Below are 288,358 nucleotides of genomic sequence, written 5' to 3' on the forward strand. Positions count from 1 at the left end.
CACACACGAGCTGCTTGAACTATCAGAGACTGTGTTCCCAGCATGAATGTAGTAACACTAGACATCGGTATAAATCTGTATAAATCTGTGGTCTCCAGTCACAGGTGGCCTCATGCTGCCTGGCAGTTCTTCTCTGTCTCCAGTCCACCTTCTAGTTCTCTCAGAAGTTATCTCACACTGTCTTCAATCTTCTTGTGAGCCCTTTTCTACCACCTCCCCCATGCCCACCCCTAACTCCTTTTATGAACTTGTCTGCACCTTCACACATCCTTTCCCCATCTTCCTCCAATCCCTGCGGCTCCCAACTCAATGTTTCCACCTGCACTTTGGATCCCTCCTTTGCTCCCCATTCTTCAAGGACAGTGGGCGGCTGAATAATGGCCTCAAAGCAGCAAGTCCTCGTCCCTGGGACCTGTACGTGTTACATGATTTAGAAAGGTCTTTGCAGATGTGATGAAGTGAATGATCTTGAGATGAGATTACGTTGGATTATCAGGCAGACCCTAAATGCTGTCACCTGTGCCCCAGAGTTCCCAGGGGCTGGAAGAAGCCAAGAACAGAGTCCTCTCTGGAGCCATCAGAGGGAACAGGCCCTGCCAACCTTGATTTGAGATTCTGGCTCCAGAACTAGGTGAAAATCCATTTCTGTTGTGTTCAGGTGGTCAGTTTGTGGAGGTTTATTACAGCAGCCACAAAAAACACACATGGCAACTTCGTTCCAGCAACAACTCCCTGTCCCTATACTTCACGTCTTTCCCTCAGTGAGGAAAGGTACCTTCAAAGACCTGGCAGCCCGAGGAGCGGGCGTGTTGAAGGCCAGGGAGGTGGCAATGGGGGCAGTCAGGACACTGGGACGAGGGAGAAGAGCTAATGGGACTAGTGGGAGGTCAGGAGGGCGGCTCTGTCCACACTGACTCTGCATGCAGTTGAGGCTCAGCCCTGGAAGGCAAGGATGAATAAGGCAGACTCTGCCTCCAGCAGTCCACAGCCCGAGGTACGTGCTTATGCACGAAAACGAGAGAGGTCAGAGGCACCCACGGGATCTTAAAGTTGAGGGCAGTGGCAGGTGTTCGGGCTTTCCAGGACAGCCAGAGTGTCCCTCTAAGTAAGCAAGAGTCTCCTCTCCATAGCTTCTCTGCTGAGCAGGAAAAAGACCAAGAGAATGAAAAAGACAAAAGCAGTCATGGAAAACATGCTGGCTGGGAGAATGGGAGCTCATACGCCTTAGGGCCAGAAACCCGGGGTTACCTCTCAGCTCTGCTAGTAACTGGCTACAGGTTGTGGCAGAATTCTTCAGGATCAGATGTCTTTAGCCGTGAAAGGATCTGTCTTGATTAGGAATAAGCCTAATGTGCAAAGGGCCTGACCCGAAGACACAGTCATTGAGAGGTAGCTGTCACTATTATAGTCACGAAGATCCTCGGGTTCTGCTTCGGCCCTGCTGAGTATGGGTGATGAACACTTCGAGAATTCATCCACTTTCAACTCAAAAGAAGCTGCCACCTTGGAGTTATCCCCAACAAAGATGAGCTGAACATGCTCAGCCACGTCCACAAGAACACAGGAGACATCCCAGCTGGTAATGCTGGACTGTGGGCATTGTCCCTAGAGTTCTCTTCAAAAGTGAGGAAGAATTTCAGCTTTATACAAGCTCATGGTCATGTCACTCTGATTAACAATACTTACCAGCCATTTTAAATATGAAAATTTAGCGGTGGTCAGTACCTTGCACATAATAATGTTTAGTACATTTCTTGGGGGAAAGGAAGATATCCTTTACTGACGATACTTAGCAAGTAGATGGATGTGGGAGCCAGTGCCTCTACATCTTTTAAAACGAAGGATCTGCCCTGGTTGGGTGGCTCATTTGGTGGGAGTGTCAGCCCATGCACCAAAAAGTTGCAGGTAGAACCCATGGTCAGGGCACATATGATAGGCAACCGATTGATGTTTCTCTCTCACTTGATGTTTCTCTCTCTCTCTCTCTCTCTCTCTCTCTCTCTTTCTCTCTCTCTCTCTTCCTTCCTCTCTCTCTCTCTTATTGATTAAGGTATTACATATGTGTCCTTATTCCCCTTTTGCCGCCCCCCACACCTCCGTCCCTTCCTCTCTCTTGAAAATCAACAAAAACATATCCTTGTGTGAGGATTTAAAAATGTATAATAAAATAAAGTAAATAAATAAAATGAAGGAACTATGGCAGCCTCACCCAAGGTTATGCCAAGGGGGTGACCCCAGGTAAAGCACATGGAAGAAAAACTGGTTCTGCCACCCTGGGAAAAACACACGGGAATGAGATGAAACTTGTACCTAATTGGCCTAAGAACTCTCACAACCTGTTCTTCTGTTCTTTGTGTTTTATAAGCGTCTGTCAGAACTTTCTCCTGCTGTCATCGGCAGCAGCCTCAGGCCTGGACGTGCCTTCTAACATTTATACTGCTCTATTTGTACAGGTCCCGCAGACTGGTCTCAGCTCACCCAAAAAACTAAATGGGTGGTTGTTGTTTTATGTCAGCCTAGAGGAGTTTTGGTACTTCACCTACAAATTCAAGACAGAGAATAAGGCCTAGGGTTAAATGTTAACCTGCCAAATAATGTCTAACCATAGAAAAAAGGCATGCAGACTTATTCTCTTCTCTAACAATTCCATCCTTCATATGTCACTCAGTGATAGGAAGGGGAGTGGTGAGGAGGGAGAAAAGAGGAAGGGAGGGAGGGAGGGAGGGAAGGAGGGAGGGAGGGAGGGAGGGAGGGAGGGAGGGAGGAAGGGAGGAAGAGAGAGCACAGTGAAAGGTATCTAGGTCCCTAGGTGGGGATGTGGTTTGGACATTCAGTGGTTCTCAACCTTCCTAATGCCGCAACCCTGTAATACAGTTCCTCATGTGGTGACCCCCAACCATAAAATTACTTTCGTTGCTACTTCATAACTGTAATGTTGCTACTGTTATGAATCATAATGTAAATATCTGATATGCAGGATGTATTTTCAGGGGTCGCGACCCACAGGTTGAGAACCTCTGGATAAGCTAAGGAAGATAACTGTATTTACTCCTTTCTTTTCAGTTTACCAAAAGCCAGTCAAGAATGCCTGGCCATTGAGACCCCAGCATTAGAGGGCCTGACTGAAGTAGTGCATTTGGGGGTTTTAAGCTCCATACTAGATTTCAGATACATAAAGATTAAAAACACTCGCAATTCCCAGTAAGAGTAAGACAGTGTTGGCTGATCCCAAACTAGGCGAACTTACCTGTGGAGGAACAATTCAAATGACTATGCTTTCTCATAAAAACACAAGGGAGCAAGAAGGTAAGCGCACATCTTCAAAGTGCTTAAAGAAAAGAATTGTTAACCTTGAATTTATATTCAGTGAAAACGTCCTTCGGTAAGATGATTAAACACAGACATTCCTAGATAAAGAAAATGTAAGAGAACTCATTGCCAGCAGACATGTTCCAAAATAATTGCTAATAAGAGTTCATCAGACAGGAAGGAGGGAAGTAAGACCAGGAGGAGATCTGGAATGTCAGGAATGAAGAGCAACAAACATAGTAAATGTCTGGCTAGACAAAATAGACTATTCTTTTTCCTATTGAGTTATTTAAATATTTTGACAGTTTGACAGTGAAAGCCAAAATTATAACAGTGTCTGATGGGTTTTTTAATGTATGTGTAGATGTAATATATAAGACAAAAACAGTAAGGGGGAGGGTGAAGGTATCAGAGTGGTAAAGATCCTACACTTGATTTAAGTGGTAAAATATTGATTTTAAGTGGACTGTTAAAGTTAAATATTTATATTGTAATCCTTATGGTAATAAATAAAGCTATACAAGAGATATATTCAAATAATAAATAAATAATAAAAAGACAATGTTGAAAATAGTCAAATAACCTAAAAGAAGGCAGGAAAAAGAAAACACAAGAATAAAAAACAGAGAAAACAAATAATAAATTGGTATGTCTAATTTTAAACTATTATTAACTACATTGAATATAAATGGTCTAAACACACTAACAAAAAGACAGATTAGAAAAATGAATTTTAAAAGATATGACTCACCTATGTGCTGTCACTTAACGTATGATACAGGTAAAAGTAAAGGAATGGAAAGAGACATGACACATGAACCAAAGAAAGCTTGAGGGTCTGTGGTAACATCAGACTAACTAGACTCAAGCAGAGAAAATTACAAGAGATAAAAAAGGAAATTACATAACGTTAAAAGGATCAATTAACCAAGAAGACATAATAATCTTAAATGTGTATGTACCAAAAAATAAAGTTTCAAAATACATTGAACAAAAACTGACAGAACTAACAGTGTACAAGGGTAATAAAAGGAGAAATAAATAAGTCCACAAATACAGTTGAAATATTCAATTCTTTTCCCATTCATTTATAAATAAAACTAGTAGAAATCAGCAAGGATATATAGACAAATTAAACCAATTTTTTAAAATATCATTTGTCATATTCCCAAAAACTAAATTAATTAATTGAGGTTATCAGGTTTATTATATTAAAATATAGAATTTTATTATCTATAGAATAATTTTTTAGTATAAGCATGTCCCAAGTATTACATAGGACATACTTATAGTAAAAAGTCATTCATTATTTATCCGAAATTCAAATTTAACTGGACAACTTGCATTTTATCTGGCAACCCTAATTTAAGAATGTATCTAACAAAACAGCTACAGGACTTATATGTTAAAAACTATACAACACTGATGAAAGAAATCAAAGAAGAGCTAAAGATATGAAAGACATGATGTGCTCACAAATTAGAAAACACAACATAGTGAAGTTGTCAGTTCTCCCATAATTGATTTATAGATTTTATACAATTTCAATAAAAATTCCAGTAGGATATTTTTATAGCTATAGACAAGTTAATTTTTAAATTTACATAGGAAAGCAAAGGAACTAAAATAACAAAAACAATTTTGAAAAAGAAGAATGCCATTGGAGGAATTGCACTACCCAGTATAAAGACTTACCACAAAGCTACAGTAAATACGACGATGTGATATTGCTGAAGGGATAGACACATAGATTGGTGGAACAGAATAGAGAGTTCACAAATAGACTTCCATATATATGGCCAACTGTCATTTTACAAAGATGCAAAAGCAATTAAATGCAGAAAGGACAGTCTTTTTGGCAAATGGTGCTGAAAAAAATTGGACATTAATTTTTAAAATAAATGAACCTTGACCTATACCTCATATCTTATACAAAAATTAACTGAAAAAAGGGTGAGGAACTATCCTAGGGGGACCATTCCATGGGGACCATTCTGTGGGGATCATTCTATAAAGACTATTCCATGGAAAACATTTCATGGGGACCATTCCACTGGGATCATCATTATTGCTAAACAGTTAGGATAATTTTATATTATCTGTGAAATGGCAGAATCATATAAATGATAAGGTATTTGCTATGTATATGTGAGGGCCACATGAGTTGGAACAGGAAGGCATGAAAATCTTTGATCTGCCTAAAGAGGTTTTGCATTCAAAGTATTCATAGGGACACCTTGCCCCTATGTAAGAAAACTTATACTAAAAACTATACAACACTGATTGGGGCATTGAAAAGAAGGGAAGATAAGAAAGGGGAGAATACATTTTACCTGAAAATACTATATTCCTACAGATACCTTGCCCAGGCATTACCTGCCTAGACCACTGAGAAGAGAATACAGAGGGGCTCTGAGAGCAGAGGGATCACCAAGGCCTCAGTCAGAGAGCCTGGACAAATTAGAAAGCGCAGTCTTGTGCAGGTCAGAACATAAAAATGGTCACAACAAATGCAAATATTCATTCAACAATATCCATTCAATAAATATGTATTGAGTACCTACTAGGGGCCTAGCTATGTCCTAGGACCTGAGGACCAAGTGCCAATCGGAAGGCGTTCACATTCTGGAGCGGCACAGCAGCCCGGAGAGAGACAAACGGGCAAGCACATGAACGAATAAAGAAAACAGACCGGTGGTGAGGCGGTGAGGGGCCGGGGCAGGAGGCCGGGGGGCTGCCTTACCAAACCTGGTAAGGGAAGGCCTCTCAGCAGGTCACAGAGGACTCACACTCTGACTGTGATGGTAAGTGCTGGCCCTTGGCTCAAGGCCAGAGGAGAAACTTTGGAAACCTGAGAGCCTGGGACTAGTTGGCCAAAAGGAGAAGAAAATGCAAAGAAAGAAAATTAAAAAATGCCAATTCACCCAGCCAGGTATTGGTATAGCATGGGGGACTGAGCCCCGCACAGACCGATTCCTGCAACAAACAGGTGAGAAAACTGGGTGCCGGCCTTGCTGGACAGGGAGGAGAGAATCCATTTTGTCTGCGCAATATAATGCAGAGACAAAAAAGAATGAAAGATTAATTTTTATAAAAAGTCATCTCAGCAGTTAAGACAAAAAGCCTTAATTTTAGTGTCAGCCTGAGGATGTGGGCAAGGCTCAGGGTGTGGCAGAGGACCAGGGGTAGATCTTCAGCCTCCTGGGCCTCAATGGCAGCCCCATTGCTAACATGAGCAGCACCTGGACAGTTGATGAGAGTCAACTGTGGTTATACATATTGTACTTTGTTCTATATGTGTCCAAGTTCATAGTTCATTCATTCAACAGACATTTTCTGAGCCCTTATTATGTGCGAGGTAGAAGAATAAGAAGTAATCTGTGTCCTTAAAAAGCTCATTATGCTATGACAATGCGAAACAAATTCTATTGTTATAGACATAATGTCATGGAAGCAAGAAGTAAAAAGTACTCAGGGACACCTTTGGTAAGGGTGCTCCAGAGAAACAGGACCAATAGGAGATATAGGTATGTAGGTAGGTAGGTAGGGAGATGGATGAATAGATGATAGGTAGATAGATGTAGTTGTATTTTTTGTAAGGAATTGGCTTACATGATTATGGAGGTTGAGAAGTAAAAAGATCTGCAGTCAGCAAGCTGAAGACACAGGAGAGCTGATGGTGTAAATTCCAGTCTGAGTTCAAGTCTGAAGGCAGGAGAAAACTGATGTCCCAGCTTGAAGACAGTTGGACAGAGAGAGAAAATTCTCCCTCACTCCGCTTCTTTGTCTATTCAGGTCTTCAGTGGAGTGGGTGAGGCCCACCCACACAAGGGAGGGCAATCTGCTCTACTGGGGGCTACTGATTCAAATCTTAATCTCATCCAGAAACCCCCTCATGGACACACCCAAGAAAACGTCAGACCAAATATATGGGCACCCGTGGCCCAGTCAAGTTGACACATAAAATTAACAATCACAGACGGGCAGAGGAGAAGAGCCCCAGAGCAAACTGAGGAGGAGTGGCTACAGGAGTAGAAGGAAATCAAGAGAAGGTAGAATGGGGAAGCCACAGGCAGGGAGCATTTCAACGAGGAAGAACGGAGATGGACACTGGGCTGGTCATAGGTTACAAGCGTGGGGCAGGGATGGGGCAGAATGCAGTAGGCTGTGGAGTGAAAGGAATGGAAGGGGACAGGGAACCAGGAGAGTTTCTTTCTAGAAGTTGAGTGGTGGGAGGAGGAAACAATGATAAAGCGGAGGCGGGTGGGCTCACGGAAGTGGGCTTTGTTTCTGTTTCTTTTTCATGGGAGACTTGAGCACATTGCTTCTGAGGAGAAGGGCCAAGAGGGAGGGAAGATAAGGCTGCAGACCAAGAGAATGGTCCCCGAGGGCACCACGCTTCCTTTTTCATTAAGGGGGGAGAATGGGAAGAAACAGAGGCTCTTTCTTGGTGGGAGCTGGAGGACTTTTCTGTCTGACTTATTGTCCTTTTGTCCTGTGAGTCAAGGAAGCTGTGTCTACCTGGTGCCACTTCCAGCAGGTCTCCCCATCAGAAATGTGGGCTAATGACCCCAACCTCAGAGGGTTATTGTGAGGATTCACTGAAGTACTACATTCAAGCATGTTCAGTGAATGTTTGCTATTCTGTCTAAAAACTATCACCATCAACACTAGTATTAGTATATCTATCTTTATTGGTAAAAATCAATTACAAATCTCTTCTTTTGGTCATCGTTTCTAGTTTTTAGAAACAAAAAAGGGACATAAAACCTTTCCTGTTGCCCTTCCCTTGGCCCAGAGGGTCAGGTGCACCCATTCTCCACAGCCACAGGCTCTGTTGCAGGCAGCTCTCTGCCCTTGGAGGAAAATGCTGGCTTTCCCAGGACTGCTTCAAACAGATTTCTCGGTTAGGTGCAAAGCCCAGCCGATCTGGAAGGCTTTCACACGTGGTCTCTACCGTATGGCTTTCAGGCAACACAGGCAGACACTGGCAGGGGGTGCTGCTTTGGCTTTGGTGCTCCCTGTGACACTGGCCCACAGATGGAAGTGATGACACGGCGCCAGCTCCATTCCAGCCCTGCAATCGAGTCCAAATCCCAGTCTATTCCTGCCCCTCTGGACCAGCTAGGAGCCTTGCTTAAAGGGCCTTAGGCTCCTGTTCACTCGTTAGCAATGGCTCATGCTCCTCCAGGTCCCACACACGTCCCAGAGCCATCCAGAGCAGAGGCGCAGCCCACGGCGGCTGAGTCACTCCACTGTCATAAATGCCTCCTCATTTTCAAATATCCTCTTCTAAATACACTGTCAATAACCACATCCGGCATGGAAACCAGTCACTGGCCTTAGAAACCGAATCTCAGAGCATGGAACTCCCCCTAAATCATATTTCAGCAGAAAGTCTATGGAGCCCAGATTCTTGACCTTCTAGAAAAATGTCAGTGTGGAGTGGAGGCCTGTGTTCTGATTCCAGTCTTGGTGCTATTTCCTCGTGGGCATTTCACACACATCTTTTCCATGTCCTTCCCCGCCCTGAGGTCCGGGGGCTTTATAAAATGGCCCTGACTCAGCAGGGTTCCAATATGTTCTCCCGGTAAATGTTCTGGAATGAGAGGGCCCCTGGTCTTGGAAGATCCCTGTTGGTCAGCATGAGTTCTGGGTCGCGCTTCTGGAAGGCAGAGGGGAGGAACATTTTCCGTTGCAGGTTATTTCTGAAAAACTCCATTCTACGGAGGGTGACCATATGCCTCAGTTTGCCCCAGACAGTCGTGGTTTATGGCTGTTTCTTGTACATATTAACAGCACCAGTTTCACTCTGAAAAGTGTCCAGACTTATCCTCAGTCTACATGATGGCAGCTATACCTTTAGGCTTCTAGGGCCTTCCTGGTAATTGGCAGCTGTCTGTCCTTGAATTGTCTGCTAGGGGGAAGCCTAAGGAAGACTTTTGCCAGTTTGGGGAGGGGGAGGGGGCATTTGGTAGCACACTCCTCTCTGCCTGTCACCCTCACCCGGAGAGCCCCAGGTGGTTTCAAAGGGCATCCATCTCCCTGTCACCAACCTTCATGGTTCTCAGAGCAGAGCACTTCCCCAGAGCAGGAAACATCCATCACAGGTGACTGACTTGCAAGGAGAGGAGTCGGAAGGTGGGAAGCCCTTGTCTCTTGCTCTCCGCGGCTAACTGGCCAAAGCCTTCCCGGCCGCCACAGGACCCCAGGGAGCAGTGCGGGCCTTTCGAGGACAGAGCTTTGTCTAATGCCCGTAATACAATGCCTAGGAAGTTCAGAGAGAAGAGCCTGACTGCGCCCAGTGCCTGCACATGGCAGGTACTAAGTATTTGTTGACTGAGCTCAGCATTTGCTGACTGACTGAATACATAGCTGAAGAAGACAATGGCAAAGTAACCAATATCTGGAGTTCTCTTCTGAGCTGGGATGGAATGCAGCACCCTCATACAGCACCTGAGAACATAATTCCTGCCTCTCTCCCACCCGGAGCTCAAGAAAAATCAACCCTCCAGGCAACAATCCAGGACTGGGAGGCACTGTGGGGTGATGTAAGGAGCCACATATGCACACAGCTGAGTCTCCTGTGCCCTGAGCCCAGGTCCAGCAGGTGTTCTCACAGGAAGTGGCTGTCCTCAGGACTCTGCTCCACCTCCCCTGCCTCACCCCAGCCCCCAAGAGAGAGCAAACTGAGGATCTCAGCTCCCTGAATGCAGAGGGCCGGCTTCTCTCTCTCCTGCCCTCTTTGCCTCACTCTCAGCAACTTCACTCTTGCTCTCTCAAACTCTTTTTCTCCCCGGGTCCTGCAGGCAATAGGTTAGAAGTACAAAATAGACTTTAAAGCAGAAAGCATGAGCAGAAACAATGAAGGGTCACTTCTCAGCGATAAAATGGTAACACTGAGTCTCTCACTGGGGATGTGGTTTGGTACTGTTGGCCACCCTATTACTATTACAAACGTTTTTGAATGTAGCTCAAAACTGTTTTGAATACAATCAATTCACCAAGAAGACGTAACAATTTCATGTATTTAATAACATAGCTTCAAAGATATAAAGCAAACAAAAAAGAGAACTAAAATGATAAACAGACAAATCCACACACATAGTAGGAGATTTTGTCATATTTCTCCCTGCAGTTGAAAAACAGATAAAAATCAGCAAGGACATAGATTTGGACAACCCGATTGATCTCATTGGAAGCAGTTGGTGTTATCTTTAAAAATATGGCTATGCAAACCCAGAACTTCCCATTCCAGGTACGGGCAGCAGAGACACTTGCATGCTGTGCACCGTGACTCAGATGCAAAAAAAAAATGCGTGACAGCGCTGTCCACTGCCAACGAGACCAAACAGCGGCCAATTTCCCATCCACAGTCAAATGAACAATAACTGTGACATATTCATACGAGAGAAACCTGCACCACCATGGAAATCAGAGACGAATGCTGAACATAACAGCATGATGACTCTCAAAGGGAAAAAAAGCAAGATTTTAAAAATACGAATGATTCCATTCCTATAAAGTTTAAAGCAATCAAAGCCAAAGTTTGCTGTGTAAGATACATACATAAGTGATCACACTACAAAGGAAAGGAAGGAGGTGGCTCTCAGGAAACCGAGGCTGGTGGTCCCAGGGGGAAGGATCTGATCTACTTCCTGACTAAGCAGCAATGACCCCGCTTTCCCTGCCTAATGCCGTACTAAAAACTGCACAGATGCTTTTATGCAAGTTTATGCATGCTGCTCGGATTTACCAATAAAAACAATATTTGCAAAACGTAATAAAGGCTGGGTCTTGGTGGCTGTCCTGCCCAGAGAAACTCTGCCTGTTCTCACCTGCCTTTCCCCAACCCCCCACCCCCATGCCTCACACTGCATGCCCCCACCGCCCCCCTCGCTGCCAGGGTGGCCAGTGCTACTACTGAAGGGAAGGCTCCTGGCTCTGGCCTCCTCTGCCCCCAGGCCATGCGAGGCCCTTTCTAGACAGGAATGCCTGTTTCCTCCCCCAGGAAGGTCCCGGAGGAAATGCCCACTCAGCCTGCTCTGGCCCTGGGCCCGGACCTGCTGCCACTGCAGTAAGGACGCATTCACCACAGGACCCACACTAGTCTGTAGCATCCATGTGGGGCTTTGTTGTTGTGAAAAGCATGCATTTGCCTTCACCTCCCTGTCTTGGGCACATGGGGGGGGGGGGGAGCACTGTGTTGGGACAGAATTCAAAGGGTAGTCAATCCTTTGGCATCGTCTATTTCCAAAACGCAGTACCAAGGGGTGAGGCAGAACTGGTGGAAAGTTAAAGGCAGGCCTCTGGGGTAAAATCTCTGACCATGCTCCTTCCTTTCCGCAGTCAGAAACACCTGGTCCCCAAACACCTGGGTACATTTCCAGTCCATGCCGGGTCCCTAGACTTCTAGGAACCACTTTTTCTCCAGTTAGATTGCTGACACCTGTATATAAAATACATTCCCATAAACAGGTATTTTTCAAAAGCTTTTAAAACACCACTATCGACCTGAAGTCTGAGAAATTTAAGCCTGGAGCTCAGCTTTCCCCAATGTGGAACTTGCCCACAGCGTTCCTCACCAATGACTGCCCCACAAACGGGCAGGACCTGCCCCACGGGCACCTGACCATCTTCCCCAACACTCTGCTGGGCCCACCCATGGGCCCTGGGGCCCCAGACAGGTCCACTGCCAAGACAAGCAAAAAGCAGGCTTTTCATCTCCCAGCTCTGCCCTCCTTACTGGAAAGAGAGCAAAGTGGAACTGTAGAAGACAATGCGAAAACAGCTCCCACGTTGGAAAACCACTTGTTCTCTCATAAACAAAGCCATCCCCGCTCTAACCCACAGGGTCCTCCACGGTCCTGAGGAAGACACAGCAGGCCGTGGGGCTCTGAGAGGCCCACCTTGTCCCTCCTGTTCCTTCCATTTCAGGGACTCGAAGGGGGCCAGACCCTGTCTTTCCCCTGCTCCTGTCTCTCCCACCCTGGGCCTCTGTGGTCTCCCCACGGGTCTGGCCAGGCTTCCAGGGCACACGGTCCCTCCATAGCACTGGATAGTCCTGCTTGCTTTCTAGGAGCCCCTCCCACTGGTCCTCCGTGGACATCTCTGCCTGTTCCTTTTCTGGCCAATTGTGACTTTTTGCTTCTACTCTTGTCCCCCATCCCACTTATAGTTGGTTCTCCATACAGCAGCCAGGGTGACCTTATAGAAACAGAAATCAGACCTGGCCAGTCTCCTTCTCATACCCCCCAGTGGCCTCCCCTCATTTAGAGAAGAAGATCCAAATCCTTCCAAGAGTCCCCATGCCCTTGATGACTGGCCCTGCCTGTCTCCCCATCCCCTTACCTCTTGCCTTTCAACCTGCTCCTCCCAGCAGACCAGCCTTCCTGCTGTCCTTAAGGGCATACAGCTCAGGCCCGGCCTGGGGTCTTTGCCTTGTGGTCCCTCTGCCCCGGGCCCTCCTCCCTCAGGTCACGTGGCTCCCCACTCCCCAGTGTGAGTTCCAGCTCTGCTTTAATGTCTCCTCATTAGAGAGGCCTTTTCTACCTCTGCTTCTGCATCTGCTCCCCAGTATAATTCACATATGAGCATGATATATGTTACACGCGTGCTTACTACAGTCTCCTTTGGCAGAATGGACATTCTGGTGGCAGGAACTTCATTGGTCTTATTATTTCTGCTTTCCCAGAACCTAGCATGCTAACACAATAGGCACCCAATAAATATGTGTTAATGGATGAACCAATGATAAAAAAAATTATTTAAATACTTTAAACATTCTATCTTAAATTAAAACAAATATATGGTCATTTATTTGCCAATATTTTTAAAAGGGCCAAAGCCTCTTCTTTACCAATATGGTGTCCTCATTGGGGATCCTTGTTGTCTCCTTTTTTGCATATGTCACATCTATAATGTGTCCATAATTTCAAATTTCAATTTCTTTTAAGCAACATGAGATCTTAAAAACTCTTGAAAAGCAATTTCAGTATAGACTCTTTCCATATTTTTATTATTTCCCCCAATCTCCACTACACTTAATTTAAAGCAAATCTTTAAGTCAACCTGCCTTATCAAGTCTTTCCAAATCATTCAACTCAGTTTTTAAAGAAATAGCTCTTCCTTTTTACACTCACTATAGTAGTTTACATAAGATTTAATCAGTTAACATACTTGTAATTAAGTTACTCAAGTTTAATAGCATGTATTATGGGTATAAGCTGGTTTAGGAACAAACACCACTCAACTCAAAGGTGTGCAGGTGAACTGGAGAGCACCTGTGTTCACCACCGCCTGCCAGTGGGTTGTTATGGCGAGTTGGCTTAGAGGAGGTGAGAAAATAGAAATTCTTCTGTACAGTAACCCCTTATCCTCAGGACCCCCAGTGGATGCCTGAAACTGCAAATACTGCTGAATCCTATTATATACCATGCTTTTCCCGATACAGACATACCTTTTCAGGTATATTGGTACATCCTAATCATCAACATCACTATGCTTGTGCTTTGGGGTCATTACTAAGTAAAATAAGGGTCACTTAGACACAACCACTGCCCCTCAACAGCGGATCTGATCACTGAGACGACTACTAAGAGACTGGCAAGTAGGGAGTGCATGCAGTGCAGAGATGTAGACAAAGGGATGGTTCACATTCAAGTGAGAGATTTCACTGCGCTACTCAGAACAGCAATTTAAAACTTATGAACTGTTCATTTCTGGAATTTTTCATTTACTATTTCCGGACTTCATTGACCGTGGGTAACTAAAATCATGGAAAGCAAAACCACAGACAAGCAGGCACTACTGTGATATACAAACCCCTGACAGGTGGCCATTCGGATGCAAACTGTGTGGACACCACTGAGACTAGAAAAAGCAAAATTATGTCAGCTAAATGCAATGAGGACCAACAGAACCTAGGCAATGAATTTCCTTCTTCTGGCAAAGAAAATATTCTCATGGAAAGGAACTAAAGTTAATTTAGAGCCATAATGAATGTTGGATTTCAATAAATAGAATTATCCTACACCATTGGTTAGTAAACTGAACTTAGTTCTCATTCTCTAGTGAGAATGAAGAGTCATTCTCAATTTTTTTGTGGTACTTTAAATCCTAAGTAAATTAATCCCTTTGGGTATTTTGAAAGACAGACATCTGAACTCAGCATGAACCTAACTTCTAACTCTTGCTCTCCTCACCTGGTAACATTTTATACAACCCAGATGTCTCATCACCCTGCTCTTCTGCTCATCTGTCACCTATGTGGTGCTGGACAACCTTGGCCTCAGCTATGGATCTTGTCCCAACAAGGCTCCCCATCCTGCCTCTCACTGAGATCCTCTTCCTATGGCCCCACTGAGGATGCTGACCCAGGGGGTTAACAGTCATGGACGTTGGTCATGGGATGTTATCATTCATCCTCCCTTCTTCTCAGGGTCATGGGCTTCAGAAGCCAAGCAACTTTTCTCTACTGAACCCTGGTCCACCATGCTACCCTCAGCCCAGACCGGCTAGGCAACTGAGGGATCTATAATGGGCTCCAATTATCGCTTTCAAATCCTCCTTTGGAATGAGAAGGATGGAGGTCAAGGCCAAGACCCTTTCCTTTTGGGCATTCCCCCGTATGGTTATGACACTTGCTTTCCTTAAACCATAGCTAAGTCCTCCCCCTTCCTGGTGCCTTGGAAAGTCATTTTGTTAAATGCAGATGTGAACTAGATCTTCTGTTTTGACTCACATCATGGAGTCCGTTTCTGAATGACCTAATCATGGTGACAAGCAAGGGAGTCTGAAACACACAGGAAGGGACATGCCATGGAGAGAGACTCCATTCATGAGTGAGAAGGGACTCAGGTAGGAGGACAGACAGGTGCACCCCAGCTTCCTGGGGGCACATGCCCTTCATGGGCTCTCAGACCAGATGCCAGGAGACATTCAGAGCATGAAACTCTCCTCTGTTCTGAGTCATTGCTCATCATGTGGCTTCCTGTGGAGTTTGCTTAATGGAAGAACATGCCATTCTAGCTAGTGCGCACACTTGGTCTATTTGCAAATATATTTTTTATTATAAACTAGTGGCCCGGTGCATGGATTCATGCACATAAAAAGGAAATTAATTAGAAGAAATGTTTTAATATTGCGATTCACCCTTTCTCTATAATAGAAGTGTTAACTAAATTCAAGATCGACAATGAGAGATCAAAATGCATGTGTGCAACTGGCACTAGTGAGAACTTTATATGTATTGCACATGCGCGAGTCAACTTAGCCTTTTATAGACATAGAATAAACTTGGTTAATTAGACCTGTTTTCTGATTTAGCTAAACTTTTTCCAGCCCAGTGAAGCACCCAAACTTCTCTTTCAGGTAATTGTCAGCAACACAGCAGTAAATATCAACATGAAGCAGATTATTAGTGTAGATCACGCAGGGAGAACCAAGAGTAAACGATTTAACTGCAGCAGAGTTTGACTATATTCTGTGAAGTCATTTTTAAGATCCACCATTTCTTACTTCTTTTCAGTCAGGTCAAGTTTCTAAACTTTCTAAATCTCCATTTTCTAGCTAATGAAAAGAAAATAGGATTCCACTGAGTCTTCTATCTACCAGGATTTCTGTGAGGATCAAATGAGATGAGGCACAGGAAAACACTTCACAGACATTTGGTTAAAGTGTGAAATGTTTGCACCTGGCTATAAAGCAAGTCGTGTTCTGGGATGGAGAAACTGCAAGGAAGCTAGTCGTAGCTAGGGAGAGGAAGCTGGGTGTTGCTACATGATGTCATTACCCAGATGGACACTTAGCATATTAGCCTTTTATATATATAGATGGCCTATTGCTAGGGAGAGGAATCCAGGTGTTGCTATGTTATTACCCAATGCCCATAGTCACTGTTTCTGGGCTGGGCTGGCCTGGGCTGTGGCCTGCATTTTGCGCCATGGGGGTCTCGGCAGCATCGGCTGCGTGGGCTGTCACTCCAGGGTGGTGGCGGAGCCTGTGTCCCATTTTGGGGAAGCCAAGTGTGGCTTTGTGAGCACCAGGTCCACAGTGTCGTTTCTCTGTGTGCGTCACGGCAGCCCCTGCATTGAGTGTCTGCCCCCTGGTGGTCAGTGCGCATCATAGCGACTGATCAGACTGTCGAACTCTTAGCATATTAGCCTTTTATATATATAGATTAATGAGATGACACTCAGGCCTTTTCATTCCACTCTTAGTATGTGTGCATCTCTCTGAGACCAATCATCTCGAGGATTCTGACAAGATAATATCCAAACTTTGAAGCTAAAACCAGACCCCAGAGCACACACTCCATGGGCTTCCTGATATCTGTCAGTCAGCCCAGCGAGAACGCACGGCATCCATGTCTAAAACAGAGTGGACACTAGCTTCAGGCAGGTCAGTGAAAAGCAGAATCTTTGGAGGTGAGGCTAGGACAGTGGCTATTCTTCAAGTTCTCCAAGACTCTAACAAGCTGCTGGAGTTGAGAATCACTGGCTTTGTGTGTGTCTCTTTCTAAGATGAAGACAGAGCCCTCGATTCTGGAAACAATCTGAACAGTCTTCCAATCTCTGTTCCACTCAGCATTTGTAATAGTATTAGTACTGAGGGCCTAATAGTGCAAGCACCATGTTATGTAATAGTATTAGTACTGAGGGCCTAATAGTGCAAGCACCATGTTATGTCAGGATTGTTAAGTCCTGAGATACAAAGACTCCATGGCATTGTAGACAGATGTCATTATCCCCATTTTTAATGTTTCATTTTCTTTTATAGTGTGGGGAGAGGCCTTCCTTCCCTCCACTCCCCAGACCGCCCGCCCTCTGAGTTATCAGAGGATCAGCTGCACCAGCTCTTGATTCCATACAGGCTGGGGAACTGAAGAGCTGGGCTGAGTTATCCAGACACCGCCTCACATGGCACTCCGACGAAGGCACATGCTGCTTGTGAATGGTGGTATCCTTGTATAAACTGGAGAATGACGGTCAGTGCTGGAACCAGAGCCAGGGAATTTCATCCACAGAACAGGTGCACAGGTGTCTCACTCAGCTCTACAAGTTTGTGATGACCTCTCCATTTTGGTGCTTTTGGGGTACTCCCAGCCTGAACCCTGAAATACTGTTCCATAGAAACTGATAAATTCAATATTCAGCACGGTGCCTCAAGTTTCATGGGCGGTTCTTAACTATTGTTGAGTAAATGAGGAAGGTGAGGACCTGATGGCATGTTCCCAGGACTTTGGTCGGGACTTTTTATACACACATTGCATTATTGCATTATATTAATCTCACAACAGTTCCCAAGGGAGAACACTGAGCTCAGAGAGCACATAGCTAATCAGTGGTGGAACCAATTTTCTAACCAGTTCTGTCTCCTTTGAGCCTCATACTCTGTTCTTTGTACCACTTACTAAGAGTAGCCCAAAAGAGGACCTGTCTGTCCCAAACGGGGGTTCCAACCTTTGCCCAACTGTTCTCCCCATGTAAGGTCTTGGGATTGACCCCTAAACAGTCAGTTCAACACATCAATAAATATCCCTTCCGTGTGCAGGGCACAGTCCATGTGCTGCCGAGGATACGCCAGCCGTGGCCCCTGCCCTGCAGGAGGTAGAAGGCTGGTAGCCAGGCTAGCTCGGGTGCACCACTGCCAAGCATGGCAGGTCAGGGGAGATAGAAGCAAGTTACTCCAGCTGAGGAATGGGTAAGGCTTCCTGCCGTGGCTGGCGTCTCAGGTAGGCCTCGAAGGAAGCATGAGAAATGAGGGCAAAGGAAAGGCAGAAAGTCTTGGGACCCAGGTTGTGGTCTGCTGTGCCGCAATGAACTCCGAGCCTGGTTCCCCTGGATCCAAATACCAGCCTCGCCACGTTGCCAGCAGTGAGTTAGCTGACTCCTCACACCTCCATTTGCTCACCTGTGAGGTGAGATGCAATCTAACTTCAAGGCTCCTGCACTTTCTTCCGCCGCTTATGAACAGGCTGGAGCTCCCGCAGCAGAACCACCCAGTGGTGTGAGGGCAGAATGGGACCGCGCGTGCTCGGCTAAGCCTGACTCCTGCGTGCACAAGTGCTCCACAAAGATTAGCCGCTGCTTTTATTACTTGGGGCCCAGCAAGCAGTCCAATTGGACTAGAGCGGGGGACGTGGGTAGAAGTATCTTTTCATCCCCAGGTCTTATCACACTGCTTGGTACATATTAGACCCTCTTTATAACATAGTCCCTGAACCTCTCTGCCCCAGGAAAATAGAGGTTAAAACACATACTCCAAGGGTAGGTAAAAAGGATTAAATGAGATGATATACCTAAAAGCATTGGGCACAATGCCTGGCACATGGCAGGTGCTCAGTGAATGTGAGGTGAATCTGAGTTCCTCCAGGGTCACCTTCAGGCCTGCCAGAGCTCTCTGAAGCAGCAAGGTCTGAGTTTACAATTTCTCAAACTGAAATCTAGGGACCACACACGTCCCATAGGATGCTAATAGTGTTCAGTTAAAAAAAAAATCAATGCCTATATATTCCTTTCTGACATGTATTACAACAATCTCACAAGAAAACTCTGAACACCCCTATACGGTTATCTGTATTATTTTTCAATTAGGTGTGGCTTCTGATTAAAACAGTATGGGCCTGGGCACAGGTCTAGACAGGCAGATCAGTGAAACTGGAGAGGGCCCCAGAGAACTACTAGTTCATGTGTGGTTTCAGCACATGGCAGAGATGGCATTTCATCAAATCAACGGGGAAAAGAGGATGTATTCAATGAATGACATTGGAAAAACTAGCTAGCTGTTTGATTTCCTCCTTCGTTCCTTACATCAAATACTCTATGACGGGCACAGAAAATTAATGTAATAATTTTTCAGTCATTTTAAAATTCCTACCTAATGAATATTCAAATTTTTGCACTCAGCAAAAAACTTGCTGTTTCAGACACAGCAGTGAAGCAACTCCTGTTTAGGAATCCGAGTGAACCAGCCACACCGCCTTGCTCTGCACCCCTACCTCATTCCAATTTCAGGGATCACGCACTCGCCATCCACCCAGGACCTGGACGCTCTCCACCTAGCTCTTTGCATGGCTGACCCTTCCTCATCTTCCAAGTCTAGCTCAGATGCCACCGCCTCAGAGGACTTCCCCATCCACCCTATCTATAGCGGGCCGCCCCCATTTCAGTTCCTCAGCACACAGCCCTGCTCCTTCTCTTCATGCGCATCACAGCGTCTAACAATGTTGCCGTGTCTGCACCACTGGAACGTAAGTTCCATGAAGGCAGCCAGTCTCACTCACTTTTTAGTGCCAAGCACAAATAGCTGCCCAATAAACAGTTCTTGAATGAGCTGGTGAATAAATGACTCTTCAGTTTAAATATCTGACCTGAATGACCCTCTTTTTCAAGGTTACGTTTTTTTCTTCTTTTAACCATAATCACTAACAAACCTGTTTCTAATCTTCCGTTTCATTTTTAAATGTCAACTCACCCATGCTTGCTTTATCTCTTGTGTATCTTGAGTTAAAAGAAATTTTCTGCCCTGGCAGCGTGACTGGATTAATTGGAGCGTCATCCCGTGCACCAAAAGGTTGGGGGTTCAATTCCCAGTCCGGACATACCTACATTGTAGGTTCGAGCTCCTGGCAGGGAATGTATGGGAGACAACTGATAGATATTTTCCTCTCATATCGATGTTTCTGTCTCTCTCTAAAAATCAATAAAAAGATATCCTCGGGTGAGGATTAAAAAAAGGGCCCTGGCCAGTGTTGCTCTGTGGTTAGAGTGTTGGCCTGTGCACTGGAGAGCCTTGGGTTCGATTCCTGGTCAAGGGGGGAATGGTAAGAATAAGTAAAAGGGGTGATCAGGAGCCAAATTATCAGGGACTTTGTTAAGAAGTTGGATTTTACCTCAAGGAACACGAACTCATTAAAGTGTTTTAAGCAGGTGAGTTCTTTCAGCATTTATTCAATAAACATGTGCCCTCAAAGAGTCCTCAAATTTTACGGTGGAGGGTGAACTTACATGGGCTAAGGCTGGAGGCGGAAATGCTGGTGGGAGGCACAAGGAGCATGGACCAGGAGTTTTAGAAAGTAGTCCTGACAGGACTGGGTGTCTGAATGTATGTGCAGGACGAAGAAAAGGAATGGAACACTATTTCCAGTTTGACTTGTGCACATGGGTTAATACTGGTGCTATGATGGAGACAGGGAACACTGTGGGAAGAACGGGTAGGTATTGGAGCAATTTGGTTTGAGGTGTCGGTGACATCTGGATGGTGCTGCCCAGGAGACACAACCAAATGTATGGGACTTGAACTCAAGACTAGAGGCAAAGGTTTGGTAGCGACTGGCATCAGAGGGTAACGGAAGCCATGGAGTGGATGGCTGTCCCAGAGTGAAGAGAGAACAAATGCCTAGAGCATCCTGAAGAACACCAACAAGGACTCCTTCCTCCTGCTGACTTCCTTGGCGAAGTTTTCAATCAAGGGCTATTTAAATATATTGTATTTAAGGCCTGTAGATGGAACCTCAGTGTCTCGTGTCCCAATCCCACGCCTGCATTCCCAGTGCCATCACCTTGTCCGGGCTCTCATGCTTCTCAAATGGATCACTACAGTCTTCTCACTGGTCTTCTCTTATAGGCAGGGGGAATCTACTTCCACACTGTTACTATGATCTTCCCAAACCTCATTCTGAGAAACCAGTCATCGACTTAAAATCCTTTAAAAATTCCCTATGCCCATCTTAGGAAAATCGAAACTGCTTAGCTTGAGAAATTAGGCCTCTTGTAATTAGAACCCTACCTACTTTCCTTGCTTCATGTTGCTAACTGTACTTTGCTCTAGCCATAAACCCATGTACTTCCCAAACATATACTTTTCATGTCACTGTGCCTTCTCACACACTGCTTTTCTACGAATCCCCCACCTCTTTCCTGGACCCAAATAACCCTTACTTGCCCTAGCTGGTTTTGCTCAGTGGACAGAGCATCAGTCTAAGGACTGAAGGGTTCGATTCTGGTCAAGGGCACATGCCCAGGTTGCAGGCTCATCCCCAGTAGGGGGCGTGCAGGAAATAACTGATCAATGATTCTCTGTCATCACTGATGTTTCTATCTTTCGGTCCCTCTCTGAAATCAATAAAAATTTATTTAAATAACCCTTACTTCTCCTTGAAAGCTTGGATAAAGTAGTATTCCCCCACCCCCCAGGAGGCCTTCCCTGCCCAGCAAAGATTTAGATGCTCTTCCTCTGTGTTCCCACCTTATCTTATGTTCCCATTATGGCTTTCAACACTCTGCATCACTGCAATTAACTGCTGATTTGACTGTGTTTCCCTTGCTAAACTGCATATATAAAGTCTTATTCAACTTTGTGTTCTTGGGAACTGGTACACAGGAGACAATCAATATGAACAGAACTGATACCCAATGGCTAACATTTATTGGGACTGGGATGTGAAGGTGGTCTGCCTGTACAACCTGCGCTCTTAACCACAGTGAGCTGCCTCTAATAACTCCTTCTGAACTCAACATTTGACATATGTCTTGTTCTTTAAAATTAACTTTTCTACATTGTGAGCTTCATGAAAACAGCCATCTTAGCCATCTTTATATCCCTTGTAACAATTGTTATGCTTTTCATTATGAAAAGATGATATTCAATAGGTATCAAATAATAACTACTAAATAAGTATCTACGAAATTAGTGTTGGGTTTCAGCCTGTTTCTAGACAATACTATTTGAGGAATTGTTGCCATGAACTGTACTAGGCATATCTTACATGTACCCCCATTTAGCTTCACAACATTCCTACTTTGCCGTTTTACAAATGAGGAATGTGGGCTCAGGTGGGCCATGCAACCAGCGCCAGGTCCCGAGAAATGTTGGCTCACTGTCTACTTAAAGTGTATGATTAGCTCAACATGCAAAGGAGAAGGCAATAAACATTATGATCACCAACTGATCCAGTTCAGATCTGGATTGGTACTGGGAAAGATGCCAAGAGGCCTGCATCAGAGAAACGTGACACGCTGCCAAAGTGATTTCTGACAAGAAATTCCTTGGAGAGGCTGCTGGCAAATGAGGCCCACAAGCCATCACCCACGAGGTGGGACTGAAAGGCTGCACTGAAGTCATCCTCCGTCTTATGTGACTACAACTGCTGCATCCGACATCCAGATTCTGGGATAGTTTCATCTGATTTCATTAGTCTGGGCTTTAATCTACTTATCTAGCAGTAAATTCACTTCACAAAATTTCTCTCCAAAAATGTTCAAGTTGCCCATCACCTGCATTTTTTTAAAATTCTAAAGTCTCTCCAGGGTCCTTAAAATTCATCACCTTTCCATAGATGAAAAAAATTGTATGCCAGAGCAAATGATGCAGATTCAACTAGTTTTTGGTAAAACTTTCAAAAGGCACCCACCATTCTTCAACATGAGGCTGCTATTTATCAATCTGGCCTTGGTTATTAACACTAGAAAGACTGAAACTTAGTATATACCTATATTGCCCAAAAGCAGTCAAAATGACTGCATTGTGAAAGAATAATATCGGAGCACTCTTCACTTATGTTCCTTAGCTTTTCCAATAACTCACTTCTATTCGATATTTCTTTCATGAATTTAGGGCGCAAAAGAAATAAAATACACAACTTATTAGAACAAGTATCACTGCATAAAGATTCGAATAACAAGTACTAGTTTAGCTTATTGAGCAACTGCAACTTATCAAGTATCGACAATTTATCATGTACTTGTATGTTATCATGTGACGGTAATCGAAAAAAAATGAAAACTGTTATTTCAATACAGAGCTGAACTGGTCATATAAGAAATTTACTCAATTCAATAATAAGAGTCATAATTTCCCCAAGCAGTCAAAATGACTGCTTTTGGGCAATATAGGTATAAAATATATATATACCAGAAATGAAGGAGGGGGAGGTAACTACAATTATTAATAAACGCATTTATATGTTGTACAAAAAGTCACAAAATTCTAAGACATTGTGTCCTTATATACATAATTGTTTTTCTAATTGAAATTAAAAAGCAGTCAAAATGACTTCCTTGGGCAATCTAGTGTTAAATGCCTCAGTTACTGCAGACACTGAGTTCATCAGAGTAATTATCTTAGAAGCACAACTGCCACTGCAACTTCTGTTCAGTTGTAAGTTGCAGTGTCAAAGCTTTGCACTGCGGCACGTAAGGGAGTATATCCTGAGCATATACATTCTGATTATTCACAGCCATCATGGCTACACCTCCCAAACTGCCAATGTCAGTTTATTAAAAACAAATGCTTGTGCCAGGCCAGTGTGGCTCAGTGATTGAGCATCAACCCATCAACCCAGAGGTCCCTGGTTCTGTTCTTGGTAAGGGTACATGCCCAGGGTTGAGGCTCGATCCCCAGTAGGTGTGCAGGGGGCAGCCAATAGATGTCTCCCTCTCATCGATGTTTCAATCACTCTATCCTTCTCCCTTTCTTTTTCTCTAAAATCAATAAAAACATATTTTTAAGAAAAGCAAATGCTTGCAGACCAACTTTGGTATATTCATACCAGGGAACACTATGATCTAATTCCAAGCCTAGATTTCTTTCTGGGTTCTCAGCAAAATGCTTTTCTCTCTCCGTGTGTAAGCCAGAGAAACCTAAGAATCCTCAACACTCCCACTCCACTGCCCCCACCCCCCCGCCCTCCCAGCCCACTGCCAAGTCCCATCATTCTGAGGAGTCATCACACCCACTCTGGCTCCCTCCAAACCACAGCCCAGGACTATCTTCTCGAAGTATAAATTTCCTACCCTGCCTACTTTGGCATAAAACCATAAACCTATCTCAGTTTGTAAACTTTACATTCAGTGAGATAAATTAATGTAATTTCAAACCAGTTCTAATCAACAGTTTAATATACAGCAAAAAGTAGAGTCCATATAATGTACTGGAACCCTGACTACATTGACCACTGACTTCTGGAATGATAAATATATGTAACACTGGAAAAACAGATAAGATGCTTACCTGTAGTCATGTTTTCTGAAGTCCATTATTACATTTCATAATCTAATCCACTAATATGCAATTTTGTAAGTCTACTTTCCTCATCATTTTATAACCCCTTTTCTTCTTTAAAATAAGTATAATACTCTGGCAGGTTAAAAAACTAGTCAATAAAAGTCCAGCCAAGAAAATACTCATTTTTGCAGCCTAAAATAAATGGTTTCCACCTAAAGGGAAAAGCTACTAGCAAACAAGTTTTAGTAAGTAGGTTGAAAACAACAAAACCTATCATTGCATTTATTATCCCAAAGTGTGCACAGACCGCATATCACTGTCCTGCTCTGGGCTCTGCAGTGAATGGACAGACTTTGCAATCACAATCAAAATTCCATTTTATTCTTCACATTTCCCACGACGTACTGGTACAGTATTATAAATAGCACAAACATGCAAACTGAGCAGGTCGCCATTCAGTTACTTTTTAATATGTTTTCTATTAAGTTGGCCACAATTCAAAGGCTCCTAAATGTAAGGAACCTGATTTTCTTCAAAGGAAAGTGTTTCTTAGCAATGGTGCAAAGTGCTTTACTTACGTACAGTAGACTCATCCAAAGCCATCTTGCCTGTGCAAAATGAACGCAATATAACCTCAACTTCTGCCATTTATAGCATCTTGAGACTGGTGTTTTGTTCAACCCAGCTCCCTAGTCAGGGGCTGGTGATGACCTAATGACAATTCAGATTCTTCCCATAGTAAATGATAGCACTCTAGGTCTCACTGTTTTAGACAATAAAGTAGAGTGATGTAGAACCATGGACTCTGGAATAGAAAACATGGCCAGAGAGATACCAGCTCTGCCATTTACCCTATCTTTGCTGCCAAATCTGGGAAGAAGCTAAAGGTTATCTAGCACACCTCCTATCCAGTCTAAGAACCCACCTACCAATGGTCAAATGTCATCAGCGTGTCACATCAGCGTGTCGGCATCTCTCACTGCTGAAAAACCAAGAGCTTCTCCTAGGACTTAGTATAGCCTCTCTGCCCTTTCCTCATCTCATCCCAATTCAGTCTTAGAAACAAAATATCCTCTGGAGGTCAACCCTTCCAGTGCCACATGTAAAGACAAGTTTCCAGCTCCCACCCACTTAGGTTTCCCTTGACCATTTCTTAAATAACTTGGTTTGGGGACAATGCTTCCATCAGGTTAACTCCAGATTAGCAGTGACCTTACAGAAAAATGAGACTATAGAACTTCAGATTAAGTTCTAATCCAGGGAGTCCCCAACCTGGATAATTAGAGTTCCCTGGGAGCTTCTGAAGCCAGATTTCTTATCTCCAGTTAATCAAAATCATGGGGGATAGATCTCGGGAATCTGAACATTCGTAAAATCCCCCCATGATTCTGCCAATCATTCAGATTTGGGAGTGATTCAGTAAATTAGAATAATGGGACTATTTGTCTTGATCTTTAAAAAGTTTTGCTTCTTTGAAAATAATCAGGCAGTATAAAGTTTTGTTACTCAGTTTAATTATAGGGCAAATCATTGACAGCAGTGAGGAAATTTTTAAAAGGAAGCAATTATTAAGGTGAATTATGGTAAGTGCTATCTGATGCAGAAGAGAACTCATTTCCTCAGGAATCAGGGGTTCATAGTAGCTGCTTGAGTGAGAATTCCTGAGAGTAATATAGAGTCTTTCCTCAGGGAAACAAAGGTGGAGAGGGTGGGATAAGCATTTTGAAGCAAGCTTAGAAATTCTATTACCAAACAATATCATTAGTTAATATTCTATTTTACTTTGACTGTTTTTGATTTCCAGCTTCTCTCTTTGGGTCTAGCAATCTCTCTGCATCTCTGAGGATGTCAATGACACCTTTCTACCCCACATTTCTCCACCTATTCAGTATTCTGCTTAAGTGTACAGCTGTTGCCTTTGACTCCTCTTAGATGACAAATCCCTCCAGGGCAAAAACTACGCCTTCAACTTTCTTAATAATGACTTAAAGGGAGCATGTAAGTTTTGGTTCTTTGTAAAAATCTTTTGATATTCTCAAACTCTTCCAAAATGTTGAAAAAGAAGGAACACTTCCTATCTCATTCTCTGAGGCCAACATAGCCCTGATACCAAAGCCAAAGACACTACAAGAAAACTACAAACCAGGATCCCTTATATTCATGGAAAAATCAACAAATTACTAACAAGCCAAACTTAGCAGCATAGTAAAAGGATTATACACCATAACCAAATGGGATTTATTCCCAGAATGCAAGGACGGTTCAACATATGAAAAGCAGTAACTGTAATATACCACATTAATAAAATGAAGCAAAAAACCACACACGATCAATGATAAGAGAAAGCACCTGACAAAAAGTCAACACCCTTTAGTGTTAAAAACACTCATATTAAAATAGAGAAAAACTCCAACATGATAAAGGTTATACATAAAAAACTCACAGCTCAATGGTGGAAAATTGAAAGCTTTCCTCTCAGATCAGAAACCAGGCATGGATACCTGATTTCACCACTTTTATTATTAATACTAGAGTCCCAGTGACCGAAATCTGCACTTGGCGGGTGGGGGTAGGGGTGGCGGGGGCGGGGGGAAGGGTTTGCGGCCTTCAGCCTGGCCTGTGCCCTTTCACAGTCTGGGAGTCCTGCATTGATCACCACAAAGATGTAGGCCCTGCACACCCGGCCGGGGCTCTGCAATGGATCGCCCCAAAGAGGTAGGCCCCACTTACCGGCTGCAGTGCCCCTGCCAGGTAGCCTGGGCCTCCCTCTGCGGGGTGATCATGGGGCGAAGGCTGGCCCCCGACCAATCACATCGCACCCGCCTCAGCTGGCCTGGCACCAGTGGGTGTCATAGCGTGGTTGTCTGGGCAGTTGTTCCGCTGTTCGGTCGATTTGCATATTATGCTTTTATTATTATAGAAGTTCTAGCCACAGCAATGAGGCTAGAAAAATAATTAAAGTCATCCAAATTTGGAAAAGATGTAGTAAAATTATCTATTTGCAAATGTCATGACCTTATATGTAGAAAACCCTAGAGTCCATCAAAAACTGTTAAAATAAACAAATTCACCAAAGTTGCAGAATATAAAATCAATGCACAAAAATCAGTTACGCCTCTATACACTAACAACAAATAATCCAAAAAAGAAAATTAAAAACAATCCTACTGCATCAAAAAGAATAAAACACTTTGGAATAAATTTAACCAAGGTGGTGAAACACTTACATACCAAAAACTACAGAATGCTGCTGAAAAAAAATTAAATATGACACAAATAAATGAACAGATATCCCATGTTTATGGATTGGAAGAATTAATATTGTTAAGATAACAATACTACCCAAAGTGACCTATAGATTCCACACAATCCCTATCAAAATTCCAACAGCAATTTTTGCATAAACTAAAAAACCTATCCTAAAATTTATATAAAATCTCAAGGGACTGGGAATAGCCAAAATAATCTTGAAATTGAACAGCAAAGCTAAAGACCTCACATTTCCTGATTTCAAAACTTACTAAAAAGGCACGGTAATAAAAACTGTGGGCCGGCCAGAGTGGCTCAGTTGGTTGAGTGTAGTCCTGTGCATTGAAAGGTTGAAGGTCCAATCCCCTGTAGAAGGCAACCAATCAAAGTTTCTCACATTGATGTCCCTCCCGCCTCTCCCCTCCTCTAAGCAGGTCCTCAGGTGAGGATTAAAACACACACACACACACACACAATAACAACAACAACAGTGTGATACTGGCATAAGGATAGGCATATTGACCAATGGAATAGAATAGAGCCCCAAAATAAACCATCACATATATGGTCAATTGATTTTTGACAAGGATGTCAAGAATACTCAACGGATTAGGAATAGTTTTACAAGTGGTGATGTACCAGGTGTACTGGTGAATAATGTAGATTTTGTAATTTAAAAAAAACATGATAATTTCAAGAGAAACATCAAAAGTGCTTTATTCAAAGTAATGTCCATCGCTAGTTACACATTTCCCCCTTCTTTCAGGTAATTTGTGGGTACCGTCCCAATAGAACTTTTCTTGTTTTAAGGCAAACCATTCAGAGACCCCATTTTTCACTTCTTAGTACGTTTTGAAGTGCTGCTCAGAAAGTGCGTGTGCCATCAATCAGAAACAAGTGATAATCTGAAGGAACAAGGTCTGGTGAATACAGTGGGTGGGTTAATACTTCCCAGGCAAGATCTTTTAACGTGTCTTTAACTGGTTTTGAAGGGTATGATGGTGTGTTATCATGAAACATAATTACTTTGCCATGTCTTCTGGAACATTCTGGTGGTTTTACGATCAAAGCGTGGTTCAAATTGATTATTTGTTGTTGGTAGCGATCAGTATTAATGTTTCACCTGGTTTTAGAAGCTCATAATACACCACACCTTCCTAATCCCACCAAACCCAGAGCATTGTCTTCTTTCCGAAGCGATTTGGCCTTGCAGTTGATGTTGATGGTTGACCTGGATCAACCCATGATTTTGTGCATTCGGCATTCTCAAAATAAATCCACTTTTCATCACCAGTCACAATTCAATGCAAAAAAGACTTTCTTTTGTGCTGCTGAAGCAACATTTTACTGTTTTGTTTTTTGTTTTCCATTTGTCTTTTGTTAAGTTGATGTGGCACCCATTTTCCTTCCTTTAAAATCTTTCCCATTGCTTGTAAACGATCGGAAATTGTTTGCTGAGCAACGTTTAATCTTTCTGTAAGTTGTTTTTGAGTATGACACGCATCTTCATCCAATAATGCTTGTATAATTGTTGGTCTTCAAACTTTTTCTGTTGACCTGGACAATCTTTGTCTATCACATCGAAATCATCACTTTTAAATCATTTAAACCAGCGTTCACAAGTATCTTGAGATGGAGCATGTTCACCATAAGCTTCTTGAAGCATATAACTTTCAGCAGCACTTTTCTTCAAAATAATGAATTAAAATTTCCTGCAAATGCTCTATTTTTGGCACAAAATTCAACATTTTTAAGTGTAAAAATATCTATGATGTTAACATCTTCAGAAAATTTGACATATGAAGTTTTGAAGCTTGCTGTCAATACAACAAAATAGCATGCATATCAAATTGCATATATATCAACATATGTGTAACTCCATCTATTGGAAAAAATCCGCATTAACTGGTACACCTGGTATGTGAAACAGGATTAATATTAAGGATGTACAAAGAACACCTATATCTCAACAACAAATAAACAGCTCAATTTAAAGAAATGGACAAAGGACTTAAGAGACATTTTTCCAAAGAAGATATACTAGTACAAATGGCCAATAAGCACATGAAAAGATGCTTGACATCACTAATCAACAAGGAAATGCAAATTAAAACCATGAGACATGGCCTCACACCAGTTGGGATGGCCACTACCAACCCTGCACCCCGCCCCCCCCCAAAAAAAAAACACAAAACAGCAGCAAAAGCAGAAAACAACAAATGTTAGCAGGGATATGCAGGAACTGGAACCTACTGCATTATTAATGGGCATGTAAAATGGTGTAGCTTTTGTAAAACAATATGGCAGTTCCTGAAAAAAGTTAAACAGGGTTACATGCAATCCAGCAATTCCTAGTATGTACCCAAAAGAACTGAAATTGGGGACTCAGATACTTGTACAACAATGTTCATAACAGCATTATTCACAATAGCCAAAGATGAATACAACCCAAATGTCCATGAAGAGATGAATGGATAAACAAAGTGTGGTGTATACGTACAATGGAATATTATTCTGTCTTAAAAAGTAAGGAAGTTCTGACATGAATATACCTTGAAAATATGCTAAGTGAAATAAGCTGGACACAAAAGAACAAATATTGTATGATTCTATTTATATGAGTTACCTAGAGCAGTTAAATTCATAAAGACAGAAAGTAGGAAAGGGTTAACTAGAAGTTGGGGAGTGGGGGGCATTAATGTTTAATGGGTACACAATTTGTTTGAAAAGATAAAAAATTCTGGAAATAGTGGTGATGGTTGCACATTGTGAATGTACTTAGTGTCACTTAATGGTACACTTAAAATGGTTAGAATGGTAAATTCTATGTTATGTGTATTTCCCACAAATAAAATCGTTTGATAATGCCAGCCGTAGTTAAGAACTTGGCAGTGAGGTCATATTTATCTGAAACCTGGATCTGCTACTTTCCAGCTGAGTGACTTTGGGAAAAATACTTAACCTCTGAAGAGCTTTAGTTTCCCCTTTTATAAAATGAGGATATCACTACCTCATAGAGGTTGTTGTCAAGATTAACATTTAAAACAAGTAAAACGCCCAGCACAGGGCCTATCGCACTATCAACTTGACAATGATGGTTTGTTACTTTAGCAGCTCTGAAGATTAAACAAAAGGTAGTAGGTTATCATAAAAAATAAATAAGTGAAAAGAAGTGGAAAAGCTTTAAAATACATGCACAAGTACCAGGTAACAAGGGAATTTTAAAAAAGGGAGGGGGAGCCTTGGCTTTTAACAGTTCATGAAAACTTGAATATAGAGAATTTCATTTACTCAAACTTGAAGGGTGTGATATAAATGCTGAGAAAAGAAAATGCAATCTTAGATCCCCAGTGACAGTCTAGTACACCTATTATTGTGTTTATTCTAAGAACACTTTTTCAGACATATGGATAAACAAAAGTGCTTCTAGAGGTGGGTTTCCAAGAATGATGAAGGATGGATTACATATAATGGAGACATAAACAACTATTCAAGTTACTCAACAATGGAACAGGCTTCAAGTACTAAAGCACAGATTTTACAGGAGCAATTACTACACTGAAAGGGAAGCGGAGTGCTAGGAACAGTGACTTTGAAGGTACTTTGCTGTAAGATTCTATGATTCTAAATTTAAATGTTTGGGCTTTTTGGAAGACAATGCTACTCCATAAAGAAAAATGCAATATGGAATGCTGTTCTGGGAAATTCTCTTTGGATAACTAAAGTAGTAACTTTTGAGCAAAAGCAATAAGACCATTCCGAAGTGTGTACTTCTAATTTGCAAGTACACTTCAGGCAAAAAGGAAAAAACACACACTTAAAACCCACAAGCACAAATAAAACAACTTTAATAGATATTATTTTGTATAGCGCCTTCTTCAAGAACCTTAGATGCTTTACAGACATTTTATCTAATTAATCCCCACAACAACCCTGTGAGGTAGGTATTACTCCCATTTTACAAGATAGGGAGACTGAAGCACAGAGGTTAAGTGACTTGCCCAAGGTCACACAGTTAAATTCACTGAAGAGCCAGGACCTGAGCGCCTTAGCCTCCCAGCTCCCAGTTAAATACCTCATGAGAGAATCTTTAATGAAAAGTATCTTTAAAGAAAGTATCAAGAGAAGTATGTTATGAAAATGAGATCTTTCTACTGCCATCAAGGAAAGAAAAACCCTATACGGATGGTTAGAGACAACAAGATCCATATATTACACATTTTCTTTTCCTTCTGGAAGTCTCATGGCTCCTGTCTTAAGTAATCTTCTAAAGATAAAGTTGCCAAGACAGAAGCCATATGACTTCGAAGTGAGACTTAATTTAGAATATTTACTTTTAGCTATGATAATTTATAGAAATTTTATTCCAATATACAAAATATGGAACAGAACAGCCATTCCCAACAATCATGTACATAGACAGCAATCAGCCATCATTTACAACTGAAGCCTACCACCCTTCATTTCAACCACAGTCAACCAACAGACAACCTCACAATGCTGTCTATATGGGTCACTTTTCTTACTATATCTGCATTCCCCCCCACCAACCCTAACCCTATATGTTTTTAAAGTATGTTGAGTTTCTGATAAGCTTGCAAACATTCTCCCTAGATGCAGCTGCACTAAGAGTAAAAAGTAAATTGAGAACCATCATCCCACAGTCCCTACCCTGACAAATCATACCAGTACTATTAAATGCAGTATAGATGTGAACAGTGTGTGACTACCATGGAACTCAACAAGAATGCTATCATTTGCTTTAATATGAAATTTAACCGTAGCTTTTACTGTTTTTAAAATGCACAATGTGAAAACAAACGAATTTCAACGCTGTACCTTTATGCAAATGACTTCATCTATCTTTCTTATACATGCCGCGGCCTGCCTCACATAAAAACTGACTCAGCTTCACTTTACTCACCTTCTCTGTGCTGAAAACCACAGACACACCACTTTAAAATCCAAGACAATTTGGTTTAAGCCCTCAAAATAAAAAATGTATCCAGTTCCACTGCTATGGCCTTCTCTACATTCTCGGTTGTGATTCTCTGTGCAATGCTGGTAAATCAGCCAGGCTATATGATTTGTACAGAACAATTCCAGCCAAGATAAGGCTTCAGAAACTATACCTTAAAAAGTAATTTATCAAAATACCTCATAATTTTCTCCCAGCACATCTGTTAAACAACCCAATTAACTAAGTGACCCTGTTAAAGATATGTTCACGGAATGAATAGGTGAAGTCATTTCCTGAGCTAAAAGATACAGATAATAAATGTTAATAATAGCAGCAGACAAAAGGATTCTTTTTTGTTTTTCGTATTCAATAGTATTAATAAAATAAGTTTAGAAAATTACAGCAATTAAAAAAATTACTGCCTGAAAAGACTCTGATAAATAATATCCAAGGCTTGATTGCTATTATTTTGTATATTCAAATACTTTCCACAAGTGACATTTGGCCATTGTCAGAGAACTTACTGATGCATGAAAAAGTGTCAATTGCAAAAATTTACTTATTTTAATTACATACATTACTTCTTAAAACTCCTAACAGAAGGGAGTCTTAACAAAGTTAATTTCCAAACACTCTCCCAGTAAGATTTGTAAAGGTGGATGGAGAAAAGGACATGTTTGTGTATTCCTGGTCTACTTAATTAAAAGTTAATTTTCAAAGGTTTTTTCCGCTAGCTACTGGGGTTATGATGAACGATTCCTTCTTTCCAAGGTAAAGAATGACTCTGGAAAATAATATAACTGCTATGACATGAATCTTCCAAACATGGCCTTAATTGGAAACATTAGAGTATTTAAGAATTCTAACGACTGGTATACCATCACTGCACCAGAATGTCTTTTATCATCCCAACGACTATAGGGAATTTTTTATAGTTTCTTATTTTACTGAAATTAAAGCTGAATAAAATAACTGACTTATAAACTATAACAAAAGAAAAATATTTAGCCAGAGATATCAGTTCCTCCTGAAAAAGAATATTTACCTCATCTCATTGCAATTTTTCTTACGGTATCGTACTGATTTAAATAGAGTTTAAAATTCACCTTAAAAACAGAAACAAGCAAAAGGACAAGTTAAACTGACAAAAGCTAATAAAAATTAAAAATATGCTCAAATTTACTGACAGAATCATGGGCACTTCATACAATACTTAGACTCTAGCAGTTTTAAGTAAAATAAATAAGGAAAAAAATTATATTACAAAGCCAGTCTTTCCCCTTGGGGAAACAAAAAGCCACTTTTGACCAATTGTTCCCTACATATACATATACTGTATATTATTAAAAGCTTCTTTAGAGAAGCAAAACGTATTTGTCTTCCTGACACTGGATTCTAAAACCTGTTAGTTTTTTATATCAGGAAGGCAACTGCAAGTGTTGGGCCCAAAAGTATTTCTGGTTTACGGTTGAAAAGACCACCAAGTATCCTTTCTGTACACATTCAACACAGGCAAATTTAAACAGTGTGTTCTCTATCATCTCCTTAAATTATCTACAAAACCTGGCACAGATTCCTATTCTTTCTACTGCACCCCCAAGGAGTTAAAATCATTACTGATGCAATTAATAAAGAGAACGTGTGTGTGTCAATTACCAGAAGGCTGCTTTACAGGAGGAGCTGCTATCTCTGATGTCACTTCTTTGTAGAATGGAACTGCACAGACAGCATGATACCTGAGCAAATAAATCAACTACCATAATAGGAAGAGCTTGTTAATCCATAGTCTTTGCTTTATTGTGTGCAAAGTGTGCCACTGCCCCCTGAGCTTCCTGCATTTCTCTTTTCTTGAAAAATTAGTGCTTGATCCTTTCCATAATAACCAAAGAAGAAATGAGGCAGAAGTCTCTTCATCGCGGTTCCCCTCAGTCTCGAGACTGATAGAAAAGGATGTAACCAGACTCAGAGTTCTTTGAGATATCTGATGTCAACCCGTAGAATTCTTCAATAGCTTGTGCATCTATTTTCTGTGAGGCAAAATGTAAACATTAGTACTTAAACAAGCTCCTTGAACTGCTTTAATCGAGTAAAACCTTTCACATTTCTTTGAAACATACCTTTCATTTTCTCATTTGTAAAACAGCTCTGCACAACCAGAACAGCGTAAATTTAAAAGACTGATAATATCAAGTGTTGGTGAAAATATGGAGCAACTACAACTCTCATACATAGCTGGGGCAAATATAAAATTATACAGATGCATTGGAAAAATGTTTAGCATCATCTTCTAAAGCTGAACATTCAATTACCCTTTAATCCATCAATTCTATTTGTAGATATGGGCCTGAACTATATGAAACAACTAATAGTTGTTGCTTAAGATTTGCGCGCTTTGCTATAGGTATATTATAGTTTAATACAGTTCTTTTTAAAAAATATGTTTTTATTGATTTTAGAGAGGGAGAGAGAAACATCAATGATAAGAATGAGCAACTGACTGCCCCCTGCACACTCCCTGAAACCCAGGCATGTATCCGAACCAGGAATCAAACCATGACCTCCTTGTTCATGGGTCGTTGCTCAACCACTGAGCAACACCAGCCGGCAAGATACATTTCTTCTTTAAATGAAAGTTTTTTTTAAAACTAGTTTGGTCATTGAAAGCTATCCCTTGTCATATTCTAAACACCATAAAGGTTAGCCAACAATTCAAGCATTGGGACTGGATGTTAGGGAGTACAAAGCAGAAATTAGATTACAATCTGAAGACCTAGATATTTGTCTAATACTCAACCTGTCATATATGAATGAGAAGCTGGGAGAAAAAAGTGAAGAGTAAAACACATAACACTTTGGAGAAAAATAAAAAATTAAAAAATTACTTACTTCTACAATATCGTCATCAAACAACAACCAAAAGTCATGACTCTTAACTATTGCGATGTAATGGCCTCTATTAGGACCACTGAAACAAAGAGAAAGAAAAATTAACTTTATAAAATGTTTATTATTACTCTTCTATTCCTTGAATTTCATTTTCTATAGAGTAGAAAACCCAAAACTGAAAAAACTACTCCTTACCTATCTATCCCTCCACCAAATCAAGCTATACTGATTTGAACTGGCATTCAATTTTAAAATCAAATGATTAGTACTCTACTTTGAGAGGTACAACCAGTATTCCATTTATATAAAGCTATGTTATTAAAATTCTTTATTATCTTTGTAACAGTTGTAATTATTTCTAAAAATATTTTTTTCAAATTTGCTTCTATGAAAGATTTAAATAAAATTTTCTAGTATTTTTAGTGGGAGAAAGGGGGAGTTACATGCAATACATACTGAGTTAAACTACAAAACAATGCATGTAGAATTATTTCTAAGTCTTACTCCCGTGGCAACAGTTTTTCTCTAGATCCTATTCATGATGACTGAAAAGGCAAAAAGATATATCAAATTCATGGTTCTGAAATCAAGCTCAAACTTCATAAACTTCTTTAAAAACAAATGACATTTGCCCAATGATCGGTATCATTAGTGCTATTTTTAAGTTATAATTATTATAATTGCCTTTGTGTCTCATTTTAAACAAATCTGGAGTATAGAAATCTAGATATATGTAAAAATAAAGGAGATTTTTTTTAAAAGAAATTTTTTTGCTTTATATGCTGAAGATTTTAACCTCTTAGTTTAAATATAACTCATTATAAAAATGTATAATTTTTATTACATTATAAATCTATAATTGAATAGCATTTGAAATAATTTTCAATACAAATTATTCTTTATGATGAATACTATTTTTTAAAAAGCAGCAAGCTCAGACATTAGAATAAGTGACCTACTACATTTCCCATGTGTTGGATCCTTAGTCATATAGATGAGATGATTATCTCAGGTGACAAAATGGCACAAACAAGAGGGCTTTTTCACTGCAGAGGAAAACACCTCAAAACGGGTGTGGTTTTATTTTTTTAATGCCTCTAATGCTAAAATAAGTCTAATTTCTCCATTTCTATAGGATTCATCTAAAAAGTCATTTTATAGTGAGAAGTAAGAAATGGGGGGTAAAAACATTTCAAGGGGGTGAAAATAAAAATAAAAAAATCACAGAAAGGTTGAGCAACAGAGCCTGAGAGGGAAGGCGTAGGTGGACTGAGGACAGGTAGGTATCAGACTGAAAAGGTTAGACAGCTTTTTCCTTTGGCTAAGAACTAGTTTGAAGAATGGTAGGCAAAAGTTAATTACAGAAACTAATAAGATGAAGGACTGAGGTTAAGTAATTGATGCCTAAGGAAGTGGTTAATCAGTGATTTACATTTTGAACATAAAGCATGTTCAGTTCAATATACACAGATGCCTGATATGTACCAATGATTATGCTATTTCTGTGGGGGTTAAAGACAGCAACAATGTCCTGCCCTGAAGACATTGCCAGTTCACTAGGAAACTACTCCAGAGGCATATACAGAAGAGGATATAAAAGCAGAGCCACAGGGACAGTGAAATAAAGCCTCATCCAGTGAGAGAGGAAGGGAATGGGCTGAGGAATCAAGAAAGGTTAGTTACACAAAGGAGTTGGGGTTTGAGATGGGCTGAAAGATCAGCAAATATTTGTTGGAAACCTATGATATGCCAGGCATTAGGGATAGAGAGCGAGCAAACTGGCTGGCACAGACATGCTGAAAATGAGATCCCCCAATAATCAAAGGTTGCAGACAAAGGCAAACCCTTTATACTGATATGAAATGTATCTACAGATAAGTACATAAATAAAAAAGAAAAAACTTAAAAACATGTTTAGTGTTTTGTTTAATGAACGAATTATTTCCCGTTTTTAAAAGTGCGTATTCTTGCCCTAGCCAGTTTCTCAGTGGTTAGAGTGTTGGCCCGCGGACTGTAGGGTCGTGCATTCAATTCCTGGTCAAGGGCATGTGCCTCAGTTGCAAGCTCCATCCCGGGCCGGGTTGGGGCATGTGTGGATGTCTTCCCCGCCCCCCCCCCCCCCGCCACCCCCCCACCCGCTTCCCCTCTGCTCTCTCTTAAAAAAGAAAAAATCAATAGAAAAATTATCCTCTAGTGAGGATTACATACATAAATAAGTAAATGAATAAATAAATAGTGCCCATTCTCATAAGGAAAAACAGATGTATAAGTGGATAAACATAACACACTACAAAGCAGTAAGTCATGACCAGCAACACACACCTAGTAGTTACAGAACACAGAGGCTCAGCACCAAATGGAGACTGAGGCTGTAGAGAAGAGCACCGAGGAAGACACACAGAGGTTTAACAGGCAGAGCAGGGGACAGGAAGAAGGCATGAGGAGACCACAGTGAAAGAAAAGGAAGAATAAGAGACTAATATGGGGAGGGGTGTGAAATAGCTTCTGTGAGGAACTCAAGCAGGAATGAGCCCCACTGCAGTCAACTGGCCCATGAGGAGTCAATGAGCATCTCTCAACTTTACAGCATTCTGACAGCTAAGTTTGGAGACATGAACAGGCAGCAGGAGAATGTCACAGTTTTTGCGACAATATGCTTTAACTAAAGACCCAGTACACAAAATTTGTGCACTGGTGAGGTTCCTAGAAGCTGCCGGCCGGGTACTTCCTCCCTTCCCCTGACCGGCCCAGCCCCCTGGTTGAACTCCCAGATGAATTCCCGGTCGAGGGGACAATTTGCATACTACGCTTTTATTATAAAGGATAACTGACTGGTGGTAAGGCTAGGAGGAGAAGCAGATGTGGCCAAGGAAAGGGTTAAAAAGAAAGATCAAGAGATAAGAGGCTGTAAGGGGAAAAGGGTGGATTAAATTTTAAAAGACAACAGTGAGGGGAGGGAGCCCAGGGCTGTGATAAGGAATCTCAGAGTTCAAGATCTTGCCAGTAGAGCAATTCCATAAGATGGAGCAGAATTTAAATGGGGTAAAACTGTCACTGAATATAAAAAAATATCAAATGGTACAGTTACGGTGTGAAAAACTAATATTATTGTTGTTGTTGTTAAAACAGTAGCAGCAGCTAAGTTATTTACATTTCCCTTTTAATCCTGATAATGCAGTAAGACAGTTGATATTATTTACCTTTTATAGAAGAGAAAACGGACATTTGGGAAGTTCTGTATGGTCACAAGGACCAGAAATGGCAAAAGGAGAACTGAAACCAAGGTTTCTTTGCCTCTAAAGCCTCTGGACTGAATAACTACAGGTTCTTTATTTCTTATTGTTTTCCTCCATTCAGATGTCATCACTCTTACTTTAGAAATGGAATGCTCCAAAAATGGAAAGATGATAGCAAAGTATACAATACAGGGAGACAGGCTAATGAAGGCAATGGAGGTTGAAGACTGTTATGACAGAGCTGACTTCCAGTTGTCATTACATATTCTGAGCAGAGAGCGGGAAGGGGACAGCTAAAGCTGGGGAGGCAGGGGCTTTCTTAGTTGGATAAAACATACTATTAGTATAATTTTTCCCAAACCTGGGAGAAAAAGATGAGTGTCTTATTTTATAATTACTACAGGAAATTCTCAACAGTCAATGAAGACTGTATGTTTCAAGTATAAATTATAATCACATGATGCTCTTATAGTTTAAGAATTTTTTTTTACCTATTTTACAAATTAAGATACAAAGTGAGAAATCACACTAAATTGGCTAATGGGAAATAAACACACTGAGGTAAAAAGCAGAAAACTTATCTTCCCAGATTATTTCCAAAGCCATTTTAAATGGTTTTCATAACCAGTAATACAATGAACATATCCAATGAATCTAAGAAACAATTTATTTTGCAAATCTATTTAGGCACCATCATTTAAAAATAAATAAATGGAAAATAAAATAGGCCTTAATGTTTTTAGAGTAATATTTAAATAACTAGAGGCCCGATGCACGAAATTTGTGCAAGGGGCTCAGCCCTCACAGCTGCAGTGGCTTGCCTTGGCCCTAACAACCCCGGCTTCGTCTGGAAGGTAGTCTGGAAAGACATTCGGCTGTCCAGTCTAATTAGCATATTATGCTTTTATTATTATAAACTAGAGGCCCGGTGTACAAAAATTTGTGCACTCGGGGGGGTTCCTCAGCCCGGCCTGTGCCCTCTCGCAGTCTGGGACTCCTCGGGGGGTGTCCACCTGCTGGCTTAGGCCCGCTCCCGGGGGGAATTGGGCCTAAGCTGGCAGTCAAACATCCCTCTGGCAGCATGGGAGCCCTCGGGGGATGTCCACTTGCCAGCGGGGAGCAGGCCTAAGCTTCAATCGGACATCCTTAGCACTGCTGCGGAGGTGGGAGAGGCTCTCACCACCACCGCTGTACTGGCAGCCATCAGCCTGGCTGAGGCTGAGCAGAGCTCCCCCTGTGGGAGCACACTGACCACCAGGGGGCAACTCCTGCATTGAGCATCTCCCCCCGGTGGTCAGTGTGTGTCATAGTGACCAGTCATTCTCAGTCGTTCTGCTGTTAGGGTCAAGTTTCATATTACTTTTATTATATAGGATAGAGGCCTGGTGCATGGGTGGGGGCCGGCTGGTTTGCCCTGAAGGGTGTCCCGGATCAGGGTGGGGGTCCTGCTGGGGTGCCTGGCCAGCCTGGGTGAGGGGTTGAGGGCCGTTTTCAGACTGGCCACACCCCCTTCAGGGTGGGGGTCCCCACTGGAGTGCCTGGCCAACCTGGGTGAGTGGCTGATGGCTGTTTGCAGGCTGGCCACAGCCCCTTCGGGGTGGGGGTCCCCACTGGGGTGCCTGGCCAGCCTGGGTGAGGGACTGAGGGCTGTTTTCAGGCTGGCCACAGCACCTTCAGGGTGGGGGTCCCCGCTGGGGTGCCTGGCCAGCCTGGGTGAGGGGTTGATGGCTGTTTGCAGGCAGGCCACAGCCCCTTCAGGGTGGGCGGGGGGTCCTGCTGGGGTGCCTGGCCAGTCTGGGTGAGGGGCTGATAGCTGTTTGCAGGCTGGCCACAGCCCCTTCAGGGTGGAGGTACCCCCTGGGGTGCCTGGCCAGCCTGGGTGAGGGGCTAATGGCTGTTTGCAGGCTGGCCACAGTCCCCAGCCACCCAAGCTCCCAGTGGAGGTTGGCTGGAAGCAGGTATCTGGGATTTATTTATCTTCTATAGCTGAAACTTTGTTGCTTTGAGCGGAGGCCACAGCCAGCCAGGGCAGGCGGGAAGCTTGGCTTCCTCCATCGCTGGGGCAACCAAGCCTCCTGCTTGCTCCAGCTCCATAGCTGCCGGCTGCCATCTTGGTTGGGTTAATTTGCATATAGTCACTCTGACTGGATGGTGGGCGTGGCTTGGGGCATAGCGGAGGTGTGGTCAATTTGCATGTTCCTCTTTTATTAGATTAGATAAGAAAAAAATTCAAATCCAGAGAGGGAAGGGGGTGGAGGGGAATAAAGAGGGCAAAGGGAATCAAACTTATAGAGACAGAGGGAGACATGACTTTGGGTGGTGAGCACACAACAAAGCATACAGATAATGTACTATAGATATTTATAAATATTTTCATTTATAAAAGTTTTAAGGAGGAAATGATAAAATGTATCTGGATGAGAACCTCTGAAAGGTCTACCCTGGAATCCCTCAAGAATACCCTGAATGCTCACTGTTCACCGACCCATCCTCCCACTGCCAGGCCCCATAACTGCAATTACCTTCCACAGTGAACCACAACAGCAACAAGGTCATACATTCTGTCAGGATTGGTTGCATCGCCTGAAGTGTTAAAGAGACGAAGTTCTAAAGGAAAAACTACCCGGTAAGAAAGTTTTGTGTATCGATGAAGTTGATCCATATATTTAAATCTCTTCAGGTGTAGAGCTAGAATCATGGGCAGCTTTTTAACTTTCATCCTATTAAAATAAACATGAAAACAAAATTTCATAAAAGATGGACACTATATCCTTAAAAGAATGAGCAACTTTTATGATTCAATTAGCAAGTGGTTAATGGTCAGTTTTAATAGCCCACACTGCCCACTTTGAATATTTCTAGCAATTATTTTTATATTGAGAAAGCAATATTCTGAACATCTTAAACCAACTCCAGCCCACCTTATCCATCATCACCAAACCACATAAATTGACTGAGCACTCAACATGGCTTCCAAGCACATGGAATGGCTATAGTCTTTGTTAAGAAATCTATTTCTGAAATATGATAAGGCTAAATGCACATGGTACCTATGACTAGTGGAGGGAAAACCAGTTCTTTAAAGCCATCAATTCTTCTGGATGTGAGTGGAGACTAAAATCATTGGTTTAATCAATCTATATAATTAATAATAGATAGAGAGTTTCTGGTCAAGATGGCGGAGTAGGTAAATGTGGTAATCACATCCTCCCACAACCATGTCAAAATTACAACTAAACTATAGAACAGTGGTTCTCAACCCTTGGCTGCACATTAGAATCACCTAGGAATCTTTTTAAAATCCTGATTTCTGGTCCACCTCCAGAAAAAAAAATCCTGATTTCTGGTAGAATTTCCAGAGGATGAGGCCCAGAAATCAGGATTTAAAAAGATTCCCAGGTGATTCTAATGTGCAGCCAAGGTTGAGAACCACTGCAATAGAACAACTATCATTCAGAACCACCTGAAACTTGTTGGTTGAATGGAAGTCATACAACTAAGGATATAAAGCTGTGGTTGGCATACCGCGGTTCGCGAGCCACATGCGGCTCTTTGGCCCCTTGAGTGTGGCTCTTCCACAAAATACCACGTATGGGCGCGCACGTACAGTGCAACTGAAACTTCGTGGCTCATGCGCAGAAGTCGGTATTTTGTGAAAGAGCCGGTATTTTGTGGAAGAGCCAAACTCAAGGGGCCAAAGAGCCGCATGTTGCTCGCGAGCCGCGGTTTGCTGAGCCACAGTTTGCCAACCACTGATATAAAGAAGCTACATCAAGACTGGTAAAAGGGGTGGAGACACAAAACGGGCTGGTCCTACACCCATGTATGGTGGATAAAAATCAGGAGGGATATCTCGACTACAGAGGTGCCCCCTGAAGAGTGAGAGGTCCCCGGTCCACAACAGGCCTCCTAGCCCAGGCTTCCAGTGCTAGGAAGCGAAGTCCCCATAACTTTGGCTGTAAAAACCAGCAGGGATTGTGGCTGAGTAAGACAGAGGGCTGCTGAAATCCCAGACAGTTCCTCTTAAAGGGACTGCTCACAGACTTACTCCATCTGAGCTCCAGCACTGGGGCAGCATCTCAAAAGGCACCAGGGATATATGGGGAGGAAGTGAATTGTTAGGCATCAAAGCAAGAGCTGGGGGGTAGAGGCAGGTTTCTCCCAGACATAAATGCTGGCAAAGGCCATTGTTCCTTTTCTGTGCTGAAAGATGGGCTCTACATCTGAGACTCCATCAACCTGGCTCATACTATTCATCCTGCTCTGGTGATTCCCTGAGACCCCACCCAACTTGCAGACCCACCCAAGACTTCCATTCTACTTCCATATGAATGGCCTGTCTTGGCTCATGCTTCTGACTTTTCTAAAACCTCTCAATAAGCAGCATCTGGCCACCATGTACCTATACCTCTTGCTAAATGCCCCCAGGTCTGACACTAGCAGCAACCATACTTGGTTCCCAATTTGGCCTCTCCTGGGCACCTCCAAGCCCAGCACAAGTAGCAGCCATCTGCAGATTGCTTTGTAGCTCATGCCAGGTGGCCCCAGGCAGAACAAAAGTGGTAGTTGACCTTGGTCTGCAGCTCCAGAAGCCCCAGAGTTAGTGCACCCAGTGGACAACTTCAGACCACATCAAAGCAAAACCCAACAACCTTCACAAGTGACACACTGAAGATAGAACTCAGTGGGCACCAGGGCCCTGCTGAAGTAAGTCTTGCTCCATGAGGTGGTCCCTACACAGTGGTCATAGGCAGTCCTTGTAGCTGATCAGCCTGGGGGTAAATCCCTCCCACTTAAGTGCCAAAAGCAATTAAGGCTCAACTACAATAGGAAGCTGTACACAGAGCCCACATGGTGGTGGTGGTGGGGCACACCTGGAGTGCCCAGCTCAGGTAAACTGAGAGGCTGTGCCATTGAACCCTAAAGGATACCTACTATTTTAGGCCACTCTACCAAGCACAGGAGACAGCAGCTCTACCTAATACATAGACACAAATACAGGGAGGCTGCCAAAATGAACAGATAAAGAAATATGTCCCAAATGAAAGAAGAGAACAAAACCCAGAAAAAGAACTAAACAAAATAGAGGCAAGCAATCTACTAGATGCAGAATTTAAAGCACAGGTTATAAAAATGCTCAATGAAGTTAGTGAGAACTTCAACAGCATAAAAAAGAACATGGAAACCATAAAAAAGAGCCAGTTAGAATGAAGGATACACTAACAGAAATGAAGAATAATTTAGAGAATCAACAGTAGTGTTGATGAAGCCGAGAATCAAATCAGTAATTGGAAAATAAGGAAGGAAAAAACACCCAATCAGAACAGCAAAAATAATCCAAAAAATGAAGATAGTATAAAGTGCATCAAGAGTACCAACTTTTGCATCATGGGGGTGCCATGAGGGGAAAAGACAGAGCAAGGAGTTGAAAAACTTTTTGAAAACATAAAGATAGACAGTCCCAAATAAAATGAACCCAAGAGGCCCACACCAAAACACATAGTAATTAAAATCCCAAGGGTTAAAGACTAAGAGTCTTAAAAGCAGCAAGAGAAAAGCAGTTAGTTACCTACAAGGGAGCTCCCATAAGACCATCAGTTGATTTCTCAAAAGAAACTTTGCAGGCCAGATGGAGTTGGTAAGAAATATTCAAAGTGACAAAAAGCAAGGAACTATAACCAAAATTAGTCTACTTAGCAAAGCTATCATTTAGAATCAAGGGATATATAAAGAGCTTCCCAAATAAAAAAAGCTAAAGGAGATTGTTACCACCAAACCAGTATTACATGAAATGTTATAGGGTCTTCTTTAAAAAGAAGGAAAAGATAAAAATATGAATAATAAAATGGCAACGAACACATATTTATCAACAATGGAATCTATAAAACAAAATAAATTAACAAACAGAACAGAAACAGACTAATAGATACAAAGAACCACTTGACCATTGCCAAATGGGAGAGGATTGAGGGAATGGGTGAAAAAGGTGAAGGAATTAAGTATAAGTATAAATTGGTAGTTACAGAATAGTCATGTAAATAGGAGATGTAAAGTACAGCATAGGTAATCTACACTAACAAAAGAGAAAAATGGTAATTGGCGTACGACGCTACCCTTTTCATTGGCTAATCAGGGCTATATGCAAATTAACTGCCAACTAAGATTGGCAGTTAACTGCCAACAAGATAGCGGTTAATTTGCATATGTAGGCACAATGCAGGGAGGCGAAAAGGAAAGCAGGAAGAAGCCCCCTGCCACTGACAGTGACCGGAAACCCAGGGGGGAGCTAAGAGCTGGGGGCCAGGGCAAAGGCGGCCCTGAGGCCGCCTGTGCCCTGCCCCCCAGCCATGACTGGAGAATCAGGTGCCTTTTCCGCCCTGGCCAGTGATAGCAGGAAGTAGGGGTGGAGCCAGCGATGGGAGCTGGGCACGGTCGAAGCTGGCAGTCCCGGGAGCTAAGAGGTCCCTTGCTTGGGCCTAAAGCAAAGCCCACGATCGCGGGGCCGCTGCAGCTGCGGGTCCCCGCTGCCCAGGCCGGACGCCTCAGCCAGAGGCGGCCTGCAGGGGCAGGGGCGGAGCCTGCGCGATCGCAGCGCCCCCTGCTGCCACTGCAGGTCCCCGCTGCCCGGGCCAGACGCCTAGGCCAGAGGCATTAGGCCTGGGCAGGGGCGGAGCCTGCAACCGCGGGGAGCTGGGGGTCCCCTGCCCAGGCCTGACACCTCTGCCGGAGGCCTCAGGCCTGGTCAAGGGGCTGATCCGGTGATTGGTGATCGGAGGGTGATGAGGGTCAACTCCTCTGGCCAAGGCATCAGGCCTGGGTCGGGGGCGGAGCCGGGGATTGGGGGGATATGATGGTCCCCTTGTCCGGGCCTGAAGCCTGGGTCAGAGGCGTCAGGCTTGGGCGGGGGGTGGAGCAAGCGATCAGAGGGAGATGGGGGTCCCCTGCCCAGGCATGATTCCTGGGCCAGAGGCCTCAGGCCTGGGCGGGGGCCAGAGCCAGTGATCGGGGGGAGATGGGGGTCCCCTGTCCAAGCCTGACACCTCTGGCGGAGGCGTCAGGCCTGGGCAAGGGGCCGATCAGGTGATCGGAGGGTGATGGGGGTTTATGCCTCTGGCCGAGGCATCAGGCCTGGGCAAGGGGCAGAGCCAGCAATCGGAGGGGTCTGGGGGCAGAACCAGTGATGGGGGAAAATGAGGGTCCCCTGCCCAGGCCTGACACCTCTGTCAGAGGCGTCAGGCCTGGGCAAGGGGCCAATCCTGCGATTGGAGGGTGATGGGGGTCAACGCCTGAGGGCTCCCAGTATGTGAGAGGGAGCAGGCTGGGCTGAGGGACACCCCCCCCCCCACACACACACACACCCAGTGCACGAATTTCGTGCACCGGGCCCCTAGTATAGTCAATAATATTCTAATAACTATGTATGGTGCCAGATGGGCACAAGATTTATCAGGATGATCATTTATTAAATTACATTTCTAATCACTTGGTTGTACAACTGAAACTTATATAATATTGTATGTCAACTGTAATTGAAAAATAAAAAATGATTTAAAAAACTAACAGATTTTGAATAGGAGACAATGAGAAAAGCATTAAAGATCATTCTATTAAAGGTGTTTGCAAGAAAGAAGAAATCACTCCATATTAAGAATAAGGCTACATGTATCTGAGAAAGAGAATAATCAGGAAACTTTAGAAATTGTTTTTAATTGGGAAACATAGGTTATCCTTCACATTCTAAATAATCTTTTTATTATGCCCTGGGTTACCTTTGAAATCCTACTTCACCTAACAACAGTCCACCCTTTCAAAGGCTCATCTCAAAAGTTACACCCACTGGCACAAATAAGTGCTCTCTTCAATCTTCCACCAACACTTTACAGATTCACTTTATATACCAGTATGTACTAAAGGCCCGGTGCATAAAGAATTTTTAAAAGATTCCCAGGTGATTCTAATGTGCAGCCAAGGTTGAGAACCACTGCTATAGAACAACTATCATTCAGAACCACCTGAAACTTGTTGGTTGAATGGAAGTCATACAACTAAGGACACGGATGGAGTCCTTCGGCCTGGCCAGCAATTGGGGCCAATCCGGGCTGTCGGCTGGGAGGAGAGACTGCAAGGAGTTGGTTGTGGGAACGCACTGACCACCCGGCCAGCTGGCCACGGGAGGTTGGCTAAGGGAGTGCACTGACCACTAGGGGGCAGCTCCTGTGTTGAGTGTCTGCCCCCTGGTGGTCAGTGTGCGTCATAGCGACCGGTCATTGGGTTGACCGGTAGTAACGGCCACTTAGGCTTTTATATATATAGATAGTTTATTACACTATAAAGTATTTAGATTATTCTTCTAGTGTCTGAACTGTTGGCAGGTTGAAACAATTTCTTTCATTTTATTTCTCCTCTATTTAGCAACATGTCCGGCACATGATAGATATTTGACAAACGTTGCAGAACTAAATTCTATACAAGTGCAGTGAAGCAAAACATCTCGCCCCAACGTCTTGCCTCACTTTTAATGATTAAAAATGAAATTTTTTACTAAACCATGATTTCTAATGAAATTTAAAAAATCACTTTACAAAATTATACTTAATCTGCATTCTACATATCTTAAATGTGGTGGGCAGCTTATTATTCTGAAAATGTTTACTATTCTACTAATCTGGCCTTTGAAAAACATTAGAAAAAAAAATGTAAACAGTTAATCATTCCTGGAAAGTAATCTACCACTATGAATTAAAGACTTTAGGGCATTTGTCTTAATAATCCCATTGCTAGGAATTAAATATATCACAAATAGAAGACTTCTGAGAAATATTCACTTCTGGAGTTATCATGAAAAACAGGGGGCGAGATTTAAAATGGCAGCAGAGTAAGTGGATGCTACACTGACACACTCCCAGGACCAAACTGAAATTACAGGTAATATACAAGAATTCCATCCTGAATAACCAACTGAAGATTTGCTGGAGAGAACCCTGATAACCAAGGATGGAAAATGGAGACCTAGAGACTGAAGGAAGGGCAGAGAGGCCTAAGGGCTGGCCATTATCCCACAGATAGCAGCTGAAGTTCTGGAGAGAGAGATCTCAGCTGTGGGAGGTTGCCATTGACAACTCTAAACCCCAAGCTAGGCCCCCCAACAGAGAGCACCAGACCTGAAAGAGGTGCCCACATAATATTGGGCTATGAAAAGCAGCAGGGTTGCTGTCTGCCAGGAAGAGGTGGCTGGAAATGAAGGTACCCCCTTAAAGGGCCAGCACACAGAATTTTGTGTGCAGCCACTCAACTTGGGCTCCAGAGGAGGGAGGGCAGAGTGGGCTGAAGCTGTGTGAGCAGAAGCCAAAGTTGGGGGCTCTGGTGTTAGAGTTCAGAAGGCAGACATCCTGGTTCCCTATGCTAAATCATTCACTTATGCTGTAGAGGGTATCTTTCTCAGGCAGACCTTTGCTATCCAGGTGGTTTTTGCCTGGGGGAAAGGCAGTTGCCCCACCCTAATGGAAAACCCCTTCTCTGACCCTGTGGAGTTTCTGAGGCCCATTAAGAGCCTGAGAATAACAACTAGCTTCCAGGCAGAAGCAATTGTCCCACCCTGTAGAAAATCTCTTGCCCTACCTATGTACAATTGTGTTAGGCTACTCAAGACAATACAGTCAGTCTGCAAGCAAAGGTGGTCTCTGGAGGTTTTGAGTCTTTGCCTGATCTAATAAGTCAGAAACAGCATTTGACACTGCACTAGAGATTGTAGGGCATAGCAGATCTACCTAATACATGGTCACAAACCCAAACAGGCAGCCAAAATGGAGAGACCAAAAGGAAAAACCCAAAACAAAACAAATCAAAACAAACAACCCCAAACCAAAGAACAAGAGAATTCTCCAGAAGAGCTAAATGAAATGGAGATAAGAAATCGATCACACATAGAGTGCAGAATAATGATAGCAAAGATGCCCAACAGCATGAGAAAAGATGAAGTAACTATGAAGAATGACATAGCACTAATAAAGAACATAGTTGAAGGAATACACAGATTAGGGAAAGATGATGATAAGTGAACTGGAAGACAGAGTAGAAAAAAATCACTCCATCAAAGAAGCAAAAACAATTAAAAAACAGAAGGACAGCATACGGGAGTTGTGGGACAACATGAAACGTAACAACATTCACATAATAGGTGAACCTGGAGAAGAAAGTGAGCAAGAGATAGAGAACTTGTTTGAAAAAATAGTGGCAGAAAACTTCCTGAACCTATTGAAGGAAAAAAATCACTTAAGTACAGGCGGCACAAAGAGTCCTAAGCAAGAAGAATTCAAACTGGCCCATGCCCAAACACATCATAATTAAAATGCCAAAAATTAAAGACGAAGACAAAAATCTCAAAAGGCAGCAACTGAAAAGCAATTTGTTACCTACAAAGGAGCTCCCATAAGGCTGTCAGTTGATTTCTCATCAGAAACTCTACAGGCATGAAATATTCAAGGTAATGAAAAGCAGGGATCTGAAACAAAAATTATTACATCCAGCGAGGCTATCATTCAAAATAGATGGTGAAATAAAATAAAATAAAATGAAAAAAAAAAGCTGGGCAGCAATAATATCTGACAAAATAGACTTCAAAATGAAGGCCATCATAAGAGACAACAAAGGTCACTACATAATATAAAAGGGATCAATCCAACAAGAGTATATAACCCTGGTAAACATATATGCACCCAATATAAGAGCACCTAAACATATATTAAAACTTCTACAGGGCATTAAGGGACAGATCGACAATAATAACAGTCATTTTGGGGGAGTTTAATACTCTGCTGACTTCACTGATAGATCTTCCAGACAAAAAATTAACAAGGAAACAGTGACTCTAAATGACACTGGACGAGATGTAATTAATTGACATTTATAGAATATTTAACCACAAAGCTGCAAAATATACATTCCTTTCAAGTGCACTTGGGTCATTCACAAAGATAGAAGAACATATGTTAGGATACAAAATAAGGCTCTAAAAGTTCAAGAAAACTGAAATCATATCAAGTATCTTCTCAGATAACAATGGAATGAAATTAGAAATCAAATACAGTAAAAACACTCAAAAACATAGAGGCTAAATAGCATATTATTAAACAATAAATGGGTTACCAATGAGATGAAGAAATCAAAAATTTCCTGGAAACAAAAGAAAATGAAAACACAACCACCCAAGTTGTATGGAACAAAGCAAAAGCAGTGCTGAGAGGGAAGTTCATAGCATTACAAGCCTACCTCAAAAAACAAGAAAAATTAATAGTAAACTACATAACCCTACAACTTAAAGAATTAGAAAGAGAACAACAAGAGAAGCTCAGAGTAAGTAGAAGGAAGGAAATAAAAAAGATTAGAGCAGAAATAAAGGACACAGACAACTAAAAAGAATAATACAAAAATGAAACCAAGAGCTGGTTCTTTGAAAGGATAAATAAGATTGATGAACCATTAGCCAGACTCCTCAAGAAACAAAGAGAGAAGACCCAAATAAAATCAGAAACAAAAATGGAGAAGTAACCACTGACATTACAGATATACAAAGGACTGTAAAAAAAATATACTATGAACAACTTTATGCCAACATGCTAGATAATGTGGATGATGGACAAATTCCTAGAAAAATACAATTTCCCAAAACTGAATCAGGAAGAATCAGAAAACCTGAATAGGCCACTAACAACTGATGAAATAGAAACAGTAATCAAAAAAACTCCCACTAATACCTTAAGCAATAAAACAAACAAATAAATAAATAAATAAAGCTCCCAGCAAACAAAAGCCCTGGTCCACATGGCTTCACAATGGAATTTTACCAAACATTCAAAGAAGAACTAACACCTATACTCCTCAAACTATTCCAAAAAATTCCAAGATCTTTTTATGAGGCCAGCATTATCCTAATTACAAAACCAGATAAAGACACCACAAAGAAAGAGAATTACAGGCCAATATCCCTGATGAACATAGAGTCTATGTCATAGACACTAACATCCTCAACAAAATATTAGCAAATTGGATCCAGCAATATATTAGAAAGGCCTTACACCATGACCAAGTGGGATTTATTCCAGGGATGCAAGGCTGGTACAATATTTACAAATCAATAAACGTGATACATCACATAAACAAATTGAAAGACAAAAATCACATGATCATATCCATCAATGCAGAAAAGCATTCCACAAAAATCCAATACCCATTTTTGGTAAAAATTTTCAGCAAAGTGGCAACAGTGGGATCATATCTCAACATGATAAAGACCATATGTGACAAACCTACAGCAAACATCATACTCAATGGAAAAAACTAAAACCTTTTCCAGAAGAACAGGAATAAGACAGAGATGTCCACTTTCACCACTCTTTTGGTTAATCCTCACCAGAGGGTATTTTTCCATTGCTTTTTAAAGAGAGTGGAAGAGAGAGGGAAAGACAGAAAGAAATATCGATGTGAGAGAAACACATCAATTATTTGCCTACGGCAGGAGCCCCAACCAGGGCCCGGGCCGGGGAGAAGCCTGCAACCGAGGTACGTACCCTTGACCGGAATTGAACTTGGGACCTTTCAGTCCACAGGCCGCAGCTCTATCCACTGAGCCAAACCATCTAGGGCCACTTTCACCAGTCTTATTCAACACTAAAGGCCCGATGCACAAACATTTGTGCACTGGGGGCAGGGGATCCCTCAGCCAGGCCTGCGCCCTCTCACAGTCCGGGAACCCTCAGGGGATGTCCGCCGAAGGGTCCTTAGTGCTGCTGTGGAGGTGGGAGAGCTCCCGCCATCACCTCTGCACTTGTCAGCCGTGAGCCCAGCTTCTGGCTGAGCGGCACTCCCCCTGTGGGTTCGCACTGACCACCGGGGGTAGTTCCTGAGTTGAGCGTCTGCCCCTGGTGGTCAGTGCACGTCAGTGACTGGTCGTTCTGCTGCTCAGTCGATTTGCATATTAACCTTTTATTATATAGGGTAGTACTGGAAGTTCTAGTCACAGCAATAAGACAAGAAGAAAACATAAAAGGCATCCAAATTGGAAAGGAGGAAGTAAAACTTGTATTATTTGCAGATGACATGATACTGTACATAGAAACCCTAAAGACTTCACCAAAAAACTACTAGATTTAAGAAATGAATTTAGTAAGGTAGCAGGATACAAAATTAATACCCCAAAATCGATGGTATTTTTATACATCAATAATGAATTCTCAGAAAGAGAAACTAAATCCCATTTAAGATTGCAACAAAAAACATTAAGATACTTAGGAATAAACTTAACCAAGGAGGTAAAAGACTTGTACTTGGAAAACAGCAGGACATGGAAAAAGACATAGAGGAAGGTATAAACAAGTGGGAGAATATACTGTGTTCATGGATTGGTAGAATTAACATTATTAAAATGTCCATACTACCCAAAGCAATCTACAGATTCAATACAAACCCTATAAAATACCAACAGCATATTTCATAGATCTAGATTCTAGAACAAACACTCCAAAAATTTATATGTTACCAAAAAAGACCCCAAATAGCCGCAGTTATGTTGAATAAAAAGAATAAAGTTGGAGGGATCACAATACCAGATACCAAGTTAATGCTATAAAGCCATCATAATCAAAACAGCCTGGTACTGGTACAAAAACAAGCACATAGATGAATGGAACAGGACACAGACCCCAGAAATTGACCCAAGCCATTACGCTCAATTAATATTTGACAAAGAAGGCAAGAGCATACAATGGATCAAGACAGTGTCTTCAATAAATGGTGCTGGGAAAATTGGACAGGTACATGCAAAAAATGAAACTAGACCACCAACTTACACCATACACAAGAATAAACTCAAAATGGATAAAAGACTTCAATGTAAGTCATGAAACCATAAAAATCCTAGAAGAGCTGAAACCGGTTTGGCTCAGTGGATAGAGCGTTGGACTGCAGACTGAAAGGTCCCAGGTTCGATTCCGGTCAAGGGCATGTACCTGGGTTGCAGGTACATCCCCAGTAGGAGATGTGCAGGAGGTAGCTGATTGATGTTTCTCTCTCATCGATGTTTCTAACTCTCTATCTCTCTCCCTTCCTCTCTGTGAAAAATCAATAAAATATATATATATAAAAAAATTCTAGAAGAAACCATAAGCAGCAAAATCTCAGATATTTCTAGTAACACTATGTTTACTGATACATCTCCTAGGGCAAAGGAAACTAACAAGAAAATAAACAAATGCAAGTATATCAAAATAAAAAGCTTCTGCACAGCAAAAGAAACCATCAACAAAATGAAAAGGGAGCCCAATATATGGGAGAACAAATCTGGCAATGATACATCTGATAAAGGATCAATATACAAAATATATAAGGAACTCATACAACTTAAAAAAAGGAAAACAAACAATCCAATAAAATAAAATGGGCAAAGAACCTAAATAAAAACATCTCCAAAGTGAACATACAGATGGCCAAGAGACATATGAAAAATGCTCAAAGTCACTGATCATCAGAGAGATGCAAATTAAAACGACAATGAGATATCACCTCATACCTGTCAGAAGGGCTACCAACAACAAATCAACAAATGACAAGTACTGGCAAGGATGTGGAGAAAAGGGAACCCTGGTACACTGCTAGTGGGAATGCAGACTGCTGCAGCCATTATGGAAAACAATATGGAGTTACCTCAAAAAATTAAATATGGCCCTAACCGGTTTGGCTCAGTGGATAGAGTGTTGGCCTGCGGACTGAAGGGTCCCGGGTTTGATTCCCGTCAAGGGCATGTACCTTGGTTGTGGGCACATCTCCAGTGGGAGGTGTGCAGGAGGCAGCTGATCGATGTTTCTCTTCTCATTGATGTTTCTAACTCTTTATCCCTCTCCCTTCCTCTCTGTAAAAAATCAATAAAATAGATTTTTAAAAAAATTAAATATGGAACTTCCATTTGACCAAGTGATTCCACTTCTAGAAATATATCCTAACAAACCCGAAACACCAATCAGAAAGAACGTATGCACCCCTATGTTCATAGCAGCACAATTTATAACTAAGATCTGGCAACAGCTCAAGTGCCCATCAGTAGATGAGTGGCTAAAAAAGCTGTGAAATACTACGGAATATTATGCAGCAGTAAAAAAGAGCCTCTTACCCTTTGAGACAGGATGGAGGGACCTGCAGAGTATTATGCTAAGCAAAATAAGCCAGTTGGAGAAAGACAAGTATCACATGATCTCACTCATATGTGGAATCTAATGAACAAAATAAACTGATGAACAAAATAGATCCAGAGACATAGAAGCATAGAACAGATTGCGGAATCTCAGAGAGAAGGTGGGGGAGGATGGGTGGGTGGGAAGTTATCAACCAAAGAACTTGTATGCACGTATGTATAACCCATGGACACAGACAACAGGATGGTGATGGCTTGGGGCAGGCTAGAAGGGGTCAATGGGGGGAAGAAAGGGAGTCATATGTAATACTTTCAACAATAAAGATTTAATTAAAAAAATTTAGGGAAATCCTCACTATTCAACAACAGGAAATGTTGAAATATATTACATTATAAACATAACAGAATATTATACAACTTGAAACAATGATGGTGAAAGTTTCTAAATGGCATTGGAAAATACTTCTTGAATGTAAAAAAAGACATGAAATTTTATATCCAGTAATCAATCCAACTTTATATACATCAGACCCATGTAGAGTTGCTAAAACAAGTTATTCTTTAAAAATTTCCATTAGAACATAGATCCAGAAGAATTTTCTCAACATTATACAAATAACTTAGATGTTGGACAAACTGCTTAAAAAAAAAAAACCCACACAATTTATCAAAATTGAAAATAAGAAAGAATAAAAAAATCTAAATACTACATTATCTATTTGTAACTAACCCCTCTCCCCTTCAAAAGAAACAACCTGACCAAAGAGCATCACTGGGGAATTCTATCAACATTTAAGAAAGAAAGAAAATGTATCTTATATAAACTGTTGAATAAAAGGAGAAGGGAATGATCCCCAACTCATATTTATAGTCAGCATAAACCCAGTACCAAAATCTGACAAAGGTATTACACGAAAATAAAATCACAGACCGATATCCCTCATCAGATATCATATATGTGAAAATCATTAACAAAACATTAGCAAATTGGATCCAGCAACATATAAACCCCACTTGGTGATGATGTTACACTAAATGAATGGATGATTTCTCCCTCAGGTTCTTTCTAAAAATCAGTAACTGTAAAAATAACATGGACAGATTCCTTTATATTCCTAAAGTAATAAAGTAATAAATATGGAAGAGGCATTTAAAATTACTACAGCATATTCTTCCTTCTAAAGAGAAGCATCCTCACCCCAATGTAAATTCTCCAGAAACTTACACTGAATCAATAGTGTGATTTTTCAAAACAAGCATGTCCTCTTCCAACCTAATCAAAGTATTTTCCATGAGACAGGAATGAGTAGACAACAGGTATTATTTTCTTAGTAAGAATTTACTGTCCACATTACATACCAGGTTATAAACTCAAATGACTGCAGCCCCTATAATAAAAGGTGGTGAGACTATGATGAGGAGTGAGCACAACCTCCCCATTTTGGGTCCTACTGGGAGATTTATCCAGGCAGTGCTCCAGGGCAGACTGAGGGAAGGGGAGGAAGCCGAGGAAGGGGAGAAAAACTGGGGAAGGGGTAGGTCACACACAGAATACCACAGAAGGCAGGCCCCCCCAGTCCCCCAGGGAACCCTGGACTGAATTTCTCTCAACCACAGCAATGATAGCTGGGCTTTCATATTCTATTCTCCACATGTCAGTCAGAGATGAAAGAAATTCCCAGAAACTCCCTTCTGCAGTAGCCAAAGGGAGTCCTCCAAAGAAGAGCCAGAAGTGAAAGCAAGCCAGCAGAGCAGGAGGGGCAGGAGAACCGACAGAGGCTGCACCCAGACCTAACTAGAACACCAAGGACTCAACTGCAGGCAACTGAGGGCAGCGCATGGTATAATGCAGGCCCAGTGCTGTCTGCTGTTTTGATTTTTTCAAGAATAGTGAGAAACCGTATTTTTAAAGTACAATTTTCCATTTGTATAAACTGTGTGAGCCAAGCAAAGAGGTCTATAGACTGAATTTGGCCCAGGGGGCACAGTTTGCAAACTCTGACACAGAGATATTTAATATCCCAGCACAGGCACATAAAAATTTACTAAATACTGTTAGTAGAGGTCTTAACCACGCAGAAAAGCTTAAAATTATACAGACATAAAATTCCACACTCTCATAAACTGTAATGTCAACAAGAACTAACTGGGGCAAATTGGGCTGAGGAATGAGAAAGGAATATGATGCTATGATTTGGTATGAGGAGGACACTGAGGAGTCAGACAAGACAGAACCTGACCTCCAGCCTGTGTTATAAGTGAAGGGCAGGTCAGTGGATGGATGAGGTCCATGGAGTGCCCCTACCACAGGTGGAACAAAATACTGAGCACTACCTAGAGTTGCTACCAGGTACGCAGCATCAACCTGTCAAAACAGAAAGACGCAGAAAACCACAAACACAGGTCAGATTCAGGAGAATTCTAATAGGGTGGGGTCAGAGGACTATGGTCTGAATGTGCCCCACCCTCAAAATTCATGTTGAAATCCAAAAGCCCAATGTGATGGTTTTAGTAAGTGAGGCCTTTGGGAGGTGCTTAGTTATGAGGGTGTAGTCCTCATGAATGGGACTCGTGTGTATGAGAGATGAGGCGCCAGACAGGTTGCTGGTACCCTCCTACCATGTGAGGACAGTGAGAGAACACCAGCTATGAACCAGGAAGAGGGTCCTCACCAGAACAAGACCATGCTGGCATCTTGACCTTGGACTTCCCAGCCTCCAGAACTGTGAGAAAGAAATTTCTGTTGTTTATAATGCACCCAGTTCATGGTGTTTTGTTAGAGCAGCCTGGAATGGACTTAAGATGAAGTGTGTGCAAGGGTAGTTCGAGATGTGGACTAAAGTAAGGCAAATTCCCATTGCTGAAAAGATCCTGACTTGATGCTTACTATATAAGACCTGGACACAGAGGATTAAGATATGGATCCAGTTACCAAAATGGAGCAAAAGGGAAGGACATGGCTGCAGGAATAGAGAGAATCTCAATTATGCGATCTGGGACAGATAGAGATGGACATGTGGACATGACAACTTGATGCTGAGTCACCTGGGCAGTGCAGAGCCTTCTTCAATGCCTCATAAGGACAGGTCTGGTCCTAGAAGTGGGCTAAGCCAAATACGGAATCAAGGGATAGCACAAATAAAGAGAAAGGAAGCATGTGTAGGCAAGGAGTCAGTCAGGCTGGCTTAGCTCCCAGTCCACGGTTATTCATCATCAGAGTGAGAGAGGAGCAAGAGAAATATTACTCTTTAAAATCTCGGCATCATTCCCACAAGGCCCAGAGGACAGGGTAGCACTAACTGAAACAAAGCCATCAAATCTTTTCTCATTCCAGTTCCCCAGGGACAGCCTCCACTTTCTCCCTGTGCTCTGTCCTCCCGCTAGACAAGGGCCAAGACTGTTACATCCCATTTACTAAACTGGCATTTTTCCTGGACTGTGCTATACACAGTTCAGTAGGTATGCTGTATAAAAGGAGTCTATGTGCAAATAAATTCTTGAAAAAGCTAGATAAAAGAAATTTTTTCTGTTATGTGAGTCTTCTCAGAGTCTACAATATGAATCATAAATAACTATCAGGAAATTTTACACAGGAAATTCATTTAATCACAGAAAACTTATTTTAGGGCATATTAAAAACATGTGCAGAAATCGTTCTTCAGTGTTTCCAGATTGAATCTTTTTAAAGACACTGTCTTTATATTAATTCAAACATATTTCATGAATGAAAGTCAAACTTTACATGGTTATTTATTGTTGTAAAAACACATAACATAAACTTTACCATCTTAATCCTTTTTTTATTACCCTTACCTGAGAATACGTTATTTACTTATTTATTTATGTTTTAAGAGAGGAAGGGAGAAGAAAGGAACATCAATGTGAGAGAGATACATGGATCAGCTGCGTCCCATACGCACCCAGACTGGGGATGGAGCCCTCAACCTAGATATGTGCCCTGACCAGGAATTGAACCCATAACCTTTTGGTATATAGAACGACACTCCAACCGAGTCACCCAGCCAGGGCCCATCTTAATCCTTTTTAAGTGTGCAGTACACTAATGTTAGATACACGTATTATTATGCAATAGATCTCAAGAACTTTTTCATCTTGCAAACTGAAACTAGGCCTCCTGTACAACCCACATTCCTCTTCCCCAGACTCTGGGAATCACCACTTTACTTCCTGTTTCTAAGAATTTGACTACTTTATAAAAAAAACTGGAATTCATAAAACTGGAATCATACAGAATGTCATTTTATGACTGGCTTATTTCACTTAGCATAATGCACTCAAGGTTCATCCATGTTGTAGCATGTAACAGGATTTCCTTCCTTTATAAGGCCGAATAATATTAACATTGTATGTGCATACCACATTTTCCACTCATCTGTCAAGGGACATTTTAAGTTGTTTTCACCACTTGGTTAGTGTGAATAGTGTAGCAAAAAACCTGGGAGTACACATTTCTTTGAAATCCTGTTTTCTATTCTTCTGGATCTATACCCAGAAGTAGCCCTGCTGAATCATATGGTAATTTTATTTAATTTTTTGAGGTTCCTCCACACTGTTTTCCGTAACTGTGGCACCATTTTACATTCCCACCAGCAGTACACAAGGGTTCCAATTTCTCCACATCCTCACCAATACTTATTTCCTCTCTCTCCTCTCTCTTTCTCTCTTTTATTGTGGCCATCCTAACTGTGAGAAGTGATATCTTACTGTGGTTTAATTTGCATTTCCCTGATGATTAGTGGTGTTGAGCATCTTTTCATACACTTGTTGGCCTTTTGTGCATCTTCTTTGGAGAAATGTCTATTCAAGTCTTTGCCCATTTTGTAATTGAGTGATTTGGTTTTTTGTTGCTGAACTATAGGACTTCTTTATGTATTTTGGATATTAATCTCTTATCAGATATCTGGTTCTTAAATATTTCCTCCCATTCTGTGAATACTCTGCAAGTATTTTCTCCCATTCATTACTTTTCACTCTTATTGCTTCCTTTGTAGTGCACAAGTTTTTCAGTTTGATATAGTCCCATTTGTCTACTTTTCCTTTGTTGCTTGTGCTATTGGCGTCATAGTCAAGAAATTATTGTCACATTCAAAGTCATGAAGCTTTCCCCCTATTTTTGTTTCTATAAGTTTTATAGTTTTAAGTCTTATGTTTAGGTGTTAAATCCATTTAGACTTAATTTTTGTATATGCTATAGGGTAAGGGTGCAACTTCATTTTTTTGCATGCAGATATCCAGTTTTCCCAGCACCACTTGTTGAAGAGACTGTCATTTTCCTATTGTGTAGCCTTGGAACGCTTGTTGAAGATCATTTGACAATAAAGTGAGGGTTTATTTCTGGGCTCTTTATTCTGTTCCATTGGTCTACATATCTTTATGCTAGTACCACACTGTTTTGTTGTTGTTAATCCTCACCCAAGGATATTTTTCCATTGTTTTTTTGTTTGTTTGTGTTTTTGAGAGTGGAAGGAAGAAGAGGGGAGAAAAGGAAGGAGAAAAGGAGGGAAAAAGAAGAAAAGGGGAAGAGAGAGAGAGAGAGAGACAGAGACAGAGAGATCGATGTGAGAGATGCATCAACTGGTTGCCTCCCACACGCTCCCTGACCAGGGCCTGGGCACTGAACCTGCAACCCAGGTACATGCCCTTGACTGGGAATTGAACCCGAGACCCTTCAGTGCTCAGGCCGATGCCCCAACCACTGACCCACACCGAGCAGGGCAGTACCATACTGTTTTGATTACAGTAGTTTTGTAACATGTATTTAAAAAATCAGGAGGTATGAGCCCTCCAGCTTTGTTTTTCTTTCTCAAGATTGTTTGGCTATTCAGAGCCCTTTAAAATTCCCCACATGAATTTTGAATGTTTTTTTTTCTATTTAAAAAAAATGCCAATGCGATTTTGATAGGTATTGCTTTGAATCTATAGACTGCTTTGGGCAGTATGGCCATTTTAATAATATTGTCTTCTAATTCATGAACAGAGGATACCTTTTCATTTATTTATATGTATCTCCTTTAATTTCTTTCAGCAATATTTCACAGTTTTCACAAGTTTTTCACTTCTTTGATTAAATTTATCCCTAAGTATTTTTTGATGATTTGTAAATGGGATTTTTTTTTTAAGTTTTTATTGATTTCAGAGAAGAAGGGAGTGGAAGAGAGACAGAAACATCAAACATCTAACAAAACCTTGTTGGAACTAAAACAAACTCAGCAAAATACAGGATACAAAATCAATACACAAAAATCAGTTTTTGTATATTAACAACGAAAAACCTGAGGCCTAGCCAATGTGGCTCAGTGGCTGAGTGTTGACCCATGTGCCAAAAGATCACAGGTTTGATTCCTGATCAGGGTACATGCCCAGGTTGCAGGCTTGATCCCCAGTAGGGGCCGTGCAGGAGGCGGCCGATTGATTATTCTTTCTCATCATTGATGTTTCTATCTCTCCCTCTCCTTTCTCTCTCTGAAATCAATTTTAAAAAAACATATAAAAATATTTAGTGATTTATATATATTTAAGATCATGCCATCTGTGAACAGAGATCATTTTACTTTACTTTTCAGATTTGGAAGCCTTTTCTTTTTTTCTTCCCTAATTGCTCTGGCTAGGACTTCCAATATTGTGCTGTATAAAAGTGACGAGAGCAGGCATCTCTATCTTCTTCCTGATCTTGGAGAAAAAGCTTTTAGTTTTTGACTGTTGAATATGATGTTGGTTGTAGGCTTTTCATATATGGCTTTCATTATGTTGAGGTATGTTCCTTCTATTCCTAGCTTTATAAGTGTTTTTCTCATGAAAGGGTGTTTAATTTTGTCAAATGCTTTTTCTAGCTCTAATAATGATGTGGTTTTTGTCCTTCATCCAAATGGGCACATTTTTAAGTCAAATTAATTTTTGTTTCTTTAATAAGAGCTATGATCATATATTCAATACAATCTTATCCTGAGACCAGAAACTACAGAGTTTTAATGATGATAGGGATCTTAGAAATCAACTAATCCAACTCAGACCCAAAAAGACTTCTCCAATATCACACTGCAAGGAAGAGTTGATACTCCATCCTAGTGTAAAATACATAATTTTTGTATTGGTGCCTTTCCATGTAGTTACACATAATTTATCCTACAATACAAGAAATACTCTAAAATCTGTCTGAAAATATATGGGTGAGGAGGTGTGTATACATACAAAATATCTGCATCAAAGCACCAAAACAGTGAAAAAATGGAAACAATCTACATTGTTAGATTTAGAGGATTGGTAGACAGGTATGACCATAAAAATAATACTATACAGCTCCTGTTAAGACTGATGTTTTCATTGACATGGTAGCAATTCAGTAAGTGAAAAAAGTAACAAAACGGTATATGAAGTTTGATTCCATTTCAAAAATTATGTGTGTACATACATATGCACTTAAAATATCTAGGATTTATACAAAAATGTAGTGTTTTCATGAATAATAATTCTTATGTGATTTATACTTAGATATATTTTCTAATTTCTGTACAAAGACAATATATTCCCCATGTAATTTAATAAAAGATTAATATTAAATAATGTAGAAAAATCTCATGTATACATCTTTAAAACAAACAGCTTAACCCTGTAGATAATTCCTAATTACTCACTCATGTATGGTTCTTTTGTCATGCTATATGAAGACCAGCTTATGCTCACAGATGGGCTTTCCTCCATTTAATCAATGAAGTTTGAGTTACATTCCTTTTAGCTGACTCTACCTTCCTTAACCAAAAGTCTTAGGCATTTTCTACAACATTTTCAGGATTAATCTAATACATCAGCGCCTATACCTCTTAGTCAAACTTATTTGAGGTATTCCAAACATCTGAAGGGGATACTGAGTAGTCTGTTTTGATTACCTGTGCCAATTACCAAAGCACTTCCCTTACCAATAAATAAAGTCTGTGTCCAAAAAACAAAAATATAATCAATTAAAAATCTAAGTTCTTTCCCTTCCCTTCATGAACATTTCAGTTTAACCATAGTAGGCCCATAAAAGATAGACATCTGTGCAGGTAGGGGCATGGGGAAGCCCCCCCAGAGTAAGCAACACATCTACATGAGAGAGAATTGTGCATGTATATACATGTGAAGGGGATAAAATTACAACAACAACAAAAAAGACACAGGAGTCAGCTTGTAGGAGCTCTTACTAGCCAAATCAGGGATAATCTGAACATGAAAAGAAATAAAAATGGTAATGGATCACAACCCACTGAAAAAAAATAGGAATCTTTTGAGTTCATGCTGAGATTTCAAAAAACAAAAAAATAATAAGTTTAATGAGAAATGGGGATATTTAGAATTTCAAAATACCTTCACAACAAAATATGAATTACAAATGGGAAAAAGCACAGATTACAGTGGAGAATTCTGGGAGACATCACCATAACCAAGAGTTCAAAGACAACAGCATCAGTAATGGAGTGTGAAGAAAACAGTTAATACATCAGCCCTCACACAGTCCTCGGAAGAAAGATCTGCATGCAAAGATGGTCCACTGTTAACTACTGGGAACTTGGATTTAGAGCAAGCATGTCTAACTTAAAGGCTAACACGGGCCAAATAAACAAGTTTTAAGTTTATGTGGGCCGCAAAAAAACAAAAGCTTCAATTTTCATAGAAATGCAGGTTTATTTCAATAGAGACATGCTGAATACAAAGGGCTAAAATAAATGAGTAATCATTAACATAAAATAAATAGAACATTTTAATAAAATTAGTATTTTTTCTTGAACATTAACTTATCAGACACTGAATAACTGCACAATTTAATAAGCATAATGCAAATAAACCTACTTTTCTTGTTCTCCGAAAGTGAAATACTTCCTGTTGTGCACCCCAAACAAGTCAGTACAAGACTAGTGACATGGCAATCGGCTGCTAAAATATTCACCGCTAGCATTAATGGAGAGAAATGGTGCGCCTGCACTTAAGGTGCGTAAGAGAATTGAATGCAACACAATTATAGTAATCAGTCATTAGTGAACGTTGTAGTTTGTTATTAATAATTATGTATAATAGGATATTATAAAAATTAAGTTATGAAATTTTTATTAAAACATTTCTTACAAGCCATTATACTGGCTGGGCCACAGAAATATTCGTTGTGGGCCACATGCGGCTCATGGGCTGCGAGTTTGACATGCTTGATTTAGAGAGTAGTCCCACCATTCCCTAAATGAGAAGGGTATTTCAATGTGAAATTGTTCAGACAAACAATATGGTTTATGCAGAACACTGGAGGGGTTAAGTGTGTCTTCAGTGTGACTCCTCTAGGACAAAACTCTTGGGAGCTTGCCTAGCTTTCCTTGCTGAATATGCTTTGTCACCTTTCCCTGTAATAAATCTTAGCTGTGAACATGATTGTTATACTGAGTCTTTCTAGCAATAGCAACTACCAAATCCAGGAATGGTCTTGGGAAAATCCAACAGAAGACAAATCAAAACTGGGTGCTACGTAATAGGATACAATAAGAAGAATACAGCATCACTTCTGTAAGATCCCCACCCCAAATACATAACCTGAACCAAATTTTACAAAACATGAGAAACCCAAAGAGGAACTTTCTAAATAATTACTAATCTGCAATTTTAAAAAGTGCCAAGATTATTAAAGTCAGGAAAAGACTAAGGAACAGTTCCAAATGTGAAAGACTAAAGGGACGTGAATACTAAATGCACTGTGCGATTCTGGACTGGATCCTCTTTTCTCAAAAGGGCATTATTGGGACAGCTGGTGATACTAAAGTCAGATCTACAATAACAGTCACATGTCAGCGTTACTTTTCCTGACTTGGATGGATAAGGTACTTAGGAAAATTTCCCTATTGGTAGGAAATAGCTACTAAAATGTCCAGGATCATGAAATCACACCAGGACCTTCGTTTCAAATGGTTTAGTGTATAAAAGCATTCTTGCTACTCTTCTTGCAACTTTTCTCTGAGTCTGAGATTGTTTAAAAATACAGAGTAAAATAACAAGGATGATGATGTGGGTACCATTCCTTGGTATCCACGCCCATCTTTAGAATGACGTACTAAGTGACGGTACAAAGTCCTATGTAGGAATTGCAGAAACTAGGGTGGGGCTGAAAAAAGACCCTTTTCCCTCACCAAGAAAAAAGTTTACATAATCAAGAAAGCTTCTAAGCCAAATACTTTAACTGTACTGGCTCATGATTATTGAACAATCATTAAGCGCAGAAAAATCACTGAGGTTAGAGTTGATTATCATTTATCTAGTAAATTACTTAATAAGTCTTAACTGTTGGTGATAAAATTAAGAGTTTTTATTCAGTGTAAATTTTCATAGATCACTTTCAGCTAGAAAAGCCCATCTACAACATGTACTGCCAAAGAATGACTGAAAAATTCCAAAATCACGAAATTACCGCTTGTGTGCTTCCTGTTTGCTGCGACATTCTTCACAGTAGTATTTATATTCACTGCATAGAGTTTCTGTGTTGCTAAAACCCCTGTGTAAAATTCAAAATAAATTTATTTTGTCTATTACCAGAAAATCATGTATTCATTTAGAAATACTCTAAAGATATTCATTAAAATTCATAATGAATAACTACACTTACCTTAAACAGTGAGTAATTGATGTATTTTGTTCCACATCAACAGACAGGTCTAAAAAATCTTCATCTTTGCTGCTTATCTGTAAAAATAGAAAATTACCTTTGATTTTTTTCAAATATCAGTAAACCACTATTCCAAAATGATATAATTAAATGCATTCTAATATTAGTAGTAAGTATATGAAGAATCCTTTTTCCCCAAGTTCAAAAGAAAAGGACTTGATTTGGATTATTCAAAAGAACACTGAATAAATAACTCTGATTGCCTGTGAATGATTCTCTTATTGGCAAAGGCTAGTATGATATGAAATGCCATTATTTTCCAAAGTCTTGGTGTTACTGTAAAGCATGAAACAAACTGTACCATACGCACCAATTCTTAAAACAAAAGCAGGCCAAGAATGAATGAGAATGCTTGGCAAAGGACATGATACCTGTATTGTTTTACCATTTAAGAAAATAATTTAGCCCAAAATGCCAAATCCCAATCTTCATTTCTGTCCTTTTATATCTCAAAATAAAATCTAATATAAAATTCTGTTTGACTTATGTGCAAATAGCCTTATAAAAATGGTTATTACTTATTCATTTGAATTTGATTAGACCAGAACTTCTGACATCAATTTTCCTTGCTATTTCCTCTTTCAGTGACTTCATGTCCAAAGTGACCATACAATAGGAGAAAAGTCTGACTCAGTTCCCCTGTGTCTCTCACCCACAATGACTACACACCCAATCCAGTAAATGCTTTTCTGTTTCAATTGCATCGTTATAAGCTCAGAGTCATTACCTTGTGACATTTTGTAACTATATATATTAGGTACTTGTGCAAATACTAGTATGAGTAAACAGGAGTATGTGTATGCACTGCAAGCTAACTCACCTGGGTATTGAAAGATTCAGTGAAAAAGAAGGGGGGTGGGAGGGAAGAAGGAGGAAGGACAAGTAACAGAGGAAAGAGAATATGATGTGTTTAAGAAAAAATAATTAGCCCGGTGTTGTAGGAACGTGGTAGGGTGGTAAGAGATAGTATGGGAGAGGCAGGATAAAGCCAGATCAGGCAGGGCTGTATATCAGATCAGCTTTGTATCAGATCAGACAGGCCCAAAGAGAAATACAGATGGAGTATGGTGTTTCTCAAAATGAGTTTTGTGGTTCTCAGACACTGCCTCAAGGGTCTTCATCTTAAATTTTCATTTTTATGGCAACATAAAAAATTTGACATAAGGGTGTTCTGGATCATCTGGATATATCTGAGTTACTTATGTTTGTGTTCACAATTATTTGTGTTGGTGCCAGGTGATTGCTAAATGGGGCAGTGCTTAACTTTTAAGTGTTTGTAAACATGTCTGGTTATTGTTGGGCTACTAGGTCCCAATATGAGGTCAGACCCAGCATCTGGGAGATTCAGGTCTAAAACTAAGTGAACAAGTCTAATTAGGAAATTGCTAGCACAGGTGGTAATGAAATGGAACATAACCCTCCCAATACAGAGTGAGAGGCAGTCCAAAATGAAACTCTGGAGGATACTTACTTTAAAAGGATAAATGAAAGAAGAAAAGCCAAGTAATGAGAGCAAGAAAGAAGCATCACAAAACAGAGAAGAACACCAGAAGGGGGTGTTGTTACAGAAACCAGCCTCCTACCAACTAGGAGAGTGACAACTGCATCACTAAAATCTGCCATACAAACACTACCTTCTCCAGGAAGCCCATCCGAACCTTCCCAAATGCTTCCCACTCCTACCTGGATTAGGTCTACTGTTCTCTGGATCCATGGCATCTTGTGTATGGTTCCCTAAACCATACACACTGTACTGGAACTGCTGACTAATTGTTGAGCGGACATCAATACCCTATGAGCATCTTGAGACCAGAAATCTTCCCCAACCTCTACCCATCTTTTACTTGGTATAGTTGGTATTTAAATATTTGTGCAAAACTAAATGAAATTTGGTACTAATGAACATCAAAATTACATTGTAGATTATGAGAAAATATTCTCAATTCCCTTAATTCATGGGAGACTATCTACAAATATATTATAGGCCACAGGAGGTCCTAGTGAAGAATGGGTAGACAGATCACTATCTACACATTACAAATCAAATTAATAAATATTTGAGCGCTAATAAGGATGGCTGATATAACTTTCTCCCATCTCCCAATATCCCCAGTCTACAAAATAAACTTCTAAGTCCTTAGCAGAGCATCCCAAAGTCCTCCACATAGATTCCCAAACCTACCTTGCCAGTCTCACCTATTACTTCATTGCTCAACATCCTAAACAAATTCAATTCTTTTCTATCTCAATGAAGAAGGTTGAATTATATATATATCTTCTAAAACAAACCAAGTTCTATTATACTAAACATTAAGCAACTGCCAAATTCTCTAATTTACAACTACTATTCCAAATGAAATACTGCTCCAATAATCTGTCAATGTTTCCTGAAGCTTAGAATTCAGTTACGACAAAAAAAAAAAATTCTTTATAAGATACATCAAAAAACTCATGTTAAAATAATTGAAGTTGAGAAGGAAAGGGGGCAGAGGGCAGGCAGAAGAGGATAAAGGGGGTATAAATGTTGATGGAAGGAGACTTGACTTAGGGTGGTAAATATACAATACAACATACAGATGATGTATTATAGAATCGTACATCTGAAACTATATAATTTTATTAACCAATGTCACCCCAATTAATTCAGTAAAAAATTGAATTTGCTTAGATTGAATAAAAATGAGTATTGAATTGAATCCACAACATCAAACATTGACCATTCAAAGCCATTACTGCAATTAACTGATGGTTGCACCAATAAACAGAGCACAACACCAAAGATACCTTTACTCTAACTCAAAAACATCTTCGCAGGCTGTTAATGTATTTAACCAGTCATACCTCTTTAACTTGATCTGAAAGCGGCTCCCCAATACAAATTTATTTAGAAAAGGAAATTTTATTTATTTACTACTATTATGTCCTTCATTAATTAAAGTCACAGTACTGACAATGATCATTCTGCAAATGCCAAGTTTATAGTTTAAAAATTAATCCATAAACACTCAATATATCACTCATTGGTGTGGGTTATGATTTTTTTTTTTTTTCAAACAAATGGTGTTGGAACAACTTGACATCTACATGCAAAGGAAAAATATCTAGACATCAATCTTATACCTTTCACAAATTATAAAATGTAAATTATGAAACTCTTAAAAGATTAACATAGGAGAAAATCTAGAGGACCTTGGGTTTGGTAAAAACTTGTTAGAGATACAACACCAAAAGCATTTCAAGAACACCAACAGTGTGCCGGGGTCCAACCCCAGCAGGTCCAGGGGTCCCCAAAGGTGTAGACGGAGTCGGCGAAGAAGGAAGGACACGGAGACACTGTTCAGTTGATCAGCAGCCTAGCCAGGATCTCCAGCCAGGATCTCCAGCCAAGTTCTGGTCTGGATCTCCAGAGAGGTTCTGCTTCGGATCTCCAGCCAGGTTCTGTCCAGGTTCTCCAGGCAGGTTCAGTCACCATGTTCCCTCGCTAGGTTCTCCAGCCAGGTTCTGTCTGAGATCTCCAGCCAGGTTCGGTCACCAGGTTCTAGTCAGGTTCTCTTGCCATGTTCTATAGTCAGGTTCAGTCCAGGATCTTTTGCCATGTTCTCTCCAGCGAAGTTCTTCTGTCTCTAGAGAATGTTCTGTGTAGGTTCTGTGCCTAGGCTCTGTCTCTCTTGGTCCTGTCTTCCAAGCCCTGTGTTCTAAGTTCTGTCTCTTTCTGTCTTGTTACATCTGTATTTATACCAGTTGATTCAATCCTATCAATCTCTATTACAAAGGTTAGGGCGTTTCTTATCTCCATTCCAGGGAGTAAAGATTATGCAGCTTAAGCATGATTGTTCATAGTTAAAGTGATTAATTACCCGCCTGGCACTTAGTTGAGGGGTTTTATTCCCTCCCTAACTTCAGGGGAAAATCCCTACCTGGGGATTCAACCTTTCTCGGAGAGGTGACCTTGGTTAAAACACAGCACCAAGAAGATGAGCAAACATATTAAGAAAAGTATGCCATATATGCCAGGTCCCTTGAAACAGCAAGGATGGACCGGCTCCCGGCAACAGTGTTTCCATGAAGGAAAAAAAAACTGGACTTTACTAATATAAAAATCTTAAAATTGAAATATTAAAAACTTCTGATCTGCCAAAAACATTGTTAAAAGAATGAGAAGATAAGACCGCAGACTGGGAGAAAATATTTGCAAAAGACGTATCTGCTAGTAATAAAGAAGTATATCCAAATTATACAAGAACTCTTAAAACTCAATAACATGAAAACAACCCTATTTTAAAAATAGGAAAAATAGGTGTGCAGACACCGCACCACAGAAGATATACAGATGGCAAATAAGCACATGAAAAGATGCTCCACATCAGCCACTGGGGGCTTGGCAAGGGGGTATTTTTCCCTCTTCAAGTGTACACAGTATGCTTTAGTCTTATTCCAACCATAAACAACAAATATAACTGCGAAAGAGGAAAAACAAAAGAGTATACCTCCCTGACCTATAAGTTTCTTACGAGCTGAACTAATACATGATTTCCAGACAAGGGTCTATGGCCTTTTGAAATGAAACAAAATCAAACAGCTCACTGCAGTATTTTTCTGTCACCACAGGTGTTCACAAAAGCAGCATTATGAAAATGTGTAGAGATTCTTTCTTGCATATATGCATACAAGGTCCTTGGTTAATTACCTCCCACCCACCCACCCTCCCTCACCTTCCCTCCAAGATTCCAAACTTTGTTCCATGCTTCCATGTTGAGAGATTCTTTTCACCTAACAAGTCCATCTTTAACATTTATCCTACACCAGTGATGGCAAACCTTTTGAGCTCGGCGTGTCAGCATTTTGAAAAACTCTAACTTAACTCTGGTGCCGTGTCACATATAGAAATTTTTGGATATTTGCAACCATAATAAAACAAAGACTTATATTTTTGATATTTATTTTATATATTTAAATGCCATTTAACAAAGAAAAATCAACCAAAAAAAAGAGTTCACGTGTCACCTCTGACGCGTGTGTCATAGGTTCACTATCACTGTCCTACACCTAAGAATTACAGCTTCCAAGTTTATCTCTCATACTTATTATCCTCAAAAAACTTTTACAATAATGAATTAAATTTTTTTCTATACAAAATGTTACAATATACTTACAGTTTCACATGTAAGACATCTGGTTTCATTAGTTAATGTTCCCTGAAAAATCTCATGAACCCATGTTGGGTCTGGTGTGCTGGTGCTGTTCTCACTGTCAATGTTACCATTCGGGAGACGGCCATTCTGTTTTTCCTGCTTTCTCTCTTCTTGTAAAATATCAGCAATTGTATTTAGTAGGTAATTTAAAAACTCATGCGCATCTTGCTGCATATAGTTGTCAAAAAGCTCTAAAAATAGAAATATATTAGAGAATTATTTCAGAATGAATAACTTCATTTAAAAGCTAACTTTAAAAAAGAATAGTATTCCATTAGAACTAAGTAAAAATATTTGGTAGTGTTAGTAATTTACAAGAAATAAATATCACATCTAAAAATTATGACTGAATTTGGAGAAATAAAGTTAAGATGAATGAGAATCTTTTTTTAAAAAAATAATACTAACTGATCCATGAGGAAAGGGCAAAACCTATCCTCATACATTTAACATAATGTACTGGGAAGACAAGAAACAATTGCTTTTTATTAGCTCATCTAATTTATTATCCCACATATATTACAACATGGCAGTTTTTAAGAAGGTGGATAACCTCTTGCTGCTGTCAAGCCAAACACATAAAAATCACACAGAACGTATGTCAAAATTACAAATGACTGGGCCATACATCCCAGAGATTTTGATTTAGTCAGTCAGTCAGAGGTGAGGCCTGCAACCTTGACTTCCCAAAGCCCTTCCAGGTGACTCTGATGTTTACTGAGCTTTAAGAAATAATGATATCAGGATTTATCTATTTAATCTAGATAATCTCCAAGGGCTCTTCCAAATGTGAGATTTTATAACTCCAGGAAATATTCCCTGCAGTTATACAAATGAATAATTATAATGGCAATACTGACAGTTGCTAACAATAAGTGTTTTACCCAGTGCTTGACATTATACAATCCTAAAATTGAAGAATAAGGACTTTAGAGGTGGAATCTCATTTGATCTTAACAATCCTATGATATTGTTACTGACATTATTTTACAAATAGGGAAATGGGACCAGGGAGGATAAACTCACACTGCCAGGAAACAGCAGAGCCAATATTCAGACCAGACAGCTGAACTCCACCAAGCTGCACACAAAGCTTACAATGTGAGCCTTGCACACAGAGCACTGCAGCTTAGTCAACACTACGCATTGAGAAATTACCCAGTTAGGAAATTTCGCCTTCAGATCTTTAATGCACATTTAATGAATTCCAGAAAGACTACATTTTTTAAATGAAAGAATACAAATTTAGAAGAAAATTTAGGCAAAGTCTAAGACAGCGGTTCTCAACCTGTAGGTCGCGACCCCTTTGGGGGTGGAATGACCCTTTCACAGGGGTCGCCTAAATACATCCTGCATATCAGATATTTACATTACGATTCATAACAGTCGCAAAATTACAGTTATGAAGTAGCAACGAAAATAATTTTATGGTTGGGGGTCACCATAACATGAGGAACTGTATTAAAGGGTCACGGCATTAGGAAGGTTGAGAACCACTGGTAAGATGAAATGAATACCAAAAATTACATTTTAGAAGAGCTACAGATATGACTGCACAAAATTAAGCTCTATGCATTAGGAATCATTTAAAAGTTAAAAATAAACAGTAAAACCTGGAAATTATTAATATTCTCTACATATACAAAAGAAAATGCAAAATGGGCAAAGGACTTCAAATTAACAACTTATAAAAGCAAAATTCAAAAGGTTAAGAAACATGATTTTCCTATCTGTAAAATGGAATAGCATCTTCCTTTGAAAGGCTACCATAAAAATAAAATGGGCACAAGTGAAAATATTTCTTGTGGAGTTATATGAAAAGAAAGCACGAGTTTAATTTTGGTGTCAAAAAGACCAAATATCATATTTAATGTGCAAGACTGGATTCATATTATGGATCCACCTCTAATCATCACATGTCATAGGCAATTTACTTAACCTTACCTTTCTGTTGGACTGCGAATCAAATACAGTAATATTAAGAACAAAATTGAAGCCACACTTCATTTCTCTGCTATAAATTTGTCCTGAGGGGTTTGATTAGCCTTAAACTCCCTAAGTTGTTTTTAACAGTTTTACAAGTTACTGCTTTAGCCTGTGCAGACTAAGCATCTAACAGATCTTTAATTTGGTATGACATGTGTCCACTGGTTTTTGCCCACAAGGACAGTAAATCCAAAGCTCTATGACATTATTCCCCACCACTGCTCACAGAAGTCACTGCACTACCCCTGACACCGAGACAGCCTGCACCTCTGCAAAACCTCCTGGCCACCCCACCTCTCTGAGACCAAGCCAAGCCCTGCTTGCAACCCTCAGGTGGTTCTGCCACTGGATCAGTCTAAGCCAGCGGTTCTCAACCTGTGGGTCGCAACCCCTTTAGCGGTCGAATGACCCTTTCACAGGGGTCGCCTAAGACCATCCTGCATATCAGATATTTACATTACGATTCATAACAGTAACAACATTACAGTTATGAAACAGCAACGAAAATAATTTTATGGTTGGGTTACAACATGAGGAACTGTATTTAAAGGGCCAGAAGGTTGAGAACCACTGGCTAAGCCAAAGTTAAAAATGACAGAAGTCAATTGCCTTTAACCTTGCCTCTTACTAGAATAAACTTCCATCCCTGAAATACTACTTCACCCCCAACCCCAGTCTCCTGTTCCCTACTCCTCTCATTCCCTCTGTCCTTATTTCCTTCCTCAGCCTAGGGACTTTCTTGTTTCCTGACCCTTTATGTTGTTCCTTCTAAAAAACACTTTCTGTTCAAAACTCTCTATCTCTTCAACATTTTGCAACCTTTCTAGCTCCCTGATGCCACTTAAACAACCACACTCTCACTTGCAGGTAAAAACTCATTCTCAATCAAAAATAGCTCTTAAGATTTGGCCATACTACCTTCTCCCTCTTACCTCTGCAGTCATCTGCCAACCTCCCCTTACTCACCCACGGATGGCCTGCCTCCTGCTTTCTCTGTCCAGCCTGCCTCCTGCTTTCTCTGTCCAGCCTGCCTCCTGCTTTCTCTGTCCAGCCTGACTCCTGATTTCTCTGTCCAGCCTGACTCCTGATTTCTCTGTCCAGCCTGACTCCTGATTTCTCTGTCCAGTCAGACTCCTGCCTCCTGCTTTCTGTCCAGCCTCCTGATTTCTCTGTCCAGTCTGACTCCTGCTTTCTCTGTCCAGCCTGACTCCTGATTTCTCTGTCCAGCCTGACTCCTGATTTCTCTGTCCAGTCTGACTCCTGACTCCTGCTTTCTCTGTCCAGCCTGATTCCTGCTTTCTCTGTCCAGCCTGACTCCTGATTTCTCTGTCCAGTCAGACTCCTGCCTCCTGCTTTCTGTCCAGCCTCCTGATTTCTCTGTCCAGCCTGCCTCCTGCTTTCTCTGTCCAGCCTGCCTCCTGCTTTCTCTGTCCAGCCTGCCTCCTGCTTTCTCTGTCCAGCCTGACTCCTGATTTCTCTGTCCAGCCTGACTCCTGATTTCTCTGTCCAGTCTGACTCCTGACTCCTGCTTTCTCTGTCCAGCCTGATTCCTGCTTTCTCTGTCCAGCCTGATTCCTGCTTTCTCTGTCCAGCCTGACTCCTGACTCCTGCTTTCTCTGTCCAGCCTGACTCCGGCTTTCTCTGTCCAGCCTGCCTCCGGCTTTCTCTGTCCAGCCTGCCTCCTGCTTTCTCTGTCCAGCCTGACTCCTGCTTTCTCTGTCCAGCCTGCCTCCGGCTTTCTCTGTCCAGCCTGACTCCTGCTTTCTCTGTCCAGTCTGACTCCTGACTCCTGCTTTCTCTGTCCAGCCTGACTCCTGCTTTCTCTGTCCAGCTGGACTCCTGCACCAACCTTGCTGCTTTCAGTGTTTACTCAGCTTCCTTACTTGCACGTGAACCCCTTAAAAATCAAAAGCTTTCCTTTCTCTCACTCTCCACCCCAGGTCACAGATACGTAACAACCCACCTCAGAAGGCCCATTAGGAAAAGTACTGAGCCCTGGCTGATGTTGTTCAGTGGTTAGAGCAGCAGCCTGCACACTGAAGGGTCTCGGGTTGGATTCCCGGTCAAAACCACATACCTGAGTTACAAGTTTGATCCCTGGCCCAGGTCAAGATGTATGCAGGAGGCAACCAACTGACATGTCTCTCTCACATTGATGTTTCTCTCTCTCTCTCTCTCTCTCTCTCTCTCTCTCTCTCTCTCTCTCCCTCCCTCCCTCCCTCCCTCCCTCCCTCCTCTTCCCTTCTAGTCTCTCTAAAAAGCAATGGAAAAATCCTCAGGTGAGAATTAACAAAAGAAACAAACAAAAAAGATAAGAACTGAAAGGCTCTGGCATGGTAGCTCAGTTGGTTGGAACAGGTGTCCCTTATAACAAAAGGTTGCAGTGGAGGTAACCATCAATGTTTGTTTGTTTCTTTTTTCTTTTCTTCTTTTCTTTTCTTTTCTTTTCTTTTTCTTTCTCTCTCTCTTTCTTTCTCTTTCTCTCTCTCTCTTTCTCTCTCTCTCTCTCTCTCTCTCTCTCTCTCTCTCTCTCTCTCTCTCTCTCTCTTCCCTTCCTCCCTCTCTAAAAGAACAAAAATCAATAAAAACATACCCTCAGGTGAGGATAAATATATATATATATATAGATAGACTGGAAGGAAAGTATGCTAGTGTTGACTAGGGGAATTAAGAAAAGTGGAAATAAATTGGAAAAGTCATAGAGAGCTCTAAAAAAGGAGGATTATGGGAGAGGACCAGTAAGAAGATTTTATAAACACTGCCTAGTTAAGGTGAGAGCCAAATAATTCACTACGGTCGATAAAAAATATACTTTAACATATACACGTTTTTCAAAATAATTAGTTCTTTTTAAAGCAAAACTGTGCAAATGTTTTTGTTTTTTAAAAACTTGAAACACCTTTTATTGAATGTTCTTTTAATAGAGAACAATGACTTCATATTCACAGAAATACCCTGACTGACTTGAAAGAGCCAGAAATGAGATGCAAAGTAAACCAGAAAAATACTCTTTAAGTGTTTTGTTGAAATATTTTAAATACTATACAGTGTATTTTCTATAAATATAGTACGCTGAATATACCAGAATCTTGCACTATCTGAGAACAGCCACTACAGTTTTAAAAACCTCAACAAACACTTCATTAACACCAAACATCAACTAAATGGCCTCAGGACAATCCCTGTAAACTACATTATATTTCATTTTTTAAATCATGGTTTTCTTTCTCCTGTGCTAAGTAGCCTAATGGGAAAGGTGAATTTCAAACTTGCTTTGGAAAATTAAACAAACACATTCATTCATTCATCCATCCACTCATTCAACAAATATTTAGTAAGCACCTACTATGTGCCAGGAACTGGATTATGTGCTGGGAATACAATGGTGAGCAAAAACAAATGGGTTCTCTCCATCATGGAACTGATAGTCTAGTGGGAGAGACAGACAATTTCATTATTAAATAAGTGTATATAAAATGTATAAACATTTATAGTCCAGATATAGCTGCAACATTAATGCCAAAAAAAGAAAACAAAGTCACTACTTATAAATAAGTTATGTTTTCTTTATAATTCAGAAATAGCAATAGCTTTCATGACACGAAATGTCCTTCAAACTCTTTTGAAGAAAAAAGACTGAAACGAATATGGGAAATTATTTACTCAAATATGTTTAATAAGTGCTATTTGTAAACAACTAATATTTCCTCATTTGAGGAAGACCAACACCTAAAAATAATATATATATATATATATATATATATATATATATATATATATATATGTAAATTTATATTTGTATCTCTTCACAGCACCTGATATTATTATGTATATACAGGATCCTTGATACCAGGACCCTTTCTATCTCATTTACAGCTGTATCCCCAGCACTTAGAACAGTGCCTGCCACATAGCAGATGGACTTGACAGTTTTTGAATGAATGAACAAACTAACAAGGAACAGGGATTGAAACAGCTAAAAACGACATGAGAAGACTAAATATGGCCCAAAACAACAATATGAACTATGTACAATGCCAAGATTCAATGTCAGAGCACAGCTGTAGATGCCATCTGATCTGATGCTCAAGGCCACCGTAAATGATCCCACACTCTCCAGTTGAGTCAACTCTAGCTAACATAATTAGATCACCAACCTGTTTTAATTCTTCCAAAATAATAGAAAGCCTGGAGAAAGTTACTAATTTTAAACAGATGGTTTCATTTCTTATGTAAATCACTCCAATAGTCCCCGGGCGGGTCTCCCTGCTTTTTCTCACGTTGCCCAGCCTACCCATTCCCACAAAGTGGCCACCTAGCAGCCAGAAAGCTCTTTCCCTAACACAGATCAGAACATATCACCTGCCCATCTACCCACAACTCTCAGTGGCTTCCCGTAGCTTTCAAAATAAAACCCAAGGTCTAGGCCCTGCCGTTCTCTAACTTATCTTCATCTTATTCCACTCTAGCTACACTAATTCTCTTGATGTCCTCTTAGCACTTAGGGCAACTGCAGTTTCTGTTCTATCTGCTTAAGACTATTTTGCCTCAGACCTTCTAATGGCTTGTTTCTCACTTCAAAGTTCTAATCTAATACCACTTATCAACTCCCTCATTCTCCATCCCCTTTCCCTGGTTTATTTTTCAGCACAGTTATGACACGTTATACTACATAACTCTTTATTGTTTGACTTCCCCACTAGAATGTCAGCTCCCTCAAGGCGAGAGGCTTTGTCTTATTTCTATGTCCCTAGTTCTGCATAGTGCCAGGTACACAGTAGGAACTAAATATATAATAATTAACTCAAATATTCAGCCAGTTTCACATCATCAAAGATAAGATGTACAGAGCAGGTCTGATCATACTGCACTTAGGAGCACTGTGCCACAGTCCTCTTATGTTTTGAGTGGGGGACACAAAATTTAAAAAAAAAACTTTCATTACTAAAATTAAAATAGAGCCCTGGCCGGTTTGGCTCAGTGGATAGAGCGTCGGCCTGCAGACTCAAGGGTCCCAGGTTCGATTCCGGTCAAGGGCATGTACCTTGGTTGCGGGCACATCCCCAATAGGGAGTGTGCAGGAGGCAGCTGATCGATGTTTCTCTCTCATCGATGTTTCTAACTCTCTATCCCTCTCCCTTCCTCTCTGTAAAATATCAATAAAATATATTTTTAAAAAAATTAAATTAAATTAAATTAAAATAGAATCTTTCCAAAGGATATAAAAATGATTAGCTATATAAGGCAACAATAGTTTAAAAATATGAAGCTAGTATCTACTGAGACTATAAAACATGAAGTTTATAACATACATGGAAGGAAACATTTAAGAACAGAGAAACTGAAAGTTAGTGGAAATACTGAAATGGGCAACCTATTTTTGCACAGATTTAAAACAAACCAGCAAATAAAATCTCAGAAGGAAGTTATGCAATGGATAACCTATTAAATCCTCTTTGATTTGTATGCTCTTCTCTACATATTTATCCAGGAAAAATTCAAAAGCCAAAAATATATTTCAAAACATACTTACAAATACCACCAGCATCAAAATAATAAAAATGCTTTTCTATTAAATATTGTTTCTAAAGTACAGAAACATGAAAACAAAACTTATGAGATAGGTCTGGAATATTTAATTTGGAATTAGTCTCATGCAACAAGGTATTTAAGAAGTCTATTGTGCATCAATTCACTCTGCCTATACACAAAAAATTCAGAAAATATTTAACAATTAAAACGTAATAAACACTGTTTTTAATACCAGCTTTGAGAAGCAAACATATAAAGCTATGGGTATTTGACCACACAAAACTTTCACAACACAGTAACTTGAACTCTTGAGTCAATCTAAAATTTTAAAAATCATTGTACTGAAGCATAGGCACTCCATCTTGTTCTCATAACCTCTATGTTGTAAAAACTGCTGTTTGAAATTTTCCACTAAACATATATGGTCCTTTGTTCTGTGAATTAACTCTGCTATTCTTGGCTTCTGTAAACACACTTGCTCGAATAATAGGGAAAATAAGCTCAATTATCTGGCCTTGCAAGCCACTCTGCTGACATAAGGGGTCTGGTCTGTCCCTGGTTATTCCCATGCCAGGTGTCTTTTAGTTATCTGAATTGTGTTGTGTTCAAGGTTACTGAATTGTGCTGTGTTCAAGGCTACAAGCTTCCTGCAAAATATCTCCCAATACATAGGGTTCTTTGCAAAGCCTGCAAAAGGTTCGGAAGCCCCATATTTCGGAGACAAAGAAACCAGGAGGGTATAAAGCAGGGGTGGGCAAACTTTTTGACTTGAGGGCCACAATGGGTTCTTAAACTGGATCGGAGGGCCGGAACAAAAGCATGGATGGAGTGTTTGTGTGAACTAATATAAATTCAAAGTAAACATCATTACATAAAAGGGTACGGTCTTTTTTTTTTTTTAGTTTTATTCATTTCAAACGGGCCGTAGTTTGCCCACGGCTGGTATAAAGGGAAAGCTTCCTCCATGTTACTTTGCTCAGACTTTGAGAGGCAACTCCTCTGAGACTGCTGGAGTAATAAAGACTCCAAATTTGGCTTACTAAAGGTGTCCTCTGTTCAGCTCGCTGATTTGCATATAACAGTACACTTACAGATCATGTTACAGACTTCATACATTGTGTCCCCGCTAAAATCATAAGTTGAAACCCTAATTCCCGGTGTGATACTATTGGGAAATAGGGCCTCTGGGAGGCCATTTAGGTCTTGAGAGCTAAGATTAGTGCCCTAATCAGGAGAAACGTGAGAGCTTCTCAAGTAAAGGATTACCATTTTCTTTCCGTAATCTTGTTATGAACTTCTTGGGAGGTATTACTCCAACCTTTTTCTTCTGGGTGGCTATGCTATGGAACAGATCCGCTAAGCAGGTAAGAAGGTTCTCCTTCTTCCTAGGTTGACTCTTGTATGCTAGAACTTTTTCCCGAAATGGACGACAAAAATAAAGTGCTTGAAGAACTGAATTGCAGTAGCAGGTATTCCCAAACTAGAATAGAAAAAAAATTTTTGGTTAAATTTAGGACAACACATTTTTAAGAGAAAGAATTTCCATGTGTATAGTTGAGAGAAGAGAAAGAGATAGGGGATTTATGATCCTCACATATTAGCAGGTATCTAAAATTAGAAATAGTTATTCTTACTGCAAACCAGCCATATTAACAATAAACAGATGCTCTAGGCATCCATTTCCGATTAAAATTGAAGGAAAATATACACAATAAATCTGGCCTTTCTGAAAACTGGTTTAAAGAACTAAATAGTTTAAATAGCAAGATTAGTAAGGGTTTCAGATTCTGGATAATTTTAAAATTCCCTTTTTTATTAATAGTATTGGTTATATACTAAGCATTTTATATATTGTACATTTAAAAATATAACTCTCAAAAATTATTTTTAAAACACAAAAGTGAGGTGTGTATTTTCTAATCAGATTCTTAAGAGCCACCCAAAACAAACAAGCAAACAAAAAAGCTAGAAAAAAACAAGACCCTTTGAAATATTACATTAAAAATCATCAATATGAGCCTTAAAACCGCTGAAATGCTAGGTGACTTATTCTTGCTCTATCAGAAAGAAATGAACTTTAACCCAAGTTATTTCCTGAACTATGTATGGCTCTGTCTCTTATTGGCCATGTGATCTGGATTATGTCACTACACCTTACTGAACTTCAATTTCCTCCTCTTTAGGAAAAACTATACTACCTACAGAGAAAATGACACAGAGCTTAAGAAACATCTATTGCCTTCTTTTTCCCTTCCCACTAATAGACACTGGCTCCTAAAGTCAGCTGATAAAACACCCAAAAATCAATGAATGAAGGTTTGTGGAGTACTTTGATACTGTAAAAAGGGAATGATGACAATTCTCACAGTAATGCCATGGAGTGAGAACACATATATATAAAATTTTAAAAAGATAGGCAAATGCCCTAACTGGTTTGGCTGAGTGGATAGAGCGTCAGCCTGTGGACTGAAGGGTCCCAGGTTCGAATCCGATCAAGGGCATGTACCTTGGTTGCGGGCAAATCCCCAGTAGGGGGTGTGCAGGAAGCAGCTGATCGATGTTTCTCTCTCATTGATGTTTCTAACTTTCTATCCCTCTCCCTTCCTCTCTGTAAAAAACCAATAAAATATATTTTTTTTAAAAAAGAAAGAAAAAAAAGCTAGGCAAAGCCCTAGCCAATTTAGTTCAGGGGATAGGGGGTCAGCTCGCATACTGAAGGGTTCCAGGTTCTATCCTAGTCAAGGGCACAGTAACTCAGTTGTAGGCTCAATCCCTGGTAGGGGCACAGGCAGGAAGGCAATCAATCAATGTGTCTCTCTCACATCAATGTTTCTCTCTCTCTGTCTCTCCCCTTCCCTTCCACTCTCTCTCTAGAAGAAAAAAAAAATTCATCTGGTGAAGATTAAAAAAAAAAGAATTACTTCAAACAACTTTAAAACAGAATTTTTACTATACATACCACAGAAATACAGTCTAAGACTAAAGAACAAATATAAAATAGCATTCAGTAGTCATACTGTTAGAACTAACCCACTGATATGATTTTAAAACTAGTACAGATATAGTGTAGGACAAAGCAAGTAAGGAATTATGTTAATAACCTTAGGAACCAAAATTTTTAATGTAACGGGAAAAAAGATAACGATACCAGTCACAGAGTAAAAGCCCTATAAACTTACACTGGAATGGAAATATCAGTATAAGCTGGTTGGTACCTTTTTGTAAATCTGAGAGAGCGTGTGCTTGTTCAAGGTCGGCCTACCGAAAAGGCCTAGCAGCAATAAGCTTTCCCTGTACCCACATTGTGGCCTCTAAAAAGCCTTTTCCCACAAAAAGGAACTAGGACACCTTGCAGATTGGGTTATGCAAGGTCTGGGACAGGAAATGAACAATGTACAAGATTAGCCTAGAGAATCTTTTAGTGTGGATACAAAAACCAACTTGCATCAAGAAGAATTACCACAATGAATAAAGAGCACATTAACTACATAAAAGTCTATGAATTAATAATAACATTTTAAAAACCCTGTCATTAGTCTCCAATGGAGGTTGTAAACTACATATAATAAGAAAGCAAGTTTTATCTTGCCTTTCTTATAAGAATCTTATTTCAGGGGGCACTAAATAGTTGAAAAAGTAAATTCTTTTTCATAGATAATTTCAGCTAATAAATTCAGAAGAAACAGTTGTAAATAATGAATTAGGCAAAAATTATCAATTAGGTACTAAAAACATTAGGTTAAAGGTTGATAGGAAACTTTAAAATGGAGGGCTCAGACCTGAATCCCCAATGCATTCCAGCATCATTAAAAATGAGCAATAAACTTTTATTCTTACGAGGTGATGCCCCAAGAAATATAGAGCATCTCCTATAAAGTATTCTTGTCTTACAAAACACAGCCACTAAACTTTTGCCAAGTGGAATTACCAATTTACAAGACATTCAGGAACAAGTTAAACAATACCACAAAAACAGGAATAGGGACATGAGATTCCTAGAGGATATATGAGTTCTCCATTCATAATGCTAATCAGAGCCAAGAGCTAATTTCATAAAGGCAGATGCTTTTTTAAAAATTTATCTTTATTGTTTAAAGTATTACAGATATCTCCTTTCTCTCCTCGCCCCCCACCATTGACTCACTCTACCCCATCCATGCCCCCTCCCAGGCCTTCACCACACTATTATCTGTATCCATAGGTTATGCATATGCTCATACAAGTTCTTTGGTTACCACTCACCCACCCCCACCCCCACCTTCCCTCTGAGATTCATCAGTCTATTCTATGCTTCTATGTCTCTGGATCTATTTTGTTCATAGGTTTATTTTGTTCATTAGATTCCACATATGAGTGAGCTCATGTGATACTTGTCTTTCTCCAACTGGCTTATTTTCTTAGCATAATACTCTCCAGGTCCCTCCATCCTGTCTCAAAGAGTTAAGAGATCCTTCTTTTTTATTGCTGCATAGTATTTCATGCTGTAAATGTACCACAACTTTTTTATTTACTGGGCAGATACTTTAAAGGCTTTCTAGAGAAATGCTAAAAGAAGTGTGTGATGATGCTGCATTAATATTATTGTTTATATCGCCCTAACCTGTTTGGCTCAGTGGATAGAGCATCAGCCTGCGGACTGAAAGGTCCCAGGTTCGAATCTGGTCAAGGGCATGTACATTGGTTGTGGGCACATCCCCAGTAGGGGGTGTGCAGGAGGCAGCTGATCGATGTTTTCTCTCATTGATGTTTCCAACTCTCTATCCCTTTCCCTTCCTCTGTGTAAAAAAATCAATAAAATATATTTTAAAAAATATTGTTTATAAATATAACTAGGGATATACTTCAATAAAGCTTATTCAGGAGCTAAGGACACCTGCAGTAGAATCTATAATTGTGAAGATTAATTTACCAATTACTCAGTACTATGAAAAATATAATGACCAGACTCTAATGACCAACAAACTATGGTTCTGTCAACTGAAGATACAATCTCCATAATTTGGATATTTTTATTAAAGAATAAGCAATAAGGTCTCTGACAACTTCCACAGAGGAGGTAGTTAAAAACAAAAGACAGCATCTCACAGTATATTAGAAAATTTTATAATGAAGCTTGATCTGCTTATAAAAAAAATCATAAGAAGTAAATGGGATAGACTGAGGAACTAGAGGGAATCTATATTTTGTACAGAGGGTTGAAAGTCAGCCCCTTGCTCATCTTCTGATTATAGAGCAAACGGTAACATTATAATCACTTATTTGAGGTTTCTAGTATGGTGTTCATTAACTTACCTTCATCAATCCCACCAAAGAAATACTAAAGGCTGAAATATTTCCCGAGAATATGCTAACTTTTAATCTTATTCATAACTCTGAAACTTCCTCAATTCTTTGATTTTTAATAGTAACTTTCATTCAAGTTCCTAAAACCTAAAGTTATATCCTTAAAGTAAATACTCATACAAAAAAAGTGCCTGGGATGATTTCCTCTATTCTTCTTGTTTCTGAATGCTCAATTTCTGAAAAAAAGAGACATTCTTTAGGGTTGAAATCTACCCTGTGTTTTTTTTCAGCTGTTTCTGATGATCAATAGACTGACTAGAATTAAAATTAGGGGAAACAAATTTTAAAAACTGCCACTCTCCTCAGGACCTGATCATTATTTTTTTTTCAATTTCATGTTGAACACAATGACCTATTCTTGCTTTCTCTAATGACTTTTCCTTTACAGCTTAAAAAAATGCCCCCCCCACATATATTTATTATATCCACATCAATAAGATCATTTAAGCATATATCCCTAACATATACAGTTTATAAATTCTGTATGTACCACATTGTGTACACTAAAAATATAACAAATGTGATTTAAATGAAGTCAACATTTAAAATTTTTGTCTTACTTATACTAATTTTTTTATTTCCACTATAAATTATTGATAATTAAGTGAGAACAATGAAACTGGAGTTTATTTGGGCTTGTTTTGTAAACTGTGGGTTATAGATTTTAATACAGTGATTTGATAGTGTGAGTTATTTGGATATGTGGTTTGAATGGCTACCAAAGTTGAAAAAGGTATCTTCACAATGATACATATGCAGAGCTAAATGGAAAAGTTCCCTTGATGGCATTCACTTTCTAAATTATAGTGTTAAATTTTCAATCCTTATCTACCAATTTGTTTGAATTCATTCAATAACTATCTGCCTCATGAGCAGCACAGCAAAGCAACTAAGCATACCTGAAGCATGAAGCCGAACTACCTAGGTTTGCGTCTGGTTCTGCTACTTAACCGTGGAAGGTTATTAAGCTGCTCAGTTCCTCAGCTTCCCACCTGAACAATGGGGTTTATGACAACACCTACCTCTTAGAATCTTGTAAAGAATTAAATGAATAATCTGCACAAAGCACTTAGGATAGTTCCTAGCACCTTATCATTCAGTTACATTTGAAACAACCTTTTAAAGCCATTTGGCCATTTTGAAGAATTAGAATAACTGAAATTAAATCATATAATCTCAAAGTCTATATTTAAATTATAATACATTGCAATGGCATACATGAATAAGAGAGTGTGATACTGCCATCTCTTTGGCACTACTGGACTTGAAGTAACAGCACACCATTTCACATGGGGCATGGATGCCAGTATCATCCACTTATTAAGAATTAGTAAAGCTTAATCTAGCTTTCATTTTTAAATAAAAATAAACCTTAGAAATTCTAATATTTTCTTCCCATTTCCCTAAGATCATCTTACATTACTTTTAGAGACTACTGGTTTTAACATTATGTCAACCATTTACAAATGTTTAAATGCTCCACTATCCCCCATGCTGGAGGTTGGTGATGGTGCCTGTCCTGTGAAAATCCCCCTCTAGGAAAGGCCCTCTTCCCTGGAACCACAGTTTCTGTTTAGGTGGCCCTGTCTGTAACACTATACTTCACATTGCCCGACCCAAAACCCTCACTGCAGCCAAGTGGACTTAATCCAAAAGTGTCCTTCCACATGCTAGTGGACATCTGTCACCTACCCCACACACTTCTCTACTGCCCCATGCTTCCTTCTACGAACTGACTTCTCTAGGCAAATTTTGTAGGGCTGCCTATCAATCATAAATCCTTTCATAGTTTGGGCACTTGGCAGTGTGGGGCACTTGATCCAATCTAGCCAGAGAACCTGGACCAGAGTTCTTTGTCAGGTCTGATGTGGATGTTCTCTGGGATTTCTGATAATGTAAATCTCAATTAGCCAATGGCCATCAAATTGATGCAAAAGAAAACAGAACTACGAGACATTTGCCTAATCAACTTCATAACCCACAAATAGAAAGTTTCATTTTTATTACTTTCTCTCATCCATAATGGCCCCTGTTCCCTGGATCCGGAATTCCAACTAATGACTACTAGCAATTCAGGCTAATTAGCCTTTTATAAGATGGTCTAGGAACACAATCATAATTTTATAACAAAGATTTGAGAGGGAAACACATTCCATGGTAACCTTACAAATAGATTTATTGAGCTCAACCTCTTCTGTGTTAGGGAGTATTGTATTAGAAAATTAATATAGAACTATACAATAAAATGCAAATAGGCTATTAAAAATGTATCAACTGCACAAAAAGTAGTAAATACACTCTACTATCAACTCTACTACAGTACTCATTAGCTACAAGAAACAGAAGAAGGCAATCTGGCTTATCAGAATAAAAAAACTTATTTTCGAAAGATTTAGCTTACTGTATAAATAGCTGGCATGCAAGTAAGATATTTTTCAGCAAAAGAAAGTTTCCAGGGACAGGGAATAAAAAAAGCTGAAATGTCAATCTCTGAATTAACTAAGCCATTAACTGACCCCAAATTCTAACCTTAATTTTTAAGAAACTCCTATAGTATGATAACTCTACAAATAAAAAACGGAGAGGGGAGCAAGAATGAAACAGAAGTAGTAATTTAAGGACTTAGAGAAAAAGGTTAAAAGTAGAAAACACAATTGCCAAGTCGCCTGAAGTATAAATCACAGAAAAGTTAATCATTATACTGGTTCTGCTGCATCTACTCTTACCATCAATTTATTTCTGAGTATAATTCAAGGTGTTCAACAATCTTTCATAGCTGGAGCGCTGACTACCTGTGATATCTCAATTCTTCATCATTAACTAGGAATAGAGATCAGAAACTATACTTCTACTCATCAAGTGTATCTGTGGAGGGGATAAAGGCAAAGCTTCCTCTGACGGTCTTATACTAACTTCACTCCCTTCTGCTTCTCTCTCATTTTTAAAACACACTGAGTGGCCAGACTATTATGACCACCCCATCAGTACTTCATTGACACTTCCAAAAATACTGAATATTGAAAACTTCCTAAGCAAATACTCTCAAGGTATTATTATTATTATTTGCATAACTAATTCACTTCATTGTACTGATGGGGTGGTTATAATAATCTGGCCGGTCATAATCTGGCCACTCAGTGCATATTTTTATTGATTTCAGAGAGAAAGGGAGAGGGGGAAAGAGAGAGACAGAAACATCAATGATGAAAATCATCCAGTGGCTGCCTCCTGAACGCCCCATACTGGTGATCAAGCCCACAACCTGGGCATGTGCCCTGACCGGGAATCTAATCATGATCTCCTGGTTCATAAGTTGATGCTTAACCACCAGCCAGGCCATTTTGCTTCCCTTGATTTCATTGAATTTCAGTTACTCAGCTTAGGGAAAAACAAAAGACTATCTTAAGCATTCAGATTGATCCACAGGCAGTAATAAAAATGGTACCTTCTGCCCTAGCTGGTATGGCTCAGTGGATAGAGCTTCGGCCTGCGGACTGAAGGGTCCCGGGTTCAATTCCAGTCAAGGGTACGCACCTTGGTTGCAGGCTCCTCCCCAGCCTGGGCTCTGGTGGGGGATGCATGCAGGAGGCAATCAATCGATGTGTTTCTCTCACATCGATATTTCTCTCTGTCTTTCCCTCTCTCTGCCACTCTCTCTGAAAATCAATGGAAAACTATCTTCAGGTAAGGATTTAAAATAAATAAATTAAAATAAAGTGGCTGTACCATTTTAAAAAAATAAAGAAGTGGTACATTTAAAAAAATGGTACCTTCTTAGAAACCCTTTTTGTATACAATTGACAGTGAAATTTTGATACTGTTATCATATTAAATTAAAAACAACAGCAGAGCCCTGACCAGTGTGGCTCAGTGGATAGATTCCTGGTCAAGGGCATGTACCTGGGTTGCAGCTCGTTCCCCATCCCCAATCAGGGCTGGTGTTGGAGGCAAGCAGTTGATGTGTCTCTCTCATATCAATGTTTCTCTCATTCTTTCTTTCTCTCTCTCTCTCTCTCTCTCTCTCTCTCTCCACCCCTCCCTCCTTCCCTCCCTCCTTCCCTTCCACTCTCTCTGAAAAGCAATGGAAAAAATATCCTCAGGTGAGGATTAACAACAACAACAACAAAAAACCCACACAAAACAAACAATAAAAAAAAAGCAGAAAAAATATTATAGAAATTTAGTATTCATTTTATTTAGGATGTTCTGTTACTTGTTCTGAGGCTATCTGTAAAAAAAAGTTAGACACAAAGTTGGTGGTAAGAGTAGATACAAAGGTGCCTGGCCACTGTGGCTCAGTGGTTGAGCATCGACCTATGAACCGGGAGGTCACAGTTCGATTCCTGGTGAGGCTACATGCCCAGGTTGTGCGCTCAATCCTCAGTAGGAGATAGAGAAACCAAGATGGCAGCATAGGTTAATGCCGGAGTTTGCTGCCTCGAACAACCACTTCCAAAATACAACTAAAAGACGGAACGGACATCATCCAGAACCACAGGAGGCTGGCTGAGTGGAAGTTCTACAACTAGGAGGAAAGAGAATAGCATACCGACTCAGAGGAGGCACAGTGCTGAAGTCAAATACTAAGGTGTGGAGTGCATGCGGAGGGGGCTGGCAGCGGAGGGCACGGTTGTCTGTTTCAATCGGGAGGGAGTCTCCAACTCTGAGCTCCAGATCCGGGCGAGTCTCTAGGGACCCAGACTCAAACGGGACTGTTTGGCTTCTGTCGGAACTCGAAGGCAGCTTTCTCTCCGAGGTTCGCAGCGGTTGCTGGGACTCTGAGAGGCAGAGCCCCTGGGGACGGGACTGAGAGCACCCATAACTGCTCGCTCTGCCCACCCTGTAGATTCCCTGGGACCCGCCCCGCCCAAGCCCTGCACAGAGGCATTTTCGGGATAGCCTTAGGAAAAGGCTAGATTAGCACCGCCCTAGAGATCCAGCACAGAAGTTCTCCCACTGCAGACACAACTGATTCTCATATCCAGTTGGCCTGGAGGTCAAATCACCCCCAGTATTGCCGACAACAATCAAGGCTTAACTACAACAAGACTGCACACAAAGACCACAAGAGGGTGCACCAAGAAAGCATAAAAAATGCGGAGACAAAGAAACATGACAGAAATGGAGGTTATAGAGCTCAAAACTGCACTTTTAAGGTCTTTCAATAATTTTCTAGAAACTGCCGATAAACTTAATGAGATCTACAAGAAATCTAATGAGACCCTCGATGTTGTGATAAAGAACCAACTAGAAATTAAGCATACACTGACTGAAATAAAGAATATTATACAGACACCCAACAGCAGACCAGAGGAGTGCAAGAATCAAGTCAAAGATTTGAAAAGCGAAGAAGCAAAAAGCACCCAACCAGAAAAGCAAAATGAAAAAAGAATCCGAAAATATGAAGATAGTGTAAGGAGCCTCTGGGACAGCTTCAAGCCTACCAACATCGGAATTATAGGGGTGCCAGAAGATGAGAGAGAGCAAGATATTGAAAATCTATTTGAAGAAATAATGACAGAAAACTTCCCCTACCTGGTGAAAGAAATAGACTTACAGGTCCAGGAAGAGCAGAGAGCCCCAAACAAATGGAATCCAAAGAGGACCACACCAAGACACATCATAATTAAGATGCCAAGAGCAAAAGACAAAGAGAGAATCTTAAAAGCAGCAAGAGAAAGAAACTCAGTTACCTACAAGAGAATACCCATACGACTGTCAGCGGATTTCTCAACAGAAACTTTGCAGGCCAGAAGGGAGTGGCAAGAAATATTCAAAGTGATGAATGCCAAGAACCTACAACCAAGATTACTTTATCCAGCAAAGCTATCATTCAGAATTGAAGGTCAGATAAAGAGCTTCACAGATAAGAAAAAGCTAAAGGAGTTCATCACCACCAAAACAGTATTATATGAAATGCTGAAAGGTATCCTTTAAGAAGAGGAAGAAGAAGAAAAAGGTAAAGATACAAACTATGAACAACAAATGTGCATCTATCAACAAGTGAATCTAAGAATCAAGGGAATAAATAATCTGATGAACAGAATGAACTGGTGATTATAATAGAATCAGGGACATAGAAAGGGAATGGACTGACTATTCTTGGGGGGGAAAGGGGTATGGGAGATGCGGGAAGAGACTGGACAAAAATTGTGCACCTATGGATGAGGACAGTGGGTGGGAAGTGAGGGTGGAGGGTGGGGTGGGAACTGGGAGGAGGGGAGTTATGGGGGGGAAAAAAGAGGAACAAATGTAATAATCTGAACAATAAAGATTTAATTAAAAAAAAAATCCTTCAGTAGGAGGCGTGCAGGAGGCAACCGATCAATGATTCTTTCTCGGATTGATGTCTCTCTCTCTCCCTCTCTGAAATCAACTTAAAAAATTTTTCTTAAAATAGTTAGACACAAAGTTGAAATACATGATGGGGTAAAAGTAGGTTTACAGTTATGAGTATACAAAACACAGAGTGTATTCTGTACTATTATTTATTAACTAGAGGCCCAGTGCATGAAAATTCATGCACTGGAGGGGGGCCCCTCAGCCCGGCCTGCCCCCTCTCACAGTCCGGGAGCCCTCAGGGTTGGGAGGCGACCCGGCGATCAGGGGAAGGCGATCCCCCATCACACCTCTGCTGCTGCCACTGCCGGCAGCTCAAGCCTCTGCCGGCCCTGGTCACCTGAACCTCAGGCCAACCCTGAGCAGCTGGGCGGCTGAGGGGACTGGGGGACTCCAGAGGCAGGCGCACGGAGTGGCTGGGCCTGCCTGGGGACGGGCCCAGCCTTCCTGCACGCCTGCCGCCCCAGTGGGGCTGAGGGGACTGGGCGCCGCCATCTTGTGGCTGTGGGCACCGCCATCTTTGAGGGCGTATCAGTCAATTAGCATATTCCCTCCTTATTGGCTGTGGGCGCCGCCACCTTTGAGAGTGTATCAGTCAATTAGCATATTCCCTCCTTATTGGCTGTGGGTGCCACCATCTTTGAGGGCGGGGCAGTCAATTAGCATATTCCCTCTTTATTAGCTAGGACTACGGACCCAGTGCATATATTCGTGCACCCTGAAAGGAACTGTGGGCCGCAAGGCTGTGGTGGGCACAGGGGTGGATCTTGGCCCATCCTGTGCCCCCACACAGCCCCTCCTGCCACGCCTCCTGGTCTCCTGTCTGACAGCAGCCCTGCTCCTGCTGTCACCGCTCCCACGTGTTGATGGTGCCCGCCCTGCTCGCACCTGCTGACAGCGTGAAGTGATGGGGGCTGGCGCCGTCATCAGTGCCAGCAGCAGCTGCTGCCTCAATCGTCCCTCAGGAGCAGGGGGAGGTGGAGAAGCCCTCAGGTGCAATCAGGGTGAGCAACCTCTGCTCGCAACTGCTGATGGTGCCGAGCGATCGGGACTGGCGCCAGGCGCCAGCAGTGGGTGCGAGTGGCGGCCCCGCACCATCTGCGAGTGCGAGCAGGGTCATCGCTGGCAGCGGGTGCGAGAGGCAGCTGCTGGCCCAATCAGCCCCCAGGAGCAGGGGAAGGTGGAGAAGCCTTGAGGGGTGATCGGGGCCAGTAGCCACCACTTGCACCCACTGATGGCGCCAAGCGATCGGAGCTAGCGCTGGGCACCGGCAACAGGTACAAGTGGCAGCTACGGCGCCAGAAGTGGGTGCGAGTGGGGCTAGCACCAGCAACAGGTGCAAGCACTGAGCGGGACTGCGGCACGTGGGAGCAAAGAACTTTCAGTAACCACCAGAGGCTCGCCCCGATGACAGCGACCAGTGCTCCGCTTTGGTCTGGTGTTCACTTGTTCCACCATCCCACCGCACCCGACGCCCACCATGTTCCACGCTCTGCCACCTGCTGCCGACGCCTGCCATGTTCCGCATGTGCCCCCTGATGGGACAGTGCACATCATAGTGACCAGTTGTTTGGTTGTTCCAATTGTTCCAGTCTATTTGCATATTAGCCTTTTATATATATAGATTATTGTATTTTTTCCATACAAACAACTGTAAACTTACTTTTGCCCCAGCCTATATTTAAATGTGGGGCTTTTTAAAAATTGATTTTAGAAAGAAAGGGAGAAAAATCAATGAGAGAGATATGTCAACATCAATTGGCTGCCCCCTGACCAGGTATCGAACCAACAATGCTCAACCACTGAGCCACACCAGCTGGGCCCAGCCTGTATTTATACTGGCAAAGGTTAAAGCAAAACAACTTTCAATATATAATACTATTGTTCTTTAAAAAATGGGTCTTTCGGGAGACTATCAATGGGCATAACTTTACTACAATTCAATACACATATTAACATTGGAAACCAAACAAAGGTGACAGTCACCGAAGAAACTGTCATCCCCAGAATTAAAATGAGGCTTTTGATCACTAGGCAACTCCACATGTAAGCATGAACATATTAAATACTAAAAGTAGAGGCTAGACTTCTCATTAAACAAAGTATATTAAATATACTCACTTAATTCTACTCCACATGTCTAATAAAATGACAGTAAAAGAATAGATTAGGGAAAACCTCAAAAGGCCCAAGAAGACAACCACAGACTTGAGATATCAATGGACTTACAGAAGATAAAAGGCAGATGGAGAAAAAGTAGAAGCCCAAGTGCCTGTAAGGGACAAACAAAAAAACCCAAACTGATTCACACCTGTAAACCTGGGGATTTTGCGGGGAGGGGAAGCTGCATCTAAAATCACAAGTCTGGTATAAGTCCTTAAAAGAAGCATTTCAAGCTCAGTTGGTTAGAGCATCATCCCAATACACCAAGGTTGAAGGTTCAATCCCCAGTCAGGGCACATACAAGAATCAACCAATGAATGCATAAATAAGTGGAACAATAAATTTATTTCTCTCCCCCCCCACACCTTACTCTCTCTAAAAATCAACAATAAATAAAGATCTTTTGTTTGTTTGTTTGTTTGTTTTTAAAAGGGCCATTTCAACCCCCAGGCACTTAACCTGTCTTTCAACTACAGGCTCCACAGAAATTGACCAGGAGAACACTGGTCCATTATCTTTAAGGGCACCAGTGAGACAATGACAGGAAACAGAGGACGGAAGGCCCAACTTAAGCCACTCCTAGATGGAGACTGGAAGGGGAAACACATAGCCCCAAAGAAAACCCTATAGCTAATAAAATTGGGGCGGGGGGCGGGGGGGAGGGAAATAGACAGGAAGCTATGTTCTTAAAAGCCTGCTTTAAGTGAAACTCATAATAGACAAGTTCTACCCATAATACCCCAATCAGCTTTTTTAGAATTTTACTTTTATATATGAATTAAATTTGAGGAAAGCTTCTAATAGAAAAAGCAAAGTTTAAAATGGGTGGGGCAATGAACTTAGAGGTCTCAGAAACAATCCAGTAAGTATCAGAAAACTTCAGCAACAACAAAAACTATAAATACTAACCTGAGAAAAATAACAGAAAATACTGCCTTCGTGAAACAAGATTAAAAAAACACACACAAAAGTAACATTCTAAGAAATAAAAAGTGTAATGAGTTGAAAAAAAGTCAAAGAAATTGTCTAAAATGCAGAATTAAAAAGGCAGATGACCAAAAATGGGGGGAGGGGGGAAGAAATATAGAGAATCAGTCTAAGTGTTTCAATATGCATCTAACAGTATTATAAAAAAAGACAGAACAGAGAAATTATATTAATTGAAAAGAAATTATTCAAATAATAGTATCAGAAATGTTCCAGAACTAAGGAAAATGAAACATCAGTCTGAACAGGTACATAAATGCCCAATGAAATAATGAGAGGGAGGTCAAGACACATGAAAACTCAGAACATTGTGAACAGTAGATACAGAGCATCCTAAAAGCCACACGACCAAATTTTTAAATGGGAGAAAGCCACATACAGAAGAGATCAAGAACCAGAATGGCATTAGCCCTCTCAACAAAAGTCAGAAAATGCCGGGAGCCGGTCCATCCTTGCTGTTTCAAGGGACCTGGCATATATGGCATACGGTTCTTAATATGTTTGCTCACCTTCTTGGTGCTGTGTTTTAACCAAGGTCACCTCTCCGAGAAAGGTTGAATCCCCAGGTAGGGATTTTCCCCTGAAGTTAGGGAGGGAATAAAACCCCTCAACTAAGTGCCAGGCGGGTAATTAATCCCTTTAACTAGGAACAATCATGCTTAAACTACATAATCTTTTCTCCCTGGAATGGAGATAAGAAACGCCCTAACCTTTGTAATAGAGATTGATAGGATTGAATCAACTGGTATAAATACAGTTGTAACAAGACAGAAAGACACAGAACTCAGAACACAGAACTAAGGACACAGGGCTTGGAAGACAGGACCAAGAGAGACAGAGCCTAGGCACAGAACCTACACAGAGCATTCTCTAGAGACAGAAGAACTTCGCTGGCGAGAGCATGCCGGAGGATCCTGGAGAGGGACTGGTCTCGGAGCCTAGAGACAGAGCCTAGCAGGAGAACATGGCAAGGGATCCTGGACTGAACCTGACTACAGAGATTGGCAGGAGAACCTGACTGGAACCTGGACACTGAACCTGACTGGAGAGCCTGGACAGAACCTGGCTGGAGAGCCTAGCGAGGGAACATGGCTACAGAACCTCGCTGGAGATCCGAAGCAGAGCCTCTCTGGAGATCAAGACCAGAACTTGGCTGGAGATCCTGGCTAGGCTGCTGATCAACTGAACGCTGTCTCCGTGTCATTCCTTCTTCGCCGACTCCGTCCACACCTTTGGGGACCCCTGGACCTGCTGGGGTTGGACCCCGGCAAGAAAATAATAGAATAAGGCCTTAAAAATTCCTAAGGAAGGTTATAACCTAAAATCTGTATGTAGCTGTTACAATAACAAAAATGTTTTTAGCCCAGCCAGCATGGCTCAGTGGTTGAATGTCGACCTATGAACCAGGAGGTCAAGGTTCGATTCCCAGTCAGGGCACATGCCTGGGTTGCAGGCTCGATCCCCAGTGTGGGGCATGCAGGAAGCAGCCGATTAGTGATTCTTTCTCATCATTGATGTTTCTCTCTCCCTTCCTCTCTGAAATCAATAAAAATATATATTTTTAAAAATTTTACATACACAAGATCTCAAACTTTATCTCCCATGTACATTTCCTAAAGAAGCTACTGTAGAATGTGCTCCACAAAGCCAGGGAGAAAACTGGAAAAGAAAATAGAATCTAGAAAAGGCAAAACGTGAAGGGAATGTCCAAGTGGTGGAAAAGGAATGGCAGGCAATGGCTGCACAAAAGGACAGAGGGCTCCAGGGAAGGAAGAGTTTGCCTGATGGACATGTTCAGTGAAAACTGACATTGAGAAATTCTTTTTGTTTTTTTTAGCTCTGATGAAGATTAGCTGGAAGAGTAAATGGAAATTAAGGAAATGGAAAAATAAAGCAATGGTTAATTCCATATTGGGAGAATGGCGGAAAGTGAAGCAGGGGGCAGCAGGGGATGGTGGCAGAAGTAAAGAACTAAATTTCTTATCTATCCTAACAGGAAGTCATAGATTTTTTTTAAAAATAGCAGAATTTTAAAAGTAGAAGTATAAACACTTTATTTATAATTTAAGGATATATTCCAGAAAAAACAAGTCTGAGGAGTAATAAGTAGTCTTCGCTGCAGAGGGGCTAGTGAGTGGAGATTGCCGATTCTTTGTTATAAGCTTTACATTTGCAAACGTGATTCCCAGAGCAGGGGAAGGCATACATGTCACTCCAACTGCTTTTCCCAAATCACACAAGAAATCTATCTCATACATCATAATTACAGACTAGTATTTAGCGACACACCAACTTTGTTCAATTTAACTTAATTACCTATATCATCATATATAGTATATTTTTAAATACTCACCATGGATCCACCTAACAGTATATAAATTACCACAACAATTATATAACACAGATTTGTGGTGTTTTCTGATGTTGCAGAAGAGTTAAAAATTCTAAAGCAGGTTCTTCCAAAGTTTCAATAATGTATAATTACTAGAATTACCTCCACAAGGATTGAGGGTGTATTTTTTCCCCTATACTTTGTACTTTTACATTTATACTAGTAGAACAATGTCAGAGGTAAAATGACAAAGACCCTATCTCAACACATGGAGGAACTGACTAAACTATTTGGACCACTTATATGTAGACTTTAAATAAGTCTGAAAGAATCAAGAGATCATTTGGTCTAAGCCATATGAAATTTTGGTTATGAGAAAATTTTGACATAAAATAGGAAACATCAGGCTTATAAGTAGAAACTATTCTATTTCTAAGGCACTTAAGTCATCAGATAATTTTGTTCCCTTCCATTAAAGATAAATTCAAAATTCAAAATCAAGTTTCTTGGCATTAAGTCTACTGATATAAATGAACATGTTTTCTTTAATAAATTATGAAATGCATTCATCATTTTTTAAAACTACTTCCAACCATAATTCTGAAGGCTAAGCATCAATGAATACTTACATTGACTAATCCAAAATAGTGCTCATTGACTGGAAACTGTTCTGGACCAATCTCTTTCTCTAATGCCGAGGCATTGGCGCCCTAAAAAATGAAACACAAAAATCGTAGTATTTAGAGTATTTTCATAACTTTATCATAATTAATGTAGGCATTATGAAGACATCCTTTAAATAACTATGCTCCTTATAACTACCTAACATTACTGAAAGAAAATAAAAAAAGGATAATGAAGAATAAAGGCTTTTAATAATATTACTAAAAACTAGTTTGAAGAAACTTTCTCATATAACCAAAGCCTAGATCAAGGAATTATATCCCTAATATGTTCCTTTTATCCAAGTAATGAATTAAAGCCCTTGCTGTATCATGCACTCTAAAGGGAGTTTGTAATCTGATAGCAGCCATCTCAGAGAGCTGAAATTTTGTGAAATTAAAATGCATATAATATTCAGTGGCCAACAATTCTTCAGAGATATATAACTAAGAAATTCTCACATAGAACTAAAGGGGAAAAGAATGTTTACTGAAGTATTACTGATGATTGTATAGCTGACAGTAATCTACAGGGTCTATAAAATATTACAGCATAGCCCAGCCAGTGTGGCTCAGCGGTTGGGCACTGACGTAACCAAGAGGTCGCAGGTTCAATTCTCAGTCAGGGAGCATGCCCAGGTTGTGGGCTCAATCCCCAATAGGGGAGTACAGGGGGGCAGCCAACCAATGTTTCCCTCTCTCCCTTCCTCTCTCTCTTAAAAAAAATCAATAAGAATATATTTTTAAATAAGAACAGATTTATAAAAATATGATAGCATATTTTATAGTAGAGTCAGAATAAATAAACTGGATTTACATACAAAAACATGGATACTTCTCAAAAACAATGTTAAAAAAAATGATTAGCACAAAACTCCATCATATATATAACAGCACACACATTCTGCCTCAAGGACACTGGCCTGTGGTTAACACCACCTTTAGTGTGCAGAAGCCCACCCCTGCTGTCTCCTGACAGAGGTACATTTCTGAACCTGGGAAGCCCAGACCTTTGTTAGACAACACATCCTCAACTTCTGGATGGGGCAAGCCTAAAAATAAGTACATACATTAAAGGGAACTCCTGGGTTGGTGGTCAAGTTCTACCAAAACAAGGTATTTCCTCTGATAACTTGCAGCCATCTAGCACTGTGTGTGTGTGTGTTTTATTTTTATATAAAATCCTGACACAATCACTAGTTTACAAACACCATTCATTTCTAAATTAGAATACCAATAACTGTTTTTATAACAATATCAAATTCAATTATTATAGCAACTTCAAGGCACACTGATCAAAGCAGTCCTCATGGGAATGTTGCAAGCCCTACTCTCCATCCCTGCCAGCTCAAGTCTTGTCACAAAACTTCAAAACTATCAGTAAGCCCAGATGTTTACCACCTACTGTAAGAATTCAAACTGAATTTTTTTTTTCCTCAAATGAGTATAAAGTCTCTCTCTCTCTCTCTCTCTCTCTCTCTCTCTCTCACACACACACACACACACACACACACACACACATACACACACACACAAAAGGTGCTACACACACACACACACGGTGCTATTATCCAAAATACCTCATACATCTATCTGTGTGGAATGCTGTCAGTTACACACACCTTAGGAAAGCATCTATAGCCTTAAAATGAACTAAAGACAGAACAAGATGTGAACTTTATCTTTCCAGTGTTAATTCCAATTACATGCCACACACCATGCAGTCTAACCACCCCAGATGTCCCATTTGAACCCATATATACCACATACTTTCATGCACTGCTTAGAAAGCCTTTCCCCATCCCCTTATCCTCAAGTTTTGACTATGAGCCAAGTTATTAACCTCTCTGTGCCTCCAATTCCTAACTATAAAATGAAAATGTTACCAACCACTTTATAGGGTAGCTATGAGGCAGGATGGTAAGAACCAAGGAAAATTCCTTGGCAAGTGGGATGGGGAAACTGAGACAGACAGCTCATTCAAACTGGCCTTATCCAGCACCCTGACTCGCCTGCCTCCTTCTCCCTTGCACAACCATTCCCTTAAGCATTAAGTCCTTAGGACAATGAGGTTCTGATCAGCATCGAATAATCTCAGGAACAAAGTCATGGGTCTGTTGACCACAGAGATGAAACAAAGCTTTGGTCAAACTAGAGATAACATCTAGGCCTCAGTTGTGTTTCAGCTCCAGGCCCAGAAAAGCAGCAAAACCAGAGGAAGCGAGGTCCTGGCTGACATCAGGACCAGATGCAATGACCAATGACCCTCTATCCCAGTGCTGACCAATCAATAGAGACTATGACCCTGACCTTCTAGCTAAAGCATGTCAAACTCAAAGGCTAACACAGGCCAAATAAACAAGGTTTAAGTTTAGGTGGGCCGCAAAAAAACAAAAGCTTCAATTTTCATAGAAACAGGTTTATTTCCATAGAGACATGCTGAATACAAAGGGCTGAAATAAATGAGTAATCGTTAACATAAAATAATAGAACATTTTAATAAAAATTAGTTTTTTCTTGAACATTAACTTACCAGACGCTGAATAACTGCACAAATTAATAAGCATAACACAAATAAACCTATTTTTCTTGTTCTCCAAAAGCGAAATATTTCCTGCTGCGCACACCAAACAAGACAGTCCAAGACCAATGACGTGGCAATTGGCTGCTAAAATATTCGCTGCTAGCATTAGTGGAGAGAAATGGTACGCCTGCTCCCGTAAGGTACGTAAGGGAAATGAATGCAACACGATTATAATAATCAGTCATTAGCGAACATTGTAGTTCATTATTAATAATTATGTATAACAGGATATTGTAAAAATTAAGTTATGAAATTTTTATTAAAACGTTTCTTACATACTGTTATATTGGCTGGGCCACAAAAATATTCATTGTGGGCCGCGACTTTGGCATGTTTGTTCTAGCTCATTCTGATGAGTTAGTATATTAAAGGACACACCTAGAACGGTGATGAATATTCTACTGAAATCCTCCCCTGAGATTTCCCCTAAAATCCTACCTTTAGAAAACAGATAAAAACCCATAAGGCAAAGAACCCAGCAAATCTATACACCTTCCTTTTTCAGGTGCAGATATGTATCTTGGCTTTCTTTTCTCCTAAGTTCTAAAGGCCCTTCTTTTGCCTCTGTTATTTGTTTCCTGAGTCCAAGCAGCCCAGTTAGCTCACTTCTTCTTCCTCTGTGATTTTCTCTCTAAAAGGCCAAGGCAGCTCTCTGAGCAGCCCGAAAGTACATTAAAGAGAAGATTTCTCTTTAGTGTACTTTCATTTTGCATGCTAAATAAATTTCCTCTTATGCTGGAGTTGTTGGCTCTGAATTCTTTCTTTGCCAAACTCAAAAATCGAGGTCCATCAATCACCGCTAACAGTTACAAATAAACAAAATTAAACTTTTGAAAAGGCATCTAGCAGTGCCTAGTACATAAGCAAATGCCCCATAAATGTTGGTTCTCTTATCCTCTTTCTCTTAATCCCAAGGGGGTAAAAAGTTATTCTCATGAGTTAGTAATATTAATAATTATCATCTGCTCCATGCAACCAAAAAATAATTATATGACACTACCTACCGAGTTCAGTTATTTTGCTCCTGGACTACAGAGGACAAACTCTTAAATGCTTGAACAAGTATTATGTATGGCATCATTCGTCCTCAGGGGCCCTGCCCTTTATACCAGATTCTAGTCTACTTTTTATTCAACCACCAGATTTTTGGCTATAGAGTCTTTCATGAGCAGCTAAGTAGAAGAGGGAACTGGGGGTTAGGAACAGCAAAAGGAGTTAAGGAAGACTGCAGAAAGGAACTAAGTTGTCCCCACCCTCCTCCTTCCTGCACTGGAGCCTAGAAAAGGAAAAGAAACTGGGTGACACCTGAGCCCTCTATCCTGACCTGCATGGCCAGGACCTTGAGTTCCATGGGAACCGGGCTGTGTCTCGTTCATCCTATGTCCAGCACATGGTGGGTTCTCAATAAAATGTTTATTAAATTCTTTTTTTTTAAGGCTAAGAAATAAGAGAAGGAAACAAAAGAGACAGCTCAGCTATCATTAAAAATAAAAAACAGATCTTCTCCTCCATCTGGCCAAGTCCACAAAGCAGCCCCTGGATGTTCCAACAATGTACTCCCCAAAAGCCTAACAAAGAGCAGAACCATAATCAAAATAAGGTTTCCACAGCTAAATGTGTTTAAAAATTAAAAGATTAAGTAATTTTGAAAGTCTCCTCTAAATCAACATTCCATCATTTCCAATCACTTTCTTCTAAGAACATTATAAAATTAAAACAAAACTCCCCAATTCAATAGTGAAGAATTATGGTTGCAGATGGAGTAAGGGTAGCAGTAAGAAATGGACAGTATAAAGAGAGAATGGAGCCCTGACTGGTTTGGCTCAGTGGATAGAGCGTCGGCCTGCGTATTGAAGGGTTCTAGGTTCGATTCTGGTCAAGGGTATATACCTTGGTTGTGCGCACATCCCCAGTAGGGGGTATGCAGGAGGCAGCTGATTGATGTTTCTCTCTCATTGATGTTTCTAACTCTCTATCCGTCTCCCTTCCTCTCTATTAAAAAAAATCAATAAAATAAAAAGAGAGAGAATGGAATTTACTTTATGACAGTTCTAAATGAAGGCACATTGTAATAGGCTATACTTTACTATAGTAATGATGCTTATCAAAGATTCTGTGAATGCAGGACCATATTCTTATGCATGGATTCAGGCTTTTCTCTGCAGAAGTGATCAGAGTACTTCCTATTTCTAGCCAGATGCTAACTACAAAGGAAAGAGTATACTAAGCAATCCAGTTTGTAATGAGTGTTTTTTTAATTTAAAAGTTTTTTCAAAACTTGAGTTAGATGTAACTGGTGAAAACCAACCATAAAGACAAAAACTTGCTGTGCAATTTTCAGCATCTTTGAAGTTCTCAAACACAGACATCCCTTGAAGATTTTGTTGAAGGCCAATAAACTCTGTCATGTCAAATAATGGACAATCAAGAGCCCCAAAATTTAAACTGATTTTACAGCAAGTCAATATTTCCATCCCTATACTTGAGAAATATGATCCTACTAAAATTCACAATGTTTTTTTTCCAAGCAATTCTTTATTTGGAAAAAAGAATAGAGGTATGTTCAGTTAAGAATTTCTGCTCTAAGGCTTTCATAGGCATTGGGATTCACTTGTCTTTTCTGAGTACATGACATGCATAGAAGGAAGAAGACATTTCTGACTGTACTGTCTCCATTACTCTAACATACATAAAAGGTTATTTTAGACTCAGTATCTATTACTGCATATTCATCATGAAAAAGCAATTGGATATTCCTGGCCTTCCTGATTAAAACAGCCAAAAGGTGAATAAATTTCTAAATTAAAAAATAATAACTTACTAAGCTGGTAAGAAAATGAAGAATCGACAGAAACCAAAACACATAGTGATGGGGGACCACTGGGATATAAGCAAATGTCAAAGACAGATTTCATGTTGAGGGTATCTGCCAACCCCAGTGACCTTTAGCCTCTCTTCTGACAACTGAATGAAATGAAAACAGGAAAACTAGTGCTAAAACTTAGGGCCCATCCAAGATAGGGACGATAGCAGAAGACACAGCATGACACTGTAATCCCCAAAGGGCTATGTCTTCAATGTAAGAGAGAACAAGAAATAATTCTTAAATGAGACAGAAAGGAAACTTGTCCTTGGCACTGGAGGAGGTGGGGCAATAAATATCTTCCAAACTTTCAAAACCACAAGTTGGTCCTCATGAAAGTTTGTGACTCAAATTCCCACAAGCTGTAGTTCTTTAAAGAAAAAACAAAAACTTAAGGACAGAAACCACGCCACCTTGAAGGGGAGAGCTGCTGTGACTAGGAGCCCAACCTCACCACCACCCAGAATGGTCTCAGACACCACCCCGGACACTACAGGCACTCCGGCCAAAGATCTGCTACCTCAGCTGCAGAGCCATGGACACCAGGACTCCAGCCTCCCCAGATGGGGGCTCCTGTGGGTCCCAGAGTGCACCTCCCCTCACGCCGCCCCATCGCGTCATTCCTGGGCACAGCGCATCCCACTGGTGAGTCTCAAACTGCACCCCCTACCGGCCAAGCCCGCAGCATTGCCACGGCCCTGCACATCCTGCAGGCGAGCTTCTGACTGCGTTTCCCCACCTAGCAAACCTGCAGTGTTGACCCTAACCCTTTGCATTCTGCCAGCGAGCCTCAGACCGGTGATAGCAACAATGGGGAGACAAAGAAACAACCCACAAAGGAAAGAAAAGGAGGAATCGCCAGGAAAAGAACTAAATGAAACAGAGGCATGCAATGTGCCAGAAAAAGAATTCAGAGTAATGGTCATACAATTCATAAACCAGATGGATGAGAAAATCAACAACTTATGTAAAAATTAAAAAGAAACCAAGAATGATATAGCTACAATAAAAAACACAATGGAAGTTTTCAACAGTATACTAGAAGAAGCAGAGGACCGAATTAGTGAGTTAGAAGGTAGGGTAGAGAAATGCCTAATCTGAACAATTGGAGAAAAAAATTAGAAAGCAGGAGGAGAACCTAAGGGAGCTTTGGGACAACATGAAACAAAGTAACATACGTATAATAGGGGTGCCAGAACGACAAGAAGAGAAGGATTAGAAAACCTATTTGAAGAAATGACAGAAACCTCCCTGATTTGGGGAAGAAAAAAGTCACACAAGCACACAGAGTCCCAAACAAGATGAATCCAAAAGGCCCACACCAGGACATGTTGTAATTACAATAGCAAACGTTAGTGACAAAGAAAGAATCCTAAGGGCTGCAAGAAAGAGACAGAAAGTTACCTACAAAGGAAGTCCCATTAAACTATCAAATGATTTTCAACAGAAACACATCAGGCCAGAAGGGAATGGAATGAAATATACAAAGCATTGGAAAGCAAGGGACTGAATCCAATAATATTCTATCCAGCAAGGCTATCATTCAAAATTGAAAGGGAAGTCAGGAGTTTCACAAACAAAAAAAAAGCGAAGGAAGCTTATCATTACTAAACCAGCAATGCAAGAAATGCTAAAGGGACTGTTGTAAAAAGAAGAAACAGAAACGCAAGAAGGAACATAGGCACAAAGAATAAAGATGGCTACAAACAAGTACCTTTCCTATATAATAAAAGCCTAATATGCAAATCAACAGAAGGGCAGAATGACAGGTCACTATGATGCACACTGAACACCAGGGGGCAGATGCTCAACACAGGAGCTTCCCCCTGGTGATCAGTGTGCTCCCACAGGGGGAGCGCTGCTCAGCCAGAAGCCAGGCTCACAGCAGCGCTAAGGAGCAGCTAGCAGGTGGGCGGTAAGGAGCAAGGTCCCGGACTGCAAGAGGGCACAGGCCAGGCTGAGGGACCCAGCCCCCCCCCCCCAAGTGCACAAATTTCATGCACCGGGCCTCTAGTCAATAATAACCTTAACTGTAAATGGGTTAAATGCTCCAATCAAAAGACATCGAGTGGCTGAATGGATAAGAAAACATGACCCATACATACGCTGTCTACAAGAGACCCACCTCAGAACAAGGGACTCATACAGACTGAAAGTGAAGGGATGGAAAAATATCTTTCAGGCAAATGGAAATGATAAAAAAGCTGGGGTAGCAATACTTATATCTGACAAAACAGACCTCAAAGTGAAGGCCATAACAAGAGATAAAAACAGCCACTTCATAATAATAAAGGGATCGATACAACAAGAGGATATAACTCTGGTAAACATGTATGCTCCCAATGCAGGAGCACCCAAATACATACAAAAAATTCTGGAAGATATCAAAAGAGAGATTGACAGCAATACAATCATAGTAGGGAACTTTAATACTCCACTGACATCACTGGATAAATCCTCTAGACAAAGTAGCAGCAAAGAAACAGCAATCCTACCTGACTCACTAGATCAGATGGACTTAATTGACATCTTCAGAACATTTCACCCCTAAGCTACAGAATATACATTCTTCTTAAGTGCACATGAGACATTTTCAAAGATAGACCACATATTGGGACACAGGCAAAATCTCTCCAAATTTAAGAAGATTAAAATCCTATCAAGCATCTTCTCAGATCACAATAGCATAAAATCAGAAATCAATTACAATAAAAATATTGAAAAAAAAACAAAACACTTGGAGGCTAAATAGCATGCTATTAAACAATGATTGGGTTACCAAAGAGATGAAAGAAGAAATTAAAAACATGCTGGAAATAAATGACAATGAAGACACAACAATCCATAATCTATGGGACATAGTAAAAGCAGTCTTGAGAGGGAAGTTCATTGCATTACAGGCCTACCTCAAAAAACAAGAAAAACTTGTATTATCTAACTCTAGAACTTAAATAATTTGAAAAAGAGCAGCAAGAAAAGCCCAGAGTGAGCAGAATGAAGGAAATAATAAAGGTGAGAGCAGTAATAAATGACAAATAGACCAAAAAAAAAAAAAATACAAAAGATCAATAAAACCAAGAGCTGCTTCGTTGAAAGGATAAACAAGATTGATGAACCTCTAGCCAGACTCACCAAGAAGCAAAGAGAGAGGACTCAAATAAACAAAATCAGAAATGAAAGAGGCAAAATAACAACCTACCCCACAGAAATACAAAGGATTGTAAAAAAAAAATACTATGAACAACTCTATTTCAAGAAACTGGTCAACCTAGAAGAAATTAAAAATAGAACTCCCATTTGACCCAGTGATCCCACGTATAGTAATATATTCTAAGAAACCCAAAACACTAATCATAAAGAATATACACACTCTTATGTTCATAGCAATGGCACAATTTACAATATCTAAGATTTGGAAACAGCCCAATGTCCATCAGCAGATGAATGCATAAAAAAGCTGTACTACATTTACAAAATGAAATACTATGTGGCAGTAAAAAAAAGAAGGAACTCTTACCATTTGCAACCACATGGATGGACCTGGAGAGTATTATGCTAAGCAAATTAAGCCAGTCAGAGAAAGATAAGTATCACATAATCTCACCCATATGTGGAATTTAATGAACAAAATAAACTGATGAAAAAATAGATCCAGAAAACTAGAAGCATGAAACAGACTGAGGAATTTCAGAGGGAAGGCGGGGGTGGGGAAGTGGGTCAGAAGAGATTAACCGGGCAACTTATGTGCATATATGGATAGCCCATGGACACAGACAATAATGTAGTAAAGGCCTGGGAGGGGTGGGTGCTGGATGGATTGGATCAATGGGGGGAAAAAAAACAAAGGGACATCTGTAATACTATCAGCAATAAAGATAAAATTTAAAAAATAAATAAGAGATTTGCAAAGATGGGAACAAAAAAATTAAGATACCTAGGAATAAACTTAACCAAGATGGTAAAAGACCTGTATTCAGAAAACTACAGGACATTGAAAAAAGAGATAAGGAAGAAAGACATAAACAAATGGAAGAATATACCATGTTCATGGATTGGTAGACTCAACATCATTAAAATGTACATACTACCCAAAGCAATCTACAGATTCAATGCAATCCCCATTAAAATACCACTGGCATACTTCAAAGACCTAGAACAAACTTTCCAAAAATTCACATGGAATAAAAAAAGACCCCGAATAGCTGCAGCAACTTTGAGAAAGAACAACAAAGTAGGCGGGATATCAATACCAGATATCAAGCTATATTACAAAGCCACTGTCCTCAAAACTGTCTGGTTCTAGCACAAAAACAAACATATAGACCAATTAAACAGATAACCCAGAAACTGACTCAAGCCAGTATGCTCAATTAATATTTGACAAAGGAGGCAAGAGCATACAATGGAGTCAAGACTATCTCTTACATAAATGGTGTTGGGAAAATTGGACAGATACATGCAAAAAAATGAAACTTGACCACCAACTTACACCATACACAAGAATAAACTCAAAATGGATAAAAGACTTAAACATAAGACGAGAAACCATAAAAATCTTAGAGGAAACCACAGGCAGCAAAATATCAGACACATCTCATAGCAATATCTTTACTGATACAGCTTCTAGGGCAATGGAAATTAAACAAATGGGACTACATTAAAATAAAAAGCTTCTGCACAGCAAAAGAAACAAAACAAGAAAATCCATTGCATGGGAGAACATATATGCCAATGTTATCTCCGATAAAGGTTTAATCTTCAAAATTTACAGGGAACTCATACAACTTAACAAAAGGAAGATAAACAATCCAATCAAAAAATGAGCAAAGGACCTAAACAGACATCTTTTGAAAAAGGACATACAGAAGGCCAAGAGACATACGAAAACATGCTCAAAGTCACTAATCATCTGAGAGATGCAAATCAAAACAACATGACTATCATCAACAAATCAACAAAGGACAAATGCTGGTGAGGAAGTGGAGAAAAAGGAAACCTCGTGCACTGCTGGTGGGAATGCAGACTGGTGCAGCCACTGTGGAAAACAGTATGGAGTTTACTCAAAAAATTAAAAATGGAAAACAGAAACACCACTCAGAAAGAATATATGCACCCCTATGTTCATAACAGCACAATTTACAATAGCTAAGATTTGGACACAGCCTAAGTTGCCCATCAGCAGACAAATGGATTTAAAAACTGTGGTACATCTACACAATAGAGTACTATGCTGCTGTAAAAAAAGAAGGAACTCTTACCATTTGCAACAGCATGGATGGACCTGGAGAGCATTATGCTAAATGAAATAAGCCAGTTGGAGGAAGTTAAATACCACATGATCTCACTCATTTGTGTAGTGAACAACATAAACTGATGAACAAAAATAGATCCAGAGATAGAGAAGCATTGAACTGACTGTCAAACCTCAGAGGGAAAAGGGGGGGGGAGGGGGGAGTAAGAGATCAACCAAAGGACTTGTATGCATGCATATAAGCATTACCAATAGACACAAATACTGGGGGGGGGGGGGGATTTGAGGGCATGTGCTGGGGGATGGGAGTGGCCAGGGAGAGGTCAATGGGGGGCGGGGGGGAATAATATTGTAATAGCTATGTATGGGCTGGAGGGGGGGGGGGTACTTGAAATATCAGGGGGACCACTCTGTAGGGTATATGATTATCTAACCGCTATGTTGTGCACCTGAAACTAATACAAAATAATATTGAATGTGATCTATAATTTTTAAAAAAAGATGGAAAATTATATGTTTTTCATCACAATAATAAAAAAAGAAAAAAGCTGTAAGCACAAAATATAATTCAAAAAGATCCTGAGTAGACAGTGTCTCAACTAGCAGATTATAAATTCACTCTGGAAGACAAATTTAATCCACCCCACAGAGTTCCCACAGCCCTGGCTAGGTTGCTTGTTGATTGAGCATCATCCTGAACACCAAAAGGTTGTGGGTTCAATCCCCAGTTGGGGTGGGTATGGGAGGCAACAATCGATGTTTCTCCCCCCCACTCCCCTTCTTCTCTAAAATCAATAAAAACATATCCTTGGGTGAGGATATTTTTAAAAATGAGTTCCCATAAATAAAATTCAGAGAGAGTTATGTTCATAGTCAAAAAACACACACATACAGCCAGGCCGGTGTGCTCAGTGGTTGAGCATAGGCCCATGAATCAGGAGGCCACAGTTAGATTCTCGGTCAGGGCACATGCCCAGGGTGCGGGATCCATCCCCCATATGGGATGTGCAGGAAGTAGCCTATCTATGTTTCTCTCTTATCGATATTTCTATCTCTCTATTCCTCTCCCTTCCCCTCTCTTAAATCAATAAAAATGCTGAGTTTTAAAAATACACACATCTACTTATATAAAAACCATGGGTGGTGTTCATCACAACCACAACCACCACGACCAAGTGGAAGGAAGTCAGTACTGCAGGGGTTGTCTTGGCAACGGCTGCACCCTCCCCCAAGCTGTTTCCCAGAGCTGCTTCCTGTAAGGGCGGGGTTTGAGGCAAGAGCCCGCCCTGGGAGCGGGGAGGCATTATCTTTCTAAAGTGTCCCGCAGCAGCACTGCCAAGGGTGAACCTGAGTGGGGGTAGCTGAAAGGCTTAGAAAATACAAACAAGAGAATGAAAGCCGGGTTTAGGTGGGACCATGCCCACAGCCATGCCTTTATTTTATAGCAGATGCTATGAGGCAAAGTAAGGGCGTGACCAAGATGTTTACAACATTCTCCTGCATTTCAATCCTACTCAACTACATGCACCTGAACTCTATCAAGCCCACATCACTCAGGCACGTGGGGCCACATGTTCGGACCATAGGTTCAAGCTTACAACTACAGCTGTTGGCTATAATTGTGCTGGGAAGGCCCTGCCCTCCAAGCTGGGACTTGCACGTGGCAATGAGAGAACTGTGCCCTCTCATCAGTCCAAGGCTTAAACCTGTTCAAAACACTGTAGTGGCTCCCCACAATAAATTTTTAATTCTGTTTCTTTGTTACTGATGTTGTGGCCCCACCCTATAACAAAGAAACAATTTCCGGAGGATGAGGCCCAGAAATCAGGATTTTAAAAAGATTCCCAGGTGATTCTAATCTGCAGCCAAGGTTGAGAACCACTGCTATAGATAATATTAAAAATTTATCTAAACGTGCAATTCTTTGTCCAAAAAATGAGCATATTCAAAAATTAAATGAAGAAAATTTGGATATACTTGATGGAGATTTTCACACATATTTGAATGATAATTCCATTGATTCCACTGATTCCACAGATTATGCTGAAAAGGAAAATTTTCCCATGGAATTTCTTAATAGTATTACTCCTTTGGGAATGCCGTGTCATAAATTAAAATTGAAAGTGGGTGCAATCATCATGCTATTGAGAAATCTCAATAGTAAATGGGGTCTTTGTAATGGTACCAGATTTATTATCAAAAGATTACGACCTAACATTATCGAAGCTGAAGTATTAACAGGATCTGCAGAGGGAAAGGCTGTTCTGATTCCAAGAATTTGTCCCCATCTGACACTGGCCTCCCATTTAAATGGATTCGACGACAGTTTCCCGTGATGCCAGCATTTGTGACGACTATTAATAAATCACAAGGACAAACTCTAGACAAAGTAGGCATATTCCTACCTGAACCTGTTTTTGCACATGGTCAGTTATATGTTGCTTTCTCTCGAGTTTGAAGAGCATGTGATGTTACAGTTACAGTTCTAAGTACTTCATCACAAGGGAATTAGTCAAGCACTCTGAAAAGTGTTTTCACTCTTAATGTGGTGTACAGGGAGATATTAGAATAAGTTTAATCACTTTATCAGTCATTGTTTGCATCACTGTTGTTTTTATATAATGTTTTTGTTGTTTTTATATCATGTTTTTATTGTTTTCATATCATGTTTTTGTCTTTTTTATATCATGCCTCTTGTTGTTATATCCTTTTGTTACTATTTATTTATTAATATATTTATATATTATTTTCATATACATTTTACTAATTTCCTTTCATCTCTCACACTTCTATTATAGAGAAAGGGCAAATAGCTATATTAAAATATCTCTGCTAATTAATTCCCTTTTTTTAAAATATATTTTATTGATTTTTTACAGAGAGGAAGGGAGAGGAATAGTTAGAAACATCGATGAGAGAGAAACATTGATCAGCTGCCTCCTGCACACTCCCCACTGGGGATGTGCCTGCAACCAAGGTACATGCCCTTGGCCAGAATCGAACCCAGGACCCTTGAGTCCGCAGGCTGATGCTGTATCCACTGAGCCAAACCGGTTAGGGCAATTAATTCCCTTTCAATGTGCATGAATTTCGTGCACCCGGCTACTAGTATATACATAAAAACAGGAAAACAAAGTACCATAAAGAAAAGCCAGCAAAAAGACAGCCAAACTAAACTCAAAAGACATTAAATATCAGAACTAATTCAGACACAATAAAAAACAAATTTAGTATGTGCCAATAAATAACACAGGCTCAATTACAAGAATGAGACTCTAAAGCAGGGATGGGGAACCTTTTCTCTGCCAAGGGCCAACTAGATATTTATAGCATCATTCACAAGACATACAAAATTATTAACTTAAAAATTAGCCTGCTGCCCTAGCTGGTTTGGCTCAGTGAATAGAGCGTTGGCCTGCGGACTGAAGGGTCCCAGGTTCGATTCCGGCCAAAAGCACATGCCCAGGTTGCGGGCTCAGTCCCCAGTGTGGGGTGTGCGGGAGGCAGCCGGTCAATGATTCTCTCTCATCATTGATGTTTCTCTCTCTCTCTCTCTCCCTCTCCCTTCCTCTCTGAAATCAATAATAAAAAATAAAAAAAATTAGCCGGCTATATTTAGTCAAACATTTAATTAACTCACCTCCAATGCCTTGGCAGGACCAGACCAAATGATTTCAGGAGCGTATGTGGCCTACAGGCTGGACGTTCCCCACCCCTGCTCTAAAGTCAAAGCAAAATTTTTTTAAAGAAACAAATAAAACTTTTAAATGTAAAAATTACAATAATTTAAAGTAAAAACTTACTGGTAACTATAGAGACAATTAAAAAAATCACTGGTTGCCAGGGGTCAGTTAGTGGGAGGAATAAATGTGCGGAGTACAGAGGACTTTTTAGGTCAATGAAAATTCTCTGTATGATATAATGATGGATGCGTGTTTTTATACATTTGTCCAAACCCATCGGATGCACAAAATCAAGAGTGAACATAATGTAAACTATGGATTTTTGGTGATTATGATGTGTCAATATAAGTTCATCAACTGTAAGAAAGGCACCACCACTCTTGTGACGGATGTTGATAATGGGGGAAACTGTGCATGTGTGCAGGCAGGGAACGTATGAAATTATCTCTGTATCTTCCCCCTCAATTTTGCTATAAACCTAAAACTGCTCTTTAAAAAAAGTCTTAATAAAATAAATAAATAGCCCAGCTGGTGTAGCTGGTCAGCCTATGAACCAGGAGGTAACATTTGGATACCTGGTCAGGGCACATACCTGGGTTGTGGGCTCGATCCCTAGCAGGGGGTGTGCAGGAGGCAAATAATCAATGATTCTCTCTCATCATTGATGTTTCTTCTATCTTTCCCTCTCCCTTCCTCTCTGAAATCAATAAAAACATATTTTAAAAGATTATAAAATGAAATAAATAAAATCAAGGGGAAAAATAAACAAAATGTTTGTGCTTAAAAAACAAGGTTAATACTAAGTAATATTTTTTAGTCAATATTCCTGTCAGTATAATGTTAGCAACTAAAACTAACGTTTTATTAAAAGTAGGTAATGTTGTGGATTTTTAATTTTATTGAGATATAATTCACATATAATATAATTAGATTCAGGTATAGAACATGATTTGATTAATGTATATTGCAAAATAATCACAATAAATCCAATTAACATTACCACTCACAGTTACAAATACTTTTTCTTTGAGGTGATTACTTTTAAAACCTACTCTCTTAGCAACTTCCAACCACACAATATAGTATGATTCACTACAGGTAGCATGCTGTACAGTACAACCCTAGGACTTATTATTTTTATAAATGGAAGTTGCCTCTTTGGCCACTAGGAAATGTTGTTTTACAGCTGTAGAGAGACCACAGTATACTAAAGATAGCCCTGAATTAGCAAAGTTACAGACTGGAGTCTGGACTTGGCCATACCACTTCTCTGTGTAACTGGAGACAGGACCTCGGTTACCTCGTATGTAAGATATTAGTATCTATCGTACCTCTCATGCCCACATTTCTAGCAACATGTGAATCTACCAGCTCTTCCAATCTCATTAAATATTAAGGCTAAAATATTGGATAGTCTATTAAAGGTCAAACACTTAACAAAATTCTGAATAAAAATTAGGACACAGTACCTAATCCTCAGAACTAGTCATGTGATAATAAAAATTTGCAAGCTGTTGAATAAGTACCTCCTTAAAGCTACCTAGTAGAAAAGGTGAATTTCATTAAGTATCTGAATATCTAGCCCTGTGTGAGAAGTTGTAGAATGTGATTTTCAAACTGTAGCACCCAACTACCATTTTCTTTTTCAGTAAAACGGAATAAATTCTTAGAAAGCTAAAAAAATGCTTCTTTTTAATGCCCCAAAAATTTATCTGCAAGTAAAAGAATAAGTTGAAACTAGAAGGACACCTTTGATCTATTATTTTTAAGATACCACCTGCAAAGAGAAAAAAAAAATAAGCTGGGAAATGGCTGCTTCCCATTACATAATTTTTACATAGTCAACCATGGAAAACGCTTATCTGACTGCCTTTCATTCTACCATTATAAGGAAGATGAAAACTGATAACCAGGAATGTTTTCAAGAAGTAAGGTAAGAAATGTCCATAATCTAAAGCTAGAATATGGCAGAAAAAAAAATGATATCTATGAATTCATATCATTGTAGAAAGCTAATTCACATTTCAGTATATACTGTTTAAGAAACTAGAGAACTTAATATATCTTATCAAGAAATTAAAAGTGACTAAAATGTAAAAGGATGAACATCTATCTAGAAAACATCTTTATCAAGAATACTCTTTTTTATATGAATTATGGCAAACTATCAGTTCCCTGACAATCTCCTTTTTATTTAAGACAAATAAGAAAAAATACAATATATTTTTCCCACTTTTGTGTTTCAAATCCTGTTTTAGGATCCAACAGGTATCATTGCAAGATTAGTACTGAAAGAATCATATCAGGTCAGTACCTAAAAGAGAAAACTACCAAAACAGGCAGGAAAGGTTTCCCAAAGATAAGAGAAGCAAGTGACCTTCGTACACCAAAAAAAAGTTCTGGAGGCACAGAAAGAGCCAATATGAGAATGTGAACACAAAAAGAGGAAGTGAATGAATCCAGAGCACAGAAGATATGAGAAACAAGTTTCTATATCTTACACAAGAAAGAAACTCAAGGCTGAAAGCCCACACCTGATCTGGAAGACACTGTACACTGTGTCCCTGAAACTGTATCAAAGACAACAGAAATTTTTATGAAATAACAAATCATTACCATATTCTAAGTTTCAGACATCATAAAAAGTCTCAAAGCAGTAGTCTTTCAAGAAAAGGTGAATTTCATTAAGTATCTGAATATCTAGCCCTGTGTGAGAAGTTGTAGAATGTGATTTTCAAACTGTAGCACCCAACTACCATTTTCTTTTTCAGTAAAACAGAATAAATCACAGTACATCTCTCTACTAAGAGTACACAATGGTTCATGAAACTTTTGTTCCTATATTTAAGTATGTAGTACAATTATGTCTCACTGTAAAGAAATAAGTCTATTTCTCACTGTGAGTTGAAATCAATAAAGTTGTGACATACAGTGCTGTGAAAGATTTTTTTTAAAATGCTACGAAAAAAATTGCAAAGTCATAATCTAATTGGGAAGTATACAGTGAATAAAAATTAGTTTTTCATAATGACACAGAGGTAGAAAATTATTTAAAATAAATGTGAAGTTATAGAGCAGAGAATAAGCACCAAACTACAACACAGCATGTACACAGGATGTCATGACAGGAATAACACTGAGAGCTAGAGGATTTGGGAAAGACTTCACAAACAGATGGAACTAAAAGAGCCAAGCCTTGAATTTTTCTTCAGAGGTGTTTTCGTTACAGCTTTTCATGTTGGCAAAATGAGAGCTCTGAAGAACATGAGTAGGCACTCAAACATTCCAGCTGTAGGCTCTGCAGTACACTGAGCAAAGGCCTTCAGATCAGGAGGCCTGCACTACTGGCCTGGTTCTAATACAACCTGCTAAAGCACAGGCTCATCTTCCACAAATCACTCTCTGCCTTGCTTTCCTCATCAGCAAGATGCCAGATTTATGGTATCTATTGCACATCTCAAATGCTACAATTCCAAAATAGCAGCAATATAGAGTCACAATCAAAGTGTGTAATTAGGACAAGATATTTCACCCCTCTGTGCTCCAGTTTCCTAATCTGTAAGGACAAACAACACCTTTATCGTGGCTTGTTTCTGAAAACCACATAGATGTTTAGAACCATGCCTGGCACAGTAAGCATTAAATAAATTATTTGTCCCTTCTTACCAGCAAATGAACCCCTCAAAAGACTGAAATTCCAAAGTCACTGAGAAAGTCTGTCTAAGAATCTTGTAGTCATTCTAAGAATCTTGGTCTAGGCCCTCTGTAGTGACTTCCTCTGGTTTTAACTCTACCATCAGAGTTAAAATGGGCTCCACAGATAGAGGATTCTTAGATTGACGCAGACTGAACACTGACACTGTACCATCACAGCATAGCTCAGAGAGCTGCAAACACTGAGCATCAGAGGTCAGCACAAAGCAAAGCCAGCCTTGATGAGATAGGATACAAACAGAATAGAGAGGCACCATCTCCAACACTAATGGATAATCTGTCCACATGTCTCACACTTGCATTTCTGTGAAGAAAATCACTATACAGATACAGGTATTATTAAGTTAAAGTGAAATAAAAAACATGTATATTATTGACAGACTTAATTACTCTCTTACTACTACAACAACAGAACTCATACTCCAGATTTCAGAGGCTAACTGTACTCTATCTAGCCTCTGGTAAAATTATCATCAAATTTAAATCGTTTTGTCAAATATAGAAAGGAACGGGCTACAGTTGGCACTATAAGAGGTTATGTCCAAACATAACCAAGGGTAAAATGACATCACAGCAATGGCAGAGTAGGAAGCTCCAGGGGCCAGTCCCTCCACCAAAACCATTAAGCTACTAGTAAAAAGTCCATCAGAATCAACTGCCTCAGAACAGGTACAACAAGCAGGGGAGTGGCTGGTGAAGGGAGAGGCTGCTGAAGCTGGGTGAGAGAGAGGAGTGTGCATCCCAGCCACCATTTCTCTTTATCTGGAATTCCAGACATTGAAATTACTAGTCAAAGGTTTTTAATCAATTGTCTTATATATACTCAAAGAACTAAAGGAAATAAAAGAACTAAAGAAAATCAGGAGAATGCTGTATAAATAAATAAGGATGTCAATAAAGAGATTATAATTATAATAATTCCAGATTTTTTATTTGCTTTCTTTTTAAAGTATAATAGCTGAAATAAGAAATTCAATAGAGGAGTTCAATGGCAAATTTAGGCCAGCAGGAGAAAAACAAATCAGTGAACTCGAAAATAAGGCAGTTGAAATTATCGTCTGAAGAGCACAATGAAAAAATAATTCAGAAAAATGAACAGATACTGAGGGGCCAATTGGACACCACCAAACATATCAACATATGCATGAGAATCCCAGAGGGAAAGAAAGAAGCAAGCAACAACAACAAATAAAAAATCTGAAGAAATAATGGCCCAAAACTTCCCAAATGCTATGAAAGACCTGAATTTACACATCCAACAAATTTGAAGCAGAAAAACTTCAACAAGAGCCACACATTATAGAGAAATTGTAGAAGACAAAGAGAGAATCGAAATCTTGAAAGAAGAAACTCATCACATACAAGGGATCTGCAGCAAGATTATGAGCGGAGTTTTCATCAAAAACCACAGATGCCAGAAAGCAGAGGATAACATTTTAAGTGCTAGGAGAGAAAAACTGTCAACCAATTTCTAAAAATGGCAAAATTAATCTTCAGGAGTAAAAGAGAAATTAAGACATTCCAAAATAAATCTAAGGGGATTCATTACCAGTAGACCTGTCCTACAAGAAATACTAAAGGGAGCCCTTCCAGCTAAAACGAAAAGACACTAGGCAATAACTCAAAGTCATGTAGAAAAGTAAAGAACATGGATAAATATAAAAGTCAGTATTATTGCATTTTGGGGAGTTATTCTAGTTTTATTGAGAAGTAATTGACATACATCACTGTATAAGTTTAAGGTACACAGCATGATGGTTTGACTTACATATATTGTGAATTGATTACCACAGTAGGTTCATTAACATCCATCTATCTTCTCATACAGATACAATACAAAAACAATTTTCCTTGTGATGAGAATTCTCAGGATTTACTCTAACAACTTTTTTACATATCATACAGCAGTGTCAGCTATCGTCATCATGTCGTATATCACATCCCTAGTACTCTCTTATAACTGTACTTTTGATTTTAACCCCCCTTTTTTCATATGACATAAAAGGAAAACACATTAAACAACTATAAAACTGTGTTAATGGGTGCACAATTAATATATGTAGAGAGACAGATATGTATAGAGCCAGAGTGTTTGTGTACTATTGGTATTATTAAAAACCAGAGGCCAAGTGCACGAAATTTGTGCATGGGGTGGGGAGGCCCTCGGGCTGGCCTGCACCCTCTCGCAATCTGGGACCTCTGGCTCCTAACCGCTCGCCTGCCTGCCTGCCTCATTGCCCCTAACCGGTATGCCTGCCTGCCTGCCTGATCACCCCTAACCACTCTGCCTGCCTGATGCCCCTAACTGCTCACCTGCCTACCTGACTGCCCCTAACCACTCTGCCTGCCTGCCTGATAGCCCCTAACCACTCGCCTGCCTCCCTGATTGCCCCTAACTGCTATCCTGCCTGCCTGATCACCCCTGCCTCTGCCTGCCTGCCTGATCGCCCCTAACTGCTCACCTGCCTGCCTGATTGCCCCTAACCACCTCTGCCTGCCTGCCAGATCACCTCTAACCACCTCTGGCTCAGCCCCCGCCACTGCGGCTTTATCCAGAAGGACATCCAGAATGATGTCCGGAAGGTCATTCAGCTCTCTGGTCTAATTAGAATATTATGCTTTTATTATTATAGATAGGTTGTCATCAATTTAAGATAATTGTCATCCCCAAGAAAACTAAAAAAATATACAGAAAAGGAAGAAAGGGAATCAAAATGGTACATTACAAAAAAATCAAGTAAATATCAACAGTGACTACAAGAGAATTGGAGGGGAAGGAGCCATATTATCTATACTAATAATAGAGGACTATGCAAATTGTCCAGGACTCTGTCACAGTAACGACGGAACAGCAGGCTGCATGAGGTGACCAGGCCGGCGGGGGGGGCCGTGAGGGATGACCAGGCCAGCAGGGAGAGGCAGTTGGGGGTGACCAGGCCAGCGGGGGTGGGGGGACAGTTAGGGGTGATCATGCTGGCAGGCAGAGGTGGTTAGGAGTGATCGGGCTGGTGGGGGCAGGGGCAGTTAGGGGTGATCAGGCAGGCAGGCAGGTGAGCAGTTAGGAGCCAGCGGTCCCAGATTGTGAGAAGGTTGTCCGACTGCCGGTTTAGGCCTGATCCCGTGCACAATTTCATGCACCGGGCCTCTAGTTATCAGATAAGATATTTTAAGTAAAAATTTGATAATAATACTATATTACATACTTAAAAGTTAAGAGAATATATCTTTTTTTAAATATATTTTATTGATTTTTTTACAGAGAGGAAGGGAGAGGGATAATTAGAAACATCGATGAGAGAGAAACATCGATCAACTGTCTCCTGCATACCCCCTACTGGGGATGGGCCTGCAACCAAGGTACATACCTTTGACCGGAATTGAACCTGGGACCCTTCAGTCTGCAGGACAATGTTCTATCCACTGAGCCAAACCGGCTAGGGCAAGAGAATATATCTTAAATGTTATCAACACACACACACACACACACACACACACACAGTTATTTATGTGAGGGAATGGAGGTGTTAAATAACCTTATGGTGGTAATCAATTTGTAATATATACATGTATCAAATAATCACATTGTATACAAACCTTAAACTTACATATGTTATATGTCAACAATATCTCAACATGCATGGAGGAGAAGTTATGAGACAAAGAAGAACATCATCCTATATAATAAAAGGCTAATATGCAAATAGACCGACTGGCAGAACAATAGAACAACTCAACAACTGGTCGCTATGACGTGCACTGACCACCAGGGGGCGTGTGCAGAACATGGTGGACGTTGGCCACGGCGGGATGGTGGAGCAGGTGAGCAGGGGTGCCAGACCAAGGCAGGGCACTGGTCGCTATCATCGGGACAAGCCTCTGGTGATTACTGAAAATTCTTTACTCCCGCGTGCCGCGATCCTGCCCGGCGCTCACACCCGCTACCGGCGCTGGCCCGGCTCACACCCGTTGCCGGCACCGTCCCCGTTCACATCGCAGCCAGCACCGGAGCCACAGCTCACACCTGCTGCCGGTGCCCAGCACTGGTTCTGATCACTCAGCACTATCAGTGGGTGCAAGCGGCAGCTGCAGGCCCTGATCGCCTCTGAGGGCTTCTCCACCTCCCCCTGCTTCTGAGGGGTGATGGGGGCAGCAGCTGCCGCTCACACCTGCTGCTGGAGCCAGCCCAAATCGCTCTGCGCTGTCTTTTATTTTGAAGAAAAAGTTATCGTATACTTCAGGAAGCTTATGGTGAACATGCCCCATCTCAAGATACTTGTGAACGCTGGTTTAAATGCTTTAAAAGTGATGATTTCGATGTGATTGTCAAAGAACATCCAGGTCAACCGAAAAAGTCTGAAGACCAACAATTATACAAGCATTATTGGATGAAGATGCGTATAAACTCAAAAACAACTTGCAGAAAGATTAAACGTTGCTCAGCAAACAATTTCCGATCATTTACAAGTAATGGGAAAGATTTTAAAGGAAGGAAAATGGGTGCCACATCAACTGAACGAAAGACAAATGGAAAACCAAAAAGTCATCAGTAAAATGTTGCTTCAGCGGCACAAAAGAAAGTCTTTTTGCATTGAATTGTGACTGGCAATGAAAAGTGAATTTATTTTGAGAATCCCAAATGCACAAAATCATGGGTTGATCCAGGTCAACCATCAACATCGACTGCAAGGCCAGATGGCTTCAGAAAGAAGACAATGCTCTGTGTTTGGTGGGATCAGGAAGGTGTGGTGTATTATGAGCTTCTAAACTGTTAATACTGATCGCTACCGACAAAAAATAATTTGAACCACGCTTTGATCGTGAAACGGCCAGAATGGGCCAAAAGACACGGCAAAGTAATTTTGCTTCATGATGACACACCATCACACACTTCAAAACCAGTTAAAGACACGTTAAAAGATCTTGCCTGGGAAGTATTAACCCACCCGCTATATTCACCAGAACTTGCATCTTCAGATTACCACTTGTTCTGATCGATGGCACACGTACTTTCTGAGCAGCACTTCAAAACGGAATAAGAAGTGGAAAATTGAGTCTCTGAATGGTTGCTTCCAAACAAGAAAAGTTCTATTGGAACGGTATCCACAAATTACCTGAAAGATGGGGGAAATGTGTAGCTAGCAATGGACATTACTTTGAATAAAGCACTTTTGATGTTTCTCTTGAAATTATTGTGTTTTCTTTGATTACAAATCCACCATTATAAACCAGTACATCAGATACATCTCCAGTTAGATTTACCAATTTCATGTAGTATTTTTAAAAGGTTCTGCTATGAAACAAAAGGAAATTAGCACATTTTTCTTTCCTTCTACATCTCGTTTCCCCCACCTCCCAATTACTTCTTTATATATCCAAGGATTATAACACTTACTTTTGCTTCTATAATTATAACTAAATCTGCCAGGCTTTATTCAAAAAAACATAAGTGGAAAGAGATTACTCAAATGGTAGTGAGTGTATACAAAGGCAATTGACAAATGAGAGGGGAGGACAGAGATGTTGATAACTTCAGAAGAAAATTATAGTTATGTATGCTAAAAAGTTTATAGATAACTAGTAAAAAAAAATAGGCCCCCTTTATTCAGTCAGAGAGGGGGGAAATAAGAGTTCAGAGAGTTCAAGGTGAGAGTACGTATATCTACATGCAAAAACAAGGTGAATTTCCATCCAAATCTCTCAAAAAAGACGGAATTACTTTCTATCCAGGTTACTTTTTATCTCAGATTACAAAAAAAATACAATTACCTCATTTTGAACAAAGGGTTATCCAAAGAAGTATCATGGACCTGAAACAACCTCAATAAATGATAGTTCTAGATGTCTTTACAGAAGAACTTGAACACATTGATTAATTATGCCTAGAAAAATGATCTCGTTATTATACATGATGTATGTGATCATAAAAACCTTTCAAATCACTTTTACAAAGGAGAGAATAGGTCAGCAATCGGTGACATATTATGTGGGAATATCAGCAAACAAGCAAACAAAAAACAAACTGTCAATAAATAGAAATGCTCTCCCAAGCCACAGCATCCACTGATGCCATCAAAAACACATGTGGGCCCTGGCTGGGTTGGAGTGTTTTCCCATACACCAAAAGGTTGGGTTTCATTCCCAGTCAGGGCACATACCTAGGTTCGATCCCTGGTTAGGGCGCGTATAGGAAGCAACCAATCAATGTTTCTCTCTCGCATCCATGTCTGTCTGTCTGTCTGTCTGTCTCTCACTCTCAAATCAATAAAAAAAACATGTCCTTGGGTGAGGATTTTAGAAAAAAATGCATGTGAAAAGTGCTGTGTAGAGATATACTTAAATAAAAAAAGATGATATGCTGACAAACTATACTAGATATCACAAAAAATAACTAGAGGTGAACAAAACACTGATGTGAAAGATATTCATGAATAATTACATGAATAAATCATACAAATAAAATATCCTATCTAATAAAAGAGAGACATGGTAATTAGCCGTACATCCGCTACCCATCCCATTGGCTAATCAGGGCGATATGCAAATTAACTGCCAGCCAAGATGGCGGCCGGCAGCCAGGCAGCTTGAAGCGAACATGAGGCTTGCTTGCTTCAGTGACGGAGGAATCCAACGTTCCCCGCCTGCCGCTGCCGGCCTCTGAGCTTGCAGTTTGAAACATTGTTACAAATATAGAAGCTAAACAAAACCCCAGAAACCTGCTTTCAGCCAGCCGGGATCTCAGAACTGGAGTTGAAACAGTGTTTCCATTATAGAACCCAAACAAACCAGATACCTGCTTTCAGCAGCAGAGGCCTCAAAGCTGGAGCCAGAGCTAAAGCTGGCTCAGAATAAAAAAGAAAAAGAAAAAAAGGAGCGGTTGGGAGCTTCAGTCACCCGCCAGCCTGAAAACAGCCCTCAGCCTGGCCAGGCACCCCTGTGGGGACCCCCACCCTGAAGGGTGTGTGACCAGCTGCAAACAGCCATCACCCCCTCATCCAGGCTGGCCAGGGACCCCCACCCTGATCCAGGACACCCTTCAGGGCAAACCAGCCGACCCCCACCTGTGCAACAGGCCTCTATCCTATATAGTAAAAGGGTAATATGCCTCCCAGTACCGGGATCAGTGGAGCCGCGAGGCCTCCCAACACCGGGATCAGCAGAGCCGAGAGGCCTCCTGGCACCAGGATCAGTGTGACAGGGGGCAGCGCCCAAACCCCCTGATTGCCCTGTGGCTCTGTGTATGACAGGAGGTGGGGCCACAACCTCCCTATCCGCCCCGCTCTGTTTGTGACAGGGGAAGGCGCCCCAACCTCCTGATCAGCCCTGCTCTGTGCCTGATAGGGGGGAGCTCCCCAACCCCCTGATCGCCCTGCGGCTCTATGTGTGACAGGGTACGGAGCCCCAACCACCCCGCCTCCCCCACGGGCCCTGCTCTGTGTGTGATGGGGTAGAGGCATAACCTCCCCATCGGCCCTGCCCTGAGTGTGAGAGTGGCGGCGCCCCAACCCCCTGATTGGCCCTGCTCTGTAGGTGATAGAGGGCAGCGCCCCAATCCCCCCCCCCCCTTGGGCCCTGCTCTCTGTGTGATGGGGTAGAGCCGTAACCTCCCCATCAGCCCTGCCCTGAGTGTGACAGTGGCGGCGCCCCAACCCCCTGATCAGCCCTGCTCTGTGGGTGATAGAGGGCGGCGCCCCAACCCCCTGATCTGCCCTGCTCTGTGTGTGACAGGGGGCGGTGCCCCAACTCCCCTATCAGCCCTACTCTGTGAGTGACAGGGGGGAGCTCCCCAACCCCCTGATTGACCCTGCTCTGTGCATGACAGTGGGGAGCTTCCCAAACCTCTGATTGACCCTGCTCTGTGCGTGACAGGGGTGAGCTCCCCAGCCCCCTGATTGACCCTGCTGTATGTGTGACAGGGTACGGCGCCCCAACCCCCCTGATGGGCCCTGCTCTGTGGGTGACAGGGGGTGGCGCTGCAACCACCCCATCGAGCCTGCCTTGAGTGTGACAGGGGGCGGTGCCCCAACCCCTCAATCGGCCCTACCCTGAGCGTGACTGAAGGTGGCATCACAACCTCCCAATCCGCCCTGCTCTGTGCATGACAGGGGGCGGCACCCCAACTCCCCAATCGGCCCTGCTCTGAGCCCGACCAGGGGCTGCACCTAGGGATTAGACCTGCCCTCTGCCACCCGGGAACAGGCCTAAGCCAGCAGGTCGTTATCTCCCGAGGGGTCCCAGACTGCGAGAGGGCACAGGCCAGGCTGAGGGACCCCCCTCCCATGCCGAGTGCACAAATTTTTGTGCACTGGGCCTCTAGTTTTATAATAAAAGTCTAATATGCTAAGTGTCTGGTTGACCATTCAACCAAACAAAGCGTAATATGCTAATGATATGCTAAGGTCACTCAACCGCTTGCTATGACGTGCACTGACCGCCAGGGGGCAGACAGTCAACAGGTCGACCAGTCACTATGAGGTGCACTGACCATCAGGGGGCAGATGCTCCGACCGGTAGGTTAGCTTGCTGCTGAGGCCCGGCGTATTGGGACTGAGCGAGATGGGCTGGACACGCCCTGGAGCCCTCCCATGGTCCCTGCCCAGTTGGCCAACCTCCTGTGTCTCTTCCCGCCCCTGATCGTACAGTGGGGGGACAGAAGGGGTGTCACTCGGCCTAGCCTGCACCCTGTCGCAATCCGGAACCCCTCAGGGGATGTCAGAGAGCCGGTTTCTGCCCGATCCCACAGGCCAGGCCGAGGGACCCCACTGGTGCATGAATTCATGCACTGGGCCTCTAGTATTATCATAAAATTAATGAAAACATTTATAATTTTTAATCTCAAATCTCTAAGTATATCAAAATTTATAAGTTAAATACAAGTAACCCTTTACCATAGCGTGTGAATCCCTAAAAATTTATAATTCAAACTCTTAAATATTAAGGTCTATGACATACATATTAATTAGACATCCGCTATTTTATACATAGGCATATAACCGAATATAAACATTTACTGCCAGAAGCAAGTATGAGAAGGGGTGGGGGAATGACAAAGGAAAACATGCTTTTCTTCACTTCCCAAGCTGCTTAAGAATATGCCATCTCATTTTGTCTTAGAATTCAGACAGTAACAGACCCTTTTACCACTCACTCTTCCCACTGGAGGCCTGAGCTACTGCCGTTAAGGGCCATTTCCCCAACACAGGTCAATTGTGAAAAAGCAACAAGGAAGAGTGGTCAAGTTTCCACTGCTGCAGGATTCCAAAATGATTCCTGCTCTAAGAAGATATTTTATGCAGAACTCTAATTTTCTGCCCTACTGCTGAGGGTGAGAGTGTTAAGTGACTATAATAAAGCAAACTGTTTTCCATGTTCTATTCCACCTATTGTCTTCATTTCAAAAAAACTATGACTTGCTTGAGAAGCACCAAAAAATTTAAGGCTCTTAAGTCCTACTCTTATGAATAACTAGAACAAAACAGACCTTAATACAAACCCTTTGAATAATTTAATAAGATAAAATTTTTCTTCAAAAGAGAGAATAAAGTAGATAAATAACTTATCCTAGATTAGTTTATAGAGTTAATTCAAACTAATTAGAGAGCACAGACTTTCTGATTTCTAAGTGTATGCATACATACTGACTACCCACAAATATGTACTGACTACCCACCAGGCACTACTAGGACAAATATGCACAATATATGGTCCTATCCTCAGGGAAGACACAATATAAAAGAGGGGGACCTAGACCAAACATAAAAAGTCAAATCACACAACATTTAAATAATAAAATAATACATGGGATTTTCGTCAAAATAATCCAGGAAGGTTTAAAGTAGGTAGGAACAAAAAAAGACACAAGTAATCTGCCCCCAGCTGTAACTAAACTAACCAATTGCTACTCCCCTTTAAAAAGTACAGTACCTTAGGTCCTTACTTTGTTTCTGAAAGGACTTAAGATGACAATATTTCTTTAACCTACCATCTGGTATGGGTTGAACTGTGCCCACCCCCTAAAAAAAGGATATACTGAAGTTATAACTCTCAGTAGCTCAGAATGTGACCTTATTTAGAAATAGGGTCTTCACAGAAATTATGAATTTAAAATGTGGATATTAAGGTGAGCCCTAATCTAATGAGTGGTATCCTTATAAAAAGGGATAATTTAGACACAGACACAAAGGAGAGACAATGTGAAAAGATACAAGGAAAGATGGTCATCTACAAGCCAAGGAATCCCTGAGGCTATTAGAAGCTGGGAGAGAAGCCTAGAATAGATCTCTCTTTAGTACGTTCAGAGAGGGCATAGCCCTGCCAACACCTTGAATTTGGACTTCTGGCCTCCAGAACTGTACGACAATAAATTTCCCTTGTTCTAAGCCACCTAGTTTGTAGTACTTGTTTCATAAGCCCTTAGGAAACTAATACACCATCCTATAAACTCTATGCAGCTGAACAGCCTCATGTTGACTGCCTTTTAAAAGAGCTAGCAGTGAACAATTCTGTTTGTAGAATAAACCCACATATAACTTTTGACTCCCCAAAAACATAACTACACTTGTCCTTCTGTGTCCACAGGAAATTGGTTCCAGGATCCACCCTGGATACCCAAATCCGTGGATAGTCAAGTCCCTTATATAAAACTAGAGGCCCAGTACACGAGATTCATGCACTCAGGGAGGGGGGAGGAGGCCCCTCAGCCTGGCCTGTGCCCTCTTGCAGTCCGGGAGCCCTCGGGGGATATCCAACTGACGGCTTAGGCACTGTCCCCATGAGCCGTGAGCCCGGCTTCTGGCTGAGCGGCGCTCCCCTTGTGGGAGTGCACTGACCACCAGGGGGAAGCTTCTGCACTGAGCATTTGCCCCCTGGTGGTCAGTGCGCATCATAGCTACCAGTCAGTCAGTCAACGGGTAGGCTGGTCACTTAGGCTTCTATATATATATAGACGGCACAGAACAACGCATATAGTCAGCCTCCACATCCTCAGATTCCCAACCACGGACTTAGGATACTGGTTTTAATCCACAGTTGGTAGAATTCAGAGATGTGAAACCTAGAAATAGGGAGGGCTGCTTAGGTAGTTATTTAAAAAAAATGTGCATGTAAGTGAGGTGGCACAGTTCAAACCAGTGTTGTTCAAGGGTGAACTGTACAGCACAACTACTAATCTGCAGGTACAATATACTAGTATAACTTATGTAAGGAATTTGTACTGTTATTTCATTTTAGTTTGCTTCCAATTTTCTTATGAATGTCTTCTATGAAAATGTTTGTAATATTTAACTATAGTAATATATTCTCAGTTAAGACATAACACATCTAAATTAATGTTATCATTCTAACATATAAAGTTGATATATTATGCTATAACTGAAATGTCAAAACAAAAACAATACTTCGAACTAAAAGGTATAGGTTTAACATAAGCTAGAATTTAATATATGTGATGAGAACAAAGAGACCCACAAAACAGACACATGATAATAAAAATGCTGAGCATCAAAAACAAATACAAAACCTTGAAGCAACAAGAAAGAAAGGGTAAGTCACTTATAAGGGACTACCAATAACTGACTTCTCAGCAGAAACAATGCAGTAAAAGGAAGTGGGGTAACATATTCAAAGTACTCACAGAAAAAAAACTGTCAACCAAGAATACTAAATCCATTAAAGCTTTCAAACTAAATGTGAAATAAATAAAATAAAATAAAACACCTGACAATTTTTTGCTAGCAGACACATCTTATAAGAAATACTAAAGGAGGTTATTCAGGCTGAAAGCAGGTGATCTCGGCAGTAATTCAAGTCCATTTGAACAACAACTAAAAGAGAACCTGTAATGATAATTATTTCCCTAAAAAGAACACTATCAATACTTTTTCCCCTTCTTTCCTCTCTTAACCAATTTAAAAAGAAACTGTGTAACATTATATGTGTGTATATAAGGTATTACTCAGCCTATAACATATATAAATGTAATTTATATGTAACATATTTACCAATAACAACACATGAGATGATTAAGAACAAAGCTGTATTGGGCTTAGGAAACAGAGATGGTAAATTACTAATTACAACAATGTATTGCTTGTTTTCTAACATTAGCAGGTGTAATATGAATAAAAATGCCACAAAAAGGGGGGGGGAGCTTATAGTATTCAAACCTCAAGTTCACTTTTATAGTCTTCAATATAAATGATAGTTGTTTAGATAAAATGGACATATATTCGTGTAAATATATAAAGTGACAGCATATAACTTGTGTTATTTCAAATAAAATAATTTCTGTAAAATCTAGTAACAATAAACTACTACAAAAATGAAAATGACAAGAGTGAATAACTCACCTGTGTAAGAGCAGAAAGTTGTATTACAATCTGTTAACTGGTACAGTAGAGTTAGAATTTTTATGTTTGAGGATTCAACAGACAACCTTCCCCTTTCTAGAGACAATCCTTGCAAAGCTCATATACCCACTTTTCTGATATTTGAATGCCATGAATTTAAGTCTCATCTCCCCAGTAAGACCAAATCTTCTTTAAGAAACTGCTCTTGGCTCGCAGCCGAAACTGTCTTCTTGGCGCGACTCTTCCCACCATCTGAGCAGCCTTCTCTCTCCTGGGCACAATGGCGACTCTTAAGGAGAAACTGATTGCACCAGTTGCCAAAGAAGAGGCAACAACCCCAAACAATAAGATCACTGTCGTGGGTGTTGGACAAGTTGGTATGGCGTGTGCCATCAGCATTCTGGGAAAGTCTCTGGCTGATGAGCTGGCCCTTGTGGATGTGTTGGAAGATAAACTCAAAGGAGAAATGATGGATCTGCAACATGGAAGCTTATTTCTTCAGACACCTAAAATTGTGGCAGATAAAGACTACTCTGTGACCGCCAATTCTAAGATTGTGGTGGTAACTGCTGGAGTTCGCCAGCAAGAGGGAGAGAGTCGTCTGAACCTGGTGCAGAGGAACGTTAATGTCTTCAAATTCATTATTCCTCAGATCGTCAAGTACAGCCCTGATTGCATCATAATTGTGGTTTCTAACCCAGTGGATATTCTCACATATGTTACCTGGAAACTAAGTGGATTACCCAAGCACCGTGTGATTGGAAGTGGGTGTAATCTGGATTCTGCTAGATTTCGCTACCTTATGGCTGAAAAACTTGGCATTCATCCCAGCAGCTGCCATGGATGGATTTTGGGAGAACATGGCGACTCAAGTGTGGCTGTGTGGAGTGGAGTGAATGTGGCAGGCGTTTCTCTCCAGGAACTGAATCCAGCAATGGGAACGGACAATGACAGTGAAAATTGGAAGGAAGTGCATAAGATGGTGGTTGAAAGTGCCTATGAAGTCATCAAGTTAAAAGGATACACCAATTGGGCTATTGGATTAAGTGTGGCTGATCTCATTGAATCCATGTTTAAAAATTTATCCAGGATTCATCCAGTATCAACGATGGTGAAGGGCATGTATGGCATTGAGAATGAAGTCTTCCTGAGTCTCCCGTGTATTCTGAATGCTCGGGGATTAACCAGTGTTATCAACCAGAAACTGAAGGATGATGAGGTTGCTCAACTCAAGAAAAGCGCAGATACCCTCTGGAACATCCAGAAGGACCTCAAAGACCTGTGACTACAGGGTTCTAGGCTGTAGAAATTTAAGAACTACAATGTGATTAACCATGAGCCTTTAGTTTCCATCCATGAACATGGATCACAGTTTGCTTTTATCCTCCTAAATATGTGAATCTGGGCTTACAGAATCAAAGCCCATACCTGGTGTAATGCTTGCAACATGAGTCCTTGAACAAATAAATTAACGATGGTAGTGTGAAAAAAAAAAAAAAAAAAAAGAAACTGCTCTTGTGCTCTGGTCAGTATGGCTCAGTTGTGAGGATTGTCTCATGCACTCACTGGTTGGAGCACAGGGGCAGAAGGCAGTCAATGGATGTTTCTCTCACACAACCCTCTCCCTCCCTCTTTCTCTAAAATCAATAAAAACATATTTTTAAAAAAGAAAGAAACTGCTCTTGTGCCCAATTCACCTAGCACAGTACTGAATAGATTTACTGCCTCTAAACTCATAAGCAAAATGTGAAAAATAAAATTCCTAAATGTCCAGGTTTTTGTTTCAATCTACTTCTCTTAAATTTACTGAGCTATCAAATCTAATGATGAAAGTTGTTTAATAACTGCAAAACAAAAATCATTTGAGAGCTGGCAATCCTAAAGTTAGAATTTCTTCTAATAATTATCTTTAAACATGAAAAATCTCACATCCTACAAGAATCTCCCTATCTTTCCACTTTGCATAAGAAATATCCCAAGTAACCCTTTCCCATCCTTTCTTCCTGAGGAAGCACACAGTCCGTGATAAAGTCTGAGGACAAACATTACTGAGACATTAAACTACATAAGCAATTTTAATAACTAAACTCTTAAATATTTGCTAGTTGTTTCATTCACATTCTCACCTCCTCTCCAAAACCCTTTCCCCTTCTTCATCTTCCATAAAATACTTTTCAAATCCCTCCCAGCTCCCTCTCCACCACTCCCAAAAGCCCTCTTCTCCAATGGGCCCAGACTTCCAAGTGTCATCCTGTCTTCCATGTAAGCATCATTAACACTTAGCTATCAAGTCTGCATCACTCACTGCTCACTTTGTTATGTACAAGCCTGGTCTTTCCAAATAGATTGCCTTTAAGGACAAAAACTGAAAAACCTTTGCATATCTAGTGTCTGGTACAGATCCCTATTTACTGAACATTAATTGATACTGATTGTAAAAATGGACCTGATTGCTCCATTGATGTGATGGGATGACTTATAAAGATATTTGAAGTCCTAACCCCCAGAACCTCAATTATTTGGAAATAGTAATCAAGCTAAAAGGTCATGCGTAAAGGGTCTTCAGCTCACTTTGCCACATCTACTGCAAGAATGAAGACCATTTTCAGCAATCAGACTGTGGACATCTCAGACAATATCAATATCACTCTGAAGGGACATACAGTTATTGGGAAGGGCCCCAGAGGGACCCTGTGGGGGGACATCAACCACATCAATGTAGAACTCAGTCTCCTTGGAAAGAAAGAGGCTCCGGTTAACCAATGGTGGGGAAAAAGGAAAGAAAGGGCCACCATTTGCACTATCTGCAGTCATGTACAAAACATAATCAAGGGTGTTACATGGAGCTTTCATTATAAGATGAGATCCGTGTATGCTCACTTCCCCATCAAAGCCATTGTTCGCTTGTTGAAATCAGAAATTGGGCGAAAAATACATCCACAGAGTTCAGGTGTTGCTTGTTCAACTTAACATGTATCATATGTTGCTTGTTCAACATAATATATATCAAGCCCAGATATATTTCACTTAACATATATCAAGCCCAGAAAGTTGAGTGGATTTTTGAAGGAAATGACATTGAACTTGTGTCAAAATCAGCTGCCGAAACAAGGATATCAGGAAATTTGGAGATAGTTCCTATTGTTTCTGAAAAAGGAATAGTTCAGTAGGCTCATGAATAAGATATAAGTTGTCCAAAAAAAAAAAAGAAGAAGAAGACATGTTGTCCAGCTATAGAAACAGCAAGATGTTGAATGATTCCTTAGATTCATTTGCAATATTTAAAAGATGCAGTAAAAGCCATGTATTGATTGGGAGAGGGAGAGGGGTCCTTAAAAAAGGAGGAAATTTGGACACAGAGACAGACATGCACAGACAGAAAACAATGTAAATCCAAAGAGACACAACAGAGGCAGAAGACGGAGTGATACATCTAAATGCCTAAGATTGCTAGCAAACCACCAGAAACTAGGAGAAAGGCAGAGAACAGACTCTTCTTAGAGGACCTTCAAAGGAACCAACTCTGCCAACTCCTTCATTTTGAACTTCTGGACTCCAGAATTGTGAGACAATAAACTTCTGTTATTTTAAACCACACAGTTTTTGCTACTTTGTTTTGGAGCCCTGGGAAATTAATACAATTGATGTTTATGAAAATGAAACAGTATTACATAATCAAACCTTCCTAATATGATAGATACTAAAGATAATAGAGAATTAAAATGAGCCCAGTCTGACCTAGAATGAAGCAGCATAAGGACAAAGGAAAATGTCCATGACACATTAAGTGAAAGAATAAGTTGCCAATAAATCTGCAGATTTTATTTGGGGGTAGGAGGAATAGCAAACCCATAATATCAAGTTTGCATTATACACAGGAAATGTCTAACCACACAAACACATACATACAAACTCTTAACAAGCAATTCATTCTTTAAAAGTCTTTGTAGTAGGAGGATTTTTCTTACTTCGCATAATTTTGTACTTTTAGAAAAATAAGTGGTTGATTTTTTTAACTTTTTTAAAATGTAAAATTCAAAGAAACTGTCTCCAAAAGGTAATCAGATGTTGTATTATTTTTTAACAATACATGCAGTTAAACCTGAGTGATTTAATTCATTTTTTTGTAGGAAAATAGTGTTTTATTTATTTTTTAAAATTTATCTTTATTGTTGAATGTATTAAAGATGTATTAAAGATGCCCCCTTTTTCCCCCCATTGATCCTCTCCCTCCCCACTCCTGTCCCTTCCCCAGGCCTTCCCCCCACTATTATCTTGTCCATGGGTTATGCATATAAGTTCTTTGGTTGATCTCTTCCCTGCACCCCACCCCACCCCACTCCCACCTTCCCTCCGAGAATCCTCAGTCTGTTGCATGTTTCCATGTCTCTGAATTTATTTTGTTTGTAAGATTATCTTGTTCGTTAGATTTCACGTATAAGTGAGATCATATGATACTTGTCTTTCTCTGACTGGCTTATTTCACTTAACATAATACTCTCCAGGTCCCTCCATGCTGTTGCAAAAGTTAAGAAAGCCTTCTTTTTTACAGCTGCATAGTATTCCATTGTGTAAATGTGCCACAGATTTTTTATCCATCCATCTACTGATGGGCACTTGGGCTGTTTCCAGATCTTAGCTATCTATATATATAAAAGGCTAATATGATAAGTGTCCCTCTGACCGTCCGATCAGTCGCTATGATGCTCACTGACCACCAGGGGCAGACGCTCAACACAGGAGCTGCCATGACGCACACTGGCCATTTTACAAAGAAATGGCACCGCAGACCTGGCGCCAACAAAGCAACACTCGGCTCCCCCCAAGTAGGACACAGGTCCCACCACCACCCCGGAGCAAGAGCCCACCAAATCGCAGCCAACGCTGCTGAAACCCCATGGCACAAAATGCGGCCCACAGCCCAGACCAGCCCAGCCTGGAAACGGTCACTGTGGGCACCGGGTAATGATGTCACATAGCAACGCCCGGCTTCCTCTCCCTAGTGACCAGCCTCCTTGGAGTTTCTTCAGCCCAGGAACACAACTTGCTTTCTAGCCAGGTGCAAACATTTTACACTTTAACCAAATGTCTGTGAAGTATTTTCCTGTGCCTCATCTCATTTGATCCTCACAGAAATACTGGAGTAGGTAGAAAGGAGACTCAGTAGAGTCCTATGTTTTCTTTTCATTAACTAGAAAATGGAGATTTAGAAAGTTTAGAAACTTGACCCGACTAAAAAGAAGAAATGGTGGACCTTGAAAATGACTTCAGGTTTTCTCACTGCACAAAATATAGTCAAACACTGCTGCAGTTAAATATTTCACCCTTTGTTCTCCCTGCGAGATTTACAATAATAATCTGCTTCGTGTTGATATTTACTGCTGTGTTGCTGACAATTACCTGAAAGAGAAGTTCGGGTGCTTCACTGGGCTGGCTGGAAAAAGTTTAGCTAAATCAGAAAGCAGGTCTAATTAAGCAAGTTTATTCTATATCTATAAAAGGCTAAGTTGACTGGCACATGCACGATACATATAAAGCTCTCACTGGCGCCAACCACATGCGTGTGTTTCGATCTGTCATTGTTGATTGTGAATTTGGTTGACACTTCTATTATAGAGAAAGGACGAATAGTGATATTAAAATATTTCTAATTAATTTCCTTTCAATGTGCACAAATCCATGCACCGGGCCACTAGTTGTAAATAACGCTGATATTTCAACTCCTCAATTTGATAATTCAAAGCAATTCATTAATTGCTGAACTATAAAGGCATATCTACCACTCCACTTCTAATAGCAACCATGTTATTGTATTTCAGAGGCAGTATTAAACATAGAGTTTGCAAAATGACAGAAGGAAAATAATATAACATTTACCAACCATATCATGTCTGCCAGACATATAATTCTGGAGGTTTTATAAATGTTCCATCATTGAATTTCATTTCTCTACTGAGCCACATTTATTCATTCAGCCTTCTCTTTGTTCCAGTCATGCAACATTTACAGAGGGTCTTATTAACTTTGATGTCAACCAAAAATGTCCTCAAATATCTGAATTCTCTGTAATAATCCACTCTACATTTATCATCTACAAATTTACCTAAGTCCAAACCCTTCTACAACTTAATTTTTGAGATACCAATTTGTAAAGTACCTCACAAATGCACAAAGCAGGCACTCAATAAATGTCAGATTTCCATATAAGATCCTTGAGAAAGCTGAAATTACAGAAGTCACATTTAACTGTACAAAGTCTGCTAAGATGACCCAAGCCATCATTAACACAGAATAGCAAAAAACATCACAATAAAGCCAGGCTCTTAGCACTAAAACGGCATAATAACTACAACTCGGTTCCAGGAGTGAAAAAAGATGGTTAGTAATTAAAGCAACTAATGTCTGGGGTAGAAAAGTGCAACAAGCAGAAAAAAGGCTTTAAGTACACAAGGAAGCAAAAACCACTCAGAGGGCAGGGCCACGAAATGCTGGGAAGGAGCAGTGACCTGAGCAAAGGCAACCACACATCCACTAGAGATGAGGTCCGCATTTCTTTACTCCCAAATTCATGAAAACATCTACAAGCCAATGTGTTGCAGCTTTTATTGTTTTTTCTTCCATTTTATACAAAAAAATATGGAGATTTTATTTTCTTCCTAACTACTAAGCTTTCTGTGTGTTTGTGTGGCTTTAAGTCCCACTTCACTTACTAATTATTTGTACTTGGCTAGACCAGGTACCTGATTTCTACTATGAAGTGGAATAATAATTTCCACATTAGATGAAATGAGAGAATACATGTGAAAGTCTTTTGTACTGCATATATAAATTAAAACCATTCTTATATGATTACTAGAGACCCAGGGCACAAAATTTGTGCACAGATAGGGTCCCTAGGCCTGGTCGGCGATCAGGGCCAATTGGGGCCTTCCTTCATTCCATGCTGCCCCCTGGTGGTCAACGCACATCATAGCGAGCGATCGAACTCCCAGTCTCCCAGTCGAACTCCCAAGGGGACACTTTACATATTAGCCTTTTACGTATATAGATTATTGGCAGAATTCCTGGTCCACATTAGGAAAGGATAGAAGGTACATTAAGATACTATGAACTGTGGAAGTTATAACAGGACTCACAAGTTACCTTTGTCACTTATGTAGTCATTTAAAGGTTTGAAAATAAGTATTTTAGTGAACCTGGTCTTAAGATGCTCTGGTCATTAATGAAGCTAAGTTTAGGATTAGTTCTTTTTTAATCTAATGTGTTAGGAATTTATGGTTAATGGAACTTTTTTTCCAATCTGTGAAAGTGGGGCTATTACCTGAGCTCCCCTAGCTCTAAATGGATCATGGCGATGACAGACATGAGAAAAAGATTATGAGACTAACAAACAAAAGAGAATAAGTGCTTTTGAAATATCTCAAAAAGCAATCTACATATGTACAGTATTTTTCATTTTCTTAGGTGAGATAACTGTATTGTGTTGTTATATATACAGCGTCCTTTTGTTTTAGGCAGGTTTCTTGTTAAGCAATATTTTGCTTTTTTTTCAATCTGATAGTTCTATTAATATAGTACAGATAAATTTGACCCATTTTGACTTACTATAATTAATAAAATAAAGCTTATTCCTTCCAAATTATTTTGGTTTTCTATTTTTATCCTTTCCTTTTTCATCCTGTTTTTCCTATTTTCCTGCCCTCAAAGTTTGAATGATAAATTTAAGTTTCTGCTGGTTTGAAGCAAAAATATCCATTTATCATGTAGTGCAAACATGTCAAACTCGCGGCCCACAACGGATATTTTTGCAGCCCATCCAATATAACGGTATGTAAGAAACATTTTAATAAAAACTTCATAATTTAATTTTTACAATATTGTTATACATAATTATTAATAACAAACTACAACGTTCACTAATGACTGATTACTATAATTGTACTGCATTCATTTCCCTATGTGCCTTACGTGCAGGTGCACCATTTCTTTCCACTAATACTAGCAGCGAATATTTTAATAGCCAATTGCCACGTCATTAATCTTGGACTGACTTGTTTGGTGTGCGCAACAGGAAACATTCCGCTTTTGGAGAAGAAGAAAAATAGGTTTATTTGTGTTATGCTTATTAATTTGTGCACTTATTCAGTGTCTGGTAAGTTAATGTTCAAAAAAATATTAATTTTTATTAAAATGTTCTATTATTTTATGTTAACGATTACTCATTTATTTCAGCCCTTTCTATTCAGCATGTCTCTATCGAAATAAACCTACTTTTCTATGAAAATTGAAGATTTTGTTTTTTGTGGCCCACCTAAATTTAAACCTTGTTTATTTGGCCTGTGTTAGCATTTCAGTTTGACATGCTTGGTGTAGTGTGTATTTATCCTTTACTTTTAACATATATACATAGACTTAAGCTTTCTAATATTAGGGCTTTTGGGCGACAAGACCTTTAATAGGTTTTAACTACCCACTGAATAGTCCTCCTACTTCACCCATCTTGTTATGGTCATCATTTTAGCTTTTTTCTTTTTTTGATACAAGTAACTTTTTAACAATCAATGTAATGAAAGTTACCAACATATTTTTAGCAATTCCATTATTTCTTTATCCCCACAACTTTCCTCTGAACTTACATTTCCTACAGCTAAATACATGTTTTATTGATATTTTAATGAGAGTCAAGAGTTGGTAAACTTTCTTAGGACTTCTTGATTTGGCCCATTCCTCCTCTCCAGCCTATTTCTCCCAAAACCCCTTCCATGCCAATCCAGCTATAGAATCTAAAACTAACACATTACTCCATGATTCTATACCTTTGCTCACATCTGAAATTCCATCTCCTCCTGTCCATACAATAGATGACTTCATTTCACAAAGTTAAAGTCTATTCAGTTTTTTTCCCTGGAAACCCTTTTAACTCTCCCAGAAAAAAGTAACCACTTTCTCTTCCACATACACTTATTACACTAACAGGAAGAAAACCATTTCATTATATTCATTTGTACTATATGTCTACCCTCCTTCCAACTTTTTCCTCATCATGGAACACATAGAAAATATCTGTAGAGCCCACAAGACTATACAGATAAGACTCTTCTCACCTGGATGTGACTGGTCAAGAGTCTCTAGTCAACCTAGATACCACCTGGCTGCCCAGAGGCCAAGAGGATTAGATTACATTCTCAGCAAAATTATACCCCATGCAGGACACGCAAAATAGGGAGCTCCATAAAACCGGAGTTATCATAGCCATCCCTGTATTCTCAGAACCCACATATACCCTAATATAATGTAGGGCTCCATTTTCTTCCAGTAAGTACTTACTAAAGAAAAGGTATTCTTTAAAAAAAAAAAAAAAAAAAAAAAAAGTCACTATTAGTTTTAAAAAAAAGAAAATCCTGCCCCTCATCCCATGAAAAACAGTCATTCACTATCAGGCAGAAGGCTCAGTAGGGCTCAAAAATAAAACCAAATGAAACAATACTCAGACACCACTAAAATATCCCATTACTTAAACACTATTCACAAATAGGAAATGTATATAGATGGTTCCTGGACCTATAAAGTATTTCATTAAGAATTTCTGTCAGTTGTCACTGAAATCAATACCACTTATTTTAAGCTGGAAATAAATTGTTACAGGTTTGCAGCTTTAGACATGTGGATTACTAGAAACAGAGATGCTAAGCAAGTTTATACATCACTCTGTAGTCACAACACAATTTTCAGAAAAAGCTAATAGTCTTTCTTACAGAGAAGCAACAGAAAAACACAACCAGTGAACATACTGGATTATGAGGAACTACAGAACCTCACTCAATCATGTTCTCTATTAAATACTAGAGGCCTGGTGCACGAATTCATACACCAGTGGGGTCCCTCGGTCTGGCCTGCAGGATCAGGCCAAAACCGGCTCTCCGACATCCCCCGAGGGGTCTCGGACTGCAAGAGGGCACAGGCCAGGCCGAGGGACCCCACCGGTGCACAATTGGGGCTGGGGAGAGACACGGGAGGTTTGCCAGCTAGGGAGGGACCGTGAGATGGCTCCAGGGCATGTCCAGCCCATCTCGCACAGTCCCGATCGGCCGGACCCCAGCAGCAAGCTAACCTACCAGTTGGAGCGTCTGCCCCCTAGTGGTCAGTGCACACTATAGCAAGCGGTTGAGCAGCCTTAGCATATCATTAGCATATTATGCTTTGATTGGTTGAACAGCCAACCAGTCGACCGGACACTTAGCATATTAGGCTTTTATTATATAGGATTCTGTACTTTACACTATCATACAATTCTTCATTGGGTACTTCTGTGAAAACAGTCTAAGACTTAATAGTTTTTCTTCAAAAATAAATTATGTATATAAACTGTCTCTTTCATCTCCTTATAATACAAATTTTGTGCATGAGATTTTAAATGATCAAATCTTATAAATAGATATTTTCAACAGTCCTGGGTCTGAGTTTTTAATTCAGCAGCCCATAACTCTTCATAATCACTAGCATTTACCCTTTTCTTCCAACACCTTAAAGTACTTTACAGATACTTAAATAATCCTCTTCCAGCTCACAAGATAAGGAGAACAGACTTTACTAGTAGACAAGATGTCTAAAAGCAAGTTGGGTAACTGCACTGTAGGCCAACAAGAGTAAAGGACAAAGGCAAGGGAGAGCTTGCCAATCCTGCACTTTCCCAGGGTAGAAAGGCTGCAGTGGGGTTAAGGATAAGGCTCCTTGGGCCTACCTTCTCCCATGCCATTACATTTACCTTTCCTTCCTCAGAAAAGCATGGACATATTTCTTGTATAAAATGTTCCATCTGACTGGGAGTAACCTTAATTCCTCTGCTAACAAGCATATATGTTAAAAGATCAATACAGAGTCTTTTTTCTTTAGACTCAGTATGGCACATCTTCTTAATCTAAAGATCAATACAGAGTCTTCTTTCTTTGGACTCAGTATGGCACATCTTCTCAATCTAAGGATCAATACAGAGTCTTCTTTCTTTGGACTCAGTATGGCACATCTTCTCAATCTAAGTTCTGTACTATCCACCTTCTTACCCTACTTATCCTCTATAGGGGGGTCTGTAGCACCCTGGTGGAGTCCTATCCGTCCCGAATGTGGGGGTTCTCAATGGGGGGGGCTTACCTAAGGGAATCCTGTTCCAGGGGTTCCCAAAGGTGTAGACGGAGTCGGCGAAGACTATCCACCCTTTTCCTATGGTGGAGTCCAATCCGTCCCGAGTGTGGAGGTTCTCAATGGGGAGGCTTACCTAAGGGAATCCTGTTCCAGGGGTTCCCAAAGGTGTGGACGGAGTTGGCGAAGACTATCCACCCTCTTCCTACGGTGGAGTCTGATCCGTCCCGAGTGTGGAGGTTCTCAATGGGGCGGCTTACCTAAGGGAATCCTGTTCCAGGGGTTCCCAAAGGTGTGGACGGAGTCGGCGAAGACTATCCACCCTCTTCCTACGGTGGAGTCCAATCCGTCCCGAGTGTGGGGCGCTTACCTAGGGGTCCCTGTTCGGGCGCCAGATGCCGGGGTCCAACCCCAGCGGGTCCAGGGGTCCCCAAAGGTGTGGACGGAGTCGGCGAAGAAGGAATGACACGGAGACAGCGTTCAGTTGACCAGCAGCCTAGCCAGGATCTCTAGCCCGGATCTCCAGAGAGGTTCTGCTTCGGATTTCCAGCGAGGTTCTGCTTCGGATCTCCAGCGAGGTTCTGTAGCCATGTTCCCTCGCTAGGTTCTCCAGCCAGGTTCTGTCCAGGCTCTCCAGTCAGGTTCAGTGTCCAGGTTCCAGTCAGGTTCTCCTGCCAATCTCTGTAGTCAGGTTCAGTCCAGGATCCCTTGCCATGTTCTCCCGCTAGGCTCTGTCTCTAGGCTCCGAGGCCAGTCCCTGTCCAGGATCCTCCGGCATGCTCTCTCCAGCGAAGTTCTTCTGTCTCTAGGCTCCATGTAGGCTCTGTCTTCTTGATTCTGTTCTAAGTTCTGAGTTCTGAGTTCTGTCTCTCTGTCTGGTTCTGTGTTCTGAGTTCTGTCTCTTGCTGTCTCTAGATTCTGAGTTCTGAGTGTTTCTGTCTTGTTACAACTGTATTTATACCAGTTGATTCAATCCTATCAATCTCTATTACAAAGGTTAGGGCGTTTCTTATCTCCATTCCAGGGAGAAAAGATTATGTAGTTTAAGCATGATTGTTCGTAGTTAAAGGGATTAATTACCCGCCTGGCACTTAGTTGAGGGGTTTTATTCCCTCCCTAACTTCAGGGGAAAATCCCTACCTGGGGATTCAACCTTTCTCGGAGAGGTGACTTTGGTTAAAACACAGCGCCAAGAAGGTGAGCAAACATATTAAGAACCGTATGCCATATATGCCAGGTCCCTTGAAACAGCAAGGATGGACCGGCTCCCGGCACCCTCCGCTCTGTAAAAAATCAATAAAATATATAAAAATATATATATACTAAAGGCCTGGTGCACGAAATTCGTGCACTGGGGGTGGGGGGTTGTCCCTCAGCCCAGTCTGCACCCTCTCCAATCTGGGACCCCTCATGGGATGTCCGACTGCCGGTTTACCAACCACTCGCCTGCCTGCCAGCCTGATCACCCCCTAACCACTCCCCTGCCAGCCCGATTGCCCCCAATTGCCCTCCCCTGTCGGCCCAATTGCCACAACTGCCCTCCCCTGCTGGCCTGATTGCCCACAACTGCCCTCCCCTGCCGGCCATCTTGTGCAAGTGCCTGATGGTTAATTTGCATATTACCTTTTTATTATATAGGATATGTTAAGGTTTTATTTTAAAAGTAGTATTCCCAACTTATCTAAGCTTGTAAAACATGTTTAAGAATGTCACAAATTAGATCAGTTTTACCCCCTGACAGAATAAAATCTCTTCCTACAAACTATTCAACACAGAGAAAAGATGATCTATATTTTTATTTTATATCATAATCTAATCCACTTAACTTCAAAGTAAATTTGTGTTTTCTCAGAGGCATATACTACTAGTAAACTAATGTTTCTTATGATGAAAATGGGCTGAAATAACTGCATTTCATAAAACAAATTTCAATTTTGGTTACTAGCATTTTTTGAGCTAACATTAATTAGTGCTGCCAATGAGTCCTCTAACCACATGAGGGGAGCAAATCCATTTAGAATAATCATAGTAATAATAACAACAATAATAACCACCACCACAGTGATTACCATGGCCCAGGGACTACTCTACAACCTTATGAACTAAGATATTATTTTACCCCAATTTAAAGACAAGAAACTGTAGTACAGAGAAGTAACTTGTTCAAGATCTCACTCATGGCTAAGGAAATGAGGGTTGGAAAAAAAGGGAACCAATTCTAATCTTTTTTCATTTTTGTTCTTTTTCTTTCTTTTTTCTTTTTTAAAATCTTTTCTAATGGCACTGGAAAAGAAAAAAATGTCAAAAGTGAGTAAATAGCTATGTGAATTAGCCTGATAATGAATAAAATGGTGATATCATTAACCTCCACTAAATGCTTTTAAAGGAAGAGAAATATATTTACTTTGGATTGTAACTTTCTATAAACTTAATAACATTAAGAAGAAAACTGGGAAACTAGTCATAATTCATATTTAACTATGTCTAATTCCATGCTCCTCACATTGTCTAAAACATGATTAGAGCTCCCAAAATGATGATGAAGATATCAATAATCATTTCTAACCTCTCAAAAGATCATAGAGTTCTGAGTTTTAAATCTAGAAGGAAACAAACATATAAGGAATATTTATTAAAGAGTGTCTAGTCCAATCCTTTTATTTTACAAATGAGAAAAATCAACTCAAAGTTTTAAAAGACTTTCCCATATATATCTAAATGTCAAAATCTGGAGTAGAATTTACCTTCTGGTTCAACTGCTCTTTTTAATATGCCATGCTGTAGGGTACATAAAATACTATATAAAGTTTCTGAAATTGAACTACTAAAGAGGAAATCAGAACAAAATTAAATTATTTAAATCTGAAAAATAAAGGTTTCTGGAGAGGGATTAATTCCTAAGTAAACAAATGCTTCAATAATCTCCTGAAATAGTAAGTTTCTTAGGAGAGCAAGAACAGATATGACTTTAAAGGAAAAAAAAACTCGAGATAAAAAGGAAGTAAACTCAATCTCTGGGGGCTTGGTCAAAAGCCTAGAATTAAAAAAGATAACACATGTTATGATAAAGTCTGGGTGAGAGTGGCTACATGGTTGATGATAAATTAGATAATTAACCTACTTTAAGATCTATTATGAAAAGACTAGAAGGCCGGGTGCATGAATTCGTGCACGGGTGGGGTCCCTTGGCCTGGCAGGCGATCGAGAAGATTGGAGCAGCGGGAGGTTGGCTGGTGGGGGGAGAGTCCGTGGAAGGTTGGCTGTGGAAGCACACTGACCACCAGGGGCAGCTCCTGCATTGAGCGTCTGCCCCCTGGTGGTCAGTCTGCATCATAGGGACCAGTCATTCGGTCACTTAGGCTTTTATATATATAGATAGATTAGCCAGAGGTGGAAAGAGAAAACCACCAGCAAGCAGATACACAAAGCCACATGATATAAAAGAAGACCAGAGCATTTATACACATTGCACATAACTGAATATGGTATTTAATTGGATAAAGAGGTTGAAGGGATTAGCTACAAAACATATATGCATATCAAATGAACAGGAACAATAATGTGGTGAGAGCCAAGAGAGGGGGAATCGGGGATAGGTGGAGGTGGGGAAAGCAGAGGTTGGGGGGAGTCTGCAATAACGTCAACATTAAAATTATTTTTTTTAATTTTTAAATAAAATTTTAAAAATAAAATATGTAAAACTAAATTTAAAGCATATTAGAAGTTTCAAATCCTGGGGGTCATACCTTTTTTTGTAATAACTAATAAGTGCCTAAGATTAGAATAAACCCACCATCTCTTATAAAATTCAATTTCTACGTCCTATATAATTTTATCCTATCTAATAAAAGAGAAACATGGTAATTAGCCATAACTTCGCTACCCTTCCCATTGGCTAATCAGGGAAATATGCAAATTAACTGCCAACCAAGAAGGCGGCCGGCGGCCAGGCAACTGACGTGAACAGGAGGCGTGCTTGCTCCAGTGATGGAGGAAGCCAACGTTCCCAGCCTGCCACTGCTGGGCTCTGAGCTGCTCTCCAAGAAACATTGTTACAAATATAGAAGCTAAACAAAACCCCAGAAACCTGCTTTCAGTCAGCCAGGATCTCAGAGCTGGAGTCACAACAAAGTTTCAAATACAGAAAGTAAACAAAGCCCAGAAACCTGCTTTTAGCAGCCGAGGTCTCACAGCTAAAGCCAGCTCTCAGCTCCAGTGACAGCCATAGAAGGTAAATAAATACCAGAATTTTTTTTTAAAAAAAGGAAAAAAGGAGAGGTTGGGAGCTTCAGTCACCCGCCAGCCTGAAAATGGCCCTCAGCCCCTCACCCAGACTAGCCAGGCACCCCAGTGGGGACCCCCACCCTGAAGGGGCTGTAACCAGATGCAAACAGCCATCATCCCCTCATCCAGGCTGCCCAGGCACCCAAACGGGACCCCCACTCTGAAGGGGGTGTGACCAGCTGCAAACAGCCATCATCCCCTCACCCAAGATGGCTAGGCGCCCAAGCGGGACCCCCACCCTGATCCAGGACACCCTTCAGGGCAAACCATCCGGCCCCCAGCTGTGCACCAGGCCTCTATCCTATATAGTAAAAGGGTAATATGCCTTCCAGCACCGGGATCAGCGGAGCTGTGAGGCCTCCCAGCACCGGGATCAGCAGAGCCATGAGGTCTCCCAGCACCGGGATCAGCGGAGCAGCAAGGCCTCCCGGCCTGGGATCAGCAGAGCCACGAGGCCTCCTGGCACCGGGATCAGCAGAGCCGCAAGGCCTCCCAGCACCAGGATCAGCGGAGGAGCAGGCCTCCTAGCACTGGGATCAGCGGAGCCACGAGGCCTCCTGGCCCCTGGAGCAGCGTGACAGGGGGCAGCGCCCAAACCCCCTGATCACCATGTGGCTCTGTGTGTGACAGGGGGCGGGGTCACAACCTCCCTATCCGCTCTGCTCTGTTCATGAAAGGGGAAGGCGCCCCAACCTCCTGATCGGCCCTGCTCTGTACCTGATAGGGGGGAGCTCCCCAAGCCCCTGATCGGCCCTGCTCTGTGTGTGACAGGGTGCGGCGCCCAACCCCCCCATCAGCCCTGCTCTGTGTGTGACGGGGTGGAGCCGCAACCTCTCCATCGGCCCTGCCCTGAGTGTGACAGGGGGCAGCGCCCCAACCCCCTGATGGGCCCTGCTCTGTGGGTGACAGGGGGCGGCGCCCCAACCTCCCCATCGACCCTGTCTTGAGTGTGACAGGGCGCGGCGCCCCAACCCCCCAATCGGCCCTACCCTGAGCGTGATTGAGGGTGGCATCGCAACCCCCTGATGGGCCCTGCTCTGTGCATGACAGGGGGCAGCGCCCCAACCCCCTGATCGTCCGGCTCTGTATGTGACAGGGGTGGCACCACAACCCCCTGATCCGCCCTGCTCTGTGCGTGACAAGGGGTGGCACCACAACCTCCCCATCGACCCTGCCTTGAGTGTGACAGGGGGCGACGCCCCTATCCCCCAATCGGTCCTACCCTGAGTGTGACTGAGGGTGGCATCGCAACCTCCTGATCCGCCCTGCTCTGTGCATGACAGGGGGCGGCGCCCCAACTCCCCAATCGGGCCTGCTCTGAGCCCGACCAGGGGCTGCACCTAGGGAGTGGGCCTAAGCCAGCAGGTGGTTATCTCCTGAGGGATCCCAGACTGTGAGAGGGCACAAGTGGGGCTGAGGGACAACCCCCCCCCCCACCGCCAGTGCACAAATTTTTGTGCACCGGGCCTCTAGTCCTCTAATCATGAAATAACCTGTGAAGGACTCAGTAGGCTATCACTGTGCCTTTTTTGTTATATCATCATTTTATAACATTTAACTCTCCACTAATTCTGAAACTGTACAGATTTTAAAACCAGTAAGACAATTATTTATGGGGCAAACTAAAAAGCAAAATTTTATCTAGGTATAAACTCAATGAAGTTTTACTTATCTTTATTTTATTTTTTCCATCACTTTTTACCGCCCCCTACCTTCCTCCACCCCACCCCCCATGAAGTTTTCTAAAAAAGACAAAATATGCTCTGAGAGGTAAAATAAGTTGTTTTTTTTTTTTTTTTTTGCTTCTTTAAGAATTTCCAAACTCTTTCTTATAGAATATTTTCCAAATTTTCTATAAAAATGTAAAATTTTTAATGTCCAATATGTATTTTAACCAAATTCAAAATATCAGCAGGCTTAAATAAAACATTTGTAATATTTATGCTAAATGTTCTCCCCACTAAGCCTACTCAAATACATGCTCAAGCATTCCTTATCAGTATTTAATCAATATGTATATAATAGAAGGCTCCTTCCTTTGAAGTTTTCATCCCTCTTAAATTAATATTTACCGTAAAAACAGCAAAAATTAGTAAAACAATGGCAACTCACTTTGAATGTTCCTATCACTGAAGCACTATTTTAGTAATAAAATATTAATAAAAATTAAATATTTTACTAACAAAAAATTTCATTGACCCTATTTCTTGGGACAATATAAGGAATTTTATTATCTAATACTAGGGGCCCAGTGCATGAATTCGTGCACCTTGAAAGGAACTGTGGGCTGTGAGGCTGCGGTAGGCACAGGGGTGGGTCTTGGCCTATCCTCCGCACCCCTGCCTGGCCCCTCCCACCGTGGCCCCCTGTCCCCTGTCCGCCAGCAGCCCCACTCCCACCGCCGCCGCTCCCACTTGCTGACAGCACCAGCCCTGCTTGCACCCGTTGAAAGTGTGGAGCTATTGGGGCCAGCGCCAACAGTGGGTGCAAACGGGGCCAGCGCTGTCAGTGGGTGCAAGCAGCGGCTGCTGCCCCAATCGCCCCCGAGGAGCAGGGGGATGTAGAGAAGCCCTCAGGGGCTATCAGGGCCAACAGCCACCACTCGCACCTGCTGATGGCGCCAAGCGATCAGGACCAGCGCTGGGCACTGGCAGCGGTTGCGAGCAGCCACTCTGGCACCCTCTGCAGGTGCGAGCAAGGCTGGCACTGGCAGTGGGTGCGAGCGGCAGCTCCAGCGCCAGCAGCAGGTGTGAGTGCCAGGTGGGACCGTGGCACGCGGGAACAAAGAATTTTCAGTAACCACCAGAGGCTCGCCCCAATGACAGCAAATGATGTGCCGCCTTGGTCTGGCGCCCCTGCTCACCTGCTCCACCATCCCACTGCGGCTGACGCCCACCTTGTTCCACGCACGCCCCCTAGTGGTCAGCACACGCCATAGTGACCAGTTGTTCGGTTGTTCCGCCATTCAGTCTATTTGCATATTAGCCTTTTATTATATAGGACTAGAGGCCCGGTGCACAAAATTTGTGCACTCGGGGGGCGAGGGGAAAAGGTGCGTCCCCTCAGCCCAGCCTGCGCCCATTTGCAGTCCAGGACCCCTTGGGGGATATCCACCTGTTGACTTAGGCCCACTCCCCGGGGGATCAGGCTTAAGCTTGCAGTCAGACATCCTTCTGGCAGCCAGGAAGCCCTCGGGGGATGACCGGCTAAAGGCTTAGGCCCCCAAGGGTCGGGCCTAAACTGTTAGTTGGACATTCTTAGTGCTGCCATGGAGGTGGGAGAAGCTCCTGCCACCATCACTGCACTGGCCAGCCATGAGCCAGCTTCTGGCTGAGTGGCACTACTCCTCGGTCTGACCTAAACCCTAGAGATTAGTACTTCATTTTACAACTTTTTCTCGGTTTATAGGCAGCAGCAAACTCAGACCACACAGTCGGGTGTGCAAGAAATGTTGCTTTCTTTATTGTTTAGTAACCAAACCTAACTTCAACTTCAGCCCCCATTCTGCCAAGTGAAAAAACAAAAACAAAATATTATTTAACTTAGGTTCCCCCCCCCCCCCTTCTCTGGAGTTGTACTTCCATGTCAGACAGTTTATATCTCAGGCAGAGGTGCCGAAGAACCGAGCAGGGTCAAGAACATCTGGACCTCAGTCTTCTGTCTGGGCTGGCCCCCACCCAGCTGCCCTTGACCCTCACCTCAGAGCTCAAGTCCATGCTGATCCCTGGTATGTTCTCCTCATCTGGGCCTTGAGGCCTCTTGAGTCCAATTTGCTCTCTCCCTCCCTCCCTGCCACCTTCTCTCTCTCACACAAAGAGGTATTGGGCTTTCTGGGGTGAGGTCCTCTGACACCTCCTCAGCTCTGTTGCATGGACACCATCTTGGTGCCTTGGTCACAGCCACAGAGCTGTGTGGCTGCTCTCAGACCCTCCGTCTCCTGCTACCTTAGGGAGTGACTCAGTGGGAGGGGAGGGTCACAGTCCTTTTTACATGGCCGCCAACAAACACTCAGTGTTCCTTCCCTCTAGTTCTCCTTCTCCTCCTCACCCCAGTCCAGGCACGTCTATGTGCAGGGCAGGGGAGGGTGGGAGGCAGGCGTGTCTCTGACCCAGCACACAGGCTTCCAGATCCACTGCTCCCCCAGGAGGTCTTCCATGCTCTGGACCTCAACACCCAGGACCTGTCCCCTCTCAGCTGCAGGTCTTTGCCCGCAGTGGTCAAGTCTGTTTAGAGCAGTGGTTCTCAACCTTGGCTGCACATTAGAATCACCTGGGAATCTTTTCAAAATCCTGATTTCTGGGCCTCATCCTCCGGAAATTCTGTTTCTTTGTTGCTAATATTGTGGCTCTACCCCATAACAAAGAAACAGAATTTCCAGAGGATGAGGCCCAGAAATCAGGATTTTAAAAAGATTCCCAGGTGATTCTAATGTGCAGCCAAGGTTGAGAACCACTGGTTTAGAGGCTTGAAGTCAAGAAGTGCCTCTTTGTTCTCTGCTTTCTGGAGGCGGTCAGCGTGGAACATTCCTGCCTGGACTGGGGAGGGGTCTCTGGGTGTTAAGAATACCAGGAGGGGGAGCACAGACTCCTCCTAGAGCTCTGAGTTGGGAAAGGCAGCACCCCTTCACCTCTAACCCCAGGACGTTTCTTTAGAAGCAGAAGCCTCATCCCGTGCAGGGGCCGGTGCTGGCTGCCTCAGTTTCTCAGCGACAACGAATTTGATGAGCTTCTTTTCCCCACTGCAGTAGCTGCTTCATTTGTTGGTTCTCGCATTTTTCATTAGCTGCTAAATCGCCCCTATGGCTGCAAACCTGTTGTGCCTGACTCAGCCAGTGGGGAGCTATGGGAGCTGTGCAGGGACAGGGGAAGGGGGAGGGGGGCCCCGCCTGCAGGGAGGGTCAGTGGTGCCTGCCTGGCTGTCTCAGAGGATGTGGCTTAGGTTAGGTCCTGTCCTTTGGCGACTATAGGAGGGGAGGCGGTGTCCTCTGCTCCCCACTTTGACTCAGGGGTGGAAGTTCTTGCTCTCTGGCCTCATAACTCAGTGGATCATAGTGGGATGCGGCAGGCAGGCAGCTTCTGCGGCTGCACACAGGCGCGGGCCTGCAACCCGGACCGGATCAGGTCACAGGTGGCAGCAGGCAGCTTCTGTGGCTGCACATGCTGTGGGCAGGCGGCTTCAGAGGTTGCACATGGGCTTGGGCTGTGGGCTTCTGCTGCCTCACAGCGGCGCAGGCAGGCGGCTTCTGGGGGGTCTGGGTTGCCGCCTGGCCTGCTCCCGGACTCTCCCGCCCTCTGATAGCCCGGCGCAGACCCTCGCCCTCCCATCGCCATGACGATCTCTGGGTGCAGGCCAGCCAGCAACCCCAACCGGCTTTCCAATGGCGATCACTGGCTGAAGGCGGCCTTTGCCCACCCCCCAGCTCTTGCCTGCCGCTTGGGTTGCGGATCACCATTCTTCAGTCCTTCCCCTTTCACCTCCCGGCATTGCGGCTACGTATGCAAATTAACCGCCATCTTTGTTGGTGGTTAACCGCCATCTTGGCTGGCAGTTAATTTGCATATCGCCCTGATTAGCCAATGGGAAGGGTAGCGGTCGTACGCCAATTACCATGTTTCTCTTTTATTAGATAGGATTATTATATAGGGTAATATTCTGACTACATAAAAAGGTGACTATCAAACCACCCCCTTAACAAAGCATGAGCCTGGAGGTTTTTCTTCCCTTCCTTTCTTTCTGAAGTGCTATGACCACACAACACAGCTTACTCTTACTGAATGATGCCAGTGAGACTGAAGAAAAGACAAATAGCAGCTTCACCTGGGAGTAGTTCAAAGAGTAGTTCAAAGTTAAACATGGGCAAGGTGCTGTGCTAGATACAGGCTTGCTCAAGGTAAACCTGTTAGATCCACTGGGCAGCTAACTTGTGGCCTTGGCCTCACTGACACCACGTTATAACAGACCTATCTCACCCTATGGATGCAGGTGAGCAAGCGGCCAGGCCAGTGCCACCTCATGATCTACCTACCTTCCGCTGCAGCAGTTTCTCCTTTTATCCAATCCCTCCCCAACAATCCCTTCCCAACCATGACGCCTACTACCACTGCATAGGAAGGGACAATAATTATCACAGTGGGAGCTAGTCAGGATTAACAGTCAGGATCCATACTATCACTCTCCAGTCCTAGGCCACCAAAAACAGCTCTAGAACTTCCACCTCAATTTCAAAACATAGGCCTCTCTATGGTTTTGGCCACTTTTCCCATTATTTCATCATTATTAAGTACAATATTAAAAATTGGATAGCTATTCTGTGCCAGGCCCTGAAAGTCTCAAAACTACTACAGAGGCAAAATAACACCATGTGATACTGAAAACGTATTTTTCACGGACAAATAACAAGAGTCATTTCTACAGGTATCTTTGCAAATTTATTCAGGGCAATCTAAACATAACCACTCATTTGAGTCAGGCTAACAAGAAAAGCAAACTAATTTTCACATGTAAGCAGAACAATAGTGATCTAAAAAAGACATATCTGAAAGATTTGCTTTTAACACAGTTATTTAACCCAATTAAGGTGCTACCAATTTGCCCAGGCACCTTATGTTGACAAATGAAACAATTATGTGAACTTTATTATTTACAGAATAAAATTTTAATTCATCATAAATGTTTCCACAGCTGCTGATTCTCTGAGAACTATCATTCTTTTTAGGTCCAGCCCCTCTTCTCTCCACCACTCCACACACACCTCCAATCTCATCCATGTTTAACCAAACTCACTTCGCTCAGGTATAAAGGACTCTGGAAACTGTTTTATTATATGCAAAAGTTAGCGCTCCACCAAAGGGCAGAAATAAATGACAGCCCCTCCCCTTAAACCTTCACAATCTAAAAAGCAGATAAGAGGAAAATGTACAACACATTACATATGATAAGTGCTATTGAGATAACAAAAATGCGGTTAAGTTATATGAGGGGGATGAAGGATGGCGACAGACGGGGGTACGATTATTCAAGTAAGGCTATCTGTTTGACAGACAGTTATGAATTCACCAGACAAGGGGGGAGGCGGAGTGTTCAAAGTCTAGAAAAATGGCATTTATAAAAGCACAAGGGTAAATATCTTCATTTTCCTTGATTATTAATTTTAAAATTCTCAGAAGGTAAATTACAGTTTTCTTTAAAGGATAAAATTGCAAATTACTTTGAGATATTTAGCATTACTTTGGAAGCACATCAAAATCTAAATATAGACACAATTTTAACATTACTTTTGAAACATTCTCATTTGGCCAGGTACTGGTGTTTTTGTATTTGCCAACAATACACACACACCACATGCAATCAATGCCCCAGAGTGGAAGCCCTAGGAAGAGCTTCAGAGTCTACATTCTTGAGATCAGAATCCCACTTACTCATGTTTGACTTGGCAACTCTCTCTGTGCCTCATTTTCCTAATCTGATTATAGTATACTAGTGGCCTGGTGCACGGATTTGTGCACACTGAAAGGAAATTAATTAGAAGAAATATTTTAATATCACTATTTGCCCTCTCTATAATAAAGGTGTCAACCAAATTCGCCATCGACAATGACAGATGGAAACACACATGTGCAACTGGCACCAGAGAGTTTTATATGTATCGCACATGCGCGAATCAATTTAGCCTTTTATATATATAGATTTTACATTTACTAATACGTTCATTTGAATATTGTGTGTTTCCCTCAACTACATTGTAAACACCATGAAAGCAGAGGCTGTCTTGATCACTGCTCTTTACCTAACACTCAGCAGTATCTAGCCCTTAGTGGGTGCCAAATGTACTAGTATACCTAATATACCTGAGTAAATGAATGGTTAGTAAAGAGTAACACATCACTCCTGAAGAACTAGACTTTGATAATGAACTATGACCCAAAAATCTGTGTAGCTCAGCAATCTGGCAAGATTATCACTCTCAAAGACTTAATTATCATATTCCTTCTGAAACAGAATAACTGGAATATCTAAAAATAACCTAAATGACCCTCAAAAATCATGTTAATATAGTTCCTTTAATATCAATACCTCCTAAAATATAAATTGTGAGAAAAACAAATATCTATTTGAGGAAGTGAATTCACCAATGATTCATGCTTCAATATGGTTTCTGATATCCTGTAGATCAATGATTTTCAACCGGTGTGCCACAAGAATTTTTAAAACACACAATATCTAATTATTTAGTCAGGGGCATTGACCTCTTTTCCCTTAGACTGTCAAATAAAAAAAATGATAACAGCCACCACAACAACAGCCATCAGTGTAAATGAATTAAAAGTATATCTTTTTGTCAGACCAACAAAAAATATATTTTGATGTGCCACAGAATTTTAGTAATTAGTTTACGTGTGCAATGAGATGAAAAGGTTGGAAAGCACTGCTGTAGATTTTAATCCCACCTGACTTCAGCCATTTTTTAATACTGTTCATCAGCATGCAGTATAGAATCTGCTTCTAAAGCATCCGCCCCCCGCCACCTGATTCACCACTCCTTTAAAAAAAAAAAAGTATATAAAATATACCACCCTTAAATCGAAGATTGCTTGGGGATCTCCTATAAAAAGGCTAGTAAGACAAAACACAAGGAAAGATTTCAAAATTCTTTTAAAACATAATTACCAGGCTCGCGTTGAAAAGAGTAACTTTTTTCTGTGGTGGCCCATAATTATGACTCTCAGATGTAAGCTCATAAAAAGCTTGAAACGAATTTGCCCCATCAGGTGGGAAATTGTGGTCCTCCTGGCTAAGCACAAAAATCACCAAGATTTACATGCACCCACGTTTTGCTTCACTTGGGACTTTTCAACAGGCATTAGCACTTTGCCCTTCAAGTCTATTTAGAAACCCCAAGAGAACACAGACCATAATTTTGCAGTCAGTCCCTGCACAGAACTACATCAAGCCACACACAGATGTGCCCCTAGGATATTCAAGTAAACAAACGACAGGAAAGCTTAAGCGGTTTGCAACATTAACGTAGATTCCCAAAGACAAGACTGCCACCTGGACACAAGGTTGGGTAAGGGAAAGCTCGTTACTCTCGAAAGAGCAGTAATGGAGAAAATTTCCACAGCGCTTATTTAAAGTTTCCATCTTCATACACACACACCCCTTCCCCTAAGCACCGGCGGGGGGGACTCGGCCTCCCGGGGCGCCAGGAGGGAACCCGCACTGGACTTCCGTCCTCTCCTGGGCAGGCATGAGACCCCGCCTTCCCGCCCGCGGACCCCCGCCGCCGCGCAGGGCCACCTCCCCGCTCCGCACGCTGCCAGGCGGCCACGGAGCGCGCGCGCCGGAGACCTCCCACCTCCGACCCCGGCCGGGGCCGCGCTCCAGCCCGGGTGCGCCCGCCGCCGGGCCCCCGCGCCTCGGGAAGCCTTCAGCAGTTGAGCCCCAGGGCGCTGAAGACCGGGGCCCGCCCCCCGCCACAACCGGCACGGGCGCCCCCTGTCACCCTCGCGCCGCCCCGTCCACCGGGCCGCTAATCCCCGCACTCCCCGCCCGCCGCCGTCCAACTGCCCCCGCTGCCCACCACCCCCACCCGGGCCCCGCGGACGGACGGAGGGCGGGGACGGGCCCCGCTGCCAGCCCGCCCCAGAGGTCCCGGGCCGCCCCCCGCCGCACCTACCATGGTACAGATGGAGGCGAATTTGGAGACTGTCATTAGGATTTCCATCCGCCCAGCGCCATCTTCCACCCAATCACAGCGGCGGCGGCGGCGGGCGGGAGAGAAGGGGAGCCGGGCCGCCCTCTCGCACCGCAGCCCGCGGGCGGACCCCGATCGGCCGTGGACCCACGCACTGAGCCTGCTCTGCCAACGCTGCCGTCGTCGCCGCCGGCGCTCCGGCACTTGCCACCTCGGGCCCCAGCCCCCTCCTGCTGGCCGCCCGCCCGCCCCCGGCTCCTCCCCGGCACAGGGCGCAGCCGCTGCCTCGGGGTCCGCGCCTGCCCGCGAAGCTGCCCGACACGCACCCCGCCCAGCGCGCTGGGAAGCGGGCTCCGCCGAGGCCCTAAAGCCCCGCCCGCTTCGCAGCTGCGCGGCCCAGCGGCGCGCCCCGCCCACCCGCCGCGCGCCGGGACCGCCTCGCGCGCAGCCCCGCCCACTTCCCCTGCTCACGCCCCTCCCTCCCGGAGCGCGCCTGTCGGGGAACTCCCGAGCCGGCCCTGCCCGGCGCTCGGCCTGGCGCCGCTTCCTGCCGGCGTCCCTCGCGGTCCTAGAGCCTGCTCCCGTCCGCGCGAGCTCCAGGTGCAGCTAGGGGCTGCTGGGGAGGTGCGCGTCGCTGGGGCTGGGGGTGGGGAAGGGGTGTGCAAATCCCGGAGGGACTGACCCGCAGCCTCCACCGAGGGCGAGAGGACAGCTATTTCTCACTGCTGAAGCAGAAAATGGGGCAGTGATGTGGATAATTCTGAGTGGAATGGCAGTAAACCTGCCTCTGTACATTTAAAATAACCCAGGTAATCTAACGTTCCAAGCACTAAACAAAATGTAAGGTGGTTTGTTTCTTTGGTGAATGGCCTGAGTCAAAACTCCCTAACTTAGCAAAAGGCCAATTGCATAAAAATGAAATAGGCAAAAAAGAAACTATGTTTAACTCTTTGAATTAAGAAGAAAGGTAAGTAATGGTAAGGGGTCCGAAAAGGGGTCGAAGCTGCCTTATGCCTGCCTGTTGGCCATAAATTCAGAATTTGTTTATAAATATAGTTTCTAAACATATTCATCCTGAAAGTTGAATTGCAAAATGGAGATCTTAGCCCAATAATGATGATGATGTTACCAGGACCAGACATCTCTCAAACAAGAAGTGTCTGGTGAGAAACATTTAAGCAGTATTAGCTAGTGGTATAGTTCCTCTTTTCTACGATTATAAAATTCATTTTACCCTGTTGGTGTTAAGCAACTCAGCTTTATTTCCTTCTATTTGAGAAAGTAGTTCAAGTGTGTAGCATAACTTTATAAATTATTAGAAAGCTTGTGATACTTTTTGATTGGTGAAACGTACTAATGAGGTGCTTTCCTGTGTTCCCCCATTTCAGTGGGGCTGAGGAACTGAATTCAAACAAACATAAAATCAGATATGCTTTACACCATAGTTCAAAGTATTCAAAACACAAAACAAAGCATTCAAAGAAAAAATTAGGTGAAAAATAGATTTCTGGTACATGAATTCTGTTTCTATTATGATTTTCATTATAAGCTTGTTTGGAGGAAAAAAATACAAATAGGATATAGCCGAGTCCCACAGTAGGTGGCTTGGTTCTCCAGGCACCTGCCTCCATGTTAGTTGGGGCCCTCCCTCTTTGCCTGATAGGCAAGCCAGTGCCTAGGACCCTGTTTGTCACCACCCATTCAGATTCAGGTATGTGGGTGTTTACCTCCTTTTTCCTGCCTAGTGTCACCCACCTGAATTCTATTTGTTGTGTTCCATTCTACTTAGACCTCCAGGGCCTGCCTGGGCCTCCTACCACTGTCACAATGCTCCTGGATCCTTGGATAAATGTCTATTGTCATTCTGTCCTCCCCATTTGCTTTTCTGTTCCAGCACACAGGTCTAATGTAACAGAATTTAAGCCCCACCTCCATCTACAGTGCTCACCACCATGTCGCCTTGTCCATGAATCCTAAACGTCACAGGAACAGAGGCAACAAGCCCAATACATAAGTTTATGGAAAAACAAGGCCTTTTAAAAATGAATTTCTGATAGAATTATCTGGAGTTGTGCTTGATGTTATAGCCATCTAAATTTGCAGGTGATATCATAGAACCTAATTGCACAACCTCACCATGCCTTGTCTCCCCAGCTTAAGGTTAATCAGAGAGGCACAACAAAAAGAGGGATTCTTCTATGTGCTATGCGCTGCCCTGGGGTGGTTTTTTTTAACTATATATAATGCAGTTGAACATAATATTTGGCTAAAACGCCACACTTTTGCACCTAGAGCTCGGGGGTGGGGGGTGCGGGGTGCATCTGGGCTTAGAACACAGTTTTTACCTACGACTGTATCAGTTTTACAAAGTGCTTGATCATGCCTAGAGAAAGATGAGTTTGAGTACGTCTGACTTCTTTGGGGCCTTCATGAGAGTATGTGCTACACAATAAACCCAGATAACCTCAAGGACCAAGCAAGTAAATGAACTAGAGCCATCCTTAATCCGTTGGTCGGCACATTTTTAAAATTTGTTTCATTTGAATACTTTTATACCATCGTATACTGTCCAGTTCCTTGCAAGCCACCCATATTTCTGCTACTTATCTTGTCTCCCCTCAAACCAAACGTCCCTCATATATTTCTGCCACTTCTCTTCCTCTTCTCCCTAAAGGCATTTGGGTTTGCACCAGTTAACAACATACTAGTAAATGAGTGAAATGCTGCCTGTGACAGGGTGGGGAGTGGTGTGTGTGGGGGGGGGGGGCGGGGGGGAATACAGGGGATAGAAGACATTCATAACGACAGGTAGCACTTATTAAGGAGTTTTCTGTACACAAAGCATTTTATTTATTTTTTATTTTTAAATATATTTTTATTGATTTCAGAGAGGAAGAGAGAGATAGAAACATCAATGATGAGAGAGAACCATTGATTGGCTGCCTCCTGCACTCCCTCTACTGGGTGTGTGCCCCTGACTGGAATCGGACCCAGGACCCTTCAGTCTACAGGCCAACGCTCTATCCACTGAGCCAAACCAGCTAGAGCTACACCACGCATTTTATCAAATCCTCATAAAGCCATGAAAGTGGTGCTATTATTACCCCATTTTCTAGGAAACTAAGGCACACAGGTAACTTTCCCAAGTGAGAGGGTGCAGAATATGCTATCCCCAAACATACTACTTTGGCATATTGATTATTTTGAATTAAAGTTACTTGAGAAAAAGCCAGTGTAAGAAGGACACTCAGCTCCTTCATCTCTCTGAAAGCAGGAGATAAATCTTCCATGTGAAAGGTTCCCTCCCTGTACCAGGAGGGTAGAGAAACAGCCTTATCACTAGAGATAGGGAACTCAGGGCTGAGAAAGCTGTATAAAAAACTGTGATACTTCTCCACTCATTAGCTACCCCCAGCCCACACCCATTTGTCAGCTCTTTACAAGTGTGTTGTTTCTTTGTCTAAAATGTATAAAGCTGCCTGCTTTGGTCAATTCTTTTGAGTCTCATATTTCTATGAGCTCTTGTAGATACCAAATTAATTTTTTTTTCTCCTGTTAATCTGTCATGTCAATTATTAAACCAGCCAAAAAATCTAGAAGGGAAGAAGGGAAAAGTTGTCTTCCCCTGCACAAGGTTGCACAACTAGTAAGCAATGGAGCTAGGATCTGAACCTGGCTCCAGAAGCCACCCTTGCATCCACTCTGCTGCTTCGCCAGCTCCGTAAAAGTGCCTCATTCGGATTCTAGTAGGATGAACCTGAGAGGCACTGACTCCTTTGGGATTCACATGAAGGTTTTAGCTACAAAATATAATCAAAGATATATTTCTTGATCTTACTCTCTTCCTCTGGAAAATAAGGGTAATGGTTATGTCTACTTCTGAGGACAAAATATGGAGCATATTTAGAATAGCCTGACCCTCAATACAAGCTGGAGAACTCACAATGGCTATTCAAAGTCAACATTTTAAAAGCCAGGGTGGGCAAATACAGCCCTCAGGATGCCAGTTTACTTCCTCAGATTTAATGAGCCTCTGCTATGTGCCAGACGCCTAGTTCTCAGATGCATTTTCTAATGGAACCCTTCCAACGCCCTTGGAGCTCAGTCACTTGCTGCCCATTTTATCACAGTCAGCATGGCGCTGTCCCGGCAGGGCAGAGCCAGGTCCACACCAAGAACTGACTGGAAACCCATGATCTCTCTCCTCCTCTACCCTGCCCATTGACAGTTTAATGAATGAACCTTCCTGGTGGCATGAATTAACATCATCCAGCTGCTCAAAGGTAGATGTTAATCAAAACAGTGATGTCAAAAAAACAACAACAACAACAAAAACCAGTGATGTTCTTTTGTTGGTTCGAATCACAAGTCAGCCACTCATTTTTCAAGGCTTACTTCTAATGCAAATGAGCAAAGTCCAGTCATCTGCACAGTGGACACATGACTGCTTTGCTGGGAAGGATGGCATATAATTAATATATCTAAAACTTGTCTTTATTAAAATCTAGGTTTAAAAGAGAACCAAAAGCACAGCCCCAGTATACTCTATTTAAAACTGAAATTCAAGTTCATTCATTAAAACTATTCTTATTGATCATCTACAGATGACTAAGAAATCTTTCCCCTCAGGAAACACACAGTCTATTAGGGTAGACAGATGATTTGTACAGAAAATGAGCTAAGAAACTGAACCAACTGCTGTCAGCTGGGGATGGGAGAGAGAGGGACTAGCTCTGCCTGAGGGGGGATAAGCTGAGGACAACTGTTCATCAGGAGAGGATGAACAGTGAGGGAGGAGTGGAAGGCAGCGGTCTCTTAGGTAGAGGGAAAGTTGCCTACAGGGACCCTGAAAGAGTATGGGATGTGTAAAGGCTGCCTCATGAGGAGTTTTGCAGGGAGTTTATAGACCTGAGTAGGATGTTAAGTGGACAATCCAACCCATAGTGACACCAGCAAAGGTTATGGGCTCTGGGATCTCTGCTGTCATATCCATCAGCAAGTGGTAAAATCAGCCTGCCTTAACCCTTCTTCTTTGTTCTTCATAGTATCAGTTTGGATTCCTAATCCTGAAGTTTGTTGAGACTAAACATGGCAGAAGGAGAAATGCATGAGGCCAGAGTGGTGAGGGATTACGAATTTATTCGATCATCCGCACACCAGGTGGCTGAGCCTGGATGGCTCCAGCACCCAGTGACAGAAGTCAGCGGCTTTTAAAGGACTTTTGGCGGGATTTTTCTGGGCGGAGATTTCTGTATGCATACCCGGAGGGGAGAAAATGGAATGTGGTCACCACAAGTGAAATGTGGTCTTCAGCAAGGGAATGTCCATAGTGAAATGATCTGAAAAGCCAGTTCCCAGGGGAGGGTTATCAGTTCAATTGCTCCATCAAACCTAACAACTAACAGGTCTATCACTGGGGAGATAAACCTTGACTTGTGGTGAACAGAGAAGTAAACCAGAATATTTTCTTTGTGACCTTGGATTCTCTTTAAGCAGGGCCTTTCCAGAGGAGACTACTCAGATGCTGGGGAGGATGACATAATCATGAAAGCACTGGGGGAGGTATCCCCTTCTCAAGTAAAGTTTGCTGAACTTCACTTGAGAAGGGGATACCTCCTCCAGTGCTTTCATTAGTTACCTCTTTCTTCTGTGAAAAGAGGAAGACAGACAGAGGCATAAAATGTAGACCCCACTGACAACCTCATGTGAAAACATGATCCGTTCTGGTCACACAAGCATTCAGCCATGTATATCTGAATCGCATTTTTTTAGTCAACTTGTCTATTGAGTACCTCCTGCTTATTGGTAGACACTGAAAGAACAAGAGTCCTGCCTTCAAAAAGTCTGCCATTTGATTCCGAGAGAAACGTATATGCAAACAATATTAAATTAGATAGGTGCCAGTTGTGTAATTTATGCTTTTATAAGGGCTAAGAGAAGAGAGTAATTGTTTCTTTCTTTCTTTTTTTTTTTTTTTTCAAATTGATTTCAGTGAAGGAGGAAGGGAGACAGAGAGAGAGACAGAAACACTGATTTGTTGTTACACTTATTTATGCATTCATTGGTTGATTCTTGTACGTACCCTGACCAGGGATAGAGCCCACAATCTTGGGGTATTGGGACAATGCTCTAACCAATGGATCTACCCATCCAGGGATTGTTTCTTCTTTAGGCATCAAAAATGATACCACATACTAAATCCTGCTACACAGGGAAAAGTGGAAAAATCTGAAAGAGTAACATAATTACATCTTTAAGAACAGATATATCTGTTGTTGTTGTCTCCTCCTCCTCCTCTTTCCTGTCTTTTTAGCTTCATCTCATCCTCTTCCTGCTTCAGTCACCATGTTCATATTACACTTGCTTCCAACAAGCTCCATGCCTCCTTTGAGCATTTGTACATGCCGTCCCTTCTCCCTGGAACACTCTTACCACTTCACAAGGAGGCCTGCCCTGACTCCCGATCCACTCCTTTCAGCAGAAGCTCTATGAGAACTAAAACCTTGTCTATTTGTGGAGCTCTATCCCCAATACCTGGGAGAGAATAGTTAGTGCTCAGTAAATACTTGCTACTGAATGAACTTAACCAATAAACATTTACACTATAAGTATGCCCAACCCTAGAACAAATAAAAAAACTAAAAATTCTGATAGAGGTGTTTCATCTTGACTATTCAACACAATAAATTTGAAAGTTCCTAAAATAGTGGCAGATACTCTGTTGCTTCTCAACCCTCTTCAGGTTGGAGTTCCCCATTTTCACCTCAGTATTTGCTCAGCTCTCAGGAAAATTCATCTGGACTCCAAAAGGTCTCCAGTACCTATGTCTAACTTCCCCAGTCATAACTCTGATTTTCTTTACTGTGTTTTGTTTTTGTTTTTGTTTTTTTTTGGGGGGGGGGGGAGGTTGTGGTTGTGTGTTGTTGTTGTTTTCCTGTAGAGACAGCTCCTTCCTTCACCCTGCCCTCTAACTATTACCTACTTCTCAAATGTTTCAGGGTGGTTTTTCTATATGCTTTCAAGAGTTCAAGCATAGGTTCAGAGTTTGTATTGTAAGAATTTGGCTCTAACTTGTGATTTTACTGTCAAGTGTGCATGTTAGCAAAGACCCAGCAGACCTCCTTGCCACTTGGCCTAATTCACCTCCCTGGGGCACCCAGTGAGAGGCAGTGCACCACCTGGGGCTTTCCTGAAACATTCAAACATCAGTTAAGGGAAATAGGCATGGCTTCCACTTCTTCTTTTTAAAAAATACTCTATTAAAATAGTTAAGCATAGCAGCATTAAACAAAAGCAAAAATTCCAAAATATATTTCACATAAATTCCAGTCAGATATACAAGAAACTGTTAATGGTAAGTTCCTGTGATTGAGGATGTAGGAATGAGGAAATTGGAGACAAGAGGAAAGAGGGAATTTTTACTGTACACTTTTAATGCTTTTTGAGTTTTGAACCATGCAAATATTTAATTATTTCAAAAATTAAATTGAATTAAATGTTTAACTATTTCAAAAAGTAAGTTGAACGTTTTAAAGCTTAAATAAAATACATTTATGACAATAAATGACAGTAGTTTTCAATTACAAGGCACATTCTCAAGTTTTTTCTTTTTAAAAGTGACTTCTCAGTGTGAGCCTGGTTTAAATCTGAGTAGAATATGAACTTGAACTCTGACACTTCCTTCCCTAGTGAGACCGGCCAGTGGAATAGGGAAGCTGAGACAGAGAGCTAACTGAACTGCACAGCCATTTACAGCAGATGCAGAAGGTCACCCCCCTAGAAATAACATCTGGGCCTCAGTTGTATTCCTAGCTCCAGACCCAGAAAAGCAGCAAAACCAGGTAGGCTACCCCAGGACCAGCTGCAATGACTGAGGACCTCCTGCACTGACGCTGACCAATCAGTGGATACCAAGGCCTTGGAGGAGCACACCTAGAAAACTGATGAATATTCTACTAACACTGTCCCCATGAGACCTCCCCTAAGATTCTCCTGCGAGGAAGAGAGAAAGTCTCAAGACAAAGTACCCAGCAATGCTCTCCCTCTGGGGAGCAGCCCCCACTATCCCCTCTTCTTCTCCCACTTCTTCCCCCACAGGCATGCCTCTCCTAAACCCTAAAGGACCCCAGGAGGCTTGCAACCAGGGGAGCAACGGGCAGCAGTAGCTCATCCTAGGCTAAATTCTGAACCTGATCCCAAAGCCCCCTTTACTCTGACTTCACAGAGATCTAGGGCAGCCCAGCCTCGGCTCTCCTTTGCTCCTTCTATGCTAAGCCCTTTCTTGTTTTATGTCCCCAGCTTTAATAAATGTTCCCTCATAGTCACCTGGACTCATGCTGTGAAATTTTTCCTGCACGAAGTCAAGAACCTACACACCACAGGCTGGCCCTAGGCAGACCCACCATGGGCCAGGTCCCCCTTCCAGTAATACTAAGACTCTCTTACAGCTCTTATCTTCTGCCTTCATTGGCTCAGACTCTCCTAGTAAAGAAAGCCACAGTTTCTTTACACATGAATTAAAGGGCAAGCTTTTATTTGCCTGCTTCAAGAGAGCTGTCCATGGGTTGTTTTCTTCCTCTGTCAAAAGGCAGAAGTTGTGGGGTGAGAGATGGGAAGGGAAGTGAACCCAGAAATTCCTTTATATTCTCATATTCCTAGCATTCCACCCTCAAGGCCCAAATGGAAAAACAAGCAATGTCCACAGTCCATCACTTGATCATATGATTACATGATCAGATGCCAGTGGCTGTTCGCAGAGCAGTCCTGTAGCTGGCTCTTCCCCATCATAGGAAGCACCCTCATCTTTGTAGGCACTTTTACATCTTAACCTTTTCTGGGTTTTTGGGTAGAGTTTGTGTTTTTGTTTATTTTTTGCTTTAGCCTTTCCCATTTCCTTCTGGTCAATTCTACCAGGCATGGTATAAACTGAAATTTACTTTAAAAAAAAACAGCAATTATGCACAGGAGCAGATATATCTGCTTCCTGGAACAAACCTTGAGGAGCCACAAATAATAGATTACACCAGAATTTCTTTTTGAAAAGCTTCCAGGTAACAGGGAAATGCACACCCATCTTTCCACAGCTTAAGCCCATGGCCGCTTCTCCTGACAACCTGGCACACAATGTTCTCAGAGCTGCCGCTTCCTCTCTTTTCTGCCTGTAAGCAGCAAGGAATTTGTTTAGTTTAAAGATTCTGTTGTTAATTTGTTAATTATTGCATGGGAAGTAGGAAATAGACAACAAAAATAATGAATAAGGAAAAGTCAAATTTTATAAAGCTCTAAAGTAGTGGTTGGCCTGTGAAATACTACAGGGTCTCAAGGATTAGGGTGTCAAAAGGCTTGGTTGAATCTCCCCTCTTTTCCTCCCAGGATGTCCAGTTGGTGATCCTGAACAGCTCTTAACCCTCTAAGTTTCAGTTTCCTCATTATACAAAGGGAAACACCCCTACTATTGTTGGAAGGATTAAATGAGATACTGTGCATAAGTACACAGAACCTCAGTGGACCCCAGGATGAGTAATATAAGAGGAAAGCATGGTTGTTCACTTAGAATCTTTCCTCTCCCCTCCTCAACGAGATAATTCAGTCAGAATACTGTGTGCTTCCATGATTCAAAAGTAATGAATGCACAATAGCAATGTGGAAACAACCTGGGTTATGGGCTCAATCCCCAGTAAGGGGTGTGTAAGAGGCAGCCAATCCATGATTCTCTCTCATCATTGATCTTTCTATCTCCCTCTCCCTCTCCCTTCCTCTAACTGAAATAAATGAAAACATTTTTAATATGGTAAATACAGATAAGGGAATATTAATCAGCCTGAAAAAGGAAGGAAATTCTGATACATACCACAGCATGGTTGAACCTTGAAAACATGACGCTAACTGAAGTCAATCAGTGACAAAGGGACAAATATTGTATGTTTTCACCAATGGACATGGACAACAGGGGGATGAGAGCATGAGTGGGATGGGGGTGGTGAGGGTTAATGGGGGGGAATGAGGACACATTTGTAATTCCTTAACTAATAAAGAATTTAAAGATTTAAAAAAATATATTGTATGTTTTCAATTATATGAGGTACTTAGAACAGTGGAATTCACAGAGACAAAATAGGATGGTGGTTGCTAGGGGCTGGGAGAAGCGAAAGGGGAGTTAATGTTTAATGGAGACAGAGTTTCTGTTGAGGATGATGATAAAGTTTTGGGTATAAATGTTGATGATGGTTGTAAATAATGTGAATGTATTTAATGCCATTGAACTGTATACTTAATGATGGTGAAAATGGCAAATATTGTTATATACATTTACCACAATAAAAAAAAAACTTACCAAGGAATCATAGACAAAACAGAATGCCAGTTTGTTCATTGATACAGGGTTCCTTCCTCCTCTGGGCACCCAGAGCACCCACTGCTTATTACATTGACTGGCCTACAGACATACCTCTTCTGCCATCCAGTCCACTCCATTCTTAGGACACATATCTTACTTTCATGGCTCTGCGCAGGGATACCTGCTGCATTCTGAATCATGACTAGGGGGCATAGAGGATACAAATGCATGGGGCATGCCTGTGGCTCAACATATAACCAGGCCTTGGGCACCTGCTTTTCCCATCTGCTTCATTGCTTTTCCTTCAGAGGTATCCTTGGTTCCCGCAAGACATTCTGACCCCTTTTCCATCCACCCTGACCCCTTTGGGTTTAGTAACTCAGCTTGGCACTTGGCCCCTGCAAGAGTCAGCTTTCTCTATATGCTCCCTGTTAGCTCTCAGAGTCTGCCAAGCAGCTGAGGACATTCTCTGCTTGTCAACACCCTATGGGAAATGAGAGCAGAAGCCACCATCATCCATTTTCTGGAAATGTTAGCATCATGCATTTCTCTTTCCCCACATCTCCTGCCCCTCCCTGCAGCCCAGTCAATTCCACATCAGAGGGGCCTGTTGTATGTGTTTCCTTCTGAACTCACCCTTGTAAACTGCTTAAGATTAGGGGCCCATCAGCCCCTAATGAGCCACTGTACCAGCCTCCTGTCTAGTCTCTCTCCTGTGGTCTGTGCCCCTCCAGACCTTTCTCCAACTGGCTGCGAGAGCTGTTTTCCCGTTGGTGCTCTCCTGCTGAGAAAGCTCCACAGGTGCCCAATGCTGGAGGAACTAGTTGGCATTCTTTGCATGCCACAATAAGTCCCTGACACTCTAGCCACACACCAGTCCCAGCCCCTCCTTGGGCTGCGCTATACTCCTTACAGCATCCTACAGAAGTGCAGGTTTTTCCCCAGGTGCTCCCACCATCCTCTGTGTTCCCCCACCGTGCTCCTTCTACCAAGAGTGACCACAGTCTCTGTTTACACCTGTTGTTCAGTATAATTATTAATAGCTTCCCTTTTTACTCTTTAAAGTGTCAGGGTTTGGGCACCAAGTTATGTGGTTACACTACATATGCCCTAATTCTTTTTTTTAAATATACTTTTATTGATTTTAGAGAAAGAGAGAGAGAGAGAGAGAGAGAGAGAGAGAAACATTCATGAGAGAGACAGATCGATAGGCTGCCTCCTGTACTTCCCCCGGGGCATGTGGACTGACTGGGAATCAAACTGCGACCTCCTGGTTCATGGTCCAATGCTCAACCTCTGAGCCACACCAGCCAGCATATGCCCTAATTCTTAACCTGGGAAATCTCTGTTCACCTTCCAGGACCTGCTTACTGTCAGTGCTGGAAAGCTTTGCCCAAGTCCCACTAAGGAAATCCATGGCTCCTTCAGTGCTCACTCAGCCTTTTATGTGTAACTTCTCAACAGTGTTTACCATGACAACACAGTGTATTATTATTATTATTACTAGGGGCCCGGTGCACGAAATTCGTGCACTGGGTGTGGGGCGGGGGGGAGTGTCCCTCAGCCCAGCCTGCCCCCTCTCACATACTGGGAGCCCTCAGGCGTTGACCCCCATCACCCTCCAATCGCAGGATCGGCCCCTTGCCCAGGCCTGACGCCTCTGGCTGAAGCGTTCGGCCCAGGCAGCAGGGACCCGTAGCTGCAGCGGCCCCACAATCGTAGGCTTCGCTTTAGGCCCAGGCAAGGGACCCCTAGCCCCCGGGACTGCCAGCTTCGACCAAGCCCAGCTCCCATCGCTGGCTCCACCCCTACTTCCTGCTATCACTGGCCAGGGCGGAAAAGGCGCCTGATTCTCCGATCATGGCTGGGGGGCAGGGCCGCCTTTGCCCTGCCCCCCAGCTCTTAGCTCCCCCCTGGGTTTCCGATCACTGTCAGTGGCAGGGGTCTTCTTCCTGCTTTCCCTTTCGCCTCCCTGCATTGTGCCTACATATGCAAATTAACCGCCATCTTGTTGGCAGTTAACTGCCAATCTTAGTTGTCAGTTAATTTGCATATAGCCCTGATTAGCCAATGAAAAGGGTAGCTCGTACGCCAATTACCATTTTTCTCTTTTATTAGTGTTGACTAGAGGCCCGGTGCACAAAAATTTGTGCACTCGGGGGGGCAGGGGGGTCCCTCAGCCCGGCCTGTGCCCTCTCGCAGTCTGGGACCCCTCGGGAGATAACAACCTGCTGGCTTAGGCCTGCTCCAGGGTGGCAGAGGGCAGGCCCAATCCCTAGGTACAGCCCCTGGTCAGGCTCAGAGCAGGGCTGATTGGGGAGTTGGGGCACTGCCCCCTGTCATGCACAGAGCAGGGAGATTGGGAGGTTGTGATGCCACCCTCAGTCACGATCAGGGTAGGGCCGATTGGGGGGTTGGGGCACCGTCCCCTGTCACACTCAAGGCAGGGTCGATGGGGAGGTTGGGGTGCCACCCTCGGTCACGCACAGAGCAGGGCCCATCAGGGGGTTGGGGCACCGCCCTCTATCACCCACAGAGCAGGGCCCGTGGGGGGGGGGTGGGGAGCTCCCCCCTATCAGGCACAGAGCAGGGCGGATAGGGAGGTTGTGGCCCACCCCCTGTCACACACAAAGCCGCAGGGCGATCAGGGGGTTTGGGCGCTGCCCCCTGTCACGCTGATCCCGGTGCCGGGAGGCCTCATGGCTCCGCTGATCCTGGTGCTGGGAGGCATATTACCCTTTTACTATATAGGGTAGAGGCCTGGTGCATGGGTGGGGGTTGGCTGGTTTGCCCTGAAGGGTGTCCTGGATCAGGGTGGGGGTCCCCACTGGGGTGCCTGGCCATTCTGCGTGAGGGGCTAAGGGCTGTTTTCAGGCTGTGGGTGACTGAAGCTCCCAACTGCTCCTTTTTTTCTTTTTTTTCTTTTTTATTCTGGGCCAGCTTTAGCTTGAGGCTTGGCTCCAGCTCTTAGTCCTCCGCGGCTGAAAGTAGGTTTCTGGCCTTTGCTTACAATGTTGCGAATCTGCTGGCTGAAGTCCGGCAGTATTTGTTACAATGTTTGAAACTGCCCGCTCAGAGGCCTGCAGCGGCAGGCGGGGAACGCTGGTTTCCTCCATCACTGAGACAACCAAGCCTCATGTTAGTTTCAAGCTGCCTGGCTGCCGGCAGCCATCCTGGCTGACAGTTAATTTGCATATCTCGCTGATTAGCCAATGAAAAGGATAGCGGTCGTACGCCGATTACCATGTTTCTCTTTTATTAGTGTAGATGCCTGTCTTCCCTGCTAGAATTCTTGAGTCTTACATATTTTTGCATCTCCATCACTCAGAAAAGTCCACGACATGTAGTAGCTATTCAATTTAAGTTTGCTAAAGAGAAATAAAAAACTGAATTCATTAAGTATTTATTAAGAATTATGTCACACCCTAGCTGGTTTGACTCAGTGGATAGAACATCCGCCTGCGGACTGAAGAGTCCTGGGTTCAATTCCAGTCAAGGGCACATGCCTGGGTGGCGGGCTTGTTCCTCAGTAGAGGGCATGCAGGAGGCAGCTGATTGATGATTCTCTCTCATCATTGATGTTTCTATTTCTCCCTCTCTGAAATCAATAAAAATATATAATATTTTTTAAAAGAATTATGTGTCAGGAACTGTTCTAGGCTCTCAGCAAAATAGGTGAACATCATGTTGATACATTCTGATGGAGTTCACATTTAAGTGGAGGAAACAGACATAAGCGCATTTCTGTACAAATCACTGGTGAGGGTACAGGCGTGGGATTTCCCTTGATGAAACAGGCTCTCTCCTGGAGCTGGGGCTGAGGGTCAGCTCCTGCTGAGGCATGAGGCTATCTGAGGGATGAGGGCCACCCTGGCCAACAAGCACTGTCAGAAGGGAAGACGCAAAATGTAATGATGAAACCGGATCAGAGAGATGCTACCATGCTGGCTTTGAAGATGGAGGAAGGAGCCACGAGCAAGGAATGTGGGTGGCTTCTCAAAGCTGAAGAAAAGGAAATGAATCTTTCTAGAGTTTCCAGAAAAGAATACAGCCCCATCGATACCTTCATTTTAGCCTAGCTAATAGCTGGGAATCAGTAGTGAGCAAGTAAACATAGTTCCTGCCCTCAGGGAGACAATGGCATCTTCCCCTCTCTACCTGTTGGAATACTATGGACTTAGAGGTAAAGTCCAAATGTCATCTCCTCTATGTAGTCAGCCCTGATCTCTATAGACAGAAATATTATCTCACTCCTTAAAACTACTGTTTTGCTTCATTTGCACTCCTCCTATAGTATATATACATAAGTAATGTGAACATAAGCCATGTGGAGTTCATTACTTCATCTTTGTAATACCTTCAACATCTAATGGGAACACAGTGAGTGAGTGAATGAATGAATGAATGAATGAATCTGTTAAGAGCAATTATTTTTTAAAAAATCATCCCTCAGGACATTCTGACTCCTTTTCCATCTACCCTGACCCCTTTGGATTTGTTCAGAAATTCACTTATGCCTGTCTCCTTCACTTAAATGTAAACTCCATCAGAATGTATCAACATTATGTTCACCTGTTTTTCCCAGAGCCTAGAACAGTTCCTGAAACATAATTCTTAATAAATATTTAATAATTAAGTTTTTCATTTCTCTTTAGCAAACTTAAACCAAGTGTTTAGCAAACCTGAACCAATTGTTTAAGAAAACACATATTTGAGACATTCTCAACTCAGTGTAAGTGATTGCAGGGCCTTGAGGACACATGGAGGGGAGGAAGTTTATTTCTAAAGCAACTGGGAATTGACCTAGAGATTCAGAAGCTATATCTTGAAGTCTTTTCCATTTTTTAATTATTTTATTCCATTATTGTATGTTTCTTAACCAGGCATATGGAATTAAAGTGCTGATTTTTTACAGTCAGAAAGCCTTTAAAATACTTCTCTACCATTATACAAATTTGAAAACATGCAAAGGCATAAAGAAGGAAATTAGATTCACCCATAATCCATCACTCAGATAAAAATCACTATTAACATTTTTTTAAATTAAGTCTTTATTGTTCAGATTATTACATTTGTTCCTCTTTTTTCCCCCCATAGCTTCCCTCCACCCGGTTCCCACCCCACCCTCCACCTTCACCCCCCTGCCACATTCCTCATCCATAGGTGCACAATTTTTGTCCAGTCTCTTCCTGCATCCCCCTCACCCCTTTCCCCTCCAAGAATAGTCAGTCCACTCCCTTTCTATGCCCCTGATTCTATTATAATCACCAGTTCATTCTGTTCATCAGATTATTCACTTGATTTTTAGATTCACTTGTTGATAGATGTGTATTTGTTGTTCATAATTTGTATCTTTACCTTTTTCTTCTCCTTCCTCTTCTTAAAGGATACCTTTCAGCATTTCATATAATACTGGTTTGGTGGTGATGAACTCCTTTAGCTTTTCCTTATCTGTGAAGCTCTTTATCTGACCTTCAATTCTGAATGATAGCTTTGCTGGATAAAGTAATCTTGGTTGTAGGTTCTTGGCATTCATCACTGTGAATATTTCTTGCCACTCCCTTCTGGCCTGCAAAGTTTCTGTTGAGAAATCAGCTGACAGTCATATGGGTACTCCCTTGTAGGTAACTGACTATCTTTCTCTTGCTGCTTTTAAGATTCTCTCTTTGTCTTTTGCTCTTGGCATTTTAATTATGATGTGTCTTGGTGTGGTCCTCTTTGGATTCCTTTTGTTTGGGGTTCTCTGCGCTTCCTGGACTTGTAAGTCTATTTCTTTCACCAGGTAGGGGAAGTTTTCTGTCATTATTTCTTCAAATAGGTTTTCAATATCTTGCTCTCTCTCTTCTTCTGGCACCCCTATAATTCGGATGTTGATACACTTGAAGCTGTCCGAGAGGTTCCTTACACTATCTTCGTATTTTCGGATTCTATTTTCATTTTGCTTTTCCGGTTGGGTGTTTTTTGCTTCTTCGTATTTCAAATCTTTGACTTGATTCTTGCGATCCTCTAGTCTGCTGTTGGAACTCTGCATAATATCCTTTATTTCAGTCAGTGTATGCTTAATTTCTAGTTGGTCCTTTTTCATAACCTCGAGGGTCTCTCTAGATTTCTTGAGGGTCTCACTACATTTATCAGCGGTCTCACCAGTCTTTTTGAGGGTCTTACTAAATTTATCAGCAGTTTCTAGAAAGTTCTTAAAAAACCTTAAAAGTGTGGTTTTGAACTCTTTATCCAGTAGTTTGCTTTCCTCCATTTCTGTCATTTGTGTCCTATTTCTTTGTCTCTGCATTTTTTATGCTTCCCTGTGTTGGTAGAGTGGCTTTGTGTGCTAGGTGTCCTATAGGGCCCAGTGGCTCAGCCTCCCCAATTACCTGAGGTGGACACTCTTGGTGCACCCCCTTGTGGGCTTTGTGCACAGTCTTGTTGTAGTTAAGCCTTGATTGTTGTAGGTATCACTGGGAGGAATTGACCTCCAGGCCAATTGGCTGTGAGAATCAGCTGTGTCTACGATGGGAGAACTTCTGTGCTGAAGACACCCTTATGGGGCAAGACTTGCTTCAGTGGGACTTTGGTGCTCACTGAGTCTGCCCCCTGATTGTGTCCCTTATGGATCTGAGGAATTGTATTCTGGATGGTCCCACTCTGACCACTGGGTACACTGGCTCTTGGATCTAAGGAGGTACTAATTTAGCCTCTGCCTGAGGCTACCCAGCAGGAGCTACAAAGAGATCTGCAGATTCCCCTTCCTTGTTTAGGGTTTGGAGGTGCCCAGATGAGGCCCAGCTGTGAAGCAATGCAAGCTGCTGTGGAGCCTTGGGCCTTCTCTTGGAAGTTCTGGGTCTGTCTGGCCCAGCTGCAGTTTGTTAGGTAATTTTCAGATTACAAGGGGCCAGGGCATTCATATTCAAAAGCCTCTGCCGCAGCCTGGGTGGGGCGGGTTCTCAGTGTATCAACAGGGCGGAGCAAGCAGCTATGGCTGATCCTCAGCCCTGCCCTAAGGGGCCCTGCGTCTCAGTGTCCCAGTAATCTCTGCAAGCACCTCTGAGAGTTCTGCCCGCTGCCAGACAATCCAGTTTCTCCCCATATGAGGCTGAGTCCCCAGAGGCTCACCCGGAACTGGAGTTCAGAGCAGTCCGGGGCTTGTGACTCCCTCCCTATTCAAAAAGATAGCCATGTCCTCAGTTGCCAGCCCCTTTCCATGTGCACTCAAGCCTCTGTACCTCTGCACTTTACTTCCACACCTCCTCTGAGTCTCAGTGTGCTTTTCTCTTTCTTTCTAGTTGTAGAATTTCCACTCAGCCAGCCTTCCTGTGGTTCTGGATGATGTCCGTTTTGTCTTTTAGTTGTATTTTTGAAGTTGTTGTGGGAGGCAGCAATTTCCGGCGTTTACCTTATTGCCGCCATCTTGGTTTCTCCTCTCACTATTAACATTTTGTGTATTTCCTTCCAGTCTTTTTTTCTCTGCAAATTGAAAGCAACTGCTCTGGAGTTCTGGGTTTCGCACTGGTGCTGAGATGAGTGGACTTACATAAGAAGAACACTTTGCTTTCCATATTAAAGTAGTGTGGTCTTTGTTTTCTTTCTGTTTTGCCTGTGCTCACTGACAACTCTCCCTCTTTTTTCTCATATTTTGTTCTAGCCCTTCTCCCATTGAATTTGGAGTTCTGGAGTTGCTCTATTAAATTGTTCAAATTGTTCAAATCAGTTGTTCAAATTGGTCCTTCTCCGCATTAGTTTCTTTTAAATGTCTTATGAGTTTAATTGATGTGGCTTATGAATGATGGGATATATTGATTTTTATAAAACTACCCGAGCTTCCTTTATAAATGGATAGGCCTGTTTACCCAGAGGCCTCTCCCTCATCCTACTCTCACCCTCCACCCCCCTCAGGATAGAAGGTGAGAAATCTCTGTGTAAATGAATGTGTCCTCCCACAGGCAGAAGTCTCAGAATTGCCAAAATAAATAAATCTCCTCTGAAAATGGAGTCCTTTGCCTGTGGCTTCTTGTGGAGGACCTGAGTCTCTCAGTGCTGCTCCACCTCAATCTGCAGCCCCCATACCTTCATGGAGGCATCTCCCCAGACATAGCTTTGACTTTTGGAGGAGGATTACACGGGGCTGCCACTGGGCCAATGATGCTACTCCAAATATGTAATGGATCGGGAGGACCTAAGTGACAGACTCATTCTGTAGATAGTCCTTCCATTCATCACTCCTTCTCTCCAAACTTGCTGACTCAAAAAAAGTCTTGAAATTTCTCCAGAGCTTTGACAGGAGCAACAGCTACTCTGTCCATGGTGCCTGTGGTTACCATTTTGTCCTGTCATGATCACATCTACTTTCTATCAATTTTTCACGGTCTTGTCCATGGCTGGTGCTTTCTTGTTTTCAAGGCCCCATGTCTTTCCACTGTTTTTTTATACTCTTTTCCCTTTCAGTGGGATCTGCTTAGCTCTGGGCTTACAACTGGGAAGAAGACAGACACAGTCCCCTCTTCGTGGAGTTTATGTTCTTCAATAGTAAACAAGAAAAAAAATAGTAAACAAGCACTTGAGGTTTAACAGATAATTCTGCCATTAGCACAATGAGTGTTCAGGAGGGACTCTCTAATGAGATTTATAGGTGAGAAAAGGCTGCAAAAAGAAAGGGGTGTCTAAACTGAGATGTAAAGAGTGAACAGAGATTATGTCAGGGCAAGAGGAAGTGGTGGCCAAGATAGAAAGAAGGGAGGAAAAAGCCTTCCAGCCTGAAGGAACGGCCTGTGAAATGTGTAATACATGCAGGTAAAAGTGGCTAGCCGCATAAAGGATTGAAAACATCCTTATGCTTGTGCCTTATGGGACAGAAAGGGCACCAACAAGCTGCCTCTGAAAGCTGCCCACCCTGCTCACTTATAACATTCTCTGTCCTGTGTTTTTATTTCAAAGGAGGAAGAGACTCAGCATCTATAAAGAGCTTCTGCTGGAAGTGTTTATGTACATTTTCTCCCTAATTTTCTCAGTAATCCAGTGATAGCCATTGCCATTTTAGAAATAAGGAAATTGAGACTCCAAGTGGTTAAGTAACAAGGCCGCACAGCCAGTAGGTGCTAATGCTGGGATTTTAATAAGCTTGGGGCATCTCTAAAGGCCACATGCTTTTCTACATTAGGTGCCAATATCTATTTTTAGTATGTGTGGTAAAACACACATAACAAAATTTATCATCTTAACCATTTTTAAGCGTTACAACTCAGTGGTGTTAAGTACATGCATATTCTTGTGCAACTATTACTGCCATCCATCTCCAGAACTCTTTTCATTTTGTAAAACAAAACTCTATTCCTAGTAAACTGCAATTCCCCAGTTCCTCATCTCCAACACATGACAACCACCCTTCTACTCTCTTTCTCTATGAGATTGACTACTCTAGGGACATCATATCATTAGAATCATGTAGTTTGTCTTATCATGATCAATTTATTTCACTTAACATGTCCTCAAGCTTTGTCCATAGGTGCCAATATCTTTTTAATGCCCTGTACCTCCTGAGAGTTTCCAAAAGGAAGAATGTGCCCCAGCCTGAGCTAAAAAAAAGGGAAGAATTAAGTTGTGATAAAACTCCACATTAATGAGACTCTTGAACCATGATGAATCAGCAGAGGACACTAGAATTTTCAAAATCTCAAATCCTGTACTCACTACTGCTATCGGTATCACTAGCATACATGATCGCTATCTCCATTTTACATTAAATAGTCAGAAAGTGCATCATGTAGTGGCAGAAAGGCTTGAATAAACTTGGACCAGAGAGCTTCCTGCCCAGAGACATGACTCTAACTAATTTTATGCCTGAGAAAGGAAGTTTCCCTTAACATGGGAGCAGAAGTCATTTATTCATTCTTTCGTCAGACAAGCACTATGTCATGTGCAGTGGATGGTTTCCATTTGCATCTTCAGACCCAGTCTTCATGTTCTTCACTCTGCTTTGGGTCCCAAAGGCTGAACTGTAGGGTTGGCTTGCAGCTGGGTTTGGCTATTTGGCGGGGACTAGAGTGTGGGAGTGTGGATGGCATATTTATTACCCTGGCTTTCTCTCAGCAGTATTGCTGTGAGTTGGCTGCTCCAAAGGCAACACTTCCTGCCACCTAGAATGCAGCTAATGACCTAGAAAATGCTTTCACTACCCTCTGCTCCATCAGCAAAAATAACTAAGAGTAGTTTGCCTTCATGTGTGAAGGTCAGTATTATATTAAAACTATCCTGCCTCAGGGCTAAATCAAACCCCACTATCATACTATCTGGAGGGACCTTGTTTGTCTTGATAGTCCACAGAATATTACTCTGGGCCATTACCAATGCATTATGCCAACTGGATCCAGGGAACACAGCTGCCAGGCACCTTAAGCACATTGGTCACACACATGCATGCCAAGGAGTTGGGAGATAATCCCTTGGATGTTCAGGGGCTGCTATGTCAGTGAGGGTTCTGGGGTCCAGTAGTCCTGGGCATGTTGGACTATCTCTTTGCACAAGCGAGACACAGTTGTTACACCTTGCCCCACATACCAGATAGGAAAGGCAACATTTCGTGAGTTTCTTTTGGATTTTAGAGGTAACTTGAACCATATTCTGGTGTATTGTTCAGATCTAATTACTGCGTGACTTACAAGACTACCAGTTGTGAATGGGCACAGGCTATGAAGAAGGTCAGAAACAAATCCAAGCTGCATTACAGGCAGTCTAACCAGCAGACCCAATAGAGTGGAAGAACCTGTGACAAACAGATGCCATAGACGGCCCTGGCAAGACCCAAGGAAGCCCAAGTAAAGTCAACTCTTGATAACTTTTTTACTTGAAAAACAGCTCATGGACTATTTAAGAGACTGACCATCTGACCTTGAATTGCAAATGACTATGTGAGTTAAACTGACCATCACGAGATGAGCATGCTCAGTAGCACTCATTGGAAAGTGTAAATGATATGTCTGAGACCAAGTTCTGCAGACCTGGAAACCACAAATAAACTTCAGGGTCAGATGATATAGGCTCCCATGCTACCTCTTCCTACTGCTTCATAACCCTCTCTCAACACACACCAATGACCTAATAGGGAGTTCCCTAGGGCCACTTATAGAGGACGTAGTGGGGGCTAGATTTATTAATAGATTTACATGGTATGATGGAGCCAGATGGAAGTGATGAGCTGCTCAACTAGAGCCCCACTCTGGGATGGCCTGTAAGAAAGGGATGATGCCCTGACTGGTTTGGCTCAGTGGATAGAGTGTCAGCCTGCAGACTCAAGAAAGGGATGAAAGACAAGCCTCTCAGTGGGTAGAGCTTCAGGTATGACAGCTGGCTTACTTTGTATCGAAAGAAAATGGTCTGAGGCATGACCACCTAAGTCATGGGCAGTGGTTAACAGGTTCACCGGGTTGTTCAGAGACTTGGAAAAAATAAAGTGTATGTTTGGTGACAAAGAGGGCAGGGAGAGAGGTATGTGGATAGACTTTTAGAATGTGAAGATATTGATATCTCATGTAAATGTCCACCAAGGCATCCACTGTGAAGGAGGCTCTCAATAATCACATTAGTCAGCTCAGGCTGCCATAATAAAATTCCACAGGCTTGGTGGCCTGAACAATAGACATTTATTTTCTCACAGTTGTGAAGACTGGTGAGACCGCTCTTCCTGACCTGTGGATGGCCACCTTCTCTCTGTGTCCTCACATGGCCTTTTCTAGGTGCCTGCATGTAGAGAGCTCTCTGATGTCTCTTCCTCTTTTGTCTTTTCCCACAGTTCCTCATTTTTATTTACTTATTTAAAAAATTTCCTCAGCTTTATTAAGATATTACTGCCCCATAATCTTCCTTTTGTAATAAGACCAACCTATTGGATTAGGGCCCCTACTACATGGCCTCTTTTCTCCAAATACAGAAACATTGGGGTAGAGGATTTCAACATATGAATTTTGGGGGACACAATTCAGCACATAACAATAATCTCATGGCCAAGATAATCCATCCTGTGCAAATCTGTCTGTCTCTTTCCCTCGCCTCCATAGGCCTATGTACATAGTACGCATGAGGTAGGGATGGAAACTATGCACAGGCTCAATAACCTATCTTTTTCTCACCAAGGTTGATCTGGCTCCTCCCAGAGCTGAAAGGCCAATCTGCTGGCAGTTGATCAACATTGAGAACCTGAAATGGCACCATTCGCCAAAGGGACCAGCCAGAGACATGGATGCAGGTAGATGACAATGGGTGCTTTTCATCAGGGAGGGTCCAGAATCGGTCGCAGATTGGTATTTGCTCCAAATGTATATTTGTGTTCCCTGTCCCCAGAACTTCTGCCAGCACCAACATTCACAGACTTAGAGAATGTGGTCCCTGTCACTATGCTGTTACAACCCAACAGCTCCCCCCAGAGGAGCCACACTTCTCAGAGATGGTATTGTAACAGTGGGTTCTTGACCACAGAATTCACTGATTTTATCACATGCTTCATTCCCTAGAAAGAGATGACTGAACAGAATTGTGGAATGGCATGTGGAAGATACAGATCGTTATAGCTGGGAGGTATAATACCCAACAAGGTAAATTGCTCAAACCAGCAACCAGCATCTCCACCATAACCAGATTACATCAGTCTGGGAATCAAGGGATAGAGGTAGCAGTGGCCCCTCCTCTCACTATGACACAAAATAACCACTGAAAGAAATCTTGCTTCCTGTTTGAGCTTGGGCTTAGAGACCTAGGAGGAATGTTTCTGTCAGAGAACACACAGTTCCATTCAAGTGGAAGTTAAAACAGTCTGACCCTCAGCCATTTGCATCTCACTGACGCACCTCTGTTCTAGTACTCAATGCGAAATGATGGCAACCCAAGAAGATAGGTTTATCGAGGTCTCAGAGCCTGTATGAATGAAGATTTGGTCTGCCCTACCAAGTAGCAAAGCCCCACTCAGCCCAGCAGAAGGTAAGACAAATGTGGAATGGGTGGTGTAAGAAGAAAGCTGTGTTTACCCATTTGGGTTTTGTGGCGTACTACAGAAACAGGTTTGGTAGCAGTTATGCAGTTACATTTTATGTTGATTAGTTTAATTGTTTTCCTCCCTCCCACTTACTCCTAAACCCCTCCCCATACTTTTTATGAAGGGCACTAGCAATGGCTAACATTTAAACTTCAGGTAGGACTATGACTGAATTGAAATCACACTGCAATGAGTAGACCTTATGAGATACCATGTGCTGGGAAAAGATAAAGAGTGGATGCAGAGAGCTCCTGTACCAGATCTCTTCCATTTGCCCAGCCAGCTCTCTGCAGACCTGAGGGGGTGGGGCTGCTGACCTGTATGGCCTGCAGCAGTAGGCTCTCCTGACCTCAAGGTTCTTGTTATATTCAGCCAATGGGAGATACGAGCAGAAGATCAAAGGGTGGGAGAAAAGTGAAGTTGAGGTAATTATTCCCCTGATTCTCTTCTTGCTGAGTCCCTATGGATTGACTGGCCCTCCATTATGAGCTCCATACAGCCCTTTGTCTGAGTTTTGGTAACCATTCCCTCCCTTTGCCCATTCACCAAGCCCTGTTGTTATTAACTCTAGAGTAATGCAGCATTCCATGTTGCTTTCACTAAACCCCTGCCTACACCTTTGTCCCTTTGTTAAACTGTCCTGAAGTACCTAATTTGAGGGTGCCCTCTGTTTCCTGCCAGGAACTTGACTGATACAACCAGGTCCTGTGTACAGCGCCGGAGTTACAAAAATAAAGAACACATAGTTCTCAACCTCGAGGAACTCATGTGTCTTAAAGGAAACATGTGAGGTACACTGTCGGCTTAATTGGATAATTCTGGTTCAGTGTCTCTTATGATACGGTAGTTAAGGTGCAGACCGGGGCTGCAGTCATCTGAAGGTTTCACTCAGCTAAGGATTGGGTGTCATTTTTTTAAAGTTTTCCATATATTATTGATTCCTTAGATGAATATTTTTAGAACAAAATGACATACTTGATTATTTCTAACTCATTAATGATGCGTTTTTAATTGACTTCATTCAATCATTCATTCATTTATTCAATTTCCAACTCTGATGATTGAATGTTCTATTTTAGAGAAATTATGTTTATGAATTCTTTGTTTTTCATAGAGGTTTTAGAATCTTCTAGAAATATCTACATTCTTCCTGTTGGATTTTCACTGGGTTTCTACATAATGAAATTCAACTCTGATTAGCATTCTCCCCACAAATTTCACACCAGACTGCTTCTTTTGGAACTAGAAATAGCAAAGGAGAACAAAATGAAGTAGTCTAGACCAGGAAGAAAAACATATATTTTCAGCTTATATTTTATTAGAGGTGACTTGCCAGTCAGATGATATGTTAAAATTATCCAGGATAAAAATAAGAATGAGTAGTTTTATGAAAACATTCTTTGTTTGTTGAAGCACTTCCCTGAGGAATTATGCACAAAACTAAAATTCTAGATGACTTCAGCCATGAGCCTGAGATATAGATCTTTGAGAAAGAAGATAATTACCAAGAAGGTCCCTTGGTGGCTAACTGGGCTCAAGTTTTAAAACAGAATCTAGAGCAGTGTTTTTTGCTGCTCACCAAAGGTTCTTGGGAGCTACTGAGCTGGCACCAAGGACCTGCTGATCAAACTGTGGCACCTTTAGAAGTGGAGTTTAATCACAAGACAGACAAATGGCTGAAAATGCTAGAAAAATAAACTAAATGGAACACCATTCTTAGCTCATCTCTTAAGAGTTGTGAAGTTGCAACTACCCTAAAAATTGAAGCCTCAGGTTCAGTATTCAGATTCAATGGAAAATGGATCCATTATGTTTTCTTTTCCTGGAGTTGCATTTTTATTGATAAAGGCTTAAGAATGCATTATGTCAGTTGAAGAAATATTTCTAGCTAAAGTTGAGAAGTTTATTAACGTTCACCAATATAGTTTTTTGGTTCTCTCTGTTGTCCTCCATGGGCCTGAGGAATGGAAACTGATGTCCAGGATTCAGCAGAGATTCCTGAGTAGTACCTTATAGATACTTCCAGGGCGCAACATAGAAAAGCTATTAATCTTATGTGCACTATAGCTAAGATTACCTCCAAACTACACATAGAGTAGCCTCATTTCTGTTCTACAGAATAATAACAACTAAAGCTGACATCCTTGAGCAAAGTCCTGTTTGGAAAACACTTCAAAAGATAAATATGAGTGATCCATTTAACCCAAATTAGAGTATCAATTACAAATGTTCTTTTGGAAGAATCCTAATCCTATCTAATTAAAGAGAAACATCGTAATTAGCCGTACGTCCGCTACCCTTCCCATTGGCTAATCAGGGCAATATGCAAATTAACTGCCAGCCAAGATGGCGGCCGGCAGCCAGGCAGCTTGAAGCAAACATGAGACTTGCTTGCTTCAGTGATGGAGGAAACCAACGTTCCCCGTCTGCTGCTGCCGGCCTCTGAGCTTGCAGTTTGAAACATTGTTACAAATATAGAAGCTAAACAAAACCCCAGAAACTTGCTTTCAGCCAGCCGGGATCTCAGAGCTGGAGTTGAAACAGTGTTTCGATTATAGAACCCAAACAAACCAGATACCTGCTTTCAGCAGACAAGGCCTAAGAGCTGGAGCCAACCCTCAGAGCTAAAGCTGGCCCAGAATAAAAAAAAGAGGAAAAGGAGCGGGTGGGAGCTTCAGTCACCCGCCAGCCTGAAAACAGCCCTCAGCCCCTCACCCAGACTGGCCAGGCACCCCAGTGGGGACCCCCACCCTGAAGGGTGTGTGACCAGCTGAAAACAGCCATCAGCCCCTCACCCAGGCTGGCCAGGCACCCAAGCGGGACCCCCACCCTGATCCAGGACACCCTTCAGGGCAAACCAGCAGGCCCCCACCCGTGCACCAGGCCTCTATCCTATATATTAAAAGGGTAATGTGCCTCCCAGCACAGTGATCAGCGGAGCTGTGAGGCCTCCCGGCACCAGGATCAGCGTGACAGGGGGCAGTGCCCAAACCCCCTGATTGCCCTGCGGCTCTGTGTGTGATGGGGCGGGGCCACAACCTCCCTATCCGCCCTGCTCTGTTCGTGACAGGGGAAGGCACCCCAACACCCTGATCAGCCCTGCTCTGTGCCTGATAGGGGGGAGCTCCCCAACCCCCTGATCGCCCTGCGGCTGTGTGTGTGACAGGGTGCGGCGCCCCAACCCCCCCCCACCCCCCCATGGGCCCTACTCTGTGTGTGACGGGGTGGAGCCATACCTCCCCATCGGCCCTGCCTGAGTGTGACAGTGGCAGCGCTCCAACCCCCTGATCGGCCCTGCTCTGTGCATGACAGAGGGTGGCACCGCAACTCCCTGATTGGCCCTGCTCTGTGAGTGACAGGGGGCAGTGCCCCAACCCCCTGATTGGCCCTGCTCTGTGCGTGACAGGGGGTGGTGCCGCAACCTCCCCATCAACCCTGCCTTGAGTGTGACAGGGGATGGTGCCCCAACCCCCTAATCAGCCCCACCCTGAGCGTGACTGAGGGTGGCATCACAACCTCCCCATCGCCCTGCTCTGTGCATGATAGGGGGCGGCGCCCCAACTCCCCAATCGGCCCTGCTCTGAGCCTGACCAGGGGCTGCACCTAGGGATTGGGCCTGCCCTCTGCCACCCGGGAGCAGACCTAAGCCAGCAGGTCATTATCTCCCGAGGGGTCCCAGACTGTGAGAGGGCACAGGCCAGGCTGAGGGACCCCCTCCCCCCCCCAAGTGCACAAATTTTTGTGCACTGGGCCTCTAGTCCTAATATATAAAAAGCCAGGGGCCATTGCAACTGAAAGAACCGGATGGATGACCAAACAGCAGGTTACATGGGGTGACTAGGCCAGCAGGGGGATTAGTGAGGGACGACCAAATGACTGAACAGCAGGCTGCGTGGGGCAACCAGGCTGGCATGGGGGGCAATTAGGGGTGATCAGGCAGGCAGACAGGTAAGCAGTTAGAACCAGTTGTCCTGGATTGTGAGGGGGATGTCCGACTGCCAGTTTAGGCTCGATCCTGGGAATTGGGCCTAAACCAGCAGTTGGACATCCCCCAAGGGGTCCCGGATCAGAGAGGGTGCAGGCTGGGCTGAAGGGACCCTCCCTCCGGTGCACAAATTTCTCGCCAGCTTTCTTCCAGCTTAGAGAATGCACTTTCCCTTTCTACTAAACAGTGAAGACTGCATTTACCCAGCTGGATATGAAGCACCAAAGATGTCTCATTGGACCACAGCAGAGCAGAGCAGAGCGGAGCTGTTTAACCAGAGAGGGCCTGAGGGCTGCCTTACCCCCAGGGCCACCTCACAGCCATGCTGTTCCACCACCTGCTGCCTCATAATTGAGCTATAACACTATTGAGCTGTTCCACAGCCATGTTGTTTCACAATTGTGCTGCATCACAATTGAGCTGTCTGCACTGAATAAATTTTGTTTCTTCACTGCACTCCAAATTGGAAATTCCTGTTGGGGTTGAATTGGCACCAGCAACCATCAGTTGATATGTCTATTCAATGCTTTCAGAAAAGAAGGAAGAAATATGAAGTTTCAGTCTTGCTATGAATGTTCTTGCTTGTCTCCTTATGTACCTGTGCAGAAGTTGTTGTAAGGGTTCATTCTAGTGGAACTGCTGGGTTACAAAGTATGTGAATGTTGAAATACTAAGATATTACAAATTGAGTCCAAAGTGGTTATATACTAATATATTTATCATCCCACCAACAGTAAGAGTGTCTATTGACTTTTGAAACTCAATTTTACATGGTATTTCTTTATTGTCTTAACTTGCATTTCCTTAATTACTAATGAAGTTGAGCAATTTTTCATGTTTATTCACCATCTATGTTTTCTTCTCCTTGTGAAATCTGTTTTCATGTGTTGAGGCAGTTTTTCCATTGGCTGTTTGTCTTTTTCTGTTTTTTAAAAAGGCATAATCTGAACATTACTTTCTTTGTTAGTGATATGTGTTGCAAATATCTTCTCTGTTTGTAGTTTGTTTTTGCATTTTCTTATTGGTGTCTTTTGATAAACAGAGTTCTTAATTTTAATCTAGTCAGATGTATCAATCTTTCTAATTAGAGCTATTTGTGTCTTATTTAAGTCCTTTTTTTAATTAGATTTTTATTGTTCAGATTATTACATTTGTTCCTCTTTTTCCCCCCATAACTCCCCTCCACCCAGTTCCCACCCCACCCTCCACCCTCACTCCCCACCCACTGTCCTCATCCATAGGTGCACGATTTTTGTCCAGTCTTTTCCCGCATCCCCCTCACCCCTTCCCCCCCCCCAAGAATAGTCAGTCCACTCCCTTTCTATGCCCCTGATTCTATTATAATCACCAGTTCATTCTGTTCATCAGATTATTCACTTGATTTTTAGATTCACTTATTGATAGATGTGTATTTGTTGTTCATAATTTGTATCTTTACCTTTTTCTTCTCCTTCCTCTTCTTAAAGGATACCTTTCAGCATTTCATATAATACTGGTTTGGTGGTGATGAACTAACTCCTTTAGCTTTTCCTTATCTGTGAAGCTCTTTATCTGATCTTCAATTCTGAATGATAGCTTTGCTGGATAAAGTAATCTTGGTTGTAGGTTCTTGGCATTCATCACTTTGAATATTTCTTGCCACTCCCTTCTGGCCTGCAAAGTTTCTGTTGAGAAATCAGCTGACAGTCATATGGGTACTCCCTTGTAGATAACTGTCTTTCTCTTGCTGCTTTTAAGATTCTCTCTTTGTCTTTTGCTCTTGGCATTTTAATTATGATGTGTGGTCCTCTTTGGATTCCTTTTGTTTGGGGTTCTCTGCGCTTCCTGGACTTGTAAGTCTCTTTCTTTCACCAGGTAGGGGAAGTTTTCTGTCATTATTTCTTCAAATAGGTTTTCAATATCTTGGTCTCTCTCTTCTTCTGGCACCCCTATAATTCTGATGTTGGTACGCTTGAAGCTGTCCCAGAGGCTCCTTACACTATCTTCGTATTTTTGGATTCTTTTTTCATTTTGCTTTTCCGGTTGGGTGCTTTTTGCTTCTTCGTATTTCAAATCTTTGACTTGATTCTTGCGATCCTCTAGTCTGCTGTTGGGTGTCTGTATAATATCCTCCATTTCAGTCAGTGTATACTTAATTTCCAGTTGGTCCTTTATCATAACACCGAGGGTCTGACTAGATTTCTTGAAGATCTCACTACATTTATCAGCGGTCTCACCAGTTTTTTCGAGGGTCTTACTAAATTTATCAGCGGCTTCTAGAAAGTTCTTGAAAAACCTTAAAAGTGTGGTTTTGAAGTCTATATCCAGTCGTTTGCTTTCTTCCATTTCTGTCATTTGTGTCCTATTTCTTTTTCTCCGCATTTTTTGTGCTTCCCTGGGTTGATGGAGTGGCTTTCTGTGCTAGGTGTCCTATAGGGCCTAGTGGCTCAGCCTCCCCAATTACCTGAGGAGGACACTCTTGGTGCACCCCCTTGTGGGCTTTGTGCAGAGTTTTGTTCTAGTTAAGCCTAGATCAGGAGTGGGCAAACTTTTTGACTCGAGGGCCACAACGGGTTCTTAAACTGGACTGGTGGGCCGGAACAAAAGCATGGATGGAGTGTTTGTGTGAACTAATATAAATTCAAAGTAAACATCATTACATAAAAGGGTACGGTCTTTTTTTTTTTTTTAGTTTTATTCATTTCAAATGGGCTGGATCCGGCTTGCGGGCCATAGTTTGCCCACGGCTGGCCTAGATTGTTGTAGGTATCACTAGGAGGAATTGACCTCAAGGCCAATTGGCTGTGAGAATCAGCTGTGTCTGCAGTGGGAGAACTTCTGTGCTGGAGACACCCCTCCAGGACAAGACTTGCTTCAATAGGGCTTTGGTGCTCACTGAGTCTGCCCCCTGAGTGTGTCCCTTATGGGTCCAAGGGGCTGCAATCTGGATGGTCCCACTCTGACCACCGGGTATACTGGCTCCTGGATTTTTCAGGAGGTGCTAATCTAGCCTTTGCCTGAGGCTAGTCAGCAGGAGCTCAGCTGTGAAGGAATGCAAGTTGCCCTGGGGCCTTGGGCCAGTTGCAAGTTTGTTAGGTAATTTTCAGATTGCAAAAGCCTCTGTGCACAGCTTGGGCAGGGCTGGGTCCCAGGGGATCAATAGGGCGTAGCAAACAGCTATGGCTGATCATCAGTCCTTCCCTAAGAGGCCCCGAGTCTCATTGTCCAGGTAATCACTGCAAGCACCTCTGAGAGAAAGCCACCCTTGAGATGCGAGTGATGCCAGACACTCTAGCCTCTCTCCGTATCAGTCAGGGTCCCCAGAGACTCGCCCAGAACTAGAGTTCAGAGCAGTCGGGAGCTTGAGACTCCCTCCCGATTGAAAAAGCCAACCGTGTCCTCAGCCGCCAGGTCTTTCCGCGTCCGCCTCCGTACCTGTGCACTTAACTTCCGCACCGCAGCTCCTCTGAGTCTCGGTGTGCTTTTCTCTTTCCTTCTAGTTGTAGTATTTCCACTCAGCCAGCCTTCCTGTGGTTCTGGAAGATGCCCGTTCTGTCTTTTAGTTGTATTATTGAAGTGGTTGTGTGAGGCAGCAATCTCCGGTGTTTACCTATGCCGCCATCTTGGTTTCCATCCTTAAGTCCTTTCTTACGCAAAGATTTTTTAAAAAGATAGTCTCATTTCTAAATGCTTAAAGGTCTTATCTTTATACATTTAAGTGTTCAATATTTCTGGAATTAAGTATCATAAACCCATTCTTAAAGTCTGATTTATTTATTTAACTTTCTTTTTTAAAATAATTCTTTTTAAAAATATATATATTTTATTGTTTTTTTTACAGAGAGGAAGGGAGAGAGATAGAGAGTTAGAAACATTGATGAGAGAGAAACATCGATCAGCTGCCTCCTGCACATCTCCCACTGGGGATGTGCCCGCAACCCAGGTACATGCCCTTGACCAGAATCGAACCTGGGACCTTTCAGTCTGCAGGGCGACGCTCTATCCACTGAGCCAAACCGGTTTTGGCTAAATAATTCTTTATCATTGAAAATATTACATATGTCTCCCTTCCCCCTCCCCGTGACCCCTTATAGCCCACCCTTACCCCCCACCCCAGGCCTTCTGTATGTCCACTTTGAAGAAGTGTCTACTTAGGTTCTTTGCCCATTTTTTAATTGGATTGTTTGTCTTCCTTTTGTTAAGTTGTATGAGTTCCTTATATATTTTGGATGTTAACCCCTTATCAGATGTATCATTGCCAAATTTGTACTCCCATACAGTGGGCTCCCTTTTCATTTTGTTGATGGTTTCTTTTGCTGTGCAGAAGATTTTTATTTTGATGTAGTCCCATCTGTTTATTTTCTCCTTAGTTTCCTTTGCCTTAGATGTATCAGTAAACATATTGCTGTGAGAGATGTCTGAGACTTAGCTGCCTATGGTTTCTTCTAGGAATTTTATGGTTTTATGGGTTACATTTAAGTCTTTTATCCATTTTGAGTTTATTCTTGTGTATGGTGTAAGTTGGTGGTCTACTTTCATTGTTTTGCATGTAGCTGTCCAATTTTCCAACACCATTTATTGAAGAGACTGCCTTGACTCCATTGTATGTTCTTGCCTCCTTTATCAAATATTAATTGAGCATAATGGCTTGGGTCGATTTCTGGAGTCTCTGTTCTGTTCCATTGATCTATATGCCTGTGCTTGTGCCAATACCAGGCTGTTTTGATTATTGTGGCTTTGTAGTAAAACTTGAAATCTGGTATTGCGATTCCTCCAACTTTGTTTTTCTTTCTCAAGATTGCTGCAGCTATTCAGGTTTTTGTTGTTGTTGTTGTTCCATATAAATTTTTGGAGTATTTGTTCTAGCTCTGTGAAATATTCCATTGGTATTTTAATGGAGATTATATTGAATCTATAGATTGCTTTGAGTAATATGGACATTTTAATGATGTTGATTCTACCAATCCATGAACACAGTATATTCTTTCACTTGTTTATATCTTCTATCTCTTTTTTTAATGTCCTATAGTTTTCTGACAAAGGTCTTTTGCTTCCTTGGTTAAGTTTATTCATAAGTATCTTAATTTTTTCAGTGCAATGGTAAATGGTATTGTTTCTTTAGTTTCTCTTTCTGAGAATTTATGATTGGAGTATAAAAAAAGCCATTGATTTTTGGGTGTTGATTTTGTGTCCTGCTACACTGCCAAATTCATTTATTAAATCTAGTAGTTTTTTGGTAGTGTCTTTAGAGTTTTCTATGTACAATAGCATGTCCTCAGCGAATAATGAGAGTTTTACTTCCTCCTTTCCAATTTGAATGCCTTTTATTTCTTCTTCTTGTCTGATCGCTATGGCTAGGACTTCCAGTACTATGGTGAATAAGAGTGGTGAGAGTGGACATCCCGATCTTGTTCCTGTTCTTACAGGAAATAGTTTTAGTTTTTGCCCATTGAGTATGATGTTGTCTGTAGGTTTGTCATATATGGCTTTTATCATGTTGAGATATGCTCCCTCTATTACCACTTTGCTGAGAGTTTTTATCAAAATGGGTGTTGGATTTTGTCGGATGCTTTTCCTGCATCTATTGATATAATCCTGTGATTTTTGTCTCTCAGTTTGTTTATGTGATGTATCACATTTATTGATTTGCGAATATTGTACCAGCCTTGCATACCTGGAATAAATCCCACTTGATCATGGTGTATGATCTTTTTAATATGTTGCTGGATCCGATTTGCTAGGATTTTGTTGAAGATTTTAATCTGTATGTTCATCAGGGATATTGGCCTGTAATTCTCTTTCTTTGTAGTGTTTTTAATAGGTTTTGGAATTAGGATAATGCTGGCCTCATAAAAACAGTTGGGAAGTGTTCTTTCCTCTTGGATTTTTTAAAAATAGTTTGAGGAATATAGGTGTTAGTTCTTGTTTGAATGGTTGGGAAAACTACCCTGTGAAGCCGTCTGGACCTGGGCTTTTGTTTGCTGGGAATTTTTTGATTTGATTCTATTTCATCAGTTGTTATTGGCCTATTCAGGTTTTCTGATTCTTCCTGATTCAGTTTTGAGTTATTATATTTTTCTATGAATTTTTCCACTTCATCCACATTGTCCAAGTTGTTGGCATATAGTTGTTCATAGTATTATAGTATTTTTTTTTACAATCCTTTGTATTTCTGTGGTGTCAGTAGTTACTTCTCCAGTTTTGTTTCTGATTTTATTTATTTGGGTCCTCTCTCTTTGTTTCTTGATGAGTGTGGCTAACAGTTCATCAATTTTGTTTATCCTTTCAAAGAACCAGCTCTTGGTTCCATTGACTTTTTGTATTTTTTTTTTCAGTCTTTATGTTATTTCTGCTCAAATCTTTAAGGTCTGATTTACATGTGGAAATAATACCCACAAATTCCTTCCAGCAAAACTTGCCTGTGTATGCTCTGTGGCTTATGAAACCTTCCTCTTACCCATATTTAGAGTTTGTCACATCCTTGTAGGCCAGGGACAGTACAAACATGGTGACCCTTACAGTCATTATTACTTCAGACCAACCTTATAGAATAACATAGTCTCCCATTTCCAATTCTAACAGATCTTATAAGGGCAGTAAAATACAAACAAAAGGAAGTTATAACCCTAAGGGCTGGATAAAATCTCCTCCCCCACCCCCAAAAAAGTGTACTTTTAAGCCTCCATAATATATGATTGTATTTTTTTTAATCATGAAAAGGATTTTCTAGGAAAACAACCCTAGCTATTCCTATTAGTCAAATAACACAAAATGCTGTTTAATGTACTGATTTTTAAAACAACTACAAGCCAACTCTGCAGTCAAATCTACATCTTAATGGCAGGAACTTGACCAAAAGAGGCTACACAGGAAGCCAACACTGACACCCTGCTCTATTTCCAAAATAACTGAGCACTTCACAGAAATAAACAGGAAAAAAGTAAAGGAAATTTCCCTCTGAGATAAAACAAAAATAACAGGGTCATTCTAACTTGTTTGGGTCTCCAAGATATTAAAATATAGAATATCCTATATACCTGGAATTCTGAACAAAAACCGTTTTATTTCTGATTTTGCTATGTTGATGTCTGAGAATATATCTTGGTCTTTATGACCATAATCATGTGAGGAAGTTGTCTACTGCCACCATTATACACTAATATAAACTTTGGAATCTAGTTAACTTTTTGGTCTATGTGATTAAATACTAGGTAGGTTCTCTTTTTGGGGAGTGAGTTCTCCTGAAGTCTTACTTCCTTGTTCTCTTTTCAACTACTTTCTGCTTTACAATCTTCTGTCTTGCCCTGTCGGTGTGGCTCGGTGGTTGAGTGTTGACCTGTGAACTAGGAGGTCACAGTTCGATTCCCAGTCAGGGCACATGCCTGGGTTGCAGGCTCCATCCCCAGTGTGGGGCATGCAGGAGTCAGCCAACCGATCATTTTCTGTCATCATTGATGTCTCTATCTCTCTCTCCCTCTCCCTTCTTCTCTGAAATCAATAAAAAATATATGAAAGTAAAATAAAATCTTCTGTCTCTAAGTCTTCCTTTGCCCAAAGAAATAAAGAACACCAGTAAAGGTAACTACATAAGTAAATACAAAAGCCAGCATTATAGTAGTTTTGGTTTGTAACTCCTTGGGTTTTTTTCCCCCTATATGATTTAAAAGACAAATGCATAATCTAACAAACAAAATAAACCAACAAACAAAAGGGATCCAGAGTCATGGAAGCATGGCACAGACTGATGGAAACCAGAGGGAAGGGGGGAGGGGGCAGGCAGAGTTTAACCACAGAACTTATGTCCATATATGCATAATCTATGGATATAGACAATAAAGAGGTGAAAGCCTGAGGTGGAGCGGGAACTGGGAGGAGGGGGGCAATGGAGGAAAAATGGGAGACATCTGTTATGCTCTCAACAATAAAGATTTTTTAAAAGACAAATAGATAAAAACACTATGTATATATGTTAATCACCACACAATGTAGAAAGATGTTAATCTGTGACAACAACATAAAAGGGAGGACATAATAACATATATGGAGTTATATAGGAGCAAAGCTTTGTATATTATTAAAACTAACTTGGTATAAGTTCAAACTAGACTGTTAACAATAACAATATTAATTGTAATCCCCAGGATAATCACTAAGAAAATAACTAAAACTTATAAGGTAAAAGAAATAAGAAGAGAAAACAGTACAGTGGGAAAAAGTTAAACACAAAAGAAGCTATGAATGAGGCATTGAGGAACAAAAGGGATATAAGACATGAACAAAGGAAATAGAAAAATGGCCAGAGTAAATATCTTCCTTAACAATAATTACTTTGAGTGAAAATGCATTAAACTCTCCAAAGAGGAAGTAGAAATTACTATAATAGATTTAAAAACATGATCCAACTATATACTGTCTATAAAAGATTCATTTTAGTGCCAAATACACAAATAATTTGAAAGTGAAAAATGGAAAATGTTTCTATTGTAAATATTAAACAAAAGAAATCTGGGTGGCTATTCTAATATTAGCTAAAATAGACTTTAAGAAAAATATTGTTACAACAGACAAAGACACTATATACATTATTGACAAAAAGAATCAAACCATCAGGAAGTTATAATAATTATATCTAATAAAGGAGCTACAAATAAAAAACCTTCAAAATATATAAGGAGCTCTGAATATAAAACCTAATAAAATAATTACAAAATATATGAAGTACCTAATTTTAAAAATCCAATAAAAGAACTCCAAGATATATGAAGCAAAAATAGACAAAATTAAATGGAGAAACAGACAATGCTGCAATTATAGAGATTTCAATCCACCATTTTCAATGATGAATAGACTAACTAGAAAAAAGATCACCAAAGATATAGAGGACTTGAGCAACACTAGAACTAACTGACATATACATAGTGATTATTCTAGGGGTTACAATTACAGAATACACATTCTTCTTAAGTGCACATGGAACATTCTCCAGGATAAACAATATATTAAACCACAAAACAAATCTTAACCAATTGAAAAAAGACTGAAATCAAACAAAGTATCTTCGTATCTGGTCATAATAGAATGAAACTAGAAATCAATTAACAGAAGAAAATCTGGAGAATTAAAAATATATGAAAACTAAACAACACATTCTTTTTTAAAAATCTTTACCCGAGAATATGTTTATTGGTTTTAGAGAAGGAAGGGAGGAGGGGAGTGAGGAAGGGAAGAAGGGAGGGAGGGAGGGAGGGAGGGAGGGAGAGGGAGAGAGAAACATCTAAATGCGAGAGAAACACTGATCAGTTAACTCTCCCATGCGCCCTGACTGGTAATAAAACCTGAAACTGAGGCATGCGCCTTGACGGAGAATTGAACCCGCAAACCTTTAGTGCACAAAACGACGCTCCTACTGAGCCACCAGGCCAGGGCTAACCAATACATTCTTAAACAGCAATTGGGTCAATGAAGAAATCACAAGATAAATTAGAAAACACTACACTTTGAGTTGGGTGAAAATGAAAACACAACATACCAAAATCTATGGGATGCAGCTCACCAGTGTGCAGAGGAAAACTTATAGCTGTAAATGACTGTATTAAGAAAAAAAAAATCTCAAATCAATAACCATACACCTTAATAAACTAGAGAAATGACAGCAAACTAAATCCAAAGTTAGAAGGAAAGAAATAATGACGACTAGAGTGTAGATAAACAAAATTAAGAACAGAAAAACAATTTTTAAAAAATCAAGGAAACCAAACATTGGTTCTTTAAGAAATCAACAAAATTGATAAACCTTTAGCTAGAAGACAGACAGAAAGAAAGAAAGAAAGAAAGAAAGAAAGAAAGAAAGAAAGAAAGAAAGAAAGAAAGAAAGAAAGAAAAAGAAAGTAGGTTCAAATTACTAAATTGAGAAATAAAAGTGGGGGCATTACTACTGACATTACAGAAATGAAAATCAGCTTCTAAAAAAATACTATGAACAGTTAAAATCCAACAAAGTAGAGAACCTACATGAAATGCACAAATTCCTTGAAATATCCCAAGTACCAAAACTGATTCAAAGAGAAATAGAAAATTTTAATAAGTCTGTAATAATTGAAGAGATTCAAACAGTGTTTCAAAATTGCCAAGAAAAGGCCAGGAAATAGAAAGTTTCACTGGTGAACTGTATGAAATATTTAAAGAAAACTTGACACCATTCTTTCTTAAAGTCTCCCCTCCTCCCCAAAAAAATCGTGTTTAAGGGAACACTTTCTAAAACCTTCTATGAGGCCAGGATTACCCAAATACCAAAGCCAGACAAAGACATCACAAGGAAATGAAACTACAGCCCAATACCTTTTATGAATATAGACACAAAAATTCTCCATAAAATACTAGCAAACAGAATCCAAATGGAACCTTGGATTTTCCCCAGGATTGCAAAAGTAGCTCATCATTCAAAAATCAATAAATAAAATACAGCACATTAATATAATGAAAAGAGGAAAAGACCCACATGATTATCTCGGTTGACAAAGAAAAATCATTTAACACAATTCAACACCCTTTCATGATAAAAGTACTTAAAACTAAGAATAGAAGACAACTTCCTCATTGTGTTAAAGAGCATGTTTGAAAACTCATAGTTAACATACTTTATGGTGAAAGTCTAAAAGCTTTCCCCATATGATCAGGAGCAAGACAAAAATGCCCACTTTCACTACTTTCTTCTCAACATTGTTCTGGAGGTCATAGCCAGAGCAATAAGGAAAGAAAAAAAGGCATCCAAATAGTAAAAGAAAAATTAGTACTACTCATAGACAATATAATCTTTTATATTGTATCTACTAAAGAATCCACAAGAAAAGTTTAGAGCTAATGAATGGCTTCAGAAAAGTTACAAGATACAATGTCAACATACAAAAAAATTATGTATTTCTATACATTAATAATGAAGAATCAGAAAAGTAATGAAATAAATCCATTTATAAAACCATCAAAAAGAGTAAGATATTTAGGGTTAAATTTAACCACGGAAGTTCAAGACTTCTACACTACAAAATTACAAAACATTGTTGAAAGAAGTAAAAGAAGACCTAAATAAATGGAAAGATGTCTTATGTGCATAGATTGGAAGACTTAATATATTTTTTTTAAATTTATTTTTTTTATTGCTTAAAGTATTACAAAGGGTATTACATATGTATCCATTTTATCCCCCCGCCCTAGACAGTCCCCTAGCCTCCCCTATCCCCCAGTGTCTTATGTCCATTGGTTATGCTTATATGCATGCATACAAGTCCTTTAGTTGATCTCTTACCCCCCTACCTCCTGCCCCCCAACCCTCCCCGGCCTTCCCGCTGCAGTTTGACAATCTGTTTGAGGCAGCTCTGCCTCTGTATCTATTATTGTTCAAAAGTTTATAATGGTCTCTATTGTCCACGAATGAGTGAGATCATGTGGTATTTTTCCTTTATTGACTGGCTTATTTCACTTAGCATAATGCTCTCCAGTTCCATCCATGACGTTGCAAATGGTAAGAGTTCCTTCCTTTTTAGAGCAGCATAGTATTCCATCGTGTAGATGTACCACAGTTTTCTAATCCATTCATCTACTGATGGGCACTTAGGCTGTTTCCAGATCTTAGCTATGGTGAATTGTGCTGCTATGAACATAGGGGTGCATATATCCTTTCTGATTGGTGTTTCTGGTTTCTTGGGATATATTCCTAGAAGTGGGATCACAGGGTCAAATGGGAGTTCCATTTTCAGTTTTTTAAGGAAGACTTAATATTGTTAATAACAATAATCTCCCAAGTGATAAACAAAGTCAGTGCAATCCTTATCAAATTCCAACTGCCTTTTTCCCAATCCTATAATTTATGTACAGGGACTCTAAATAATGAAAGAAATCTTGAAAAAACAAGGCCAAAGTAGAACTCCCATCTTCCTATTTCAACTTACTACAAAGTCACAGTGATCAAAAACAGTGTGATACTGGTGTAAGGATAAACATATAGATCAATGGAAACGAACTGACGGTACAAAAATAAACCCATATATCTACAGTCAACTGAATGCTTAAAGGGATGCTAAGATCATTTTGTAGGGAGCAGCTATAAGGTTAAGCCTGGGACTGACCTGTTGGCAAAGCCACAAACAAGTCCCAGTTTAGAGGGCACAGTCCTCTTAGCATAATTGGGCTTGACCTTATGAGGCTCCCTAGATCTTATCTGGGTAGCTAATGGGCTGTGGGAGGTGCAGCAAGTGCTGCCAAAACAAGTGAAACTTACAAGAAATTGTAACTATGGTGACCACTACCTTGTTTACCTCTGGCTATAAAATAAAGGCTCAGCTTGCTGTCTGGGTCTCTCTCTGTGGCCTCAGCCAGGCACAGGAAGTGCACCCAGTGATGGCGAACCTTTTGAGCTTGGTGTGTCAGCATTTTGAAAAACCCTAACTTAACTCTGGTGCCGTGTCACATATAGAAATGTTTTGATCTTTGCAACCATAGTAAAACAAAGACTTATATTTTTGATATTTATTTTCTATATTTAAATGCCATTTAACAAAGAAAAATCAACCAAAATAATGAGTTCGCGTGTTACCTCTGACAGGCGTGTGATAGGTTCGCCATCACTGACCTAGACCCAGCTTATTCTCTGTCTGTCTTTTCTAAATCCTTCGCCACTGCCCCCCCCCCCCCTCAGGTTCCCCAAACCCCTGGCCGAGCTGGCCCGGCACACATTTAATAAGAAGAGAATCATCTTTTCAACAAATGATGCTGGGAAAATTGGATATTCATATGCAAAGAAATGAATTTGGATCCTTACCTCATACTATATACAAAAATTATCCCTAAATATATCAAAATCCTAAATGTTTTAAATGTAGCTAAAACTATAAAGCTGTTAGAAAACATAGAGATAAATTCTCATGATCTTGGATTTGGCAATGGGTTCTTACATATAAAACCAAAGGCATAAGCAACAAAAGAAAAAACAGATAAATTGGACTTTATCCAAATTAATACTTTTGTACATCTAAGGGCACTATTAAGAAAGTGAAAAGACAATCCAATTGAATGTTAGAAAATATTTGTAAATCATATATGTGATGAGGATCTGGTATCCAGAGTATATAAAAAAATCTTTCCCATGTAACAAAAGACAAACCAAATTTAAAATAAGCAAAGGACTTCATTAGATATTTTTCCAAGTAAGATATACCAATGGCCAGTAAACACATGGAAAGATCTTCAACATCATTAGTTTTGGGGGAAATGAAAACCAAAATGGAAAAAAAAATTGTTGGCAAAGATATAGAAAATTGGAACACTTGTACATTGCTGTTGAGAATGTAAAATGATGCAGCACCTGTGGGAAACAATTTGGTGGTTCCTCAAAAACTTAAGGATTTAACAAATGCCCCAGCAATTCCCCTCCTACATGGAATTCCCAAAATAACTGAAAACAGGAACTTTAACAGATACTTGTATGACAGTGTTCACTGCAGCATTATTCACATTAGCCAAAAGATAAAAATAACCCAAATGTCCATCAACTGATGAATGAATAAACAAAATGGAATGGAATTTTAGGCATAAAAAGAATTGAAATTCTTACTGTAGTTGCAACATAGATAGACCTTGAAAACATTATGATAAGTGAAATTCCTTAATTTTTTGTAATAGGCTAAAGACACAATTCTTTGATCACTAAAATAAAATGCCATCCACTTAAAATTGTAACAGAAATTTTTTTCCCTTTGAAATGTGGATAAGAAGAAAATAAAAAAGAAAAAAAAACAAAACAAAAAAAATGAATGTGGATAAGACAGGTACTGCTAAAAATTCTATAATCCCTTTTCTAAGCTTTTCATAAGAATTAATTAAATTATTTAAGGGGGGGGAGGCAATGCTGATATCCATTATCCTACTATCATAACATTCAGTCAGTCTCCATGGTTTCAGTAGGCCTATTCTACCTCAGTATTATCTCACAGTCATTCAGGGCAAAGACTTTCCTGGGCAAGAGCCAGTATTTGTTTTAAATAGCTTTTTTGAGGTATAACTTACATTCTACAAAATTAACCCATTTTAGTGGTTTTTATTATATTCACAGAGTTGTGCAGCCATTAGTACAATCTAATTTTTACCCTTTCCATCATCCTCAACAAAAACCTTGTGCTCAATTCTTCTTTCCCCTCAGCTTTAGGCAACCACAGATCTACTTCCTATCTCTCTATAGGTTTGCCTATTCTGGACTTTTCATTTAAATAGATTCATACAATATGTGTTTTTTTGTGTCTAGCTTCTTTCACTGAGCATAATGTTTTTGAAGTTCATTCATATTGTAGCATGTATCAATATTTCATTCCTTTCCCCTGTCAAATAGTATCCTATTATATGGATGTACATTTTGTTTACCCATTCAGCAATTAATAGACATTTGAGTGGTTTCTATTTTTTTGCTACTGTGAATATTGCTATTCTGAATATTCAACATAAAAATCTTTATATGAACATATGATTTTATTTCTCCTTGGCAGATACCTAGGTGTAGAATTGCTAGGTCATATGGTTATTTTACACTAGAGGCCTCTCGCAATCTAGGACCATTTGGGGGATATTGGAGAGCTGGTTTCGGCCTGATCCCTGCAGGCCAGGCCGAGGGACCCCACCAGTGCATGAATCCATGCACCTGGCCTCTAGTATGCATATAAGATCTTTGGTTAATCTCTTCCCACCCTTCTCCCACCCCCTTCCCTCTGAGATTCATCTCTCTGTTCCATGTTTCCATGCCTGTGGTTTCTGATCCTGGTGGTCAGTGCATGTCATAGCTACATAGATTGAACTTTTTTTAAAAATATATTTTATTGATTTTTTACAGAGAGGAAAGCAGAGGGATAGAGTTAGAAACATTGATGAGAGAGAAACATCAACCAGCTGCCTCCTGCACAACCACACTGGGGATGTGCCCGCAACCAAGGAACATGCCCTTGACTGGAATCGAACCCAGGACCCTTGAGTCCGCAGGCCGGCGCTCCATCCACTGAGCCAAACCGGTCAGGGCAGATTGAACTTTTTGAGGAACTGCCAAACTATTTTCCAAACTGGTTGCGCTATTTTACATTCTCATCAGCAGTGTCTTGAGGGTTCTATTACCTCCATATCCTTGCCAACCCTTGTTAATATCTATTTTTTATTTTTATTGATTTCAGAGAAGAAGGGAGAGGGAGAGAGAGATGAGACACCCATGATGAGAGAGAACAATTGATCAGCTGTCTTTGGCACGTCCACTAGGGATTGAGCCCACAACCCAGGCATGTGCCCTGACTGGGAATTGAACCATGATCTCCTGGTTCTTAGGTTGACACTCAACCACTAAGCCATGCTGACCGGGCAATATCAGTCTTTTTAATTATAACCACTAGAGTGCATGCAAAGCAATATCCCATTGTGGTCTTGATTTGCATTTCCTTAGTTACTATTAATAACATCTTTTCATATGCTAATTGACCACCTGTATATCACTTTTTAGAAATATGTATTCAAATCATTTGTCCTTTGAATAGACATTTTACTAAAGAAGATACAATATGACAAATAAGCACATGAAAAGATGAGGTACTACTACATATCTATACAGACAGTTCTTGGGTTACGTTGGACTCGATGTACATCATTTCATGGTTATGTCGCTATCTCCCATTTATTTATTAAAAAAAGTTCTGTCATTTTGACGTATGTACATATGTGCTTTTTTGTTTTTTTATTATTTATTTTCCACAAGTAAAGGTCAGAAATTGTTATCTTTCTTTTAAATATTTTTTACTGTTTCACTTCATTACTGCTGTGTATGTGCTCCATGTGAGTGATGTAGGTGCTTATGTAGATGAATTCCTACTTATGGCAAAAATCGTGTTATGTCTCGCCGTAGGAATGGATCTCTGACGTAAGTCCAGGACCTACTGTATATATTAAAGCCTAAGAGACAGTTACAACAGAAAAACCAGAACAACTGGTTGCTATGATACGCACTAACCACCAGGGGGCAGACGCTCAACGCAGGAGCTTCCCGCTGGTGGTCAGTGTGCTCTCACAGCAGGAGCATCACTCAGCCAGAAGCCAGGCTCACAGCTGGCAAGCACTAAGGAGCAAAAGTGAGCGGCAAGCAGTGAGGAGCAAGCAGCAAACAATAAGGGGTGAGTGGTAAGGGGTGAGCAGTTAGGGCTGAGCCGTTAGGTGTGAGTGCCGAGCGGTTAGGAGCGCCGAGTGCCAAGCGCCAAGCCGGCTCGAGCTCCTCCTCTACCGCCTGCCGTTTTGTGCACTGCTACAGCCCTTGGGGGATGTCGGACTGCTGGTTTTGGCCTGATCCCCACAGGACTGCTGGGCCGAAACCGGCAGTCCGACATCCCCCGCGAGGTCCTGGATTGCGAGAGGGTGCAGTCTAGGTTGAGGGACCCAAATCGGTGCACAAATCCATGAACTGGGCCTCTAGTCTATTATGATGACAAATTAAATACTGACCCTACCACATGCTGACAAGGATCTGGAGCAACTGGAATCTTCATCCACTGTTTGTGGAAATTCTAAATGATACAACCACTTTGGAAAACAGTTCTCAGTTTCTTAAATAGTTAAATATATAGCCCACCATGTGATCTCGCCTTTCTATTCCTAGATGTCTAGCCAAGAGATATGAAAGCATGTGGCCATACAAGGATTTGTACAGAGAGGTGCATAAGCAGCTTTATTTCTAACAGCCAGAAACTAGGTGTAACCCAAATGTCAACCAACAGAGAAATGGATAAACAGACTCTGATGTAGCTATACAATGACATACTATTTAACAATCAAAAGGAACAGACTAGTAATATATGCAACAACATGGGTGACTTTCAAAAGGATCATCCCAAAAGAAGCCAGATGTTTAAAAAAGGAATTCATAGTGTATTATTCTAGGGATCATACATTATAAGAATTGCAAACTAATTTATAGTGATAGCAGATCTGTGGTTGCTTGGGCACAGGATAAAGCTACTACCAACAGGCACAAGGGAACTTTTGGGCTAATAAATGTGCTCACTATCTTTATTTTGATGACGAATTCAGATATGCTGAAATGTGTTAATTGTACACTTTAACATGTGCAGTGTAAATTATACTTCATTAAAGAAAAAAAATTTGCTCTTGAAATAAATTGGATCTGTTTGAGTAGTTGAGTTCTTTATATTCTCTAGATAGAAGTCCCTTACAGAATACAACATTTACAAATATTTCTCCTATTCTGCAGGTTTTTTTCTCTTTCTGGAAAGTGTTTTGGAAAGCAAAAGTTTTAATTTTAAAAAGTCTTATTTATTATACTTTCTTTTACTACTGTGCTTTCTGTATTATTTCTAAGAAATCGTTGCCTAACCAAAGATTACAAAGACCTTGTTTTGTCCTAAAATTTACAGTTTTAGCTCTTACATTTAAATCAGTGATCCATTTTGAGTTAATATTTTTGGGTATGGTGTGAGATTGAGGTCTGAATTCTTTTTCTTCTTTCTTTTTTTTTCTTTCTTTTTTGCATATGCACATGTCCAACTGTCCCAGAACCAGTTTTGAAGATTTCTTCTTCTCCATTGAATTTTCTTGGTACATTTGACAAAAATCAATTGACCATAAATGTAAAAGTTTATTGGTGGGCTGCTTCTTTTTTTTTTTTTTTAAGAACATGTTTTTAATTGATTTTAGAGAGAGAGGAAAGGAGAAGGGGTGGGGGAGAGAGAGAAAGAGTAAGAGAGAATATAAGAGAAACATCCATGTGAGTGAGAAACACCAATCAGCTGCCTCCTACACAACCCCTCTGAGGAATGAGCCTGCAACCCAAGCAGGAATTAACCCAGCAACCTCTTGGTGCATAGAGCAATGCTCAATCAAATGAGCCACACCAGCCAGGACTTGGTGGTGGGCTTCTTAATTCTCCTTTGATCTGTATTCTATCCTTATGCCAGCATCACAATGTCCTGATTACTGTAATTTTGTATTAAGTTTTAAAATCAGAAAGTGTAGGTTCTCAAACTTTATTCTTTTTCAAAATTGTTGTGACTACTCTGGGTCCTTTGCATTTCCATAAGAATTTAGTTTGTTAATCTCTGCCCCCCTCACCCCCTAAAAAAGCCAACAGAGATTTTAATAAGTTTTGCATTGAATATGCAGACCATTGATTTTGGGGGGCTGGGTTGTGCTTTTGTTTTGTTTTGTTTTTGCTATCTAACAATACTAAGTCTTTTAATCTATGTACATACAATGTTCTTCCATCTATTTACACCTTCTTTAATTTCTTCCAGCAATATTTTGTAGTTTAAGTGTAGAAGTCTTATGCTTTTGCTACACTTATTCTAAAGTATGTTATTTTATACTCTGGTTTCTCTTCAGATCGCATAAATCTTTCGCCTTTTACTAAAGTATGTTATTTTCTTTGACGTTATTGAGAAATTTTAGGAAAGTCTGAGGCATGAGACAAAATAGGCCATTCTTATGGAGAAGCCTATGGAAAAAGCTTGGGTGGGTTCACAAGTTGGGTGGGGCAGGGTCTCAGGGAATCACCAAGGCAGGGCAAACAGTGGTAGCCAGTTTTATAGAGACTCAGGCAAGGCTCCTACCCACTTGCTCTGTGGAGAAAAGGCCCTGCAAAAAAACAATGACCTCTGTCAGCACTTCTGTCTGGGAGAACACCCTTCCAGCCCTTGCCTTGATGTCAGACAATTCAATTCCTATTTATCTGTCCCTAGTGCCCTTCAAGCTGCTGCCCCTATGATGGGTCTCAGAGGGAATGAGTCTGAGTAAGTCAATGCCTGGGCTCTTTAAGAGGAACGCCTGGGACACTGGCTGCCCTCTGTCTCACTTAGCCACAATCCCTGCTGGTTTTTACAGCCAAAAGTAGTCGGGACTTCTCTTTCTGGCACTAGAACCCTGGGCTGGGGTTCCTGGTTTGGGGCTAAGAGTCCTTCCTCCTCAGGGGGGACCTCCACAACCAAGATAACCCTGCTGATTTTTATCCTTCACACATGGGTGTGGGACCAGCCTATTCCGAGTCTCCATCCCTTTTACCAGTCCGATAGGCTTCTTCTACGTATTCTTAGTTGTAGGACTTCTGTTCAGCTAGATTTGAGGCAATTCTGCATGATAGTTGTTCTGTAGTTTAGTTGTAATTTTGATGTGGGAGGATGCAAGTAACACATTTACTACACCGCTATCTTGACAGGAAACCTCCCTCAACTTTAATTTTTTTCTTGATCTCATTGTTAACCCATTTATTGTTTAGTAATAAACGTGTTTATGTGTTTTCAGATTTTTTCTTTTAATTGATTTATACTTTCATGCCATCATGGTGTGTATTTATTAACACTTTACTCTTAATAGCTATGTTTCTCTTGTTTTTTCTTTTTTAAAATCTTCACCTGAAGATATTTTTTTCATTGATTTTTAGAGACAGTGGAAGAGAGGAGGAAAGACAAAGAGAAATATCAGTGTTAGAGATACACATCGATTGGTTGCCTCCTGAATGCACCCTGACCAGGACCTGGCAGGGGTGGAGCCTGCAACCAAGATACATGCTCTTGACTGAAATTGAACTCTAGACCCTTTGGTCCACATGCTGATGCTCTATCCACTGAGCAAAACCGGTTAGGGCTCTTTCTTCTTTTTTGTAAAGAAGTCCTTTCCACATTTTTAAAAATATATATTTTTTTATTGATTTCAGAGAGGAAAGGAGAGAGAGGGAGAGAGAGAGAGAGAGAGAGAGAGAGAAACATCAATGATGAGAGAGAATCATCGATCGGCTGCCTTCTACACACCCCCTACTGGGGATCAAGCCCGCAACCTAGGCATGTGCCCCTGACTGGAATCGAACCCAGGATCCTTCAGTCTGCATGCCAATGCTCTATCCACTGAGCAAAACCAGCTAGGGCCCTTTCACATTTTTTGTAATACTGGTCTGGTGGAAATTAACTCCTTTAGCTTTTTCTTGTCTGAGAAGCTCTTTATTTCTCTTTCAATTTTAAGTGATAGCCTTGCTAGGTATAGTAGTTTTGGTTGAAAATTCCTTGCTTTTCATCACTTTGAATATTTCTTGCCAATCTATTCTGGCCTGCAAAGTTTCTGTTGAGAAATCTGCTGACAATCTTATGGGAGCTCCTTTGTAGATTTCTAACTGTCTTTCTCTTGCTGCTTTTAAGATTCTCTCTTTGTCTCAAACCTTTGCCATTTTAATTATGATGTATCTTGGTGTGGGCCTCTTTGGGTTCGTCTTATTTGGGACTCTCTGTGCTTCCTGGACTTGTATGTCTTTTCCTTCACCAGGTTAGGGAAGTTTTCAGTCATTATTTATTCAGATAGGTTCTTGATCCCTTGCTCTCTCTCTCTTCTCCTTTTGGAACCCCTATGATGTGGACATTGTTACACTTAATGGTGTCTCAGAGGTCCCTTAAACTATACTTATTTTTTTTCTTTTTACTACTTTGATTGGGTGTTTTCTGCTACTTTGTATCCCAAATTACTAATTCAGTCTTTTGCTTCATGTAACCTACTATTGATTCTTCTAGTGTATTCTTCATTTCATATACTATATTCTTCATTTTTGACTCTTTTTTTAATGGTTTCAATGCCTTTTTTCATTCTGTTGATGTTCTAAGTTAATTGATCATCTATAACCATTGGTTTGAACTTTATATCTGGTAGATTGCTTGCCTTTATTTCATTTAGTTCCTTTTTTTTGAGATTTCTCCTGTTCTTCCACTTAGGGCATGTCTCTTTGTCTCCTTATTTTTGGTTCAATTCCGTGTTTGTTTCTGTGTATTAAGTAGATCTGCTATGTCTCTCAGTCTTAGTAGGGTGTCCTTATGTAGTAGGTGTCCTGTGAGTCCCAGTGATATGCTCTCATCGCCTGAGCTGGATGCTCCCGGACTGTCCCTTGTGTGGCTTATATAAACCCTCCTGTTGTAGTTGAGTTTTAATTGCTATTGGGTTGTCTGTGCATGAGAGTCAATCTTCAGGTTGGTCGACTGTAAGGATAGACCTGAACCACAGTGTACAGGCTGCTGTGTGAGTGGTGACCACACAAAGCACAATTTGCTTCAGCAGGATCTGGTGCTTGCCAAGCTCTCCCTTTAGATGTACTGCTTGTGGAGCCAATTGGATCCTGTTCTGATGTTGTCTTATGTGTGTTCATTCTGGGGCCACTTGAGAGGGTCACCAGTGCAGGTCAATGTCAGACGGTGCCTGTGACTGGCTCTGGGCAGCCTGTTTGGAACTACAACGCAATCCATAATTTGTGGTTGCCTCTGCTGGGTCTGACTGTGCATGGGAAGGACCAAGCTATGCACCAAGGCTGGCTTCCCCCATCACTGAGCCTGGGGAGTAGGTTAGCAAAAGGCCTAAGGAGATCTTCATCTTCCTGTCTCCATCTGCTGGCTGCCTGTTAGATTCAGTCATGAAAGATCCTTGCCCTAGCTGGTTTGGCTCAGTGGAGCATCGGCCTGCCGACTGAAGGGTCCTGGGTTCTATTCTGGTCAAGGGCACATGCCTGGGTTGCCAGCTCAATCCCTAGAAGGGCATGTGCAGGAGGCAGTTAATCGATTATTCTCTCTCATCATTGAGGTTTCTATCTCCCTCTCCCTTTCTCTCTGAAATCAATAAAAATGTATTTTTTTTTAAAAGAAAGAAAGACCCTCTGGTGGTACTCGAGTTGCATGAGGTAGGTCTTCAGTGAGTCACCAGGTAGGAGCAAGTAGTGTTCACCAGATTGCTGCAGATTCAAACTTTGTGCCAGTGCTGGGTCTGAGACCACTCAGGAAAAGTCCCAGGGTATACCAAGGCCAGCTGCCGCTCCCCATAAGCCCACAGTCCTTTGTAGTGGCGGCAGGGTCTCAGGGAGTCATCAGGGTGAGGCCAGCAATGTTTATCAGGCTCAATAAACCAAGATTTGGCTGTGTGCAGGTAGAGCTCTGCATTGTTCGGACATGTGAGGGAAAAATGGTCCTTGCCCTTGAGCCACACAACTCAGTCTGTTCCAGATGCTGCCTCAAGAGCCCAAGCTTGGCAGGATGGGGCCACTGGGGAGTTGGAAGGGTGGGGCTAGTGGATTTCCTGAGGGTAGTCGAGGGAGCACCAGTCAGGTTCACAGGAAGGGGACAAAATGGCCTCTGCCCAGAGCCACATGACTCAGTCTCTGACACCCCCTGGACATCTGCACCATTGCCCAGGCACGTGACTACTCTGCAGAGTGTGAGCTCCTCAGGGCAGGGCGACAGGGAGTCAGATGTTGAGGCTATTGCATTCCATATTGACACCATATGGAGGGGAGTGCTTCACCCAAAAGAGATGACATCCTGTGGGCACTGTGGAAGAGGAACTCAGCATAGGGACCCTGGCAGCTGTCCCTTCAGCTCTCTCCCCAGAGCCACACAACTCAGTACCTCCTTGCATGATTTTAGTCAGCTCCAAGCCACCCTCCCCCTGCCAGAGCCCATGTGAGTGACTGCAAAGTTTTGTGCACTGGCCCTTTAAGAGGGCACCTGAGTTTCCAGCAGACGCCTGTCTCTCCCAGGTGGACAAAATCCCTGCTGATTTTCACAGCCGGTGGTTATGTGGGCTCCTCTTCCTTGCTCTGGTGCTCTTAACAGCACTGTGTTGAGAGCCCACACTCCTCAAGGGGAACCTCTGGAGCTGAGATATCCTTCTGGATTCACAGCGGCAGCAGGTGGCTGTGGGGCCAGCCCTTGTAGCTTCTCTGTCCTTCCTAACAGCCTCTATGTGGCTTCTACTGTAAATCCTTGGTGATAAGACTTCTGTTCAGTAGACTTCAATTGGTCAGTCAGGTTGATTGCTCTGTATTTTAGTTGTAATTCCAGTTTGGTCCTGGCAGGAGGTGAGTGTAACTTCCATCTACTCTGTCGCCATCTTGGATCCACTCTACTTCTTCTTGAGTCAGTTTCAGTAATCTGTAGCTTCCTAGCAATTTGTTCATTTAATGTAAGATCTAATTTGTTGGCATTCCTTTATAATCCCTGTAACTTCTGTCATCAGTAGTGATACCCCTCTTTCATTCCTAATTTTAATAACTGAGTTTTCATTTTTATTTCTTGGTCAGTGTAACTAAGTTTGCTATTATGTTGATCTTTTCAAAAAACCAACTTTTGGTTTCATTTATTTCCTCTCTTGTTTTTCTGCTTTCTATTTCATTTGTTTCATCTCTTTTCTTTATTATTTCTTTCCTTCTGCTTACTTTGGGTGTTGTTTGCACTTCTTTTTCTACATTTTAACAATGTAAAGTAAAATTACTTGTTGGGAGGATAAGGACACATATGTAATACCTTAATCAATAAAGAAAAAATTATATAAAAAAGTTAAATTACTTGAGGTTTTTTTTTTTCTAATATGAGATTTACAGGGGGTAGGGATGAGCAAAATGGATAAAGAGAGAAAAATATACAAACTTCTAATTTTAAAAGAAGTCATGGGGATTTAATGTACAGCATGGTGACTCTAGTTAATTATATTTGAAAGTTGCTAAGAAGTAGATCTTAAAAAGTTTTCATCACAAGAAAAAAGTTTTTTAGTATGTATGGTGATGGTTGTTAATGTGACTTATTGTGGTGATCATTCTACAATATCAAATCATTGTTGTACACTTGAAACTAGTATTATGTGTCAATTATACCTCAATAAAGAATTTATAGTTATAAATTTCCCTGTAAGCATTGCTTTCACTGCATCCCATAAATATTAGTATATTTCATCTTCAATCATCTCAAAGTATTTTCTAATTTCTATTAAGATTTCTTCTATGATCCATTGATAACTTATGTGTTATTTAATTTCCATGTTTGTGGTTTCCATCGTGTTCTGAGAACATACTCTGTGTAAATCCAATTATTTTAAATTTTCTGAGACTTGTTTTGTGACCTGGTATATGATATATCCTGGAGAATGTTCTATGTGCACATGAGAAGATACCTATTCTGATATTGTTGTTTGAATGTTCCATAGATGTCAATTTTGTCTAGTTGGTTGATAGTATTGTTCAAGTGTTCTATATTTTTTTTCTTTTTAATCTTCACCCAAAGATATTTTTCCATTGTTTTTTAAAAAGAGTGGAAGAGAGGGAAGTGTTGTGGGGGTGAGAGAGAAAGTAAAAAACATCAATGTGAGAGAAACACATTGATTGGATGCTTTCTGCATGTGCTCTGACCAGGGCCGGAGATGAACCTGCAACCTGGGTACATGCCTTTGACTGGGAATTGAACCCGTGACCCTTTAGTGTGAGGGCCGACGCTCTAGCTGCTGAGCAATACCGGCCAGGGTAAGTGTTCTACATTCTTGCTAACTTTCTGTCTGGCTGTTCTATCTCTGTCTGGGGTATTGACATCCTCAATTGTTAATTCTGAATTTGTAATTTCTCCCTTCAATTACTTTCTGTTTAATCTTAGCTCTAACCTCAGGTTGATCTTTTACAAAAATAAGTCAGATATGTCACTCCTCTTCAAAATTCTCTAATGCAGTGGTTCTCAACCTGTGGGTCGCCAACCTGTGGGTCGCGACCCCTTTGGGGGTTGAACGACCCTTTCACAGGGGTGGCCTAAGACCATCAGAAAACAAATACATAATTACATATTGTTTTTGTGATTAATCACTATGCTTTAATTATGTTCAATTTGTAACAATGAAAATACATCCTGCATATCAGATATTTACATTACGAGTCATAACAGTAGCAAAATTACAGTTATGAAGTAGCAACGAAAATAATTTTATGGTTGGGGGTCACCACAACATGAGGAACTGTATTAAAGGGTCGCAGCATTAGGAAGGTTGAGAACTGTATATGCCTTCCCACCTCATCCTATCTAATAAAGAGGGAATACGCTAATTGACACTCATGCCATTGCAAAGATGGCAGTGCCCACAGGCAATAAGGAGGGAATATGCTAATTGACTGACACACCCTCAAAGATGGTGCTCACAGCCAATAAGGAGGGAATATGCTATTGACTGCCACGCCCTCAAAGATGGTGGCACCCACCGCCACAAGATGGCCGGCAGTTGTGGGCAATCAGGCTACCAGGGGTGGACAGTTAGGGGCGACCAGGCCAGCAGGGGAGGGCAGTTGGGGGTGACTGGGCCGGCAGGGGAGGGCAGCTGGGGGCAATTGGGCCGGCAGGGGAGCAGTTAGGCATTGATCAGGCTGGCAGGGGAATGGTTACGGGGTGATCAGGCTGGCAGGCAGAAGCAGTTAGGGGCAATCAGGCGGGCAGATGACGGGTTAGGAGCCAGCAGTCTGGATTGTGAGAGGGATGTCCGATTGCCAGTTTTGGCCTGATCCCACAGGGATTGGAGAGGGTGCAGGCTGGGCTGGGGGACACACACCCCATGCACGAATTTCATGCACTGGGCCTCTAGTTCAGAATATAAACCAAAGTATATGCAATGCCTAAAAATCCAACAAAATGTTTTCCATTACCTCTTACTGCATTCCATACCACCCTCCAACTTCTCTTCTTTGAATCAGTCCATTGCCAACACCCCACCCTCAAGAGTCCTTAAATATGCCAGGCACTCTGTACACAGGACCTTTACACTTGCTGTTTTCTTTGCTTGAAATGCTTTTCTTTCAGATTTCGGCATGACTTGCTTCCTCACTTTCTTCAGACTTTTGCTCAAATATCCTTCTTAGTGAAGTATTCTCTAATCACTCTATTTTAAATTGTAATGTCTCCTTATTCCCCCTTTCCTGCTTGATTTTTTTTCTCCATAGCATTGGTGTTCATCTTTCATAAAGTATAAATTGTAACATAATAATGCAAATCGTGTATTATTTATAATCTTTCTTTTCCCACTGGAATGTAAACTTCAAGAACACCGGGATTTTTGTTTTATTCCTATTTCCAGCACTAGATCAATGCCTGTCACAGAGTAGGTACTCAATAAATGTATGTTCCATGAAGGAATGGATGCTCTGGGCACTGCTTGAGGAAACTAGTCAGCTGGGCAGCAGACTAAGTTGTATTCATTGTCAATCAATGTATTTATGTGGATCCTAAATACAGATTTATTCTGTTAACATAAGACTCTACAACTGTGAACAATCATTTTCTTAAAATTCCATTAATGCTATTAAAATTACCAATATTAATACTGATCCAGTTGGGGTTAATACTGATCTCCGTTTCCAACTATTTTTTGAGCATTTACTATATGCTAAGCATCCTATATAATAAAAGGGTAATATGCAAATTGACCCTAACAGCAGAATGACCAGAATGACTGCTCTACCAGCCACTATGCGACACACTGACCACCTCTTGGTTTCTTCCCCAGCCAGCAGGCTCCAATCACCTGATGGTGAATGGGGAGCCAGGGGTGGGTGGCAGGGGACATGGGGTGCACCAGGCCAAGGCCCCTGCCCTGCCAGTTGCCCCCCACACAAAGGGCAAGCCGTGGCAAGGACAGGGCTGGAAAGCGGGTGGGAATGGTTGACGTCTCGGTCCCTTCCCCCGGCCATCAGGCTCCGATCACCTGATGACGAACAGGGAACCAGGGTGGGTGGTGGCAGGGGGTAGGGCTGCAGCCAGGGGAGGTGTCCCTGATCGCAGGCCAGGCCTAGGGACCGTACACGTGCATGAATTTAGTGTGCTGGGCCTCTAGTTGAATATAAAGTTGTATACCTATAGTGACAAAGTCCTTACCTTTATGAAGCTTACATTATAATTGTCTGAAATTCACTGTGCAAACTTCACCAAACCATTATTCCTAGAAGTTCCCTATCCAGTTTACTATTTAGTTTCAGGTTATTTTATCATCAATCATCTAAAATTAAATTGAATTCTAGCAAATGATTTAAATTGAACCTTATCAACTTCATGCACATAAACCATCTTTCAATTACTGCAGAAACCAAGTTTTAAGCATCACAAATATTTGAAGAATAGTTTGAAGAAAATAGTTGGCATTAGAAATGCATTTATAAAAATTGAAAGCTGAGTGCAAATTATCAGCATTAATCTAAGTCAACATTAAAACTTTTTTATTAAAAACAACAACTGTCTTACAAAGGTTCTTCACACAACATTTATACTTCAGCTACAAATCCTCGTGCTGAAACATTTAAAAGCATTTTGTACAAATTATTTTGTAGGAATATTTTGATGTCATTGTGGTTCATTATAATGGTTAAAGTTATTGTCAATTTTCCAAAAAAATCTATTTCAGTAATTCCTGGCATATATGAAACTTTAGCCACAGTAATTTTTCTAATGGCTAAAAAGGTTTTAGTCTTGTGTCAGCAAGTACTATAGTTAAGGTATTTCAACCACAGATTCTCCTTACTTCATCAGAGTACAGTCAAGTACCTGAATGAGAGCTGAGAGACAGAGAAAGGACACTGTGCTGGTTAGCAGAAAATTCTGAATCTACTCATAGGGCATTTGCTCCCCTCTTTCATTTGACAGCCAGAAAGACTGTTTTGAGAAAACTTTTGTGGGCTTCTTTTTAAAGTGTCTCCAAGATAAAATTTAACAGGCATAACCAAGTGCTAGTTTCCTATCTGATTTTCCCACAAAATTTGACCTGTTTGACTAATAAGCAGCTTCACTAGAAATCTAAGGACATGACAGAATAACAGTGAAGCAAAATCAGCCCAATTACAGAATGAATTAAAAATGGAAGTCCTAAGCAATTCAGAAGAGTTGTACTGAGACTTGTCCAGAATTCATAAAGCAAAATGGAAATAACCCCATGTGTCTATGTTCCTGAATAACTTTGCAGAAGCAAGATCACTATGGAAACATGCATATTTTGACCTAGGACTCACCCAAATTGCATTAGTCAAAGTTTGTGTCAAATAGAGGTTATTTCAGGAACTTGCAGTGACATTCCTGGCTCTCCTTCTGAGAGTCAAAGCACATCCAGCAGAAGTAGGGAACTAGGACAGTGTTCTTAAACTTTTTAGTCTCAGAACCCCTTTATCTCTAAAAAATTACTGGGACCAATTAGAACTTTTGTTTATGTGGTTTTATATATCAATATTTACCATATTAGAAATTAAAATAAAGAATTTTTAGGTATGTCCATGAATTTATATAAAAACTAGAGGCCCGGTGCATGAAATTTGTGCGGGGGGGGGGTGGTTCGTACCTCAGCCCAGCCTACACCCTCTCTAATCCAGGACCCTTGGGGGATGTCCAACTGCTGCAGTCAGATATGCCTCTCACAGTCTGGGTCCAGGGGCTCCTAACCACTCACCTGCCTGCCTGCCTGATCGCCCCTAACACCTCTGCCTGCCTGCCTGATTGCCCCCAACCCCGGTGCCTGCCTGATCATCCCTAACCAGCTCTGCCTACCTGATCAACCCTAACCGCTTCTGCCTTGGCCCCGTACCCAGGACCCAGGCTTCCCTCCTCTGGCAGGCCACAGGCACCTGGGACTCGGGCCAGCCACAGCCACAGGTGGCCAGGGGCAGGCAGCTTCTCCCAGCCTGCAGCCGCAGCAGCTGATGCCGGCACCTGGGATCACAGGCGGGTGGCTTCTCCCGGGCCCAGCTTTGTCAGGAAGGACGTCCGGAAGATGTCCAGTCTAATTAGCATATTACCCTTTTATTAGTATCCTATCTAATGAAAGAGAAACATGGTAATTGGCGTAAGACCGCTACCCTTCCCATTGGCTAATCAGCGAGATATGCAAATTAACTGCCAGCCAAGATGGCGGTCGGCAGCCAGGCAGCTTGAAACTAACATGAGGCTTGCTTGCTTCAGTGACGGCGGACTCCAACGTTCCCCGCCTGCCGCTGCAGGCCTCTGAGCTGTAACTCTAAGCAACTATGTAACAAATATAGAAGCTAAACAAAAAACGGGCTTCAGCCAGCAGGATCGCAACATTGTAAGCAAAGGCCAGAAACCTACTTTCAGCAGCAGAGGCCTAAGAGCTGGAGCCAAGCCTCAAAGCTAAAGCTGGCCCAGAATAAAAAAAAAAGAAAAAAAGGAGCGGTTGGGAGCTTCAGTCACCCCCAGCCTGAAAACAGCCCTCAGCCCCTCACCCAGACTGGCCAGGCACCCCAGTGGGGACCCCCACCCTGAAGGGTGTGTGACCAGCTGCAAACAGCCATCATCCCCTCACCCAGGCTGGCCAGGCACCCAAGTGGGGACCCCCACCCTGATCCAGGACACCCTTCAGGGCAAACCAGCAGGCACCCACCTGTGCACCAGGCCTCTACCCTATATAGTAAAAGGGTAATATGCCTCCCAGCACCGGGATCAGCAGAGCCTCGAGGCCTCCCGGCTCCAGGATCAGCGTGACAGGGGGCAGTGCCCAAACCCCCTGATTGGCCCTGCTCTGTGCGTGACAGGGGGTGGCGCCGCCACCTCCCCATCGACCCTGCCTTGAGTGTGACAGGGGACGGTGCCCCAACCCCCCAATCGGCCCTACCCTGAGCGTGACTGAGGGTGGAATCACAACCTCCCGATCACCCAGTTCTGTGCATGACAGGGGGCGGCGCCCCAACTCCCCAATCGGCCCTGCTCTGAGCCTGACCAGGGGTTGCACCTAGGGATTGGGCCTGCCCTCTGCCACCCGGGAGCAGGCCTAAGCCTGCAGGTCGTTATCTCCCGAGGGGTCCCAGACTGTGAGAGGGCACAGGCCGGGCTGAGAGACACCCCTCCCCCCCAAGTGCACAAATTTTTGTGCACCGGGCCTCTAATAGATAATAAAAGCCCCACTACATGTTAACATAACAGCTTTTTTTAAAAAAATATATTTTATTGATTTTTTACAGAGAGGAAGGGAGAGAGATAGAGAGTCAGAAACATCGACGGGAGAGAAACATCGATCAGCCGCCTCCTGCACATCTCCCACTGGGGATGTGCCCGCAACCCAGGCACATGCCCTTGACCGGAATCGAACCCAGGACCTTTCAGTCCGCAGGCCAACGCTCTATCCACTGAGCCAAACCAGTTTCGGCATAACAGCTTTTTTTAAAAATATATTTTTTTATTGATTATTTACAGAGAGGAAGGGAGAGGGATAGAGAGTTAGAAACATCTATGAGAGAGAAACATCAATCAGCTGACTCCTGCACACCTCCTACTGGGGATGTGCCCGCAACCAGGGTACATGCCCTTGACCGGAATCGAACCCGGGACCCTTCAGTCCAAAGGCCGGTGCTCTATCCACTGAGCCAAACCAGTCAGGGCAGTAACAGCTTTTTATGACAAAGAATTATATCTCTCCCCAAATGGTGAGAAGTGTGGCACTGTTTTACATTTTTGCAATATCCTTAATGTTTAGCTTAGTCGAAGGCAGCTGGACACTCATATCTGCTTCTGCATCAAATCTAGTGCATATGTTATTTGGTTGAAGTATATGAAGAATACCCAGACTCATACGGATGTGTTCTAAAAGAAAAGAGTATTTTAATACCTTTTTCAGGTAATTGAGGTTTTTCTTAGTTGATGCTACCTCAACACTCAATAAGTGGCAGATTTTTTAAAAGAGTAGTTGGAATGTGAAATCTGAAATGCTATCAGTGAAGTTTCTCACTGATATAGTAAAATTTATTGGTCTACCTTACATTTCAAATGATCTCTTCCTATTCTTTATTTTGTAACATATGCTAACTGAAGTAAGACAAACGGAGAAAGGCAAATACCATGATTTTTATTTCTATGTAAAGCCAAAAAAACAAAATAAATAAAGCAGAAACAAACTCAGATACAAAGAATAAACTGATGGTCACCAAATGAGAGGGGAGTTGGGGGAATGAATTAAAAAGGTGAAAGGGATTAAGAAGTACGAATTGCTAGTTACTAAAATAATCATGAGCATGTAAAGTACAGCATAGGGAGTATAGTAGAAAATACTGTAATAACTTTGTATGGTATTTGATGGATACAAGACTTATTGTGGTGCTCACTTCATAAGGCATATAAGTCTAATCACTATGTTGCACACCTGAAACTAACATATGTCAACTATAATGGAAAAATAAATTAAAAAAAAAAACAATACATACAGTTATGAAAAAATAAGACAAATTCTATTATTAGGACTTCCTACAAAATACCTGATCAGTAGTCTTCCAAAACTGTCAAGGTTATAAAAGACACAGAAAGTCTGAGAAACTGCCATAACATAAGGAGACATGATAACAACCTGGAATGTGGTATCCTAGATGGGATCCTGGAATAGAAAGAGGGTATTATAAAAGTTAAGGAAGTCTGAACAAACTGTGAACTTTAGTTAACAATAATGTACAATACTGGTTCATTAGTTTTTACAAATGTGTCATACTAATGTTAAGATGGTAATAACAGGGGAAACTAGGTGCTGAGATGAGAATTTTCTGTACTATCTCCAATTTTTATAAATCTAAATCTACCCTGAAAAATAAACTCTGTTAAGAAAATAATGGCCTTCCGTACATTCAATATCCAGCTTTAAAATGGTGAACAGTTAAAGCCTCCCTTATACCTCTTCTGTTATAGTCCCCCATCTTTTTTCAAAACTTTTATGTCTTTGTATTCCTTGACTTTCACTACAGATGTATATGTACCTACACAATATATAGTATTGTTTTGTTTTAAAATTGTGTACATATAAATTGTCATACTACATATAATTTACATCATCCTCTTTTGCCTGGTCCTATTTCTGGGTTCATTCTTAACTTATTGGCGTATAAAGTCCATCATATGACTATCCCATAATGTGTTTGCTTCTACTCACAGTGCTGTTATGCACATCATTGTCTACACACCAAAGTTTCTGTAAGATACATACGTTGGACGGAATGCTGGGATTTACTACTTGAATATTTTCAGTGCCACTAGATTTTGCCAAACTGCTTTCCAAAGTGGTTGTATCATGTATGCACATACCAGCAGTATGTTCTGACGCATTTGGCGAAAACAACTTTTGAGAGACAAACAAACTGGATAATATGACGTTTGTGCTCACGTAATCACGTCTACAAACAGCAGTTGCAGCGGTTCTCAACCTGTGGGTCGCGACCCCTTTGGCGGTCGAACAACCCTTTCACGGGGTCGCCTAAGACCATCCTGCATATCAGATATTTACATTACGACTTATAACAGCAGCAACATTACAGTTATGAAGTAGCAACGAAAATAATTTTATGGTTGGGTCACAACATGAGAAACTATTTAAACGGCCAGAAGGTTGAGAACCACTGAGTTAGAAGCGCTGCTACAGCTCCCATGTAGGAACCACTCCCCCGCCCGCTTCTGGCGTGGCTTCTGACGTAGGGCGCCGCAGGCGCTCTCCGGCGGCGTGTGTTTGACGCCCTGGAAAGCCCCCTTCCGGGCTGTCTGGCAAGATCCAAGATTCAGCTCATGTTGGTCGCTTGTTGCTTTTTCATAAGAAAGGAAAATATCCTGACAGGCTCTTCTAATTCTCGGAGATGATTCCCTAATCCCAGAAGAGACGCTCTCGGCTGGCGTTTCTTTCTGGCAGCGCCGCGGGCAGCCCTCGGGCCCTTGTAAGACGCGCGCCGCGGCCCCGCCTCCTTCCTTTCGGCCGGAACCGCCATCTTCCAGGTAGGCCCTGCGCGTGGCTCCCGGAGACCGTGGTCCCACAGGCGTGAGTCCTAACCCAGAGGCCTCGGAGGCCGCGTACTGGGGCCCTGGAGGGACCGTGCAGACTGTCTGGGTCCCTCTGGCCTGGGTGTCGGAGCTGTGCCTCCCCGGCCCGGTAGCGGCGTGCGGCCAGCGGCGCCGGGCTGGGGTCGGGAGCGGAGGGCCAGTCGGGTGCCGCGGCCTAGCAGGGGCCGGGCTCGGCAGCAGCGAGGCCGCATGACCTGCCTGAGGCGACTCGGGTCGGTCTGGAAAGGAACTCAAAATTTGTGTCCCCACGGCTTCGCTCCGCCGTCCTGGGCCTTCTCGGGCAGGCTTTGTGGGATCGGGCCGCGTGGTGTGATGCCTTTTAAACTTTTCAATGCGGTGTTTTCTCCTCATCTATTAACCCTGTAACGCCGTCGTTTGGGGCTGCGGCATGGTAGGAACGGGTTTAACTCCGGTGAGGCCTGGTTGTGTGTGGAAGCCTCGTGGCCGGCGGACGAAATAGGCTCGAACTGTGTCGACCTGGATAGTGAATCCCAGACCACGCGTTTTTGGTGTATGAAATGACTTTTCCGTTTTTTAATTTTGGACCCGGGTCGCAGTTGGACGAAAGGAAAACATTTTGTTCCAGACTTTGTTTTGTTAAGGCTGGGGCATCTTGTGTTGAATGAATGGACTCCCGAATTACTGCCTGATTTAGAAATTTGGGGAAAAGGTTACTGAGAACCCGCTAATCAGTGGTTCTCAACCTTCTGGCCCTTTCAATACAGTTCCTCATGTTGTGACCCAACCATAAAATTATTTTCGTTGCTTTTTTATAACTGTAATGTTGCTACTGTTACGAATCGTAACGTAAATATCTGATATGCAAGATGGTCTTAGGCGACCCCTGTGAAAGGGTCGTTCGACCGCCAAAGGGGTCGCGACCCAAATGATTTCTTGTCTGGCTTGTAGGTAGTAGCTGCCGGCTACCAGAGGTGAGCAAACTGCAGGGTGCACCCGGTAGGGGGTTCCAGTTTTGGAACTTGGGTGTATTGGGCCGGGATGTAAAATGGATTTCTTATGCGGGAAGATGAGTCTGGTGCAAGCAGCATGGGCTTGAATCAGATACTACTCCCATGACTGATTCTGCCACTTTGAGCATCTTTCCTTGTTGATGAATTTAACACAAGTTTATGTGAACTTAATATTTTGAAAATGAAAACCCGGTACCTGTCACTTATACTTAGTTGCTTTTTAAAGTTAAAGGGTGCGTTTGTTGTAACACTGGTTTGTTTGGCTTTGGTGGTTGGGTTAACTATTTTGGATCTCCTTGCCCCACGAAGGGGTCCTCTGGTGGTCATTTATCTTTAGGATTGAGGGGTGTTAAGAGACCAGTTTGTGTTAGAACTCTGTCAACAAGTGAAACCGGACTTGGGCATATTTTGCCTGCAGTCATTGTCAGCAATGGTAACTCTGTCCTTAGATGACTGAAACAATTGACATCTTTTGGGAAACAAAGTGAAAGGTTCCATTCTAAATGCCTATAGAGGAATTCTTAGACTGATGAGTTAACTACCATTTTCTAGTAAGCACTTTGCATGTGTTGGGAATTGCTGAGTGCTTTGTAGCCATGACCTCAATTCCTTGTCAAAATAATATTAGCCCCATGTTAAAAGCGGGAAACAGGGAGTAAATGTAGGTCTCCCAGAAAGTAGGTGGAAGAACCTTTGTCAAAATTAGGTCAGTGGTTATAAAATCTATTTTTCTCCGTACATACATTACCTAGTAAGCAATTGTGTGAACAGTCAGAAATATGGAGAGGGATATTTGGGGCAACGAATAGATTTTGTACAAGAGATACAGTCACACAAAGATTTGGTTTGCTGTAAAGGCGGTTTAATCCACAACATAAAAATGCAAGGCTGAGTTGTTATGCTTTCCAACAATAAACTATCTTGTAGTTAACAATTCCAACGCCCTTGGCATTCTAGGCTGGGTTCTACAGGTAATAGTGTGGTAGAGGTCATGTTGTGTTTTTATATTTTTTTAACAAGCAAAGTACTGCTTTGGTTCCTAAAATCCAGTTCTGCTACTTAAAGAGTTTTAATGTTATAGAACTTAGGCAGGTTTGGCAAAGATCTTACTTGCTAAAATGGTGGTTTTTACCTTTGTAAGAAATACTTGTTCGTGAGCCAGCTTTTTAGATCATTTTCCAATTCTGGCATTGCTACTGAGATGCTACCATTTAAAATTACGGGATTTTTGGTTAAAGGGGCTAGTAACAATTTTGCAGTTATGTTTGACTATTTTGTTCTTTCCTGTTTCAGTAATTCGCCAAAATGACTAACACAAAGGGGAAGAGGAGAGGCACCCGCTATATGTTCTCTAGGCCTTTTAGAAAACATGGTAAGTAGATTTGTCCTCTTTGAAATCAACCATGCTGGTATATATTTGTGCTATGTTAACACACTTGAGATGCAGATAATATAATGTGTTTTAGTAGCAATTAACCACCTATACCTACCTTAATTTTGTAATAAAAAGCATGAATTTTATATAGCAGTTCTCACATTGTCAACTAGCAAGATTTAAAAAATGTATATATGCCCTAGAGCAGCAGTCGCCAACCTTTCAGACATCACGGATCACCAGTGGCCCACGGACCACCGGTTGGTAACCACTGCTCTAGTGGGTTTTGCTCAGTGGATAAGAGCCTTGGCCTGTGGACGGAAGGGTCCCAGGTTCAATTCCGGTCAAGGGCACATGCCCAGATTGCAGGCTTGATCCCCAGTGGGGGTGTGCAGGAGGCAGCTGATTAATGAAATCAACAAAAATATATTTTAAAATAAAAATGTACATAACTGCCCGGCTGGAGTGGCTCAGTGGATTGAGCATCCTCCCATGCATCAAGTGGTCGCTGGTTCAGTACCTAGTCAGAGCACACGCCCAGGTTGCAGGCTTGATCCCCAGTAATGGGGTGCAGGAGGCAGCCAATGGAAGTTTCTCTCCCATCAATGTTTCTGTCTCTTCCTCTCTAAAATCAATTATATATATATAATTTAAAATAAAATTTACACTGTCAAAGATGGGAGTGTGTTGAAAACTAGTGAGGTTATATTTCTTTGACTTGACTTTTTAATCTTGATATCACTATTTTTAGGAGTTGTTCCTTTGGCCACATACATGCGAATCTACAAGAAAGGTGATATTGTGGACATCAAGGTAAAATTGGGGAAATACCATTAAAAGAAAAGTGGATTTAGTCTAACATAAGAACAAATACTAGTGTATAGTACACCTGTTGGCTCTTTTTATCCTCCTAAATGGGGGAAAATCCATTGCCTTTGAACAGCTAATTTAATTTTACTTTTAAAGCCAGTTTATTTGTTAACAGCAAGTAGAAAAATATAGGAGATATAATCATGAGAATTTATTGAGGTGAAAAGGGATACCTTAGTGCAGAGTTTAATTATTAATGGGGATTACTAATAAAACCAGTGAAAGCTATGTTCTTTTGAGAGCCATATTTGAATGTATTCTGGCACTCTGGAGCTTGATGATGATTGTCTTTTTGATTGCTCAAAGCAACGTGAAAAATGCATTTCACCGGCTCTGAAAGCTCTTGAGTTGCCATTTAAAAGAGAAAAATCTTTTAGTTACTTTAATAAAAGTCAGGGTTTAAAAGGAGGAGGCACTTGCTAAGGTGGCGTTTACCTCCTTTCTTAACAGGGAATGGGCACTGTTCAAAAAGGAATGCCCCACAAATGTTACCATGGCAAAACTGGAAGAGTCTATAATGTCACCCAGCATGCAGTGGGCATTATTGTGAACAAGCAAGTTAAGTAAGTAATTCTTTGATTCGTATTCCCTCACACCCCTTTTTCACTTTGCCAATTGGACTTAGGTCTTATTGGTCATTCAAGTGGGGCAAAGGAAATGTCCTTTTAAAACTCAAGCAAATGGGGTGTTTGTTTTGTATCCTGTCAGAGGAAACAAAATAGACTTACAGGATTTGGTATTAGGCAGTTCTAGTTTCCAAAAATATAAAAAGTTACAAATTTTATTAGTGATCTGGTTTTGGTTAAGTTATTTAGTGTTTTGGGGTCTGTTAACTTATCCTATCTGTGGGTAAAGGGTTCATGGTTTATTTCATAAATGAAACTGCTAAAAGGTTTTTTTTAATTTGGTTATATTTTTTATGAAGCATTTATAAGAATTTCTGTTTTCTCCAGGGGCAAGATTCTTGCCAAGAGAATTAATGTACGTATTGAGCATATTAAGCACTCTAAGAGCCGAGATAGCTTCCTGAAACGTGTGAAGGAAAATGATCAGAAAAAGAAGGAAGCCAAAGAGAGAGGTACCTGGGTTCAACTGAAGCGTCAGGTGAGTGCTTGACAAAGGGTTTTTTGGTTGATCATGACAACTGTGAAATTTGCTCAGTGATAATTTTCTTTTATATGAAAGTTAGTAAAGTTAAAGCATTGAATAGATACGTTACCTCATTGGTTCTGAGAGAACTTTGAAATTGAGTTACAGTTCTTAACATAATTATTCCATTGCCTTGTTTTTATTTGTTTTTAATAGCCTGCTCCACCCAGAGAAGCACACTTTGTGAGAACCAATGGAAAGGAGCCTGAGCTGCTGGAACCCATTCCCTATGAATTCATGGCATGATAAGTGGGAAAAAATAAAAAAGACTTATGTGCTGATAAAAATGTTTCTCTTAATTGAGTAGAAGTGTGGCATCCCTTCCCCCCAAAGAATAATTGAAAACTTTGTGTCACCCTAACTGGTTTGGCTCAGTGGATAGACAGTCAGCCTACGAACCTAAGGTCCCGGTTTCGATTCCAGTCAAGGGCACATGCCTGGGTTGTGAGCTCAAGTCCCAGTAGGGGGCATGCAGGAGGCAGCCAGTCAATAAACACAAAAAAAACTTTGTGTCCTGATTCATTGGGTGATGTCTTTACTATTTGAATTTAGTGGGGGTTTTTGCTGAAATATGTGAGGTGGTTTACTTTGCAACAAAGAATGTACTCCATTGGTTAGGAAGCTGCATCTGTTGCATTATAGTTAAGCTCAAGGAAAATTGATTACTTAGATAATTATCTAAGTACCCTATGTTAAGGATTAGAAACTTGCCTTTGAAGTCTGCTACTTAGAAATAGATGGTTTCAAATTACCCTCTTCATTGTGAGTTACATACTAGTTCTGAGTTGCTTCCACTTCTCATGAAACTTGGCTCAGAAAAAGTAGTGTCTGATAATTTGGAACTAGAATCCCTTTTTTTTATTTCATCTGAAGATAAACATTTATGTAGCAGTTAATGTGTTGCATTCTAAGCACTTTACATGTTTTGCCCAATTTCCATAGAGGAAAGCTGAGGCACAACTTGCCCAAGGCTGCAGATTCAGACCTAGGCAGCCTGGCTCTGTAACCCGGTCTTAATCTCTGGTGTTACATTGCTTCATATTAATGGGAACATTTTAAAGCTACTTTGTGTAGTTGGAGCACATTTAAGTTAATTCTGTTTCTTCCTAGATATTCACTTGGATATGGCAAACATCCAAAAAAGAATTGATGACATCCTATCCTAGCTGCCTTCAGTATTCTGTGATCCCTGTAGCAATAGTATCAGTTTATTTGACATGGAAACCTTGACGTTCCTCTGCGTATTCTCTTCCCTACTAATAGACTCAATGACAAGAACCTATTCATTTGTATAACTTAAGTCAGTGCTATAAATGGGTAGTAAGCCCAATATTAGCGGCCTTCAGTTTTCTCCAGTGAAGTGTGATGGTAATGGGTCTACTTTGGAATCCAGCAAACCTGGTTTTGAATTTCATTGAATATCTAACATAAGTCAAATGGGTATTTGCCTTAAACAGGTTTACATCTATGGGTAGAAAGTTGTGTTTAAACATGCTTATATTGGTCAACAATTCACTATCACAGAAAGCAACCAGGAACATTATGAATTGCTTCAATTGTCATTCCTCTTTAATGTTTTCCAATCTTTTTTTAAAAAATGTATTGATTTAAGAGAGGGTGAGAGAAACATCAGTAATGAGAGAATCATGGATTGGTTGCCTCCTGCATGCGCCCTACTGGGGATCAGGCCTGCAATTTGGGCATGTGCCCTTAACCGGGATCGAACCCAGAACCTTTCAGTCTGCAGGCTGATGCTCTAACCCACTGAGCCAAACCAGCTAGGGCTGTTTTCCAATCTTTGATGGCACTACTGTGTCCAGTTAAAATCATTTATAACTCTAATGTGTCTCACTTTGCATATTTTAAAATTGCATTTCCTGAATATCTTGTCTAGCCATTTCAAGGCAAAATAAGGTATCAAGGAGTGTAGGACAGCAGAGGGAAGAGTTGGTACTAATAGGCCTCTTGTTTCTGCCTTATGTTTTCACTGATTATTTCTGATCTCTGGTGTCTGACCCTTTCCACTTGCTGCTTTCTTAACTTTAGCATACAGACTTTTGAAAAGCAGCAAATAAAATGAGCAGTTTTTCCTGTGCTTTTCTCTGGTATCTTAATTTCCTAGTCCCACTGCAAATATGGCTCTGTTTCCACCACTCCCATGAAACGATTACTCAAAAGTGTATCAACCACTTGCTAGCTTTTTAATTTGACTTTATCCCTAAATATTTGCCAATTTTTTTTTCCCTCTTCCAGAGTTCCACAGGTTTCTGCCATACTTCTTCCCAGTTCTTAAATATGTCTCACTTCCCTCTCTGGATTCTTAATGTTTCACATCTGTCTATAATTTCGTTACGAGTAGAGTTCTAAGCCAGTGGTTCACAAAGTATGGGTCCCCAACTGGCTGCATAAACATGCAGACCTGTACCAGAACAACTTGAGTCAAATTCTGGGCTTGGGGCCCAGCACTTAAGTTCTGGGTGATTAAGATGCATATTCCAGTTTGAGAACCACTGACTTCTGTTACAGTCATCCCTAATACACTTGACACTCAGATTTCAGAGCTCACTCTCTGAAGGTCGATTGATATTTACAACTCTTGGGCAGCTACATCTGAATGTCCTGCAAATAAAGAGATTAGTTTGCAAAGTTTTATTAGGTGAATTAAGTTAAAATCCCTGAGTTTTGAGTAATGTATGTGTGTGCTAGGATTATGTACCTTGCCTTGAAATTCAGGTTTTTTTAAATGAGTAATCATTACAGATTGTAAATTTATAAATCCTGTACTGTACAATTTCGTTTTCTTAAACTTGTTGAGAATGAAGAAAAGTATTCTAACTATAGAACTTTTCACCCAGTTCTAAGAGTCAAGACTGTAAAGGAAGTTGCATGGCTACTTGAACTTTTAATTCTGATCTTGCCAGGTATCTTTTAAGGCCTTCTGTTTTCAAGTTGAACCCAATTCCAAGGGCTGAATAAAATATAGCACACTCTTCTTGAAGTCCTCTAAAAATTGTGGCTAAATAATATCAATTTGATTTCCTATCTCTAATATATTCCCGCTAATGTACATTAGCATTTTCTCTGGACTGGGATGGAAAAAGTGCTAAAATATAAAACATTGCTAAATAGCAATAAGAATTGCTAAGATATAAACAAGGTAGGCTTTTCATTCTTTTAGCATGAGAATTTTAAGTTGAATTTATTTGAAATATGCATGTTTATAGCATTTCTTCAACTCAGCCCCACTTAAAGGGGAAAAAAAAACTGGTGTTCATGCAAAACACCTAATCTGTTAGACAAATTGCTTGGTTATGAATAATAACAATGAGGCAGCATCTGCAGCTATTCCTGTTGAGGTGGAAAGTGTAACGAGGAATGGATAAGCATCCAGCCAAGTTTCTGCATTGTAATGCTTTTCAAACAGCAAAAGTGTGGAATGAGAAGAAATTGACCGGACATCTCACAAAGCCCCAAATGCAAAAGGCTGGGAAATGTGTAGGGAAATGCTTTCATACCCACTTTCCTAGCAAGAATAGAATTTATGGAAATCATTTGGATTGGAAAAGAAATGGCAAAAGGGTACTCTTTACTGTCTCTACCAAGTGAGGCGATGGCTTAGCTTAAGTGAAGATGTGATTGGATATTTTGCTCCTGAGAGAGTAGGTTCAGATTAAGTTCAACCTGCTTTGTCATTCCATTTACATGACTAGAGTTCTTTCCATTTTGGATTTCAAGTCTTGGACAGCACCAAGATTTGAAATCGGGTTGGATTGTCTACTACTAAATGACTCTGACTTTGGATAAATTACTAAGCTTGTCTGAACCTCAATTTAGAAGATATTTCACCAATTTCATAGGGTTAATTAAGATTAAGGAAGAATTAAGATTTTTTTTTTGTTAATTCAACTAATTTATGAATGATAATAAACTTTATGGGGATGTCTGTGATGGCAGGGGTATCTTATGTACTTTATTGTCCTTTCAGTAAATGTTTTATAATAGAAACTTAGCTGTTCTTTGTGTTTTGTACCAGCCCTTAACAGCCTTACAGAGTAGTTTTTCAATTATTTTGACAGTTGAAATAAAGTAGGGAGTTGGTACAAGACAGAAGCATAATTCCTATTCCGGGGAAAGTACCAAAAGATAGTCTCTGAGTCTCCTGTAAGCATAGTAATATTCAAGGATTTAGGCTATACAGGAAAGGTAATTGATACTGAATTCTACAGATGGTGGTTAGAGGGACTTTCCTTTTTTTTAACCCTTACCTGAGGATATGTTGAGAGAGAGAGAGAAACATCGTTGCCTCTCTTAAGCACCCTGAAAGGAGATCAAACCTGAAACCTAGGTTTGTGCCCTGATCAGGAATCAAACTCACAACCTTTTGTGTGTACAGGATTATGCTTCAACCAATTTAGCCACCCAACCAGGGCTGGGGGGAAGGGATGTTCTTGAACTAATAGAGGACAGACCTTGGCAAAGTTTTGCCTGAGGTCTAGAAATCAAGCTTATTTAGCTGGTAAAGGGTTAATAACTTTCTAAGCCTAGTGATGTTGGCATATTCCAAATTCTGTCCTTCACACTCATTCTAAACGCCCATGGACTTGTGTATTCATGTCTGCCTACACATTTCTATTATCTTTCTAAAACCACTTCAGCATGCCTGTTATGTTACTCACACAATTTACATAGCTAGACACAAATCCAAATGAAAAACAAGCAGAACAATTTACACAAGGCTATTTATAATTTCACAGTTCAGTAATGTATTATCTGCATTAAAAAGTCATGGATTATTACTTGCAAATGCAAAGAGCTTTTCGAGGAAAGTGGAATAACATTTTGAGCTCACCTAGCAGAGTTGCCAGGTAAATGCAAAGTGGGATGCAATTATCACCTGGGCAGAGAACAGTCTTAGGACTCTTCCTTATTGAGGGACCTTAAATTTAAATGATTTTATTCCTTACTGGGAATGTATAACGGAATGAAGTGAAGAGATAAGCCCAAGATTCAGCCAAGAAATGGCTTTTCCGTGGAAGGGTCTGCATTTAGACTCCAGGAATGTGAAGTATTTGTGGTAGATCACATTGACAGCTGCTCAACATAGATCCCCTGTCTATTCCTTGAATTTTAACAGGTAGCAACTGTCTAGTCTAGCCCCTGGGGAAGAACTATGATTGTTCAAGTTAGTCAGCAATTCCAGTCTTTTTTGCTAGATACTTGTATGAACTTCCAGCTTCTTAGTTCTGGTCATTGGGTTATGAGAAAGTCTACTGGGTTCTTCTGAGGATTATTTCACAATAAGAGAAATCAGACAAAGAGGCCCTCCCTCCCTGCTTGAATGAGGACTTAATGTTTGGGGAAGCAGGAGCCATTTTGTGTCCAAGAAGGAAAGGCCAAGAGGATCGGAGAGACAACAAATCGGACCCCTATCACTGAACTGCTCAAGGACCCGTGGGAGCTAATAGTTTCAAAGTTCTATAAATAGTCACTCTCTTTATGGGTGCCTTTTCCCGAGTCAGGGAAGGGGGTGCTCTGCTTTAAGTCTTTCCAGTTAAACTGAAGTTTAACAGAAGGGGATTGCCTTGTGAACAGCCAAACATTAGTACAACTGAAATATGGCAGTTCATCCCAGGACATTTCCTGGAACACTAACTCCTGCGAACAGGTTACTCTCAAAACTAAGGTACTGGGATAATGATTTCTGTCTTTTCCAGTTCATACAGTGAAGACACCATTTGTTCAGAAAGTTAATCAGTGAACAATTATTAAAGAGCATGTAAGTCTCAGGTACCACTATGTGCTTGATACTAAAGATGCAAGCTAGAGTTCCTGCCCCCCTGGAGACAGACATGAAGCAAATATTCCATCAGAAAGTAGTGACACTTGAGTGAGCCCTGAGAGTAACTGGGCAATAAGCGTATGAGTGGTAGCCGTGGTCAGAGGAAGCTTCCCCAGCAGAGGAACAAGTAAACTACTCACAATCAGTTCCTTTAAGATTATTCAGGATTCTTTAATTGAGAAATGAAGGGAGCAGTAGGGGTGGAGAGGAGGAGACACCAAGAAATGGAGGCAGTAGAAATTATGGAAGTTGGCAATTGATGTGGAAGTGACAGTCAAGGATGGGCTACTGGGTGATGGAGGCACATTCATTAGTGTGGTCAACTGCAAAAAATGGATCCATTGTTTACCCCTCCTTGCATCCCAGTCTTTTCAAATGTGCTTTTGCACCTCCCTCCACCAAGGAATGGAGTCTTTCTCCCTACCTCTTAAATTTGAGCTGGCATTGTGACTTGCTTTGGCCAACAAAAAGCAGAGGTGATGGGTTCCCCTCTGAGCCTAGGTCTCAATGGGCCTTTTCCACTTCTAATCCCTCTCTTGGAACTCTTCTCAGCCACCATGAGAACAAGCCCTGGCCAGGCTGCTTGACAAGCAGAGACATGTGACTCAATTATTGTCCCTCCCTCATCACAGCTGACTGACAGCCAGGATGATGCCAGTTCAAGCCCTGTCAGCTCTCTGCAGATGGCTGAAAGAGCCAACCAAGATCAGCTGAGCCGGGCGTAGTGTAGGATAACCACCCCATTGGTCTTTAGACATGTGAGCAAATATGAGGGGTCATTATTTTAAGCCAGTTTTTTTTTTTTTTAATGCAGCAAAAGCTAATACAACCAGGATAGAAGGAGGGGTGAGTAAGGGTGTCTAATAGGCAATTGGACATAAGAAGTTGGAATGCAGGAGGCCAGAAGCATAAGGTCTTACATCCTGCAAGGATAAACTCCCACAGCTCTGCCTTGACAGGGTGGGCCCAGAAACCCATAATCAGGCCATATTTCTCTTTTGTGTTCTCTTCCTTCCACTCTCCACCTCACCCTAAACTCCACTTTACACTTGGAAGTCAGTACTGGAATGAATAGTGAAGCACATGCATGACTCAAGTGCATAGGTCCTGAGCTAGAGCTTCCAGCCTCCTAGCCCAGTGGTCGGCAAACTCAGTCAACAGAGCCAAAGATCAACAGTACAACGATTGAAATTTGAGAGCTAAATTTTTTAAACTTAAACTATATAGGTAGGTACATTGTTATTAATTCGGGTACTCCAAAGGCTTAGGAAGAGCCACACGCAAGGGGCCAAAGAGCCGCATGTGGCTCGCCTGCTGCCTGCCGCAGTTTGCCAACCACTGTCCTAGCCCATGGAATGCTTATGGAGTGTTCGCTGATGAGTCAATGCAACTCGTGCCAGCTGAGGTGCAAACAACTACTGCCTCCAGGGCCTTCACAGATCTGGAGCCTGGTCAAAGTGACTACAGCTCCCTTGTGCTGCTACTACTAACTCAGCTCTCCCCATCCCCTTTTCCCTAATGTTGTCACCCCTCACCACCTTTTGAAAATAAAAGGCAACATTTGGCAGGAATTTCCCTCCCACACCGTTGCAGAAAGATCCTACTGATAGCAGTTTTCCCTCTTCCTTTCATCCCCCAGCTCCTAACTTTGATCTCAGGTTCACTCTATTGACTCAGGGTCGCCTCTGCAGGGTGGAGGAGGGTTCAGGCATAGCCCGGCGAGAGGCTCCCTGCACACTCGGGATAGTGCCTGCATTTCCAGCGTCTGGGGGCCGTGAAACGCGCAGGTCCCGGCAGAGAGCGTCAGGCGGCGAGGAGTGCGCAAGCCGGCTGCGTTGGTCTCCAGCTCACTGCTCCCGCCCTGGCCGCCACCGCGGGGAGGGTGAGCAAGAGGAGGAGCCTGAGGCGGCCGCTGCGCCCGGGTGCGCGCGGAGCCCTTTAAAAGCCACCGGCGGTGACAGCTCGGCGGTCCGCCTGGCCCCAGTACCCCGGGTCCTTGCGCTGCCTTCTCGCCAGCCACCCCGCTGCGGCCGAGTCCTCGCTGGGTAGGCTTGTGCTCTGGCGGCCGGACGCTCCATGCGGCCGCCCAGCATGTCCGGGCACTTTCTGCTCGCGCCCATCCCCGAGTCCTCCTCCGACTACCTCCTGCCCCGGGACATCAAACTGGCCGTGCTGGGCGCCGGCCGCGTGGGCAAGAGCGGTGAGTGCCTAGGGAACCTCACGGGGCGGAGCCCACCCCGGGCCGGTCCGAACAACGGGGTATGGGGAAGAGCCGGGGCTCACAGCCCGGGGAGGAGGACCGGGCACAGGGAGGAAGCGGACATCCCCTCCCTCCTGGCTTCCCCGCTGCTTCCCGAGCAACCTTCCGTGGGCTGTCGCTGGGTTTGGCACCATTGGAGGGCAGGTGCAGCAGGTCGAGTACCTGCAGTCGTCCTCACCACCAAAGGCACGGGGACCACAACCGCCGCCCCGGGTTTGCAGAGTCCGCAGCCCGTTCCTCCCTCCTCCCGGGGGGGGGGGGGGCGGGGGGGGGTGTCGTGTTTGACGGTCCTGTCCGAGCCCTTCACCTGATTTTCCTATTTTACTTTCAGCAATGATTGTGCGCTTCCTGACCAAGAGATTCATTGGCGATTATGAACCGAATACAGGTTAGAATAATTATGTGCCCCCAGCTTATGTGGCTGCATGCTTCGATTTTCTTTGTCCTGCTGAGAGTAAGAATGTAAAAGCAGACTCTCCTTCATTCTCCAGGCAAGCTGTACTCACGGCTTGTGTGTGTCGAGGGAGACCAGCTGTCCCTGCAGATCCAGGACACCCCCGGGGGGATCCAGGTAAGGACTGGCGGACACCCACACCGACGGCGCTCGGGAGCATGAGCAAGACTCTCAACGGGCCTGATGTACATTTAGATGGAGTAGTGGGCTGTCCCAGGAGGGGCCGGTCAGTGAGCCGTTAGGAACCCTCCAAGGGGGCGAGGACTGGATGGTTGGAGGCAGCTTCCTCCTATGTGCCACCTCTGAGAGGGGGAGAGGCGCTTGACTTCTCTTTACAAGCTGCGAGGGCAGGGCTACTGGCAAGGGTCTCACCACCTCTTTCAGGGCTGGCCGCGGAACCATTAACAGAACTGACTGGCTGGGGCCCTGGAGAGGGTCTTCTCCCCCAGCAGGGACTGCGGAAGTGCTTCTGTTTCTAGCTGTTCCCGCAAGTCACTAATTGCAGTCAGACACTCTTGGCGCCTGCTCAGGAATGTAACTTGATTAAGTTAATTGCTCTCCCTTCTAGGGAGGAAAGGTCTCGTGGAAGAACTGAAAGAAAGAATTTGTTTCTGGAACATTCTCAAGAAGGACATGCTAAAAATATTTTTATGGGTTTTGGGAATAGATGTTTATCTTGGCTTATTTTCAAAGTTTTGCTTTTTCTGAGTTAGTTCCTTAAAAATTGTGACATTCTGATTTGGAAGTTCTCATTGAAGTCATTCCTCAGTCAGCCTAGGTTCACCACAGACTACCTGCCCAGCAAGGAGGTTAAAAACAATGCATTGGTAACAGCTAATAAAATAAGCCAGGCAGGGAACTTGCCTGAGAATTTGCTCTTTCTACATCAAAAACCGCCTTCTGCAGAAGCAGAGCAGAATCTGAAAACTATATTTAGTGATTTCCTTTTCAACCATTGCTCAAAGTTTACTTTGATGATATTTTGAGTCCTCTCCCACTGAGGGCTTCCTTGATCAGACTCCCTTTGATCTTCTCAGGTCCAAGACAACCTCATGCAGGTGGTGGACTCCCTGTCCAAATGCGTGCAGTGGGCAGAGGGCTTTCTGCTGGTCTACTCCATCACAGACTACGACAGCTACCAGTCGATCCGCCCCCTTTACCAGCACATCCGGAAGGTCCACCCTGACTCAAAGGCCCCTATCATCATCGTGGGCAACAAGGGGGACCTTCTGCATGCCCGGCAGGTGCAGACCGATGATGGTGTTCAGCTAGCCAACGAGCTGGGCAGCCTGTTCCTTGAAATCTCCACCAGTGAAAACTATGAAGATGTCTGCGATGTGTTTCAGCATCTCTGCAAAGAAGTGAGCAAGCTGCACGGCCTCAGTGGGGAGAGGAGAAGGGCCTCCATCATTCCTCGGCCACGCTCTCCCAACATGCAAGACCTGAAGAGGCGCTTCAAGCAGGCTCTGTCTCCCAAAGTCAAAGCCCCCTCCTCACTGGGGTAAACTCACCTCAGACAGACTGCCTCCATTTTATTGTGCATTTGTGCAGCTGAAAAGACTGGGGCGGGGGGCGGGGAGGGGGGGGGCAGGGAGGTCTCCTTTATAATCACACATTCAGAGTTTATTTTTATACAAACTATTGGTTTGCAATTGTATGTGTATTTCTGAAAATTCAGTGATTGCCTAGAAGTTGAAGAGTTGTTTTTTTAAATAAAACTTTTTTTTTTTACTGTAACTGCTAGCCACCTTTCCATTAAAGGCAAAATGGCAACATTTCGCCTTGTTTCTTAAATGTCTTTTTATAGAAATCATACTTGCACCAGAGCCCAGAACTGCTCCATGCTTGCCCTCAGTCTGAACTCTGATTGGTGTCTCTCTGTTGGGAGGGGTTTAAGTGGAGGGAATGTGTTGTGGGAGAAAGAAAAATATGTGAAGGAGGAAAGAGATTTGAATAACTGCAGGATGTCTTTAATTAGGGCACTTTGCCACAGGCATGAAATTGACATCATTTGATTTCCACTGTGCAATAATGTTAAAAATTGCATCAGTGCAAATGGTGTTTTGTTTTTTAAATAAGGGTGGGAGAATAAACTTCCACTTGTACCAATAAATAATAATGTTATGCTGCAAATAACAAGTGACAAAAACAAAAAAAACATTTTACAGTATTTCTTATGTCAGTAAGTGCACTCTACCATCCAGGAGTTGCTTAAAACTTCTTTCCTCTCTGTTTCCCCGACCCTCACATTCAATAGGGTATCTGATCTGTCAATTTTTTATTTTTCCTCTAAATCAGCGGTTCTCAACCTGTGGGTCGCGACCCCTTTGGGTCGCCTAAGATCATCGGAAAACACATATATAATTACATATTGTTTTTGTGATTAATCACTATGCTTTAATTATGTTCAATTTGTAACAATGAAAATACATCCTGCATATCAGATATTTACATTACGATTCATAACAGTAGCAAAATTACAGTTATGAAGTAGCAACGAAAATAATTTTATGGTTGGGGGTCACCACAACATGAGGAACTGTATTAAAGGGTCGCGGCATTAGAAGGTTGAGAACCACTGCTCTAAATCATCAGTCACTCTGTCTACCTTAATTCAGGCCTTTACCAGTGTAGGCAAGGGTCCAGGCAAGACTCTGGTTTCTTGGCTTATGGAATACCACCTGTCTAATTCTTTATACCAGAACAACCTTACTAATGCCAACCCTAACCATTTTATTTCCATGATTGAAAAACAGCTGGTTTTCCCTTATTTAGTGGATAAAATATAAATGAGACATGGCATCAAGGTTATTCACCACCTCTCCAGCCTCATCATCACCTGTCAACACACACACACACACACACACACACACACACACCTCCATTCCAATAGACCGGTCTGCCTTTCTCAGTATACACGAGGCTCTTCCACACCTCTTTGGCTTGGCATGAACTATTCCCTCTGCCTTGAATATTTTTCTGTTTTCTCCACCTCCAATATGGCCAACTCATCTTCCAAGACCCAAGTCACATGCTACTTTCAGCCTCTGGGTGGGTGCCTTCTCTGAGTCTCCTATTTTCATTGCATTTGTGTTATAACCCAACCATGTCATGTAGCTATTTATCACCTTCTTTGGAAGGAGTACTGCTCAAGGGTAGTAACTGCATTTTATGACTGTATTCCAAGCTTCTAGTCCAGTGCTTGCACGTGAAGTGATAGGTTTTCAGTAAAAATTTGATGAATAAATGACAATGTGTTATTTATTGGTGCCAAGGGACAATAATGGGAGATTACAATGACATAACTTGTCACTTTTGCAGAACAAGGATAGAGACATTCTGAGTAGTTAAAAGTTCTTTATTAGCATTGACAGAAAGTGACACATATGCAGCTTCTGGCCATTGCAGACCATTGCCCTTCCTTCCAAGGACACCTCTGTCCAGATCTCTGATAGTAACACCAACTTCCCTATACTTGAGGGGCATTTACCTATGCAAAATAACATGAATGATTTAGAAAATTAGATAATTTATATATAAAGGAATGTTCAACTATTTAAGAAGAAATACTGTTTTAGCCCGGCTAGTGTGGCTCAGTGGTTGAGGGTTGACCTATGACCCAGGAGGTCATGGTTTCATTCCCTATCTGGGCACATGCCTGGGTTTGCAGGCTCTGTCTCCAGTGGGGGGTGTGCAGGAAGCAACTGATTAATGATTCTCATCATTGATGTTTCTATCTATCCCTCCCCTTCTCTGAAAACAATAAAAAGATATTTTTAAAAAATATTGTTTTAGATTCCATTACCCTAAAAAAAGGACTCAATTCTCCTTACTCATTTGCATAACCTCAGAACAAAAGGAGTTCTATCATCTCCATTCCTGCTTCCTACCATACCTAAGCATGGACACAAGAACAACTGATCCTCCTAATCATGGTTATGCTCACAGCATGCCCAGATTGCCACCCAGTGCCAGGGGTCCCCCTCTCTACATTCAGGAAGCTAAAATCAAACATCCCATGGGAAAAAGTTAAATCATAACTTTACAGCTAAAGGAAAATACAAGAGATGTCCCAATGCAGCCTATGATCCAATTCCAAGTGAGAACAGGAAGTACCCTTGTGCTCTCCAAGCGAGCACACTGTGGACCAGAGGGGTCAAAGATGAGTCACAGGTTAGTTCCAAAGGGAGTCACAGCCTCCAGGGGCCCCAGGAAGCTGGGGGTCAGGCAGAAAGCACCCTACCCAGTATTTTTCCTGTCCTCAGCATCACAAATATCTGACCTCTAGGGCCCCGTAGCTTCCTTTATTTTCTTGTCCCAGAACTAGCCTAGCACAGGACCTGGCTCCCTGTTGCCTGCTGTTTCTTTCCCGGCGGTCTCTTGGGGAATCAGGTGCTTGGGAACATCTGGAAAGGACCTGGGATCATAGCCCTGGAGATGGAAGAGGGGAGCAGGGAGTTATCAGGTGGTAGTTAGGGCGGGAATTTGTCAGATTTGTGGGTAGGGAAGAGGATCTGGGTTTAATTGGGCACAGAGGAGGCCCTTATTGGGGAAGCTGAGCCTGGAGCCCACCTTCCTTCCCCTCAGGAATGGGGAGGACGGGGTTGTGGGAGCACTGGGTGTCATTATGTTCCTGAGGGGAGCAGAACTCCTGAAACACTGGGCAGAACACTGAAAACTTGGGTGGGTGTGGAGAGGCCAGAGTGTACACATTACCCCTGGAAGTGATGCCTTAGCTCTGAGTGTCCTCATCAGAGTGCCTATCACTTGTCACCCTCAGGAGGGAGGCGGGGCTACAGCGTCCCTTCTCCTCTTCGCTCCCCCTTGCCAACCAGAGCCTCTGTTTTTGAACTCCGCAGGCTCCATTGGTCATGTCTCCTCCTTTAGTCAAGGCTTGGTCTAACTGTGCTCCAAAACTGCAGAATGATCTAATCAGCATGCCTATCAGCCTGGTCCTGGAGAAATGGACAGGATCCAAAGGCTAAATTATACATCCTGCAAACATTCTTCTTTCACATGCGACTCATGAAAAGTGGACTTGAATAATGGAAAAATACATTAATTCTAACAGAAGAAAATAAATATGTTTTGCTTGTATTGAGGTGAAGGGTTCAACGGAAGATCTAAAGTTTATTAATATCCATATGGAGAAATGGATTAATATCAATAGTTGTGGAAGGTGGCAGTGAACGAAACAGCAAACAGGAAAGACAAGATAATGAATTGGGGGCTTCAATAGCTTCCCCTCCGCCATGTATGTGTTGTAGTTTCAACTCATTATATAAAGTTACTAATTCAAATTTATGATGCAAAGATAGTTGTATGATTAATAATTTATTCTTAGCATTTCATCTGTCTCCAAAGGTAATATATATATATATATATATATATATATATATATATATATTTGATTTCAGAGAGTGAAGAAGGGAGAAGGAGAGAGAGAGAGAGACAGAAACATCAATGATGAGAGAGACTCATTAATGGGCTGCCTCCTGCATGCCCCACACTGGGGATTGAGCCTGCAACCTGAGTATGTGCCCTGACCAGGAATTGAACTGTGACCTCCTGGTTTATGGGTTGACATTCAACCACTGAACCACACCAATCAGGCCAAAAAGTGAAATATTTTAGGCCAAAAAGTGAAATATTTTGAAAGACTTTGTCTCAAACTGCTTTGGCATTCAATAAGAAAGATGTAATATAGAAACAAACAAGCTAACTCCAAAATGATTATTTTCCAAACACCATTAAGTTAGCTAGGGTGCTAAGAAGTATTAACTGATGTAAGCAATGATTAGTTTGCAATAGCAGAACAGTTTTCAGCATACAGAGTGGAAATTTGTGTATCCTAGAAAAAATGTAATTCACCCTCATGTACTTCCCTCTACCCAGTAGAAAATGAGCTCCATTAAGGTGGGATGGGTCTCATTCTTCTTGGCTCCACAGCACCTGTTAGAGTGTCCGGTACAAAACAGGATCCTCAAAACTATTTGCTATACTGAGCCATTAGAGAAATTAAGGAGTCCATAACGTCACTTCTGTACAGCTCACGTGTGCAGGGTGGATATCTATCTATACTCTGGGTTTCCACTGTCAAATGGTCAGAGATGGCCCTTTCCCTATTCTCAAAAGCAGGGCTACTTGAACAAGCAGGTGTCCACCATAGTGATTTGCATGATTTCAACTCACATTTATTGAGAGCCTGCCTTGTGCTTAATGTTGTGGCTGAGACAGCATTCCTCGTCTAGGAGCTCAGGCCGCTGGGAGTTCTGGAGGCCTGGCCTTGCCAGCGGGATTCTGTGGAGTGAAAAGTGAACTAAGACTTTGATCCAAATCTGAGGGTGTTGGCAAAATCAGAGGAGGGTGCAGAGCAGAGCAGAGCAGGGAGTGGAGGCAAATACCCCACGGAGTGTGAAACTGCCCGTATGAAGAAAATGATGTTTCTTACTTTATAAATTGTAAAGCATCATTTCCTTTGAGTATGCTTATATTCATTGAGGATTAATGAGTTAAATTTGTAATTTCCTGCCATTTCTTACTGGCATTCTCTATTTAAATTAGAACATTGTTAACTAGAAGGCTTACTTGTGTAAAAAAGATTTTGCCTGGAAATACATGGATTTATAACTCTGGAGAAATAGGGATGTTTCGGGAGCTCCTGCTGATGAACAGTTACCCACCAGCTTTCAGGAGGCAACATCCCACGGGTTCTGGGCGAGATCAAGGTTAGACCCCATTTTGCTCTTGAAGGACATGTGACCTTGGGCACAGCACACTGGAAGTTTCCTTACCTTAAAGTGGAGATAAATACCACAGGGCGGAATTATTGGCAGAGCCTGACACAGATGAAAACTTAGGACACTAAGGCTCAAAGATGGCCTAACGTCACATAAGCCAGGAAACCAGGAGGCCTGGCTCCAGGAAGGGACAGGAATCCCTTCAGCGCAGGGCTGTTTCCCCTGGGCAGGTCTGTGCAGGCCTGCATCTTTTCAGAAACTTGTAAACATGAAGGCTCCGCTGCTCTGTGTTTGAGCCGTGGAGGAGGAATCGTGTTTAAGGAGCTCCCCGGACACCTCATGTGCAGAGCTTTTGAGTGAGATCATAGTCTGAGCTCACCCCATGCTTCCTGTTGACCCAGGGGGAGTCAGACATGCAAGGAGAGCAGGAATACCACACATAGTCGGGGGGTGGGGTGGGGTGGTGGGGGGAGCCCCTGCGTTTCTCCCAGTGCTGTTGCTGGTGAGGCTGGGTGTGGGGTGGGTTGACCTCACTGAGTTTCACCCAGTCTCCTCAGAACCCCTGATAGAGCCATGTCCTACTCCAGTTTGGGGTCTTTCCCACCACTTTGAAAGTCATAGTGAGGTGGAGGCAGTGCGTGATGGCGAGCCTCTGACACGCGAACTCATTTTTTTGGTTGATTTTTCTTTGTTAAATGGCATTTAAATATATAAAATAAATATCAAAAATATGTCTTTGTTTTACTATGGTTGCAAATATCAAAAAATTCTATATGTGACACGGCACCAGAGTTAATTTAGGGTTTTTCAAAATGCTGACATGCGGAGCTCAAAAGGTTCGCCATCACTGGCATAGGGGGTGGGGGTAGCAGACATTATCAAAGTCAGCATGCCCAGGGACACCCGCCCCCTGGCCAAATCTCTCCTCAGTCTCTTCTCTGACCAGCATCCTGAGAAGCAGCCTGCACCCAGGCCCCATCCCACTTCACCCCTTTCAAGCCTGTTCTTTTCTCCTGGAGGCAGGAGGTTAACACCTTGCAGGGCTTGGGGGTCGGGGAGTGGTTGAAAGTCAGTGTGGTGAGGGGGCGAAGGCAGTGAATGATTTACCACAATGGGAAGCAGAAATTCACAATACACATTTGGGAGCTAAAAGTGCCTTCCCATCCCAACTCAGTCTGGTCCAGGATGGCAGTGTGTGTGTGTGTGTGTGTGTGTGTGTGTGTGTGTGTGTGTGTGTACGCGCGCACTTTATAGTACGTATTTTCCCAGATGGGGAAAATATGAGGATGCTGACACCATGTTTGAGGGGCTGTCTCCAGGAACTATGTGCTAGTCACATCATTTGTAGCATAATAATAAAACTAATGAGATACTATAATTACCAAATATGCATGTATTTTTCAGTTTTCCAGAAAAATGGAACCAACAGGATGTGCTTATATACAAAGAGATTTATTATAAGGAATTAGCTCATGTGATTATGGAGGCTGAGAAGTCCCAGTGTGTACAGTCTACAAATTGGAAACACAGGAGGCCGATGGCACAATTCCAGTTCAAAAGCTGGCATGCTGGAGGCTCAGGAGAGCTGAAGTGCGAGCTGGACTCCAAGGGCAGGAAAAGACTGAGTCCCGCTCCAGGCAGGCTGGCGGAGTGCCCTCGCCGGAGGGGTGGCCTGCCTTTCTGCCCTATGCAGCCCCTCACCTGCATGTGGGAGGGCAATCTGCTTTATTTGCTCAGTTAACTGACATGAATGTTAATCTCATGCAGAAGAATGACACACCCAGAAGGATATTTGACCAGCACAAATCACAGTGAGATCCTCTGCCCTGGGGGACGTGGTGGGACACAACAACAATTTGATGGTTGGGGCCATCCTTATTTGTGAACTTGAGGAGCTTAGAATCAATGAAATAAAAGAAATAGCAATTCATAGAGTGGGTCCTCTCACTGCTGATATGAAAGGAAGTGGGTGTAGTGGCACAAACTGGACTTCACAGACAGAAAGTGGGCTCTGGTCCCCTTCCTCTAGGCTGCCCATGAGACAAAGACCCCTGGGGCAAAAGGTATCTGAAAATCAAACTCAGTTGGTGCTGTTTGAGCTTGTTCAAGTTTGTGAATGATTAAAGGTGGATTATGCAAGTCCTTTTTGAACTTGGCTGTCATTTCACCTCCCTGGTCCTCAAGCTCCTCATTGATAACACAAGAGATTCAGATGACACTAGTGGTCCACAATACCTAGTGTTCAACAGAATCACCTTTGGGGGGGGGGAGGCGTGGGGGAACCAGTTTAAAAAGCAGAGTCCTGGGCCCACTTCCAGAGACTCTAGAACAGCAATGCCAGGTGGGGCCCAAGAATATTACTGGAGAACCAAGATGGCGGCATAAGTATAAACCTGTGCGTGCTGCCCCCCACCACAACATCGAAACTACAACTATAAGACAAAACAGCTATCATCCAGAACCACGGGAAAGCTGGCCGAGTGGAAGTTCTACAACTAGAAGGAAAGAAAGAAGTGCATTGAGACCAGGTAGGAGGTGCAGAGGCGCCAAGAACAGAGGTACAAAGGCGCAGGCGGGGCGGGCTGCACCTGGATGCCCGGTTTTTTTCAATTGGAAGGAGATACAAGCTCTCGAATGCACTGAGCTCCTTTAAGGCGAGATTCTGGGGTCCCAGACTCCTATGGGGAGAAACTGGACTGTCTTGCAGCGGTTTGGAAAGTGAGGGGGGATTTCTCGCACAGCTGCTTGCAGGGATCATTGTTGCTGTTGGGACGCGGGACTGCAGAGATGCAGAGACGCGGAGACCGAGACACTGACGACAGCCATTGCTGTTTGCTCTGCCCTGGTGATTTTCTGAGACCCCGCCCCACTCAAATTACATCCCCTCCCAAGCTGTGCTCAGCGGTGCAAAGAAATCACCTCGGCTTTTGCAGCCTAATCTAACTGAAGCTGGGTCAGAGAGCTCCAAAACTTCCAAATCCCAAACAAAGAGGAGAAACCTGCTGATATCTCTGTAGCTCCTGCTGGGTGGACTCACACAGTGGTTGACTTGGAGATCCAGGAGCCAGGGTACCCCTAGTCAGATACCAGATTTCAACTCCTCACATCCATAAGGGACACACTCAAGAGGCAGACTCAGTGAGCCCCAAAGCCCCACTGAAGCAAGTCCTGCCCCATAAGGGTGTCTCCAGCACAGCAGTTCTTCCACTATACACACAGCGGGTCCTCACAGTCAGCCAAAATGCAGAGACAAAGAAACATGTCACAAATGACAGAAATGGAGGAAAGCAAACTAATGGAGGGCATAGAGTTCAGAACCACAGTTATAAGGTTACTCAAGAATCTTCTACGAACCTCCGGGGAACTTAGTGAGACCTTCAAGGATCTTAATGAGAATGCCAAAAAAATGGAAAAGGACCAGTCAGAAATTAAACATACACTGACTGAAATAAGGAATAATATACCGAGATCCAAAAGCAGATGAGAGGATCCCAAGAATCAAGTCAAAGATTTGAAATATGAAGAAGCAAAAAACAACCATTCGGAAAAGCAAAACGAAAAAAGAATCCAAAATTATGAAGATAGTGTAAGGAGCCTCTGGGACAACTTCAAACGTACCAACATCTGAATTATCAGGGTGCCAGAAGAAGAGAGAGAGCAAGATACTGAAAGAAAACTTCCCCTACCTGATGAAAGAAATAGACTTACAAGTCCAGGAAGCGCAGAGAACCCCAAACAAGAGGAATCCAAAGAGGACCACACCAAGACACATCATAATTAAAATGCCAAGGGCTAAAGACAAAGAGAGAATCTTAAAAGCAGCAAGAGAAAGACAGTTAGTTACCTACAAGGGAGTGCCCATACAACTGTCAGCTGATTTCTCAACAGAAACCATGCAGGCCAGAAGGGAGTGGCAAGAAATATTCAAAGTGATGAATAGCAAGAACCTACAACCAAGACTACTCTACCCAGCGAAGCTATCATGTAGAATTGAAGGTCAGATAAAGAGCTTCACAGATAAGAAAAAGCTAAAGGAGTTCATCACCACCAAACCAGGATTATATGAAATGCTGAAGGATATTCTTTAAGAAGAGGAAGAAGAAGAAAAAGGTAAAGATAAAATCTATGAACAATAAAGTGACAACAAATAAATACCTATCAACAAGTGAACCTAAAAATTAAGTCAGAATAAACTAGTGAATATAATAGAAGCAGGGGCATAGAAAGGGAGTGAACTGACAATTCTTGGGGGGAAAGTGGTGTGGGGGGTGCGGGAAGAGATTGGACAAAAATCTTACACCTATGGATGAGGACAGTGACAGGGGGCAAGGCATGGGGTGGGGTGGGAACCAGGTGGAGGTGAGCTATGGGGGAAAAAAAGAGGAACATCTGTAATAATCTGAACAATAAAGATTTATTAATTAAAAAAAGAATAATATTACCTAAAATCCATTGAGTACGTGGCATGTGCTGGATGGACACTATTCCGAAGAGTTTTTTGTGGATTGACTCATTTTATCCTGCAATCACCCTGTGAGGCATGTAGTATTATTAGCCCCATGTTAGAGATGTGTAAAGTGAGGCACACAGCAGCTGAGAGACTTGTCCCAGGTCATACAGTTGGGAGAGGCAGAGCTGAGACCCAGGCCAGGCCTTGACTGCAGATCCTGTGCTCTCAACTACTGTCTCACCCAGAGGCTGTTGTAAACTACAAGCCAGCTGTTCCGCTGGTTGCTTAAATAAACAGTTGTCCCTAAGGAACTGGCATTTTAGTCAAGAAGCTAAGACCCACATCACAGAGTACTAGGCAAACACAGACAGAAGCCAGGAGAAAGGGACAGCAAAATGCTCTGGGAGCAGAGTCGGGGGTGGGTGAAGGGATTCGGTCTTCCTGACAGGAGGGGTTAAGGTAAGCATCAGAGAGGCAGGCAGCTCAATTGAGGAGCTTGTCAAGGGCAGAGGCAGGCAGAGCTTCCAGCCTGGGGAGGGGCTGGCGCACAGTGTTTCTGGTGCAGAGGTGACAGCCTTCTCCAAGGAGCAGGTCCTTAGGTTGGGCTGGTGTGTGGGGTTCAAGCAAGAGGGTTCCAGAGGGAGGGGAGGGGTGTTGGCCACAAGCGGATTGGGAAGAGCCTAATGGCCTGACAGGAAGGGGAGGCTCTGTTGTACAGACCACAGGAGCCCTCAGAGGGGCCCGAGGGAGCACGGGCAGCAGCTGCAGTGGGAGCTGGAGACCAGGAGGCTGTGGCCATCTCAGGGGTCGCCTGGACAGAGCCATGTCAGGGGATGGACAGGAGGTGGTGGGTGCAGGAGGAATAGCTCAACAGCAGAGCCCACAGAAACGAGGTGGCTTGGAGATTTAATAAGAGGAAATTGAGGTGTTGAAGGTGACCCAACCTTCTTAGTGCAGGAGAACTAGAGGAAAAGAAGCCCCAACAGAGGGCTGGGTAGAGGAGGAAGTTGAGATCAGGAGATACACAGGTGCCCTCAACTCAGAAGATAACTCAGGATTCAAGGAGTGCAACCCACCTGAACAGCGTCACCTGATCTTTCTAATGAGGTAGTAGTACCTTACCCACTCCTTTGGCACAAGCAGACCACACCATTTTTTCATGCTCCAGAAGGGAAACGATATTTTACAAAGTTCCTTTTACTGTTCCTTGAGTGCACTGAAAACTTGGAGTCCCTTGAGTAAGCAAGAGGCATACAGACTGACAATTTTGGACAGGAAGGCCCTTGCTTATTTAAACAGCCCAGCTGTGTTGAACAGTTTAGACTGGCGGTCGGTCAAGTCCCCATCAGTCTTCTCAAACTTCTTAGAGAAGGCACAGTTTAGCAGGGCACAGATCCCTCTCTCTCTCTCTTTTTTAAAATAGATTTTATTGATTTTTTACAGAGAGGAAGGGAGAGGGTTAAAGAGTTAGAAACATCGATGAGAGAGAAACATCGATCGGCTGCCTCCTGCACACTCCCCACTGGGTATTTGCCTGCAACCAAGGTACATGTCCTTGACCGGAATCAAACCTGGGACCCTTGAGTCCACAGGCCAATGCTCTATCCACTGAGCCAAACCGGTTAGGGCCAGATCCCTCTCTTTATTGTCCCTACACCCAGTATACTTTAGGAAGCCAACATGTTCACTGGGGACTTTATTTCAGGGGCACCGTGGGGTGGGGGAGTCTTGCCATAGGCACTAACTCTGGTCTCTAAGGCTAGTCAGGGCCCCAGCATCAGCTTCTCTTGACTCCCACCATCCTGCTTTGAAAGGAAGTACCTGCATGAACAATAATACTCATCCTGTGAATAGTACATAAACAAATTCACTCAACTAGTGGCAGATTTAGATGCTCAAAAATAGACAATCAAGCCACTTTCCCATACTGACATGCAAATCGGAACGCCCACTAGAACGGTCAGAATCCAGAGTTGTAGCACATCCCAGCTGAAGAACACCCGTGTTGTTTATAGTCAAAGCACACTGTCATCATTTCCTTCCTCTCTCTGTCCTTTCCTGGAAAGAATGATCTGCCTTCCTCTGGTTCTTCTGCCCCTTCTCCTTGATCTCTGCAGGTTGATGTCAAGCCTGTAGGAGGTGAAGGGCAAATGGCCAGGTGAAGTGCTCCCTCTCAGGCACAATCAAATCTTACCTACCCACTAGACTGGCAGCTCATGTTTCCCTGGCACAATCCTCTCTAGGTTCCTACCAGACCTTATCTATTCATTATTCCTACTAGTAAATATGGTTAGTTTCTCCTGTTTCCTGGCCTTTATTCATGTCTTCCTTCCACCTGGAATTCCTTCTGCTCATCAAGAGCTTAGCCTTAGCCTGTCAGCAAGGTTAAACACAAATGCCACTTTCTTCACGAAGCCTCCTCTCACCTCTTCACCCTTCCATCCTGAGCACCCAGCACATAGTAGGTACTTGATTAATACTTGTTGCATTAGTGAATGAGTGAAAGCAACAAGGAAGCATTCATTGCTTCTGTTGCTTTTTGTGACACTAACTAGAGTCAGAATATATGAGCACAAATGGTCTTGGGGGACATCCAGTCCATAGGATGTCAGAGGTCAGACTAAATTAATTTGAATTTTACACGTTTTTATTCTGTCTGTGCTAGGTAGCTGGAGACTGAGATGTGCTGCACAAGGCCATTTGTCTTTGACTCTTCTGATTTATGCAGACAAGGTTGTAGTCTTGCTGATGCTGAGTTTTTTGGGGGAACCAGAAGTCTCGTGTTTGTTGTAAATATTCTTTAAATGGATGCATTAAGTGTAGAGATTGTTTGGGTAAGTTCTTCCTGAAGAGTGTTGAAAGCCCAAGTGTAGCATGACTATGGCAGAGGGCAAAACCAAGCTTCTCAGATCCAGTAAGACCTATCTTGCATGGTCAATATCACTGGCAACCACGCCCACCTCCTGCCTCCACATGCCAGTTCCCTACCCCAGCCACCACACTGTTATGGAGGGTTATGCCCATGAGGTGCTGTTTCCTTAGCTTATATTGGATACATACAGCAATGCAGATGTGATATCCGAAAATAATGCCCTCTGTTATGGGGCTGAATTATGTCCCCCTCAAACTCAAATATTCAAGTCTTAACCCCCAGTACCTCAGAATGTGAGTGCTTAGACATAGGGCCTTTAAAGAGGTAGCTAAGTTAAATAAGGTCATATAGTTGGACCCTAATCCAATCTGATTAATGGCCTTATAAGAAGAGGAAATTTGGACATAAACATATACAGAGGAAAGACGATGGGGGAAACAGCCATCCACAAGCCAAGAGGAGAGACCGCAGAAGAAACTAACCCTACTAATACCTTGATCTCAGACTTCCAGCCTCCAGGGCTATGAGAAAATTTCTGTTTCTTAAGTCCCCCATGTGGTACTTGGTTATGGTGGCCTAGGTAGACTAGTGCCACTTCTATGGGTTTCTTGTGGAAAGTTGCATATGTGCTATCTCCTCAATAAGACTGACAGACCGGCACTCTCTCTTCCCATACCTTGAGGTCAAAATCTGGAAGACCTCATGAGTATGAAAGCACCCTGTTAACTGTGGAGGGTCATACAAACCTAAGTGTACACTGGTGGAGATCAAAATCCCTGCCTACACATTTTTGGAATACTCATAGCACCTCCTAGAGCAGTGGTTCTCAACCTTCTGGCCCTTTAAATACAGTTCCTCATGTTGTGACCCAACCATAAAATTATTTTCGTTGCTACTTCATAACTGTAATGTTGCTACTGTTATGAATCGTAATGTAAATATCTGATATGCAGGATGGTCTTAGGTGACCCCTGTGAAAGGGTTGTTCGACTGCCAAAGGGGTCATGACCCACAGGTTGAGAATCGTTGTCCTAGAGGATGAGTCTTATAGTAGGTACCTGGTAAATTCTCCGTGGTTAACTGAAAAGCATTAACAGTAAGTAGATTATCACTAATTTTCTTGTACTGCCTCGGTTGTGTGGCACAATTCACCTCCTTCCTGGGTGTGGCCAACCGACACAGTCCTTAGCTGGGTATGAGTCCTGACTCCAGTCTCACTGGATAGGGAGCTCCATTTAGGATTCGTGTCATAGCTCCTGCAGAGCAGTGAGGGGGACGAGCACTGCTACTCAGGCACTGCATTTCTGTGGGCAAATCACCAACCTGACTGACCTGTTTCCTCACCTGCAAAGGAGGAAGCTGGGTTAGATGGGCTCTATAATTTATTCCAGCTCTTGTATCAGTTAGCATGCATTTGGCTAAAATCCTGATTCCAGCTACCTTTGACAATAGAAACACTTATAGTCTCACACAATAGCAAGTCCTGAAGGTCCTTCCATTTCTTCATTCTGTCCTTGGGTTTAACTTCATTCTAAGGCTGTTCCTCATCTTGGTTACAAGATGAGGAGACAGGCCCGGAGAAGTTAAATAACTTGCCCAAAGTTGCACAGCTGATAGGCAAACAGAATTCACACCTATGCTGTCTGACTTCAGACTCCTAATTGCCAAGCTATACTGTGTCTTTTTTTTTTTTTTATATACTGTGTCTTGTAAAGATCCTTTGCTGTGGTCAGGGACATATGCAGGCCATGAAGGTTGCTACTTGCCACCCGTCTCTACTTCTTGGAGAGGAAGGGAGCATTACAGGGCCTCAGGGGAGGAGTGAGTGCTCATTAATAGACTCAGACACTAGAATTCTTCAGTTGCCTTCCCTCCCACCAGGATCGGTTGTTCTTGTGTCTCTCCATCTGGTGTGGCTTGGCTTAGTGTTCCCAACACAGTGAGCACTTGGTCAGCAACAGCGAGAGCGGGTGGCCTGAGCTTCCTGCTTCCTCTTACCCCCTGAACCATCTGGTCTGCTACTGAGAACAAGATCTTCCAATGCTGCTGAAAGGCTCAGCTGACAAGCACGGTGATTCAGGCTCATTTCCTCGAGGCTTAGACAGGCTGAGTGCATCTCCATGGTTCGGTCTGCTTTGCATTTTTGTGTGTCAGAGACTGCGGACGTGTTGGTGAGGTTTTATCCGCTCACACAAACAGTTGTTGATGGGTCTCCAGTTGTTCTCAGAACAGAATTGCACTCACCAGCGGGGACAGGGCCTGTGTGGCTGGAGACAGGGCTCTCAGGAGGCAAGTGGGAACCTGGAGTATGCCAGGCCCTTTAAGCAAATGGCCACTGGCAGAGAACAGGAGGGAAAGAGCTTGGATGTCAAGTTAAACAGGCATGTTTCAAACCCTTGGTCCTCACCACCTATATGACCCTCATCCATGGTAATAACAATAGCATTTATGGCTCAAGGCCCTATCCTGAGCATTTTACATGTATTATCTCATTCAACTTTCAAACAGCCATGAGTTGGTGCCTCCTTTTACAGATCAGGACACGGAGGCTTAGAGACAGGGAAGCTGGGTTATTTGCCCAAAATCATATATTTATTTGGGTTTTGAATGAAGATTGTTTCTTTCTTTGTTCTCCTTATCCCCTGCTCCCCCATCCTCTTTATCTTTCTCCTTTCCTCCTTCTCTTTCTTCCTCTCAACAAATAGATAGGTGTTAGGTGCTATGTAAGCTGTGGGTGATACAGTGGTAAATACAACACATAGATTCCTATCTTACTCTAACCCATGATATCTTGTCTTCCAAGTCATTTAAGTCTGGTCCAGCACAGCCCCAGATAGGGAAAGCTTCCTCCATGTGGCCCAAAAAGTCTTCCCTTGGCTTTTAGATACACTCAAAGGTGGGCACATTGAGACTGAGAAGCCTGAAGGGCATATGAGCTGAGATATTGGGGCATTTTGGTATATATTTTGAAATTTGGGGAGAGACTTGAGAGTGAATGCATTTGTCCAAAATGAGGTGTGCAGTGGGAGGACAGCCAAGGATGAAGTCGGGGTCGATGACAGAGCTGTAGGTGAAGAGAGGGCCATGACAGGGCCAAAAAGGAACATCAGAGGTGGGAGACGAGCCAGTCCTGGAAGTCAAGAAGGCCAAGGTGTAGGGTGTGGCCAACAGTATCACTTGTCAGCAGAGTTTAGCCATTCTTCAGTAACATTTGTTTGTTTGTTGTTGTTTGCTAGGATACATAATTCTTCCTCCCATTTATTTTGAAATCATTTTCCTTTATGGTACAAATTGAAAGGTAAGTCTCTCTCCTAAATCTGACTCTCTAGCCACCTGGACCCACTTTCCTGAAGCCAACAACCTGTTCCTTGTATCTCCTTCTAGAGGTGTTTTCTCCAGTGAATTTGTTTTTGAAAAGCAAAATTATCAATTCACCTGCCTAACACAATTGTGTTCAGCTTCCATTAGCACAAACGTACCCCCACATTCTAGTTTTTGTAATATTTGCATTATTCTGCACATACTGTTTTATTTATGTATTTTTTATTGAGTTTAGAAAAGGAAAGAGAGAGAGAGAGAGAGAGAGAGAGAGAGAGAGAGAGAGAGAGAGACATCAATGTGAGAGAGAGACATCGATTGGTTGCCTCCTTCCCCCTGAGAACTGCCACTAAGTTCTTATTCTTGTTCTGGGGACAGTCCCGATTCTCAGAATGAGAGACTGAAACCAATGGACAATCTAGGTAATAGCTCTGCCTCTTCCTTCACAGGACTCTCTCACGCAGATTCTTTCTCCAGGGAAGTGCCCTTTTTATGATGGCAGTGTTCAATATTAATATATTTTAAACACATGGACACTTTACCTGGCATACTTTTCAACTTTTATATTTGAAGATATGTATTTTTATATGGGTCAGAAAATTTTAAAAAGTATGGAAAGGCATAAGGTGAAATCTTCACTTCCTCCCATCTTTATCCACTCTGTTTTCATCTTCTCCCCTTCCCGCACTGCACCTCAAGAGAAACTCTAGTTTCCAGCTATTTCAAATGTGTTGCATTCTGGCCATGCTTGATTTTTATTTGTGTCTTCCCCTCTGGAATATGGATTCATTTGACAATGTCAAGTAGTTTAGTGAAAACACACACACACACACACACACACACACACACACACACACGCACGCACACACACCCCACTGAGGCTAAATTTTGACTGAATTCAAACCAAGGACCTTATTGCAAACACGGTGAGTGTATTTTTCTGTGGGAATTGGGTTCCTCCTCTTACTCTGCTAGGAAAGCAGTTCCAAAATGTTCAAGTGTTCATAATGTTCAAACAGCCTTTCAAACAAACTAAGTTCACTGAAGGAATAGTTATACCTCCTGAATTAGTACCATGGGGGATTTGACCTAGTAGGTAATCTTCCAATTGGATTATAATTCCTCCTTTGCCAAGGGACATTTCATGTGCATGTTAGGATTCAATAAAGGGCAGGATGAAACATTGTGCATTAGCTCCAAGCTGGTTGGAGCCAGGTGTCACTGTCCCAGTGCAATAAGAAAGTAATGGGGCAGGCACACAGTGAAATTGGAGGCTGGTGACAGGTGGCCAATAGACATATGAAAAGATGCTCAATGTCACTAATCATCAGAGAAATGCAAATTAAAACCACCATGAGGTATCACCTCACACCCTTCATAATGGCCCTCATCAATAAATCCCATAAACAACAAGTGTGAGTGAGGATGTGGAGTAAGGGTGCCCTTGTGCACTGTTGGTGGGAATGCAGATCTGTGCAGCCACTATGAAAAACTGTATGGAGCTTTCTCAAAAAATTAAAAATTATGACCCAGCAATTCCACTTCTGGATATATGTCTGAAGAAACCCCAAACAGTAATTTGAAAGAATATATGCACCCCTATATTCACTGCAGCATTATTTACAATAGCCAAGCTATGGAAGCAACCCAAGTACCTATCAATAGAAGAGTGACCAAGAAAAGCAGTGGTACCGATATGAGGGAATATTACCTGGCCATAGGAAAGAACACAATCTTACCATTTGCGACAGCATGGAAGAACCTAGAGAATATTATGCTGATGAAATAAGTCACAAGAGAAAGACAAATACCATATGATTTCACTTATATGTGGAATCTAAGGAACAATGTAAATGAATAAACAAAATGGAAACAGACTCATGATACAGAGAATAGACTGATGGTTGTCAAAGGGGAGAGGGCTTGGGAAACTGGGTGAAAAAGGTGAAGGGACTGAGAAGTACAGCTTCGTAGTTACAGAATAGTCAAGGGATGTGAAGTATAGCAGAGGGAATACAGTCAATAATATGGTGCCAGGTGGGTACTGGGAATGTTAGGAAGAACACTTTGTAAAATATATGATTATCTAACTACTATGCCGTATACCTGAAACTAATACAAGATAATATTGAATACAAACTGTAATTGAAAAAAAATGAAAATTAAAGGAAAATTACAAAAAAGGACTCGTGGCAAAATGCCTTCCTTGGCCCCAGATCAATGCCTGTGCCAGGAGCACCTCAGATAATTTAATTTGGTAATATAATTGATATTAGAGTATCAACTCTACTGGCTTTCTTTTTGAAGTAAACACTCCAGAACTCTTAAATTGGAGTGAGTTGTGGCCTTCAAAGTGGTTCCCAAGAAATAATACACTTTTCCCAAAGATGTCAGCATTCTCTAAAGTGTTTTTGAACTTTTCTTTTATTGTGGCTCTCAGAGACAGTTTACAAACTGTGTAATAAAATCAGTCTTATTGTATTTATGACAGATTCACAAATCAAACTGGTGTTTCCTTATCTGGAAATAAAATTAAATTATATCCTATTCAACCTCACACCAAAATAAAAAACAGATAAAATATTAAACATTACAAAATAAACCATAAAAAGTGTGAAAAGAATATATGAGAGAAAATTGTTTTCATAATCTTAGAATAAAGAAAGTCTTTTTTTGTTGTTGTTAATCCTCACCTGAGATATTTTTTCTGTTGATTTTTAGAGAGAGGGAGGGGGGAAAGAGAGAGGGAAACATCAATGTGAAAGGGACACATTGATTGGTTGCTTCCCACACATGCCCTGACCAGGGGTTGGAAACTGCAACCTAGGTACATGACCTTGACCAGGAATCGAACCCTCAGCCCTTTGGTGCACAGGCTGATGCTCTAACCGCTTAGCAACACCAGTTAGGGTGAGAAGGTCTTTTTAAGTATGACACACAGCACATGTATTAGGGTTTTACAGAGAAACAAGATCAATGGGATATATATATAAAAGCCTAAGCGACCATTCGACTGTCCGACCAGTAGCTATGACATGCAACGACCACCAGGGGGCAGATGCTCTGACCAGTGGCTATATGATCACTGACCACCAGGGAGCAGATGCTCAATGCAGGAGCTGCCGAGCTGCGGTGACTTGGCAGCTGTGGTTCTCCCGTGAGGCCTCCGGAACTAGAGAGTGGGGAGCTGATTCCGGGGTGCGTCACCCGAGAACTGCCCTCTCATAATCCGGTACCCCTCGGGGGATGTCATAAAGCTGGTTTTGGCCCGATCCTCGCAGGCCAGGCCAAGGGACCCCACCCGTGCATGAATCCGTGCACTGGGCCTCTAGTATATATATAATCATATAGACATATAATTATATAATGCATGCGTGTGTGTGTGTGTGTGTGTGTGTGTGAGAGAGAGAGAGAGAGAGAGAGAGAGAGAGAGAGAGAGAGAGAGAGAGAGAAAAGAGAGAAAGAAAGCATGTAAGTGTGACAGAGAGGTATTTATTTTAAGGAATTGGCTCATGTGATTGTGGAGACAAACATGTTCAAATTCAACATTTGTAGGGCAAGCCAGAAGTCTAGAGATTCAGGTAAGAGTTGGTGTTGTAGTCTTGAATCAGAAGGCTGGGGACTCAGGCAGGACTTTCATATGGTAGCCTTGAGAAAAATTCCTTCTTTGGAGAACCTCAGTTTTTCTCTGAAGGCCTTCAACTGATTGCATGAGGCCCACACACATGATGGAAGATCCTCTGCTTTACTCAAAGTCTACTGATTTAAATGTCAATCACCCCTAAAAAATACTTTCACAGCAACATCCAGACTGGTGTTTGCCCAAACAACTGGGCACCATAGCCCAGCCAAATTGACACATAGCATTAGCCATCACAACACAGAAGATGTAAAAGAAAAGACTGACACATCTGACTGAAGTTACCAAAGTGACAGCAGCGCTGCCCTCACAGGGCTTGCATTCTTGTGGCATTGCTGTCCGTGTGTCTGCCCGTATAACCTTTTCTACCCGTCCAAGTGGCAGATTGAAATGAACCTCGAACTTGGAAATGCCATATTTTTTTTCTAAAGGTGGTTTTAAAGAGGGATTCTTAGGTTGAAACTAGAACATAAGTGATTCCTCAGGAGTGAAATGATTGACGTTTGGCACATGGAGTTGCTGCTGTTACATCTTGGTATAGTGTGTTTTTGGAAATTTTTTGAATGAAAAACCTCTGCTAGCCCAGATGTTACTTTGTATTTAACATTAACTTTTCAGGAAAACAAAATAAACAAGCGGGACTACATCAAACTAGAGAGTTTCGGCTCAGCAAAGGAAATGATCAACAAAATGAAAATACAACCCACTGAATGGGAGAACATATTCACCAATGATGCATCTGATAAGGGGTTAATAGCCAAAATGTATAAAAAACTTATAAAACTCAACACCAAAAACTGAACAATCCAATTAAAAAATGGACATGAATAGACACTTGTCCAGAGTGGACATGCAGAACGCCTATACTGCCGGGGTCCAACCTCAGCAGGTCCAGGGGTCCCCAAAGGTGTGGACGGAGTCGGCGAAGAAGGAAGGGCATGGAGACAGTGTTCAGTTGATCTCTTGCCAGGCTCCGCCTCCAGGCTCCGAGGCCAGTCCCTGTCCAGGATCCTCCGGCATGCTCTCTCCAGCGAAGTTCTTCTGTCTCTAGAGAACGTTCTGTGTAGGTTCTGTGCCTAGGCTCTGTCTCTCTTGGTCCTGTCTTCCAAGCCCTGTGTTCTGAGTTCTGTGTTCTAAATTCTGTGTTCTAAGTTCTGTGTCTGAAGTTCTGTCTCTCTGTCTGGTTACATCTGTATTTATACCAGTTGATTCAATCCTATCAATTTCTATTACAAAGGTTAGGGCGTTTCTTATCTCCATTCCAGGGAGTAAAGATTATGTAGCTTAAGCATGATTATTTGTAGTTAAATTGATTAACTACCCGCCTGGCACTTAGTTAAGGAGTTTCATCCCCTCCCTAACTTCAGGGGAAAATCCCTACCTGGGGATTCAACCTTTCTCGGAGAGGTGACCTTGGTTAAAACACAGCGCCAAGAAGGTGAGCAAACATATTAAGAACCGTATGCCATATATGCCAGGTCCCTTGAAACAGCAAGGATGGACCGGCTCCCGGCACTATACACATATGAAAAGATGCTCAACATCACTAATAATCAGAGAAATACATATTAAAACCACAATGAGATATCATGTCACACCTGTCAGAATGGCTGTCATCAATAAGTCAACAAACGACAAGTGCTGGCGAGGATGTGGAGAAAAGGAAACTCTCATGCACTGCTGGTGGGAATGCAGACGGGTGCAGCCACTATGGAAGACAGTATAGAGTTACCTCAAAAAACTAAAAATAGAGCTGCCTTATGAACCAGTGATTCCACTTCTGGAAATTTATCGGAAGAAACCCGAAACACTAATTTGAAAGAATATATGCACCCCTGTGTTCATTGCAGCATTATTTACAATAGCCAAGCTATGGAAGCAGCCCAAGTGTCCATAAGTAGATGAGTGGATAACAAAACGGTGGTGCACTTACACAATGGAATACTGCTCTGCCATAAAAAGGAAGAAAATCTTACCCTTTGCGACAGCATGGATGGACCTGGAGAACATTTTGCTAAGTGAAATAGCCAGTGAGAGAAAGACAAGTACCATATGATTTTACTCATATGTACAATTTAATGAACAAACTGAACTGCCAAGCAAAATAGAGACAGACTCATAGAGAGCAGGTAGGCAGCTCTGGTGGGGGTGGGGGTAGGGGTTGGGGGTGATTGAGAAAAAAAGGAAAAAAGAGAACTCATGGACATGGACAACAGTGTGGTGACTGCAGGGAGGAGGTGGAGGTGGAAGAAGGCATAGAGGGGATAAATGGTGATGAAAAAAAATAAAATAAATTTAAAAAAATTAACTTTTCAAAGAAACTTGAAACTGGCATTTTCTTATTAAAAGGGGTTTCTTTTTTCTTTTTGAGTGACTGCTTTTAATGGAATTTAAAGGCTTTCCATGAGAAAACGCCCTGCTTTGTGTGGCTTTCTTTTGTAACACCAAAGTACTTGTGACTTTCTACTGGGTAGTTATTGCTATTTATGGTAAAAGAAGTTATAGTAGCAAAAACAATTGTGGAAAAAAGTAATAATTACAATAGTGGTTTCAAATTGCAAACTGCTGAGGAGATGGCCAGTAGGTCTTTCTTGAGAAGGTTGACTTGCGTCAGTCTTTTTCAAGAAGTTTGGACACTCGTTTGGACGTAGGAATGTGCTTATCTCAAAGATCCCAACTTCTCATGAAAGAAGCAGGAGGGAGCAGCTGGTGGCTCATGCGCTGCAGATGGGAGAAGTGGGGGTGTCCAGCTCTGTCACTGAGGTTGTGCAAGTTAATTTGTCCTGGGCCTCAAATGGAGACCACACTCTATGCCACCCATGCATCGTTTCTAGTTCTGAGTTGCCACCTTATTGGATGGTGAATCCTTTAAAAGAATCTCCAATATAAGGCTTTTACAAGTATTAATTTCTGGGGGGAAGAGTAGCAGCTGGTGTGTGTGTGTGTGTGTGTGTGTGTGTGTGTGTGTGTGTTTCACTAGGTGGAAATTTATTACACTGGATGCCTTAGTTCTAAGTGTGAAGTGTAATTCCCTCTTTTGGCTATTTAGTTGCACAAAGGAAGAATTTCAGTGGTGCTAATCATAACTGGGGAAATAGTAGCAAAAACAGGTAAATAAAAGTATTACCCGAAATGTACCACAAACAGTGCTTGAAAGAAAAAGAGATTGTAACTAGTGTTAAGGCTCCTTGCTCCTAAGTGATATCAAGTTACAGAGAATGCCATGCATTTCAGAAGAGGAAGGGTTCTGTGCGGGGCTGAAAATCATGTTGAAGGGTAACACAAACTGCTGACAGGTACCAAAGCCATTAGCACACTACGGAAGCAGGAACCCAAAAGTGTGTGTGTGTGTGTGTGTGTGTGTGTGTGTGTGTGTGTGAGAGAGAGAGAGAGAGAGAGAGAGAGAGAGAGAGAGAGAGAGAGAGAGAATGCTTCCCCACCGTCCTCATCTCCTGGCACTTTCCACCGTAGACTGCTGGTATGATACCAACCCCCCCCCCCCTAGTTTTCATCACCATGTGGACTGCTGAGCTGCACCCTATACAGGGTCATGGGGGAGAGAGCGTCTTGTCTGTGTCATTGAGGTTTATATGAAAGCCTCGCTCTTTATCTCTCCCTTTTATCCCAGGGATCAAAAGGATTTAAGGTGAATCTTTCATCAGCTTTTAGTCTATAATTATATCCTGTGAAACTGAATAAAGACACTTCACTTAAAACGGAGTCAGGAGGCCGGAAGGAGACGTTCTCACACACTGTCACTCAACATTAATTACAGACTCCAGCAGGAAAAGCCTCAGCTACAGGCTCCAACACGGAGAGGCATACCTTGCATTCCCGACTGTCTTACTACCCCAGCGGGAGGAAGGGCGGGTTTCTCCTTGGCCAGCACCAAGGCGGCCAATGGGGACTGTCAAAACTCAACCAGTGAGGAGCCATTGCCGCCACCGCCACCGACCTCTCTCGCTTTCCTCCAGTGAACTTTCCCTCAGAGCGCTCCCTCCCAACTTCCTCCTCGTTCTCTATAAAGAAATGTTCCTCTCCTTCGTTTGCTGGACTTCCCTGTAGTTTTTGCTATTCGTGCTTGTCCTGAATTGTAGTCTTCTGCTTTTCCCAATAAACCAATTTTTGCTGGTTAAAGGTAATTGTTTTATTTTTAAGGTCGACACCACAAACAAGTCCTTTGAAAGGTCCTCTTCTCAGTGTGCATGCAGTACCAGCATTAGCAGATTTGGTGCCCTTTACAAATGGAAAATAAACAGTAAATACAACACACTGGAAGGCAGAGTAGATATAACTCATATTCAGAAAAGTCGGTGAGAAGGAAGTCTATTTTTTTAAGTCTAGGATAGACTACCTTGGGCTGAAATGGTAGTTCCATGGCCACCAGAGACCCAGAAACCTGGCATCTTTCTGTCGTTTTAGCGAGTGTGTAGTTCTCATCCTCAAGGCCTCCTTGTGGTCCAGGACAACTGCTGGCGCTCCAGCCCCCTAAGCTCCAGGCAGCAGGACGGGCCTCCCCAATGGCCGAGCTTTCATTCACTAACCTTTCCAGAAGGCCTACCCAACACTTGCATTTATATCCCATTAGGCACACGGCCACACAGCCGTGTAGGAAGCTGGGAAATGTAGCCTTTACTCTGGGTGCATTGACAGTCCTAGTGATGTTGCAGTTTTACTTTGAAGGGAAAAAAGAACGGGCATTGGGCGGTAACTGGCTGTCTCTACCTCAGGAAGGTGCCTCCATTCTTGAGAGCTGAGGGTTTGGCCTTTAAAGAAGCCTGCAGTTTCTCAGGGGCTCTGCTGGGTCTTCCCCAGCCTAGAGGGACCGGAAGTGGTGGAAGGAGTGTGGTGATTGTTCACCTCGGCAGGTGGCTGACAGGAACACTGCCCACACTGTTACGACTGATCAAACAATTGAATGGACACCCCTCCCTGGGAACTGACCTTTAGACCACTTTACATCAGACATTCCTTTTGCTTAGCACTTGCTAAGGCCACATTCCACTTGCTAAGACCATTATCTTTCCCCTCAGGACCTGCCCAGAGAATTCTCCATCTAGAAAAAGCCCACCTAGAGTCCTTTAAAATCTCTGACTCCTTGTCTCTGGGTGCTGGTGCCATTTGGGGCTCAGCCCATCTGGGTTTAGATGACCTAATAAATTCATAATTCTTTACCCCTGTTGGCCTCATACATTCCTCCTTCGGTGACCCTAACACACACTTTGCCCCGTCAAATGAAGGCTCATGGAGCTGCCTGCTGACATCACTTTTTCTTTTTTATTATGTACTAGAGTCCCAGTGCACAAATTCGTGCACAGGTAGGGGGCCCTTGGCCTGGCCAGCAATCGAGGCCTATTGGGGGGGCCAGCCGGCGGGGGGAGCGACCCAGGAGGTTGGCTGGCCGGTTGCAGGGAGGGGGTTGGGGAAGGGGCCGTGGGAGGTTGGCCAGCTTGTGCAAAACCTTTTTAGCTCTATGTAGTCCCATTTGTTTATTTTTTCTTTTGTTTCCTTTGCCCGAGGAGATATATCAGAAAAAATATTGCCATAAGAAATGTCCAAGATTTTATTGCCTATGTTTTTCTTCTAGGATTTTTATGGTTTTTAGTATAACATTTAAGTCTTTAATCCATTTTGAGTTTATTCTTGCATAAGGTATAAGGAGTTGGTCTACTGTATATAGAGAACCCTAAGGACTCCACCAAAAAACTACTAGAACTGACAAATGAATTCAGTAAAATAGCAGGATGCAAAATTAATATTCAGAAATCAGTTGCATTTGTATATACCAATATTGAAATACTAGAAAGGGAAAGTAAGAAAACAACCCTATTTACAATTGTGCCAAATCCCCTCTCCCCCCCAAAAAACAAACAAACAACCACCTAACAATAAACTTAACCAAGGAGGTAAAAGAACTGTACTTGGGAAACTATAAGGCACTGAAGAAAGAAACGAAAGAAGATACAAATAAATAGAAACATATACTGTGTTCATGGATAGGAAGAATTAACATGATAAAAATATCTATACTACCCAAAGCAATGTGTAGATTCAACACAATTCCTGTCAAAATACCAATGGTGTATTTCACAGAACTAGAACAAATAATGCAAAAATTTACAAGGATCCACAAAAAAACCAAATAGCCTCAGCAATATTGACAAAGAAGAACAAAGTTGGGGGTATCACACTACCTGATATCAAACTATACTACAAGGCCATAGTTATTAAAACAGTGTGATACTGACATAAAAACAGACATATAGATCAATGGAACAGAATAGAGAGCCCAGAAATAAACCCATGTCTATACGGTCAATTAATATTTAACAAAGGAAACAAAAACATACAGTCAGGTAAAGACAGTCTATGCCCATGGTCGGCAAACTGTGGCTCATGAGCCACCTGCAGCTCTTTGGCCCCTTGAATGTGGCTCTTCCTAAGCCTTAGGAGTATCCTAATTAAGTTAATAACAATGTACCTATCTATATAGTTTAAGTTTAAAAAATTTGGCTCTCAAAAGAAATTTCAATCGTTGTACTGTTGATATTTGGCTCTGTTGACTAATGAGTTTGCCGACCACTGGTCTGTGCAATAAATGGAGCTGGGAAAATTGAACAGATAACATGCAAACAAATGACATCACTTTTTCTACCCTCATCTTGTGGGGAGAAGTGGGACTGACCAGGCAGCGACAGGTGTAGTAGTGTCAGTGGTCATGGTGAAGCACAGGGCCACCTTCTTCTAGCGAAGGGGGGGCCTGGCCCATGTGCCAGGCGGGGTTTGGGGGTCAGCAGCAGGATACAACCACTTGGTTTCTACACAGTGAGGAGCAGAAGCCTTTAAGGAGCAAACACAAACACCCAGTTTCTCAAGGCAGCCTGGGCACTTCCCTGCAGTGCGAGTGACCCGCAGCCCTCCCTGCACAGAACGGAAAAGCGCCGGCAGAGCTGATGGGGTTTCTGACAACACTTGCCATGACCTGGTTGCATCAGGTGCCCTGCTAATTGCTTTATTTATTTTTTACTTATTTTTATTTTATATATATATATATATATTGCTTAAAGTATTACAAAGAGTATTAGACATGTCTCCTCCCCCCCACCCCCCCGCTTGACATTCCCCTGGCCTCCCCTACCCACCAGTGGCTTGTGTCCATTGGTTATGCTTATATGCATGCATACAAGTCCTTTGGTTGATCTCTTACCCCCGCTCCCGCCCCCCAACCCTCCCTGGCCTTCCCACTCTAGTTTGACAGTCTGTTCGAGGCAGCTCTGCCTCTGTATCTGTTTTTGTTCATAAGTTTATAATGGTCTTTATTATCCATAAATGAGTGAGATCATGTGGTATTTTTCTTTCGTTGACTGGCTTATTTCACTTAGCATAATGCTCTCCAGTTCCATCCATGCTGTTGCAAATGGCAAGAATTCCTTCTTTTTTACAGCAGCATAGTATTCCATCGTGTAGATGTACCACAGTTTTCTAATCCATTCATCTACTGATGGGCACTTAGGCTGTTTCCAGATCTTAGCTATGGTGAATTGTGCTGCTATGAACATAGGGATGCATATATCCTTTCTTCTTCTTTTTTTTTATTGCTTAAAGTATTACAAAGGGTATTACATATGTGTCCTTTTTTCCCCCCGCCCTTGACAATCCCCTGGCCTCCCCTACCCCCCAGTGTCTTATGTCCATTGGTTATGCTTATATGCATGCATACAAGTCCTTTGGTTGATCTCTTACCCCCCTACCTCCTGCCCCCCAACCCTCCCCGGCCTTCCCGCTGCAGTTTGACAATCTGTTTGAGGCAGCTCTGCCTCTGTATCTATTATTGTTCAAAAGTTTATAATGGTCTCTATTATCCATGAATGAGTGAGATCATGTGGTATTTTTCCTTCATTGACTGGCTTATTTCACTTAGCATAATGCTCTCCAGTTCCATCCATGCCATTGCAAATGGTAAGAGTTCCTTCCTTTTTACAGCAGCATAGTATTCCATCGTGTAGATGTACCACCGTTTTCTAATCCATTCATCTACTGATGGGCACTTAGGCTGTTTCCCAGATCTTAGCTATGGTGAATTGTGCTGCTATGAACGTAGGGGTGCATATATCCTTTCTGACTGGTGTTTCTGGTTTCTTGGGATATATTCCTAGAAGTGGGATCACTGGGTCAAATGGGAGTTCCATTTTTAACTTTTTGAGGAAACTCCACACTGTCTTCCATAGTGGCTGCACCAGTCTGCATTCCCACCAGCAGTGCACGGGGGTTGCCTTTTCTCCGCAACCTCTCCAGCACTTGTCATTTGTTGATTTGTTGATGATAGCCATTCTGACAGGTGTGAGATGATACCTCATTGTTGTTTTGACTGCTAATTGCTTTAAAAAGCTACAGGCACTGGAGGGCAGAGAAGCAGGCTAGGCTACATGGAAAGAGGAATGTGTGGAAGTCATTAAAACACCAGGTCAGCCCTAGCCGGTTTGGCTCAGTGGATAGAGCTTTGGCCTGCAGACTAAAGGGTTCAGGGTTCAATTCTGATCAAGTGCACATGCCTGGGTTACAGGCTTGATCCCCAGTAGGAGATGTGCAGGAGGCAGCTGATCAATGACTCTCTCTCATCATTGATGTATTTATCTTTCTCTCCCTCTCCCTTCCTCTATGAAATCAATAAAAATATATATATTTTAAAAAGACACCAGGTCAGAGCAAACCCATGACACGGCCATAACATCTTTCCCTCAGCCTGTAACTACTCACTAGTGGTTTGTCAGTGTTGGGCTTAGCAGGGCCTCTAACATAACAGCCGCACAGCTCTGGCAGAGTTTTCCTGCGAATGGGGCCTGCGCCTCTGCTCCTCCACTCTTTGCGGTCAGACCGCGGAGCCGAATGAAGCCCAGATGATTAAGTTTGATACCGTTTTGTTTGCTAAAAAACACTTTGTTTTAAAAGCATTATACATCTGCTTAATTATAAACTTAGCCAAAGCCTCTCGGAAGGCTGTTTCAGGCATAGCCCAGGATTTGAAAACCAGCAAGATTGGTAAGTGGAACAGTTTATATTTATTAGTATCAGATGAGATAAAGAGATTTAAGATAATTTGATAGAAAGTGACTATTGTAAAAGGTCATTGTTGCAAAGTGTTTCTTTCCTGCTCATTCATTTAAAGCATAACTTAATGAATACCAACCCTGTGCCAGGCATTGTGTTGTTTTGCCAACAAGCACGGGAGGTGAAAGGGAGTCGTGGGTAGGGCTGTCTGGTCACTAATGACCTGTCCTAGTTGGTTACTGCTGAGGTGGTCATCACTGAGGACAGCTGGCCGGCCAGGCCTCTGCGGTGTCTGGTCCAGCTGGGGAAAGCCGCCTTCCGGGAGATGCTTGGGCCTCTTGGCATTTCCCCTCAGAGGTCTGGCCACCTCCCAGCAGCAATACTCCTGCTCCCCCTCGTCCTAGCTGGAGGGACTCATTCTCTAGTTTAGGGAGCAAGGAAAGCCCAGTTCTCACTACATTCCAACTTCCACAAAGATCTTTTTATTTCCAAATCCTCTCCATTTTTAACTTTTTGAGGAAACTCCATACTGATTTCCATAGTGGCTGCACCAGTCTGCATTCCCACCAGCAGTGCACGAGTGTTCCCTTTTCTCCGCATCCTCTCCAGCACTTGTCGTTTGTTGATGATAGCCATTCTGACAGGTGTGAGATGGTACCTCATTGTAAATATGCAACATATATGCTTCTGACTATAACATTCTATCTCTATATAGAATCTTCTAAAGGGTTTCAATGCACTAAGCTTTTGCAATACTAAGCCAAGAGACTTGTGCCTATCTCTGCCTTCTGTCCTATTCAGGCAGATGCTCTTAGCTGGCTCACTAAACACCCATCCCCACCTCCTTCTCATAGGGCTCTGCTGTCAGAACACAATGGGAAGCCACTCAACTGCTTCTATGTGCCTGTGACACGATCATCTGTGTATTCCCAGATGGTCATTTTGGCTACAGGGTGATCACCTAGTCAGGAAATTACCAAGAGCGGGGGACAAGCAATGGCCTCTGGGAGATTCTGGGTGAGCCAGAAAGGTGAATTCTATTCATCCATCTGGGGAAGCCAGGTCTAGGCAAAGAAAATCTAGATAGTAGTTGAAATATATATTAAATTATTTGTGAGAGTTTTGTTCTATTAGCTCAAAATAAAAAATAGCTTGAAGGAACATATACAAAATATTGATGATTGACCACAAGATTACATTGTTTGTTTTAAAAAATGACTTCAGATAGAAAGGATGCTCCTCTTTTGGCTCTTGGTTACCAAGGCTTACTGAATCTTGTGAGGTCACCCCAGCCTGGGCAGCATCTTACTAGTACCTACCATTTGCCTGGTGTTACTAACCATTTACTCAAAGGACTAGTTTAGCAAAATGCCAGGGAAGTGAGTAGTAGAGTCAAAATTCAAATCTCTGCATCGATGGCCAATACTAGGCCCTCTCTGCATTTTATCTCCCTGATAACTCCAGGCATGTGGGTGTTCCTCTCCGGAACTTACTGAGCCTAAGCCTTGTCCCTGAGTGGTGTCCTTCCAGAAGCACTGAAGACAGACACACGTGACTGTGGAATGAAATAGCAAAGTGGTGTCAGTGGATCCCGTTTGAATTATTTAAGGAATTCTTCGTTGCTACTGGAACACTTTTAAACATCCTGCGGAGAGAAAAAGAGACAAAATAGAAAGGAATTTTGTAATGAATGAGAACTGAATTGCAAGACCACATAGCAATAACTCTAACTGTCAAATCAGCCACTCCACCCGAGATTTTTCCTTAAGAAAATTATTTCCCTTTTTACCATTCCAGGTTGTCATTTGCCATTAAACACAGACTGGGCAGCAGGTTCTGTCTTTTACCATTTATCACTCACATCAAGCTGCATTTTACAGTGTCTTTTGGAGGTTTCCATGATGACATGATAACACCAATTTAGGACAAGTCTCCAAGCCAATTTTGGGCTAGAGATACTGTTTATCTTTGATAATTTAAACAAAAGAACTTTTTAGAGCAGTTACAAGTTCACGGCAAAGTTGAGCAGGAAGTACACAGAATTCCCATAAGCTCCCTGCCCCCGACACACACAGCCTCCCACTATCAATGTTCGGCGCAGAGTGGTGCTTTTGTGACAACTGGTGAACCTACATTACAGGGTTGTTATCAACCAAAACCTATACTTTATATTAGGGTTCACTCTTGCTGTTGTACATTCTACGGGACTTAAATGTTTAATGACGTATATCCAGTATCATACACTGAAAAGGGGTGGCTCCTTAATATAAAAAATATCACACGAAGAGGCCAAAATTTCTGAAGACTGACTTCACCACTTAATCAGCATTCACTAATTTCAATTATTTTCATTATTAAAAATGTCAAAAGTACAGAATATTTGTTCTTTATCTAGATTCAACTGTTGTTAACTTTTTGCTGTATTTGCTTTATCTTTCTTTCTTTTTTTAAAATGTATTTTATTGATTTCAGAGAGGAAGGGAGAAGGAGAGAGAGAGAGAGAGAGAGAGAGAGAGAGAGAGAGAGAGAGAATCATTGATTGGCTGCCTCCTGCACACCCCTTACTAGGAGTTGAGCCCACAGCCCAGGCATGTGCCCTGATCAGGAATCAAATCGTGACCTCCTGGTTCACAGGTCCACACTCAACCACTGCGCCACGCCAGCCAGGCTGCTTTATCTTTCTCCATATTCATACTTTTTTTTTCAAGGCAGAGAAGTAATTTCAATAAGTTCTTATTATACATATCCATTAGTGCTTATATATATTTAAAACAATGTTATCTATTGGGAAAAGGGGGAACAGAGTATACGAATTAAGTTACAGACATCATGACTCTTCCTTCTCAAATATTTTAGCAGGCATCTTCTTACAATAAGAACATTATCCTGCATAACCATAAGAAAATTTTAAAAATTCCTCAATATGATCTAATATCCAGTCCATGTTTAAATTCTCCCAGTTATCCCCAAGATGTCTTTTTTAGTTGCTCATTTTTTTTTAAGCCCAGATCTCACCAAGTTTCTCTCATCATATCTGGTTATACTAGCTCTTTAGTCTATTTAAATATGAACCAGTTGTGTGTGTGTGTGTGTGTGTGTGTGTGTGTGTGTGTGTGACACTTTTTTGTGTGACACTGGTATTTTGTTTTAAAAATCAACCGTATTGAGATGCAATTTAAATATATTAAAATGTAGTCATTTGTACTGTTCACAAGTTTTGACAAATATATATACCTATGTAACCATCACCCCAATCGAGATAAATATTTCTGTCACCCTGAAAAGCTTCTTTGTGCCCCTCTGCAGGCACCCCCTCTGCTCCTGGCCAGTCTGCCCTTGATCTGCTTTCCATTATTACGTTGATTTTCTGAAGAGATTGGGCTGTAGAATGTAGTTTGTTCTGTAGAATGTCCAGTATGTCTGACTGTTTCTTTTATACCATAGCTATTGAATTTCCTGTGCACTACAAGTTCGGTCTAAAGCAGGGGTGGGAAACGTCTGGCCCGTATAAGGTCCAAGAAATAATTTGGTCTTGCCCTGCCAAGGCATTAGGGGTGAGTTAATTAAATATTTGATTGGATGCCTCCCTCATGCACCTCAGTCAGGGCTGGGGATTGATCAAGCCTGCTATGGAGGTACATGCCCTTGACTGGAATTGAACCCATGACCCTTCAGTCTGTGGGCTTATGCTCTAACTAGTTAGCTAACCAGCTAGGGCTTGCAGATTATTTTTTAAGCATCTTATTAATAATCACAGAGATCTTTATTATGAAACTAGAGGCCCAGTGCACGAAATTCGTGCATGGGTAAGGTCCCCAGGCCTGGCCAGTGATCAGGGCCAATCAGGTTCCCCACTTCCTGGCCTCCTGCCTCTTTCTTCCCTCACTCCCTCACTCAAACTCGGTCCCCCAGTCAAACTCCTGAGGGGACAATTTGCATATTAGCCTTTTATTATATAGGATTATAATTTACTCATATAACAGATTCTGCCTCTGAAATCTTGTCATCAAGAAATTGACTGCTAGACGATTATGATAACCACATGGGCTGCTCAGAGGGCCACATCAAGCACTGGTAATTTCAGCTTTGCTGCCCGATAGAAATGGACCCTCTACACTCCTTTTTAACAGGCCTGGTCGAACATTTAAAGCTACAAAGTTTTAAATAAGGTCACTGGAATCAGCAATACCAGCTGTTCTCAGGGAAGAAGAAGCCTTTGACACCATCAGCAAAAAAAATAAAAAAAATAGCCAAAACCGGTTTGGCTCAGTGGATAGAGCGTCAGCCTGCAGACTGAAAGGTCCCAGTTTCGACTCTGGTCAAGGGCATGTACCTTGGTTGCAGGCACATCTCCAGTAGGGGGTGTGCAGGAGGCAGCTGATCGATGTTTCTCTCTCATCGATGTTTCTAACTCTCTATCTCTCTCCCTTCCTCTCTGTAAAAAATCAATAAAATATATTTTAAAAAAAATAAAAAATAAAAAATAAAAGAAATCTAATCCAAAATATATTTGAAAAACTTCAAATTTTCAAAGTTCTCTTTTCACGAGGGATTGTTAATAAGTTCCAAAGAAAGGCCCATCTCTATTGGGAAAAGTCTCAGGGTGGCCTTCTGCTCAGTGGCGATTGAGAAATTCATTTTACAGACTTCGTGTGAACATCAACAAGGGCACAACTGGTTGAGGGATTTCACTTTCCTCAACACTAAGACATTCTCAGGGGTAGAGGATGAACTCAGTGTGTGTGTGCACACAAAAAAGATGCATGTCCAAGAGTCAACTGGCCCCAAAGACATCAGCAGGAGGCTGATACTGTCTGTTGGGTACTGTGAATCTGTGTACTTTTTTGGACAGTTCTGACACATTCAATTTCGGGTTTTTTTTCTCCCTCTGTTTAGAAGAAAGGTTAAAACCGGGAATCATTTGGGAGTCTGGAACGAAATTCAACTTACATTATTTATAATGGGAAAAACTGATTCAGTTTTTAAAAATATATATTTTATTGATTTTAGAAAGGAAGGGAGAGGGAGAGAGAGAGAGAGAGAGAAACATCAATGATGAGAGAGAATCATTGATTGGCTACCTCCTGCACGCCCCCTACTGGGGATCGAGCCCACAACCCAGGCATGTGCCCTTGACTGGAATCGAACCTGGGACCCTTCAGTCCACAGGCCAACGCTCTATCCATTGAGCCAAACCAGCTAGGGCTGATTCAGTTTTTGAACAAATCACTTCTCGAACAGCCTCCTGGAACAAATTAAGTTCGAGAAAGGAGGTTTCACTGTATTAACGAAAGTCACCAACTTAAGAGCTTTGAGGGCAGAAAGACAAACCAGACACAGACCCTCCCATTGAGGGGTTTAGAGACTAGAGCAGTGGTCCTTGACATTGCGGGAGCCAGCCTCCCCGAAGAGGTCTGACTTCCCTGGTCCAACACATGGCCGCAGCATTGAAATGTGAGAGTTCCCCAGTGAGCCTAATGTGCATCCCAGGTTGAGAATCATCGCAGCGAGGGAAGGCAAGCCCTCGGAGTCCATAAGCTAACGAGGAAGAGCCATTCTCAGCCTCTCTGAGTGATACTACTACCATACGAATTTTCCAGAAGAGTTACACAATTTGAAATTACTCTTTTATATACATACTTACTCACTTATGGATGGATGTGTACACATATGTATTACAAAGTAACACAGTCTTGTAATAGATCCAGTGACATAGAAGTAAAGTGGAACCGACTGTCCTTCATTCCTCCTCCCTGTACCAGCTACACCACTGTCAATGGCTCCCCGTGCGAGGCCCCATCCTCTTCCCGTGCATTTTAAACACGTGTACATATGCCTGGACCTATATACCTACAAAAGCGAGCACAGGTTACCTAGTGTGATTTAAAAAAAAATTAATAATGTCCGTGGCTACACTTTTTAGTGGCTCTTCGGTGCCAATGGCTATTTGGCACAGCTGTTCTCTGTTTTACTTTGCTTCACCCCTGTACCGACTCAGCAGGCTCTGGTTACTCCTGTTTTAATGGATGTAACAGAAAAACACCAATAGTTAAAAAAGCAAAATTAAAACTATGTCTCAGAATCTCCTTAAGATTTAGTGAAAAACAGCCTTTGGTGTTCATGAAAACCAGAAATCTGTTTTTAAACCTAGAACCCATTCTGACTTCATTAAATGCTCAGGCTTTAGGGCAAAAAAAAAAAAAAAAAATGGAGAAATGTTGTTTTAGAAAGTAAGTATGGTTTCTGCCGGAAACTATGAAAGGAACATGAGTGTGAACATTTTGAGTGGGAGGAAAAGAATTGTAGCAACTCATTAGACTGAAGAGAAAAGAAGCCAGAATAGAAGCGAACACCACCACAATACATGCCAGGTTTCTTCGTTATTTTCTTTGAGATGAGGGTAGTCATGCATTAGGAAATCACTGGGGTGACTAAGCTGAAGGTGGGGTGGAAGGCAACAATTGTCTCTCCGCCGTCACAGCGCTATGAGCCAGCGATGTTTAAGTGATAATCAAATCAGGAGACTTGTTTTCGTGACATCGCCACTGCTATTGTGCAAAGTGTCACCTGTTTTTGAGAACTCTGGGCTTGTGGTAAAACCAGCAGGTAGATTTTCCAGGATGGAATGCAATTGTGTACGCCTTCGATTAGGTGTTCATTGGACCTGAAATAAAAACCACAGCGTGCCCTAGCACACACCCCATCAGCTGCCTCGAGCGGAGTGGGGAGGGATTGGTTTAGGACCTGAAGAAACGCTGAGCTACCCTCCAGGTAACAGCAAACGCAACAGCAGATGTGATTCAAGAGGTTCCGAGAGAAACCCTCTGATATTTGAGCCTGGCATTTCAGCCAGCACTAGCTAGCCGGAGTTTAATCCCGTCACTAGCTCATCAGGCTTGGTGTGCAGGATGTGGGTGTTCTGAACCATAGCTGTTCCGGGTTTAGTAATGGCTTCTTTTTTTAGATTTTCTCCCCCTAAGAAACAAATAGAGGAAAGAAAACTATCAGGATTTCTCTTCAGGCACTTTGTTTACCCCAGTATTTTTCCTCTTCTAGTAACTAATTGTGTCATGATGTCTTAGGGGATATTTCTGGGGATACCCCAAATGGACATTATATAATACATATTCCTAATTGAGCTGGGGCTCCCCAAGGCTTCTGCCAGTTCACTGTCCCCTCTGCCCCATGCTACACTCACAGAGGGCTGTGGCCAAAGGCAACAGCTGGGAAAACATGGCTCGTTAGCATCAAGAGTCCATTCCAAACTCTCATGTTAGGCAAGTTTTAAATTTCATCTTTTTCTAAACACGTCATAGGAGTTGCCCATAGAAAGTAAAATTTTCCTCTTCCTCTCTTCTAGAAAACACCCAGGGCAGCAGTGGCAAGGTTAAAAGGTGGATAGAGCCCTGACCGGTGTGCTCAGTGGTTAGAGTGTTGGCCTGCCAACAGAATGGTCTCAGGTTTGATTCCCGGTCAAGGGCACGTATCTGGGTTGCAGGTATGATCTGATCCCTGGCCCTGGTCAGGGTACGTGTGGGAGACAACCAATTGATGTGTCTCCTTTCTACTTTCTCTAAAAATCAATGGGAAAAATATCCTCGGGTGAGGATTAACAAAAACAATGCCAATAACAAAACAAAAAAGTTGGGTAGAAGGGAGACAAGGCTGAGAGGCAAACAACTATGTGGGTAACCTGTCAATTACCTGCCTGGTAAGCATCACTGCCTTGTTTCATCCTAGGTCACCTATTTGACTCTCACCCTGACTCTGCTGGATGATGCCAAGCTAAGGGATTAGAGTGACAGCAAGATGGTTATGACCTACCCACGTCAGTAGCTTGAGTAGGGGAGGGCTTAGTGGTGTGCAGGCAGAAAGTCCAGCCCTTATTTGACCATTCATGGCTGTCGTGTCAAGGGCTTCATTAAGATGAGAATTTCATTATTTTCATTTTATTTGTTATTTCATTATTACTCTCTTGTTATTTCATTAAGTCTGGGAATTAACTCTGACTCATTGCTGAAGGCCTGTGAGTGGGCATCTGCCCAGTTTAATGGAACCCCAGTGGCCTTCCCTTGTTAATATGAGTGTTCTGAGTCAGGCCAGCCTTGAAATGAGCAATTCCTGGCCCAGAAGTAGCCCAGCATCCATAGTTACCTAACCATTTGCTACCCTCTGGACCACATACCTTCTTCACCTCATCCTGGTGAGCAGGCTAGTGTCCCAACAGGAGGGCAGAGTAGAACCTGGGGAGGGGGCAGCGAGGAGCTAGTAGGAGCCCAGTCTCGGGAACAGGGCACCTGATCTTCACAGAATACAAACGCCCTGAGAGCAGGCACCAGGCGGATTGTGCTCACAGCTAGATCCTCAATGCTCAGCTTGTCATAGGGGCTCAGTGACTATTTGTTGATTGAATGAAGAGATTAGAGAAGGACAAGGAAACTTCTGGCACAGCAAGATGAGTAGGAAGAACAGCTGATATTCTCACAAAAGAAATGTGATCTAGGGCTGCTCCAAATATCCATCGAAAGCCCCCTTCCAAGAGAAGAGTGGAGAGATGCATATCCTAGGGGCATCTGGAGTGGAGCCTTGGGCACATTAAAGCGCATTTCACAACATGCACCGGACAGCCTGGCTTCTGACATATAGCTGCCACTTGTTTGTCCTGAGGTCCTCCCCATGGACACCTCCTGGCCTAGTGCCTTGACTGCCTCCGTGAGACAGAGGCCGTTTAGAACTCCTTTTATAGCTTTTAGTACGTTCGGATCCTTGGAGGTCTGTACCTGAGGGATCGTAGACCTGAGAACCAGACTTGCCTTCTGTCCTTCCTCCTTCTTCTTTCCTGCCAGAGATCTTGGGATTGTCTCTTCTCGCCAGTGGAGATGTTGACCTCCTACCTCAGAGGCATGGCCCTTACCTCTGGCAGCGACAGGAGGGACACCAGCACAGCGAGCCCAACGAGGTACCAGGGATGCCCAAGGACACTGGAAGGGGTGGCCAGGGGATGCTGGATGTGGAAGCAAGGCGACATGGGGAGAATTTCCTAACAAGCTGTGGACAATCACAGTGAACTGACAGCAGTGTGAAGCCTGCTCAGAGCACTGTACCATGACAACAGCCCTCCTCTGTGCAGATAGACAAATGTGCTTGTCTGAAGGCAGGGGAATGGAGTGACCTTGTGGGTCTCCTGAGCCCCCGTGATGCCTAAGCTCCTTGCTTATATAGCATCTTTCAGAATGTTATTGTGGCCCAATTGCCAACCAGCCATTTGATATTCTTATTTTATGGCTGAGGAATCTAGGCCATGGCATGTTGGACCATTTGCCCAAAGTTACACTGAAAGCTAATCTTGTCAGTACTTTGCTATTCTCTGAGGAGACTCCAAAATGGGTGATGTTCTGGTTTCAGGCTTATAATTAGCCTCCAGAAAATGACGGCAGATCATCCAGCTACATTCAGGACAATCTTTCATTCCCAGGAACCTGATACCAAGTCCCTATACCAGCAGTCCACGGCCCAGTCTATTTTTTCTCATGAACGGAGGCTCTGGGCTGTGAGAAGAGCAGCTCTATGAGATACCTGGTGCTCCTGCCCTTGCTCCTCTCTAAAGAACAGTGTCTATGGGGGATGGGGAGAGGCCTCATTTGGCAGAAGCGCGCAAGCTCAGCTCACTGAACCTCAGCTTGCATCCCTGAATTGTGATGGAGCTTAGAATTCACACTGTGGATAGTTGGTGGCTGCAAGTGCCTTAGAGAGCCTTGGGTTGATGGGTCAATGTAGGGGCTTCTGATGATTTCTTCTTTTGTCTTGGGTGCTCTTTCTCATTTCACAGAACTGAAGGCCATCTGACTGGACCTGGGTTTTCTGGTGTGACCTTTGGCTTGCTCAGATCCTGAATGATCCAGATCTTTGAGAATCTAATCTGTGGCACAATTACCTTTGGTTTTCTTAAAGCTTTGGCTTTGATTTAGTCTAAAAAGAGAAACCAAAATGTAGATGCCATCAGAAGCATTGTACCAGTCAGGATAGGCTAGGTTTTGCTGTGACAACAAATAGCCTGAACAAATGTTCATTTCTTCCTCTTATTACATGTCTGTTGCAAATTGACAGGGAGCTCTGCTTATTGAGTTCACTCAGGCACTCAGGCTGTCAGAGCAGCTTCTATCTTGCCTGTTGCCAGTTGCTACAGAAGGAAAAAGAAATCTCTGAGAGTTCATACTAGCATTAAATGTTCATCCAGAAGATACCCACAAGATACATAATTTCTACTTACTACTCAATTGCTAGAACTAATCACATGGCTCCACCCACCCAAACACATTCAGACATACACTCCTATCCTGTGCCCAGAGGGGGGGAAGTATTGGGGAACAGCACTAGTCTTGTCTACTGAGGCATTTGCTGACACACTCATCCGTAAAATAGGCTGTTAGCAAACAGGTAGCTGGAACTCATCCCCAAGGAAGAGCAGCAATGAAGGCAGCAAATCTCCAGAAAATGTATGTGGAACCAGTTCCCTGATTTGTGAGGGGAAAATCCTTTTCCAAACAACAAAAACAGCAACGCCAGCACCAAGAGACCCTCAATGAAGCAGAGTCATGAGGGGTTACTTTAGGCAGAAGGAAAGTGGTCTCGGATGGAAGATCTGAGCCCTGGCTGGTTTGGCTCAGTGGATAGAGTGTCGCCCTGTGGACTGAAGGGACCCAGGTACGATTCTGGTCAAGGGCACATACCTCAGTTGCAGGATCCTCCCTGGATCGGGCCCTGGTTGGGGCTTGTGCAGGAGGCAACCAATAGATGTGTCTCTCTCACATCAATATTTCGCTCTGTCTTTCCCTCTCTCTTCCACTCTCTCTAAAAATCAATGAAAAAATATCCTTGGGTGAAGATTGAAAAAAAAAAAAAAAAGGAAGGTCTGAGAAACCAGAGGTGTGGGGCATGTGGGGTGCATTGGATTCCGGTTGCTGCATTACTAAGTACTATAAATATGCTGGCTTGAAACAACAAGAATTTATTCTCTCACAGTTCTGGAGGTCAGAGGTCCAGAATTTGCTTTATTGGGCTAAAGTCAAGGTGTGGGCAGCGCTGGTTCCTCTGGAAGCTCTGAAGGGAGAACCTGATTCCTTGTCTTTTTCAGCTTTCAGGGGCCACCTGCATCCCTTAGTCACGGCCCTTCCTCCATTCAGAGCGCATGACTCCAGTCTCTGCTGCCATCACCACAACACCTTCTCCTCTAATTCCCCCTTATTCTACCATTGGGCTACACTGGGACTAGCGAGATAATCCAGGATAATCCCCCAGCTCAGAATCCTTAACTGCACCACACCTGCTAACCCCCTTTCACACATAAAATATCATACTCACAGGTTCCAGGGATTGGGGCACAGAAACCTTTGTGTGCACGCAGCGGGCGGGGTGTATCCTTATTCTGCCTACCACATCAGATAGATATTTACCAAAAGCAGATGGTGCAGCTATATCAGACCAAATAAACATGAGGGCAAAGAGCATCCCTAGAGAGGGGAGGGGGCACCGATCACCAGGGAGATGCAGTCATTTGTGACATGCATGGCCCGTTACACAGCTTGTCAACATCCTTCCACCAAGACCACCAGAAACACACTTGTTCTTAAACATTGGCTGCAGCCAGGCATTTTCATTTAAAGTCAGGGAAATACAGCCCAGGGGGAAGGCCCTTGTGCATGTGCATGGTGGTGCTCCGTTAGGTCCAGCGATTGAAGACACTGCCAGTCAGCAGTATTCCCAGGCCCTTGCTCTGTGGAGGAGGCCCTTCCCTGCTTTGTCCGAATGATAATGCCTGTGTGAGCTCTGGCCCCTCATTCTGAGAGGGGTGGCTGGACCTCGAGGCCCTGCCTTTTGGCCGTGGAATCCCCGTTGCACGTTGGAGATTATTTTTTCCTCTCATGGAGCTCCCTTCCTGCCTATAGGATCCCCTTCCCTCCCATGGGGCCCTCTTCCCTCCCATGGGACCCTCTTTCCTTTCACATGCCCCCTTTCCTCTAATGGGGTACCTTGCCTTCCCATGGCCCTCATTCTCTCCCATGGGGCCCCCTTCCCTCCTATGGGGACCCCCTCAGCAGGTCAAAGGCTGTCTAACTTCTCAGTTACACAGATATTCCTTTAGTTGTTACGTCTCTTTAAGCCTCCTTTAATCTGAAACATTTCCACAGTCTCTTATCTTTTAAGACATCAACATTTTAAAAGAATCCAGTCCCTTGATTTACAGAATTGTAAGTTCTTACCTTTTTAACAGAATGTCACTCATTTTGCGTTTGTTTGATGTTTCCTCGTGATTAGACTGAGACTGATGCTGCATAAGTGACTTTGAGTCCTTCTCAAAGCCTCACCTCTGCAGGTCCATGAGGTCCATCTGCCCCTCAGTGGGGATGGCAGCGTTGTTCCTCTGGACACAGTGTTAACTAAGTTATCTACTGTATAATGACTAGTTTTATTTATTTATTAACTACATTTTTGAAATGTTTCCAAAGCCATTTCAAACATAGGATTTCACTCTATTTCCCATCCACTCTACAGTCCAGTTACCAAAGTTTTGGTTAATACTTCAATAACTTAACATTTTACATTGAACTGAAATGTCGGACATTTTTCTTAATTTAGTACACATTTAACTTAGCTCGTAAAGAATTTTAAGCCATTACTATACAAATAAAATCTAAGTAGAAATTAAGAACATGTATACATCAAAAAATACAGATCATAAAGGGCAGTTTAAATGTTCACCTCCCAGCTTCTAAGGAGTGAAAGTAAAAAAATAAAAACAAAAATAAAAATAAACAAAAATCATTTATGCATTTTATAATTTTATAAAATATAAAAAAGTATCAGGCAATATAAAAACATGTTATATTATTGAATCCTAAGAACATTACTCATATTAGTGGGCATGACATTTAATATGATTGAACATGACTCAGTGAAAATTATTTTTCAATGAATTAAGATAATATAGTCTACATACTTAAGTTTTGAGTGGTTCAGCTCAATCCATCAGGAGGAATGAAAGGACAGCACAGCCTTGAAATGATCTTCTGGAATAATACTTCTTTTGGTCAATATTTTGAGAAATGTGGGAAAAGGGCAATTCTGGATCCTACTCTCTCACAAGAATTTTAGAAGAGTTGACACTAAAATATTCTCTGAGATGGCTACCAAGACAAACTGCCTCCTGAGGCTACCTCTATTTTGCAAAAGTAACAGTATGTTATCAGTATATTGAAAATAATTAGGCAAGGGAATATATACATAGTTCATTAAAATTGTTAGACCCACATCAAAAAGAATCCAGAGTACAGTCTTATTTTGCACTTTTCAAAATGCATATTTATCTGCCAAGATACCAGATATCTGTACAATTTTTAAAAGGCAGGTTTTGTAGGAACATCAATAATATGAAACATGTTAACTTTATGTGACTGATACCTTAACCAGAATATCTGCTGCATAATGACTAGTTTCAAATACAATGTCTTTTTGAATGCATATATATATATATATATATATATATATATATATATATATATATATGGTGTAATGAGTAACTTTCCAAATTACACACACACACACACACACACACACACACACACACACACACTACTGCATACATAATTTATTTTTCCTTAAAGTTTCTCTTTGCAATGCTACACACACATGAGCTTTGAGGTCTTCAAATCTTGCATGGTCAGGGCTGACTTGCAGAGTCAGAGTCCTCTCTGATGAGTTTCAGCAGAAAGATGTTTAGTAAAGGATATTAAATTGCTTAAAGAATCTCTGCAACATTTGAGGCAATGGATTATAACTTGGGTCACAACATAAGACTCAACTTCCTGTCTTCTATGAACAGTTTCAGAATCATATACCCAGGTTATAAGCAAGGGGCTGCCATGAACTATGGCTGGTTCCTGAATCACACTGCACCTGCCACATCCACATCATCAAAATTACTGCCCAGGGCCCTGCCCCCAGACACCTACAAGGCTGGGGGATACACACTGGGGGTGGGGCAGCCTCTGCTCAAGCTGGTGCAGGAAGCCCACCGCCCCCATGGCCTGCTTGCCCACAGGTAGAAGTGTGGCCTCTGCTTCCCTCTCTCCACAGTCTGTCCAAACTGAAGCCACATTCACAACCTTGACTGTGAAGCGTCTGGGAGCCTCCGTGTTGTGCTCCAGCCTCTGCTGTCTCAGAGGCACATTGGAAGGAGGCTGGAATGGGTGTTGAGTGCTGATCCATTGCATCTACCTGCCTTCCTTGGCTTCCTAAGCTGATTAAGCAGCAATCCTCCTAAGAATTCAGATATGTCTCAGTCCCATGCTCTTCCCCTCCTTGAGGAAATCCAAGAAGCTTTCCCTTTTGGAGTGGATGGTACAAGTATCAGAAGGGACCTGAGGGGCAGCTTTATTACAGGTGTTGCTCTACTCTGGGAAAGTAAAGCTAATAGGAAAAGCAATTACCAGATTGGTATTACGCCACTCAAGAGACTAGCACTAGCCGGTGAAGATTTAAGTTACAATGTAAATCAAAGGGAGGGCCCAAGAGGGTGAAGGCATTTGGCTCCGTGTCAAAGGCTGGGTTGGGGCTGGATCACGGTTGCAGAAGCCTTTCTGGGGCTCTGGAATCGCCTGCTGGAGTTCAGAGGGTGGAGAATTGATGGACCAGGCAGGAGTGGGCACTGAGGCCATTGCTAGTGGATTATTGAAGGGCCAGTCGCTCCCATTTCAGAATTCTCCAGACCAGCTTCTGTTCTCCCTGTCCCTCATCATCTCTCGTCCACCCTTCTTTTACTGTCCAGAGAGCCCTCTGTCAGTGAGAAATGGATTCACCCTGGCCTGTAGCTGTCCACTGCCCACTGTCCACAATTTCACTGTGGCACAGCCCTCAAGACACCATTTTTGAGAACCAAGATGGCAGCATAGGTGAACGCCTGTACTTGCTGCCTCCCACAACCACATTAAAATTACAACTAAAATACAGAACAACTATCATCCAGAACTGCCCAAAAGCTGCCTGAATGGAAGCCCTACAACTAGAGAAGTAAAGAAGAAAGCGCACTGAGACTGGTAGGAGGCGTGGAGGCGTGGTGTGGGCAGGTCTGGCACCCACGTGTGCCACTTTTTCAATTGGGCGGGAGATCGCCTCTGCAGAGGCCCCTGGAGAAGCAAGGAGTCCCAGCCCCACACCAGACCCCCAGCCCAGGGTTCCAGAGCTGGGAAAAGAAGTCCCTACAGGCAGTAAGAACTACGGACTGTAAAAACCAGTGCGGATTAGGGCTCAGTGACACACAGGCTGCTGGAGACCCAGCTGCTTCTCTTAAAAGGCCAGCACCATGAACTGAATTTACAAGCTCTCACTTTCTCTGAGCTCCAGTGCTGGGCAAGGCTCTGGGGTCCCAGGCACATACGGGGAGAAACAGGACTGTCTGGCATTGGGGCAGGAATGCAGGGTGGCTTTCTTCCAGATGGAGGTGCTCATAGGGGTCATTGTTCCCCTGCTGGGACCTCCTTGGTGCAGGGCTGACTGGCAGCCATTTCTGTTTGTTCCACCCTGGTGATTCCCTGAGACCCCGCCCCACCCAGTTTACAACCCTGCCCAAGCTGTGCCCAGCGGCTTTGGCATATGAATGATCTGTCCTTTCTCAGGCAAAAACTCTGTTAAACAAGCTTCAGCTGGGTCAGGGAGCCCCAAAGCTATCAATAAAAGGCCCAAGGCCGTACCAGCACCAGCCTGCCTTGCTTCACAGCTGGGCCTCACCTGGGCACCTCCAAACCCAATACAAAGAGGAGGAATCTGCAGATCTCTCTGTAGCTCCTGCTGGATGGCACCAGACAGTGGCTGACTTTGCACTTCCCTGGAGACCCAAGAGCCAGTGTACCCAGTGGTCAGTGTGAGACCATACCAGATTACAACTCTTCACATCCATAAGCAACACACTCAAGGGGCAGACTCAGTGAGCACCAAAGCCTCACTGAAGCAAGTCCTGCTCTATAAGGGTGTCTCCTGCGCAGCAGCTCTCCCACTGTAGTTACAGCTGGTTCTCACAGCCAATTGGCCTGGAGGTCAATTCCTCCCAGTGACACCAACAGCAATCAAGGCTCAACTACAATAAAACTGTGCACACAGCCCACAGCCAAGAGTGTCCACCTCAGGCCATTGGGGAGGCTGAGCCACTGGGCCCTATAGGACACCTACTACACAAGGCCTCTCCATCAACTCAAGGAGACTTAGAAGCTACCCAACACATAGAAACAAACACAGGGACGCAGCCAAAATGTGGAGACAAAAAAACATGTCACAAATGAAAGAAATGGAAGAAAGCCAACTACTGGATATAGAGTTCAAAAACCACAGTTATAAGGTTACTCAAGAATCTTCTAGAAACCTCCAAGGAACTTAGTGAGACCTTCAAGAATCTTAGTGAGAATGCCAACAAATAAAAAAAAAAAAAAAAAAGAAAAGAAAAGAAAAAAGAAAAAAAAGAAAGAAAGAAAAGGAAAAGGACCAGTCAGAAATTAAGCATACACTGACTGAAATAAAGAATATATACAGGGGTTCAACAGTAGACTAGAGAATCCTGAGAATCAAATCAATGATTTGAAATATGAGGAAGCAAAAAACACCCAACCAGAAGAGAAAAAATAAAAAGAATCCAAAAATATGAAGATAGTGTAAGGAGCCTCTGGGACAACTTCAAATGTACCAACATCCGAATTATGGGGGTGCCAGTAGGAGAAGAAAGAGAGCAAGATATTGAAAACCTATCTGAAGAAATAATGACAGAAAACTTCCCCTACCTGGTGAAAGAAATAGACTTACAAGTCCAGGAAGCACAGATAGCCCCAAACAAGAGGAATCCAAAGAGGACCACACCAAGACACATCATAAATAAAATGCCAAGAGCAAAAGACAAAGAGAGAATCTTAAAAGCAGCAAGAGAAAAACAGTTACCTACAAGGGAATACCCATACGACTGTCAGCTGATTTCTCAACAGAAACTTTGCAGGCCAGAAGGGAGTGGCAAGAAATATTCAAAGTGATGAATAGCAAGAACCTACAACCGAGATTACTCTACCAGCAAAGCTATCATGTAGAATTGAAGGTCAGATAAAGAGCTTCACAGACAAGAAAAAGCTAAAGGAGTTCATCACCACCAAACCAGTCTTATATGAAATGCTGAAAGGTATCCTTTAAGAAGAGGAAGAAGAAGAAAAAGGTAAAGATAAAAAATATGAACAACAATGTGACAACAAATACATATCTATCAACAATTGAATCTAAAAATCAAATGAATAAAAAATCCGATGAACAGAATAAACTGGTGATTATAATAGAATCAGGGGCATGGAAATGGAACTGACTAATGATTCTCAGAGGGAAGAGAGTGAGGGGGTGGGGGAAGAGATTAGACAAAGATCTTATATGCATGTATGCATTACATATGGACACAGACAATAGGGTGGCGAGGGCCTGGGGTGGGGTGGGAACTGGGAACATGAGGGCAATACTGGGACGTTCCTGCAGGCAGCCAACAGGAATGTTCGAGGCACACTGCTGCACATCTCCTGACCCTTGCTGGCCTTCCCTTATAAGCTGCAGCCACATAAATCTACCTCCTGTCTTCCTTTCTGGAGTGTGAATAGGCCCTCTACCTCCTACCCCCATTGTTCTGGAAGCCACACAGACAGTAGAATAGTCTTACTCTGGACTAGTCTTCCCATTCTCAGGACAGGAACAAACAGGCTAAGTGGGACCAGCGTGAGGGTGGTTCCTTCCACTCTACACTGCAGTGGTTGGAGGTGAGGGGTGGTTTGCCCGGAACAACGGGGAAAGGGGCAGCCAGGGAGCACTCAGTGGTCTGGGAGGCTTCCAGTGGGGGAGGTTCTAGATTAGCTGTGAAAAGGCTAAAAGGGTAATCCTTCCTATAACACTTTAAGTTGAACTTTCCCAACATTTAGAGCCTTCTCAGAGAAGTAAAACCAAACTATATAACTATATTGTCAACTTGAAGCATAATAACCTCTATTTTGTAAAAACTGCTGTTTAAAATACTCTGCTATTTTTAGATGGTCCTTTATTCTGTAAATTAACTTTGCTTTTTAGCTGCTTGAATAATAGGGAAAATAAACTTAGCTGTCTGACCTTGTAGGTTAGTCATCTAACATAAGGTCTGGAAAAACCCTTATTTGGGAGACAAAAGGCTGGAAAGATATAAAAAGGGAAAACTTCCTCCATGTTTTTGCTCAGATTTTCTTGGAGGTGACTCCACTGAGACCGCCGGTGTAATAAAGCAGTGTAACTCCATTTTTCTAAGTGTTGCTTGGTTTTTCTCCGGTCTTCTGTAACAGCTGTAGTTGGAAAGAGTGAGTGTGCGGCAACTAAGAGATGTTAGGGAAAAATGCCCAGGAAGCAATGGGACAGGCCTGAATTAGAGACAGCAACTGGGAGTCATCAGCATTAAGGTTCTAGTTATTAAAAGTGAAGAGATCGTAATGTTACATGGCAACAACAGGTGGGGCTCCATTTTTAGGGCTGGGTGTGGGGCAGGCAAGTCTGAGACTTCCATTTGATGGCAGGTTGGGAGCTGCCTGCTAGGGAAACTACTGCTAATCTTGTTTTTGCCCCTGAATCAAGTCTTAACTTCACAACCTGTAGGTGTGTGTGGAACTGAATCTTAAACTGCACATATGAGGGGTCATTGGCCAGAACTTTTCATAGCTCTATGTAACACCAGCGGTACTGGAAGTGGGTAATAAATAAAAAACATAAAAACAATATGAAGTGACAACATGTGTGTGGAGGACGTTACTGAGTGTGTTGCTTCGGTCCTCTCTGCTGTGGTAACAGCCACACTGGGAACATGAGGGCAATACTCATCGACATGGAAGATTCTTCCAAAGAGCTGAGTGTTCGCTCAGTCCCACCACTGTGGTGGTTTCAGCGGGGAAGGACCCCTGTAGCCACTATTTTCATCATGGGGAAGAGGAGAAGGAAATGAATAATTAGGAGGAATTGAAGAGATGAAAATTTCTCAAAGCTGGTGGATCAAGATGGCTCTTTTTGAGAGACGTTTCATTCCATTTAATTTGCTTTACTTTCAAGTGAGTGCAGTAAGGAGAGGCATTGGGGACAGGAAAACAAAGAGACAAAGGAGAGACATAAAAGGAAAAGAGAAAAAAAAATTTTTCTTTATACAAAGTGTATTAATTAATTTTTAAAAATCTTTATTGTTGAAAGCATTACATATGTCCCCGCTTTTTCCCCACTGACCCCTCTAGCCCATCCACCAGGTTTTTACCACACTATTGTCTGTGTCCATGGGTTATGCATATACGCAGCCACCCATCCCACCCCACCTTCCCCCTTTCTATAGAAAAGGCAAGTTACTGCAATTCTTTTTTAAAAAAAAATTTTAAATCTTTATTGTTTACTAGTAAAGTCTTAACTAAGTCTCCTCTCCCTGGCTGCCCCCATCCTCCAGCACGTACCACCCCCAACCCGTCTGTGTGCATGTGTGCATTCATTTTGCTCATATGCATGTATGTAAGTCTTTTGGTTGATTTCTTACCCCCTCACCCCTCATCTTCCCTCATAGGTTGGACAGTCTGTTTGATGCTTCTATGACTCTGGTTCTATTTCTGTTCATCAGTTTATTATGTTGTTCATTATATTCCACAAATGAGTGAGATCATGTGATATTTATCTTTCTCTGACTGGCTTATTTTGCTTAGCATAATGCTCTCCAGTTCCATCCATGCTGTTGCAAATGGTAAGAGTTCCTTCTTTTTTACAGCAGCATAGTATTTTATTGTGTAGATGTACCACAGTTTCTAATCCACTCATCTGCTGATGGGCACTTAGGCTGTTTCCAAATCTTAGCTATTGTAAATTGTGCTGCTATGAACATGTTGTGCATATATCCTTTCTGATTGGTGTTTCTGGTTTCTTGGGATATATTCCTAGAAGTGGGATCACTGGGTCAAATGGAAGTTCCATTTGTAATTTTTTGAGGAAACTTCATGCTGTTCTCCACAGTGGCTGCACCAGTCTGCATTCCCACCAGCAGTGCACGAGTGTTCCTTTTTCTCTGCATCCTCTCCAGCACTTGTCATTTGTTGATTTGTTGATGATAACCATTCTGACAGGTATAAGATGGTACCTCATTGTTGTTTTGATTTGCATCTTTTGGATGATTAGTGACTTTGAGCATGTTTTCATATGTCTCTCAGCCTTCTGTATGTCTTCTTTCGAAAAGTGTCTATTTAGATCCTTTACCCATTTTTGATTGGAGTGTTTATCTTCCTTTTGTTAAGTTGTATTAGTTCCCTATATATTTTTTAGATTAAACCCTTATCGGTGATAACATTGGCAAATATGTTCTCCCATGCAGTGGGCTTTCTTGTTGTTTTGTTGATGGGTGTGTTTTTTTTGCTGTGCAGAAGCTTTTTATTTTGATGTAGCCCCATTTGTTTATTTTCTCCTTAGTTTTTATTGCCCTAGGAGCTGTATCGGGAAAGATATTTCTACGACAAATGTCTGCTATTTTGCTGCCTATGGCTTCTTCTAGAATTTTTATGGTTTCCCATCTTATGTTTAAGTCCTATACCCATTTTGAGTTTATTTTTGTGTATAGTGTAAGTTGGTGGTCTAGTTTCATTGTTTTGTATGTATCTGTCCAATTTTCCCAACACTATTCATGTAAGAGAATGGCTTGACTCCATTGTATGCTCTTGCCTCCTTTGTCAAATATTAATTGAGCCTAATGGCTTGGGTTGAATCCTGGGTTCTCTGTTCTGTTCCACTGGTCTATATGTCTATTCTCGTGCCAGTACCAGGCAGTTTTGAGAACAGTGGCTTTGTAGTATAACTTGATATCTGGTATTGTGGTCTTTCCAACTTTTTTCTTCTTTCTTGAGATTGCTGCAGCTATTTGGGGTCTTTTTTTTAATCCAGATGAACTTTTTGGAGATTTTGTTCTAGGTCTTTGAAGTATGCCATTGGTATTTTAATGGGGATTGCACTGAATCCATAGATTGCTTTGGGTAGTATGGACATTTTAATGATGTTGATTCTACCAATCCATGAACAAGGTATATTCTTCCATTTGTTTATGTCTTCCTCTATGTCTTTTTTCAGTAATTTTCTGAGGACAGGTCCTTTACCTCCTTGATTAAATTTATTCCTAGGCGTCTTAATTTTTTTTGTTGCAATGGTAAATGAGATTGTTCATTTAGTTTCTCTTTCTGTGAGTTTATTATTGGTGCATAAAAAAGCCATAGATTTGTGGGTGTTAATTTTGTATCCTGCTACATTGCCAAATTCATTTATTAGTTCCAGTAGTTTTTTGATGGAATTTTTAGGGTTTTCTATGTCATACCATGTCATCTGCGAATAATGACAGTTTTACTTCTTCTTTTCCAATTTGGATGCCTTTTATTTCTTCTTATCTAATTGCTATGGCTAGCACTTCCAGTACAATGTCAAACAGGAGTGTTGCAAGTGGGCATCCCTGTCTTTTTCCTGTTCTTAGGGGAAATGGTTTTAGTTTTTGCCTATTGAGTATGATGTTGGCTGTAGGTTTGTCATATAAGGCTTTTCAGCCACCCACCCCATTCCCACCCTCCCCCTTTCTATAGAAAAGGCAAGTTACTGCAATTCTTTCAGAAAAATAAAACAGGAAGAAATTACCACAGAAGAATAAGGGTTCATAATCCACGATGGGAACCTCGTGGCCACAAAGGAAGTGTGTCCCTGTGGCTTCTCTTGCTCTACCTTTGTCCCCCACCTCTCCCGATTGTAAGACTGTTTAGCAAAACTGCAGTCTAATTGTACAAGTCCCTTATCTTTGACTAAAAGCTCATAGGTAAAAAAGTTCATTTTCCCCTTTTACTGACATGATCTGGGTCAGGCACTGTGCTGGGCGCTTTGCACATGTGAGTCTGGCATCCTGGCTCCAGCCTCCAAGATGGAGGGCTGCGGGCTTGCCTACAGGACCGAGGAGCACCTTGTAAGGGGTCTATCTGGAGGACCCCTGGGGAAAGCCGTCCTTAGAGGAAGCAGGCTGCTGCTCAAGTTTGGTGCCAGGGCAGTGAGCCGCTGGGAAGGCTTCCCTGACTTAGGGGGTGCCTGGTACCCTAAGACATAACAGCCTTGACTCCCTATCAAAGCTCTGACCTCACTAACCTGAGAGCTCCATGAAGCCAAGGACTGCCCTTACTTTGTTCACCACTGCACCCCCAGTGCAGAGCACGACAGCAGGTGCTGAGGACACACTGGTTAGATACGTGAATTAATGGCTAGGGCTGGGAGAGAAGGAGAGCACTTGAAGAAGTGCTGAGGCCTGTCACCTGTCATCTTTCTGCTCACCCTGAACGTCACCTCAGTGGAGGCAGGCACAATAAAATAGCAGGTGGAAATGAAGAGGTGCTGCCCTACAACCTGGAAGACGGCTCCAACAGACCCCATGGGAGTGAGCAATGGGAGACCCCTTAGGGATGGCACTTGTATCCTCGACAGCGCTGAGTCTTTGGGTTTCTTCCACGGCTTCACTTTTGAGTGTCTTCAAGGCTTTGGGGAAAGCGTCAATGGCCTCATTTCCTCATCCCCAAGTCAGAGGGGCGGGAACGGCCAACACCACGCCATAGTTGGTCATGAGGACACGGGGTCCCAGGCAGAGTGTGACCAGAGCCAACGAGAAAAGAATTTGGTGGAGGGGGAGGCACCTAGACCATGCCTTGGAAATGCCCAGGGTTACTGTTCTGAAGCCCTTAGATTGAATAAGGCCTCGTTGGCATGGCCTGAACAAACCCAGGTCTAACATAACCAGCTCTGACTCATCTAACACCCAACCGTCCTTCGAGGTAGATTCTCTTTACCATCCTCGCTTTGCTGATGAGGAAAGGGAGGCAAAGAGGCTGGGTGGCTTGCTCTAGGTCACAAGGCTGTGCCTGACTCAGAGCCCATGCTGTCCCGTTCCCCCCCCCCCCCACCGGCTGCCTCTCTCAGTGATGCTGGTGCCCCTGTCTGGGTCCCACTTGACCTTGTGGCCCCCAAAGAAGACTTGGTGTGAGGGAGACGTGGGGAGAGGAAGGGCGGCCCAGGAGAAGGAGCACTAGCCTCGCGGGGGCTGGGATGAGCTCTGACAAAGCAGGCAGCTGGTGGCCTGGCTTTGGGTGAAGTCTTGGTCAGAGGAGAGAATTGTGCAGCCAGGAAGGCAGGGGAGGCGGCCACCTCACAGGCCAAGGGCGGTGTGCGCCCGGCCCCTCCCCTGCATGGAAACGGAGCAAAGGAATGACTGGAGTAATAAGCACATGACTTCCATTATTACACACAGAGCAGTAAAATAGACACTCAAATGAGTTATCAAGGGACAAAGAGGCAGAAGCCCAATTTAGGAGATTACGCCAAACGGAGTAAATTTGAAGTAATTGGGTGGCTGAGTACAAGCCATCATAAAGGGAAAACCGTAACTTTCCTTGATTAAAAAATATACGGAAAATAAACACAGGCTGATCACCACTGGGGAGATAGGATTGTTTTCCCAGAGTGTCTCCAGTCGGGGACTGTGACGTCAGTGTCATGCATTCAATAAATATTTACGGAGAGCCCTGGCATGTTGCGTGCTCAGTGCTCCTGGGCGGGGGCCTGCGGTGTGTGCCTTAGACCCCGGCGCCGCTTGGCTGGGTGACATCCAGCCTCGTCTCCAGTGGCGTTTAGAAGGCGGCGTGGGCGAGACATCTCTCACAGGAAGATGTGGACGTGGGGGCAGGGCCCCAGCCGGTTAGGGACAGTGTCGCAAAGGTCTCCCGTGGCCCCGGGGCCCTGGGGTGAGCCGAGGGAAGCGCCAACACCGCCAGAGCTTCCCAAACACGGGATTTGTGCGACAGGGATCCCAGAGACCACAGTGCAGATCCGCCTAAAACCCCTCGGTGTTCCAGGTCCGAGGGCGTCCTCTGGGTCCGAGGGGGAGGAGGGTTTGTGATGCACAGTTCTCTTCTCTCATCGGTCTGCAGCCTCCGAAACAGCTGTGCCCCGAGGCAGCGGCCGGAAAGCTGGTTCCCAGGGAGAAGCGCCGTGGGGAGTGCTGTCCGCACACGGTCTCTGCGAGCGTCCCATGCCTCAGTCGCACAGGCGGCGGTGCTGAGGCCAAACATCGCACCTCTTTCCCCCTCGCCTCCTGCAAGCCTCGCGCTAGACTTCCCATCCTCCTCCCTCTTGTCCTGGGGGGAAGCTGGCTAAGTGACAGGGCGCTGGGGCTGTGGCTGGAGGAGGGGCACCACAGGACACAAGACAGTGTGCAAAGGAAATAAAAGTTTCATGTTTTTTGAAAAGAAAAGGCAAAAGCTTCCTTTCCCTCCAGGAAAAGGCGGGAAGGGTTCCAGACTCCATTCCTGCCGCTTTGGGACCCAGGCCCACTTTTTGCGTCTACAGCGCCACCTGGTGGCACCACTCACACCCGGTCATTCATTTTGCCACAGCCCAGATGACCACCGTGCTCTCGTTTACCGGAATCTGACCGTGATTTCTAAACTAAACACAGTATCTAATGTACTTCCTCCATAGTAACCCCTCCCCCCGGAAAAATTATGCTCATTTCTGTCCTAATAAAACTTTCATCTTGAACAAAGCATTCTTTTCTGAGGGGGAAGTTCCGTTTCAACAAAATACATTTGAGACACGCACTCTCTGGTCTGGTAGGGAGGTGCCTATTTCTCAGTCGAAAAAAGTCGTCCTCCAGGCTGACACCTGCACAAGCAGCTGGCTGCTCCCAACTCGCCCCTGCCTCCTGCTGCTCCTGAGCCAGGGCCTGCCCTCCCTCCACGTCCTGCCTTTGGCCTGCCACTCGCAGTCCCTCCCCAGAATAGCCTCCCCCTTCCTGGCTGGCCCCAGAGTCCCTGCAGGCTGCACCTAAATGCCACCAAGCTAAGGGCACCCTCCCCACAGAGTCCTCTCTCTGTGATGAAATCACCACGACACACGTTTCATCCTCCTTATGACAGAGACTCGTCAGAAAGTATCTTTGTCTACTGAGTAGACTCTACTCGTTTATTGTCTATCTCTTTCCCAACCACAATGTGAGCATCAGTTACAATCCACTATGGGCGGCACAGGGTGCCTGAGCCGTGGAGGCGCTCATGACCGTTTGTTGAATGAATCAGTTAGTCTTAGCTTTTAAAAGGGGCTCCCCTGCCAGCTCAGCAGCCCACCTGCCCTGTGCTGGACCCAGGGAATGAGAGGAGAGACAAGGATGCGTGTGCCCTTCTTTCAACAGTGACTTTGCAGGAAGTGTGAGGCCATTGCACATGTGGGTGGCATGTCAACAACCCTTTCCGAGTGTGCCAGCCACCACTGTACTTTGATATGGACGCTTCTAGGAAAATGTTTGCTGCTTAGGAGAATAAAAGTGCCCAAAGGAGGGTGGGAAGGTGCGGGTAAAGCTTCCCTGTGGTGTTTATGCCGTCCTCATACAGAACTTTTAAATGAGGAGGAAGGTCATTCAATTTCTGAGAACTGGCTTTTATGAACAGCAGCTGCCAGCAGATGTCACCATTGCACAAGACATGCTGCACCAGTCCTGTCACATGAGAGCCTGTGCCACCTCCCCCTGTCCTCAGAGCTGCCGCAGGTCCCCTGACTCACTCAGGTTGGCAAGCAAATGATGGTGATATGATACTCGACTCCTGGACCCAGGCGCTCCGTCCCAGTGGAGACAAAGATCTCACGCTTCGGTGCCAACCCTCTGGGCCATTCATCTCTGCTTCAAGAAATTTAACCGTTTCAAAACTTCAGAAATCAATTTGAATGGAGCCGGCTCTATCCAGGGGATTATTAATGGCCCTAGGAATGACTCATTATATTTGCACAACCTTTCAATAAACAGCTTCCACAACAAGTCAGGTGGAAAAGAAAGGACACACCACATCCAATCAGGACCAACTTGAAGTATTGATTTCACATCCTCCTTCCCCATCCCCCCACTTTTGAAACACACTTAGCGTATTACACCAGCGAAGTTGATCATTGTCAAACTCCCATGTCACCAGGCCCTGGCTAGGGTTTGCTGGACTGGTGCATGGTCTCCTTTAGCTACAATAACTGCTGAGGTTTCCTGAGGCCAGGGATATAAATAGCTGAATCCTGGGGACAGGCAGAAAGGAAAGGGACATCTGCTTGGGCCCGGGTGCTCCAGGTGGTGGGCTCCTTGGGAAGGGGCTGCCATGAACCTCAGTAGGAGCTGCTGGTCCCCTCAGAGCCCTGGGAACAAAAGGCATTCCTGCACAGGAGGGTGCCGAGCAGCCCGAGGGCCTCTCCAGGTGGCAAGGCTTCCCTCTCTTGTTGATTCTGCCCTGTCAGTGGGACACGGCCAGGAGGCCCATGGGAGCAATTCAGAGGACCTTGTCTCATCAGCCTGCACCCTGTGGTGGTGCTCTGCTGGCTTGTCCTTAGCCACTGTGACAGAAGCACGGACGGCTTGGTGACATACAGACATGAATTTCCTCCTCTCTCTTAACTATTCCAAATTTCACGTGCTAACAGAAATTACCTGGCTAATTGCACAACACCCTCCCCTCCCCCTCACTTCCATCTGCTTCAATGGTGAATAAAATCTGTTTTGCTTATTCTTTTCCTCTTTCGGGTGTTTTATCTCCTACCTGGCCACACTGTCACCCCAGTGCCTGGGACTGAGGATAAGGTCTGTGTGACACCTTCCAAAAAATGACAAAAGATTCATCAGAGAAGCTAGAGTATAGATGTTGTAGATACTAGTAGATGGATATAAATTCCTTTGTTCATTCAGCAGCTGTTCATCGAGGGCCTGCTAAATGTCAGGCGTTGTGCTGCCGAAGGATCAGCGGTGCCGCGCAGCCAGGCTCAGCCACGGCAGAGTTTGCAGCAGTTTCCTCAGGCCCCTGAGCCACGGCTGCCTCCCCCAGCCACGCAGGTAATGGCGCCTCTGGGTCTCGCTGGGGGTGGGAGGGATGATGTCAAACGGCTGGCGTTTGGCAGTGCTCAATAATTTTTCTTTTCTTTTTTCCTTTGGTTCAAACCCAGGGGAGTCAGTTTTGGAGTAAAGCATGATCCATGAAACCTCACTTTGTTAGTCAAATGAACCTGGCGGAGACACAGCCACTCTCCTGTACTTATCACTGTGTAAAAAGTAGGGCCTCTGACCCCACTCCCTATCTTTAAAAAGTTTACTTTACCTGTACAAACACTAGGTATCAAAGAAACAAATAAGAGAAACACAAAAGTTCAGTTATTCCAGGTGGGAGTTAATTAGACTTAACCAGTCATCAAATGGCGTCTGGGCTGTCGGGTTGTAGGATAACGCGGAGGGAGTGATCCTGGCTTAGGAGCCAGAGGCCCAGTTCTGACCCCAGCCGGGATCGCTGTTTATCTAACCAAAGCGTGTGACTTTGGACTTAACCTCTCTGTCTTGGGCCAAATGTCCCTTTATCAGAGCGCGGAGATAGGGGCTGGATGGCGGAGAGGCGCCCTCCCTCCAGAGGCCCCGCGCCCCGTGTCAGGCCCTGCTGGTGGCGGGGGAGCTGGGGTCAGGAAGGAACACCGTGTCCTGGGTGTCCTTTCCACCTGGCGGTAGCAAAGGAGGCTCCCCAAGTGCTATGGGTGTTCTGGGAATTCTGAGAACCGTTGCTAGTGTTTTCTTTTGTTGGTGACTGCCTTTTTGTGCTCAGTGCTGGTGCGGAAAGGGGACAGAGGGGAGAGGTCAGCTGCTCACAGAGGCTTCCGGGGAAGGTGAGTCGCAGACGCAGTGGGGCTCCCAGAACTCCAAGGCCGCTGCAGCCGAGGGAGGGGGGGCCTCCTGCCCCCACCTGCCCCCACCTGCCCCCGGTTACTGGGTGAGCTTCTCACCCGCTTTCTGGTACTAAATGACGTGTTAAAAAATGTCTCAGATCACTTCTCAGTCTTTCACAGTAGGGCACAACATCACGCAATGCCCTGAGTTTAGACAATACCCTTATTCCTTTTTTTTCATTATTGTGGTAAAATATACATCACCTGCAATTTACCATTTTAAGTGTACAGCTCAGGGGCATTAAACACACGCACATCGCTGTGTGGCCCTCACCACCACCCCTTCCAGAGCTTCTCATCCTCCCAAAGCGAAGCTGTCTCCATTAAGCAGTAACTCCCCGCCCCTCTGCCTCAGCTCCTGGCACCCACCTTTCTGCTCTCTGTCCCCATGGATTTGACGGCTCTAGGTACCGCCTGTAGGTGGCACCACACGGTATTTCTGTGACAACAGCCTTATTCTTTCTGCTGCGGGTGGGAAGGAGAGCACAGGGTCACCCCAGACAAACCCATTCACGGCGAAGGAGTAACGGCGTGGAGGTCACCACACCTACATTATCCTGGCAGAATAATCCCTAAGGACAGCCTCGGGGCGTGAGGCTGTGTCCTCGCGGTGATTCTGCCCAGGGTCTCCTCTGCCATCCATGGGAGGGAAGGATTATGGGTAACTTTGGAGCTGGAAAATCCTCTCTTTGGCCACTGGCCTTTTGAGGGGGCCCCTTCAAGTCCTCAAACCCACCATGCCCTTTCTGAGCCTCCACGGTGGTTTTCTGTCCACGCAGCACACGCTCCGCCACAGCTAACGAAGAGGGAAGCACAACAGCTGCCATTCAGTGAAGCTCTGCGTTCACGTGCACAGCTTCCGTCGGCCTCTACAGCACCTCGTGAAGCTGTGCCCACTGTACAGATGACAAGACAGGTGTCCGGCAAAGCTGGGTGTCTTGCCCGAGATGCGCAGCTAGGATTTGGCAATTTGAGATGCAAACCTCGATTTATTTGCCTGTATTCCAGGTGCTGTGCATGCACAGTAAAGTCTGATGCTCACTCTCTCCCTCTCCCTTTAAATTGTTACTTGTGTGGTTTCCCTACAGCAGCTTACTTCTGTGAGATTTGGGCCTGTGCGAACCTGCAGGGTTGCTGACTGGTAACGACATTTAAACCCCGTGATTGAATGCTGCCTCTGCCCGGGCCTTCACCTCCCCTCCGCAGCACTGTCTCCATGGGCACCGGTGTCAGATGGCTTCAGGCCGAGTCCCCTTCAGTCCCAGCAGTGGAGTCCTTGACCCGCCTGGTGAACTCGGGGTGCGGAGGGAAGACCCCTCACATTCCTGGGCCACTCCTCTGTTTCCTGACTCCAGCCACGGAAGCATCCATGTCAGCACTCCCTTGCTGCTTTATCTCTCGCAGGTCCCAGGCCACTGCAGTATTTGTCCAAATTAGAGTCTGTTTGCTTTGCAAACCACACTCGAGCTTTCCTAGACACTGAGCAGCTGCTGCCTGTGTCCCCACCAGAGCCCTGTTTGCACGGCAGGTTGTCAGCAAACAGACCGCCCTGGACAAGCCACGGAGGGCGCTTCCTGGCGGGACGGAGCAGCAGGCACGTGGAAGCCTCTCCTGGCTTTTTCTTGACAGACGGCTCCCTCAAGGTTCATTATTTCAAAAGAAATACAGCATTTATACAAAAGTGCCCAAAGACGTCTCTGTGGACTGGGGTAAGTAGCAATAATATACCCACCACACGGAGGCCATTTGGCCTTTGCTCCTCTTTCTTGGTACGGGGTTAGCCCAGTGGTTAGTAAAGCAGCCCCCACAGCAGCAGTGCCTGGATGTATACCCTGGTCCCCCCTGAAGGTGACATAACCTCTCCACAGCTCTGTGTTCTCACATGTAAATGGGGCTCAGAATCCTGTTGGGAGGATTAAATAAGCTGATAATATAAGATACTCAGAACAGGGTTTAGTATACAACAAAATTCTTACTAAATATTAGCAAATCCTTGCCTTTCTGCTAGCTAAAGGGCACTGTATGAGGAAGTCTCGGTGCTGGTGTTGTGTTATCTCCAGCATTGAGGATCCGTTCAGACAGGAGTTGGCAGCGTGAAATGCCTGTTGGTGCCTCTACTTAGCAGACAGAGTAGACTTTATTGGAACAGGTCTCGACACAAAGGGGCTTCCTAATAATGACGACTGGGTGTCCAGAAATCTGGTTCAGGTCTCATTTCTGTTGATGATGAGTATCCAACATCACCCACCTCCATCCATGCTACACCTCAGGACCCTTCTGGGTTCTCTTCTGAATAGAATCATTGTGGAAATATAATATTTTCTGGCCCAGTAAGGATAATGTTTGTCTGCATATCCCACTATTCTTGCAGTCATGTAGCTCTTTGGGGTTCACAAAGGGTTCCTTCAGACATTATGTTTTCCCTCTTGGAAGTACCAGTCAGATATTTCATGTAACTTGAGTCTCCTTGAGGCCTCCATATAGTCTTGCATCTAAACAGTAGGCAATCCTATATAATAAAAGCATAGTATGCAAATTGTCCCCTCAATGGGAGTTGTCTGGGAGTTCGACCAGGTGGCAGAGCTGACTGGGGGAAGGGAGGGAGTCCCCGGTGGGCAGCCGGCAGTCGGCAGCTGCTAGGGACCCCACCAGTGCACGAATTTTGTGCACTGGGCCTCTAGTGTATTTATAAAAGGCAATGTCTTCTATAGTTACATTTCTTTAATCAGCAGCAGAATAAAATAGAATCCTATATAATAAAAGCCCAGTGACTGAATGGCGGACCAACCAGTCACTATGATGCACACTGACCACCAGAGGGCAGACGCTCAACACAGGAGCTGCTCTCTGGTGGTGAGTGTGCTACCACGATAGGAGCGCTGCTCAGCTGACTGGGATGAGTGGCTGCTCCCGCTGTGAACCCCAGGCCGAAGGGCAGGAACCTGCTGCGATCATCACCTCCTCATCCCAGGCTCCTCCTCCTCCTCGCTCCCTGCCACTTCCTCTGGATGCCCTCAGGCTGCACAGCACCGCTGCTGGGCTCACAGAGCTGATCCGGAGGCTGGGAGGTGGGTTTGTGGCTGCCGCGGGACTGAGGCCTACTTTCTGCCTCTCAGTGCTATTGTCCTTGGGCCCAGCCCCAACCGGGTCCCCTGGAGAGGCAAGTGCTCCAGCTCCACGGAAGATGCTGGAACAGGGAGCAGCCGCTCAGAAGGTGAGTGGGTCCACAGCTTGGCAGACCGGGATGAGCAGCACTCCCACAGTGGGCCAATCCCCGCAGGCCACGCCCCCACCAGTGCACAGATCCTGTGCACCAGGCCTCTAGTTCATAAAATAAGGCCACAGGAAGGATGAGCCTAGGTTTGCGTTGCTGGCAGTGCCAATGAGCTGCTCCAGTAGACTCCTCCTCAGAGCAAGCCATCCACTTTCCCTTGGCCATGCAGGTCTTCTATGAGCTGCTGCACCTGTGGTGAGGAGTACCCTGCACAGTCCTGACTTGGCAACGTGGGCCAAGCAAGGGAGGGGACTTCAGAAAATCCCATGTGATTTTCTTTGGAAAGGAGTGGAGGCAAGGGATCTGTCAGTGCATATAGAGTTGTCACACCCCAGTTTCTAAGCCGAGCCCTAGACAGTCTGGTGCCTAGAAGTGTCATTTCCTGGCAAAGGTGAAGAGAGGGTTTGTTTCTACCTGCTGTTCCTGATTCAATCAGCTTTTGGCCCAGTGAGCAAACATAGGCCAACCTCCCACGCAACAATTAGAGTGTTCTCCCTGACTCTCCCTAGCCCAGACCTGCTCTGGTGGAGTAAGTATCTGCCATGGGCCTCCCATTTTATTTGATGGTTTCAATTTGGTAGGTATTTATAGACACAGCCAATCCCTGGAGGTATGATTATGCTCATAAGGTGCAGAAAAAAATAGTACAGCCCCACCCAGGTTCCTCTTTCTCTTAGGCTCAGGCATCAGCATGTTCCTGGCTTACTTGGCTCTGGGCTTTCTGTATTTCTCTAATGACCAGGTGGGGGCACCGTGTAGCCACAAAACATCGCCAAACTTCTCCTGAGGGCTTCCCCGGTACCGGTTTCCCAGGTCCTCTGTGACCTGGCCATTTCTACCTGCGGAGGGTGCCAGGCTGTATAGACTCTGGAAATCTAATCTGCCTCTTCCCTAGAGCAGAACACCTGAGTGGAACTGCTGTGCAACCAGGCCAGGGCGGTGTGTTTAGCAGGATCTTTTCTGACTGAAATGACAGATGGCTAATTTTGTGGTGCAGTGACAGCGAATTTATTTATTTGGGCTGAATCACTACATTATATTAACACCAACTCTTTATACTCCTGCATTTCCTCCATTAATTTGAAAATTGGTCTGCTTTCCCCAAATAACAAGTTTAGGACATAAAGCTTTAATTGCATGTGTATTTTTAGACACTGTTAAGAATAAAAAGGAAAGCTTTGTGTAAAAACAAAATATTTCATGAGTATTTTTAAAACCCAAGAGTTACTGGAGGAAAACAATTAGGAATTTTGTGTCCAGTTTTTACATCAGCTTAACCTGGAATAGGAGAACTTTGGTATGAATAACAATAAGAAGTTGGTACCAACAACAAAACACACACCCAGTGATGTACAAAGCAAATGCTAGCAGGAATGAAATAAAATTGGGTATGTGGGAAAGGGCTTGCACACTTCAGACTGCCATGGTAGAGCAGGAGAGGGGAGATAGAGGATAGCCCTGAATAACCTCTCTGATTTTCCAGGTGTGGGCCAATGGGCCCTGTCCACCTGACAGCCCCTCCCACTTCTCCCACCAGGGGGCTCTACTCCTCTTTTTCTGCTTCTATTCTTTTTCCCAGAACCCCCTTCCTTCCTTCCTTTCACCTGTAGGTTCCCACCACACCCCCAATCATCCTCTCACAAAAGGGTTTCCTATCCTTGTTCCCAGTCTATGATCTAGACATTAAGGCTTTGGGGTTTGGGAAGCAAAAAGGTGAAATAAAGCACAGCTCACTGACCCCACTTTATTAACACGATTTCTGTGTCTGTTGCCCCATTAAGGAGAAAGTCTGTGACTTATTTGTTTATTTTAAATGTCTAGCACAATGTGGTTACTTGGAGGCATTCAACAAATATTGTGAATCTTAACTAAACTGGGACCTCTCCAGAAATGTGATCAAGGTTGCATGGATGCAATACAGAGAATCCACTTCTGATGGATTTGGATAATTTTTTAAAATCACACAAGATGGGGCTTAGACATCAGTTTTTTTTAAATATATTTTTTATTGATTAAGATATTACATATGTGTCCTTGTCCCCACGTTACCCTCTACCCCTGCCCCCTCCGCTCATGCCCTCAACCCCCCCCCCCCCCCCGTTGTCCGTGTCCATTGGTTAGGCCTATATGCTTGCATGTAAGTCCTTTGGTTGATCTTTCCCCCTTACCCCCACCCTCCCCTACCTTCCCTCCAAGGCCCAACAGTCCAATCAATGCCTCTCCATGTCTGGATCAGTCCTTGTTCATCAGTTTATGTTGTTCATTATATTCCACAAATGAGTGAGATCATGTGGTATTTATCCGCTCTCCAGTTCCATCCATGCTGTGGCAAATGGTAAGAGTTCCTTTTTCTTCTTCCTCTTCTTAAAGAATACCTTTCAGCATTTCATATAATGCTGGTTTGGTGGTGATGAACTCTTTTAGCTTTTTCTTATCCATGAAGCTCTTTATCTGACCTTCAATTCTGAATGATAGCTTTGCTGGATAAAGTAATCTTGGTTGTAGGTTCTTGGTATTCATCACTTTGAATATTTCTTGCCACTCCCTTCTGGCCTGCAAAGTTTCTGTTGAGAAATCAGCTGACAGTCGTATGGGTACTCCCTTGTAGGTAACTGACTGTCTTTCTCTTGCTGCTTTTAAGATTCTCTCTTTGTCTTTTGCTCTTGGCATTTTAATTATGATGTGTCTTGGTGTGGTCCTCTTTGGGTTCCTTTTGTTTGGGGTTCTCTGTGCTTCCTGGACTTATAAGTCTATTTCTTTGACCAGGTAGGGGAAGTTTTCTGTCATTATTTCTTCAAATAGGTTTTCAATATCTTGCCCTCTCTCTTCTTCTGGTACCCCTATAATTCTGATGTTGGTATGCTTGAAATTGTCCCAGAGGCTCCTTACACTATCTTCATATTTTTGGAATCTCTTTTCTTTTTTGGTTGGGTATTTTTTGTTTCTTTGTATTTCAAATCTTTGACTTGATTCTTGGGATCCTCTTGTCTGCTGTTGGATCTCTGTAAATTATTCTTTATTTCAGTCAGTGTATGCTTAATTTCTAGTTGGTCCTTTTTCATGTCATCCAGGGTCTCACTATACTTATTGAGGGACTCACTAAATTTATCGGCGGTTTCCATAAAATTCTTGAAAAACCTTATAAACATGGCCTTGAACTCTATGTCCAGTTGTTTGCTTTCCTCCATTTCTGCCATTTGTGACCTGTTTCTTTGTCTCCGCATTTTGGCTGCTTCCCTGAGTTGATAGAGTGGCTTTGTGTGCTAGGTGTCCTGTAGGGCCCAGTGGCTCAGCCTCCCCAGTTACCTGAGGTGGACACTCTTGGTGCACCCCCTTGTGGGCTTTGTGCACAGTCTTCTTGTAGTTATGCCTTGGTTGTTGTAGGATCACTGGGAGGAATTGACCTCCAGGCCAATTGGCAGTGAGAATCAGCTGTGTCTGCAGTGGGAGAACTTCTGTGCTGGAGATACCCTTCTGGGGCAAGACTTGTTTCAGTGGGCCTTTGGTACTCACTGAGACTGCACCCTGAGTGTGTCCCTTTTGGATCTGAGGAATTGTGATCTGGATGGTCCCCCTCTGACCACTGGGTACACTGGCTCTTGGATCTCTAAGGAGGTGCTAATTTAGCCTCTGCCTGAGGTTACACAGCAGGAGCTACGAAGAGAACTGCAGATTCCCCTTCCTTTTTTGGA

At 42.5% G+C, this 288,358-nt stretch overlaps 4 protein-coding genes, 1 long non-coding RNA gene, 2 other non-coding genes and 1 pseudogene across 11 annotated transcripts; 6 read left to right on the forward strand and 2 right to left on the reverse strand.

Moving 5' to 3' along the window:
* Positions 1 to 31,395: 31,395 nt before the first annotated feature.
* Positions 31,396 to 150,871, reverse strand: USP12 (ubiquitin specific peptidase 12). Of its 4 annotated transcripts, XM_059684063.1 has the most exons (10): positions 150,592 to 150,871; positions 95,024 to 95,104; positions 78,497 to 78,710; positions 69,674 to 69,903; positions 64,461 to 64,537; positions 64,266 to 64,349; positions 56,500 to 56,550; positions 41,169 to 41,366; positions 35,411 to 35,489; positions 31,396 to 34,551 (listed from the first exon to the last, which is right to left on the reverse strand). In XM_059684063.1, the coding sequence occupies exons 1-10, from the start codon at positions 150,637 to 150,639 to the stop codon at positions 34,450 to 34,452; spliced, it is 1,164 nt and encodes a 387-aa protein (XP_059540046.1). In that variant the 5' UTR covers positions 150,640 to 150,871; the 3' UTR covers positions 31,396 to 34,449. The 4 variants fall into 4 exon arrangements, with proteins under 4 accessions (XP_059540046.1, XP_059540047.1, XP_059540048.1 ...); XM_059684064.1 differs by lacking the exon at positions 56,500 to 56,550 and having other exon boundaries at positions 150,592 to 150,869; XM_059684065.1 differs by lacking the exons at positions 56,500 to 56,550; positions 64,266 to 64,349 and having other exon boundaries at positions 150,592 to 150,870.
* On the forward strand, positions 125,709 to 126,976 carry LOC132228117 (L-lactate dehydrogenase B chain). Its single transcript, XM_059684041.1, has one exon. It carries the CDS (start codon positions 125,776 to 125,778, stop codon positions 126,778 to 126,780), a length of 1,005 nt encoding a protein of 334 aa, XP_059540024.1. The 5' UTR covers positions 125,709 to 125,775; the 3' UTR covers positions 126,781 to 126,976.
* Positions 150,872 to 175,663: 24,792 nt separating the features above from the next.
* Positions 175,664 to 176,172, forward strand: LOC132226260 (protein SPO16 homolog; annotated as a pseudogene).
* A 34,253-nt stretch (positions 176,173 to 210,425) lies between these two features.
* RPL21 (ribosomal protein L21) lies at positions 210,426 to 215,215 on the forward strand. Of its 2 annotated transcripts, none has more exons than XM_059684070.1 (6): positions 210,426 to 210,497; positions 212,828 to 212,906; positions 213,661 to 213,722; positions 214,230 to 214,342; positions 214,733 to 214,883; positions 215,085 to 215,215. In XM_059684070.1, the coding sequence occupies exons 2-6, from the start codon at positions 212,840 to 212,842 to the stop codon at positions 215,172 to 215,174; spliced, it is 483 nt and encodes a 160-aa protein (XP_059540053.1). In that variant the 5' UTR covers positions 210,426 to 210,497; positions 212,828 to 212,839; the 3' UTR covers positions 215,175 to 215,215. The 2 variants fall into 2 exon arrangements, with proteins under 2 accessions (XP_059540053.1, XP_059540054.1); XM_059684071.1 differs by lacking the exon at positions 210,426 to 210,497 and adding an exon at positions 210,518 to 210,540.
* On the forward strand, positions 214,051 to 214,121 carry LOC132228975 (small nucleolar RNA SNORD102). The gene has a single exon (XR_009451563.1). It is a non-coding gene; the product is annotated as a small nucleolar RNA SNORD102 (small nucleolar RNA).
* Positions 214,373 to 214,498, forward strand: LOC132229032 (small nucleolar RNA SNORA27). The gene has a single exon (XR_009451608.1). It is a non-coding gene; the product is annotated as a small nucleolar RNA SNORA27 (small nucleolar RNA).
* A 283-nt stretch (positions 215,216 to 215,498) lies between the features above and the next one.
* LOC132228137 (uncharacterized) lies at positions 215,499 to 216,476 on the reverse strand. Its single transcript, XR_009451291.1, has 2 exons — positions 216,062 to 216,476; positions 215,499 to 216,024 (listed from the first exon to the last, which is right to left on the reverse strand). It is a non-coding gene; the product is annotated as an uncharacterized LOC132228137 (long non-coding RNA).
* Positions 216,477 to 220,155: 3,679 nt separating this feature from the next.
* RASL11A (RAS like family 11 member A) lies at positions 220,156 to 225,259 on the forward strand. The gene is made up of 5 exons (XM_059684069.1): positions 220,156 to 220,611; positions 222,407 to 222,967; positions 223,359 to 223,415; positions 223,519 to 223,598; positions 224,519 to 225,259. Exons 2-5 carry the CDS (start codon positions 222,844 to 222,846, stop codon positions 224,984 to 224,986), a joined length of 729 nt encoding a protein of 242 aa, XP_059540052.1. The 5' UTR covers positions 220,156 to 220,611; positions 222,407 to 222,843; the 3' UTR covers positions 224,987 to 225,259.
* The last annotated feature ends 63,099 nt before the right edge of the window (positions 225,260 to 288,358 follow it).

The sequence above is a fragment of the Myotis daubentonii genome, chromosome 2 (genome assembly GCF_963259705.1).
Source record: "Myotis daubentonii chromosome 2, mMyoDau2.1, whole genome shotgun sequence".
NCBI lineage: Eukaryota > Metazoa > Chordata > Mammalia > Chiroptera > Vespertilionidae > Myotis > Myotis daubentonii.

Coding starts and splice junctions, on each gene's coding strand:
- RPL21 (XM_059684070.1), top strand. CDS start 212,840: ATGACTAACACAAAGGGGAAGAGGAGAGGCACCCGCTATATGTTCTCT. Junction 213,723..214,229: donor GTGATATTGTGGACATCAAG/GTAAAATTGGGG, acceptor CTTTCTTAACAG/GGAATGGGCACTGTTCAAAA. Junction 214,884..215,084: donor GGGTTCAACTGAAGCGTCAG/GTGAGTGCTTGA, acceptor TGTTTTTAATAG/CCTGCTCCACCCAGAGAAGC.
- LOC132228117 (XM_059684041.1), top strand. CDS start 125,776: ATGGCGACTCTTAAGGAGAAACTGATTGCACCAGTTGCCAAAGAAGAG.
- RASL11A (XM_059684069.1), top strand. CDS start 222,844: ATGCGGCCGCCCAGCATGTCCGGGCACTTTCTGCTCGCGCCCATCCCC. Junction 222,968..223,358: donor CGGCCGCGTGGGCAAGAGCG/GTGAGTGCCTAG, acceptor TTTTACTTTCAG/CAATGATTGTGCGCTTCCTG. Junction 223,599..224,518: donor ACACCCCCGGGGGGATCCAG/GTAAGGACTGGC, acceptor TGATCTTCTCAG/GTCCAAGACAACCTCATGCA.
- USP12 (XM_059684063.1), bottom strand. CDS start 150,639: ATGGAAATCCTAATGACAGTCTCCAAATTCGCCTCCATCTGTACCATG. Junction 95,105..150,591: donor TCGCCTCCATCTGTACCATG/GTAGGTGCGGCG, acceptor TTCATTTTTTAG/GGCGCCAATGCCTCGGCATT. Junction 64,538..69,673: donor GATGTCTTACATGTGAAACT/GTAAGTATATTG, acceptor CTATTTTTACAG/ATAAGCAGCAAAGATGAAGA.